Genomic DNA, 288,358 nt, shown 5'->3' with positions numbered 1-288,358 from the left:
TCCTCTTTTATAGCTGTTAGCAGTTGCCTTATGTATTGAGGTGCTCCTATGTTGGGTGCATATATATTTATAATTGTTATATCTTCTTCTTGGATTGATCCCTGGATCATTATGTAGTGTCCTTCCTTGTCTCTTGTAACATTCTTTATTTTAAAGTCTATTTTATCTGATATGAGTATAGCTACTCCAGCTTTCTTTTGATTTCCATTTGCATGGGATATCTTTTTCCATCCCCTCACTTTCAGTCTGTATGTGTCCCTAGGTCTAAAGTGGGTCTCTTGTAGACAGCATATATATGGGTCCTGTTTTTGTATCCATTCAGCCAGTCTATGTCTTTTGGTTGGGGCGTTTAACCCATTCACGTTTAAGGTACTTATCGATATGTATGTTCCTATGACCATTTTCTTAATTGTTTTGGGTTTGTTTTTGTAGGTCCTTTTCTTCTCTTCAGTTTCCCACTTAGAGAAGTTCCTTTAGCATTTGTTGGAGAGCTGGTTTGGTGGTGCTGAATTCTCTTAGCTTTTGCTTGTCTGTAAAGCTTTTGATTTCTCCATCAAATCTAAATGAGATCCTTGCCGGGTAGAGTAATCTTGGTTGTAGGTTCTTCCCTTTCATCACTTTAAGTATATCATGCCACTCCCTTCTTGCTTGCAGATTTTCTGCTGAGAAATCAGCTCTTAACCTTATGGGAGTTCCCTTGTATGTTATTTGTCGTTTTTCCCTTGCTGCTTTCAATAATTTTTCTTTGTCTTTAATTTTTGCCACTTTGATTACTATGTGTCTCGGCGTGTTTCTCCTTGGGTTTATTCTGTATGGGACTCTCTGTGCTTCCTGGACTTGGGTGGCTATTTCCTTTCCCATGTTAGGGAAATTTTCGACTATAATCTCTTCAAATATTTTCTCTGGTCCTTTCTCTCTCTCTTCTCCTTCTGGGACCCCTAAATGCGAATGTTGTTGCGTTTAATGTTGTCCCAGAGGTCTCTTAGGCTGTCTTCATTTCTTTTCATTCTTTTTTCTTTAGTCTGTTCCGCAGCAGTGAATTCCACCATTCTGTCTTCCAGGTCACTTATCCGTTCTTCTGCCTCAGTTATTCTGCCATTGATTCCTTCTAGTGTAGTTTTCATTTCAGTTATTGTATTGGTCATCTCTGTTTGTTTGTTCTTTAATTCTTCTAGGTCTTTGTTAATCATTTCTTGCATCTTCTCAATCTTTGCCTCCATTCTTATTCCGAGGTCCTGGATCATCTTCACTATCATTATTCTGAATTCTTTCTCTGGAAGGTTGCCTATCTCCACTTCATTTAGTTGTTTTCCTGGGGTTTTTTCTTGTTCCTTCATCTGGTACATAGCCCTCTGCCTTTTCATCTTCTCTTTCTGTAACTGTGGTTTTTGGTCCACAGGCTGCAGGATTGTAGTTTTTCTTGCTTCTGCTCTCTGCCCTCTGGTGGTTGAGGCTATCTAAGAGGCTTGATGGTAGGCTCTGGTGGTGGGTAGAGCTGACTGTTGCTGTGTCCTGGGCTTTTGTTTGTTGGAAGGTTTTTAATCACAGTTTCAGTTTCAGTGCTTGTGATTGGTCTGTTCATATTTTCTATTTCTTCCTGGTTCAGTCTCGGCAGTTTGTGCATTTCTAAGAATCTGTCCATTTCTTCCAGGTTGTCCATTTTATTGGCATAGAGTTGCTTGTAGTAATCTCTCATGATCTTTTGTATTTCTGTAGTGTCAGTGGTTACTTCTCCTTTTTCATTTCTAATTCTATTGATTTGAGTCTTCTCCCTTTTTCTCTTGATGAGTCTGGCTAATGGTTTATCAATTTTGTTTATCTTCTCCACGAACCAGCTTTTAGTTTCATTGATTTTTGCTATTGTTTCCTTCATTTCTTTTTCATTTATTTCTGATGTGATCTTTATGATTTCTTTCCTTCTGCTAGCTTTGGGGTTTTTTTTGTTCTTCTTTCTCTAATTGCTTTAGGTGCAAGGTTAGGTTGTTTATTCGAGATGTTTCCTGTTTCTTGAGGTAGGCTTGTATTGCTATAAACTTCCCCTTAGCACTGCTTTTGCTGCATCCCATAGGTTTTGGGTCGTCGTGTCTCCATTGTCATTTGTTTCTAGGTATTTTTTGATTTCCCCTTTGATTTCTTCAGTGATCACTTCGTTATTAAGTAGTGTATTGTGTAGCCTCCATGTGTTTGTATTTTTGACAGATCTTTTCCTGTAATTGATATCTAGTCTCATAGCGTTGTGGTCGGAAAAGATACTTGATACGATTTCAATTTTCTTAAATTTACCAAGGCTTGATTTGTGACCCAAGATATGATCTATCCTGGAGAATGTTCCATGAGCACTTGAGAAAAATGTGTATTCTGTTGTTTTGGGGTGGAATGTCCTATAAATATCAATTAAGTCCATCTTGTTTAATGTATCATTTAAAGCTTGTGTTTCCTTATTTATTTTCATTTTGGATGATCTGTCCATTGGTGAAAGTGGGGTATTAAAGTCCCCTACTATGATTGTGTTGCTGTCGATTTCCCCTTTTATGGCTGTTAGTATTTGCCTTATGTATTGAGGTGCTCCTATGTTGGGTGCATAAATATTTACAATTGTTATACCTTCCTCTTGGATCGATCCCTTGATCATTTTATAGTGTCCTTCTTTGTCTCTTGTAATGGTCTTTATTTTAAAGTCTATTTTGTCTCATATGAGAATTGCTACTCCAGCTTTCTTTTGATTTCCATTTGCATGGATTATCTTTTTCCATCCCCTCACTTTCAGTCTGTATGTGTCTCTAGGTCTGAAGTGGGTCTCTTGTAGACAGCATATATATGGGTCTTGTTTTTGTATCCATTCAGCCAGTCTGTGTCTTTTGGTGGGGGCATTTAATCCATTTACATTCAAGGTAATTATCGATATGTATGTTCCTATTCCCATTTTCTTACATGTTTTGGGTTTGTTATTGTAGGTGTTTTCCTTCTCTTGTGTTTCTTGCCTAGAGAAGTTCCTTTAGCATTTGTTGTAAAGCTGGTTTGGTGGTGCTGAACTCTCTCAGCTTTTGCTTGTCTGTAAAGGTTTTAATTTCTCCATCACATCTGAATGAGATCCTTGCTGGGTAGAGTAATCTTGGTTGTAGGTTTTTCTCCTTCATCACTTTAAGTATATCCTGCCACTCCCTTCTGGCTTGCAGAGTTTCTGCTGAAAGATCAGATGTTAACCTTATGGGGATTCCCTTGTGTGTTATTTGTTGTTTTTCCCTTGCTGCTTTTAATATGTTTTCTTTATATTTAATTTTTGACAGTTTGCTTAGTATGTGTCTTGGCGTGTTTCTCCTTGGATTTATCCTGTATGGGACTCTCTGTGCTTCCAGGACTTGATTAACTATTTCCTTTCCCATATTAGGGAAGTTTTCCACTATAATCTCTTCAAATATTGTCTCAGTCCCTTTCTTTTTCTCTTCTTCTTCTGGGACCCCTATAATTTGAATGTTGGTGCGTTTAATGTTGTCCCAGAGGTCTCTGAGATTGTCCTCAGTTCTTTTCATTCTTTTTTCTTTATCCTGCTCTGCAGTAGTTATTTCCACCATTTTATCTTCCAGGTCACTTATCCGTTCTTCTGCCTCAGTTATTCTGCTATTGATCCCATCTAGAGTATTTTTAATTTCATTTATTGTGTTTTTCATCGTTGCTTGGTTCCTCTTTAGTTCTTCTACATCCTTGTTAAATGTTTCTTGCATTTTGTCTATTCTATTTCCAAGATTTTGGATCATCCTTACTATCATTATTCTGAATTCTTTTTCAGGTAGACTGCCTATTTCCTCTTCATTTGTTAGGTCTGGTGTGTTTTGACCCTGCTCCTTCATCTGCTGTGTGTTTTTCTGTTGTCTCATTTTGCTTATCTTACTGTGTTTGCGGTCTCCTTTTCATAGGCTGCAGGTTCGTAGTTCCCGTTGTTTTTGGTATCTGTCCCCAGTGTCTAAGGTTGGTTCAGTGGGTTGTGTAGGCTTCCTGGTAGAGGGAACTAGTGCCTGAGTTCTGGTGCATGAGGCTGGATCTTGTCTTTCTGGTGGGCACGTCCACGTCTGGTGGTGTATTTTGGGGTGTCCGTGGCCTTTTTATGATTTTAGGCAGCCTCTCTGCTAATGGATGGGGCTGTGTTCCTGTCTTGCTAGTTGTTTGGCATAGGGTGTCCAGCACTGTAGCTTGCTGGTCGTTGAGTGAAGCTGGGTCTTGATGTTGAGATGGAGATCTCTGAGAGATTTTTGCCGTTTGGTATTACGTGGAGCTGGGAGGTCTCTTGTGGACCAGTGTCCTGAAGTTGGCTCTCCCACCTCAGAGGCATGGCCCTGACGCCTGGCTGGAGCACGAAGAGCCTTTCGTTCACACGGCTCAGAGTAAAAGGGAGAAAAAATAGAAAGAAAGAAAGAGGCTATAATATAGTGAAGTAAAATAAAGCTATTATAAAGCAAAGCTATACAGACAAAATCTCACCCAGAAGCATATACATATACACTCACAAAAAAAAGGAAAAGGGGAAAAATTAATATATCCTGCTCCCAAAGTCCACCTCCTGAATTTGGGATGATTCATTGTCTATTCAGGTATTCAACAGATGCAGGCACATCAAGTTGTTTGTGGAGTTTTAATCCGCTGCTTCTGAGGCTGCTGGGAGAGATTTTCCTTTCTCTTCTTTGTTTGCACAGCTCCCGGGGTTCAGCTTTGGATTTGGACCCGCCTCTGTGTGTAGGTCGCCTGAGGGCGTCTGTTCCCCGCCCAGACAGAACGGGGTTAAAGGAGCAGCTGATTCGGGGGCTCTGGCTCACTCAGGCCGTGGGGAGGGAGGGGTACGGAGGAGGCGGGGCGAGCCTGCAGCGGCAGAGGCCTGCGTGACATTGCACCAGCCTGAGGCGCGCTGTGCGTTCTCCCGGGAAAGTTGTCCCCGGATCACGGGACCCTAGCAGTGGCGGGCTGCACCGGCTCCCAGGAGGGGCGGTGTGGAGAGTGGCCTGTGCTTGCACACAGGCTTTTTGGTGGCGGCAGCAGCAGCCTTAGCGTCTCACGCCCGTCTCTGGGGCCCGCGCTGATAGCCGCGGCTCGCGCCCGTCTGTGGAGTTCGTTTAGGCGGCGCTCTGAATCCCCTCTCCTCGTGCGCCGTGAAACAAAGAGGCAAGAAAAAGTCTCTTGCCTCTTCGGCAGCTGCAGACTTTTTCCCGGTCTCCCTCCCAGCCAGCTGTGGTGCGCTAACCCCTTCAGGCTGTGTTCATGCCACCAACCCCAGTCCTCTCCCTGCGATCCGACCGAAGCCCAAGCCTCAGCTCCCAGCCCCGCCCGCCCCGGCGGGTGAGCAGACAAGCCTCTCGGGCTACTGAGTGCTGCTCGGCGCCGAGCCTCTGTGCGGGAATCTCTCCATTTTTTCCTCTGCGCCCCTGTTGCTATGGGGTCCGCGCTGATAGCCGCGGTTCGCGCCCGTCTCTGGAGCTCATTTAGGTGGCGCTCTGATTCCCCTCTCCTCGCGCACCAGGAAACAAAGAGGGAAGAAAAAGTCTCTTGCCTCTTCGGCAGCTGCAGACTTTTTCCCCGGACTCCCTCCCGGCTAGCTGTGGTGCACTAACCCCTTCAGGCTGTGTTCATGCCGCCAACCCCAGTCCTCTCCCTGCGATCCGACCGAAGCCCAAGCCTCAGCTCCCAGCCCCGCCCGCCCGGGTGGGTGAGCAGACAAGCCTCTCGGGCTGGTGAGTGCTGCTCTGCGCCGAGCCTCTGTGCGGGAGTCTCTCTGCTTTGCCCTCCCCACCCCTGTGGCTGCGCTCTCCTCCATGGCTCCGAAGCTTCCCCCCTCTGCCATCCGCAGTCTCCGCCCATGAAGGGGCTTCCTAGTGTGTAGAAACCTTTCCTCCTTCACGGCTCCCTCCCACTGGTGCACGTCCCATCCCTATTCTTTTGTCTCTGTTATTTCTTTTTTCTTTTGCCCTACCCAAGTACGTGGGGAGTTTCTTGCCTTTGGGGAGGTCTGACGTTTTCTGCCAGCGTTCAGTGGGTGTTCTGTAGGAGCAGTTCCACGTGTAGATGTATTTCTACTGTATCTGTGGGAAGGAAGGTGATCTCCGCGTCTTACTCTTCCGCCATCTTCTCTCCTGGCCGGGAGATTGTATTCTTTGCTGAGCAAATGGTGAGGCTGGGAATGCTGTTCAATTGCTCCGTACCTAGGGGAAGAAGTAAGGGAAGGATTATAGCAAGACCTGAGGATAGGAGTGGTGGGGAAAACCGAAACGAAGAGAGCTGCGGACGTTGGGTTCTGGAAGGGTGAGAGGGAAAGGACATGACTGTAAATGCATTAGAACTTTGGAGATAGAACTCAGATGTCTAAGGGAATTATATTGAGTATTTTTAATGGAGGGAATTTTTATTTTATTTTATTTTTTACTTATTTATTTTTGGCTGTGTTGGGTCTTCGTTTCTGTGCAAGGGCTTTTTCTCTAGTTGTGGTAAGCGGGGCCCACTCTTCATCGCGGTGTGCGGGCCTCTCACTATCGCGGCCTCTCTTGTTGCGGAGCACAGGCTCCAGACGCGCAGGCTCAGTAATTGTGGCTCACGGGCCTAGTTGCTCCGCGGCATGTGGGATCTTCCCAGACCAGGGATCGAACCCGTGACCCCTGCATTGGCAGGCAGATTCTCAACCACTGAGCCACCAGCGAAGCCCTATATTGAGTATTTTTGTGTGGCATGCGAATACAACGCTCTCCTCCTTTTTTCTGCAAAATCTTTATTGAATCCCCCAAAGCAAATTTAATTTCACAAAGCCTTAGAAACTACTGTAGGTTTTACTGAAATGTTAATTCCCGCTTCAAGGTAGGTGTAGGATAAGACCGTTAAGTCCCCATGGGGCCCAGACACAATTGGTAAACAAATATTTTATCACTATTTCAAGCATTTACATTACTCTGTGCTTCTAGAATCACACGGAGACTTTTTTGAGACTGCAAAAAAATGAGACTTATATAAATGTAAAAGTTGTCAAAGATATAGGAGAAGAATTTATAGCTACCATTTTTATAACTTTCAAATACATTTTGGGGGAAAACTTAGGTTGTCTTCCATTTTAATTCATTGCTGTTTTTTAAAAAATGCAGCAGTGATTTTGTTCTCAGTAAAAACTTGCATAAACACTGATGGTTTTTAAACCAGTGGCAGCTTAACAGTAGGAAGGAAACCAAGGCAATGGAACTGTCAGCTTGCAGCATGTCTCCCATCCAATCAGAGTGTCTTTGCTTTTATATATTTTAAATATTAGAATTCCAAATAAGAATTCCTAGTTTTTAAAGAAAATGTTTAAACGCTCGGTTCTTTTGTGAAGGTTTAAATACTTAGTGTGTGTATTCTCTTTACTAGATAAAACATAGTCAATAACATCCAACCTAACCCCAAATTTCAAATACTTGTCTGCCTGGTCTCTTCTGAAAAATCTCCCTGATAGGTTCTTTCCATATATCCCCCTCCCTTCCCCAATTAACTCTACCTACTTTACTTGTCATAAAGCTCCCTTTATTGTACCCTCAGGACAACTACAAATCTGCTCTGCTGACCTTGTGTGTTAGAACATCTGTGACACTTATCTTGACTTCTGCATCCTTCTCTATTTTCTATTAATGATTTTCATTTCACATTTTGATTTTAGACTTTTATTTTTAGCTTGATATTCTCCCATGTGGCTCTGACTCCTTCAGCCTTGAGAGTTGCCTGTGAATTTGTCAAATCCCAGCACCACCACTTCAGCTGTCCCATCTTTGATTAAAGAAATAAACAAAATTAAAATATCTTTAGAGCAGAAATTAATTACCAGTCTGTTAATACGCATGTTTTATGGCTCAAATTAGAACTCTAGGGAGGGTGGGAGGGAGATGCAAGAGGGAGGAGATATGGGGATATATGTATATGTATAGCTGATTCAATTTGTTATAAAGCAGAAGCTAATACACCATTGTAAAGCAATTATATGCCAATAAAGATGTTAAAAAAAAAAAAAGAAATACAGGTTTAAAAAAAAAAAAACAGAAGGGATTCTGCTGTATTTAAAACATAAACAACTCACATGCCAGGACAATTTTCCCGCCAGGGGAAATCACAATAAAGGGACAAATCTTCCAGATCTTTTAAGAGAACATCAGTAAATCAGGTGCCATTTTATTCTTCAGTCAACCTGTCATAGGGAACTTTCTCATGAAACCAAAAATGTGGGTTGAGGGAGAGAAATCAGTGCATTAGGTTGAAGTGTGCTGTGAGTATCAATCACCTGCTTATGCAAATTTCTTGGGCCATTAGGAGCTGCTCAAGCCCAGTCTCACATCTGCCCCTTCCAGTGGATAGCGGAGTGCTGCTGCACATGCCCAGATGTGGCTGAGGGGAGTGGATGACGCTCAGTATAAGAGTAGTTCAAGCTCCTGGTTACTGGCTCTATGGTGACTGACTTCTTCAGCCTCTACTAGGACCCACAACAATCCAGAGCTGTGTCTCAAATGGAGCGTAGTTGCTGAAGGGAGAATTTTATTGCTCAGAACTCTGAAACACTCACAGGGAGGTTTGTGGCAGGCTCCCTTTAGCATTCAGCTAGCCCACGGGAAATTTAAGCACCATTAGATCAGCTGGGTGTGAAGGCTCAGGTGATAGAGCTCTTGTAACGCAACCTCGGACAGCTGGGGAGCCTTCTCTAGGTTATATTTAAAAGTGTACGGGTTACTTGGTAAGTGGTCAGAGCAGCACATCCAAATATGATTTATGTTGCATCCAAAAATCAAAGAGGCTCACTAAATGTTTAACTTTTTCTCTGTGGTTCGTAGGACAAAGTGCAGCAATTGTCATTCCTTTAAGGCTGTAACATGCCTGAAAAACAGACATCCAGCAATTTCCCTGAACTGGCATATCCTTGAATTTTCTTGAGGTTTATTGCCCATTACCTTGCATGCATTTTTCTTCCTGAGATATTATGTGAATTATGCTCATCAGGTCCAGTAGACATGATGTCTTTAATGCAGTGGACAGGTAATGTTCTGTGGGAATGTGAGATGATGAAAATCCCTGTGGACCTAGATACGATAGAGAATTAGAAAGGTAACACAGAGATGAACTAAGATTGTGAAAAATACTGTTGGCTCCGCCAAGTGAAAGAAAATTGATTCTGATAGACTTGGTTTATTATTATTCAAAAAAATCTGCCTTCTCAATAACTTCATACCAATTACTAGAGGCTTTGTTGATTTTCTTCAGTCAAGGCATATCTGATTAGTCAGCTCTGATTGAGGTTACCACCTGGTCTGTTAAGATATTGCAATGTCATTCTTCAAGACCCATCTAACTTTTTCAGTGATGAAACGGAAGTTAAATGAAGATGGGAAACAGGTAACATCTATATGAGTTTCCTAGGGCTGCTGTAACAAAGTACCATAAACTGCGTGTCTAAAAACAAGAGAAAATTTATTGTCTCACAGTCTTGGTGGCTAGGAGTCCAAAATCAAGTTGTTGGAGGACAGTGCTTCCTCAGAAATCTGCAGAGGAGAATCTTTTTTGCCTCTTCCTGGCTTCTGGTGGTGTCCATCAATCCTTGGCATTCCTTAGCTTGCAGCTACATCACGTCAGTCCCTGACTCCTTCATCACATGGAATCATCCCTCTATGAGTGTCTGTGTCTTAACATGGCATTCTCTTCTCTGTCTCTCTCCTCTTCTTATAAAGACACCAGTCATATTGGATTAAGGACCCACCCTACACCAGTCTGATCTCATCTTAATTTAACTGATTACCTTTGCAACAACCCTATTCCCAAATAAGGTCACATTCTGAGATACTGAGGGCCAGGATGGCAACATAACTTTTGGAGGGGAACACAATTTAACCCGTAACAGCACCCCAATCTCTCCTCAAGACTTGACGTTGGTACTCATTTCTGAAATTTCTCCAAAGATTCAGTCTTGTGTTTTATGGGTAAGGATTACTTCAGAGGTTTCAAATATGCCCTTTCTATTTTAGTGGCCTTCACTCCATTGGTCAGGGAGCCAATAGTGGGATTGCATTTAGTTGCAGTTTATGTATATACCAACAGTGCATTCAGAAACAAGGAAAATAACCTCAGAGTATATCTGCAAACTCACTAAGCCTATTCTGATATGGACTTAGAATGAAATTCCATTTATCTCCTGACCCCGTGCCCTCAGCCTGTCCTGTCTCATGCTGGTGTTCAGACTCCCAGAGCCAGTGCCCTTTCCTGGTTGACTGTAACTCTAGTAAAGAGGTGCAGCACCTTTGGAGGGAGACCAAAGAAACCTCATATTACATCCTTGTGACAAGTATGTGTCAAAAGGGACACATTATCTCTTGAGTCAAAGGCCTTAGATAGGCCAGTCTAGATAAAACAGGTCTGGGAAGTGGGCGAGAGGCAGTGACGCTTCATTATAATGATAGTGATTCAAGTTAGGTGTACACAGGTCAGACCTATAGTTTGATAGGTTTTTTGGTGGTGGTTCATACAAAAATCTGTTTGGCAACAACAATATTCTACCCAAATATTTTAAGCCACTGAGGATGATTCCTAATTATCAGAACATTTTGATTAATAATCTGTACTTGATTTCTATTACAGCAGCCATGCTTACTGATTCTGGTGCTGTCAATTTTCCCTCTTTCTGCCTGAACCAGTGGGAGAGAGAGATATCAAGGAATTGGCTTCCATGATTGGAGGGCTGGAACGTCTGAGATCTGCAGGGCAGGCCAGCAGGCTGGCAACTGTCAGGCAGGAGCTAACTGCAGCCCATAGATGGAATTTCCTCTAACTCAGGGTCACCTCAGTTTTGTTCTTTTTCCCCCCAGTTTTATTAAGAATTAATTGACACACACCACTGTACAAGTTTGAGGTTCATGGCATCATGGTTTGATTTACATATATTGTGAAATGATTACCACAATAGATTCAGCTAACATCTGTCATCTCCTGTAGATACAAGAAAAAGAAGAGAAAGAATAAAGAAAAAAACAAAATTCTCCTGTGATAATTGTTAGGATGACTCTTAACAACTTTCTGTATTATATCATACAGCAGTGCTAACGATAGTCATCATGTTGTACATTAAATTCCTAGTACTTATTTTTCTTATAACTGGACGTTTACCTTTTGACCACCTTCCTCCAATTCCCCTCCCCCAACCCTCAGCCTCTGGTAATGCCAAGTCTGACCTCCTTTTTCTATGAGTTTGTTTTGTTTTTTATTTTTTTAAGATTCTGTATATGAGTTCATGCACTATTTGTATTCTTTCTCTGATTTATTCCACTTAGCATAATGTCTTCAAGGTCTGTCCACACTGTAACAAATGGTAGGATTTCCTCATTTTTATATTCCATTGTGTATATGTATATAGTAGTTGTGTATACAACTACTTTATCCATTCATCCATTGGTGGATACTTAGGTAGTTTTCCTGTCTTGGCTATTGTAAATATAATGCTGCTATGAACAGGGGGGGTGCAGATATTTTCACGTTGGTGTTTTTGTTTTCTTTGGATATATATCCAGAAGTGGAATTGCTAAATTATACAGTATTTATGTTTAGGCATTTTTGAGAATCCTTCATATTATTTTCCATAGTGGCTGTACCAATTTATATTCCCACCAGTGATACACAGGGTTCCCTTTTCTCCACATTCACGCCACAATTTGCTACCTTTGTCTTTTTGATGATGGCTGTTCTAACAGGTGTGGTGGTTTTAATGTGCATTTCCCTAATGACTAGGGATGTTGAGCATCTTTTAATGTACCTGTTTGCCATTTGTATGTCTTCATTGGAAAAAATGTCTATTCAGGTCCTTTGCCCATTTTTAAGTTGGGTTGTTTTTTTTTTGCTTTTTTTTGTTATTGAGTTATGTGAGTTTTTTAATATATTTTGAATATTAGCCCCTTATCAGATATATAGTTGGCAAATATTTTTTTCTCATTCTGTAGGTTGTCTTCTCACTTTGTTGATTGTTTCCTTTGTTGTACAGAAGCTTTTTAGTTTGATGTAGTCCCGCTTGTTTATATTTGATTTTGTTGTTTGTACTTTGTGTCATATCCAAAAAATCATTACCAAGACCCATATTGAGGAGCTTTATTCCTATGTTTTCTTCCAGGGATTTTATGGTTTTAGGTCTTACATTTAAGTCTTTAGTCCATTTTAAGTTAATTGTGGTGGGTGGTTAAGATAGGGGTACAGTATCATTCTTTTACATGTGAATATCCAACTATCCCAGGACCATTTATTGAAGAGACTGTATTTTCTCCATTGAGTATTCTTTGCTCCTTTGTCAAATATCAGTTGACCTTCTATGCTTGGTTTTATATTTCGGCCCTCAAATCTGTTTCACTGGTCTACTGTTTTGATGACTGTAGCTTTATAGTATAGCTTGAAATCAGGAAGTGTGATGCCTCTGGCTTTGTTCTTTCAGGATTTCTTTGGTTATTCAAGGTCTTTTTGGTTCCATATAAATTTTAGAAGTGTTTTTTCTACTTCTGTTTAAAAAAAAATGCCATTGGAATCTTGATAGGGATTTCATGGAATCTATAGATAGCTTTTGATAGTATTGACATTTTAATAATATTCTTGAATCCATGAATAGGGGATAACTTTTCATTTGTTTCTGTCATCCTCAGTTTCTTTTATCAATGTCTTGTGTTTTCAGAGTAGAAATCTTTCACCTCCTTGGTTAAATTTATTCCTAAGTATTTTATTGTTTTTGATGCTATTGTAAGTTGGATCAATTTATTTTTCAGAAAATCTGTTGGTAGTGTATAGAAACACTACTGATTTTTGTATGTTAATTTTATCCTGCAACTTTAGTGAATTCATTGATTAGATCTAACAGTTTTTTTGGTTGAGTTTTTGGGCTTTTCTATACATAAAATTATGCCATCTGCAATTCTGATGCCTTTTATATCTTTTTTCTTCTTTTTATTTTATTTTTTTCCCTAATTGCTCCAGCTAGGACTTCCAGTACTATGATGAATCGGAGTGGTGAGAGTGGGCACCCTTGTGTTGTTTGTGATCTTAGAGGAAAAGCTTGCAACCTTTCACCATTGAGTATGATGTTAGCTGTGGGCTTGGCTTGTCATTTATGGCCTTTAGTATGTTGAAATATATTTCTAATATATACCTAATTTGTGAAGAGCTTTTGTCATGAATGAATGTTGAATTTGAAAAATTCAAATGCTTTTTCTGCATCTGTTGAGATGATCATATGATTATTTTCTTTTATTTTACTAATGTGATGTATCATATTAATTGATTTTGCATATATCAAACCATCTTTGCATTTCAGGGGTTAAATCCCACTTGATCATGGTGAATGATTCTTTCAACGTGCTGCTGAATTTGGTTTGCTAGTATTTTGTTGAGGATTTTTGCATCTGTATTATCAGGAATATTGGCCCATAGTTTTCTTTTCTAGTAGTGTCCTTTTTGGTTTTGGTATCAGGACAGTGCTGGCCTCATAAAATAAGCATTCCCCCCTCTTAGATTTTTTGGAAGAGTTTGAGAAGGATTGGTGTTAGTTCCTCTTTATGTATTTGGTAAAATTCACCAGTGAAGCCATCTGGTCCTGGGCTTTTCTTTGTTAGGAGATTTTTGGTTAGTGATTCAATCTCCTTACTAATAATTGGTATATTCAGATTTTTAATTTCATCTTCATTCAATCTTGCTAAATTGTATGTTTCTAAGAATTTTTCCATTTATTCCAAGTTGTCCGGTTTTTTGTAGTATAGTCATTTATAATGGCCTCCTGTGATTCTTTGCACTTCTTTGGTATCAGTTGTAATGTATCTTTTTTCATTCATAATTTTGTTGATTTGTGTTTTCTTTTTTCCTTGGTTAGTATAGCTAAGGGTTTGTCAATTTCGTTTCTTTTTGAATAATCAACTCTTTTTAAAACATTTTTTTATTGGAGTATAGTTGCTTTACAATGTTGTGTTAGTTTCTGCTGTACAGCAAAGTGAATCAGCTATATGTATACATATAGCCTCTCTTTTTGGGATTTCCTTCCCATTTTGGTCACCGCAGAGCATTGAGTAGAGTTCCCTGTGCTGTACATTAGGTTGTCATAAGTTATCTATCTTATACATAATAGTGTATATATGTCAATCCCAATCTCCCAATTCATCCCCCCCCTTTCCCCTCTTGTTATCCATACATTTGTTCTCTATGTCTGTGTCTCTATTTCTGCTTTGCAAATACGTTCCTATGTATCATTTTTCTAGATTCCACATATAAGAGATATTATATGATATTTTTCTCTTTCTGACTTCACTCTGTATGACAGTCTCTAGGCCCATACACGTCTCTGCAGATGGCACAATTTCGTTCCTTCTTATGGCTGAGTAATATTCCATTGTATATATATGCCACATCTTTGTCCATTCCTCTGTTGATGGACATTTAGGTTGCTTCTATGCCTGGCTTCAAATAACACTCTTAATTAATCTTATTTATTGTTCTTCTGTTCTTATTTCACTTACTTCTGCTCTGATCTGTAGTGTTTCCTTTCTTTTGCTAACTTTGGCTCAGTTTGTTCTTCTTTATCTAGTTCCTTAGGGCATAGAGTTAGGTTGTTTATTTGGGAATTTTCTTCTAACTATAGGTGTTTATTTCTCTGAACTTCCCTCTCAGTATTGCCTTTGGCTGTATCCCACAAGTTCTGCTGTGTTTTGTTTTTCTCAAGAAACTTTAAAATTCCTCCTTTAATTTCTCCTTTGATCCACTGGTTGTTCAGGAGAGTGTTAATTTCCATGTGTTCATGGTTTTTCCAGTTTTATTCTTGTTACTGATTCTTGGTTTCATGCTGTTGTGGTCAGAGAAGATACTTGATATGATTTCAATCTTCTTGAATTTGCTAAGACTTGTTTTGTGGCCTAAAATATGATCTATTCTAGAAAATGTTCCATGTGTACTTCAGAAGTGGGATAGAATGTTCTGATTACGTCTAGTCCGTTAGATCCATTTGGTCTATAGTGTTATTCAAATCTACTGTTTCCTTACTGATTCTCTGTCTGGATGGTCTATCCATTGTTGAGAGTGGGTATTAAAGTTCCCCAACTAATCTTGTATTACTATTTATTTCTCCTTTCAGCTCTGTTAGCTTTTGCTATGTATATTTAGGTGTTTTGATGTTGAGCACATAAACATTTACATTGTTAAATCTTCTTGATGGATTGACCCCTTTATCATTATGTAATGACCTCTTCGTCTCTTTTTACTAGTTTTAGTTTAAAGTCTATTTTCTCTGATTATAAGTACAGCTACTCCTGCTTTTTTTGGTTACCATTTGCTTAAAATGACTTTTTCCATCCCTTCACTCTCAGTGTGTTTATGTCATTAAGGCTAATGTGAATCTCTTTTGTAGGCAGCATATCATTGGATCGTTTTATCCATTTAGCCATTCTATGTGTTCTGATTGGAGAATTTAATCTGTTTATATTTAAAGTAATTATTTATAGATAAGGACTTATTACTGCCATTTTGTTAATTGTTTTCTGGTTGTTTTGTAGATTCATTGTTCCTTATTTTTTTTTAATATTTATATATTTATTTATTCATTTATTTGTGCCAGATCTTAGTTGTGGCACGTGGGATCTTTAGTTGCAGCATGCAGGCTCCTTTAGTTGTGGCATGCAGGATCTAGTTCCCTGACCAGGGATTGAACCTGGGCCCCCCTGCATTGGGAGCATGGAGTCTTAACCATTGGACCACAAGAGAAGTTCCCATTATTCCGTATTTCTTATCCTGCTGTTATTTTATTTTATTTATTTATTTATTGTATTTTGATGTCTTTTGGTACTGGTGTGCTTTGACTTCTTTATCACATTCTCTTGTGTAGTTGCTACAGGTTTTCCCCCTGTGGTTACCATGAGACTTACATAAAATATCTTAAAATTATAACACTATTTTAAGCTGAAAAAAACTTAACTTCAATAGAATTCCTAAACTTTACACTTTTACTCCTTCTCGTCCTCCTCATATTTTAGGTTACTGCTATTATTACAATATTCATATTTTTATGTTGTGTAATAAGATTATTGTTGTTATGGTTATTTTTACATTTATTTTCTTAACTTTTAAACTAGAGTTGTAAGTTAATTATGCACCACCATTACCAATTTACAGAGTCTCACATTGACTCTATATTTACCATTACCAGTGAATTTTACACTACCTTTTCCTGTTTTTATTATGTTAATTGGTGTCCTTTTACTTTTACTCAAGTAACTCCCCTTAGCATTTCTTCTAAGGCAGGTCTAGTGGTAATGAACTCCCTCAGCTTTTGTTTGTTCCGAAAAGTCTTTATCTTTCCTTCATTTCAAAGGACAGCTTCACCAGGTGTAGTATTCTTGGTTGACAGTTTTTTTCTTTCAATATTTTGAATATGTCATCCCATTATCTCCTGGCCTGAAATGTTTCTGTTGAAAAATCTGCTTCTAGTCTTATAGAGGTTCACTTGTGTGCAATTTTTCTCTTTTCTCTTGCTGCTTTTAAAATTCTTTCTTTGTCTTTGACTTTGACAATCTCAGTATAGACCTATTCAGATTAAACCTGTTTTGGTCTTTTGGGGCCTCATGGATCTGGATGTCCATTTTTCTCCCCAGGTTTTCAGCCATTATTGCTTTATACATACTTTCTGTTCTTTTCTCTTCTCTTGGAATTCTCCAATGTGAGTATTGTTTCTTCTCATTGTATTCTGTAAGTCTCATAGGTTTTCTTCATTCTTTTTTATTCTTTTTTCTTCTTGCACCTCTGACTGGACTATTTCTAATGTCCTATTCTCCAGGTTGCTAATTCTTTCTTCTGCATGGTTGAGTCTGCTTTTGAAATTCTCTATTAAATTCTTCAGTTCATTATTTTTCAGCACTAGGATTTCTGTTGGGTATTTTGGGATGGTTTCTATTCTTTGTCCAACTTCTCATTTTGTTCATACATTGTTCATCTAATTTTTTTTAGTTGTCTGTGTTCTTGTAGTTCACTAAACTTTTTTAAGAGGATTATTCTGAACTCTTTAACAGTACAGATCTCCGTTTCTTTGAGGTCAGTTATTAGAGCTTTATTAGTTTCCTTTGATGGCGTTATATTTACCTAGTTTTTCATGATCCTTGATTCCTTATGTTGGTATCTGTGTATTTGAGCAATTGGATTCCTCTTCCAGACTTTACAGGTTTGCTTTGACAGAGACAGATATTCACCAGGCAGCTTGGTGTGAGTTTCTGGGCGTGTCTGCTGGTAATGTCGTTTAGCAGGAGGGACCTACTATTATGGTCTGTTTTGGGGGTGTGGCAACTGTTTAAGCTCTGAGGTTGGGGATGGGGGTAGGGCACTGGCTAAAAGCAGTTGGATAAGACTGCTGACTTGGTCCCCTACCTAAGTGAGTCCATAGGATGGGCTCCACGGTTGCCTGGATTCTCTGCTCAGGTTTACTAGATAATTGAGGGTGGGTACTATATTCAGTAGTAGATGGGGCTATGAATTAGATTCCCTGCCCTGGCAGGGCAGCAGGATGGGACTCAGGGCCTGTACGGCTCATTGTTTGGGAACCTGAATTAGGCAACAGTGTGCACTTAATTCCCTGGTCAGATGAGACCACTGGTTTTGCTCTGCAGATAGGGAAAGCCACAGGCTGTGCTGTTGAAGTGCTACTATAAGCAGCATTGTTGAATGGGCTATGCAGCTTCCCATGTGCTCTGGTTAGGTTCCCTGGTCATGTGGGCTGAGAGTGTATTCAGCAATGAATGTGGTTGTGAATTAGTTTCCTTGCATGGGAGCAGTGGGAGAAGCAACTCTAAATCTGGTAAAGCTCTTTGCTGTCTTAAGCTGATCCATGCCCTAAGCTCCCTGGCTGAACAGGACCACTGGCTTTGCTCTGTAAACCATTGACTCTGTCTTCCCTTTTCTTGGCTTGAGCACCCCCTGGGTGCACAGCTTCCAGGTGTTCTTGCCAGCCCTCTGGTCAAATGGGGCCAGGAGCCACAAGGAGTGGGGCTGTGTTTCAGCTCCCTTGCCTGGGTGGCAAGGGGAGGGTCCACTCTAGGCAACTCTCAATTTCCCAAACAGGTTCTCCAGCTGGGAGGGGCTGAGTGCCACCCTTAACTCAGCTATGTTGGTTAATTGGCTGTGAATTAACTCCCCTACCTATGCACAGCAGGGGAACTCTCCACGCTCAGTATTGACTTTGCTCTGGGAGCAATCAGCTCTGCCTGCCCATCTCTTGGTATGAGGGTTACTGAAGTACAGAGCTTCCAGATGTTCCTGCCAGGCCCTCTAGCCAGATGTGACCTGGAGCCACTCTCCACAGCACCTGGAGGTGTGATTCAGCTCCTTGCCCAAGGCATGGGAAAACCAGCCTCTAGGGCCAGCAAAACTCCTTATATGAGAATCCAACTCAGGCAGATCTCCACCCTGCTGAATTCCCTGATTCAGAGTGTGCCACCAACATGGTTTTGTGGATGAGCGAATTCTCTGGTTTGGATCTACCTGGGCACTGCAAGTGTGAGCTCTGTGTACTGGTTTGTTGCAATCCCCCTTCTCCATCCCCCTGAGATTCGTAGAGGCTGGGCTCCACAGATGCCCCTGCAATCCCTGTGGTGAAAGATCAGAGTAGGGCCTCCCACAGAATAACCCACAGTGCTGGAGGGGACTGATGTCTTTTCCCACTGGAGGAACCGGAGGCTCAAGGGAGACTTTTCTGCATGGTGCTGAGCTGGCCCGGGGCAGAGGCAATGCAGTCAACATGTAGCCACTTCTCTTACCCTTCTAATGCAGTATGTTTTGGACTCTGTGGTTCAGCAGGGGGTTCAGCCCTACCCCCGTGTTGAAGGATTCTTTCAGTGGTGTCTTGTTCTTTTTTTTTTTTAAACATCTTTATTGGAGGATAATTGCTTTACAATGGTGTGTTAGTTTCTGCTTTATAACAAAGTGAATCAGTTATACATATATCCCCATACCTCTTCCCTCTTGTGTCTCGCTCCCTCCCACCCTACCTATCCCACCCCTGTAGGTGGTCACAAAGCACCGAGCTGACCTCCCTGTGCTATGTGGCTGCTTCCCTCTAGCAATCTACTTTACGTTTGGTAGTGTATATATGTCCATGCCACTCTCTCACTTTGTCCCAGCTTACCCTTCCCCCTCCCCATATCCTCAAGTCCATTCTCTAGTAGGTCTGTGTCTTTATTCCCATCTTGCCCCTAGGTTCTTCAAGACCATTTTTTTTTTTTTTTAGATTCCATATATATGTGCTAGCATATGGTATTTGTTTTTCTTTTTCTGACTTACTTCACTCTGTATGACAGACTCTAGGTCCATCCACCTCACTACAAATAACTCAGTTTCGTTTCTTTTTATGGCTGAGTAATATTCCCTTGTATATATGTGCCACATCTTTATCCATTCATCTGTCGTTGGACACTTAGGTTGCTTCCATATCCTGGCTATTGTAAATAGAACTGCAATGAATATTTTAGTACATGACTCTTTTTGAATTACAGTTTTCTCAGGGTATATGCCCAGTAGTGGGATTGCTGGGTCGTATGGTAGTTCTATTTTTAGTTTTTTAAGGAACCTCCATACTGTTCTCCATAGTGGCTGTATCAATTTACATTCCCACCAACAGTGCAAGATTGTTCCCTTTTCTCCACACCCTCTCCAGCATTTATTGTTTGTAGATTTTTTGATGATGTCCATTCTGACAGGTGTGAGATGATATCTCATTGTAGTTTTGATTTGCATTTCTCTAATGATTAAGGTGTTGAGCATTCTTTCATGTGTTTGTTGGCAATCTGTACAGCTTCTTTGGAGAAATGTCTGTTTAGGTCTTCTGCCCATTTTTGGATTGGGTTGTTCGTTTTTTTGATATTGAGCTGCATGAGCTGCTTGTAAATTTTGGAGATTAATCCTTTGTCAGTTGCTTCATTTGCAAATATTTTCTCCCATTCTCAGGGTTGTCTTTTGGTCTTGTTTATGGTTTCCTTTGCTGTGTAAAAGCTTTTAAGTTTCATTAGGTCCCATTTGTTTATTTTTGTTTTTATTTCCATTTCTCTAGGAGGTGGGTCAAAAAGGATCTTACTGTGATTTATGTCACAGAGTGTTCTGCCTATGCTTTCCTCTGAGAGTTTTATAGTCTCTGGCCTTCCATTTAGATGTTTAATCCATTTTGAGTTTCTTTTTGTGTATGGTGTTAGTGAGTGTTCTAATTTCATTCTTTTACATGTAGCTGTCCAGTTTTCCAGCACCACTTATTGAAGAGGCTGTCTTTTCTCCATTGTATATTCTTGCCTCCTTTGTCAAAGATAAGGTGACCATATGTGCGTGGGTTTATCTCTGGGCTTTCTATCCTGTTCCATTGATCTGTTTTTGTGCCAGTACCATACTGTCTTGATTACTGTAGCTATGTAGTATAGTCTGAAGTCAGGGAGCCTGATTCCTCCAGCTCCATTTTTTGTTCTCAAGATTGCTTTGGCTATTCGGGGTCTTTTGTGTTTCCATACAAATTGTGAAATTTTTTGTTTTAGTTCTGTGAAAAATACCAGTGGTAGTTTGATAGGGACTACATTGAATCTGTAGATTGCTTTGGGTAGTATAGTCATTTTCACAATGTTGATTCTTCCAATCCAAGAACATGGTATATCTCTCCATCTGTATCATCTTTAATTTCTTTCATCAGTGTCTTATAGTTTTCTGCATACAGGTCTTTTGTCTCCTTAGGTAGTTTTATTCCTTGATATTTTATTCTTTTTGTTGCAGTGGTAAACGGGAGTGTTTTCTTAATTTCACTTTCAGATTTTTCATCATCAGTGTATAGGAATGCAAGAGATTTGTGTGCATTAATTTTGTATCCTGCTACTTTACCAAATTCATTGATTAGCTCTAGTAGTTTTCTGGTAGCCTCTTTAGGATTCTCTATGGATAGTATTAGGTCATCTGCAAACAGTGACAGCTTTACTTCTTCTTTTCTGATTTGGATTCCTTTAATTTCTTTTTCTTCTCTCATTGCTGTGGCTAAAACTTCCAAAAGTATGTTGAATAATAGTGGTGAGAGTGGGCAACCTTGTCTTGTTCCTGATCTTAGTGGAAATGGTTTCAGTTTTTCACCACTGAGAACGATGTTGGCTGTGGGTTTGTCATATATGGCCTTTATTATGTTGAGGAAAGTTCCCTCCATGCGTACTTTCTGGAGGGTTTTTATCATAAATGGGTGTTGAATTTTGTCAAAAGCTTTCTTTGCATCTATTGAGATGATCATATGGTTTTTCTCCTTCAACTTGTTAATATGGTGTATCACATTGATTGATTTGCGTATATTGAAGAATCCTTGCATTCCTGGGATAAACCCCACTTGGTCATGGTGTATGATCCTTTTAATGTGCTGTTGGATTCTGTTTGCTAGTATTTTGTTGAGGATTTTTGCATCATTTTCATCAGTGATATTGGCCTGTAGTTTTCTTTCTTTGTGACATCTTTGTCTGGTTTTGGTATCAGGGTGATGGTGACCTTGTAAAATGAGTTTGGGAGTGTTCCTCCCTCTGCTATATTTTGGAGGAGTTTGAGAAGGATAGGTGTTAGCTCTTCTCTAAATGTTTGATAGAATTTGCCTGTGAAGCCATCTGGTCCTGGGCTTTTGTTTGTTGGAACGTTTTTAATCACAGTTTCAATTTCAGTGCTTGTGATTGGTCTGTTCATATTTTCTATTTCTTCCTGGTTCAGTCTTGGAAGGTTATACCTTTCTAAGAATTTGTCCATTTCTTCCAGGTTGCCCATTTTATTGGCATATAGTTGCTTGTACTAGTCTCTTATGATCTTTTATATTTCTGTGGTATCAGTTGTAACTTCTCATTTTTCGTTTCTAATTCTGTTGATTTGAGTCTTCTCCCTTTTTTTCTTGATGAGTCTGGCTAAAGGTTTATCAATTTTATTTATCTTCTCAAAGAACCACCTTTTAGTTGTATGGATCTTTGCTATAGTTTCCTTAATTTCTTTTTCATTTATTTCTGATCTGATCTTTATGATTTCTTTCCTTCTGGTAACTTTCGGTGTTTTTTGTTCTTTCTCTAATTGCTTTAGGTGTAAGGTTAGGTTGTTTATTTGAGATGTTTCTTGTTTCTTAAGGTAGGATTGTATTGCTATAAACTTCCCTCTTAGACCTGCTTTTGCTGCATCCCCTAGGTTTTGGGTCATCGTGTTTTCATTATCATTTGTTTCTAGGTATTTTTTGATTTCCTCTTTGATTTCTTCAGTGATGTCTTGGTTATTAAGTAGTGTATTGTTTAGCCTCCATGTGTTTGCATTTTATACAGATTTTTTCCTATAATTGATATCTAGTCTCCTAGCATTGTGGTCAGAAAAGATAGTTGATACGATTTCAATTTTCTTAAATTTACCAAGGCTTGATTTGTGACCCAAGATATGATCGATCGTGGAGAATGTTCCATGAGAACTTGAGAAGAATGTGTGTTCTCTTTTTTTTGGATGGAATATCCTATAAATATCAATTCCATCTTGTTTAATGTATCATTTAAAGCTTGTGTTTCCTTGTTTATTTTCATTTTGGATGATCTTTCCATTGGTGAAAGGGAGGTGTTAAAGTCCCCTACTATGATTGTGTTACTGTCGATTTCCCCTTTTATGGCTGTTAGTATTTGCCTTATGTATTGAGATGCTCCTATGTTGGGTGCATAAATATTTACAATTGTTATATCTTCTACTTGGTTTGATCCCTTGATCATTATGTAGTGTCCTTCTTTGTCTCTTATAATAGTCTTTGTTTTAAAGTCTACTTTGTCTGATATGAGAATTGCTACTCCAGCTTTCTTTTGATTTCCATTTGCATGGAATATCTTTTTCCATCCCCTCACTTTCAGTCTGTATGTGTCCCTAGGTCTGAGGTGGGTCTCTTGTAAACAGCATATATACGGGTCTTGTTTCTGTATCCATTCTATGTCTTTTGGTTGGAGCATTTAATCCATTTACATTTAAGGTAATTATCGATATTTATGTTCCTATTACCATTTTCTTAATTGTTTTTGGTTTGTTGTTGTAGGTCTTTTCCTTCTCTCGTGTTTCCTGCCTAGAGAAGTTCCTTTAGCATTTGTTGTAAAGGTAGTTTGGTGTTGCTGTATTCTTTTAGCTTTTGCTTGTCTGTAAAGGTTTTAATTTCTCCATCAAATCTGAATGAGATCCTTGCTGGGTAGAGTAATCTTGGTTGTAGGTTTTTCTCATTCATCACTTTAAATATGTCCTACCACTCCCTTCTGGCTTTTCTGCTGAAAGATCAGCTGTTAACCTTATGGGTATTCCCTTGTGTGTTGTTTGTTGTTTTTCCCTTGCTGCTTTTAATATTTTTCTCTGTATTTCATTTTTGATAGTTTGATTAATATGTTTCTTGGCATGTTTCTCCTTGGATTTATCCTGTATGGGACTCTCTGTGCTTCCAGGACTTGATTAACTATTTCCTTTCCCATATTAGGGAAGTTTTCAACTATAATCTCCAAATATTTTCTCAGTCCCTTTCTTTTTCTCTTCTTTTTCTGGGACCCCTGTAATTCGAATGTTGGTGTGTTTAATGTTCTCCCAGATGTCTCTGAAACTGTCCTCAATTCTTTTCATTCTTTTTTCTTTATTCTGCTCTGTGGCAGTTATTTCCACTATTTTATCTTCCGGGTCACTTATCCATTCTTCTGCCTCAGTTATTCTGCTATTGATCCCTTCTAGAGAATTTTAAATTTCATTTATTGTGTTGTTCATCACTGCTTGTTTGGTCTTTAGTTCTTCTAGGTCCTTGTTAAACGTTTCTTGTATTTTCTCCGTTCTGTTTACAAGATTTTGGATCATCTTTACAATCATTATTCTGAATTCTTTTTCCGGTAGACTGCTTATTTCCTCTTCATTTGTTAGGTCTGGTGGGTTTTTGCCTTGCTCCTTCATCTGCTGTGTGTTTTTCTGTCTTTTCATTTTGCTTATCTTGCTGTGTTTGGGGTCTCCTTTTCACAGGCTGCAGGTTCATAGTTCCCGTTGTTTTTGATGTCTGCCCCCAGTGCCTAAGGTTTGTTCAGTGGGCTGTGTAGGCTTCCTGGTGGAGGGGACTAGTGCTTGTGTTCTGGCGGATGAGGCTGGACCTTGTCTTTCTGGTGGGCAGGTCCACATCTGATGGTGTGTTTTGGGGTGTCCATGGCCTTTTTATGATTTTAGGCAGCCTCTCTGCTAATGGATGGGATTGTGTTCCTGTCTTGCTAGTTGTTTGGCATAGGGTGTCCAGCACTGTAGCTTGCTAGTCGTTGAGTGGAGCTGGGTTTTGGCGTTGAGATGGCGATCTCTGGGAGATTTTCGCTGTTTGATATTACGTGGAGCTGGGAGTTCTTCTGTGGACCAGTGTCCTGAAGTTGGCTCTCCCACCTCAGAGGCACTACCCTGACGCCTGGCTGGAGCACCAAGAGCCTGTCATCCACACGGCTCAGAATAAAAGAGAAAAAAAAGAAAGAAGAAAGATAAAATAAAAAAATAATAATAAAATAAAGTTATTAAAATAAAAATATTATTAAATGTTTTTTAGAAAGTAATAAAAAAATTTCAAAAAGAAAGAAAGAAGAGAGCAACCAAACCAAAAAACAAATCAACCAATGATAACAAATGCTAAAAACTATACTTAAAAAAAAAACCCAAAAACAAACAAACGTAAAAATGGGCAGACAGAACCCTAGGACAAATGGTAAAACCAAAGCTATACAGACAAAATCACACACAGAAGCGTACACATGCACACTCTTAAAAGGAGAAAAAGGGAAAAATATATATATATATCGTTGCTCCCAAAGTCCACCTTCTCAATTTGGGATGATTCATTGTCTATTCAGGTATTCCACAGATGCAGGGTACATCAAGTTGATTGTGGAGATTTCATCCTCTGCTCCAGAGGCTGCTGGGAGAGATTTCCCTTTCTCTTCTTTGTTCGCACAGTTCCCAGGGTTCAGCTTTGGATTTGGACCTGCCTCTGCGTGTAGGTCGCCTGAGGACGTCTATTCTTCGCTCAGACAGGGCGGGGTTAAAGGAGCAGCTGATTCGGGGACTCTGGCTCACTCAGGTGGGGGAGGGAGGGGTACGGATGCGCGGTGAGCCTGCGGCGGCAGAGGCCGGCGTGACGTTGCAGCAGCCCGAGGCGCGCCATGCGTTCTCCCGGGGAAGTTGTCCCTGGATCACGGGACCCTGGCAGTGGCGGGCTGCACAGGCTCCCAGGAGGGGCGGTGTGGAGAGTGACCTGTGCTTGCACACAGGCTTCTTGGTGGCAGCAGCAGCAGCCTTAGCGTCTCATGCCCGTCTCTGGGGTCCGCGCTGATATCCGCAGCTTGCGCCTGTCTCTGGAGCTCCTTTAATCGGCCCTCTTAAAGTCTCTTGCCTCTTCGGCAGTTCCAGACCTTTTCCCGGACTCCCTCCCGGCTAGCTGTGGCGCACTAGCCCCTTCAGGCTGTGTTCACGCAGCTAACCCCAGTCCTCTCCCTGGGGTCTGACCTCCGAAGCCCGAGCCTCAGCTCCCAGCCCCCACCCGCCCCGGCGGCTGAGCAGACAAGCCTCTTGGGCTGGTAAGTGCTGGTCGGCCCCGATCCTCTGTGCTGGGATCTCTCCACTTTTCCCTCTGCACCCCTGTTGCTGCACTCTCCTCCATGGCTCCGAAGCTTCCCCCCGCCACCACCCCCTGTCTCTGCCTGCGCGAAGGGACTTCCTAGTGTGTGGAAACCTTTCCTCCTTCCCAGCTCCCTCCCACTGGTGCAGGTCCTGTCCCTATTCTTTTGTCTCTGTTTTTTTTTTTCTTTTGCCCTACCCAGGTACGTGGGGAGTTTCTTGCATTTTGGGAGGTCTGAGGTCTTCTGCCAGCGTTCAGTAGTTGTTCTGTAGGAGTTGTTCCAGGTGTAGATGTATTTCTGATGTATTTGTGGGGAGGAAGGTGATCTCCACATCTTACTCTTCCGCCATCTTGAAGCTCCCTCCTGGTGTCTTGTTCTTGAATAGTTATTAGTTCCTCTTCTTGTGAGGTAGAGTGAAGTCAAGAACAATCTATGTCACTGTATTGGTGATGTTGCTGTTCTCCAGTTTTGCTCTTAAGGCTTTCAGCTGACTGGGTGAGGCTCACCCAGATTATCAGTATTAATCTCCTTCACTTAAAGTCAACTAATTATAGACGTTATCTTCATCTACAAAATAACTCAGGAATAGCGTTTAATTGAATAACTGAGCACTATATCCTATCAAAACTGACACATAAAAATAACCACCACATTTCTCTTTTGGGGATCCATCAACTCAGTGAAATAAGTCAGACCATGTAAATGGCAGCATTTACCACATTAATGCTGGCCTGTAAGGGACAATGTCTATAGAGCTTTATGATAATCTGGTACTTCTCTCAGTTATGCATTTCTCAGTGCTTTGGTGAAGAGTGTGCTTTTTGGGTTCTCCTACAGATGTTAATTTCAGTTTGGATAAGTAAGCTGTAGATAACAAATCTGCTCCATCATTCTTATCTTCCTAAATCTTTATATTCTTCTTTCTATAATACTAAGAATTTTCTGGAATGTATATTTCATTCTTCATAAGCCAATCTTGAGTCAGAAGCACTCCCAGATACTTGAGCTAGCACACTGAATTACAAATCTCTGGAAAATGTATACACATTGATAAATTAGACCTAACCTAAAAAATTGAAACGCTTTTCCTATTTAGGACCTTAGGAATCTATTCTTGCACAAACTTTTTTATATTGATGCCAAATAAATTAACAAAATCTAGAAAATGTTTGCTGTAAAGCTATCTCATCCCATGTTGGGTTTTGGTTTTGGTCCCTGGGCATGCAGAGACTGACTATTCTAAGTCAAGAGGCAATGATTTTGTAGCTGTGTCATAAGGAGAGTGGGCTTTTGCTTACAAAGTATTGATAACTACCTCATGTGAGGACTTAACAGGATCTCCAAACAAAGTAGAATCAACTTTATAAGACTGGAAGGAGAGGCTGTTTCTGCTGACATGGGAAAATTAGTAGGTTTGGAGGGCCAGAGAGCTCAGATTCCTTTGAATCCACCTAAGTATGTTCATTCCAAGTGGGAGAATTTTTTTTTCTGAAAATTTGCACTAAATTGTATAAGAGAGTTGATGACACTGTACTTCAATCTGTATTTTAATTTGGTAGCCTACATGATCAGCCTGTGCCTTTGATTTTTAGCTGTATCATACTAATAAGAGATCATTTTAGAGCAGGCACAGACTTCTTGATAATACTAATACCTTAAGCAAAGAATTTAAAAATCTTGAATTTTGTCTTTTTCTTCAAAGCATCCTCCTTTTTCCCTCTGTCCTTTGTTCTGTCTCTCCCCCCTCTCTCTTTTTCCTCCCTCCCTCCCTCCCCATTTTCTTCCTTCTCTTTCCCCTTCTCCTTAATCTATATCTGATGGAATTACAAACTGCCAGTCCAAATTACAGTCTCTGTATGCCTTTTTGTCTCTGTCACGGCCCATTTTAGAAATCTGTTGTTTTAACAAAGTCTAGTCTTTATTTCAGGTGACACTGTATGATAATTTCAGTAACTTTCTTGGTCATTCATGCACTGTATTTTGCATGTTCCCATTTTCCAATGACATCATGCCATTACTGCCTTTAATCCAAACCAGGTAAGATAATTGCAGATGATCATCTTAAGTGTTAACTTCTTACTCCAAATATTTTATGTGTTGAAAAAAGAAACGACTTATATTCAGAAGAAGAAGTTTAATATAGAAAATTAGGTGTCTAGAACATCATTCAAAGGGCTTTAGGAGAAAGTTGTAGGTTTGGTCTATAGGCTGACTTTCAGATATATACAGGACTGACTCACAAAAGCATTATTTCACTAGAGGCTAATACTAGAGTTAAGAGTTCAAGAACACCCCTGGGGTTCTGATTCGGGCTTTGTAAAATTGGAAATAAGAAGCTGTCATGGAAACCCTATCTTAACATGGAGGAAGAAAGAGAATAGACACTTAAACATTGCCTCTTAACACTGCCTCTCTTAAACCTTCCAAATATTAAACCAGTTCATATAACAGGACCTAAATCAGATAAAGAATCTAAGTTGCAAGGGAGTCTGGAAAAGAGAGTTGACACCTTTCCAACCTAATAGGATGGTCGGTTAGAGGACGAGTGAGCCCTTACTCAATTTTTATCAGAAGTGGAAATCTGGATGTCACCAAGATGGTGATGTAGGAGGCTCCTGAATTCCCTCCTCCCATGGACACATTGAATATACAACTGCACACAGCATTTCCCTCTGAGAGAAATCTGGAAACTAGCTAAGTGACTCCTGCACATCAGGCAACTGAGAAAAACCAGTATCAAAACAGGAAAGTCTGAGACACACTCTCAACAAAAACTCCACCCCCGTCACAGTGCCATGAAATTGGGAGGGAACTCCCAGCTCCCAGCTTTTCCCTGAGGAGTGAAGGATTTGGGCCATATATCTAGAGCCCCAACTTTTAAGGCTTCCTTCACCCAAGAGATGGGCCCCCAAATCACCTAAGTCTGAAAGCCAACAGGGCTTGCATTCATGAGTCCCATAGGACCATAGCAATCGAAGAAGCAGTTGTTAACAGGCATGGGTGCACTGGCCGTGGCTTTCCCCCCAGGGCTCAGTGCAGAGAGAGCAGGCAAAAACATCCATCTCCCAGTGTTTTTCTGGAAGGAATTTGATTACATACTTACCAGGCTGGTAACTGAGGGTTCAACTTCTAATCAGACTTAATCTAGCTGCAGACTGTGATCCTTCCAGGAGCCCAGAGGAGTCAGTGTACACTTCCCCTGCCTTCCCCTGTCTTTCCCTTCTGTCTCACTCCAACCATAAAACCAACACGCCACCTTCTCCCTGGAAGGAGCTTGTCCACGCATTTGATGTTCCAACTTTTGAGGCAGCCACTCCAGTGAGGCCTGCAAATCACCAGCTCTGATAGCCAATAGGGCTCAGCCTTCACAAGCACTACAGGACCATATTAAACAAACAAAATAAAGCAATTTTCAAATGGGGAAACAGACACTTCCTGCAGCTGTCCCCCCAGGGCTAAGCACAGAGGGAGCAGGCAAAAATATTCACCTCCCAGTTTGTCTTTGGAAGGGATTTGACTGCATACCTCCCCAGCTGCTGCTTGAGGTTTGGCTTCTAATCACTGTGTGTGCTAACTGGGGTCCCCCAAGGACCCTGAGAGAGCTGGTGGGCACATCCCTTGATATTCCCCCCCAGCTTCCTCCAACAATAAAACCAAGTGTCCATTTTCTCCCTGGAAGGAGCTTATCCACATATGTAGCACCCCAACTGTTATGGCTGTCACCCAACTCTTACTGACTCCCAAATCTAGCACTAGGAGCTGACAGGGATTGGCATTCGTGAGTCCCAAGGGACTACACGAAACAAAAAAGCAGTTCTGGTTGGGCACATAAACAATTCCAGAGACTACTCCCTCTGGCTCAGCACAGAGTGAGTGGGCAAAATACCCGCCTTCCAGTTTCTCCTTGATAGAGGCTGGACTGCATATTTAACATCCTGACTTTCTCAGCTGCTGCCTGAAAGTCGAGCTTCCAGTTAGCCTGCATTGGGGAGCTGAAGGGCTAAGCAATTAGTAGTCATCCTGGAGCCTGAACAGGCATAAGGACATTTCCCACGCCTTTGGGAAACTGACAGGTCTTGGCATATCCTCAACTTCTGGGAGCCACTAATTACCAAGACGGTGCCTTAGACGATCACAGAGGCTTGAGAGGCAACAAGGAGCTCTGTTCTGGCTAATTGGCAACGTTCATCTACACAAGGCCGGTTTGTCAAGATGGAGAGAAGTTCCTGTTTTATCTAATGTGCAGAAACCAACACAGAGTTAAGGAAAATTAAGAGACAGGGTTATATGTTCCAACCAAAAGAATAAGATAAATCTCCCCAAAACCAACCTTAATGAAAAAGATAAGTTATTTACCCAATAAGAATTTAGATAAGAGTTCAAATTAATGGTCATAAGGATGCTCACTGAGGTAAGGATGCCAATGTATGAGCAAAGTGAGAATTTCAACAAATATTATTTGAAATATAATTTCAAAAAATATTAAAAAGTACCAAATAGAAACCATAGAACTGACAAATACAATAACTGAACTGAAATATTCAGTAAGGGGTTCAATAACAGACTAGACCAAATTTAAGAAGATTTAAATCCTGTCATGCATCTTCTGCTATCACAATAGTATGAAACCAGAAATCAATTACAAGAGGAAAACTGGAAAATACACAAATGTGGATATGAAACAAAATGGCTCCTGAACAACCAACCAATCAAAGAAGAAATCAAAGGGGAAATCAAAAAATAACTTGAGATAAATGAAAATGGAAACAAACATTCCAAACTTACAGGTTGCAACAAAAGCAGTTCTAAAAGGGAAGTTTATAGTAATAAATTAAGAAAAAAAGATCTCAAATAAACAACCTAACTTTAAACCTCAAGGAACTAGAAGAAGAACAAACTCAACCCAAAGTTAGTAGAAGGAAGAAAATAGCAAAGATCAGAGTAGAAATAAGTAGAGCCTAGAAAAACAATAGAAAAGATCAATGAAACTAGGACCTGTTTTGTTTTGTTTTGTTTTGTTTTTGAGAAAATAAATTGACAAATGTTTAGCTAGATGAACTAAGAGAAAAAGAGACAAATAAAATCAGAAATGAAAGAAGAGACATTACAATTGATAACAAGAAATACTAAGGATCATAAACTACTATGAATAATTATATGCCAACAAATTAGATGACCTAGAAGAGATGGATACAGTCCGAGAAATGAACAATCTACCAAGACTGAATCATGAAGAAATCGAAAATCTGAACAGATCAATTACTAGTAAGGAGATTGAATCAGTAATCAAAACCTCTCAACAAAAGTCCAGGACCAGATGGCTTCACTGTTGAGTTCTACCAAAGATTTCAAGAAGAATTAATGCCAATCCTTCTTAAATTCTTCCAAAAACTAGAAGAGGAGAGAATACGTTCTCATTCATTTTATGAGGCCAGCATTATCACGTCACCAAAGCCAGACAAAGACACTAAGAAGAGAAGAAAATCACAGGTCAGTATCCCTGATGAACATAGATGAAAAATGTCAACAAAATATTGCCAAACAAAGTTCAACAGTACATTAAAAGGATCATACACCATGGTCAAGTAAGATTTATTCCTGGGGTGCAAGGATGGTTCAACATATGCAAATCAATAAATGTGATACATGACATCAACAAAATAAATAACAAATGTTATATGATCATCCCAATAGATGCAGAGAAAGCATTTGACATAATGAAGTATCCTTTCATGATAAAAACTCCCAACAGATTAGATATAGGTAGAATGTGCCCCAACATAATAAAGGCCATAAATGACAAGCCCACAGCTAACTTCGTACTCAAAGGTATAAAGCTGAAAGCTTTTCCTCTAAGATTAGGAAAAAGATAAGAATGCCCACTCTTGCCATGTTTATTCAGCATAGACCTAGCCAGAGCATTTGGGCTAGACAAATAAAAGGCATCCATATTGGAAAAGAAGAAGTAAAATTGTTTCTCTTTGCAGGCGACATGATATTTTATACATATATACACACACACACACACACACACACACATATATAATTCTAAAGACTCTGCCAAAAAACTAATAAAAAAAATACAGTAAAGTTACAGGATACAAAATCAATACACAAAAATCAGTTGTATTTCTATACACTGACAAAGAACTATGAGAAAGAGAAATTAAGAAAACAATCCCTTTTACAAAAACAACCAAAAGGAAAAAAAATTTAGGAATAAATTTAACCAAGGAGGTGAAATACCTGTACATAGAAAACTATAAAATATTGATGAAACTAATATATAAAGAAAGAAAGCAGAAATAAATGTGTTCATTGTGTTCATTGACTGGAAGAATTTATATTGCTTCAATGTCCATATTATCCAAAGTGATCTCCAGATTCAATACAATGCCTATCAAAATTCCAATGTCATTTTCCACAGAAGTAGAAAACAAAACGTTTCTAACATTTGTGTGGAACCACAAAAGACCCCAAATAGCCAAAGCAATCTTGAGAAAGAACAAAGCTGGAGACATCCCACTTCCTGATTTCAAACTATATTACAAAGCTATGGTAATGAAAACAGTATGGTATTGGCACAAAAACAGACACATAGATCAGTGAAATAGAGCAGACCACCCAGAAATAAACCCATGCCTATATGGTCAGTTATCAACAAAGGAACCATGAATATACAATGGGGAAAGTATAGTCTCTTCAATAAATGGTGCTGAGAAAACTGAATATAGACATGTGAAAGAGTGAAACTGGACCCCTACCTCATACAACACACACACACCCCCCCACACACACAGTCAAAATAGATCTACTCTTGAATAAAACCCAATACCATAAAACTCCTAAAAGAAAACATGGGGTAAGATGCTTGCCATTAGTCTTGGCAGTGAATTTTTGGATTTGACACCAAAGCAAAGACAGTAAAGCAAAAATCAACATAAAAAGCTTCTGCACAGCAATGGAAACCACCAACAAAATGAAAAGGCAGCCTACCAAATGGGAGAAAATATTTGTAAATCACATATCCAATAAGGAGTTAATATCCAAGATAACAAGGAGCTCATACAATTCAATAGAAAAAAAAAAAACTATTTAAAAATGGGCAAAGGGGGACTTCCCTGGTGGTCCAGTGGTAAAGAACCTACCTTCCAATGCAGGGGACGCAGGTTTGATCCCTGGTCGGGGAACTAAGATCCCACATGCCAGGGGGCAACTAAGCCCACACCACAACTATTGAGCTCACATGCCTCAGTGAGAGAGCCCACGCTCTCTGGAGCTCACGCACCACAACTACAGAGCCCACGTGCCCTGGAGCCCATGTGCCACAACTAGAGAGAGAAAACCCGCATGCCACAACTAGAGAGAAGCCCGAGCACCACAACGAAGAGCCCACATGCTGTAATGAAAGATCCCTCATGCCTCGATGAAGATCCCGTGTTCTGCAACTAAGACCTGATGCAGTCAAATAAATAAATAAATAAATAGGGAAAAATAAATATTTTCTTTAAAAATGTGCAAAGGACCTGAATAGACATTTTAACAAAGAATACATACAAATGACCAACAGGTACATGGAAAGGTACTCAACAACAGTAATCATCAGGGAAATGTATATCAAAACCACAAGACAGCACTTCACATTTGTTATGATGGCTCTTATCAAAAAGACGAGATAACAAGTGTTGACATGGAGAAAAGGGAAATCTTTTGCACGGTTAGTGAGAGTGTAAACTGGTACAGCCACTATGGAAAATAGTATGTAGGTTCCTTAAGAAATTAAAGATGGAACTACTATATGACCCAGCAGTCCCACTTACAGGAATATATCCAAAGGAAATGAAATCATTATCTCAATGAGATATCTGTACTCCCATCTTCATTGCAGCATTATTACAATAACCAAGGTATGCAAACAACCTAGGTGTTCATTGTTCATTAATGGATGAATGGATAAAGAAAATGTTATGTATATGATTGTGTAGATACATACATATATATGACACATACACACAGTTATAAATGTATACAATGTTTTATATATATATATATATATATGTGTATATATATATATATACACACAGTGGTATATATATCAGTATATATACACAGACACGATGTTATATGTATATATATGTATATACATGCAATGTTATGAATATTATGTATACATATACACACACAATGGAATATTATTCAGCCTTAAAAAAAATAGGGAAATCTTGCCATTTGGGGCAACATGGATGAATTTGTAGTGCATTATGCTAAGTGAAGTAAGCCAGACAAAGACAAACACTGAATGGTATCACTAATATGTAGAATCAAAAAAAAAAAAACGTCGTACTCATAGAAACAGTGAATGGTGGTTTCTGGGGCTGGGGCCAGGGCTGGGGGTGGGAGAATCAGGGAGATGTTGGTAAAAGGGTACAAACTTTCAGTTATAAGATGAATTCAGTGTGAGGATCTAATGTATAACATGGTGAGTATAGTTGTTAACACTGTATTGCATAATTTAACCTTGCAGAGAGATTACAACTTACGTGTTCTCACACAAAAAAGTAGAAATTTATGCAGTGAGGACCCACCTTGTGAAGTTGTTTTGTTAAGGATTTGTCCTGCAGCCTTCAGTCACACATGGAGTCATGTGTTGTTAAAATCCTACGATTTCTGTTGTAGGTTACAGGATGCCTGGCCCTCATTCTGATAGTGATCCCGCTCTGTCTGTGCCCAGGAAGTAGGTGACCAGTAGACTGGAGACAGGGCTGCTGTGAAGGGCACTGAGCTCATTCTCAGGACCTGTCTGGTGTACCACCCAGATGATTAGCCTAGACAGGCCTCCCTATTTCACAGTAGGGATACTGACCATAGATCTGGTACATTAATAATCCTATGCCTCATATATGACACAGGACCCTAAGACACTTAAAAAATTGGGGGTACCTCTACAGTGGTGGGATGGTAAAATAACTCTGGGAGGAGCCCTGATTTGTGCATTAAGTGTTTTCAGAATGTAAGTTCTCCCTCTGAGATCATGGCCAGCCGATGTGGAGCTATCAACATGATGCCATTGAAAATGGAAAGAGATGTGCATAATCAGCTCTTGAGGACCTTCCAGGGAGGGCTGCGGCACCTCAGGCTTCCTAGCAGAGTAGAAGAAGTGATCACTTAGGTACATCTTTGGCTTGCCCTGGAGGCAGACTGAGGCCTGTTAGGACACTTGCTCAGTGTGGTTCTGAAGCTATTACCACTACTGAGTAGTTTTGGAGTAAAGGGAGAGGGTTAGAAGGCTAGCAGTGGTGTTTGATTCAAGGTGTTTGGTACAATCTCTGTGACTTCTGTCTGAAGAGGGATAGCGGGTGTGTCAGTCTGGGGTTTCCAGACTGGCTGGTTGGGCCACCTTTAGAAAGCTGCTGAGTACACACCTGATTATCCTTAAATCTAGGACTGCTTCTTTCCTTCTCAGAATTTACGTCAGTTCATTATAGATATTCATTAGCATCTCTATCTGTGCAGTGCCTTTCCATGAAAGAGCCATGAATATTTGAACCCTATATGCTTTTACTCATTATTGTATTCCCAATATCTAGTAGTGGCACCCCAGACCAGCACATAGTGGGAATTTCCAAATAAATATTTGTTGAATTAATGAAAATGTAAAACTGTGCACATTTTGAATACAACTAAAGTGATGTTTGACATCTTTGAAAAGTATAAAATGCACAGAGAAGTTCAGTTCTGTCTAAAAGCAGTCTACCAATTGCTTGATTCACTTACATGCCCATGAACTGCCCCCAGATGGTCCTGGATTATATTACAATAAAATAACTAAATTATCCTTTTGGAGTCCTTGTGAGCAGTGTTCAAATACAGATATACTTTCCATTTGTTTTGATAAATAGACAAATGTGTACCTTTTAAATCTTCCTTGTAAGTCAGGTGCCTTTATATCTGTCATCTTCAGATATTGTGCAACCAAATATTGAATGCAAAGAAATCTGTCCTGGGTCTCAATAAAGTAATATTTCTTTCTTTTATTTATGATAAAGACCTTCGTATTATTCACATCTAAGAACACAGTAAAATCTCAAAGGAATGAATAGTGAGAATGAATAATAATAACTATTATTAATATAAATGAGAAGTATTTTGGGTAATTCTTCAATTGTGGAAGGATTCAGAGGTGCCTCTTAGCGAGACACTGAACTTGAGAAGATGAAATCTACTTCAGTGACTTTCTGCGCCCATTTCTAAATCAAGCTGCCAATTTCATATCTACAACTGAGATCATTCATTCAAAAATGTGTTGTATAACTACAGTCTCTGAAGTCCTCTTTGCCCACCTTTAAATTGCTGTGATGCATAGAGGGCTATGAATTTCTTCAGAGAGATAGAAAAGAAATCAAACCAAAAGATAAGTGAAAATTAATTTCAAAAACACTTAGTGCAAAGACCCAAAACTAATAAAGAACTCTGGAACAGTGGATGACAATACCTTTTTGATTGTCAATCTCATCAGTTCATCACAATTTAAATATTTTAAGAAAAATTCAAAACAGTTTTGGAGGGCTTCCCTGGTGGCCCAGTGGTTGAGAATCTGCCTGCCAATGCAGGGGACACAGGTTCGAGCCCTGGTCTGGGAAGATCCCACATGCTGCGGAGCAACTGGGCCCGTGAGCCACAGTTACTGAGCCTGCGCATCTGGAGCCTGTGCTCCGCAACAAGAGAGGCCGCGATAGTGAGAGGCCCGTGCACCGCGATTAAGAGTGGCCCCTGCTCGCCACAACTAGAGAAAGCCCTCGCACAGAAACGAAGACCCAACACAGCCAAAAATAAATAAATTAATTAATTAAACAACAACAACAACAACAACAAAACAGTTTTGGAAAAAAATTTAGCCTTACACACTAGATCCACACCACTTGGTTTGTGGACTCAACAGTCTCTTTCTTGTGCTGTGTCCACTACCAAAGACAGTAGTAATTGATTAAGAAACTTTTCATTTGGAGAAAAACTGTCAAAATAGGTAAAAATCTTACAATAAAGGTTGACCTAAAATGGAAGCCAAGTTAAACTAAGGCTGGATTTCCACCAGATGGGAATATTGGGGCAGTATTTTTACATATTAGATAAGGAGTTGATCTAAATTATTTATAAAGCACTCTTCCACCCTAAAATTGTCTCCACACACAAAAAGAAGTGATGGATGTTTCAGTCAGTGAACTGTATCATAGAGCCCAAGTGTACCGTAAGGTTACCGGACTGTCTACATATTGTGATGTCACTTTGTAAGCTTCACAGAGTCATGGAATGTCCAACCCTCTATTTAACAGATGAGGAAACTGCTTACTCCTGCTTTGTATCACCATGTTGATGGCTTTTCTGAATGCTGATGTGCTTTGCCCACAGCTATAGAATCATACGCAGTTACAGTAGTAGATACAGGGCAGATCTCCTGCTTCTAACATAACTGCAATTTTTCTACTACTTTTTCTACTACTCTACCTTGCATGTTAAGTTATGGCCCCGTAAGGAAAAGAGACCATGTGTATTTAACTTTCCATGCTTTCAGAAAATAAATACTCTTAAAATATGTTTGCTGCTCCTGTTGCCGCAGAAGGCATTCGTGTTCCTGAATTGCAGAATTAGGAATTTTAAATAAGGCAGACACACACTTCTCTAATACTTCACCTTAAAGTATCTTGTGTTATGCTGAAAGGTACTTTTACTGCACAACAACTTGGAGGCAAGGGTGAGCATGAGAGTATAAAGTATTAAGCACAAATAAGTCAAGAGGTAAGAAATGGTTATTTGTGAAAATTGCTGTAGAGAGCAACAGCCAGCTCTACCCACCACCAGTCCCTCCCATCAGGAAACTTGCACAAGCCACTTAGATAGCCTGATCCACCAGAGGGCAGACAGCAGAAGCAAGAAGAACTACAGTCCTGCAGCCTGTGGAACAAAAACGACATTCACAGAAAGATAGACAAGATGAAAAGGCAGAGGGCTATGTACCAGACGAAGGAACAAGATAAAACCCCAGAAAAACAACTAAATGAAGTGGAGATAGGCAACCTTCCAGAACAAGAAATCAGAATAATGATAGTGAAGATGATCCAGGACCTCGGAAAAAGAATGGAGGCAAAGATCAAGAAGATGCAAGAAATGTTTAACAAAGACCGAGAAGAATGAAAGAACAAACAAACAGAGATGAACAATACAATAACTGAAATGAAAACTACACTAGAAGGAATCAATAGGAGAATAACTGAGGCAGAAGAATGGATAAGTGACCTGGAAGACAGAATGGTGGAATTCACTGCTGTGGAACAGAATAAAGAAAACAGAATGAAAAGAAATAAAGACAGCCTAAGAGAACTCTGACACAACATTAAACGCAACAACATTCACATTATAGGGGTCCCAGAAGGAGAAGAGAGAGAGAAAGGACCCGAGAAAATATTTGAAGAGATAATAGTCGAAAACTTCCCTAACGTGGGAAAGGAAATAGGCACCCAAGTCCAGGAAGCACAGAGAGTCCCATAAAGGATAAACCCAAGGAGAAACATGCCGAGACACATAGTAATCAAATTGGCAAAAATTAAAGACAAAGAAAAATTATTGAAAGCAGCAAGGGAAAAATGACAAATAACATACAAGGGAACTCCCATAAGGTTAACAGCTGATTTCTCAGCAGAAACTCTACAAGCCAGAAGGGAGTGGCATGATATACATAAAGTGATGAAAGGAAAGAACCTACAACCAAGATTACTCTACCCGGCAAGGATCTCATTCAGATTAGATGGAGGGATCAAAAGCTTTACAGACAAGCAAAAGCTAAGAGAATTCAGCACCACAAAACCAGCTCTCCAACAAATTCTAAAGGAACTTCTTTAAGTGGGAAACACAAGAGGAGAAAAGGACCTACAAAAACAAACCCAAAACAATTAAGAAAATGGGAATAGGAACATACATATCGATAATTACCTTAAACGTGAACGGATTAAATGCTCCAACCAAAAGACACAGGCTCGCTGAATGGATACAAAAACAAGACCCATATATATGCTGTCTACAAGAGACCCACTTCAGACCTAGGGTCACATACAGACTGAAAGTGAGGGGATGGAAAAAGATATTCCATGCAAATGCAAATCAAAAGAAAGCTGGAGTAACACTACTCATATCAGATAAAATAGACTTTAAAATAAAGAATGTTAAAGGAGACAAGGAAGAACACTACATAATGATCAAGGGATCCATCCAAGAAGAAGATATAACAATTATAAATATATATACACCCAACATAGGAGCACCTCAATACATAAGGCAACTGCTAACAGCTATAAAACAGGAAATGGACAGTAACACAATAATAGTGGGGAACTTGTAACACCTCACTTACACCAATGGCCAGATCATCAAAACAGAAAATTAATAAGGAAACACAAGCTTTAAATGACGCAGTAGACCAGATAGATTTCATTGATAATTATAGGACATTCCATCCAAAAACAGCAGATTACACTTCCTTCTCAAGTGTGCATGGAACATTCTTCAGGATAGATCTCATTTTGGCTCACAAATCAAGCCTCAGTAAATTTAAGAAAATTGAATTCATATCAAGCATCTTTTCTGACCACAACGCCATGAGATTAGAAATGAATTACAGGGAAAAAACGTAAAAAACACAAACACATGGAGGCTAAACAGTACGTTACTAAATAACCAAGAGATCACTGAAGAAATCAAAAAATACCTAGAGACAAATGACAATGAAAACACAACAATCCAAAACCTATGGGATGCAGCAAAAGCAGTTCTAAGGGAAGTTTATAGCAATACAATCCTACCTCAGGAAACAACAGACAGTTCAAATAAATAATCTAACCTTACACCTAGAGGAACTAGAGAAAGAAGAACAAACAAAACCCAAAGTTAGTAGAAGGAAAGAAAGAAATAAAGATCAGAGCAGAAATAACTGAAAGAAACAAAGAAAATGGTTGCAGAGATCAACAAAACTAAAAGGTGGTTCTTTGAGAAGATAAACAAAATTGATAAACCATTAGCCAGACTCATCAAGAAAAAGAGGGAGAGGACTCAAATCAATAAAATTAGAAATGAAAAAGGAGAAGTTACAACAGACGCCACAGAAATACAAAGCATCCTAAGAGACTACTACAAGCAACTCTATGCCAATAAAATGGACAACCTGGAAGAAATGGACAAATTCTTAGAAAGGTGTAACCTTCCAAGACTGAAGCAAGAAGAAATAGAAACTATGAACAGACCAATCACAAGTAATGAAATTGAAACTGTGATTAAAAATCTTCCAACAAACAAAAGTCCAGGACCAGATGGCTTCACATGTGAATTCAGTCAAACATGTAGAGAAGAGCTAACACCTATCCTTCTCAAACTCTTCCAAAAAATTGCAGAGGAAGGAACACTCCCAAACTCATTCTGTGAGGCCACCAGCACCCTGATACCAAAACCATACAAAGATACTACAAAAAAAGAAAATTACAGACCAATATCACTGATGAATATAGATGCAAAAATCCTCAACAAAATACTACCAAACAGAATCTGACAACACATTAAAAGGATCATACACCATGATCAAGTGGGATTTATCCCAGAGATGCAAGGATTCTTCAATATATGCAAATCAATCAGTGTGATGCACCATATTCACAAATTGAAGAATAAAAACCATATGATCATATCAATAGATGCAGAAAAAGCTTTTAACAAAATTCAACATCCATTTATGATAAAAACTCTCCAGAAAGTGGGCATAGAGGGAAACTACCTCAACATAATAAAGGCCATATACAACAAACCGACAGCAAACATCATTCTCAAAGGTGAAAAACTGAAAGCATTTCCTCTAAAATCAGGAACAAGACAAGGATGTCCACTCTCACCACTATTATTCAACATAGTTCTGGAAGTCCTAGCCACGGCAATCAGAGAAGAAAACGAAATAAAAAGAATACAAATTGGAAAAGAAGTAAAACAGTCACTGTTTGCATATGACATGATACTATACATAGAGAATCCTAAAGATGCCACCAGGAAACTACTAGAGCTAATCAGTGAATTTGATAAAGTAGCAGGATACAACATTCACAGAAATCTCTTGCATTCCTATACATTAATGATGAAAAATCTGAAAGACAAATTAAGGAAACACTCCCATTTACCATTGCAACAAAATGAATAAAATACCTAGGAATAAACCTACCTAGGGAGACAAAAGACCTGTATGCAGAAATCTATAAGACACTGATGAAAGAAATTAAAGATGCTACAAACAGATGGAGAGATATACCATGTTCTTGGATTGGAAGAATCAATATTGTGAAAATGACTATACTACCCAAAGCAATCTACAGATTCAATGCAATCCCTATCAAATTACCAATGGCATTTTTTACAGAACTAGAACAAAAAATCTTAAAATTTGTATGGAGATACAAAAGACCCCGAATAGCCAAAGCAGTCTTGAGGGAAGAAAACGGAGCTGGAGGAATCAGACTCCCTGACTTCGGACTATACTACAAAGCTACAGTAATCAAGAGAATATGGTACTGGCACAGAAACAGAAATACAGATCAATGGAACAGGACAGAAAGCCCAGAGATAAACCCACACACCTATTGTTAACTAATCTATGACAAAGGAGACAAGGATATACAATGGAGAAAAGACAGTCTCTTTAATAAGTGGTGCTGGGAAAACTGGACAGCTACATATAAAAGAATGAAATTAGAATACTCCCTAACACCATACACAAAAATAAACTCAAAATGGATTAGAGACCTAAATGTAAGACTGGACACTATAAAACTCTTAGAGGAAAACATAGGAAGAACACTCTTTGACATAAATCACAGAAAGATCTTGTTTGATCCATCTCCTAGAGTAATGGAAATAAAAACAAAAATAAACAAATGGGACCTAATGAAACTTACAAGTTTTTGCACAGCAAAGGTAACTGTAAAGAAGATGAAAAGACAACCCTCAGAATGGGAGAAAATATTTGCAAATGAATCAACAGACAAAGGACTAATCTCCAAAATACATAAACAGCTCATGCAGCTCAATATCAAAAACACAAACAACCCAATCCAAAAATGGGCAGAACACCTTAACAGATATTTCTCCAAAGAAGACATACAGATGGCCAAGAAGCACATGAAAAGCTGCTCAACATCACTAATTATTAGAGAAATTCAAATCAAAACTACAATGAGGTATCACCTCACACCAGTTAGAATGGGCATCATCAGAAAATCTACAAACGACAAATGCTGGAGAGGGTGTGGAGAAAAGGGAACCCTTTTGCACTGTTGGTGGGAATGTAAATTGATACAACCACTATGGAGAACAGTATGGAGGTTCCTTAAAAAAACTAGATATAGAATTACCATATGGCCCAGCTATGCCACTACTGGACATATACCCAGAGAAAACCATAATTCTAAAAGAGACATGCACCCCAATGTTCATTGCAGCACTATTTACCATAGCAAGGACATGGAAGCAACCTAAATGCCCATCAACAGATGAATGGATAAAGAAGATGTGGTACATATATACAGTAGAATATTAATTACTCAGCCATAAAAGGAACGAAATTGGGTCATTTGTAGAGAGTGGATGGATCTAGAGACTGTCATACAGAGTGAAGTAAGTCAGAAAGAGAAAAACAAATATCGTATATTAACACATGTATATGGCACCTTGAAAAATGGTACAGATGAACCAGTTTGCAGGGCAGAAATTGAGACACAGATGTAGAGGACAAACGTATGGACATCGAGGGAGGAAAGTGGTGGGAGGGGGTGGTGGTGTGATGAATTGGGAGATTTTGATTGACATATATACACTAATATGTATGAAATGGATAATAAGAACCTGCTGTATAAAAAAATAAATAAAATTCCAAATTTCCAAAAAAAAAAAAAATTGCTGTAGAATTTCCTCTTTGTTTTGAAAACTTCTGAGAGCAGTTTCCAAAGTCTGCCAGTAGATGAAAGATGCTTTTTAAATATTCTTTAAAAAATACAGTGCACTGAGAATTAAATCACCAGGCAGCTCCCAACTATAAGGCAAATGAAACTACAGATTGCAGTTATAGGATACATTTCATCCAGAGGAATTCCAGAGCACTTTATAACCTGTTTAGAAAATATTTAGGAATCAGCACACCTACAACTGGAACACTGCTGCCTGTGGGGCTATCTGGCAGCTCTTTAGCAAGACAGCCGAGCCACACTCGGACAGGGGCAAGGAGGCCCCAACCTACCCAACCGCATGTCGGCAACTGATTCAGTGCTGTGAAGATGGTATGACAAGGCATGGTCTTGAAATGCGAATGTCTAGGAAATTACATCAGGACCAGCCATATGGGAAATTATAGTATTTTTCTCTCATAGCATAATGAATAAAGCATGGGCTTTGGAGTCAGACCATCCTTGGAGCAGAACCCAGTTTGACCATTTTACTAGCTGTGTGACCTTGGGCAAGTTATGTAACTGTTCAAAATCTCAATTTCCTTATATGCATTACTTTATATAGTAAATGAGATGATATAAGACCTTAGCTCAGTGCTTGGGACATAGCAGATGTTCAAGAAATCTTCGTTTTCTTCTTTTGCTTACTGATTAGAAAAATCATCTTTTCCTTTTAAACAGTATTTTGTACCTAAATTTGCTTTCTTATGCTCACCACCATTTTAGATACACCCATATACACTCATAGTATATAATGTACATGATATATGTATATCAGGATACTATTGTTTTATTTTTTTAATTAATTTTTTTGGAGTATAGTTTCTTTACAACGTTGTGTTATTTTCTACTGTACAGCAACGTGAATCAGCTATGCGTATACGTATATCCCCTCTTCTTTGGATTTCCTTCCCATTTAGGTCACCACAGAGCATTGAGTAGAGTTCCCTGTGCTATACAGTAGGTTCTCATTAGTTATCTATTTTATACATAGTATCAATAGTGTATATATGTCAATCCCAATCTCCCAATATGTGAATTCATGTATATACATAAAATATGATGTGTAAATATGTACATGGAGAGACTTTCATTTGTTACTATTGCCCTGCACCCTGCCATTGTTAGACGAAGGCCTGGAGAGAGAATGAAACCAGCAAACATGTAGAGGATGGCTTCCCTTAGGAGCAAGGGGAGCCTTCTGCCTTGTCAGGTGAGGAGGCTGAGTGCAGGCGCTCATAGTGGGTGCACGTGGTAGTGGGAGTCTTAGAGAATTTTTACTGATTGCTTCAATTGTCTAATTTTTTTCAGTGAAATAGAAGCAAAATCAGTTGAGAGTGAAGGTAGAAGGTTTGGGATGTTTGAGGAGAGAGAGGTGGGTAAAAGAATCTCCTAGGCAACAGTGGGAATAAATGGCCAGGGTAGATATGGCAGGATTTCTGGCCAGTGTTACAGACTGTCTCGAGGTTCATGGTCATGATTCTAAAGTGAGACCAGTCAGAATGTTTGTATTTCTCTTTTGCCATGTTCAGCTTCATCGCTGCAAGCATGGAGTAGGCAGAGAACTCGATTTAATCTGGGCTTGAATTTACTCAGGGTTTAGTATGGCCAAAAAAATATGACGACAAGAGAGGGGCAAGGGAGTGGAGAGTGTGTGCAGGGATTATAATAATTGGCCTTGAATTTAAGCTGTGACAGGAGGGGAAAGAGGACACCAAAGGTATGAGGGAGAATGACAAGATGGCAGAGTCAGTAGATGGGAGTCACTGGTAGGGTTGAGGGGTCAGGAGTCAGGATCCTAGGGGAAGATAATGGTCAGATGCCTTGCTACATGAAGTTGAGATTATCGAGGGTCGCAGTTTTAGCCGTGATAAGGTTTCGGGTGTGCCCCTCAGCGTGAGTGGCTGAGATGGAATATAAGACAAGATAATTGGAAGGGAGAGGGTCACAGTGCTAGGACGCTACTCTGTTGGAAGGATTGTTAACTTATGTATTAAAATCACTAAGATTTACATCAGTAATAGTGTGAGAGAAAATTGTATGCATCTAGGACTTATATTAAGAAATGATGGGGAATGACCCAGGAGCTGGTAAAGAACAGTAACAGTAAGGGGGATGTCATCGATTTAATAAAATTCCATGAGAAGCAGAGCTCGTGGGATCTGATGGTCCTTCTTGACCTTTGTTGATGAAAATAAGGAGATCCGGGGGGAAATTAAGAATAACACATGATCTCACCACCCAGAGGTGATAGTATTTTAGAATCTGTTTTTGCAGATTCTTTTTTTTTTTTTTTAATTTATTTATTTATTTATTTATTTATTTTTGGCTGTGTTGAGTCTTCGTTTCTGTGCGCCGGCTTTCTCTAGTTGCGGGGAGCGGGGGCTACTCTTCATCGCGGTGCGCGGGCTTCTCATTGTCGTGGCTTCTCTTGTTGTGGCTCGCGGGCTCTACACGCGCAGGCTCAGTAGTTGTGGCTCACGGGCTTAGTTGCTCCACGGCATGTGGGATCTTCCCAGACCAGGGCTCGAACCCGTGTCCTCTGCATTGGCAGGCAGATTCTCAACCACTGCGCCACCAGGGAAGCCCTGTTTCTGCAGATTCTTAAAGATACTTATCCATACTGAACGGAAGGAATAGTAGAGTCAGTAACATGGAGAATCTGTGTGTCTGCTGCCCTCTTTATCTCACTGGAGGCGCCTACTAGTGATGTGAGGAAAACAGTTACGGGGTGATCAGATGGAAGAGGAACAGGGAAGAAAGGTTAGGCCACCCTCTCCCTCAAGGAGTTAGACATGGAAACTACAGAAAAATTCATCCACTTTCTTGGTGCAGGCACAAAAATTATGTTCTGGAGCCAATCAGAGAACATAAATTGTGGGAATTTGGGACTAATGTCCCTAGATATGGACTGAATATTCTTTTGCTACCTGTGACTGTTGATATTATTCTGTGTTATCAGATTTAGGAATTTTGTCTGTTGGAGCTTTCATTCCCCTCGTCCCAAGTTCCCCCCACAGAGGCAGAGACTATTCAGTCCACTATCTCACATGGTGGAGAGCAAACTGGCTGAGGAGTAAAGTCCTGTTCCCCAGTCAGCTCTATCAGTAATAAAACTGATCTTTTGACCTCCATCTCATGAGCCTTATTCCTCAAATCGTTCTGAAAAGTGGGAAGGGAAAAGAGGGAAGTTATGTATTTGTCCATCCATTGCACACACACATACTTTCTCTCTTATGTTTTCTGGCTTTAATGTCTTGTTTCAAAAGGTCTTCCCCGGGACTTCCCTGGCAGTCCAGTGGTTAAGAGTCAGCACTCCTACTGCAGGGGGCACGGGGTTCGATCCCTGGTCAGGGTAAGATCCGCATGTTGCGCAGCACGGCAAAAAAAAAAAAAGTCTTCCCCAAAATGAGATAATATGTTTTCCCACAATGTAGTCTAGCACATTTATGGTTTCATCTTTCATATGTAAGTCTCTAACCCAGCTCAAATTTCTTGTATGAGATAGCAACTTAAATTTATACTTTTAAAATTCCCAAAGCCATTTTTGATAGCCTAAGTTTTCCCTACTGGTTCAAAATTACAACATACATAGCCCAAATATTAGAAAAGGTCACCTTATCTTTTGGTCATCAAATGAAATGGCGTTGAACTGGAAACCTAGAATTCCTCTACTCTTTGGATATTCTTGTGGAAATTTCTGTTCTTCTAGTCATCTTGGGCTTAAATTGAATGGTCTCAGCTTTTGTTTGTCTAAAAGAAAATTGTACTTAGTTTTCTTTTTTTTTTGGAGGATGCAGATTCTAGATTGAGAGTTTTTCTTTTATCACTTTAAAAATGTTATTTTTCTGTATGTAATATTTCTTTTTGGACAGGGAAGGAGCTACTGCTAAGATTTTTCTCTCAATATTTGTCTTTCGGAATTGAAAATGTTGTGATTTGGTATGGTATTCCTAGTGTTTATCTTACTTAGGGTTTGTTGAACATCTTGAGTCAGTGTCTGTAGTATTTACCAAATTTCAAAATTTTCAAACATTTCTCCACATATTTTTTTCTATGCCCCTCTCTCCTTTCCTCTTGATTCTTCAGTCATATACATGTTAGAATATTTGGAATTAGATCACAGGTCAACTGATGCTCCTTCTTTTCCAGTCTATTTCTTTATGCTTCATTCAGATATATGTTGTTGATATTTCTCCAAATACTATGTTTAATTTGCTGTTAAGCCAGTTCAGTGATATTGTCACTTCGGACATTGTGGTTCTCATCTTTAGAAGTTCCTTTTATTTTTTAATATCTAACATTTCTCTATCTAATTTTATCCATATTTTTCTTTAAATACTTAAATAATGTCATATATAAACTTGTGATATACTTTTATGTTTTTTCTGTCATTTCTGGTATTTCTGTATCTGATTCCATCGATTGAATTTTTTCCTGGTGATGTTCCTGCTTTTTGGCATATCTAGTAATTTTGACAGAATGCTGGTCATTATGATGATCACTTTGTTGAAGGTCTAGATTTTGTTGTCTAACTCGAAGGGCTGCTGGGCTTTCTTTTAACAAGTAATTAAGTTATTTACAGATCAGTTTGACCTTTTTGAGGTCTTTCTTTTAAGCTTTGTTAAAGTGGGTCTAGAATAGCCTACACTCTGGGGATAATTCTGTCCTACTACTAAGGCATGATGCAGCTGGGTCTCCACTGAATGACCTGATGACCACTGAGGACTTTCCACTCTGGTTGCAACTGAGATAACTCCCTACCCACTGTGAGCTCTGGGAATTGCTCTCCTTCAGGTCCCTCATCATTCTTCATTTTATGTTGTGGAGTTTTACTCTATGCATGTGAGGCATAGTCCTTACCAAAGATTCAAGGAGAAGCCAGTGTAGATATCTGGGGCAATTTTTCTGCGTACCTCTCTCTTTTTCTGGAACTCTGTCCACAAATTTCTTTTGCGTTGGTCTCCCTTAACACTGACCTCCAACTGATCAACTCTAGAAGATGCTACATACTGTTTAGTTTTTACCTCTTTCTGTCCCTGGTCTGGAAACTGCCTGTTGCCCAGTGTCTGAAAACAGTTGTTTTTCGAACATTTTTCTGGTTATTTCCAGAGGTTAAGTCTTGTTCTTGTTATGTCTTCATTGCTGGAAAGAAGTCAGAACTTTTCTATTAGTCTACTTATCCATTTGTGTGTGATCTTTCTGCTATATTTGCTTTTCAGCTTTCTAACATGGCTGTTAGGAATTTCACTATAATATATTAGATTCATCTTCTAGTTATTCAGTCTCTGTATCTAGGTGTTCTAATTGGTCCTTATTCAAATTGTTATTGTTCTTTTTTCATCCTTATGTTTTTAATTTTTTCTTTACCACAGTAAATATTATTCATATTTATTTTGTGCTGTTTTTCACATTATCTTATCAATTTAAAGGTGTTGTAATTTCAAGATCTAAATATGCAGGATTTTTCAAAACTTAGCTCTCCAAATTTTCAAACGATACTTATTTTCTATCTATAGTCTAGGTCGATACAAGTAAGCTTCCTTTTCAATTCCCTGTGTTTATGTGCAGACTTTTTTATAATCTGCCTTTTGCTGAGTTTTTAGCCCTTTGAGATCCTAGCTTTATGTAGGAGTCTCAAGTTTTAGCTCCTACTTTGCAAGGGCCCACAGTCCTATCAACTCTCTTTGCATGAACTTTATAAAATAAGTCCCTCCCTGATTCATTACAGTAACAGCCGCTTGGGCAGCAACAACATGAATTCTCATGCTTATTACCTTAGTTTTCAATTCACTGTTTTTTTCTTACACCTTGAGATTTTCTTTTCATCCTTGCAAGCCCTGTTATGAATTCCAAATTGTTTTTATTTTATTGTGTTCAGCATCTCTACTTACTTTGAGGAGGAAATGTTTCAGTTCCACAATCAAACTGCCTGACCAGAAATTCTATATTATTTTCTAAAGCATCAAAAATGAAAATTGCTTCTCAAGGAATCACATATAAAAATGAGAGTCATAATGGTCAAGAAAGATTTCCTAGCTCTTCTTTATCTTTGGAATTATCTGTTAATTTTATGTGGGGAGGAATATATTTCTTACCTTTTTTGACTTATAAAATATCTTACTGAAGTTGAACATGCAAGGGTGTTCTGTGTTCAGTTTTTGAATGGCACTGTGCAAATTAAGGAGTGATAAAATGTAATTCCTAGTTTGAAACAGTGGTTTGTAAATCTGGCTCTATGTTAGAAAAATTTTTAGAGCTTGGTGAACATAATTTGAGATTGTGATTCAGTAAATCTAGGGTGCAGCCATGTATAAATGGAATTAAGTCTTAATCCTACTTCAAACATGTCCTGAAACTCTCATGGCCTCAAAAATCTTGTGCCCCACCGAGTCTAAAATGTCGCTAACCAGCATCCAACTAGCCTTAGAATTTGTTGATAGTAAACAGAAAAAAACCCATAATATTTGAATCATAACATTTTTATTTAGGGCATGCAAACTAATGTTTTCTGTCCTGCCACCCTCTGTGGTAAAGTGCAAGTTGGCATCATTTCATTTTTGGAAGATACAGAAATTTAAAATTTTTATCCTGCTGCTAACTGGAGCTAAATGTCCTGCTTGTTTGTTTTATTCACTTCAGCTTATTTTAAATGGAGAAAAGTTTAAGCTCAATATACACATGCTGAGTTCTACTTTGTACTTCTTTCAGAAATCTTCTTATTGTTTTCTAAATTGCTATATAGTGCTTGAATTTTTATTTACAATTTTCCATTTAATCTTTTTTTCTCAAGAATATTATAAACTTCTTAGGGGTCAAATACCACAAAATAAATAGCCTTCAGTTTTACCACTGTGTCTAGTAGAGGACTAATACACAAGTACTCCATACATGTTTGATTTCATGGTCTTTATTTGACATCCATTTTTCACATAATTACCAACTCCCTACTCTCCTCTCATTTCATTTATTCACTTTTTCTCACTGTACACTTTCTTAAAACCCTAGATAAATGTCAAATCTGGGGGAGACCACACTAATATATTAAAAATAGTAGCCCAGAAGTAAGTACCTGTTCTGTTTATGAGTGAGTAGTTGGTATTAGATCAACCCATTGGCCAATAAACAACAAATAAGAAATGGAGTGTGTGTGTGTATTTAATGATACTGGAGAGGAACTAAGCAGGAGAGTAGAGCACAAACCAAAACACTGATTTAAATGGGCTGAGGATACCCATATGAGGGCTGCCAGAGGGGTACAATCCCAGAGAAAGTGGAGCCGTAAAGAAGAGAGGATAAAAATTCATGTATAATTTTACCTTAACTTACCGACTCCTAAACTGCATAAACAGAGAAAGATTTTACAAAACCAAGAAAATAGCAGCAGCTGGAACTTGAAGAGTTTAGAGGAGATCTCAGTACTATTCAGGGGACATACAGATGGATATTCAAATCCTGTCAAATCAGAGGGTCCCAGTAAACAGCCATTTCCTTGAAGCCCCGAAAGGTCATATCCTAGGATTAAGAGCAAAACCGAAATAGGCCAGACCTATCAAAGACTAAAACTAACCTTAAAATATTAAGTGATTCCCCCCCCCCAAAAAAAAATTAAGTGATCAACCTGAACTCCAAATACGTTTAAAAAATATTTTAATGCTTTTTTGGAGAAAGAAAATATGAAGAGCCTCTACAGTTTCCCATCCACAATGTCTAGCTTCCAATCAGAATTATAAGCCAAAAGAAAAAAACCCTAATAGGAGATACAAATATGATTCAGATATTTATATCTTTCAGAAAAGAATTTTAAAATGAATGCAACTAATATGTTCAAGAAAACAGAGAAATGTGTTTGTAGTTTCAGAATGTTCTTGGATTTTATAAATGTAAGTCAAAGAGAAATTCAGTTTTAAAACAGAAAAACATAACTTTTGTAATTACCAAGAGAATGACTGTATCATTGAAAAACTTATAATGGAATAAAAAATTGGAATAATTTTTAAAAGTTTGATTTATGCAAAGGAAGGCAAAAAATGAAGAAACACATAAAAATATATGAAAACAAATAGCAAAACCATAGACTTAAACCCAAGTGTATGAGTAATTAATTGAAATTCTTTTGGTCTAAATACTCCAATTAAAAAACAAGGGTGATCTTGCTGGCTAATAAGATAATTATATATGTTTTTGGGAAATACACTTTAAATATGTAGAGAAAGAAATGTTGAAAGTAAAAGTATTGAAAAAAATGTATCATGAACACATTAACCAAAACAAAATAGGTGTGGCTTTATTGTATAAGAAAAATAGGTTTTAAGGGGAAAATATTACCAGAGATAGTGAACGATATTTCATAATGACAAAAGTCAATTCAATAGGAATGTGTAACAGGTCAAATTTACATGCATCTAATACTGTAGTTTCAAAATACATAAATAAGGTTAGTAAAACAAAAAAGGAAATATAAAAAACATAATTAGATATTTTAATAATCAGAAGTGTAAATACATATAAGATGAAAAAAAAACATGAGTAACCAACTTGACTTAATTGGCACCAGTTACGTTTATAGAACATTGTAATATGCAATTGCAGGATAGACACTGTTTTCAACTGTGCATGGCATATTTATAAAAATTGGCTATACACTGGCATCAAAGCAAATATCAACAGATTTCAAAGGATTAAAATAATTCACAGTATATTTTCTAACTACTTTAGAATTAAACTAGAAATAAATAAAAAGGTAACTAGAAAATTTCATTTTTTGTAAATTAAGTAATATACTCCTAAATAACCAGTTCCACTCAAGAGAAATGAATGCATATGTTCATGAAGAAAATGTGTAAGAATGTACATAGCAGCTTTATTCATAATAACCCCAAACAGAAAATAACCCAAATGCCTTTCACTGGGTGAATGAACAAAATATGGTATATTCATACATACCAGTTAAAAAGAACAAACTACTGCAACATGGAACCTACCAGACAAATGGATTTTGTAGATATATTGTTGACTAAAAGAGGCCAGACACAAATGAGTACACACTGTATAATTTCCTTTATATGAATTTCAAGGACAGGCAAAATTTGTCATGATAGAAGTCAAAAATAGTGGTCATTTCTGGAAGAGGACATAGTAATGATTGGGACAGCACATGATAGAGCATTTGGAGTGAAGGAAAGATTTCTACATCATCATCTAAGAGTTAGTCACAGATGTGAGTGTGTGTGTGTGTGTGTGTGTAAATTTACTGTAAGCATGTTATACCCTCTGTTATAGACTGAATTCCAGCAAAACTTCACATGTTGAAGTCTTAACACCCTCAGAATGTGACTGTATTTGGGGATAAGGTCTTTAAGAAGGTAATTATAGTTATATGAGGTCATATGAGTGGGCCCTAACCCATTCTAACCAGTGTCCTTATTAGAAGAGGAAATTGGGCATGCAAAGAGGCACCGGGGTCATGTGTGCACAGAGGGAAGACCCTGTGAAGAGGTGGCAAGAGGGTGATCATTTGCAAACCAAGGAGACAGGTCTTAGGAGAAACCAACCATGATGGCACCTTGATCTTGGAGTTCCACCCTCCAGAACTGTGAGAAGAGAAATTTTTGTTGTTTAAGCCATTCAGTCTGTGGTATTTTGTTATGGCAGCCTGGCAAACTAATACAATCCCAAAATAGAAAATAATAGCCAACACTTTAAGTGTTTACTAAATGCTCATTTAATCCTCTCAACTTTTCTATGAGATAAATACAATTACATATTATCTTTATTTTACAGAAAATACTTAGAAAGGATGAGTAACTTGTCAAAAATCATGAAGGTAGTAAGATGCAGTCCAGTGACTTGACTGTATGCTGCCTGACTCCAAGTCTATATGTTTAATTCCTAGATTACAATATGAAGTTTCTCTTATGTAGGTAACTAGTAGACAGAAATGGTTCTGCAGAAATTTCCAGGAATGTTCTTGGGCATGGGTACCGTGGAAGAGAAAATTCCAGAGCACAGGGGATTGCCAAAAAAAGTCAAATTAAAAGGACCTCTAGTATTGAGCGTGTGGGTGAGGATAGCTACCCTGAAGGTACCCATCCTCTGGGTTAAGTGTCAGCAATAACGGAGAGACTATTCACACTTGCAAGTAGATCCTTGATTCATTCCATTCTAACTCGTTATGAATGTTTCCCACCATATCCGCAGACCTTGAGACTGTGTCTCATTTCCATTATCTTATATGGGACACTGGGTAGATGCTCAACAAATGAATGTTGAATTAAATGGAAAGGGCTGACAGATCGTCCAAAATGACCTTGCCCTCCTTTACACTTTTTCCTTGAAACTAACCCTACTCTTATCTCAGATCTCTCATGGTGGAAAATAAATCACAGGCTCACATCCTACTTCAAAAATTCTGATAAGTTTTATTAATTAACACTCATCGAATATGCTAAATCTGCCAAAGGTGCCTGTTGAAAATAAAAGTGTGATTCAGCAGTGAATTTTTGGTGCCATATTTTCTCTGTCCTTTTAATATCTTTATTCTCCTCTAGAGTTTTGTTTTCTCTCTGTGTCCTACGTTCCCTTGCTCCCTTTCTCTCTGTGCAGTTGTCTCCTTGTCTTTTTCTTCCAATTCTTCTGACTTACTCCCTTTTGGGGGTACTGTCACTGGTTCAGCAGCTAAAGATTGATAGTAATGTTTTGTTCCTGCACCGTAATTGCTATGTCAAGTCGGCAGGCGTAGCAGGCTGTCACAATTTTAACGCCGACTAAAGAGATTTGCTGTGTGCCGATTAATATGGGGGTGGGGGTGGGGGTGGGAGGAGGTATGCCTCAAGTAAGGGTGTGACTGTCTCTCAAGAAATGCCTCCTTCTCTCACTTTAAAGATGGAATCACTAACCATACACGAGCACACTCATTCACAATGGTCAAAGCAATGTATCTTTCATGATATTATTGATTTTGAATAATCTTTTCAGAACTTTTCAAGATAATGCTATTTAATTTTTACCAAGTTATTTTAAGTGAATAAGAGGCTATAGTACTATTTTTCCTTATGGATAAGGAAACTAGGTCACAAATATTTTCAGTGATCTTTCTCATCATCATGTAAAGAATCATGGCACAGCTAGTATTTCAGGGTATTTTTCCATTAAATCAGTTTCAGACTATATATCTTTTCTCAACACACACACACACATACACACATAAACAGTTAATTGATGTAAAATTAATATAGAGAGCTTACAATGATTTGGCTCTAATATTAAAGTTTGTCAATAAAGATCTTTAGTGTGGAATTTTCCATTCCATTAGGCAGTGAGTCCCTAAGGTGGATATTTTTGAGTAAAGCACTGATAATATTTGACTTATAGGGAGCCAGAATATATATTTTAACCTAAGGGAAACTTAATTGTCTCTAAATATACTTTAAAAATTTGCATATGACCAGAAGTTTGGGTAGTCTTGCAATATGTCAAGAATATGTCTTTGCTTTCAATTTACATAACTGAAAAATATTGTGAAGGCTATGAATTCCCTCTTAGAGTTGGAAGGAATGTTATGAAATGATCAAGAATAGCAAACAGCTCTTAGTGAGAAATCCAGGCAAGCTTGGGTCTGGATGGTACGTGGTGTGCACATCTCTTAAGATACCAAGGACAAAGCAGTGATGTCGGGAAGTCGAACAGGATGAGCTCTTGAGGGCCCTTCCAGGTCTATCCATCTATGAAAATAGCTCGTCAGTAATGCCTCAAACAAGTTCACATTTAGCACATGGGCTTTAAAGATTTCTTCAAGTGGGTAGGTTTTGCAGTATGTGCTGTGGGTGTCTTAAGATAACATGAGAAAATGTAAAGCCCTCGGCTGCTGCTTATCTCTAGGCTCCCAGATGTTAACACTTAGGGATTTATAGCAAACCCACTGCCCTGATGGAAACAAAAGGTCACTCTTCTTGCTCAGAACTAAACCAGGAAGTGCTTAAAGTTAATCTCCCTAATAACATACCAGAGACAGCCATGTGGTGAACTGAAAGCTGGTGCAGAAGTCTCCCAGCAGTTCTGCCTTAAATTGTGTTGGCTTCCAAATTCCTGAATTGCTGAAGTTCAACGGAAATATACCCTTGTCTAAAAAGCGTCATGCATATTACTTCTGGATTATTATTCATGGAGGTCCCAACAATCAAATTAGGTGTATATGAGTCATGTGTCATTAAACTAGCTCTACCAGTTCTCCAATGTCAAGGAAATACAAGTTTTCAAATTCAGAGAAATGTAAGGTTTGATTGTCTTCACAGTCCTGATCAAGAGGTTAAGTGGTCTATATAGAATATTTTTGCCATATGGATTTATTTTTTTCGTGTGTCTACTTTTTAGCTTTATTGAAGTATAATTGACAAATAGAATTGTAATATATTTAAAGCATATATTGTGATGATTTGATATACATAGGCATTGTGAAATCATTCCCACATCAAGTTAATTAACACATCCGTACTTCATATATTTACCTTTTTTTTTTTTTTTTTGGAGAAAACACAAATCTACTCTGATAGCAAATTTCAGTTATACAATACAATATTATCAACTATAGTTACAGCCCTATTTAGCTTCTAACCAGAAGTTTGTACCCTTTTATCAACGCCTTCACTCCTCAGGGAGAAGCTAGGATTCGGGGGGGGAGGGGTCCCTCTGGGATTGAATGGTGCTGTGCCGGTGTGGGATTTATGGTAAGAGTGTGTAGTAGCTTTTCTTACCTGTTTAGATGTGTTTAGATTTTGTCAGTTGTCCAATGTGTAGGAGTCACTTAACTAGTTTCTGGATTTCTCTCAGAGAGAGATGATCTGTGTGTTGCTGTATATTCAGTACATCTGTGGGAGGTGGGACAATCAGGAGCCTCTTATGTTGCCGTTTTAGTGATGTCCTCCTCCCCAAGTAGATTTAGATTTGAAAGAATCTGTAGAAAAAAATTAGTTCAAACTGGATGTGTTGCAGATGAGGAAATGAGCCTGGAGAGATGACATGACTTGCTTAGTGGTTCAAAAACAAAAATGGCGGTCACTGATCTGACTTCAGTGAGAGTAGAACATTTCTCCTGTGTCTTTATGTGACAAGAAAGTTAATAGAATGAGATCATGGACTGATGACTTCTGAAGTTATGGATGAACAATGTTAGAGGCCACAACTCTTTCTGGGGGCTTTTCCCATTGAGACGACCAAGTTTCTAGAATTTCCCCCTAAGAACTTGGATGAGATGGAACAATATGTGGAGGCAGTATATTAGCGCAGTTGGGAAAAAATAGTCTATAAACAACCAGTGAAAGAGAGTTCTGGTTCCTGATCTTTGTAAAAAGTATAAATAATGTAAGAATATATTCTTTCTTTCTCTATTTTATTTACTTATTTGGCTTCACCGGGTCTTAGTTGCAGCATGCGGGATTTAGTTTCCTGACCAGGGATTGAACCCAGGCCCCCTGCATTGGGAGCGCAGAGTCTTAACCACTGGACCCCCCAGGGAAGTCCCAAGAATATATTCTTTAAAAAATGTAGAGAGAATCACCAAACCCATTTAAAGTCTTTTAAACTTGCCCATAGATTTTTACAGTGTCTTGTGGCACATATTAACTCTTCTCTTTAGGTGAAGAAATGTGGACATGAAGTAAAATCGAAGGATGCTACAGTTTCACTTAGCTAAAGAACACAAAATGAGAGCATGAACACTGCTAAACTGTGCTGGGATATAGCATTTTATCTGTGATGTTTTATCAAATCCCTGCCATTCTGAGTAAATGAAAGCTTGAATCTCCTTACTGATATCAGAACAGATTTTAATCAACAGTGGAGGGTTTGAATACTTCTGAATTTTCCAGGTGGAATGGTAGTGCGTGATCTCTAAAGGGAAGCAAGTGCTCTTGTAGCAATCTTCAACTCCAAGTCAGTTTAATTTAAGGGGTTAATATCACAAAGGATTGAGAAGTCACGCGCTGAAGTAGTAGTGGTCCTTTGAGAAGATAACAAGAACATTGGTCTTCTCAAGGCGCTGAAGTGATGATGAGAGGCATAAGTGTCCTTACATGCTATTAATGTGAAAAGCAAAGTATATTCAAGCTGAATTTGCAGTGTCCTTAACATGACAAGTTTATAGCCTCTCAGAGATTAACAGCCTGGCGGCCAAAAGTGCTTCTGTGTTACACACTGGAGCTCCACAAATGAAACAGGTGCTTTTTTGATTTAACCTGTGAGAATGTTAATTTGTTCCCTTTCCCTATTTATTGGCTTTTCACAGAATCAAGCAATTAACCACTTCTGCTGAGAAATGGCAGGCTGTAACATATCTTTTTCTCTGCCTCTTTTTAATATACACAGTAAATTACTAACAAAATAAGTATTTTATACACATTGAAAATGGCTAGCTGGAATGACCCGTAGTGCTAAGCCGCTTCAGAATGCAGATTAAGTTCTGCACGTTTTCAAGCTGCTAATCACTTTGCAGAATTTCCAGTGCATAGTGCAGCTTCAGCTATGTGATTCTGTTTACTTTGTTGATGGTGTTTACCAATTACCAAACTGTTCTTCATAAAAAGCAACTGGTCAGGAAGCAAACATGTTTATCGTTCTGGCCCACACCTGCTGCAGGTAAGAGGTGAAAGTAACTTGCTCATTTTCAATTCTCTTTCTTGTCCGCAAAAGGATTGCTTAGACCTTTGCCTGATTGTTTTTAGGTCTGTTTTTAATATCTAATGTGTAGAGTGGGACTAATTGATGGATTATAACTCTAGCTTTTCTTGTGAATTGTCAAGAGACTCAGGGAAAGTTATTTTTGTTCTCTAGCTTATGAATTCTGTGTGCGAAGAGAAGATACCAAGTATGTTGTACCCATTTCAACATAAGCTTGAAAACGAAATATAAAATTTTCCCAAACCCAAAGTGCTATATAAATGTTTAATGATGTTAGCACTGATTAAAAAGCCCAATAGATATACATTAGTCTTGCTTTTGACCATCTAGTCTGCCTTATTTTGCAAGAAATTCCAGATAAATAACATTGCCAATTGCTCTTGATTAGACATTTATACAAGTAAGTGCCTTGGTACCGCTGTTTTTGATTCAGGTCTGAGTAGCCTTAGGGCCTAGGTATCTGTGATTAACTTTAATTTTCAGCAAAGATACCTTGCATTTTACATTGGAACATTTCTTCAGGGAAACGTACGGTTCCTTTTGAGAGTAATTTCACCACAGTCACTGATATTCTGGGTAAGTTGCTGCCAGATGTTGTATTTCATGCCCCACATATTTACTCCATAAACAAGCTAACAAATGAGGTTTGAGTAGTTCACTGGGGGAGGAGTGTCTACTGTGAAGGGAGATTTGGGGATGAGATTGGACCCTAAACTGTTGGGTGACAAAGAGGAGAGGATCTCTGATGAAGAGACTGTTGGGGGTGGTGGCGGTTAGCCAGAATTTGCAGCGTGAGGGCTGGACAGATTCCACTTGCCAGGCAGGAAGTTTTTCCAGAGAAGGAAAATGGATCTACCCAGCTCCCACAGCATCTTCCCAGAGAAGGACCCTCTAATGATGGCCACCTGCCTTTGAATACTTTTATTTGAAGCTAAGGAAACCACCCAAGTCCGTTTGAAATGAAATGATCTTTGTTTTATCTTTAGTAACCCATTAACTGAACACTTTGAAACTAACAGTCTGCCAAGATAATAATGTATGATGTTTTTTCTCTAATCACTAGTTTTGATTATTGGTTCTCTCTTTTCTTGTCTGGTCACCAGCATTCTAATTCAGTCTAACCTGCCCACTGTCTCCCAGCCCCGGCCAGGCTTCAACCTCAGGGCTAGGAGAAGAGAAGGTGTAAGATCTACTCTTTTCTACTACTCCTGTTCACACTTATGTTTCTGATTCTTCAGGATTGGGACAGGGGAGGAAGAGTTGAAGGAAGCAAAATTATTTTTGCTTCACAAGTGCTATTGTAGTGCATTTTTTATTTATTTCATCTGTGTAGTAAGTCCCTAAATGTAAACACTGTCATTGAGTTAATGTGTATAAACACTGTCACTGGGTTATTGTCTTTTTTTTTAATGGAGGTAGAGTTGACAATATTATATTAGCTTTAGGTGTTTGACATAGTGATATGATATTTTTATACATTACAAAATGATTACCACTATGAGTCTAGTTACTGTCAGTATACCAAGTTATTATTCCCTATGCTGTACATTACATCTCTGTGACATTTATTTTATAACTGGAAGTTTGCACCTCTTCATCCCCGTCACCTATTTTGCCCGTTCTTCCACCCCCATCCCCTCTGGTGACCACTAGTTTATTCTCTGTATCTGTGAGTATGTTTCTGTTTTGTTATGTTTGTTTGTTTTGTGTATTAGATCCTATGTATAAGTGAAATCATATGGTATTTGTCTTTCTTTGTCTGACATATTTCACTTAGCATAATACCCTCTAGGTCCATCCATGCTGTTGCAAATGGCAAGATTTCATTCTTTTCTATGGCTGAGTAGTATTCCATTGTGTGTGTGTGTGTGTGCGCGCGTGCACACACACACACCCCACATCTTCTTTATCCATTCGTTTATCAGTGGGCACTTAGGTTGCTTCCATACCTTGGCTATTGTGAATAATGCTGCAATGCACATGGGGGGATGCATATATATTTTTGAACTAGTGTTTTTGTATTCTTTGGAAAAATACCCAGAAGTGGAATTGCTGGATTGTGTGGTAGTTCTATTTTTAATTTTTTGAGAAGCCACCATACAGTTTTCCACAGTGGCTATACCAATTTACAATCTCATCAGTAGTGCATGAGGGTTCCCTTTTTTCCACATCCTCAGCAACACTTGTTTCTTGTATGATGTATGAGGTGATATCTCATTGTGATTTAGATTTGCATTTCCTTGATGAGTAGTGATGTTGAGCATCTTTTCGTGTACCTGTTGGCCATTTGTAGTCTTCTTTGGAAAAATGTCTATTCATATCCTCTGACCATTTTTAATCAGATTGGTTTTTTTGGTTATTGAGTCATATGAGTGCTTTGTGTATTTTGGTTATTACCCCTTATGGGATATATCATTTGCAATTATCTTCTCCTATTCAGTAGGTTGCCTTTTTATTTTGTTGATGTTTTCCTTTGCTATGAAAAGGCTTTTTAGTTTGACGTGGTCCCATTTGTTTATTTTTGCTTTTGCCGCCCTTGCCTGAGGAGACAGATCCAAAATAAATATTGCTAAGACCAGTGTCAAAGATCATACTGCCTATGTTTTCCTCTAGGAGTATTATGATTTCAGGTCTTACATTTAAGTGTTTAATTGATTTTGAATTTATTTCTGTATATGGTGTACAAATATGGTCTACATTCATTCTTTTACATGTACCTATAGTTTTTCCTACACCATTTATTGAAGAGACTGTCTTTTCCTCATTGTATATTCTTGCCTCCTTTGTCATAAATTAATTGACCACATAAGTGTGGATTTACTTTTGGGGTCTCTAGTCTGTTCCTTTGATCTGTTTGTTTTGATGCCATACTGCTTTGATTACTATAGCTTTGTAGTATAGTTTGAAATCTGGGAGTGTGATACCTGTAGCTTTTTTCTTCATTCTTTAGATTGCTTTGGCTATTTGGGGTCTTTTGTGGTTACATTAAAATTTTAGGATTATTTGTTCTAGTTCTATTAAAAATGCCTTGGGTATTTTGATAGGGATTGCACTGAATATGTAGATTTCTTTGGGTAGTATGGGTATTTTAAAAATATTAATTCTTCTGATCCATGAGCATACTGTATCTTTCCATTTATTTGTTTGCCTTAAATTTCTTTCATTAATGTCTTACAGCTTTCAGAGTATATAGGTCATTCACATCCTTGGTTAAATTTATTCCTAGGTATTTTATTCTTTTTGATGCAATTGTAAACGGATTTTTTCCCCTAAATTTCTCTTTCTGATAGTTTGTTATTAGTATATAAAAATGAAGACATTTCAGTATATTAATTTTGTGTACTACAGTGTTGCAATGTGGTAATTATTTTGTAATTATACAAATATCAAATCACTATGTCAAATAAATGTTATTTATTCTAATAGTTTTTTTGGTGGAGTCTTTAGGGTGTTCTATATATAGGATCATGTCATGTACCAATAGTGGCAGTTTTACTTCTTCCCTTCCAATTTGAATGGCTTTTATTTCTTTTTCTTTTCTGATTGTTGTGGCTAGAACTTCCAATACTATGTTGAATAAAAGTAGTGAGAGTGAGAATCTTTGTTTTATTCCTGATATTAGGGAAAAAGCTTTCAGCTTTTCACCACTGAGTATGATGTTAGCTGTGAGTTTGTCATTTTGTTTTGTTAATGTGGTGTATCACATTGATTGATTTGTGAATATTGAATCATCCTTGGATCTCTGGAATAAATCCTACTTGATCATGGTGTATGATCTTTCTAATGTATTCTTGAATTCAGTTTGCTAATATTTTGTTGAGAATTTTTGCATCTATATTCATCAGGGATATTGGCCTATAATTTTTTTTTGTGGTATCTTTGTCTGGTTTTGGTATCAGAGTAATGCTAATCTCATAGAATGACTTTGGAAGTGATCCCTCCTCTACAATTTTTTGGAACAGTTTGAGAAGGATAGGTATTAACTCCTCTTTAAATGTTTGGTAGAATTCCCCTGTGAAGCCATCTAATCCTGGACTTCTTTTGTTTTCTGGGAGTTTTTTTTGATTACTGATTCAATTTCATTACTAGTAATTGGTCTGGCTAGATTTTCTATTTTTTTCTTGATTTTGTCTTGGAAGATTGTATGTCTCTAGGAATGTATCCATTTTTCTAGGTTGTGCAGTTTGTTAGCATATCTGTGTAGTAGTCTCATGATTGTACAATTGACTTTTGAAAAACACTGGTTTGAACTGCATGGGTTCACTTATATGTGAATTTTTTTCAGTAGTAAATGCTACAGTACTACGTGACCCACAGTTGGTTGAATTTGTGGATGTGGAACCACAGATATGGAGGAATCATGTATAAGGAGGGCCAACTATAAGTTGTACACAGATTTTTGACTGTGTGGAGGGTCAGCACCCTAACTCTTGCATTGTTCAAGGGTTAAATATATTTCTACAATATCAATTGGACCTTCTGCTCTTTCATTTGTAATTTTATTTGGGCCCTCTCTTTTTTTTCTTGAAGAGTCTGTCTAAAGGTTTGTCAGTTTTGTTTATCTTTTAAAAGAACCACCTCTTTGAAATTTTCTAATTTTTTTGGTGTCTATTTCATTTATTCCCACTCTGATCTTTACTGTTTCCTTGTTTCTACTAACTTTGGGGGATTATTTGTTCTTTTTCTAATTCCTTTAGGCATAAAGTTATGTTCTTTGAGGTTTTTCTTATATCTTGAGGTAGGTCTGCATCGCTGTGAACTTCCCTCTTAGAACTGCTTTTGCTGCATCTCAGATTTTGGAAAGTTGTGTTTCTATTTTCATTCATTTCGAGATATTTTTTGCATTATTGTTTATTACAGGATATTGAATATAGTTCCCTGTGCTATATAGTAGAATTCAGTCATTTATCTATTTTATATATAGTAGTTTGTATCTGCTAATCCCAAACTCATAATTTATCCCTCCCGCCTCCTTTCCCCTTTGGTAACCATGTTTGCTTTCTATATCTGTGAGTCTGTTTCTGTATTGTAAATAAGTTCATTTGTATCATATTTTAGATTACACATATAAATGATGCAATAATTGCCTTTCTCTTTCTGACTGACTTCCCTTAGTATGATAATCTCTAGGTCCATCCATGTTGCTGCAAATGGCATTATTTCATTCTTTTTTAAGGTGGAGTAGTATTCCTGTGTGTGTGTGTGTGTGTATGTGTGTGTATGTATATGTACACACACACACCACATCTTCTTTATCCACTCATCTGTCAATGGACATTTAGGTTGCTTCCATGTCTTAGCTATTGAAAATAGTGCTGCTTTGAACATTGGGGTGCATGTATCTTTTCAAATTACAGTTTTCTCCAGATGTATGCCCAGGAATGGGGTTTCAGGATCATAGGGTAACTCTATTTTTAGTTTTTTAAGGAACCTCCATACTGTTTTCCATAGTGGCTGCACCAATTTACATTCCCACCAACAGTGTAGGAGGGTTCCCTGTTGACCACACCCTCTCCAGCATTTATTATTCGTAGACTTTTTAATGATGGCCATTCTGACTGGTGTGAGGTGATACCTCATTGTAGTTTTGATTTGCATTTCTCTAATAATTAGCAATGTCTATCATGTTTTCATTTGCCTCTTGGCCATCTGTATGCCTTCTTTGGAGAAATGTCTTATTTAGGTCTTCTGCCCGTTTTTTGATTGGGTTGTTTGTTTTTTTTGTTATTGAGTTGTATGGGCTGTTTGTGTGTTTTGGAAATTAAGCCCTTGTCAGTCGCATCATTTGCAAGTATTTTCTCGCATTCTGTGGGTTGTCTTTTTGTTTTGTTTATGGTTTCCTTTGCTGTGCAAAAACTTATAAGTTTCATTAGGTCCCATTTGTTTATTTTTGCTTGTATTTCTGTTGCCTTGGGAGGCTAACCTAAGGAAACACTGCTACGATTTAAGTCAGAGAATGTTTTGCCTATGTTCTCTTCTAGGAGTTTTATGGTGTCATGTCTTATATTTAAGTCTTTAAGCCATTTTGAATTTATTTTTGTGTAGGATGTGAGGAAGTGTTCTAACTTCATTGATTTACATGTGGCTGTCCAGCTTTCCCAATCACTTGCTGAAGAGACTCTTTTCTCCACTGTATATTCTTGCCTCCTTTGTCAAAGAGTAATTGACCACAGGTGTGTGAGTTTATTTGTAGGCTCTCTATTCTGTTCCATTGATCCATAGGTCTGTTTTTGTGCCAGTACCACACTGTTTTGATCATTATGGCTTTGTAGTATTGTCTGAAGTCTGGGAGGGTTATGCCTCCAGCTTTGTTTTTTTTCCCCTCAGGATTGGTTTTGCAATTCTGGGTCTTTTATGGCTCGATATAAATTTAGGATTATTTGTTCTAGTTCTGTGAAAAATGTCATGGGTAATTTGATAGGGATCACATTAAATCTGTAGATTGCTTTGGGTAGCATGGCCATTTTAACAGTATTAATTCTTTCAATTCAAGAGCATGGGATATATTTCCATTTCTTTGAATCATATTAAGTTTCCTTTATCAGAGTTTTATAGTTCTTAACGTGTAAGTCTTTCACCTCCTTGATCAGGTTTATTCCTAAGTATTTTAGTTTTTTTGATGCAATTTTAAAAGGGATTGTTTTTTATTTTCCCTTTCTGGTATTTCATTGTTAGTGTAAAGAAATGCAAAGATTTCTGTATGTTAATCTTGTATTCTGTTACCTTGCTGAATTCACTTATCAGTTCTAGTAGTTTTTGTGTGAAGGCTTTAGGGTTTTCTATACATAGTATCATTTCATCTACACGTAATGACAGTTTTACCTCTTCGCTTCCAATTTGGATACCTTTTATTTCTTTTTCTTGTCTGATTGTTGTGGCTAGGACTTGCAATACTGTGTTGAATAGAAGTGGTGAAAGTGGGCATCCTTGTCTTTTTCCAGATTTTAGTGGGAAGGCTTTCAGGTTTTCATTGTTGAGTATTATGTTAGCTGTGGGCTTGTCATAAATTTCTTTTATTATGTTGGGATATGTTCCCTCTATACCCACTTTGGTGAGAGTTTTTATCATGAATGGATGTTGAATTTTATCAAATGCTTTTTCTGCATCTATTGAGATGATCATATGGTGTTTGTCTTTTCTTTTGTTGATGTGGTGTATCACATTGATTGATTTGCATATGTAGAGCCATCCTTGTGACCCTGGAATGAATCCAACTTGATCATAGTGTATGATCTTTTTTATGTGTTGTTGGATTCAGTTTGATAATATTCTGTTGAGAATTTTTGCATCTTTATTCATCAAAGTTATTGGCCTGTAATTTTCTTTTTTTTTTTTTTGGTGGTATGTTTGTCTGGTTTTGGTATCAGGGTAATGGAGGCTTCATAGAATGACTTTGGGAGTGCTCCCTTCTCTTCAGTCTTTTGGAAGAATGAGAAGGATCAGTATAAGTTCTTCTTTGCATGTTTGGTAGAATTCTCCAATGAAGCCATCTGGTCCTGGACTTTTTTTGCAGCAAGTATATATATATATATATATATATTTTTTTTTTTTTTAATTACAGATTCTATTTCACCTCTAGTGATCAGTCTGTTCAAATTATTTCTTTCTTCTTGATTCAGTTTTGGTGGGCTGTATGTTTCTAGAAACTTGTCCATTTCTTCTAGGTTGTCCAATTCTTTGGCGTATAGTTGTTCATAGTATTCTCCTACAGTTTTTTGTGCTTCTGTGGTATCTCTTGTTATTTCTCCTCTTTTACTTATTTTGTTTATTTGGGACTTCTCTCTTTTCTTTTTGGTGAGTCTGGCCAGAGCTTTATCGATTTTGTTTACCCTTTCAAAGAATCAGCTCTTGGATTTAATGATTTTTTTTCTATTGTTTTATTAATCTCTATTTATTTCTTCTCTGATCTTTATTATTTCCTTCCTTTCACTGACTTAGGTTTTTTGCTTTTGTTTCTTCTTTTTCTAATTCTTTTAAGTGGTAGGTTACGTTGTTTATTTGAGATTTTTCATATTTTATGAGGAAGGCCTGTATTGCTATGAACTTTCCTCTAAGGACTGCTTGTGCTGCATCCAATAGATTTTGTATGGTTGTGTTTTTCAAGGTTTTTTAAAATTTCCTTTTCCATTTCTCCAGGGACTCATTGGTTTTTTAGTAGCATGTTGTTTAGTCTCTATATGTTTTTGTCTTTTCCAGTATTGTTCTTATAACTGATTTCTAGTTTCATACCATTGTGGTCTGAAAAGATGCTTGGTATGATTTCAGTCTTCTTAAATTTATTGATAATTATTTTGTGGCCTAGCATGTAATCTGTTATGAAGACTGTTCCATGTGTACTTGAAAAGAATGTGTATTCTACAGTTTTGGGGTGGAATGTTCCATATATATACATATACATATATACATACACATTATACATATATATATATATATATAAATACACATACATATATATATTTTATTTGCTCTAGTGTATCATTTAAGGTTAGTATTTCCTTATATACTGTCTGGATGATCTATCCATTGCTATATGTGGAGTGTTAAAATTCCCTACTGTTACCGTATTACTGTCAATTTCTCCCTTTATGTCTGTTAACATTTGCTTTATATACTTAGGTGCTCCTGTGTTGGGTGCATAAATATTTCTGAATGTTATATCCTCTTCTTGGATTGACCCCTTTATCATTATGTAATGCTCTTCCTTGTATTTTCTTATAGTCTTTGTTTTGAAGTCTGTTGTCTAATATAATATTGCTACCTCAGCATTCTTTTTGTTTTCATTTACATTGAATATCTTTTTCCATCTTTTCACTTTGTGTGTTTTTAAGTGAGTTGTAAAGTGAGTGAAATGAGCCTCTTGTAGGCAGCATACAGACGGGTCTTGTTTCTTTATCCATTCAGCCATCCTGTGTCTTTTGACTGGAGCATTTAGTCCATTGATATCTAAAGTGATTGTCAATAGGTATGTCCTTATTGCTGTTGTGTTAAATGTTTTCTGGTTGCTTTTGTAATTCTGTTCTTTTTTCTTCTTTAAATCTCTACTTTTGTGGTTTGATGACTCTCTTTAATGTTATATTTGGGTTCTTTTATCTTTATTTTATTATGTATCTATGGTAGGTTTTTGCTTTGTGGTTACCATGAGGTTCACATCTGTTTGTCTATCTGTTTTAAGCTGATAGTCACTTAAGTTTAACATATTCTAAAAGCTCTAGGATTTTTTATTACCACCCTCCCAATATTTTATGTTTTTGACATCATATTTTATATCTTTTTATTTTGTATATCCCTTAAGTTAACTACTTATTGTAGTGATAGCTGATTTTTTGAATTTGTCTTTTAACCTTCATACTAGCTGTTTAAGTGGTTGATCCACTGCCTTTACTATGTATTTGCCTATATCAGTGATACAGAGATTTTTAAAATATATTTTCTTATTTCTAGCGATATCCTTTTCTCTTTCCCTTAAAGAAGACCCTTTAACATTTCTTGTGAGGCTGGTTTAGTGGTGATGACTCTTAGTTTTTGCTTGTGTGGGAAATTCTGTCTTTCCTTCAATTCTCAGTGATAACCTTGCCAAATAGGGAATTCTTGGTTGTAGGGTTTTTTTTTCTTCTTTTTAGCACTTGAAGTATATCATGGCACTCCTACTGATCTGCACAATTTCTGTTGAAAAATCAGCCTTATGGGGGTTCCCTTGTATGGTTTTCTCTTGCTGCTTTTAAAATTTTCTCTTTTCACTGGGTTACTATCTGACACAAAAGATATTCACTGGCAGGGTTCCCTCATGCCTGGTCCAGTGGCGTGCAACTCAAAGTCTTTTGATGCTTGGCTTATTGTGCCTTAGAGGCAGCCTTCTTGTGTCAAGATGGCTTAAGGTCAGCTGCCTCAACAGGGGTCTGCTTGTCTTGTAAGAATGTGTATCCTCGCCCTCCCAGTGGTGAGGCTGCTTGTCAGGTGATTCATTGCAAGTCCCTCTTGACCATTTTGTTTTCACTCTGCTCAAATACTCCCAGATGGCACATCAGTCCATGGTGTAAGTAGACATTCAGTAGAATAAAATGACAGTTTCTTAATCTCTGACTTTTTTCTGCAGATAACATTACTTGGATTAGGAGAGGTGGATTCAGTCCATAACATTCTCACCCATTACTCACTTCTCCCAGGTCAGTCATCTTCTGTGTATATATTTTGAAGGCTGTGGATGAGAGTTCTGCTACCAGCTTCTCAATGAGTCCTGCAGAGGTTCGCTGGGTGGGTTTGTAGAATATAGAGGCATTTAGTTAGTACCTGTTGTTTTCAGCATTGGGGCTATAGCCTCATTCTAGGGAAAATCTTCTACCTCTGGTTTAGTATGAAGCGACTAAAGGAACCCACTAGTTATGCCACTTTTCTCTATATCCCAAAGACAAAATTATTTGTTGTGCTTGAACTAGATTTTAAACTAAAAATAAAAAGCTTTCATCTATTAATAAAGTAGAGCTTCTGAGTATTTGGTCTAGGTGGTGGTCAATGCGGAAGAAAGCAGCTCTGGAGGAGCCCAGACTAACCTTGGTGATCTAGCCATCTCACCACCTCTAATCTCTACCTTCATTGTATTGGGCTTTGTGTAGCAAATACACAGGAAGAGTGCATGATGATAGTAAATGTTTTACGTTAAAAACTCAACTCTGCAATTTGTCAGTAGAATGTGTAGCTCATTACCTTTCAAAGTTTTAAATTTTCTCAGTTTAGCCAGAACAAAATTGTTACACTGTTGTCTACCTTTTGCTATGTGAAAAGATAGGATAAATCTGACATGCTTCTCTTTGCCATCTACTCTGGCGGTCCTGGGAGATGAAATGTGGCTTAAGTTCTTTAGGGTATGTGGTAATTAGAGCTGCCATTTATTGAGCATTCAATGGTACTAGACATGTTCTAAGTTCTTTATCAGTATTCACTCACTGAGCCCCCTATAAATCCTTTACTGTAGGTTTGGTTGCTATTCTTATTTTACAGACGAGGTAACTGATGCACTAAGAGGTTAGGACACCTGTCTAAGGTCATGTAACTTGGAAGGAGCAGATATAGGAACTGATCTTAGGCAGTCTGGCTCCAGAGCCTGCACTCTTAACCACTGTTACATTGCCATGGGAATATGTGAGCAGTAGTCTCTTGAACAGACATGTTTGTCATAACCTCTTTATGAAGAATTAAGTATTCTCTTAGCCTCTCAAGTTACTAAAAAGAATAAATTTTAAGAAAGTTAAATCTTCAAATTAAATTTCAAAACCTCCTAGCTTTTACTTTGTGAATGATTTTTTTTGTTATGAAATAACTTTTGCTCCCCATCCAAACAGTGAAGAAAAACTAAGGCATCTACTGTAATCACGTTAGTGAGTATGCTTTTATATTTCCTAGTCCATGGGTGAAGAAAGACGAATCAAAGAGATGGCATTCCACACAGGTAGTTAGTTGCAGAGCTCTACTAGCTTTCAGGACTGTTTCCACTGTTGGCTGCTTAAGAGTGCCATTTTCATTTATTCGAAACATTTGTTTACTATATGCTAGGCTCTATATCAGGAGCTTGGGACACAGACATAGATTAAAGAAGTTCAGTCTAGTTGGGGCCATCTGTAGAATGAAGTAATTGCAAAAACCACATGGTAAGCATTAGAATATTGGTGCCGTGTGAGATGTAGATGACATGCTCAACTTGACATGTGGGATAAGATAGGAAATGCTTCACAGAGGAAATGATGGAGCTGGATTTTGAAGAATGAATAGTCCAGGCTGGAAAAAGGGAAAGGAATATTCAGAAGGACTAGCAAGTACAAAACATGGAGCTCATTTGGGCAGTTGCCAGCTCAGCAGAAGTGAAGAGGGTCTGGAGTGGGAGATGAGTAGAAAGAGGAATGCAGACAAGGAATCCCTACCATAGAAAGTCATCAGGAGTTTTACATCGGTGTAACACTGGATTTGAATTTCAGAAACTTCATTCTGTCTTGCACTAGAGCCATAGAGGTCAATTACAGGCTATTTAAAATTCTAGGGCAGTCAAAATTCAGACCCAAAAGAGGGTGGTGGCAGTAAGGATGAAAAAGAAGCAAAAATAGGTAGTTAAGAATACTGCCCAGATTCCCTTGAAAAAAATCAAACAAAAGAGGGACATGAAAGAAAGCCATGAAAATTAAATTTCCCTTATCCTGATGATTATTTGATGTGGCAATTCCTGTTAGACACACCCTAATTTCTCTGGGCATTTTCATGGATATTAGCATCTCTGACCTCCAGCAAGTGATTTCTAATCCTATGGTTCATAGGATCTGAGAGTGACTGGCATGGTCCTTCACCTTCAGACATCAGTATACCCTCCCTAGTCTCTGCTGTGTTCCATAGGCCCTACTACTTCTCACCGTTGCCTAAATAAGTGTTTTTATCATGTGTGCTGTTCCTGTTCCTGAAAAGCTTTACCTCCGGAGTTCTTTCTTAACAGCAAAAACCTTGCTTCTCTTTCGGGCTGACAAAATGCTACGCAGCCTTATCATTTGTCTAGCTTACCAGAAGGAACGTATCATACCCTGCTTTACTTTCACAGTCCTAGAAGAGGCATGTGGTTGTTCAAAGGATTAAATGCTTTTTTTTTCTTTCTTTCTTTTTTTTGCGTCTCCCTCCCTCCCACCCTCCCTATCCCACCCCACTAGGTGGTCACAAAGCATTAAATGCTTTGATACTAAGTTCCTTGCATATGTTAAGGGCCCAGTATAGTTCTACAGCACTTACCATAAGCACATGCCAGTACAATGTGATAACTTATGTACAGTATTTATTGTATTGAAATTACGTGCTTGTATCTTCCATTTAATTGTGTGTGCTTTGAAGCACTACTATGCATGAGATTTTGCATGTACCAATGATTTTTCACAACATTCTGCTATGGTTCCTGATATAAAAGCACTTATTAACATGGTTTATCGCCATTGTTCTCTCCCTAATATGTACTGGCCAGTAACAAATGATTAGAAAAATCAAGAATTTAAAGAATAAATGTTACTGTTGGTTAAGAATGAACAATTATATGGTATGTCATCAGAAGACTGTCAGCCTTTCCCAGATATGATATTTCTTACTCAGAACCTTAATATAACTTTGACTTTCAGTTCTAAGACACGGGAGTAGCTTATCTCTGTGAAATATCTTTAAATGATATGGTTTTGGTATTTAATAACTAAGTCATCTGGGATGGGTATTTTGTACCACTTTGGCCAGTTAGCTCTTAAGTCAAATGTCTTTTGCTTAACACGAAGGAAAAAAATACAACATAGAAGTGCTGTGAAAGAAATGTTTGCATTCATTTGAAAAATAAAATACCAACTCTGCTTTTGTTAACATTCATTTTATAAAATACCTTAAAAGAACAGATAAAGTACTGGCGTTTACATAATAACCAGAATTGAAAAAGGATGAATAAAATATAAATTAATTGAACACATAACTATTTTGCCATATTAGACAAGTTTAAAAAAGGCATTAAAAAAATAAAATAGTAAATTGGGAAGAAAACCCTTCACTCAACTGCTGTCATTTTCTGGAAACTTTTCCTAGAAGCATTAAAATTCCAGGTCAACAGGCAGTACCTGTATTGTTGAAAACATACTGTAATTTGCTTCCAAATCTGTCAGCATAAGAGAAAAGATTAAAATTTTAACCAGGTTAGATAATTCAGTGCAAATTAAAGCTTCAAGTTGAAGATCCGAGAGGAAAAATAATGTCCAAACTGTAGGAAATGCTTCTGGAACTGAAAGAGAAAAAATTCACATTACGAAGAAATCTTTGAAAGTGTTCTTGTGTGTGAAATATTGAGTTAACCAATGGGCGCTTTGAAGTTGCAGTTAGGGCTCTATTACGAAGACTATTTGCAATATAGGCAAGGGAATATGGATGGGGAGGGGCTAAAGGTCATCTTTGTGGAAGGAAGTTCAAGATCACCATAAGCACTGCTGATTCAATTCTAGAAAATTTGGCCAGGATAGATATTACAGACATCAAGGGGAAAAAGAGATTGTGGAGATTAATTTACTGGACTATCTTTGAGAATAAGTATTTCTACCCCCAGAATATGTTGAGGGACAGGGGAGAGCAGGTTAATGTTGGCCACAATCTGTTTTAATTATATGAATTATATGTCATACTGGCTTTAAAAATAATATTACCAAGTCTTGAGACATGGGAGGAATGTCAAACTTTTTGGATCACAGTGAAACCAAACCTGGTTCATTTCCAACCATTAATGGCTAGTCACTTTTATAATTTAAAAATGTATTTTGGTTTAATTATTTCCTAAAAAAAAGCTTCTGAGTTTGATAAGTCATAGGTAGCAATAGGTTTTTCATGATAGTGTTTGATAGAAAGTTTCCCTCTTTCCATTCCATACAAAATTTTGATTCGTTCTTTTTAATGATAAAACTAATTGTTGCTATTGAGTACTAGATACAGAGAGATTTTGGTGGAGGCTAGTAAGTTTTCTTTGCAAAATAGATTTTTAAAAATTCAGGCCTAAATTTACTATATTGTCACCAGTCTTTTTCTAATCCTCACTGGAAATTTTCACACATTTTTTGAAAATTGTTTGAATGAGAATATACTATGCTTCCTAATATTCGTATTTTACATCCTTCTCCAAGAATGTTATAACAATGTAATCACAATGAAGTGGCAACTTTTGGCTTTTAGACTGTACCTAAGATCAGCAAGTCATAAAAAAAAAACCCACAGTGCTATTCCAACGTGATATCAGAAACTAATAAAATAAATGAAAAATCATGATGACATAACATGGAGTTCATAAAGCAATGGAGAATTAGCCAATGCAGTTTTAAAAAGTGTAAAAAACTGCCCTCATATACCTACTTACAGGAAGAACATCTAAAGCAAATTAAAACTTCTCTTCCAGGGACATGAACCAGCTCAGAATCAGCTGAAGAAATTAAAATATGAGCACAAACTATCCAAGGCCTGTGACTCCTCAGGTACCTCATGTCAGGAGATCAAACTGTCAAGTAAGGGCACATGTCAGCTCACAAAGGAATGCGTTAGTTCCCTCCCCAGGTCAACGCAATGACTACACAAGTCTTGACTGTTAATTTCCTTTGGCTCTGCCACATGTTTGGTTACATGCTTTCAAATCCTGAAGAAAGGTTCACTATCAGATGCATCTTTTTACATCACACTGTGTGAAGTTAAAGGAGTGGCAGAAACGTGCACAAACCTGCAATCAGTCCACGTTTAGAAAACCTTCTGTGGGTTCAAGCATTTAACACAGACCTGGTTTTGTCTAATTTCTTCACTAACTTAAGAAGAAAAAAAAAAAAAGCAGATTGCCTGAAAATTCTAAAGCGCTGGTGGAAACCTTCCAGGCTTTGTCCAGCAGAGACACTTTCACCATCAAAAGTGCAGATAAAGGATAACAGAATATTACAATGGAATCAGTTTGTGACGGTTTGTGCTTTAAGAACACAGTGCCTGACAGCGTGGAGCACATCATAGATGCCCAATAAATATTTGTAGGTTTATTAAAAGTAATAACACGGTTTCTGAAGAACCAACCTCCATTTTGCAAAAAAGGCAAAACTATATAAATTTCTTATACCTGACTGGATGGAGCAATGTGGAGCAATGAATGAGAGAATTGAAAAATTAAATACGAACTCTAATTTGATGGGAGAGAGAAAATTACTAAGAATTTTGCAAAAGAAAAATAAACATTGCCACAGTAGCATTAGCACTTAACAGTGCGTCAAAGATGTAACATTTCCACTGCAATATGAACTGGTTCCTAAACTTTTTAGGTACCAGAGTGTAATCACTCAAACAGGAAATGAACTCTATTCCACTTTGGGAAAGGTATGGTCATAGTTTTATCTGAAAATTATTAATGTACTTCTGGGAGACGGCCCTCTTATTCAGCATGCCTCAAAGTAATGCGGCATAAATATCAGGGGACCTCATTATATAACTTCAATACGGCATTGTCATGTGCAAGTGTATTCTCCCACCTCTGCGGTAGTTGCTTTCTAATATTTTAGGTTTTTTTTTTTAGAGTCGTGACACCCCTGGGATGACAAAGATGAGAGTGTGGAAGATCACAAAACTTACACAAAAAGGGAAGCTCTTCTATATTATATGAAAACCCCTTATAAAAGGCAGTTCATTGACCAAAAAATGCTTTATACATTTCAGATTTTCCCCATCTCTCAACAGTGATGGTTTCCAAAGAAAAGACTCAGTAGTGAAGGCCACACACTTTTTTTGCATTAATTTGATATGTTGAAAATCAGAACCTTTAAAGCATCTTGTAAGTGGGAGAAATGGAACTGGACCTGGGTTCGGGGGGGTGGGATGGGAGCGATCACAATGAATATGTGACTTAGCTGTTGACGCAGACAACAAGGGAGTTGGTAGAAAATGTTACAGCAGACCTGACCACTGTACAGAGGGTCTATCAAGAACACAGTACAGGTATCAAAAAAGTCCCCAAACAAAACTAAAAAACAAACTGCAACTTTGCCAACTTGTAAACAAGGAAAAGCATTTCACAGATTCAAAGTTCAAGGGAAGTAAACGTCTTTAAATTATTTTTGTCAGTTCAACCCTGATTTAAAAGTATGGCTAGCAAAAATAAGGAAGCCGCGGCCATTGGCATCCTGAGCAAGAAGCTGTCTTCTGAGAAGCAGCACTTCCGAGCCTTTCTCTTCTCAAGATGCCACGTGAGGAGGAGACGTTCTCTCTTGAATTCCATCTCACTTTTCTCCTTTCCACACATCTGGAATATTCAGCAATTGCTTCGTGTTCTGGTGTTTACAGTTCTGGCTGCTATAGATTTAGACGTGGGGAGACGGGAGGGGGGAAGGCAAATTCTCGGAGGATGCTACGGGCCACTTCGACATTATTCTGGGCTATCTCTAAGGCTCTCTTCACTTCTTCAAAGGCATAACCCTCTCCCATGAGTTTTGCAATTTTTGCATCGACATTTTCCAATGCTGCTTCAGGCCCGTGGGGTTTTCTGTGGTGAATTTCTGGTGCAGTCCTGCGGGGTCGTGGTTTAGGAGGCCTGGCTGGTGCTTGTGAACCATCTGCATAGATTTTTAAAGAGAGATATCATTTAAATAATGAGATAAAAATAAAGACATTATACATTAGTATGAGCTCATTATTTTATATGAAAACAGTTTTTCATTGTTTCTACAAAAACCATTTTCCATTTTTCTATACTATGGTTGGATAGGTTATATTGTCCCCATTTTGAACATCAAGAAAACTAAGGTAGGGTGTGTTGGAAATTTAACTGGGAAATTAACACAAATTTTTTCCCAATTTTACATATTGTTCTTTAAACCATATGAAATAAAAGATACAGAAGGAAAAAACAAAAATACTGAAAAAGAAAAGCTTTCACTTCGGCAATACAGTTCACCCTTCTCTACTGTGGTGGAGGCATTTTCTTGGGAAGTTTCTACTAGAGGAAACTGTTACAAGCTCGTGGATACTCCTGGCAGAACATCCCCACCAGGTCCTACACCCCACCCATGTCAGAGCAAAACTTCTGAGAAATATGCTTTATAGCATATTTTTCAAGTTAATAATGCTGTAAAGTGATACCTTGCTGATGCTAGGGGGCAAATAATGAAATAGTAGATGCTTTGAGTCTGCTATTAGTCAATAGGTTGGACAGAAGTAAACTCAGTGCTTTGCTGAAATACTTTATCCAGATTCCAATGTAGAACGCTTAGCCTGAGAAAAAGCAAAGCCAGCAGAAACATTAGTGGAGAACTCGGTTCCAGATCAGTCCCCTGATAATAGTTTCTCAGAGTTAAACCAAATGACATTGGTATCCATGAATGGAAAGTAATCTTATTAGGAGAAAAGAAAGTTAGTTAATAGACCACCATCCCATACAGATCACCAGGACATGGGCTAGTAACTTGAGGTGGCACTTTTATCATGGATTTCCATTTATCTGTATCTGGTACTTAATATCAAAAGCCTAGATTTTTAAAAAAGGTTAAAAGTTGTCAAATTTATTCCATGAAACATTTATGGGTTTAAGATAAAGTAAAGTAGACACCAACAGTTATTTAATGTTTTTCTTCTTAGACCACTGACAGGTGCCAAATTCAAGGACACAAATAAATGAAGAAGTGAGGCTAGAACCCTCTTGACTCCTGTCCTCATCCTGTCCCTCTTGGTCTCTGCTCCCTTGCCAACTTTCCTGATGGCCTATGGAAATATTATAAGCTGATACTTTCAATAATAATCAAATGTAAATCATAAAGAATTATCTGATACATTATTTCATATTTTTCTCATAAGTATGATATTTTTCTCTGAGAAGGTAACTTGTAAAAAAAAATCATCCTGTTTGCAATTCTAGCAATATCAATATAACATACACAAAACAAAAGCCTCCAGGATGAAAATATTTAGTTCTACACAAAATTGAATGATAGTCTTATTTTTAATTGTTCCTTTCTTACAGAATGATATCTAGTTTGAAAAAAATACTATAGCTGTAGATAAAGCTTACTCTGGTCATACATAAGAACACACAGTTTCCAGTTCTTGCTAAAGTCTATACTGTTTTGTATATCTGTAAATGTCTCAAATTATTATGGTCTAGTAAATTGCATTTCTTACTGTTTTGAGGTTTCATTTATTTTTCTATTAAGTATTTCCATTATGCCATGCAGAGAGGGACAATAAATTATGCTTTGCTTCTAATTACTTCCAAAAACTATTAGAGATTCTTCTAGCAAGCTTTCCTTTAATCAGTTACCACAGAATTTATACATTGAAATATTGTCTGTTCTGACTTACTTTTAGGTGAGAAAAGTATCCAGAATTAAACACAAGTTTAAATTCCTTGTATTCTACTGGTAATTTTCGAAGAATTTTTCTAATATTGTTATTTTGTTTCTGTCTAAATACTGAGACGGGCACATGAATATCAAGCATCTCTGAAAAGTACAGCTATGAATACTACTAAACTGGAAAAGATGCTATGGCAGCGAGAGACCCATCTAATGGTATAATTGGAAATTAAGTCTTAAGATTTAGAACTTCTAGATGTAATAAACATGTGTCTTTGATCTTGGTAGATGGCACCTATCACCAGGAAAACCCCCCAAGAAATCTATTCACTCTGTGAGGCTGCTATAATTAATACTGGCCAAATGCAATGGAATTTGAGGATGATAAATTTTATTTGAGAAAGCTATTCTTTTCTTGAAAAAAAATAAGTACTAAACATAATTCAGGAAGGCTAAGTTAGGTTAAACCAAATGTTAGGGAAAACACACACACACACAAAATGATTAAATCAAAACTATCTAGCTAGAGGAATGAAGGTATCTCTGATCTGTTTGAAATACCAACTAGAGGAAATGATTCAAACCATCTCTGGAAGGAATCACAATAGATTTTGAAGATATTTTCAGTAAAAAAAGAAAAAACTTTGAAGCAAAGATTAATTTTTCCAAAAGATAGATTTTTTTTTTTCCTTTTAAATACAAAACTCATATATCCCAACTCATTTAATCCTAGTCCTCATTGCCCTAACTCAAAATCTGTTTCCCCAAAACAGTGCTGACATCTCTTTGGAATCTTACAAATGCCCAGAGTTGAACTGTATCATGTATTAGAGCCCACAAATGGAAGTAACGTGGAAGCTTTGTTGCAACTTTTTGCCACCTGTTATATACATTTCTATTTATTGCTGAATATTTATTCAATTTGGAATGTTTTAATTATTTGTTTGTTTTAACTGGATAGTGTAGCTCTGCACCAGGTAACCGACAGCTACAACTTTTCAAGCTGAGGATGGCGGTGAGGAGCACCGAGGTCGGTTAGGTGCATCTCAGTTTGGCCGCTAAGATTTTTGAGTGACTTTGAGGTAAGCAGTTTACTTTCATAATTCTCACTCTCCAAATCTACTTTTGTGTCTCCATTTTTAGAGGCATTACTTATCCCTTCTCAGTCAGGTGGTACGGAATTAATTAATTTAATGCTCGGTATGTGTGCTGAGGAGAACTTTAAAAAGAAAGGACAATGAATTCACATCTGTAATGATAACCACTATACTACAATGCTAGAGAACAGCAGTTACTATAAATTAATAGGAATTCAAATGTGGAAGAGGACAAAAACCTGGAATTTGTAGTGAGTGCCTAGTTCTATATGAAACTTTTAAGCAAGATATTAATAAGAAAGATCTGTTACAACCTGAACTAACAGTAAAAGCCATTAAAAAAAAAAAAAAAAAGGCAATTTTCATGCTGGTCATTACAGCAAAGCACTTAAAGCCAATCCCTCTTTCTAGACAACTCTTCCTAAAACTCACGGACAGCCTTCACTGTCTCCACTTCTTCTTTCTCACAATGTCTAAAAGAGGAGGTACCAGGTCCTTATTCACTTTGGAATGTGTAGATGATGCAAAGGAGCAATGAAACAGCAGATGAACCTCTCCCAGAGCTCTCCCAAAGCTGCTATGTTGTAGTTTTGGAGTACACTGGAATGACTATGAATTTTACCAGTGCTATGGGGATTTCTGTACCTGAATACATGTCATCCTTAGAAATGTGATTGGCAGGACATGTTTTATTCTGGTGCTGCTGTCTGTGCTCATGGTATTTTTGAACTCCTATGAGCAAGGGCAACAACATCCAAATAAGTGCAAGAAGGTGTGGAGCCACAGGCTATAAACAGTACATCTTCCTGGAGCACTAATTTTACTCAAGGATAGGAGAGAGTTAATGTTTTTAAATATGAAAATAAATGCAGATATACCAAGTAAAATGCAAAATTTCTATAAATTGTTTAAATAACACAGACTTTGAAGCAATTTCCTGCATGTGATTGTCTACTTTTAGTTAAATCCCTAGTCCCCATGTCATTCAGAGTTAGCTCTTTGGTGGGGAGAAAGATTTGAGAAGCAATAGTTTGACAGCATATAAAAATGAACTACCATACAATAATTTAAAGTGACGTTAAAAAAAATTTAATGATGTGGTAAGAAACTTATGATACTATGTTGTACTGTGGAGTATGATATCCACTGTGTGAACATGTGCATGGACAAATCATTAGAAAGAAGGGCTCCAAAATGGCAATAATGTTCCTTACTGATGACAGGGTTCTAGGTGACTTTTCTTGTTGTTGTTTTCTTTTAATTCTACTTTATTCTCTAATGTGCATGTACCACTTTCATAATTTAAAAAAAAGCCTCAGATCCCATCTGTTGGTTTTACAGGTCTGAGCTGCTCAAGAATCTAAGACAGAGATTGATTTTGCTGGTATAAAAAGTACAGAAAGTACAGAAAGTACATAGTGAGTGGCTTCCTAAAGTCATGTGAAAAATGATCACAATCCAGGTTTTGAAATCTCTACTACAATTATTTTAGAATTCTTAGTACCCTCTTCTATCACTACTATTCCTTTGCTACTGTCTTGATTTTACGATTGGCTATCTATCTCCAAACTCAGCTTAGCAATCATTGTTATATGAATGTGTGAGTTAAGTTTTTAAACCTAATTTTTGGCCTGACTACTGGTGGGATAACAACAACATAAATGGGTGCACAGCTTACTGATTCAAATCCTATCAATCAATCATTTACTAGCTGTGAGACCTTGGGTAAATTACTAAACTTTGTTGTGTCTCACTTACTTCTATAAATTGACATTAATAATACCTATTTCAGAGGGGTTGTGGGAAATAAAATTATGACTAGATCTGTATTGTATAGTAAATTTACATTTATTTATATTTTATATATAACATATTACATTGTATTATATAAACTACTCAACATTAATATACAATATATAAACTATTATATAAAATGTTTTATATGTGCAACTATAATATGTTAGGTATTACATTATCTCTGTTATCTATATTTAAAACTGTATGTAATATTTTTTAAAATCTGAGACATAATCTCAAATTATTTTGTAATTCAATGATGATACTTGGGATGGACATCAAGACTCTTAGACTACAGATATTTTCAAGTATAACAAACAATATCTGAGAATTAAAAGAAAAAAATATTGGAAGAATCAATATTGTCAAAATGACCATACTACCCAAGGCAATCTACAGATTCAATGCAATCCCTATCAAATTACCAATGGCATTTTTCACACAACTAGAACAAAAAAATCTTAAAATTTGTATGGAGACACAAAAGACCCCAAAAAGCCAAAGCAATCTTGGGAAAGAAGAACAGAGCTGGAGGAATCAGGCTCCCTGACTTCAGACTATACTACAAAGCTACAATAATCAAGACAGTATGGTACTGGCACAGAAACAAATTAGATCAATGGAACAGGATAGAAAGCCCAGAGATAAACCCACGCACATATGGTCACCTTATTTTTGATAAAGGAGGCAAGAATATACAATGGAGAAAAGACAGCCTCTTCAATAAGTGGTGCTGGGAAAACTGGACAGCTACATGTAAAAGAATGAAATTAGAACACTCCCTAACACCATACACAAAAATAAACTCAAAATGGATTAAAGACCTAAATGTAAGGCTAGACACTATAAAACTCTTAGAGTGTTCTGCCTATGTTTTCCTCTATGACATAAATCACAGCAAGATCATTTTTGACCCACCTCCTAGAGAAATGGAAATAAAAACAAAAATAAATAAATGGGACATAATAAAACTTACTTAAAAGCTTTTGCACAGCAAAGGAAAACATAAGCTAAATGAAAAGACAACTCACAGAATGGGAGAGAAATACTTGCAAACAGTGTGACTGACAAGGGATTAATCTCCAAAATTTACAAAGAGCTCATGCAGCTCAATATCCAAAAAACAGCCCAATCCAAAAATGGGCAGAAGACCTAAATAGACATTTCTCCAAAGAAAACATACAGATGCCCAGAGGCACATGAAAAGCTGCTCAACATCACTAATTATTAGAGAAATGCAAATCAAAACTACAATGAGATATCATCACCTCACACCAGTCAGAATGGCCATCATGAAAAAGTCTACAAACAATAAATGCTGGAGAGAGTGTGGAGAAAAGGGAACCCTCCTACACTGTTGGTGGGAACGTGAATGGTTACAGCCACTATGTAGAACAGTATGGAGGTTCCTTAAAAAGTTAAAAATAGAGCTACCGTATGACCCTGCAATCCCACTCCTGGGCATATATCCAGAGAAGAACATGATCCGAAACAGTATATGCACCCCAGTGTTCCTTGCAGCACTGTTAACAATAGACAGACATGGAAGCAACCTACATGCCCATCAACAGAAGAATGGATAAATAACATGTGGTACATATATACAATGGGATGTTACTCAGTCATAGAAAAAGAATGAAATAATGCCATTTGCAGCAACATGGATGGACCTGGAGATTATCATACTAACTGAAGTAAGTCAGAGAAAGACAAATATCATATGATATCACTTATATGTGGAATCTAAAAAAAATGATACAAATGAACTTATTTACAAAACAGAAACAGACTCAGAGAGAAAAAACTTATGGTTATCAGAGGGGAAGGGTTGGGGGAGAGGGATAGATTGGGAGTTTGGGATTGACATGTACACTCTGCTATATTTAAAATAGATAATCAACAAGGACCTACTGTATAGCACAGGGAACTCTGCTCAATACTCTGTAATAACCTAAATGGGAAAAGAATTTGAAAAAGAATAGATACATGTATATGTATAACTGAATCACTTTGCTGTACACCTGAAACTAACACAACATTGTTAATCAACTATACTCCAATATAAAATAAAAAGTAAAAAAAAATTTTTACTAGACCTGTATCTTACAGTAAATTTACATTTAAACTACTCAAAACATTAAAATACAATATAGAAACTATTATATAAAATATATTTTACATGTGCAACTATAAATATAATAATATATGTTATGTATTAAATTATCTCTGTTATCTATATTTAAAATACTTAGCATAACATTTGTCCTGTAGTAAGTGCTTAACAAATTTTAAAAATGATTACTACATACAATCTGAGACATAATCTCTAAAATTATTTAGTAATTCATTGATGATACTTGGGATGGACATCAAGACTCTTAGACTACAGATTTTTTCAAGTGTAACAATATTTGAGAATTAAAAGAAAAAATATAAATTAACTTATCAAGGCATAAAGAAATCTCAAACACATCATCATTATGACTTTGTTACTCTCCTGTAAGTTGGAGCAATTATTTCTGGAACTCATTTATGTAAACTTGAATTGCTTCCACTACAGATATACTATTTAATTTTAGAAAGACATGTTTTTATACTATTGAATTTTAGAAGGACATGTTTTAATACACAGTTTTCACTAAATTACAAATAAAATATCTTCATATACACTAAGGTAGGTAATTATGATTGTTAGGGCCAAGGTTATAACATAACTTTTTTAATACATCCAGAAAATGGTTATAAAAGAACTACATTAGTATTAGATTTGTAAGAAAAATGACCCCATGTTCAGTGGTTTTAAAACTGAAGCTGTATGTAAGGAAAAACATTTTAGGTAGTTGAACTATGGTAAAACTCTGTAACGCTGCAATTTCCTTTGTTGAAACACAAAACAAAATCTTAAAAACACAGTTTATCTTAAAACATCACTTATAACAATACACAGTTCCAACTCTTATGTGAAATGAAGCCGTGATTTCCAGTTGAGGTCTTAATATAAAATTCATTCAACATCTGGTCACTTTTCCTTTAAGCTAGTAAAGGAAAAGTAGTATTGGAATTAATTCCTTTTATGAGACCTCCTTTATTTTGTAGGTATACTTGGCAATAACATCTGTTACCAGTTACAAACACATTTAATACAAGTCATATTCTGAAATTCTAGTGTTATTTTTAAGTATTACCTTGAACGTCCTTTTAAATACTAAGAATGTTAAAAAAAAAATCTCAAGAGCTCAGCTGCACTTCATCAGCATGAGCACAACATCATCATTACGACTTTGTATTCTAAGTTGGATTCCCTGGGTTTTTAAAGAAAGAATGGTATTCAAACTGTAGCACATTATATCTTACCACAAGAGAAGAGCAAACTTAAAAATGTCTAAAAACTCATGCATAGCTAGTATAGACATGAACCCTATGTGAAGAAATAAGCAGACTATTAGCAAAAACATTTGGCCCATATAAGGTATATGCAAGTTTAACACAAGCCGGTAAAATCCACTTATTCTGATTATCATTATGACATATTCATATCATTAAATATTGTTACATCTACAAACTTCAAAAAATTATAAACTTTTATGGGGGGAGAAATAAAACATTTGGAAGGCTCTTTGTAGACATACATTTACATGCACACATCCTCTTTAGAAAAAGGAAAATATTTTCAAATCAATTAAAATTTTTGAGTTAGAAATATTCTTTTCATAGAAAGCTTATATACATAAGTAAGTCACCATCAATTATTTACATCACCATAAAAATAGGAGAAATGGAATTTATAAGATGTGGCAATTATACCAGAATCCTCAACGATCGTCTTAAAAAGGCCTTGATATCAATAAAAACGCTACTGCAAAATAAGCACTATTAGTATCCCAAAGGCACACTGCATAGTCTTAAGTTTCTGATGGAAAGATCTAATCCAGAAGGCAAGCTGAGTCCCTCTCCTGGTGTGAAATAAACTAGTGGACAGCTTGGTAGCCCTGTGAAGCAGCATGTGAGCAAATATCTTGTTGGAAAAAAGTATCTTATTTTCTGTGGTTTGACTGTGTTTGTAAAGAGAGTTCAGGGAGTAGGCTGAAATAGTTGATGTTACAGCTAGCTGAGGCCCTCAGAGTAATAATCAGGACTATTTTATCACTCAAAGCCAGTTCAGGCTTCTGGTAAATGCCTATTTGGGGATGTTTCAACAGGGTTTGTGACTTAAAGTTCTTCCTTGAAATTTCTAGTGTAATGCTAACTGGAATTCCTACCAGTTGAAATCACATATGTGAATGATGTTCCTCTGGGCTCAACAATACCTGCATGTTATGGTGCAAACTGTAAAGAAGCTGTGAAAATAGAGCATTTAGGCCACAACTCTTCTCATAACTTGAGTATATGTTTCTGTTAATCCAGAGCTGGTGGTACTGAATATGTTATTTTAAATCAGTCATGGCACTCTTCTCAAAGTTGTATTTTAACATTATTTCCTTAAGGGATTTGCTTCCTTCTCCTATATATATTGTCAGATACTGTCTCTCCTTCTTCTTGACTTTCACATTTTTTCATCATTCTGGAAATCTACCCTTTCAAATGGAAATACAGTGTTTCAGTGGGTACCCATGGATATATCTGAAATATTGGAATGACTAGAAGTAAATTGGTAAAAACAGCACAGACCAAAATTTGAAATGGTTAATAAAATTTTCTGTTTTTCTGAGTTATATTCAAATGTAAAAACTTAAAAAACTACAGAGGGATTTTTGCATCTCCCATGCATGTCATCAAGTACAGAACTACTGTGTTGATAATTCTCAAAGCAGCTAAATAATTATCTTGATTCGGAAGTTACAGAATGGACAGCTCTCACTATTAACAAATCTGTGAACTGAGGTTTGAGCTTAAAAGCAAACCAAATCCAGCAATACATAAAAAGGATCATACACCATGATCAAGTGGGATTTATCCCAGGGTTGCAAGGATTTTTCAACATCCATAAATCAATCAATGTGATACACCATATTAAATTGAAGACTAAAAACCATATGATCATCTTAATAGATGCAAAAAAGCTTTTGATAAAATTCAACATCATTTATGATAAAAACTGTCCAGAAAGTGGGCATATAGGGAACATAACCTAAACACAATGAAGACCATATAGGGCAAACCCACAACTAACATCATACTCAATGATGAAAAGTTGAAAGCATTCTCTCTAAGATCAGGAACAAAACAAGGATGCCACTCTCGCCACTTTTATTCAACATAGTTTTGGAAGTCCTAGCCACGGCAATCAGAGAAGAAAAAAATAAAAAGAATCCAGATTGGAAAGGAAGAAGTAAAACTGTCACTGTTTGCAGACGACTTGATACTATACACAGAATATCCTAAAGATGCCACCAGAAAACTACTAGAGCTCATCAATGAATTCTGTAAAGTTGCAGGATACAAAATGAATATACAGAAATCTGTCTCATTTCTATACATTAACAATGAAATATCAGAGAAATTAAGGAAACAATCCCATTTACCATCGCATCAAAAAGAATACAATACCTAGGAATAAACCTGCCTAAGGAGGCAAAAGACCTGCACTCTGAAAATTATAAGACACTGATGAAGGAAACTGAAGATGACACTAACAAATGGAAACTGTGTTCTTGATTGGAAGAATCAATATTGTTAAAATGACCATACTACCCAAGGCAATCTACAGATTCAATGCAATCCCTATCAAATTACCAATGGCATTTTTCACAGAAGAAATAATTTTAAAATTTGTATTGAAACACAAAAAACCTTGAATAGTCGAAACAGAGAAAGAAGAACGGAGCTGGAGGAATCATGCTCCCTGACTTCAGACTGTACTACAAAGCTACAGTAATCAAAACAGTATGGTACTGGCACAAAAATAGACACATACATCAATGAACAGGATAGAAAGCCCAGAAATAAACCCACACACTTATGGTCAATTAATATATTGGGCTGGCCAAAAAGTTCGTTCAGATTTTTCTGTAAGATGTTATGGAAAAACCTGAACAAACTTTTTGGCCAACCCAATATAACAAAGGAGGCAAGAATATATGATGGAGAAAAGACAATCTCTTCAATAAGTGGTGCTGGGAAAACTGGACAGCTATATGTAAAAGAATGAAATTAGAACATTCTCTAACACCATATACAAAAATAAACTCAAAATGGATTTAAAAACGTAAATGGAAGATCAGATACTATAAAACTCCTAGAGGAAAACCTAGGCAGAACACTCTTTGACATAAACCACAGCAATATTTTTTGGATCCATCTCCTAGAGTAATGGATATAAGAGCAAAAACCAAATGGGACCTAATTCCTGTGTTTTTTTTTTTTTTTTTTTTTGGCTGCACCATATGGCATGTGGAACTTCCCCAACCACGGATCGAACCATGCCTCCTGCAGTGGAAGCACAGAGTCTTAATCACTGGACCACCAGGGAAGTCCAAATGGGACCTAATTAAACTTAAAAGATTCTGCACAGCACAGGAAATTATAAACAAAACAAAAAGACAACCTATGGAAGGGCAGAAAATCTTTGCAAATGATGTGACCAAAAAGGGATTAAACTCCAAAATATACAAACAACTCATACAGCTCAATATCAAAAAAAAAAAAAAACCAATCAAAAAATGGGCAGAAGACCCAAATAGACATTTCTCCAAAGATGATATACAGATGGACAAGAGGCACATGGAAAGATGATCAACACTGCTAATTATTAGAGAAATGCAAATGAAAACTACAATGTGGTATCACCTCACACCAGTCAGAATGGCCATCACCAAAAAGTCTACAAATAATAAATGCTGGAGAGTGGAGAAAAGGGGACTCTCCTACGCTGTTGGTGGGAATGTAAATTGGTGCAGTCATTATGGAGAACAGTATGAAGGTTCCTTAAAAAACTAAAAATTGAGTTACCATATGATCCAGCAATCCCATTCCTGGGCATATATCTGGAAAAGACAAACTAATTCGAAAAGACAGATGCACCCCAGTGTTCATAGCAGCACTGTTTACAACAGCCAAGACGTGGAAGCAACCTAGGTGTTCATCGACAGAAAAATGGATAAAGAAGATGTGATATATATACACAATGGAATATTACTCAGCCATAAAAACAAATGAAATAATGCCATTTGCAGCAACATGGATGAACCTAGGGATTATCATACTAAGTGAAGTAAATCAAAGACAAGTATCATATGCTATCACTTATAAGTGGAATCTAAAAAAATGATACAAAGTTATTTACAAAACAGAAACAGACTCACAGACATAGAAAACAAACTTATAGTTACCAAAGGGGAAAGGAGCAGAGAGGGATAAATTACGAGTTTGGAATTAGCAGATACACACTACTATATATAAAATAGATAAACAACAAGGACCTACTGTATAGCACAGGGAACTATATTCAATATCTTGTAATAACCTATAACGGAAAAGAATCTGAAGACGAATATACATATATATATTCAGTTATATATATATATATATATATATATATATTCAGTTATATAACAATCACTTGGCTGTACCGCTGAAACTAAAACATCATTGTAAATCAACTATACTTCAAAAAAAAAGTCAAAATACAGTTAATGAAAAAAATACTGATATAGGACAAAAATCTACATAGGAAAAACTTCTGATGTCTGTAATTATGAGACAAATATATTGTTTCAATTGCTCAAAATATGTGTATGTTCAGCATAACACAGATATCAGCTACTCTTCCCTCCTCCCTTCTATCTATCCACTCATCCAAGAAACATGTGCTAGGCACTCTTCTGGACACCTGGGGATAAAGCAGTGAACCAAACCACATGTGTATATTCAAAGCAATACTCTAGCAGATGAGATAGACAAATAAATGAATGAAAGGTGCTATGAAGAAACATAAAGCAAAAGAAGGGGATAGAAAGTGACTGTGTAAAGTAGGGGGAGCTATTTTAGATATGGTGGTCGAGGAAGACCTCCCAAAGAAGCAAAGCAGCAGCATTCCATTAATAATGGTTATGAGTACAACTTGTATTTACTAAAATGGTACAGGCTTCTACTTAATGACTGGCAGTAGAGCATTGCATGATAGCCCTAAAGAAGCTATGAAAATGCATAGTTTGGTGCTAATACTAATTCTAAAGAGATTTCTTCCTTTAATGGAGAAATAAGAGAATGCAGCAGTTCGGTATATAAAGACATCAATCCCATTTCTCATATCTGATGATAAGGCAAAACAAAAGTTAGAGAATGAATAGATTCTGAATCCCAGAACATGCTTTACTGACATATCAAAGTTAATATTAAGGCTTAATGTTTCCTTTTCCGTGACACAATTTTGTAGGCATTCTTCTCATAATACATGCTTTATAAGCAAATGCAAAGGTGATAAAAATACTTTCTTAGGCTGGCGGTGCTCATTAAATTATACACTGAATAAAAAGGTGCTCCAAAAAGCACTGTACAAACGTAAGGTATTATTATTACTATTATTAGCCAACTCACCTGAAGATGAAGGAAGCTGATCATAGTCCTGTGATGTTCTGTTGGATTTGACATTTTCACCTGGTAATCTCCTAGCAGGAGGCAAAGGAACCTGGCCACTTGCTGGATCAAAGAAGGGATCTTAAAAATAAAGATAATTTTCAGATTAAAACTATTATCTCTTGGGCTTCCCTGGTGGCGCAGTGGTTGAGAATCTGCCTGCCAATGCAGGGGACACGGGTTCGAGCCCTGGTCTGGGAGGATCCCACATGCCGCGGAGCAACTAGGCCCGTGAGCCACAACTACTGAGCCTGCGCATCTGGAGCTTGTGCTCCGCAACAAGAGAGGCCACGATAGTGAGAGGCCCGCGCACCACGATGAAGAGTGGCCCCCGCTTGCCGCAACTAGAGAAAGCCCTCGCACAGAAACGAAGACCCAACCCAGCCAAAAATAAATAAATAAATAAATTAATTAATTAATTAATAATAATAAAGGAATTCCTTAAAAAAAAACTATTATCTCTGCTAACTGGCTAAAGAAAAAAATTAGAAATTCTCTATAAAGATCAATTTTTGAAAATAAAACATTTCATGCCTGATAGTAACCATTTTCTAATTTGCATATTTTCTAATTGATTCATCACTTGCTCAAATATGCTTTTCCCATTTGTTCCTAAATAATACACACTACTAACTTTGTAGTTTTCAGATCTGTTATTTGATGGGAAAATGGTTGATGGTAAAAACTGCTTCTAATTTTAATTTTCTGTCCCAGTCTGTCCTGTACAATGAATAGAAACTGTTGTAAAGTCAAAGAAAAAAATGGGTTTTTAATTTTGCCTGTAAGAATATTATATCAGTTAATCTGTCTAAGCATTAGGCAGACATAATCTGTAAAATGTACCTGACATTTGGGATTTGTGAGGATTAAATGAATTCATGTCTATGAAATCTCCCGTACATATAATGTGCCTTTTAAAATACTACATTGGGCATCCTATGCAAAAAATTGTTAGTTGGCTCACTGAAAAATAAATTCAGTTATTAAAAATTATGCTATTATTAACAGTAAGGTTTGTATAAGTAGTAAAATGTGTTTTTTTTTTTTACCACCTTGACAGAGAGGGGTAATCTGAAATAGTGAAAAATATGAATTGCAGACAAATTAAAAATTATTGTACTTCTTAATTATATTTATTAAAAATAGAATAATGGCAGAAGCTAATGGCAGAAAAAGATTATATCAGTGCTACTATATTAAATCATTAGGACTATAAACCTACCTGGTTTAAAATTAGTAGTATATGAGTTTAAATCCATAGAACTGATTCATTTTCTGAGGAGATGGACATTACCTCTGCAACCTTTGGTTCACTGATAATTTATCATCTGCCACCACTGCCATCTCGGGCTCCTCTGTTTTCCTCTCTCATAACACTTTCTTTTATGTCTGCCAGTATCTCCAAAGGTACTGTAAGTTCCTTTCAGGGCAGGGACCTTATCTTACTCTCAATTGTGTTTGAATTATATCTCCTAATAGAAACGCAGTACCAAGCACACTGCTTGGTAAATAGCCTGCACTTCACAAATATTTACCTTTAACTACCAATATTAACTCAGATTCAGATTTTTCATAAATTCAAATTCTGTGAAATTTGTATTGCTAACATAAGGCTAAAATTATAACTATTAAAGAAGACCTGATAAATATTTCATTGTTTTAACTTCCATTTGAGTTTGATATTAAAAATATGTAACAATTTGATTATTTGAGAAGGAAATACATGCCTATTTATATTAATTTTGACTAGTTGAAGCCCCTATTTGAGTACAATAATTATCTCCAGCTTTACTGGAGACTTTTTTTTTTTAACCTAAGCAAGGCTACTTAATTTGCTTTCATTAATTTTGAGGTTAAAATAAGTCTTAGATTCTGAGTTTTCAATAATTGAAAAGTCAGTCAATGGTTCAGCCTCATTAATTTTGCTGAAACATTTTAGGAAGGAGTAAGAAGATAAATCAAATTCCATACAACAAATGTTTGTTAGTCTTTTGATTTGGAAGGCTAACCAAAGGAACCAAATGTGGTGATTTCTGCATAAATTTAGAAATTTCCCAAAGATTTACAGTTAAATATTCAATAAAATTTACTTTCAATTCTTGTTCATTCTAAAACATCACTGATAAAATATTAGGTCAGAGAAAAGACTGTCTTTTATAATTACACTTTTTTATTTCCTTAGGGGTAAATTTATAGGTTTGTTAGATATACTTATGCTATTTCTAATCATCTATTTATTTAAGACTAAACATTAGATTCTGGATACATTATTGAGTCATAAATAGAGTACAAAATATACATTAGTATGATACTGCTCCATTAATCTGTCGCACCTAAAAGGTCACTAGGTACACTAAAAATATTACCAAAAATAGCACAAAATACTTAGTTCAGTTCTGAATCACTACAATGCTTCATGTTAAGTTTGGCTACTGGTCAGGCATAGGGTAAACTGGGCTTCTGTAGCAAGTTATAAAGTTGGAAGCATTCCTGCTTCGATGGGAAAAGATATTATATAGAATACAATTACTACAGAGAGTACAATAATTACCAAATTTGAAAATCAATAAGGTGTTTAAAAGTAAATTCTTCAAAAATTCATTAAAGTAAAATTTTATATCCACACTTAGGATTAAAACATACAAATTGAAAATACCATAGCCAACGTACAATTTATATAGTAATTCATGTTTGAGAAATGAATGAATGAATAAACATGATGGGATTAGTCTACTCTAAAAAGCAAAGTACAAGTGCCTGTGATTTACAGTATGGTAATGCTAAATTCAAAAATTTTAAGACTTATTTTAAGAGATTATTAAAAACTAAGGAAACACTGGGAGGAAAAGGTTTGCTAACTATAAAAGAAGTGGGGAAATACGCATCAATCAAAATTATGCTGTGTAAGAAGGAAACCTATCAAGTGGTTATCTCTGGGAGGAGGCATTATGGAATTTTTTTCTTAGTTCTTTTTTTTCCCCCACTATCTGAAACACTTCCAATTTTTTACTCAAGCATAGGAAAAGAGGCAAATAAAATTGAACAGTTAAAACAATGGCATCTTTCCTCTGGGGCTGTCCAAAAGCCATCTGAAAGATTTATCAATTATTCTGAAAATTTTAAAAGAATATCAATGCTAGATCTAATTGATAGAAGAGGATTTGAAGACCTATTTAGGTGAGACAAAGCTCCTCACTCTTTAACTCACATTCATAAAACCCCCATATGTAGTGATCTGGCCACTGATCAAGTCCTCAAGTGTTAGAGAACTCACTACCCCTCTGAGATATAAGAAGTATTAATAATCCAGGAAGCTTCTTAACAGGAATGAAATTTCCACTCCTAATTCTTCTCACTGGTCAGTCTTTGTCTCAGGAGACATGGAAGAAATCTAATGATTCTTTTACAAATACTGTGGTTGAAAGCAACTCCTCTAATACATACTCAAGATCTTCTCTTCTGTCGGTTAAACATCCTCAGTTCCTTTAATCTACCATAGTTTACACGGTGTGGTTTTACTTCCCTCTCCCATCCTGGCTGCACTCCTCCAGATATAGCCTAGCCCTGGGTTTCTCCAACTTGAGCATGCATCAGAATCACCCCCAAAGGCTTATGAAAACACAGATTGCTGGGTCCTACTCCCAGAGTTTCTGATTTAGTAAGTCTTTTGGGTAGGTCGAAAGAATTGGCATTTTAAACAAATTTCTAGGGAGTGTTAATACTGCTGGTCTCAAGACCACAGTTTGAGAACCACGGCTCTACCCATCAGTCCTTCAATACCTGTACACAGCAGTCTCCACACTGGCTGAGCCTGGGGGAGCACCTTGCCTCACTCGATCTCTGATTTGAACTCTGTGAGTGCAACCCTCAGAGGCCATGAGAGTCCCTGGTAACTATGTCATGAGTGTGCTTCATAAAGGTCACAGTCAACCAAACCCCTAAAAACCCTTTCCAATAACTGTTGCTAATGATCCAAGTTTTCTTTGTATTTTACTTATGCAATTGCATTTCTGGATCCCGTGGAAAACCGTCCTTCATCTCTAATAAAGTCAATTTGGCTGGCTTTTAGAGTTGAATTATGACTTTAAGATTGGATAAGGACTTCAAAAGAGATTCCAGGTTAGAAATACAGTGAGGAAAAGGTTCAGAAAGGGCTGCCAAATACGTTGTGTATTTTGTGCACTGCACAAAGACATGCGGTAATGGGACTGAGCAGACTTAAATACAGCCTTGGCTTTGTTCCTGGAGCACTGGCCCTGGCACAAAGCAGAGGGAGGGGTGCCTATTTCAACCCACCAACACAAAAGAAATGCCTTTTTGTAATTCGGACAAAAGCACATATATGCTAGCAGTAGCCCTGGGTTTGGAGACAGTAAAGTGTAAAGCTTTTTTTGAGGACTCTTCAGGTTTTGTTAAGATATGACTGGCCTGTCCAGAGTAGATGGCTCATGTACAGCAGTGGGCATTACTATTTTGCCAAAAGAAATCTTGCATGAAGGCCTAAAATAGAAAACAGATAAAAGCGGCATCAGAGCTGTGCCCCTGCTTCACTTCCCCCGCTTGATCATACAGGAGTCCTAAGGCTCTTTTGCAGAAACACAGGACACTGTAGTTTGAAAACCACTACTATAGAGCAGTCACTGGGCTATAAGGCTGGAAAGGTGGACCCGACTCAGGTGTGCAGGGCACTGAATGCTGGAATAAAGAGGTAGGTTTGAGTAGGTATTTAATACAACATCATGGGGATATCCAACCTTTGTCTTTAATTAGGGATAAAGATTTCCTCAAGGAAACCAAATCTTCATAATGCCAGAAAAGGCTTATCATTACACTGGACTAAAATTTTACAGATTAAACTATAGTGAAAATAATAGCAGTAAAGTGCTCATATAGTCCATTTAAATTTAGCAATCACCGTTGTTTACCTTGTTTGGTTCTACAGCTATTAAGTTAAACTTTTGTTTAGCATTTATAGAGTATTCTTTCATGAAGTTCAGTTCAGGATGAAGAACTGCTTTTGTGAATTTTCTATTACACTTCTTTAGACAGCCTAATGTGTTGAATACTTTACAAAATGATACAGTCAAGTGCTTATTTAAAGCTGAAAGAACCTTTCATGTTCTACGATATCATTATGTTAAGAAGAATTAAAATATTTCTTTTGAAAAAGATGTGGTCTATACATGTGGCTTAAAATTGAATAAAAACAGTTGACTCATTGGATCTCATAAAGGATCTGACAACAGACTAGAAATTTGTCCTGTTAATTACATGAGACTGGAAAGGGGGGAAAAGTTGCCATTTTTTTTCTCAGAAGTATTTATTATCGAGGGATATCGACATTACTTGAATGGAATTAGAATACTTCCATGCATAAAAGGAGTTCAAGAGAGAGTCAACAGGTTCAGATGACCCTGCTCTGGTCCCATGTTAGCCTCACACCACAGGTTAAGGATAACTGCTACTGGGCCTACCTGGCAGCCAAGCAAAGCTATATATGAAATAAATCAGTTTATTCAACTTTCATTCTAGTAAAAGGGGGCCTTTTTATTTTGAAGTAATTTTTTTAGTAATCTTGAGAAAAAACTTTTTGAAGATTTTTACAAAAGCAAAATGAACAATGAAATTATAAAGAACTGAAATATTTTACAATTAATTCTTTTGATAAAAACAGGTGTGTGTTTGTGTAAAAAACTGTAAGAATTAAGTCAAGCCTGGAAAGCTTGGCTTAATTTTAAAAGAAGGCACTACATTTAACTTTCATTTAACGGGGCTTAAATTACATACATAAAAGGTGATAGGTACCTTATAGGAATTTGGCTAGAAATTATCCAGAAGTTTGCCTTGGGAAAGGTTAAGTTTACTAAGATTTAGAGATATTCATTTTTTTAAAAAAATTTATTGGAGTATAGTTGCTTTACAATGTTGTGTTAGTTTCTGCTGTATATATTCATTTTTACATGTTAATTAAAGTCCATGTATAAAACAAAGATTTGAATAAGTATAAGTGAAAAAGATAGCAAAATGTTAGCGTGTATATGTAGCTATATGAATAAGAGCCTAATAGTTACCCATGCTTTCTGCTTGGATTAGAAGGGTTATGAACCTTGCTCTTTGATTGGTAGCATTCAGTGAATTAATGTGATCCATGAGGGCAGGGAGGCATCTCACAGAGTGGGTGACACAGAGGACAATTCAATATTTACTGACGAAAAATTATTCCTTGAAAATAAACTACTTTTAGAAACTGAAGCTATATATTACAAGTTATATGTCTATAATTTTGTGGGTCATATCTACAAACTGCCTCAAACTTCTAAATTATCAAACCAAATCGAAAAAAAAAATGAGAAAAATGTTAAAGGTGAATGATAATGGTTAAGATTCCCAAGTTTTCAAAGAAGCATGTAGGTGGCCAAAGGAAAAAGTGAGTACTCTTAGAAGGCTTTCATGATTTATCTCATACACAAATGTAAAGCAGTTGTTAAAAAAAGAAAATCTTTACCCTATGTTTAACCAAACCAAGTCGAGGAGGCAGACATTTCAGAGTACAGATCACAGTATCACCAATAGGACTGACAGGAACAATTAATATCAGCAGATTCAACATAACTGAATTTGTTTTTCCTGATAATTCTGACTAGTGGAGGGGATGATTTATTAAGTCTTTTTATTTCTACTCCTCACTTGAGTTTTTTTTAAAAAGCTATGTATTCCATACATATTTCCATACAAATACAAATATAAGATTTTTAGAAATTTCATGTAATGTCTGAAACATTTATATTAACATATTTCCATACAAATAACCCAATGAAAGTTTAGTATTAGTTGTTTTGTTTGTTTTTTTATACTGCAGGTTCTTATTAGGCATCAATTTTATACACATCAGTGTATACATGTCAATCCCAATCGCCCAATTCAGCACACCACCATCCCCACCTCACCGCAGTTTTCCCCCCTTGGTGTTAATATAAATGTTTCAGACATTACATGAAATTTCTAAAAATCTTATATTTGTATTTGTATGGAAATATGTATGGAAATATGTTAATATAAATGTTTCAGACATTACATGAAATTTCTAAAAATCTTATATGTTCTGGTATAATGTTATAAGTAATAATCCTAGTTATTACTTTAAAATGTATATCTCAGAAATAACTAATTTTCTTGTCAACTGCATTATTATGAACTTTCATCAAATCTTTAACCGTGGTCATTTTTAAGTCTTTTGTCATTTACAGACAGTTCTGGGTGTACTCTGATGCTTTTGCAAATATGTTCCTATAAAAGGGTTTCATCTTCAAGAAATTCATGGAAAAGACTCTGACAAGTACAGGTTTCTGGTAACTGACTGTACTGCTGAACTGAATGAATAAGCATTTTCAGAACTCTAATGAAAAACTGATGAACTCATAAAAGTGCTAACAAAAGATCAAGATGAAAAAAAAAAATTAATTACATGGGACTGAGTGAACTGATGAGGATGAGTATAATTTTTGTGACTTTCTGTCTGAATTAAAAAAAAAAAAATCCCACAAGGACTCAGAGGCAAAGAATATACAAATCAATTTTCACTGCAAAGTAAAGGAGCTGTTACAGTGGAGGATTACTGGACTGAATGTCAATATTATGACATAGTATGAGTGTGTTTCATGTTTGGTAATTGCAATCATTGTTGCTTTTGTTGTGGTCATCCATGTACAATGCTTGGTGTCAGTCTATTTATCTCTTGTAAAAATAAAATACAGGGTGTGTGTGTGAAAAAAAAAAAAAAAGCTATGTATTAATTTTTCCTTGAAGACCAATAATTTTAGTATATACATTGAGGCATTAAAAATAAAAACAGTAACAAAACAATAAAATGCAGATATTTCAGAAAAACGTATCTATTAATGTTACAACAATATAATTTACCAAGATATTACGTTTTTGAATAAAATTATGACCCTAAAGCATATTTAGTAAAAATTTTTAAACACATTGTTTGAAAAAAATATTGCACTCAGAATTAGGAGAAAGTCTAAATTTGTCTCCATCACTTTTAGCCCAAACACAGAGCACTTCTGGTTCTCACCTTTTGTAACATACAGGTGTTATTTGGACCTGATAATCTCTTCAGCACCATTTCTAAATTCTATGATTCCTTGTTGCTTTTGCCATTTTTGTAATCCTTTTGGCATTAAACCAAACAACTAACAGACAAACCTATCCAACTGCTGTTTTCCCCACCCAGGGATTTTTCAGCTTGGGAGCTAGAAACCAATGAATCACTAATGCTTATTTGACAGTATCATCTTAGAAATATTTTTGCTTTCAGTGAAAAGGTTTGCTTGGTTTTTCCCTCCTACCTGATGGAAGGAGGAAAAGGTCCTGTCCTGAGGATGGTCGGCTACTGGAGCCAGGAGGTTTTGAATGTTCGATGAGACTATGCCTTGCGGGAGGTGGGGGAGGTGGGAGGGACGGGGGAAGGGCATCAAAAGCATCTTCACCTGCATTGAAAGAAAGGTCAGTATCAACAGCAGAACTTCATTAATCAAACCACAGTATCAGGCAAAAATAATGATTTTCTCTTGCTGCTTATAAACAACTTCACCTGCAGTGTTTACCCAGCAGTTCACTGACTTTGTTAATGGGAGCTGGTTATTTTGTAGGAGGTGTTTGGAGAGAAACACAGGCACACAAACACACATGTGTGCATACAGACTTTTTTGATCTCTCAGCCCTTTGTATTAAAAAGCAGTATTTCAGGTTATGAAACAGCTTATTATTCACTTGTGACCTTTATAATAAGACATTGGAGGTTTGAACTAAATATATTACAGATCACATCATCAAAACAATTTTTGTGTAACAATAAGAATTCACAGCCTCTAATTAGAAAATCACACTATGCACAAAAATTTAATGTCACAGAATAGTTTAGATTATCTTTTAAAAGTTTGCTCCGTGGCATTTTAATTCATTTAAACTAATGCTCCATATATTTCATTGTCAAAATATACAGAAAATGCACCTGCAGTAGAGGAATATGATCTTTTTCTACTTATCAGATATCTCTAGGGAGAAACAGTTAAATATATCAATAGAACTACCTCTTGTGGTGGTCCCAAAGCTAGTTACTTATATTTGCATAGTTCCCAACTTTAGTAACTGTAGAATACTGCAGTATGCTTTTATGTCTACTTGTGTTTCCCCTGCCACGTCTTACTATCCTATTCATATTTTCCCTCATCTTGATTCTTTAAAAAATAAAATTGCAGTGTATGTATTTTTGTAAGCAATCACAAATACTTTGTGACTGAAACAGGGTATAAATACCTACATCTTCTAGTAATAAAAATTCTCATGGATTTAAATACATTGACTTAAATATAAAGGTATATTTAAACATAAATGGTTTCACCACTCATCCAGCTTGCCTTGCAAAAAGTATTCAAAATTTTTTCTCTAATGATCATAAATATTTTTCTAATGTAAAATATATGAAGGTATAGGAGAGAGAAAGAAAGAGCTTTGTTATCATTCCAACCTTCAGCTATTTCCTACATTATCTCATTTATTCAAATCCTTTATCAATCAGCCCCTAAATGTCAGGCACCATGCTAGGCACATGGGTAATGTGAAGATCAGAATCATAAGTCCTCGACCCCGAGGAGCTTAGATTCCACAATGAGATCTAAGAAAAGTTCACAAAAGGCTCACAGGTGAATAGGTCCCAGAGGGAGAGAGAGATGCATTGTAAGAGGGAAGAGGAATGCAGAAAGTGGCATTCAGCAAGGTGTTACCAAGAACAGGAAGGCCTGGGATATCAGGGCCTCAAAAACATTTGTTCATCAAATACAGAGATGGTGTCTACTAGGCATAGTGAACAGCATAAATAAAATATGAGATGTACATGAAGAGCCAAAGGAAGGATGAGTTAAAAAGGTTGGAACATTTATCTGCATTGTCCAATATGGTAGTAACTATCCACATATAGCTATTTAGTTTAAATTTAAATTAACTAAAATTCAGTTCTACAGTCACACATATAGATCTTTTATGTCACCACATAAAGTTCTATTGGACAGTGCTGATCTAGTCATAAAGACTTGGGGAATAGGTCAAAAACAGCATACAGGAAGAAGTGGAAGAGAAAAAGACTAAGTAAAGAAGGAAGTTGGGAGGTGCTTGTAATTCACGTAGGTGAGAGTAAAGCACTGAACTGCAGAAAGAACAGGAGCAAGACATTCAACTGTATAACTAACTGGAAACACCAGTTGATGGTGTTTTGGGGGAAGAAAATGGAGAGGTTCATTTCTAGTAGCCTGATGATTCAGATAAGCTTATAAATGAACCTTCATTATACATTATTTTATGCTATGGTGACTCATTATTGTAAAGCCTTAACTTGTGAAGGTTTCTTAATTGTCTTCCTCTAAAAATAGGGTGAGAAGCTTCCTACCTAGAATTAATGAAATAAACAGACACCTGCACTGGCCAATTTTAACATAAATACACACCTGTGTGTACCTTCACACATGTACACACACACACACACATATTAAGTGTACTTCATGGTAAAATCTGAAACAAAGAAATTGAGATTCTTTGGATGTGTTCTAGTTGCAGTGATTATAAGACAGAATTTATTTTCAGCTCTCTACAATAAAATATATAATTTCCCATAATGTAATTAGCTAAGTGGAAGTGGGTCATTTTATACTGAAAGAAAAAGTAAGTACGCATTCATTAAGAATTATACTTAAAGAAAATATCAGATGAATACTCCACATCTACTAGAACACAAGCACCTGGGGGAATGAACAATGCCCTCATAAGACTTTGTAGACTGCATTTAGTACATGAAGAGACAACTTGATAAAACCCTAACTGATGCCAGCTATTTACACCACTGCTTCAGTCATCTAAATGGAATGATGGTCACATGAACTGAGAGCCACTATCACCTGGAGATTCCATTCTAATTCAGACAAATTCATAACCTAGTGAGTCTACATTGCACTGAACTAAGAATTCTGATAATTCAGATATTAATTGAAAGAGGTGGCAGGGAGGCTTGCTTGAAATTGTTTTAAAGGTTTCAACCTAATGGAGGGATGAGAAGATCATAATCAGAGGGCGTCCTGTTGAGTGAAGACCCATGCTTTGGATTGTCCCGAGTTGGAGGCCTGGCAGGTGGTAATGGCACTGGATCAGAGGCTGAATCAAAAACATCTCCTAGAGGAGAACACAAAATCTTAATGTATTTTCAGTACAACAATGGCATGGAATTTTACCTTTAAATTCTGACCATTAAGACACAGAATACAAAGAGAATATGTCTTATACATACCCTTTAAATATATGCCTAACTCAGGGATGTTTGATTTCTTCATCTCTGAAGACGTACCGTGTGTTCCATTCAATATACAGTGACCATTATCACAAGACCTAAAGCAGAAATCAAAGGACAAAAATCATAAGGATAATTACTTTCCATTTAAAAGTCATTTGGGGGTGGGGAGATGATGGGAACTAGCAACGCTGCTCATGTAATAAAGTTAGGATATAAATATAATTAATTTCCTTTTCTGAAGAAAGTAAAGTAATATTATCTAGATACTTGAATACTTTTACAAAGCAGAAGTAAATATTCCATGGAAGACAAAGGTTTTTTTCTTTTTTTAAGTGAAACTAAGAATTACAAGGACCACAAAATTGCTTATACCCTAAACACACCTGTGGAATTAACATTTCATTTTGGAAGATTTCAATGTTACCTTATCAAGGTTTTGAAGAAGAAAATGTAATATGCAGGCAAAAAATATGTAAAAGTCCCAATGACATCATTACTGGTTAACGGTACTTAGCAGTATATTTTTATTTCTGTAAATTAAGCTTTCCTTATTATAAACTAGAGCCTGTCAAGGAAGGAGAATTATTAAATATTCAGAAAGTCCATTAAAATTCAGATAGGCATATTCAAAGACCTAGAGTCTGGAGTATAATTTCACCACTGCCATGAACAAAACTGGCACTTCTGACAACTGTAGAAAAATGACTTTAGCAAAGGCCTTGGGAACACAACAAATATTTTAATCTGGGTGTCTGTAAAAGGATAATACTAAAAAAAGTATTTTTATTGTTGGTATTAATGCTTTCAAATCATACTGTGAACACAATGCACCAATCCGGGGGCACAGGAAGGTAGCAGCAGGAAGAGAAGGCATGGAGCATATTTTGTCTTCAGAATATAGCTGTGTAGCAACTGACTATCTGCTCACCAAGTTACTGTGCTCACAAAGAGCTATAGAAGGCAGAGTTTATATTTTACCTTCCCCTGATTTACTCTGAATTCTTGGGGCAAAGTAAAAGTACATACATAATGGAGGAGATATTGGACATTTGAATAGTTATTGCAAAGTGCTTCATCTGAAATGCATTTCCATTCTCTCTCGTGGCCACATCTCTTTAAGGGGCCAGAGATGGTTCATTTAAAAATAGTTATAATGTATTGAATTTTCATAGTAATGATGGATTTTTACTGAAATGGAATTATTCATCTATGAATAATATGGTTTATGAATCTATGAATAATATGGTTTAACTTTTTCCATATACTGACAATTTAGTTCTCCTGATGTTCCAAAGAGAGGAAAAACATAGAAGGAAAGGATGTGTCTAAGTTTAAAGAGTGCTTTGTAGAGGACCTAAGAAGATACTTCATCCATTGACTTTCAAGAACAAATTAGACAGAAAATTCACTCCAATTAAGATTAGGGATTGTCAACATTTATTACTTCTCTGTAACTGTAGAAAGATGGTAATGGTGGTCATAAATCAAATTTATTTTCAGGATTTGGGAGGCCTGCCACCAAAAATCTCATCCAGTATGATGTGACAATTAAAATTTAAAGTATTACAATTATACCACTCACTTATCCAGTGATGAAAAAAAATGAGATCCCAAAGAGACCAAAAAAGCTCATCTTATTTCAGTTTTTAAAAATTAGTACACATTTATAAGAGCCAAGGGAACTGAAAATTGTAAAAATTTATACTTGATGTAAAGGAATAACTTTTTTCTCTAATAAGAATAGTAGACATTTGGTTCTTCCAACGTAACAAATTATTATCTCTCAGTTATTTCTCTGTCTTCTCAATGTTACCAACAAATGTCCTAAAGACCAGCAATCAGCAAAGAAACGTTTGGTTCTTGCTTTGAAATATGAAGCCCTGGACAGCAAAGTGTTAATAACCATGGTTAATAATTCTGCATAGTGTTGATAATTCTAACCTTGTAACTCACTAAGGCAGATCTCTGGTTTAAATGGAGTTTTGCTTCTCTTTTCCAAGTACTGCAATACAATACTTGAAGAAAGGCATTAAAACATTTTTTAGACTTTTCATCTGAAAAGAAAGGAACACTCCACTCATAAAGTGCTTTCTGTTGATTGACTTGACCTCAAAAGGAAATGGCACACTAAGTAAAGATGACATAGATGACTGAAGTGTTAAACAGCTCTCCTGTTCCTCAGTCAGTAAAGAGATACTGAAAGGCAAGAAGGCTGGGCCGCCAGCAGTAGCTGAGCCCTCTTCTGTATGTGCCAAGCAGAGCTCCAGGGATGTAATTAGACAAAGAAAACTGGAGCTCAGAAAATAAGTCTGAAACTGAGATTTGACTTACTGAGTACTTCATATATGTCAATTAGGTTTAAAAAAACAGAAAAATAAGATTATGATTTATTAATTCAATTATATAAACACAGAATTGTCCTTCTACTTAAAGACAAACTAATATTTCAATACACACCACCCATTTTTAATAACTCCTATACCTCCATGGGGCTGCCACTTCAAAGACCAAGGATGTCTCCATAACAGTGAGAATAAACAACTGACAAGAAGAAAACAGAACACAATTCCTCACATTCTTGTTTGATCCAAGGAAAAGTAAAATAGTACCTGATAAAAATAGCTAAGGGAAATAATTTTTTTCAGTTCTTCGAGATCTGAATATAAGTAGGTAGCACATCAAGAAAGAAAATCAATATAGATTATACTAGTCCTTACTTCATGAAGAACAATTCTAAGGAAGGTTAGTATAATACCTTATTTTCTAAGCACTAATTTTTCTTCATGAGATATGTGCTTAGAACTGATAAAATGCATTGAAAATAGCTTATTGAAAATTCATGAATTAATCACCACTATATGTAACCTACAGCAAAGTTTTACTACAGTACAATTTGTTTTTTGGGGAGAGGGGCAACAAATTATTCCATTAGACTTACTAGTCAACTAATTTAGTCAAAGGACTTCCTAGTTAATAGAAATCTACATCTTTTCATTTTCTCTGAAAGGTCATGGAGAAAAATAGTATTATAGGTAGAGGAGGCTTTGAGCAAGAAATCAAGGGTTTTTATTAAACAGATGTGATTCAGTTGTTTAAAAACAAATGCCATAAATGATAATGCTTACTGCAGACGTGAGGTGATAAAAAATGGCCCATATTCTTACCTAGGAGGAGGTTTTACATTATGACAATGAGATGGTTGTGAATTCAGGGAAACAGGATGGGATGAAGGAATCTTGTATTCATCGTCATCTTCCTCTACTGGGTCTCTTGTTTTCTCTGAAAGGGAATTTGCTAATGGACCAGTACACCTACCAAAGGGAAAAAAAAAATCCAGTCTAGTTTTAGCATAATAATTCAGGACAGGCAAGTCTGATGTGACATATTCAAATCAAAGAAACTACTTTGTCACTTGTGTTCATTTTTCAATTACAGGGTAACATCAGAAGGGCTGTTCTTATACTAAATACAAATGAAAAGGATTTTTAAAACTCTTGATGAAATAAGAGTTTTCATACTTATAATTTTAAAATGGCACAATAAGAGAAACTAGTAACCTGTCAAATAAAATAAAAAGGTCCTGGAGTTGTAAGTGAATGCATAAAATTATTTACACCAAAGCTATTAAAATATTAACATTTTGTTCTTATTTAACTTAAATTGGTAAATTAAGATGATATATATGCAAGGTTATTCTATATATTAATGAAGTATTTATAGAAAGTTCAACTGTCTCTCGTGAATATTACTTATAGTTGAAAAAATCCAGTTTAATTAAGTGAAACAATTCTTTCTCCTGTGAAGTTACAATTCAGATAGTTGTTGTTGGGACAAAAATTAACAAAGATCTAAAAATGACTGGAACAATTAGAAGTAGATAATAAGAGAACTTTGTAAGTCTTTAAGGTAGAGGCCATTATTTTTATGGCTTAAATTCCCTGGCTAAGTAAAAAAGAATGCAAATATGTAAAACGATTACCTAATATCAAAAGAAATTCCCAAGCATTTTACTCATCCATTGAGTAAACAGACAAAGCCAATTAATAACAAAACAACAAAAACGTACTTTTTTTTTTTAACAGTTGTTGCTAATGGAGTTTATCCTAAGCTGACGCCAGTGAGAAACACCAAAGTAGAAACACACAAACCTACCCTGACCAACTTTAGGACAACCAACCTGTTTGCAGGACACTGGAGGTATATACGGATCCAAACCTTTTTTTAAATCATGAACCTCAAGACAAATCTGTTTCGTTAAATTTTTTTTTTTTAATCTTTGTGACTGCAATTTTGAAGCACCTTCTGTAGAGGGAGCAAGAGGCCTTTGGTATATGAACCATCAAGACTGAAATAACTTTTTCATTTTTATTTCTCCTAACTAGTTCGAATGAAAACAACTTTAAGGGCTTTTCTCTGTGCCCACTGCAAGAAGACATTTTGAAAAACCTAAAGGTTTTCAAATTTCAACTATATATCTGAGTCTCTAGGAAGTTCAGAGATGAAAGAAAAAAATCTCTCCTAAGATTTTTCAAAAGTGTGTTTTTATCTGTCTTTGAAGACTTTTTCAATACCGATTTTTGAATTCTGTTTGAGCGACCTTGGAATTCAAATGACAGTTTAAGGTGAAATGAAAGCACAGTGATACAGTGACAGAAAGTCCACTGTCACCACCCAGAGCACAATCTAATAACCTTATTAATAACTTAAGGGTTAAACCTACTATGGTGTAACCTTGGAAGATGTACATCCCAAATGAAGGCCAGTGAGTACACGGACTGCAAAATGGTGATTTGATGGGAATTAGAGCAGGGATTTCAAACATTACCTTTTCATAAATTCTTATAAACATGGATATAAATTTAGCTAAATCAAGGGCCAGAGTGGGTTCTGTTAGCAAAAGAAATAAGAAAAATACACATCCTTTCTATGTCCTACTATATTGTCATGTACAAGGAATTTTTTTCCTTTGCAATTTAAGCATATACTGTATAAAAGAAAAACACTGGGCTTCCCTGGTGGTGCAGTGGTTGAGAATCTGCCTGCTAATGCAGGGGACACGGGTTCGAGCCCTGGGAAGATCCCACATGCCGCGGAGCAGCTAGGCCCGTGAGCCACAACTACTGAGCCTGCGCGTCTGGAGCCTGTGCTCCGCAACAAGAGAGGCCGCGATAGCGAGAGGCCCACGCACTGCGATGAAGAGTGGCCCCCGCTTGCCACAACTAGAGAAAGCCCTCACACAGAAACGAAGACTCAACGCAACCAAAAATAAAAATAAATAAAAAACAAGGGTATCTTTTAAAAAAAAAAAAAGAAAAAAGAAAAAGACTTACTGACCAAGTATTCAACAACCACATCCATGTCAGGAGTGTTCTATCTGCCTGGTGCAGCTTAGTTCCAAAGATTTAAGAGTTTTCAAAGAAGCACTGCACTATGACACAAGAATGGATGATTTTTGAAATCACATTTGTTCTGGCTGATTCTATATTTTATCTTCAATGATAAAGAATTTAATCAGGGTAATTTCCCCCTACTCTTTAGCTTTGCTGCAAATCAACAGATGGAGTATCCTGAAGAAAATGAAAAGCAAAGCTTATCTAATATTTTATGGAATTATAGGGGCTTACTGCTAAAACTTACTAGTCGCAGGTAATTAGCTTAAATGGATTTTAGTGAATTATACTAGAAGTGAAGAAAGTCTTCGAGTGGCATTTGTTGCGTATCTAAATCTGAAAAAAATGCCTGGATATCTTGCTTATCACCATTTTAATAAAGTTCTAAAGAGTCATATTTTATCTTATTATATTTTTAATGCAAACTTTTTATATTAGTATAATATTCTAGTTAAAATAAGCCAATTTATAAGAATATCATTCCAGTGACTTTATTCAATATTATATAAATTTTTGTACAAAATTGATCTTATTCAATTCTGAAGGGAAAAGTAAAAGCAATTTCTATCATGTAAAAAAGGGAATGTAAACTATGAACTTTGGGTGGTTATGTATAAATGTAGGTTCATCATTTTTAACAAATGTACCACTATGGTGGAGGATGGTGAAAATGAGGAAAGCTAGGCATGTGTGGGAGCCAGGGGTATATGGAAATATCTGTACCTTCTCCTCAATATTGCTATGAATCTAAAATGGCTCTAAAAAAATAACGTCTTAATAAAAAAACAATAAATGAGGAAGGTACAAATAGATGAAGAATTTGTATATAAAATACCAAAAGAGAAATCTCAATTTATTTAAGTAATTACATTATTTGTAATTACATGCGGGATTTCTTTTTCCCTTCACAGACTCATTCAAAAAGTAGGTTCAGTTTTACTTGCAACTAGATACGTGGTAAAAATAAAGAATTTTCATTAGCAATCATGTATGTTTACTTTTGGTAGTGGCGAAAATATCTCACGGGACATAGGAAAATGTTCAGTCATTGATTTAGCTCATGGGAAATTTTTAGGATACCAGAGGAATAAAATAGATCAATTTTACTTGGCTGGTTCCACGTTAAAACTGCTAAGTAAACCATCCTACCATTTACACCAGTACTTCATTCCCTTTATATTATCATCAGACATTCACAGAGTGTTCTGCACTGCGGCTGTCATTCCTAAATTAATACACTGGTAATGCACAAGGACACATAGTCTTAAAGATACACAGCCATCCTCCCCACAGCCTTTGCCTCTTGTTAAATTCAATGTGTGTTATTTAAACTTTAATGAGGAATACATCCACTATCTGCATGTGCACACTTGAAACAAACCAAGAATATATTTTCTAATGCTCTTCTTAATTAGTGATTTTTGCATTTTGAAGCTGAAGGCTCACAGATACAATCCTCTACAGCCTTCTACATTCCTGGTGTGAGAGGCATATCATCAGAGGGGTGACCTTCTGCATATCCCACTGGCTTTTCCTACATAACATACCTCAAACATCACCCTTGCCAAGTACTTTTCTTTCCTTCATTTGAGCAATTCCTGATACCTTGACTAGTTCAACTTTTCCAGAAATAAAGCAAAGTAGAAATATCCATCTTTACTGTCTATAGATGAACCTCCTGTGACGTCCCACAAAACAGTAATTTTCTTTGAACTTTAATCTTTTATATGTATTTGGTTAAGTGTTCATACATTGACATTGTGTTTTCTATATATTCATCTATGTCCTTCTTCTTTTTCTGTCTAATTGGAAAATGCTTAAGGGCAGACCCTGAGTCAGCCAAGGCCTGGCACGGTGTGTGTCCCACGAAGCACTCACAGCTTTTAGACAAAAAGAACGAGAGGCTATTAGAGAAATACATGACCAAACTGTTTTATGGGAAAGAAAATCATTTTTAGGATACTTTCATAATGTAGAAAAATATTTTAAATATATTATTTTGCTTGCCTTCTACATGTAAAATCTTATTTAATAATCTCTGAAAGCAAGGTTTTGAAAAATATCTTTTACTAAAACCAAATCTTCAGAGCCTGCCATATACATTAGTCCATATTTCTTGTACTAACTATCCTAACAGGCAAAACACCCAACTTCGAGAAATCATAGCCCAGAGAAGTGGTAACACAAAATCTAGCTGTATTTGAAATGAGGATTGCCCATGTGCCACCTGTAAGCCATTTCCCCAGCATCTCAAGAGTGGGTTTTATAAATATACATACTAATTTTGAGGATTCTTTCATGACATCCAGAAGAATCAGTGTGGTATATTATTAGGCTGATTATAAGCTTTAATTTTAAGTTTTCACTTATAGTTTAAGTATAGTTTATACTTTAAGTATAGTTTTCACTGACTTGTTTTTAAGCTGGAGAAATAAATTTGAAGTTAATTTTTAAGTTAACTTATTCAAGGCCAATATTCATTTCTAACACTTTTAGGGAACTGCTTTAGAAATCAAAAAGGCAGATGTTGAGGAAACTCATTTTTTTTTGAGAATCTGATTTTCCGATACATGTTGAACATTAAAGACTTCACGGTGATATTAAATGTGGCTTATAATTAAATACTTATAATCACCAATAACTGGACACAACCCAAATGTCCCTTAGTAGAGGGATGGATAAACAAACCATAGTGTGTTTTACAATGGAATACATACTCTGAGCAATAAAAAAGGAACAAACTATTGATACTCTTGACAACCTGGATGAATCTCAAATTCATTGTGCTAATAGAAAGAACCCAAACTCAAAAGGCTCTATACTATATGATTCTATTTATATGACCTTTGGGAAAAAGCAAAATTATGTGGACACAAATCAGATTGATAATTTCCAAGGGTTTAGGGTAACAGGAGAAACTGACACAGGCCTGGGGGGTGTTTTTGGAGTGAAGGAACTGTTCTGTATCTTGACAGTGGTAGTGAATACATGACTGTGCATTTGCCAAAACTCACAAAACTGTACATTAATAAAGCAGGGCGAATTTTACTGTATGAAAATTATGCTTTAATTTAACAACTGGAAAATTTTCATTTTAAGGTTAAAAATTCATTTTAACTCATTTAAGATACGGCAGATAAGCATCCTTCACAAACAAATATGCTTAATATCCCTAGTGGCCTTCAAATCACTTACCTAATTCTATTTGAGCCTACAGAGAAATGTAGACAGAAACAAGGAATGCTTGAATATGGTGGAATATGTCAAGATGCTCTCACTTAATGTGAAAATAGAATCTCATTCTAACCCTATGCATTTTCTATGAACAGATCAATATGTTCATGGAGAAGTGGAGAATATATGGCAAATTATGCCTCTATGGGACAAAAAAGAGACAGTATAAGGAATATAATTTAGATTGCATATTTAAATAGAATCCAATGGCTCACAATTCTGTGTAAGGCTACCTAATTATTTGTGATCATAAATCAGTTGTATGGTAAATTACAAGTAACAGATTTGTCAGACTACTGGGATTAGTGTTAGTATCAGTATTCATCTTAGATTTTAGTCAGAGAAAATGAAAGATTAGTGGAATTAGTGGCATTCCTGCACCCAGATTATAGCCATCCGCCAAATGCCATTTTCCTACAAATGATGAGAGAGGGATTACAATTCTATCTGAATTTAGAAATTATAATACTAAAATAAAAAGGAGAAAAATAATACCCATAGTATTTATTTTGTACCCTTTCCACACACTATTTCTCTTTCTGTTGAGACTAGTTTAAAATGATATGCTTGCAGCCCTCAATTCTTGTCATCAGTGCGTCCACAAGCAGGTTCTAGGGATTCACCACAAAACATTAGAAAACCTACGTTAGGATGGTCAAGCTGCTCCACGGGAGATTTGAACAAAATTTATAAATCAATAAGAATGTGCAGAAAAAATGAAGTCTGAGTTTCAAATACTGAGTCACATCAATAGGCCAAAACCAAATGCACAAACATGATACACAATGAGAGAAGAATGCCATAGTGATCATAATGAATAAATTGAAAAGATGGACCCATCCCACACTATCCCATACACATCATGTCAATTGTAACTTACAAAGGACTGCCATCTTCAATATTAGTTCACCTTTCTATCTACCCAAGGTAAAACAAACAAAACTAGTGCAACATCTTGGCAAACCTTGAAAATATTTTAAGGTGTTTGAATGAAAGCTGGTTCAAAAATTAACAAAAGAGCATCACTGTTCATTCACTAGGGTTAAGAAGAGAGTAGCTCTTAATTACAGCTGGATCTTCCATTTAAAGTTCTCTACCATATTTTCTTTAAATCAATGAAATTAATTTCTCATCATTGAACATAAACAGAATTAATGTAAAACTGAAGTGTGTATTGTCTATACAAATCCTCAGGTGAACAATAACAGAACATGTTTCCCTGCTCTTTTGCCATTAAGCATAAACAATGAAGCCTGGTGTGCACAGTATATAAGATGAAAAACTTCCATCAAGCTTCTTTCTCTTAAGTTTTTAAAAATTACAATGTTATGTTTGCTTTAATAGCTCCTGTGGCATAGTGCTTTTTTCTCTTCTTTCTGTTTTTCACTCCCCAGTCAAAAACAAAGCAAAACAAAACAAAACTTCCCTTCTCCCAAGGATCTGACCACCATTTCAGTCAAATTGGTCTTGTTTTGTCTTTTGCACCTTTCTATCTACAGACCATTTTGGCCACTATTTATTTAAAAACAACCACCCTCACATACACACACGCAGGCACAGATGCTGATGCTGTTTGGCGGTGTGGACCTCTTAGATCACTCACTGGAAGGTGGCAGTAGTTGCAGCTGCATTCACAAATCCACATTTCTAGTTTGTTTTAGATTATGATAATAATAGATAATGTTTATTATAATTTTTACCACACAGAAATGTTCTAAATACGTTTTCTACAATATCAACATTTCAGGGGTAAATGATATAGTTTTTTAAGGTGATATTTTCATATATAAGTTCCTATATTAGAAAAAAAAACTTCTAGGATTACATTTATATGTCTAAGAGTATAACAAATCTAATTAAATTTGGGCACTGGTCATGTAGAAATGATTTTATCAGCTTTAAATAGTACCTACTGAAGTATTTACTTGAATATAATATAAAGGTGAAAGCTTAGATGGTATGTCCAACTGTCCCCTCAACATCACTATTTGGATGTGTGTGTAATCGGCACCGAAACTCAACAGATCCTTAACTCTTAATTTTACCACCCCTGCCCTATTCCCACACCTGCTCCTTCTCCAATTTCCCTCCCTCTGGTAAATGGCACCAACCCATTCACCCAGTTTCTTTAAGCAAAAACCTATATAAGAATCAATCATCCCTGATTTATTGTACCTCACAGACATCTGATTTATTAACAGGTACTGTTTGTTGGATCAAAATACAACCCAAAGTGGACTGTATAACTCCATCGCCATCACTCCAAAGCCCTGACCACCTCTTACTGGTTCACCACATCAGACGACTACACTCTCCATTGGTCTCACTTCAGCTGTCCTAAAGACAATTCACGTAGCAGCCAGTGACCCTCTTTAAAAACACAAACCAGCATTATGTCATCATGTTGATCAAAACCTTCGATGGCTCCTAAAACTAACCAAACCAAAGTTCTTATCATGGCCTTAAAGGCAATATATGATTTAGCTCCTATATACCTTATTCAACCCCAGCCCTACTGTCCCTCTTGCTGTTCTCCAGATATGCCAAAGGGATTCACTTGCCTCACTGTCTAGCTTTTATGCTCTTCACCCAGGCAGTCTCATGGCTTGCTCCCTTCTTTCAGGTTTCTGTTCAATATTACCTTTCCTGATGACCTCATCTAAAGTATAAACCTCCCTATCAATCACTGTTTATCCCTTTTCCTGCTTTATTTTTCCTTCTAGCACTTACCACTACCTGACAATATACTATGGTTATGTGTTTACTTGCTGTTCTCCTTAACTAGAGCACAAATTCCAATGAGGATGAGATTTTATCTTGTTCACTCTGACTCTCCCGTCAGTACGCAACTGAATGAAAATAGGATAGTTGTTATTTATCTCTTGTAAAAATAAAATACAGTGTGTGTGTGTGTGTGGAAAAAAATAAAATAAAATAAAATAAAATAATTAAAAAAAAGAAAATAGGATAGTTAGGCAAAACCTGGATACTCTAGTCACTGAGCTTAAACTATCAGCACCTTATCTGTTTAGAAAAAAATCTATAACAACGATCAACACCACCACCTCCAACAACAAAAAACCCTTTTTACAAAAATATTAAGTAATATTGATTCACACGTATTTGAAAGTTTAATATGTCAAAAGTACAAAAGGTCCATTTCTAAAAGACAAGGAACAAGAAAAATATTCTTCTAAAAAATGACATTCCTCAGCATTCCAGAACATTATCTTACCTGAAGTAATTATTCCATTATTACAGTAATTCCTTTGCTTATTGGCCAATATCTTGTGTTAAGTAAAATAAATATTTTTAACTGTTTCAGGTTTCATTTAGTTTAATTTTGAAAAATCAACTTATTTCAAGATAAATATAATTTAGTAAAAACTGACACTACAATAAAAATAATCCACATAGATTTTTTCATTCTTCCCCTAAAAAATTATGATTACCCGTATTTCAAGCTTTTAAGAATTTATATTTATAGCAAAGTGTCAATCATCTTAAGTAGAAGCCATTTAGGAAAAAAAATAAGTAAACCTATATGCACTAGTACAGTTTCAGCTTACTTTTACGACAGAATATATTTTAAAAATAAATTCTATATTCTTCTAGGTCTCCAGATAAATTACACAATAAAAGTCATATAATTGCAGTCATACTGTTTTACAAGAAAGAAAACACTATCACAGAATAGCCTCTTCCATCAATTTCATGGGAATCAGAGCAACATCAAATAATTTAACAATTACACTTCAGTAAATATTAATAACAACACAGTATAGCTTTAAAGGTAAATATTAGGTTTGACATTACTGAATTCAACACTGGGGCTCTCAACATTTGTGAAAACTATCAAAGTCTATGTTGGGTAGCAATCTGTTATTTTGCTTTGGCCTAATTTTGAAACATGTACTAAGACGCTAACACAGAAACGATACACTTGAACATCCAACATCCCTATTTCCCTGAGTGACATTTTGCTAAGACCTGTATTCTATGCCCCTCCAGAGCTGAAGATCTATTCTCATTGTACTCTGGTTATACACTCTAATGAAGCTGAAGTAGACAAAACAAAAAAACAAAACAAACAAAAAACCCAGAGCAGTAATCCCAAGTTATACTGGCTTCAAAAATGGGATGCAACCAACCAATTATAAATGAGCATTCAAGTTGCCAAGTATTCATATGTAATTAATACTACAGATGAGTACCCCTTAAAAAAAATTGCATGGAACCTAAAAGGTTGAGGCTCAAGAGGATTTTAGAGGTCATTTAAGATAAACAGATCCCTTCATTTATCAGATGGAGAAAGTGAGGCCCAGAGAAGTTACCTTGTTCAAAGACAGACAAATATTAATATTGGAGTCACGTCTGGGACCAAGTCTGATTTTATTTTAATGGTCACTTCAGAATTCCATGCTGGTTCCATGATAAATACAGTACAGCATAAATGATTAAGAAAAATGCTTATTAAAATATTAAGTGACAAAGGAGAGCATGAAATTATCTCTACAATGTAATCTAAATCATGTAAAAAAAAAAAGTCTAAAAAGAAAAGAAAGTCAGAATGTTAAAACTCTGGGGGAAAACTGGACAGCTACATGTAAAAGAATGAAATTAGAATACTCCCTAACACCATACACAAAAATAAACTCAAAATGGATTAGAGACCTAAATGTAAGACTGGACACTATAAAACTCTTAGAGGAAAACACAGGAAGAACACTCTTTGACATAAATCACAGCAAGATCTTTTTTGATCCACCTCCTAGAGTAATGGAAATAAAAACAAAAATAAACAAATGGGACCTAATGAAACTTCAAAGCTTTTGCACAGCAAAGGAAACCATAAACAAGACGAAAAGACAACCCTCAGAATGGGAGAAAATATTTGCAAACGAATCAATGGACAAAGGATTAATCTCCAAAATATATAAACAGCTCATGCAGCTCAATATTAAAAAAACAACCCAATCCAAAAATGGGCAGAAGACCTAAATAGACATTTCTCCAAAGAAGACATACAGATGGCCAAGAAGCAAGTGAAAAGCTGCTCAACATCACTAATTATTAGAGAAATGCAAATCAAAACTACAGTGAGGTACCACCTCACACCAGTTAGAATGGGCATCATCAGAAAATCTACAAACAACAAATGCTGGAGAGGGTGTGGAGAAAAGGGAACCCTCTTGCACTGTTGGTGGGAATGTAAATTGATACAACCACTATGGAGAACAGTATGGAGGTTCCTTAAAAAACTAAAAATAGAATTACCATATGATCCAGCAATCCCACTACTGGGCATATACCCAGAGAAAACCATAATTCAAAAAGACACATGAACCCCAATGTTCACTGCAGCACTATTTACAATAGCCAGGACATGTAAGCAACCTAAATGCCCATTGACAGACGAATGGATAAAGAGGATGTGGTACATATATACAATAGAATATTACTCAGCCATAAAAAGGAACGAAATTGGGTCATTTGTAGAGACGTGGATGGATCTAGAGACTGTCATACAGAGTGAAGTAAGTCAGAAAGAGAAAAACAAATATCGTATATTAATGCATATATGTGGAACCTAGAAAAACGGTATAGATGAACCGGTTTGCACGGCAGAAATTGAGACACAGTTGTAGAGAAGAAACGTATGGACACCAAGGGGGGAAAACTGCGGTGGGATGGGGATGGGGGTGGGATGAATTGGGCGATTGGGATTGACATGTATACACTGATGTGTATAAAATGGATAACTAATAAGAACCTGCAGTATAAAAAAATAAATAAAATTCAAAAATTCAAGAAAAACAAAAAAAACCCCAAAAAACTCTGGGCATTGATATTTGGGGTATGTAAATGCTTATATTTATGTATTTGTTTAATTTTTTTCTTTATTTTATATATTTTCCATATTTTCTACAATGAATAACTGCTACCTATATGTCAGAATAAAAAACAAAATGGAGAGATAAACATGCCATTAAAAGCCAGCACTTGTAATTTTAACTATGGTTAATTTGCAGCATGCAAAATAGAAAACTAATTTGCTGTTAAGGATGCATTGTTAAAGTATTTCTCTGGTTAAGTAAAGCAACTGCATTGTTTGAGGGAAAAAAATCAAGAGTAAATGGGGTGAAAGTATATCCAGGTACACATACAAACTGAAGTGTTAGAAAAATATCAATAAAAGGCATTTTACTATGAATTTGTTGTTCTTTATTTATAGAAAAACAAGCAGTTAATACTAAATATAAATGAAGCAAATGGTAACCTCTGCCTTTTATCCCACTTGCCAATATGAATTTAATAAACAGAAAGTAAAATTTTAATCTCCAATTAGCAAGATTTCATGTACTTTGTTTTTTGATGTTCTCTGAATTAGAGGTAATTGAGCTTAGATGTTTTAATTACATATACAAATATCCAGAGTTCATTTGGTGCTACAATATCATATGTTATTAGTGATGTACAACCTACTACACAGAATATATATTTGCTTCTGACTTCTATGTCTGCTACATATCTGGCAGCTCCAAGAAAAGTGGCCACTAAAGAATGGTCCAATGCTTAGTTTCCCACTGCCCCCTAAATGATGTCAAATTTCACACTCATGCTTTTTCTCATGCACACCCCTTCCCAACTGTGCCCATCCTCTATGACTCAGGAAATTTCCATCCTCTCTATAAGACATCCTTGACTTACAAAGTCTATAATAGTCTATTCTCCAAGCTTATATAAAAACTAACAAGTTAGATGCATACAGTTTAGTGGCTAATGTTCTCTTGTGATTTCAAGTACGTTAACTTTATTTTAAAGTAGATGGTAAATTTCTTGGGAGCCGGTATCTAGCTTATCGTTCTTTTGCATCCAGTGACCAGCAGAGGAAGGAGTGAAGATGCTCTAAGACTTTCAGTTAGAAATGAGGATCTTAGCAGATGATAAAGTCAATCCACCAAGCAACCAAGTGCTATCAGTATACCATTAAACAGCAAACATAGTAAGGTGTTAAGGGAGAAGCAGAGATCACGAGAAAAGGGTTTTGCCCTTAAAACCTTATAATCTTTTTAATGTGGAGAGGCACTTTAGTATTAGAAAACAGTAGAGCAAAGTACATAAGTAAATGTGTAGAAAATAAACTCTAGGAGGAGGAAGAGAATCAGTCTTATTACCATCATTATGACTGAAGTCACAGAAGTTTTCATACAGAAATAGAGCCTGAGACATGGATCTTTAGAATAAAGATTCTGAAAACTTGGTGCACAGAAGGGAACAGCATGAAAGACTCATAAAACCAGAAAAAAAACAAGACAAGATTAGAGGGCAAGCATTAGGAATTCCTGAACGATATTTTAATTGGGTAAAATTCTGTGGATAGCAGGAGAGCATAGAATTAATTTAGAAGGAAAGAAAGAACAATGTTGGGCTTTGAGTAGGAAAGTGATCTGGGGAAAGCAGAATTTAAATCAGCTACCTGAATAAAATATACTGGAGGAAAGACAGGCAGCCTGATTTAATATAGAGTAGGAAAATGGCCATCAGGAGACTTGGTTTTATCCAGGTTTGATTTGGATAGACACTATCCCTTAACTGTCTGATATGCTTCTTGTGTCCCCATTTTTTCAAATGAGACACCTAGTTTAACTCATTTTTCTAGCTTTAAAATCCATTGATATTCCATTCTGAGATCATATCATATGATCAGGTAGAAGGCTCTTTCAGTTGTCCCGTTATAAGCCAGAACCAGGGCAATGGGGAAGATTAGCTGAATATGAAAAACTTTAAAAGAATAATCAACAGGACTTAGTGGCGGAATGGATTTGAGACATGAGAAAACTGGAGGAACCAAAGATTATTTTATGATGTCAAACTGGGTAGTGGGATAAATGTGATACCTCTAAGGAAGAGACATGAATTGGAAAGGAGAGCTCATTGTGCTACTTGAGCCTCTTCTTGGAGGCAGGGAAGACTTAGCTTTTTCTCTGCTGCTTTATGTGTAATCTCAGAGTGTAGGTAAGTCTCAAAAATGCTGTAGTTATCAGCAAAGAATCAGAAAGGATCTCGATTTCTGGTACTTTAGTTTAAAAATCCAGCTGGTTCATTTTTACTGATGCATATTCACCCCTGTACTTTCTGTACTGAGAACCTCAAAACCACTCTTTATAACAACTTTATGCATGGACAGTTGATCTCCAAATTCAGTAAAACTCACTTGATGCTGGGGAGAAGGGTGGCAGCTGGAGGGGGAGGAGAAAGCCGGGGAGGAACATCATATTCTTCACTTCCCAGGTGACCATTGGAAAAGACCTAAAGGAAATCAAAGGGTTAGTTTAGAATTTAACTTCTGGAGGACCTTAAAACAATAGCAGTTCTTAGACAATCTATAATTTTGAAGAGAATATATAATTTCAGTTTATTTGAACAAGTGAAATATCATATAATATACTTAGGAGTTCGGAGCACCATAGTGATTATTTACCGCCACCCGAAAGTAGCACCATTTTTTATGTGAAAAAATAAAATACAACCTGATTCTTAAACATATTGAGAGGAGATGCTATAATTTCTATAAATCTATAGATAGCTAGATAAATAGTAAAAGTCCCCAAACATGATCAGTTTTTATTGAAAAGTTAGCATTCTCTGTAAGGATTCAATAAAGAAAAAAGCAGCACTGGTGCAATTCTTATTTCAATTCCTCCCAAATAAAAGTGTTCTAAATGATATCTCTCTGGGGTTAACAGAACATTTCTAAACTTCTTGATAAAACAATACATGAGTATAATCAGAAATGCCTTTGTTCTTTCAAGGCTGAAGCTTCAGCACTGCTGGTAACTAGAGACCTGGTCTGGATTTCAGAGTGCAAGCAATTTTAAACATAATTTTTGGTGTGTGAACAACACAAACCAAAATTGTTACCTTGCTCATAAGGTACCATAGAGAGCCAGTGTTTACTCAGAATTCGGAAATTCTGGTTTCCAGATTGCTCAGTTACATATGGGAACTGTCTGAATAACTGCTCTTAACTAATCCAACAACTTGCGATGAAAGCAACTTAAAAGAAAAAAAGAGTAACTTTGCAAAGACAGATTAAACATATTTTAAGACCTTTAATCATTAGGGTTTTATCATGAAGCTCTTTCCCAAACTCTTTACTAGTTCATATTTAAAAGGTGTAGGCTGATTTCTGGCAAAAAGGATGTGATGTAACTTGAATAGTTCTAGATAACCCAATCAATGACCTACCAATTTCTTTTTTCACCCCTCAGTTCTAAAATGGTGTTGAAGCTTTAGAGTGCAAAATGGAAAAGGCCATATCCTTCCCTACCAACTTAAGAAAAGGAACATGTTTAAAGAATCCATTTGAAATATATCAATGTTTGCAATTTAAAGCTACACAATATAAATTTTATAGCATTAAAGTGTCACTCTAAAAATAAGTCCTGTGCTATAGCTTTGATTTCTCATTAGATTCAATACACTAGAGATACACTATGACAAAAATACCTCTTAGGGTTTCTGACTATGGACCAAATAACAGAACAAGGCAGAGTTTTTTCGATTTTGCTAGAGAAAAGAAATGTCTCAGTAGATATTAATTATTGTACAGTTCAATGAAAACCTCTAACATAAAAAAGTCCCTTTTAACCAACAAATACATGTGTCAAACCGCAAGTGCTCATTGTATAATGGGCATATAAAGTCATCCTTAATTTGAGTCCTGTGCAATTGTTGCCAGAATGGATACAATGTATGATTTCTGCAATCAAATCTCCTTGATGTTTCTGTCATAAACACATTTAAAATTCATTCTGGGAAATGTAATATGGGTTTATATGCAATTATTTGTTTTAATAGGAGCAAGTATCTAATGTACTGTTGAATACCTAGTAAAATTTCAGCAATTATAAAATAAAAGAAAGCTATGGGAATAACAATTTCTGTTGTGTTAGTTCTACATGAATCTTTTTCAGGACAAAGACTCTAATTCCTCATTTTATAGGACATTCCTTCAATGCTTTACACACAGTAGGGCTCAAATGAACATTGACTGCTGACTGACTTACATTATACATATGTGCATACATACATGTGTCTAAAGGACCTAAAAATGCAGGTACTAAAATGACGTTCATGTTTCTGTTCATCTAAAGTGGCTGGATGACAAGATTTACGATTATTTCATTCTGAACTCCATGTTCCCACCTGCATCCATTTCATTAGACAAAATCATTTTATCTAAAACTACTTTAGAGACTGCAGTAAGTCACAACTTTTTGAGCCAAAAATAAATATTTTACGTCCTCTGGAAATCTGCAAAGCCTTTTGCAAAAAGGAGAAAACAGTAGTTCCTCAAATGTGTAGATTGATAGTATCAACTGAAGCAGTTCACACTGAAATCTCACTGATTCAGGCCTTCTTAAACTCTCAACTAAGGAAACATCTTTTTCTTCTGCCTTCCTAGTTCACTGTTGCAAATTTACCACAATTCCATTGGACATGCTACCAACTTAAATATTCTGATCCTATCATTCCTCTGCCAAAAAAGTTTTCAAAGCTCTTTTTTGTCTACCAAGTTAAAGATAACTTAGTATAGAATATGAGACACTCCACTCCGTAACTGCTTTCAGTTTATAATGCCATAGTTCTACCTACTGTACTTACTCTCTCTGTATGCCCTAGAGTCTGTCCAAAATTGACTTCCTGCACTGTGCTTACCTTCCCACCTCCATGCTATTCCTTCCTGTCATGTCTACAACAACACCACCTATTGATCTTTTAATGTCTACAGATCCCTCTTGCATGAAGCTTTCTTTATTCCTTCTTTTACCCTGCCTCTCAATTGGAATGTTTCTTCCCCTAGGGCATCCCGCTTTATATATTCTGGATGCTTCTCCTATGCCTCATCCCTTAATTATATACCTGTCTCATCCTCACTAGACTGTGCTTGATTCATTTTGTATTTGCCACAGTGTCTTGAACATCCTACTCATTTAACTGAAAGAGGCTGAAGGAATAAGAATACATTAAGGGGAATTTATACTACCTGTGGAAGAAGTATAATCTGAGTTATCACAAAGTTTATTATAAACTCTAGGTTACTCTAGGTTACCCTGGATTAATATTTTTCACGTGCCTCAAGATAACATTTCATCCTAATTTTTAAGTTTGAAATATCTTCTTATGATTCAGATATTGTCTAAAAATTAAGGTTAAAGCATTTGGGACCCTTGAGATGTAGGGAAAACAAACACAATTGTGATAATCTTAGCACAATTAAGAAAAATCTTTTTAATTACAAAACCCCAAACACAACCCCCTTCCCCCATCCCACACATGTAAGCCCACACATACACTACACCAAAAATATCGCTATAATTTATCCTTCAGCAACATTAGATTAAAAATGAAACCTGTGTACACAGAGGACTTATTTTCTGAAAGACAACACCTGAGATTCATAGATAAGTTTAAGTTCATTCTTACAAACATGTGCCTCTCCACCAAAATAGCAAAAGCCACAATCTCAAAAAGAGGAATCATTCTATGTATTTATCTAGCAACATCTTCAACAGATTATTGTACACAAGGTCATTTTAGAATAATGTCACTTGAAGTAACATAAGTCAGAGATCATTTTTATCCCATAAGAAACAGTAGCATTCTTAATCTTTTAAGAGGAACAAATAAAGATAGTGGGACACAGTGTTAGTATCTAGATATAAGGAGATAACATTTCAAGTCTCCAATGATATTTTAAAACATTTTAGTGCAATAAAATAATTAAACAAACCAACAGCAATAAATAAATATCTAGCCAACAAAGTATTAATTAAGGAACAGGTTTATAACGTGGCTAGAATTTGAGGGAATGGAAACAGTCCTATAGGAAAGAAATCTCTTACCAATAAAATAAAACAAGGTAAATAAACCTAACAACTCTTAGCTTTCAGGTTCATGTTAAAAAGTAAAGTATTACCTTAGCTAACCTTGATTATGCTAGGTGGGAGGGAGAAGAGAAAAGGGAGTAAATGAAAGTCACAGAAAATTCTTACACTTCATTTTAATTATGCATTAGAGGGCTTTTTTCCTTAGAGTTCTTTACAGTTAGCAAATAGAGTAATTGGAATTTAATTTATCCTTGCTTCCCTTACCATTTATCTAGGGAAGATGCAAATAAAAAGAGCAAATGGTTCTAATGGACGATGGGAACTGGCACACTGACAGAGGACACACAACAAAGGGGAGCAAGTCCTCACCCTATTTATAGAATGTTTAGTTTCATGAATTCCCCTTATGGTATTACATATGTACACTTAATGTTAAACTTTTAGCACTCATCTCAGTTTTCTTATCTTTAAAATGGGCAGATGATATTTAATTTGAGCTATTTCCTTTAATGAAAACAAGTCTGAACGATAGTTGTTACTATTTGACACAAAAATGTATTTGCTTACATTTGGAGAGACTGACGGGTTATGTGAAGATAACACATCAGCCTCCAAGTATCTAAATCCCTATACCCTTTATTCCCATGATAACATTTAAAAAAAAAATTTTAAAGACTACACACTAGGTATGGAGGGTGAGAATATATTGTAACACTTACATTTTCGTTAATATACAAGTCTTTTAAAATCAAAGTCACTTCCCCTTCTTCTTCAACCCTTCTCCCTTGTCTCCCTCTTATTGTGAATATGTGATCTATCTATAGAAAATGACTACTTTTCTAAAAGAGTAAAAAATCCTATTTTAAACAAGAAAGTTACATTTTACCTTTGGCTGAAGGCCAGTGCTGGAAAAATACATTAAAAGAACTGTCTACGCTCCTAGTGTACCACAGACATCTTCTTCCTCCAAGCCCTTTCCTGCCCTACCCCTGCCCACCTCCAACCCCAGCATGCATATACTCTTTCGCCTCTGTCATCAACCTAACTGTAATAACTCAGCAACCCAGTTATTGAGTGTTTGCGGAGTATTCATTAGGCACTATGCTAAATAAAAGCAGAGAGGAAGGGGAGAAAGAGATAATGATTTGGGTCTTAAATTAAAAAAAAGTAAGGACAACTATTTTAAATGAAAATGAACTGTTACAACTTATACTAAGCCTCCACATCTAGTTTGGTTTTATTCCATAACCAAGGGGTATGGGGGCTTAGATATTTAGAGGGTAACTATTCTCCTAGAAACTAGGTCCTATTATTATTTCATTTCATAAAGTAAGGGAAATAAGTGGAATTGGGGGCATAGATGTAGTAAGTTGCTTGCATCCACAAAGCCAGTGAATCCTAGAGCAGGAGGTAAAACTGAGGTCTGATTCCAGAGCCTGGTGGATTTATGTTGATCAGATTTTTAGTTTTGTTACAATGCAGCTATCAGGTTTGCCTTATCATTTTTACTTCTGCCTAAAGGAGTTAAACAGTTCCTCTTCTATAAAAACATTCTGTTAAATTTGTAAGGGGAGAGAACATTGGGATTCTGGTTATCTTGAACACTAGGAGAGTCTTGTATGTAGAAAGTGCATACAAATATGTAATTAAATCAATCTGGATTGAGGAACTACAGAGACGTAAGTAAAGAAACAAACTCCAACCCAGGATCATGCAGAGACTGAGAATTACAGGATCCTAGATGGACGCAGTCTTCCATCGGTTGAAGCTAGCCTCTAAGTCTCCCAACAGTAAAATAAGAAGAGGAATTGGGCTTTTTCTACTTTATGTCAGTTGTGATATACCTTGTGGTCTACTGAAGTGGACCCATTTTTCCTTCAAAAGACAATAAAAGAGGAGAATAAGAGGAACCATGGTCTGTTTTATAGCATTTAATACATTATGTATAAATCCTTCTTTATAATCTGCCTTAAAAGTCAAACAACTATACTGAAATGAGAAATCTTAGATGTCTAATTTTGGTAAAAATATTAATCTAGTTGTAACTTGAAGTTAACTTTGAGAATATAAGCATTGCAATGCTAATACACACAACATGAGATTAGACCTTCATGAATTTTAATGAGCCTAATTTAGATAGAACTAAACAAATTCAGCTTTCAATAAGATATAAATTTTGGACTTTACTCAATGTTCTCTGGGATATTAACATGTATCAATGATCAGGACATGAAAGTTCACATAGAAAACATGTAAAGGAATCTTTATAACTGAAATCACTACTAATACTTCATACCTATAGTTAATATAATAAAAATAAAATTTCATACCTATAACCTAAGAAATTATAACCCCAATTTAAAACAATCACCATCCATACAAAAATTAATAGCCTGTATTCTAGGGCTTAGAAGGGCAGGTGTATTTAGTGCTAAGACTGTACAACATATTATCTAAGAAGAACCCTGAAACAAGAGGTCTTCAATGAATTGCCTAAGATAATTATTATATTTTAAGTATTTCTGAAGTCCATTCAGGAAATAAATTGTAATATGTTGCTAAGATATAACCACTCATGTCGGAGCTCTTCTGAACACTCTCCTTAAGGCAAGTGTGATCATGTATGAATGAAAAGCAATAGAGACTAAAGGGAAGAAAAAAATCACTGGAAAAAAAAAAAGGCAGGTCCTCCTGATCAAGATTCTAGGTTGTAGAAACATACTTTTGAAGATAAGCTCTCCATTTTCAGAGAACATTATAAAAATGCTCTTATAAGTGCTTTCTCTTCCATTTACATCACCTTTGCATGACCTTGAAGAAAACCTTTACAGATCTTCATATTTATAATAGATGAAAGCCTGCAGGTACCAACAAGGCACTCACAAAGAGTTACGGCAAACCACCACCACTCTTCCCCTGTGTTTTGAGTGCCTGAGTAGACAGTTTTGACTCTTGCTATCCTGGCTACCCTAGAATATCACTAATAAGTCTTATACAGAGTTTTCCTTCACACATGTGCATGTGCACGCATGTGTGTACACACATACAGGAATTTAGTACATGTCATTCTTCACACTTCTTTGTTTCTTGATTAACTCACCAACTACAAACTATTATTTTGAAGGAATAGTCTACTCCCCTAAAATAACAACTTAAGATCAAAAGAGATGGGAACACTTAAATATTACAGTCTTCAAAAGAGGCAAAGCCTCCTTCAGCTGAAGGAAGATGGTGACGATCTGATCTGAGTCAACAATATCATGGACACAAATACCAGGAAACATTACAGGACAGCTCTGCCAGGGGCCCACTGAGGGTTCGAAACTCAGTGATTTCTGCTGCTGCCTCTTCGGTTCCCTGTATGCTTAAATTCTTTTCTGTACATATAAATGACAGTGGTAATATCCTTCATGTTAGAACTCAACGTGTGTGACAGTCTTTCAGTTTTATAGAGAAAGACCTTGCTTTCCAACAATGAACTGGACCTGTTGTTTTTATGTATGTGAGAAGTTCATTCTACCTGGCTGCCTAAGGTGTGCTGTCCCAGGTAACAGTAACTCCAATGACTGATTGATGATATGCTATAATCATACAACTTTTTTTTCAAATTAGATAGAAGTAAGAGAGTTAAATAAAAAAGACTGCTGATTCTCCCATTGACAACATTAATAGGAAAAAATTTTGCAGATGAAATAAGGGAAGGTGAACTAAATCTCTGGCAAACTGGTGTCTTCATATGAAAATTAAATCATTACTTAGAACCTTCTTCCTGACTTCTGTTAGTTTCAAGTTTTAAAGAGCTTCTGATTATTTATAATTTGCAGATAATTAAAGACCTGCAGGGAAGTGTCACACTAGGTGACAAAAACACCACTCAACCTTTTATACTACCTCTTATCAGAAGACTATAAGCAGATTATTTAGCTTCAGCTTTGAGTATTTCTTACCTTGGCTGCTTCTAAAGGCAAATCATGGCGTCTGTGTTTCCGCATAAGCACTGGGTCGGAGCCCATTCTACTGTGCCTTCCATTTACATTTGAACTCGCTGTGATTCCAGGCTTTGGAGAGGCATCCCCTAGGAGGCGACATCCCACTGACTGATTAGTCCCAAGCACATCCCGAGGGCACCAGGCTTCCAGAGGCATCGGCTGGTCTCTGGAAGGCACACTTTCCATGTGAAGGAAGTGACGACTCAGTCTATTGTCAGGGGGGATTGGGGGAGGTCTCTCAGGTGGAGGAGGAGGAGGGTCTCTTAAGGGAGGTGGTGGTGCTGGGAGTGGTTTATCTTGTTTTCTCACCATGCAAGGAGAAGACTAAAGAAACACAAGAGGAAAAAGAAATTAAAAGAGGTTCCATGCACTGAAATGACTTCCAGACTAGTATACTATTGCTTTTGTTTTCTAAGCCATAGTAGGGCTTTATTAGATTCCTGTGCCATCTTTTAATGCGTTTCTTTTATCACCAACTAATGAAAGTTTAAAAAATTAATGAAAAACTCAAATATATCTCATTAAGATTTCTTTGTAGAAAATGAATACGTAGACTCAAATGTTAGGATTATAAGGACTACAGGAAAACGTAGCAGAATATCAAAATTATATGGTGATTTTGACTGGTTGACATTAAAATAATAATGAGTCGTTAATTATTTTATTTGCATGTTTCTGTGATTTAGGAGAGACAGCAGAAACCATCAAAGTTGTTGTTGTTTTACTTTTTAAAAGAGCACCTTGATTTGTAATATCTTTGGAAGACTGAAAATGTTGGTTTTGTTACTTTTGTGTTCACCTCTATAATACAGACCAAGTGACAAGGGAGAAATGTGCTCCAGTTCTTTAACAGTTAATACCAGAATAGTGAAAATTCACAAATAATAGAGCAGCATTATTTACAGACCTTACTTGAGTTTTATGGATCTTAAAAAAAAAAAAAAAATCAGTCTGATTCTTATGTGGAAATATGAAGGTATAAGCTCCTGAACTGAATCTATGTGACTTTCACAGTTTTTATTTTCATTTACATAGTTCATCTGATGAATGATCTGTGCTTTTATTGTTTGAAAATATTAGCAAAGAAATGTGTGTTTACATAATTCTGACTAAATAACATCCTAAAAAGTCTTAATATGATCTTAAAACCATGTTAATTATAATGTAGAAAAGTCCAATACTATTAAAATACTGTGCTTCCAAATAGTTTTAGACCATAACGCATATTACCGAATGGGATTAATATTTAAAATCTTGTATTTAATAAAGCAAAATATTCCGTCTTCAAATTTGGAAAAAAATCTGCACAGAACTAAAACTGTGGGCTTAGATGTACAGATAGAATTATGTCTTTAATATTAAACAGTAATGCAATTACTTTGCAAATACTGTAATTCTTGGTAATTAATTCCTTCAGGTATAAAAGGTACATATAATTCCCTCTTCTGAGTCACCCTGAAACATGGGTGATAATCTATCACATCTTAAGCCCTATGCAAATATACTCCCATAACATTTTTCTTGTCAAGACACTATGAAAATGAGTGTAAAATATCATTTAATAAGAGCATGCAATTTATTTTAATACATATAATGACCTTTTAAATCCATTTTACAGAATAACCATACTTACTCTGCTGTTTATTTTAGCAAATCAGGGGGCTGTTACAGACATGTGCTCTCTCTGAATAATTATGTAACTTTTATAGCAATAAAGCAAGGAATATGATAGTGGACTCACTATAAACAAAACGAGAGACACATCAAAGGTGTTCGTAAACAAGAGCATAAGAAATATGAGTAACGGAATTTTAAAAACCTGAGCAATCAATAATCATCACATAAAATTATTATCTATGTTTCTAATAAAATTGATTTACCTTTGGTGAACCAGTTGGGCTGCCACAGGGAGACCGAACTACGCCTTTCTGAATTAGATCCAGGCGCGGAGGCACTGGTGGCAGGCTTAAATGTGGGATCTGGAGAGGGTCTGGATGTGGCTTTCTTCGCTGTGCAAGGGGAGAGGATCCCGGTGATGTGACTGGGGAATTCTGCCTGTCAGTGCACTAGGATATAAAAAGAGAATGATGTTTGTTTGATGTGTAAAGTACATACCTTTCAGTTCTTAAGACATTTGGTTTTGAGAATGTATCTGCCATTGCACATCTGTTAAAATAAACTCACTTAGTTTACTCTGATTAGTAGATGGAAAGAGCTCACATTGTCCCTCAAGAGCAGTATTATGTAAAGAATAAACGGATTAGTTTTTCCTACATATTGTAGAAAGGGCCTAGGAAAAAACCAGCAAAAGGGTAGTTTAAAAACAATCAAATGCAGGCATTCTTCTAGAAACCTGTCTACATTTTATGAGAAACATGCAATGCAGTAATGCACATTGCTCTTGGTTATCTGTATTATAGAATTTTCTTAGGTCTTTGGGTTTATGATACATTCTAGAACTTAGAAATCATTTTGTTCCATATAAAATACGTATCCAGTGCATAATCTACTTTCCTACAAACCAATTAAATCAGACAAGGTTTTTAAAAAATTTGTGTATTTAAAATAAACAGGTTTAAGACCAGATATTTTCCCCCAAGCCTTCACATGGAAAATAAATCCTCAAGTTAAATGTTCTTCTTTAAAAACAATTAAATCTAGGAAAGTCTGTACTTCTAAAAATCTGATAGATTTCTATTCTATTACAAGGGTTTCCATGTTATCTGGTAGATAAAAGAGCACCAAAAAGCCATCAACAAGTACTTTGATTTGTATGTATGTGTGTAACCCTTTCTGCTTCAGAAGTGTGTGTGTGTGTGTGTGTGTGTGTGTGTGTGTGTGTTTGACATAACCTGATTCCTATTCGATATAAAAGCCATCCTAATTAACCAGATAGCCTCACTTAGGATCACAATATTCTGTTCTGAAATATCAAGCAGTTTCCTTTTCAAGGCTAAGTTACTACCTACCTCTTTGGAGACCTAGGCTTAATTTTTATACCTACTACATTAATCTAGCATGCTTTGATATTCATCTGTTTCCTAGTGCTAGTATTTATAAGGAGTTTTAAGCTTGTTTTTAAGCCATTTCCCCCTAACATTACTTACCTTTGTAAGAGTAGTCAATGTCAACTGACAATTTAATTTCAACTCTAGCAATAGTGAGAAAGATTTAGCCATTCTGTCCTTAACTGAGATGTGATAATAAATTTGTGTTCATGTCCACACTTAGTTACGTCATGTAAGGTCTTTTTTTTCTAATTTACTAAAATTGTGGTTTGTCTGATGTTTTTCTCATGATTAGACTAGCATTATGTGTTTCTGGAAGGAAGGTCATGTTGGTAAAGTAACACTTTAACCACATCACGTCAAGGGTCTACACTATCAATGTGATTCATCACTGTTGATGTTGACCTTGATTACCTGGCTGAGGTATTGACTGTCAAGGCTTTACACGACAAAGTTACTTACTTTTTCTTCCATTTTCCTTACTGTACTCTTTGCCAGGAAGTTACCATGTGCAGCCCACACTAAAGGAGAGGGGACTTATGCTTCCCCTGGTAAAGGCTTTTTAAAAATAAATTTGAGTGTCTAAGCAGAAGCTTCTAGACCACACTTCAGGTATACTTGAATATTGCCACGACATTGCTAGACTGTCAATTCTTTGTCTCTCTCAATAGATGCCAAATAACTTAAAATAGGTCAATAAATTCAGATGCACTTTCACATGTAAATTTTAAGACCCCTTTCTTATTAATTTCATGATTCTTTTTTATATCTCTTACCTACTTAACTGAAGGAGAAAAAGCAGAAACTGTAGAGTCATAAGCTGATTTTCATGCAGCCAGTATTCTTAATAAAATAACATGACTTTTACCCCAAAAGTCATGGAGCCTCACATGGTCATGAATTTGAACCTTACGGAGTAATACCAATCCCAAAATGATCATGGACAGAACAGAAAAAACTCCTTGTGTCAAACTAAGTGCATCACAGTTCGTAGCAATCAGATCAGGAGATGTCACAGGACATCTAATTCTCCACAATTCCCATTAAGGGTAAATTACATTCTCTGAGAACTAGAAAAAATGTTACCTGATAAAAATCCTTTATTGATCTGGTTATTATTCTTTACAAAAAAAGACTCAAGAAGCAAAGCTATCCACATGGTTCCTATCCTGTAAAGAAATAATTTTTACATAGATATACAGAGACTACATAGCACTGCACTGTTTCAGTTACTTGCAGAGAAATTTTTCACTGCTTGTTGCATTTACTGCAAAGACCTATGCTCCTCCAAGCATTTTTCTTCCACAACTCCCTGCCTGCTTCCCTAATTACCTGGAACAGGAAGGAGAATCCTGACAGAGCCAGCAGCCCACCATCATCATTAGAACTTGACTTCTGGTTTAACTACTAATTTAATATTTAAGCAGTTACCATATTCCTAGTGTGTTTAAATAATGGGATGGACTTGATTTGAAGTGGGTGAACTGTTAAGATATTGAAAGGGTATATTGAAAATCTTTGGACAGACATCCAAACCACTGTGTGTGGTGCAGAAGTAACCCTGAACTTCTAGTTACCTCCAGACAAGCATACTCTCTATAGCTTTCTGAATGTAATCTGAAGCAGAACTTGCTTAAGAAAATTCATAATCCGCCTGCCAATGCAGGGGACACGGGTTTGAGCCCTGGTCCGGGAAGATCCCACATGCCGCAGAGCTATAAGCCCATATGCCACAACTACTGAGCCTGTGCTCTAGAGCCCACAAGCCACAACTACTGAAGCCCGTGCACCTACAGCCCGTGCTCTGCAACAAGAGAAGCCACCGCAATGAGAAGCCTGCGCACCGCAAAAGAGTAGCCCTGCTCGCTGCAACTAGAGAAAGCCCACGCGCAGCAACGAAGACCCAATGCAGCCAAAAATAAAATTAATAAAAAATTAAAAAAAAAGAACAGTTCATATTGTATTCTCAAGGTGATTTTATACTGCCCTCCCGAAAGACTAATTCATTTTGAAGCATTACAGTAACTGTAAGTTGGCTTAGTCAGAAGGATTTTATGGAGAATAGGTGAAGAGTATGTGAAGAAACAAAAAATATTTTATCTTTATTATGTGGTCTAAATTCACCACAGCTTATTCATTTTCCAGAGTTCTCCTAAATTACAGTAAAATCCCCATGTAAGAGTAGATAAATTTAACAGTGCCCTTTAGATAATAATGCATTTTTCTTGCTGAAGCCTTTTTGTTGTCTCTGTGAACAATTCTGCAACTAGAATATTGAAACTTTGCATTAACTTTCATTGCTGGTAAAATTCAAATGCTAACTGTGAACATTTGTAAACATTTTTAGTAGATGGTCACATTAAAGGTCACTTTTAATTTATCTGAGTAATCACCAAGTATATTTTTTTCCCTTCCTATTTGAAAGTCTAAGGAGAAGAGAAGTCTTACACAATGCTTCACATGCCCACTCATGTTATGTTCTTTGTCCCATTATCTACCATATTCTTTTATTTACCCCTCATTGATTTGAAAGAGCTCTTTATATATTATGATAGTGAACCCCTATCTTTTTCAATTATGGGGAATAATTTTTTCTCAGTTTGTCTTCTAATTTTTTAATGGTAGAGATTTTACTACTGCTCTTCTGATTTTAATCTTCTAGAGAATAAATACAATGAATTAGTATTAAAAAAAGGCAAATTAATCAAGGGATTCTTAAAAGGATCATACCCTTTTTGCCACTGCATTACATGAAATCCTTTCTTTGTCACTCCTTCATCTCTATCTGTCCACTCTATTAGATTAGGTCAAGGAAATGGAAAGCTAAGAAAAGATTTACTAGGAAAGCATAGGAAGCAGAAACCAGGATGTGGACACAGAATTAACTTTACAGAATTTATCGCACAATATAAAGAAAATCATTTATATAGAGGTAACTGCAAGAACTGGGAAGGATGGAATCATAGTTTCAAGTTATAGGATAGCTGATTTGAATAATTCCTTTATCTTGATTTTAGGTAATTCTCGCTTTTTTCTAGTATTACACTTGCTCTCAGAACTTCAGAATATATGATCTTTTTTCGTTTCTGCGCCTGTCTTTCAAAATACAAAAGCTGGGCGCCTTGATTCCTGCCTGTATTATCATCACACCAGCTTATCTGTCTCACTAACAATTTCTCTTAAGTTCTTTAATGCTGGTTGTTGATAAGTAAGTTTAACAAGCTGAAATCCTGGTGCTCTAGAAATTTAAAGACCACATTTGATTCTTTTATGTCTACATATTCACCAATTTTTCCAAACCCTTTGCTTCATGAAATGAATAAATGCTATTCTTTATTTTTTCTGACAAAATTTACAGAATTCTTTTGCACTTAGAATAGGAGGCAAATGACTACCATAAGGAATAGAGAAATCTGAATTTGCAATTTTAACAGAAAATCCTGAGAGAAAAGGCCCAAGAAGTAAGTAGTGAAAAGCCCATCTCAGCATGCTCCGCAATTACCAATAATAATCAGGGACTCATTCTATTTTAGTCACTCTTCATTTTCTCCATTCCTTTTAAAGAGCGATTTTATAACAGCCTTAATAAGATCCATTATTATGGAAATGGCAAAACATTTGGTAAGAAACTTCAAACCCTGCCAGGCTATTATTAAAAACAGGACAAGAAAAAACCTCTCCAATTACTAATAAGATGAGAGTTCTGACAATCCCAGAGATAATCAAAGTCAATTTTATAATATTTCTAAGAAGATTTTTACTTAATGAATTTTCATATCTGAACAAGGTAGATACATGTATTATAAGGATGATGAAAAGGACAACATTTCTCTAAATGCACGAAAATTAATGAAGGACATTGATAAAACTTTTATCACATAAAATATATGCTAAGTAAAACATTCTAATAAAATAGAATTAAAATAAAATATTCTAACATTTTCCTGTTACTAACTATCCTCTTGGTTCTTCTTCTCATATTCATTTGTGAACACAACAAAATCAAAAGACTTTAAAATAATAGCCTATGCAGAATATTATTCAGAAGTTATCCATTACAGAACCATTTACATGCACACATATTCATGTGTAATTTGTAATATAAGTATAAATGATTTATGTTGTCTATTTTGGAGTACTGTACCATTGTTCCCTTTTAGATAACAAATGCTTATATGAGGAACATGGTGTAAGAGTAGTACAATCATTTCATACTTATCCACAGTCACACTTCAAGAAGTCTCAATATGTAGGAATTTAGGGAGAAACTTGGAGTGAAAAAGAAAAGTTCTCCCAACTTAATCTATAGATTGAATGCAATCCCAATTAAAATCCCAGCAAGTTATTTTTTAGATATGGTCAAACTGATTCTAAAGTTTAGATGGAGACAAAAGACCCAGAATAGCCAACAGGATAGTTAAGGAGAAGAACAAAGTTGGAAGATGGACACTACTTGACTTCAAGACCTACTATAAAGCTACATTAATCAAGATTCTGTGGTATTGGCAGAAGAATAGACATATAATACATCAATGGAACAGAAATAGATCCCCCAAAATATAGTCAACTGATCTTTTGACAAAGGAGCAAAGGTACACAATGTAGTAAAGACAGTCTTCTCAACAAATGGTGCTGAAGAACTGGACATCCACATGCAAAAAAAAAAAAATCTAGACGTAGACGTTATACCCTTCACAAAATTAACTCAAAATGGACCACAAACCTAAATGTAAAATGCAAAATTATAAAACGCCTAGAATATAGGAGAAATCTAAAAAGTGACCACCAAATACAAGGTCATCTAGATACAACACCAAAGGTGCCATCCATGAAAGAAATAATGGGCAAGCTGGACATCATTAAAATGAGAAATTTCTGTTCTGTGAAAGAAACTATCAAGAGAATAACAAAAAAACAAGCCACAGACTAGAAGAAAATCTTTGGAAAATACACATCAGAGAAAGGACTGTTCTCTAAAATATAAAAAGAACTCTTAAAACTCAACAATAAGAAAACTAACAATCAGATTTTAAAATGAGCCGCAGACCTTATAAGATACCTCACCAAAGATATACAGATGGAAAATCAATATATGAAAAGATGCTGCATATCATATGTCATCAAGGAAATGTAAATTAAAACGAGATACCATTATACACCTTTTTGAATGACCAAAATCCAGATCACTGACAACATCAAATGCTGATGAGGATGTGGAACAACAGAAACTCTTATTCATTGCTGGTGGGAATGCAAAATGCTACTGCCACTTTGCAAGAGTCTGGTGGTTTCTTACAAAACTAAACATACTCGTAACATACAATACAGCAATCATGCTCTTTGGTGTTTACCTAAAGGAGCTGAAAACTTATGTTCACACAAAAAACTGCACACAGATGTTTATAACTGTTTTATTCATAACTGCCAAAACTTGTAAGCAACCAAGATGTCCTTCAGTAGGTGAATGGATAATAAATAAACTGTGGCCCGTCCAGACAATGGAATATTATTAGTGCTAAAAAGAAATGAGCTATCAAGTCAAGAAAAGACATGGAGGAACCTGAATGCATATTCCTAAGTGAAAGAAGCCAATCTGAGAAGGCTGCATACTGTATGATTCCAACTATAGGACATTCTGGAAAAGGCAAAACTATGGAGACAGTAAAAAGATCAATGGTTGCTGGGGGTTTTGGTGGGGGAGATGAATAGGCAGAACACAGAGGACGTTTAGGGCGGTGAAAATACTCTGCATGATACTATACATGACACCATACATTTGTGCAAACCCACGAATGTACCACACCAAAAGTGAACCCTACTGTAAACTATGGACTTTAGACAATAATGATGTGTCAGTGTAGGTTCATCAATTATGACAAATGTATCAGTCTGGTGGGGGATGTTGATGATGGGGAGGTTACACATGTGTGGAAGCAGGGGGTGCATGAGAAATCTCTGTACATTCCCCTCAATTTTTTCTGTGAACCTAAAACTGCTCTAACAGTCTCAGAAAACAAAACCAAAAACCAACCAACCAAAAAAAAAAAAAAGGAAAAGTCATCTTAATGGAAAAATTCTGCTGTATTTCTCCCTCTAGGAACAGTAACAAGGAATAAGCACCTTGCTAGCTTTACTAAGAATATGGATATTAAATTTGTGTGTAAACTGAGGTTCACTATTTTAAATTATTATTATTGTTGGCATTCCACTAATAACTTTGGTAAAATTTTTAGACACTACAAATTCGAAGCAATGAAGAGAAGGAAAATGGTTAGGAACTTACATACGGAGTAAGAGCTGACTTCTCTTTGAGGTTTGACAGGGAGGTGGTCAATAAAACTGCAATAGGGTCTACTTTAAAGAACTGCAAACAGCCTCGCAAGTGGAATAACCCCAAGGGCCCTCTCCATTAAAATGTTAAACATTATTAGCTACATAGAGCTATACTGCTTCTCCCTGAAGTACCTTTTATAAGAGGGACATAATCTCCTAGCCTGTGACCAGCCTCTATAACCCTGACATTTCTTTTGAAGTTTCATATTTTACTTTAAACATTTATATGAGTTTTGCATTCTAATCCAAATATATATGTGATTTTAATTCAAAGGTATGTTTCCCCTGTCTGCGTGCAACCTCCCCTTAAATCCTGTAGCAAAACGTAAACCTGAAGAAGTATGTCACGTTGATTATAGTGGTTTCTTATGCCCTTTGGTTCATTCAGCCGCATAACCAATTTTGAGAAGTCAGGGAAGAGTGACATACAATTTAGAAATATTTCCACAAAAATGGCTGAGAAACAAGAACACCCTGGGAATTAAGGGAATTAACTTTAGCTACTGAAAAATGCCCTCATGTGAAAGCCCTGTTGCTGGCAAAATACCAGTTACAGTTGCTTTGAACAATAAGCAATTGCTATTTCGTTACTTAAGTTCTTCACCCTACTTTAGAGAATATATACGTAATCATTTTTTTAAATTAATTTTTATTGGAGTATAGTTGATATGCATATACATATATCCACTCTGTTTTAGATTCTTCTCCCGTATAGGTCATTTACAGAGTATTGATTAGAGTTCCCTGTACTTAATCATTTTAATTCACTTATGTAGAAAATAAGACTATTGTAAGCTTATCTAAATTACATAGTCCTTAAAATAATATGCCAGCAGACATGTTGGCAATGTTGCATTTTCTCTGAGTTTTAAATCTATAAGATAGTTGTACAGTAAATTTAATGTGGTCATGTAATGTAATCATAATTATGTATACATTAATACAGTAAAGAAATACAACCAACTCTTGCCAAACCAATCCAGTTGTGGTGTCTATTTCTTCCTAAACAATGACAGGTAATAGTATCTAAAAGAAAATATACTTCCATAGACATCTCAAAAATACTGATATTTAATTCTCAGAAGCACAGCAATATTGTAGGAGTCTTAAATAACACTATATAAAAAATAATGTTAATAACAACTGATACTTAACATTTACTATGTACCAGCACTGTTCCAATGGCTTTACATTCATTAACTCATTTAACCTCAACTCTCAGAGGTAGGGTTTCACAGACAAGGTCACTGAGGCACAGGGAGTTAACTAACCAATGCAGACACATAGATACTAAGTAGCAAAACTAGAACATGAACTCAAGCTGCTGGACTCCAGGGACCATAGCTCTCTGAAGAACAGTAAAGAACAGTGTCACCACTGATCATTCAATGAAAAAAAAGAAAAACAAAACTTTCTCAATGGCATATAACATAGGTCAGGCACTATGCAAGTCTCTGAGAATGAAAAGAAGAGCAAGGCACGGCCTCTGCCCTCCATGAGCTCACAGTCTACAACACAGGAGGCCAACCCAAAACTAAGTACAAGAGTTCAAGTGCTAGCTTCTCCTAAACTACTACATATTCAAACTATTTTTGAGGAATATGTGACAGTGTCTTCAGGGTCCCCTATATCAGGGGTCCCCAACCCCTGGGCTGAGGACTGGTACCAGTCCGTGGCCTGTTAGGAACCGGACCCCACAGCAGGACGTGAGCAGCGGGCGAGCGAGTGAAGCTTCACCTGCCGCTCCCCATCGCTCGCATTACCACCTGAACCATGACCGCCCCTGGCCCCAGTCCGTGGAAAAATTGTCTTCCACGAAACCGGTCCCTGGTGCCAGAAAGGTTGGGGACCGCTGCCCTGTATCATCACATTGCACTTGGACAAGGTAGTTTTTTCCTTTGATATTCACATACTAATATAGAAAATGCTACTATTCTGCATGGAGAACTTTAAGAAAATCAGTAAACAAAATGCAGTTAAATGGCAAACAATGAACCTGTGACTTTGGATTGCTCACTGTCATCCATGACTCTGACCGTGTTGCACAGCGGGAGAGGTGAGGACCGTCGGCATGTGGTCCGAATAATTCTTCTTAGGTGGGACTGTCCCACGGTTGCAGGATGTTTTGCATCTCTGACCCCATCCACTAAATATCAGTGGTTCCCTCGACCTTTCAGTCATTGTGACAACAAAATATGTCCCCACATATTTCTGAATACCCTCAGGAGGTAGAACTGCCCATACTTGAGAACCATGTTCTACATTTCAAATGCCTTGTTATTTTTGAACTTCACTTTTGTTGTAGATTTTGTCCTTACTGCTCCAGCATGTACTTGAGCCCTGTGGTTGGAATCTAAGTCACGTTAAAAAGGTAACAGTCGCCTAAGAACACTGCAAAAACACTGTGATCTATACACATGAATTCTTTCCTCAGGATCAGGAGTACTATGGATCCTTTCTTCACACATTATTAGGAAAAGCAAGAATTAGATGATATATTAAGTTTTCAATTAGTAATATGTATTTTAATTGGTGATGGCAGCATTAGGAGAATGTATAAAAAAAGATAAAGGAAGAATAATTCCTTTGACCTCTGGTCACACCTGTTTTTCCTCTTATATGGTCATTCATTAAAATTTTAAATATTGTTTTAAGAAAATATAATGTTTGGGCTTCCCTGGTGGCGCAGTGGTTGAGAGTCTGCCTGCCAATGCAGGGGATACGGGTTCGAGCCCTGGTCTGGGAAGATCCCACATGCCGCAGAGCAACTGGGCCCGTGAGCCACAACTACTGAGCCTGCGCATCTGGAGCCTGTGCTCTGCAACAAGAGAGGCCGCGATAGTGAGAGGCCCGCGCACCGCGATGAAGAGTGGCCCCCCCGCTTGCCTCAACTAGAGAAAGCCTTCACACAGAAACGAAGACCCAACACAGCCAAAAATTAAATAAATAAATAATAATTTAAAAAAAAAAAAAAAAAAAAAAAAAAAAAAAAAAAAAAGAAAATATAATGTTTAAGAGCAAAGGAATTAATCTCAGTTCATACACTAGGTCAGCCTGTCAACATATCTTGTATCAAATCTTCATTTGTTTGTAATTTATGTGTTTCATGAATAACATTTTCTATCAGAGTAATTGCTAAGGAACTGTTGAGATTCTGTACACCTTTGGCAAAATGAAACAAAATTCTGAATAGCAATAGACATGTTTTCTTAGCTTTGATCTGACTGAAGTCAAAGAGAAGGATGTGATCTTATCGATCACACCCTGGACTTCCTCCAAGGGCTCACTCAGATCCAATTATCCTAGAAATTCTGACAGCTTGATTACTCAGGCAATGGTACAATTTCAAGCAAAACCTGCAACATCTTCTAGTGAAACTCATAAAATAGCCTATATCTAGAAAGGCAACCAATACACTTGTATTATAGATTTATAGGTTCTATTTGCTTCTGTACGATTAGCATTACTAAATAAACTTATAAAACAGACAATAAAACTACATTCTATATGTTCAGTATGCTACTATTTATAAACTCCAGCTGCAGGACATCACCATGGCAACAGGAATATACAAACAGCTCAGTTCTCTATGCTATGATGGAAGCATTACTAATTTAAAGAATGCAATATGCTTAAGACAGACAGAAACAATTTCACAATATAGTCATCAACCTGCTCATAAAAGAGGAGAAAGACAGAGATGAGTATTTGAAATGGCAGATAAAAGAAAATTGATTCCTTCTGCTGGACCATGACTGACAGTCACTCGTGGAGTTGAGAGAATGAAATGCTTTTAAAATGAATGAATGAATGAGGCAACAGAACGACTGAAAAAAACAGAATGGAAGAAAAGCAGGTAGAAGCGCTATTGTGTCAAAGTGATCTGTGATATTTGTTCATAGCCTCATCTATAAGACAGAACTGAATAGAATCTATAATTTGGTATTTTGTACAGATATACTCAGTCTTCAGATTGGAATGAAAAAGGTGCACAGAATCAGGCCACTGCCCTCACAGACCATGTGAACATGCATGTGCATTTGTTATTTAACTTAATAAATGCTAGGTACCAGGAAACACAAAGATAAATAAGATATTGGCACTGGCCTTAAGAATTACTGGTCTAATGGAGAAGACATAACAATAACATAACAATTTAGTGTAACTCCTGAAATAGAAGTACCTATAAAGTATTATGGGAGCATAATACTATAGCAATGTTTTTCCCAATTATTCAGAAAGAATTGATGCTTGTATCTACAGTAAAATTTAGGTTTTATTGAAAGTTAAGTGGCAGTGATCTACAAAATATTATAAAATTCACAATCTGTTTAAAATTGACTAGAGGCAGATCAGTGCATATAAAGACACTTAATTGAAATATGATTCCTCAACTTAAATGATTACAGGTTCTTTAAATTTCTCCAATCTCTGTCATAAGAAAGTATAGAAATGACACTGACTCGAGTGAAAGCTTTGTTAAATGACACTGCTGACTGCTGGGACGATAATGTCTGAGAGCAGCACCAGCCTTCTCTTTTTTGGGTACACTAAAGAGAAGATCATTGTCAAAATCTCTCAGCTCCCTCAAAAAAAAGCTCACCAGTGTGCCAGAGGGAACACAACATGCATGGTTTGAGAGTGCGTGAGAGATCAGGGAAAACCACCAGTCACCTCTGAATGTCCTGTGCTCACTTTATGTTACCAGTGATTCCCTTCAATTGTCAGTGCTACTACTGAAGCAAAGCTCAAGCTTCAACTTCATTCAGTGGAAATCAGTCTGAAACTGCAACCTTTCCCAAACTCATATAGGGTAAACTCCATTTTCCCCAAAGCAGTAAAGTGTACCAAGTTCTTGAAAGAATTACTCTTAAGGCCCAGCTCCCCGTCCCCTGACAGCAATCACTGAAGGAAGAAAGCCCATTTAGTAAAGAAAATTGAAATGCCTTTTTCCTAGCTAGAAAACATTACCACCTCATTCACTGGAACTACCTGAGCTGTTGTATGTTTCTCAAATACTTTTGTCATTCCCTATTATCCATGCATTCAGTAAACATTCTTTAAATGCTTTAAGGTGCCCTAGACCTGGGGCCTGAAATGTTTTTCTTAAAGGGCCAGATAGTAAATATTAAAGGCTTTGCAAGCCAAGATGCAAAATCAAGGAAATTATGTAGGTACTTAAAAAATCATTTAAATATATAACCATTTAAAATGTAAAATTATCATTAGCTCACAGAAAAACAAAAACAGGGCATAGTTGCTGATTTTAGTGCTAGATCACAGTCAAATATTCAGACCAAGCTAAGACCATTAGGTTACTAAATTAAAAGAAAAGGTCTTTTGCAACAAGACCTAGCTGCTTCTAATAAGAACCTGCAGGAATGATCTAATAAAGCTCTGTCCAATATAATTATCTACTGGGTATTGGTTATTTCTATTATATCTATCTATACTAGATATTTCAATACCTACAGAAAATGTTCCACATCTGTACAGTTCAACAGGGTACCACTAGACACAAGGGGCTGTTGAGCATTTCAAATATGTTGAGTGGGACTAAAGAACAAAATTTTAAAATTTTATTGAATCTAAATTATTTAAAATTTACATTTAAATAGCCACATACGGCTAGTATATGGAAAAACAGATGTAATAGTTTTTTATATATCAATTAGCAGGGCCTAATTAAATTTGCTTGGGTTTTTGGTGACCAATTAGGGCATAAATATCTTTACAGGTTAATACCAACAGATCACAGTTCAAATTATTCTTAACTTCTGGTTAACATTTCATTGGAAGTTGGTAACTATTCGTGATATACATTATATTATAGACCTTCAGAGAACAGAGACTTGTACTCTATGAAGTACAATGTGTGCAGCAGGTTCCAAAGGGGCAAAAGAGGTGTGTTGCATGATGGCTCATAACTACAGTTTTGAAGTTAGGAAAAAAGCACCAGTTCTGCTTTAGAGTAGTACTGGGATCTTAGGCAAGTTATTTTACACCTCTTTCTTCTTCAATTTCCTCCATTGTAAAACAGGGCAGTAACAGTAGCTTCTCTACTGGATTGATGTCATGATTAAATGAGATCAAGGACTTACGAACACAGAACAGTGCCAGTTCACTGAAATCATAAAGGTTACTACTTTATTAAAATAACGTTATATGACAAATATTTTAGGATACAGCCCACAATCTGACTTGGTAGAAAGCATTTCATCACTCAGCATGTACGAAAGCTACATATGGAGTGTTGGATATAGCACTGTATTTTTATCCAGCAGACACAACTCTGAATTCTGGCTTTACAACCTCCTAATGTAGCCATGTCACATGACTAGTCTGAGCCTCATTTCCTTATCTGAAAATGAGAAGAATATTTACCTCTTCAAGTTGAGAGAATAAAATGTGAAAAAGTTTTGCTCATATACATATTAATGTTGGTTACTGATTGAGTTCATCTTAAAATCAAGTCTCAATTCCCTGTTTCAATTTGAGATTTTTTTTTCCTGTTCATCCTTTAGGGTTACTGAGGAATAACTACGTCTTTTCTTCCATCTCTTGGGCCAAAGGGATCACAAACTTCAAAAGTAAAAACTGAATGTAGTTGTCAGCATTAGAGGATAGAATCAAGAGTAGTTTCTCTTGAGAGAAACTATGACTATGAGAGTTAAATTATGACATTTATGAAAAACCAATGAGGTGAATAATAAAAATCACCCCAGACCAAAGTAGAATTTGAGAGTAGCCATGTTGGTGGTATTAATATATCTCCATATGTAGAAATTTGTTATTTAAAAATCCTAAGGAGGGCTTCCCTGGTGGCGCAGTGGTTGAGAATCTGCCTGCCAATGCAGGGGACACGGGTTCGAGCCCTGGTCTGGGAAGATCCCACATGCCGCGGAGCAACTAGGCCCGTGAGCCACAACTACTGAGCCTGCGCGTCTGGATCCTGTGCTCCGCAACAAGAGAGGCCGCAATAGTGAGAGGCCCGCGCACCGCGATGAAGAGTGGCCCCCGCTTGCTGCGACTACAGAAAGCCCTCGCACGAAACGAAGACACAACACAGCCAAAAATAAATAAATAAATAAATAAATAAATAATCCTTCCCTCTACAATCAATCAATCAATCAATCAAAAAAAATCCTAAGGATAAGTACCTGGTGAGCATGGAACACTGGAACACAGAAGATGCAGGAGGCCAAGAAGTAAATTTTGACACAGCCGTAAAGAACGGGTAACCCCCAAAACACCTCATCTGTTTCCTGCACCAAGTGCTTCCCTACCACAGAGATGGATGCATATGGCAAATACAATCTGCTGCCATTACACTTTGTCATCGTTCCACCTAGATGGCAAATAGGCTGCATGTTACCTGCCAGATCCTAATGAATTGCAGTGGAGGTTCTATAAGGCTGTGCAGGCCAAGTCTGAACTCAGCAGGAATGGGAACCATGATTGATTAGCCATGCCTGCCGTAAGTCAGAAGGAAGCGGGGGGCACCTTCATACTGTGTGTGCAGATGCTTTCATAACACTCGTTGCCATTTCTCTGATTTTAGGAGCAAAAAACTTCTGAGCATAATCTGAATTTCATGTATCTTTTTGTACAGAGAATAGCCTGATAGCTCAGGGTCCAGCTCTCTTGATCATTATGTTTCTGGTTTGTTAATTACTCAGTTGGCATTCTGGTTCACTGACTAGTCTCTTGTGGGCTCGGTTACATAAACTCCAACTGGGCAGCAGCATCCATTCCCAGTGAACTGACAAAGTTAATTTTTTGAGTCTGCAACATTGATAAGCAAACCCCAGACTATGGTAAATTCATAAGGGTAAATCTTATGTGACCTCTTAATAGCCAAACAGAAGGCTGGCTTTCCTGATAAGAAAAATAACTATCAGACACTTCTTTTAGACTTCAACAAAGACTATTTTTCATCAGTTTCATCACTTCTAATTTTAATAATTTTCTTTCTTAAATTTTTCTTCACAGATGGGTTATTGCCAGTCTCAGATGATGTTTGTCTCTATACGAAAGCTCTCACCATCTCTCATTTTGGAGTTTAAAACCAGCAAAAGCACTCTGATTAGTCTAGTTCTTTCTCAGCCTATGATTCCATCAGCCTTTCAACATTACTTATATCTTCACCTTTCTTTTGATTCCAGAATCTTTCTTTCCCAAACCCACACTCCGTCATACCCAACTTGCGACAGCATCATTTCTTTTTCATGCCCACACAACAACTGAAAAAATCCTAAGTTTTCTAGTTTTACCTTTCGAACATTAGCCAACCGATTCATCATCAAGGACTCCTCTCGGTCATCGTCGTCATCCAAGTCCAGCATCGGCATTCCGAAGGGGTCGATGATGCTACAGCACCTGGAACCTTCATCTCTTGGATCAAAGGGGTCCACGATTATGGGCTCCGTTCCTTTTATTTCGCAGCGACAGAAGGGGCAGCCCTGGCCATCTGACTCCTGAACAAACACACAAATTGTGCTGATTGGTCTTTGTTCAAATAAAACACTACTGAGAGGGGCCAAAGTTCTACTATAAAAAGAAGTTGCAAAAAATAGGTTTTCAGGTAGGCAGTGGGGGTGGAGGAAGATCTACCTTGAATGTGGTAGAGTAGAACAGGGAGTCAACAAAATATATGTTCAGTATTTAAAATTTCAAATTTTTGAAGAAAAATTTCTTTACAAAAACCTTTGATTTAGGATAAATCAAAAAGTTAGGAGCTTAACTTTATTTTACTGAATGTTCATTTACAATTTTAATGTATCAAAACTTTAGAGTCCTGCAGAAAACTGGAAATTGAATCATGTCCCTCTTTACCAAAAGGCACCAGTGCTAATTAAACATTCTATAAAAAGGACATTTTGATAAAAATTCATTATAAAGTAGTAGTATCAATTAGAACAATCCATTTCAAAATCAATTCTGGAAAAGTTCCTGTGCACATAACTATGGCTACATATTTCCATTTTAATTGCCTAGGTCTTTCAAAGCCTTGATTTATAAGCAATCAGTGGGAAAAAATAAGTTTATTTTCAGAAATCATCATCTGTCCTGAGAGCCTGTCATCCTGACACAGCTCATATGGAATGTAATAATACGTGAGATATCAAGTTTTGCCCCTCATCTTGCTTTCAAACTAGATACTGCAAAAAGATTTGTGCAAATACTTTAGGGCCAGAAATTCATTTACTGGTGATTACTGAAGTTTTCTGAAAATCTCCCAATTCCGTTTCTCAAAAACTAACTACATTAAGAATTCACAGTTGGGAGGGAAACAGGACAAGACTGTTTTCTTGCCCTGCAGATAATGCTGACTTTTAGAGATAGATGGTATATGATATTCACCACCATATTTTTGTTTCTCCATTATACCCTGACTTTAGTAGTATGTTATTTTAAAAAATTGTAAAAATTATAAGATCATTTTAAGGCAGAAATGGCATGAGAGCATTACTTTTAGAGATGAAACTATGAATGAAAAGAGCTAACATCTTTAAAGAAACCATTCAGTACTTAAGATTGTCCCATGCACTTGGTATGATGGGAACATGGTGATCTACCTGCCCTCCAGTGATACTCTGATCAGTGGTGGAGTAACACTCTCTCTCCTTTCACTGGACAATTACTTAGCATACACCCTGTGGCAGATTCCGTGGTACGTAGTTTATTCATTCCCAAGCATCACTCTGATTAACAAACTGAACATCTCCTTTGCCAAACAAATTGTCAAAAAAAGAAAAACAAATGCTTTCTGGATTGGTTAATGAAAAGAAACTGCAACAATTCCTTATTCATCTACTGCTACATAATTTGGGAAAGAGACTTGGAATGGTAAAATAGTTGAACTAAGGTGGTATGAAGAGATACAGACAGGCTAATACAAAATCCTTTGATGTTTACTGCCACGTGTGCTCAAGTCTGGTGAGCTTCAAGGCAACTCAATTATTTGCTCCATCATTTTACAGATGATAAAACTGATACTTAATTCTCCCATCTTACACTGATTATTTTCTAACACAGTAGCAAATATTTAAGGAAAGCTAAACCTTTCTCCTATCTTTTGATAACAAGAACATTAAATGTAAGTACATTTTCAATATAGGTTGTCATCCACGTAAAATCCCCTTATTATAAAAGTCAAAATGGACCCATACTGTGTGTCTGCAGTGAATTTTCCTACGGATCTACATAAGATAATTTCAAACAGATAGTTCTAATATATAAGAGCAAGATGAGAAAGAACTGATGTACCCTGCATCATTAATGCATGAAGAATGGAAAGTGGTATTTGTGGCCCTAAGCAGAGCAATACAAAGCTATAGTAATTAAAACAGTATGGAACTGGCATAAAAAGAGACACGTAGATCAATGGAACAGAATAGAGAGCCTAGAAATGAACCCAAGGATACATGGTCAATTAATTTACAACAAAGGAGCCAAGAATATACAATGGGGAAAGGACAGTCTCTTCAATAAATGGTGTTGGGAAAATTAGACAGCCACATGGCAATAAATAAATAAATAAACACCATACACAAACATTAGCTTAAAATGGATTAAAGACTTGAAAGTAAGAACGGAAACCATAAAACTTCTAGAAGAAAATATACGCGGTAAGCTCCTTGACATAGGTCTTGGCAAGATTTTTTGAACCTGACACCAAAATTAGAAGCAACAAAAGCAAAAATAAACAAGTGGGATTATATCAAACTAAAAAGCTTCTGCATAGCAAAGGAAACCATCAACAAAATGAAAAGACAACCTGCTGAATGGGAGAAAATACTTCCATATCATAGACCTGATAACAGGCCAATATCCAAAATATATAAAGAACTCAGACAACTCAACAGCAAAAACAAAAACAAAATAACAATCTGATTAAAAAATGGACAGATCTGAATAGACATTTTCGCAAAGATATATATATGGCAAACAGTTACATGAAAAGATGTTCAACATCACTAATTATCAGGGAAATGCAAATCAAAACCAAAGTGAGATATCACCTCATACCTATTAGAATGCCTGTTATCAAAAAGACTAGAAATAACAAGTGCTGGTGAGGATGTGGACAAAGAAAACCCTTGTGTACTATTGGTGGGTATGTAAATTGGTGCAGGCAGTATGGAAAACAGTATGGAAGTTCCTCAAAAAATTAAAAAGAACTACCATACAATCCAGCAATTCCACTTCTGGGTATTTACCTGAAGAAAATGAAAACACTAATTAGAAAAGATATATGCACACCCCATGTTCACTGCAGCATTATTTCCAGTAGCCAAGATACGGAAACAACCTAAGTGTCCATCAGTGGATAAATGGATAAAAAATTGTGGTACATATATACAATGGAATATTATTCAGCCATAAAAAAGAATGAAATCTTGCCATTTGCCACAACATGGATGGACCTCAAGGGCATTAGGTAAGTGAAATAAGGCAGAGAAAGACAGATACCATATGATCTCTCTTACATGTGCAATCTAAAAATTAATTAACTCAAAACAAAAATAAGTTCAGATACAGAGAACTGGTGTTTGCCAGAGGTGGGGGAGTGGGTGGTGGAATAAATGGGTGTACAGTTTTTTTCTTTAGTTTAAGTAAGTTGAATGCCACTAAGTAAAAAATTAAAATATAATAGAGCTGATGTTCCCTGTGTCTTTAATGCATGAAGGATGGAAAGCTGTACTCTGGGCCCTAAGTAGACACTTCATGCATTTATACGTTTTTTTTAAAAATTATTACATAAATTTTCAAACATAAACAAAAGCAGAGAAAAAAGTGTAATGAATCTGCATGTACCTATCTCCCAACTTCAACAATTATCAATTCACACCCAATTTTTTTTTGAATTTTTGAATTTTATTTATTTTTTTATACAGCAGGTTCTTATTAGTTATCCATTTCATACATATTAGTGTATATATGTCAATCCCAATCTCCCAATTCATCACACCCCCCACCCCAATTCACACCCAATCTTGTTTCAGCTATATGTTTACTTGTTCCCTCCGCCCCTGGATAATTTTGAAGTACATCCTACACATTACATAAATTCATCTGTAAATGTTTTAGTATGTGTACCTAAAAACCAGAAAATCTTTTAAGACCTAACTATAATACAGTTATCATAACTACAATTAATCTATTCAATCTAAATAATTAAGTCATGTTATTTTTGAGTACAGTGGCTAGAATGCATAAGCAACTGTATTCCCCTTCAAAGGCTTCCTTAGAACCTCCAGGGTCAGTTTGCATGCTGTTTGGTTAAGGATGACTTCTGGTTTATGTGATCTATTTCCTGATAAAGGGTAACTGGAAAGATTGTGTTTGGAAAGGGAAGGAGGTGAAAGGCAATAATAGCATCTTGATGGTACAAGAAAAAGACTGGGAACAGTTCATCTAAAACTGAATTTAGGTTTTTCGCCATCTCTCCTACCTTAAAGTTTAATGCTATACAAATTACTGATGTGAGAGTAGCTGCTTTATGAGTATATGTCACAAAATATATTTTCTGTTAAGCTTTATCTTTGTTGAGCGTTTACATTACTTACCAGGATCAAAATCCAGCTGCAATGTACTTCCATTTTGATTTGAAAACATAGATCACACAACATGCCTCCTCTAATATGACTTCACCCACCACTTTTTCTGTAAACTGACTACTGTCATATGCAAATTAAGTTTGACCATATTGTCAAATTTGGTACTCAGAATCTCAAACTGTGGTGCTGTTTTGGTACTCCACCCTCATTTCTGTCAGATGGTTGATTAAACACATATGAAGAATGTCTTCAATAGACACCTAACTCATCAGGATTGTGCCTCAATAATTAAAATAATGTTTCTGTCAATATACACTTAATGCAAGATCACAGAACATATGTTAATGAAGAAGAAGGACCAATAAATAACTCCTTCTCTAGTCCCCAACATATTCACATTCTGAGAAAGTTAAGAGGAAGTACTTGGACTCCATCCGTTCTAATTCACTCAGTAGACTTCACTTCCTCAAATAAATCCTCCCAAACCAAATGAGACAGAAGTTATCAGTGAGTTCTACACCATCTGAAACTTAACTATGTAATATGCTCATGATAAAACTACTCAGACTCATTTGGCAACCATAAATAGTGCAAGTTAATGATATTAAATATAACTTTAGGTAACCTGAGAACAAATTAACATTGACAGAGAAATAGAAAAAAAATTTAAGTTCCCCCCAAAATTCCCATTCCCCAATAGCACCCTATGTAAAAATCCAAATAAATATTGTCACTATCATCTCATCATCATCATCATCATCATCATGTATCAGTCACCTTCCATAGTGTTTGTTTAAATGTTGTCCAGATCAATATTATCTCTTAAATAAATACTTTCTTTTAATTTTGTAAAAGATAAACATCATATATAGTACAATTTCTTTTGCTCCCAAGATGATTAATTATTTGAAGGCACACTTTAAGGTCAATCATTTCATGCCTTCCCACAAATACAATATAAATGGAGGGCCCTAGAGAATACATAGGACTTCATGAGTCTCATTTTGGAGTGCAGTTTATATTTTTACTATATGTGTGTTTCCCATCTCAGTAACTTCTAATGTACATTACTTTGCTATACTTCACACAGATCTGAAGTTACCATAAATCTCTTTTTCTAAACATGAAACAATTATAGATAAATAACTAGATAGATACATATACACATACATATACTGAGAGTAGCTTGGGTCCATACTAAGCATTTTCAGAGCACAATATATCCCACAAAAACTTAGTAACTTCTTGCTACAAAGAATGAATGAGGATAGTTAATAGTGATCTTAGAATAAGTAACAGTGAGAGAGATCTTTGGTTTTGGTGTTCTTTTATGGTGGGCAAGGGAAGACGACATTGACAAATCTAGACTCTTATAGTTTTAATTTGGAAGGACCATGAAAACAGTGAATCAGGAAAGAAGCATAAACATTCTGTATCTGGAAGCTTGGATTGGAATTCTATACCGACCAGTTGCAGCTGTGTGACACTGGGTAAACCATTTCATCTTCTTTGTAGGGTATAATGAGAGAATGCACATTTTAAGGGATATCTTAAAGATAAAGTGAGGTAAATTAACTCAAAGCCTTCCAAAGTGCTACTTAAATTCCAGTTGGTATAATTACTACAAAAATAGTCTCAAGAACAAAGAAAAGAAGTAAGATAGCTGAGGAAACATACCACAGCCCTTACAGGACTCTCAAAGTGAAAGAGGAGCTCCAACACTTTATCACATTTATACAAAAAGACATAACATATAATCAAGGACAAATACTAATTTATAACATTCTTAAAGGCAAATATTTTTTTATTTGTAGTACTAAGGTTAAGAAGCTTCACTGAGGCTAGAAATTTAAAGGCTGGTTGCTTTTGAAAACAGATATATTAAGATTACTTCTTAGTGCCTTGAATGTGATTCTTTGAGCTGGCTTCTCACCTCTCTTAGACAGTTACACATTTCTTCCCCAACCATGCTCTCTAAATATGGTACACCTATAAATCTCTTTAATCACATGTCATATTAAAATCAGAGCTTATTAATTTTCATCTACTGACTTTTTGCGAAGTATTTTGAATACTCCAGTATCTTTCCTTTAAATTATTTTGAAAAAATATGCAGGAGGAATAATTAGAGGAAAATTAATTTTGCTTTTAATTGAATTAAAGTCCTTGGCAATAATTCAAACAAAGGCTGCATATCCAATTGGCATATGTGTATCCATTTTTATTTTGGAAGGAAGATTTGAAGAACACAGTTTAGAGTCTGTATTCAGCAGATATTTTCTAGATTCCTGGAAAGAAAAATAGAACAAAAACAGTTCCTTACTTTACACCTTATGTGATCACCCTGCAATATCACTGATGCATAATATGTTATTACAGAAAAGAAGACATGGAGGAGTTCAAAGTAAAGAACATGTTTTGTTAATATTCGTGTAATAGTGCGGAAGTGAAAGAAAACTCTTCAAGTTTCATTGCCAAGGATGGAATAGAAATGCCGAACCCAGACTTCCCTGGTGGCGCACTGGTTAAGAATCCGCCTGCCAATGCAGAGGACACGGGTTCTAGCCCTGGTCCGGTAAGATCCCACATGCCACGGAGGAACTAAGCCCGTGCGCCACAACTACTGAGCCCGTGCGCCACAACTACTGAGTCCGTGTGCCACAACTACTGAAGCCCGTGCGCCTAGAGCCCGTGCTCCACAACAAGAGAAGCCACCACAGTGAGAAGCCTGCGCACCTCAATGAACAGTAGCCCTCGCTCGCTGCAACTAAAGAAAGCCCACGCGCAGCAACGAAGACCCAATGCAGCCAAAAATAAATACATAAATTTATTTTTTTAAAAAAAGAAAGAAATGCTGAACCCAGAGTGATACTACTTCAAAGAATGCCTCTAGAGAGGTGATTACTCAGTTTACTTAGTATTCTGTGCAAACTCAGACTTGCCAGTTCAATTTATTAAATAACACAGATGTTTCAGAAGGAAAAAAAAGTATCTGACACCTCTTCAGAGGCATGACTAATGGGCCATTATGACAGCAATTAAAGAGTAACCACTTGCAGCCTATAACAACTAACTGACACCTCTACTGTGCATTTCTTAGGGTTTCCGTTAATTACAAAGTTTAAATCTCCAATGAATTTCAATTAAACCAAAGTAGGGCATCAAATGGAAGGAAAAGTTGGTGAAGAACTACTTGCTAAAAATGCACAATGGTTGATTGAACACATAATATTTTATGGTCAGGATTTAATATTTCCTATTGGACCTGATTTATCAGAGCTTCTTGGCAGACATGCAGCCTTTAAAATCCTTTTCATATCAGCATGCCCAACCAAAGTAGTAGAAAGTAACAAAAATGTCTCAAATCCATAATTAAATTTGAAAGATAACAGGATATTCATTTCAAGTGATTATTAGTACCATACCCCTCGATAAAATTTTTAGATTTAATTTTAACTTCTTGAGGGTAGGGACTGTGTCTTTGGTACAGAACCTGGGAAACAGAAGCTGCTTAAAGAATGTTTGCTAAATAAATGAAAACGAATGGATTTGAGATCTTGAAGCCCGATGGATGAAATATTCTATGTCAGCTTCTACCAAGCCAGTTAAGGGAAACCAAATTATCCTTGTGCACAATTACGTTTGAAAACTTAATTTTTTCTCTGATAGAAAAAACAAGCAAGCATATAAAAACAAAAACACTGGCTTTAAAATTAGAAAACAGACTCTAGCCTTTTACCATTTTGAATAAGGAAAAAGTTGAAAAAAAAAAGACACATATTACTACATGTACTCATATCCAGAGACTTACTACTCACATAACATTTCCAATTACATCTACAAGCTTAGATACAATGTTTGACAATACAGTGCAGAACTATGGAAATGTTTCATAATTTTGTTTCTTTTTGTCCTCATATTGACCATCAATTAGGTTAAGTCCAGTGAGCAGCTCATTGGGGCTAGATGTGAGGTTTTTAGTATAGCTAATGTTTGTTAACTGTATTTTAAATGGATTAACTTCATAAGACTTATTTTTATTAAATAACAGGGGCATTTTGCAATAACGTATTTAAATGACTGTCAAATACTGCTGTTCATACAAAAATATGAAAACTGCCAAAACAGATCTGTTGGTTGGCAGGAGGCAGCACTGTGTAAAACCTATATGAAAATGTAGACATATTCAGTTTATCCAAAAGTAGAAATGTTCAAAAGTTGAAGCTTCTTTAACCACTAAAATCCCATTGAGATGTAGAGACTACGGAACATCACTTAGAAATTCTCAAACACTGACCTAACAATTTTTTTCAGGGTAGAGAAAACTTGAATCAGGGATCACTGTGCATGTTTCTTGGTGTAAAAAAGCAATAAATAGAAACTTGGTCTTCCTGCCTGTAGGTTAGTGCCCGTAATATTGCAAGGAATTAAAAAAAAAAAAAAAGTGCAAAAAAACCAAAATGTGAAAAGTTGAAGGGAATCACCCAGCAGCTACTAAATGGAACAAATGGATCTGAGGTTTAATATTCTTAGGAATCATTCTCGGATCTTAAGCATGATAAAAGGTCTTTGAAAAGTCCACCGATACTTTGCAGAGGAGAAATGGACAGAACTGAGACATTACAAGGGCTTTTCACAATTGATCTATAATATCAGTGTCTTTTTATTTGTTGTACTCTTAGCCCTATTCTTCTCTTTCCTTTACATTATCTAGCATACGGTCTATAGTTATTTACCGAATAACCACCAACGTGGAGGTAGCATGCTAGGGGAGAGGAATTCTAAAACAGGTAAAGCAATCCACATCCTAGAGGAAAAACAGGTAAATATGTATTGTAAATTCTTATAATACAAATACAAGGAGGTAAGAGCTTACAGGGACATATACAAGATGTATCAGAAAACTATTTACTGATCATGAACTGTCTTGTGTGAGAAGAATTTTAAAGATGCTGAAATAATGCCTTTGCATATTTTTCATTAACTTATATGCAAAATTCTATAATTACATTACGATAATAACATTATTCACTAGTGATATGAGTGTGATTTATTTTGATTATTTCAACCTTCTAATAAGCACTTTTGAATCTGTCAGGTTTTTACTACTTCACTTAGTCAACTACTACTTTAGTACTACTTTTTCAGACAGCTTCTCCTAAAATTTTACTCAGAGACAGTTTTTAGCACTTGGCAATTTATGCACTTCCTCAATCTCTAAAAGTAAAACTAAGAAGTACTGTACTTCAGACTAAAAAAGAGAAAGAAAGAAATTGCAAATGTTAATTTACAAACATGACTGGACATATCTTAATATAAGGCCATTAGATCAACATGAAAAATCATGAAGAGAATCAAGGAATTGTTTAGCTACAGGCAAGAGAACTGCACCATTTGGAGACTACAGAGTAATATAGAGAAAACCTGTGGTGATGTAAAGGGCAAAGGGTTAATAACATAGCCATGACAACTGGGAAATACTCCTGTGTGTTTTGCACATAACATACCTATTGCAAATAGTTCAGACTTATCACTAAATTAAATATATAGCACTGGCCCTAAAGTTTTAAAAGATAAATTTCATTTAAGAAGTATACAGAAAGTAAAATAAGTAAAACCTCCTTGCTTTACATTCAGCCCTACTCTTTTACTCACCCTGAGCCACAAGGTAAACAACTACTTCGCATGACACTATAAACAATAATCTTTACTAATCAAAGGTTCTGCCAACCTAATGGGAGCTTCCGACTTTTAACCCTCTTAACTTCCAAATGCTAGGTAAGTTTCAAGCTGAAGATGCGAAGTCCTGCAATATGTATGTATTTGTATGCTCCAAGCCGGGGGCCCCCAGAGAAGGGGCTGAAATACACAGGCCGTGTATGGAGGTAGAGTACTGGGAGTTTGTACCCGCCTAAAATTCTGGTTTTCTTTAGGGAGAAAAGCAAACTTTTAGTTTCTTCATATCTGTGAGAACCATACTACCACACTGAGGACATAAGTCAACCTAAAGGGGTGACATACACATTTGGCCCCTATCAGTTTAACACTTACCCTGAAATAGTTAATGGGTTTCAGGTACAACAAATCATCCTAAAGTAGTCCCCTCCCAGTCAGCCAGGCACTGAGTCAATAACATCTCTATAATACTTTCTACTGATACATTTGAAACCCACTTGCAAACCGACAGTTTTGTCTTCTATCAGTGTAACTAAATTTATTGAAACTCATTTATAAAAAGACACTGCTACGTCTGCAATACTATTATTGCTAACGTAACTTGAATAGCAATCACGTGATTATGTTGAGAGTTTGCCGATGCCATACTTAGCATCCCTTTTCCTCCAACTTCTCCCTGTACTACACAAAATTCACAAGCATCATGAAGGGATAAAGGGAAATTAGGGCAAGGATAACAAGGAAAACCTCAGGTAAAATATAAACCAAATGCATATTGAAAGAGAGAAGTGTAGGGATGTTGAGCAAGTTTTACCGAGGTAGCCAAGATGTCTGGGAGTTCAGAAACGGCTTTGAAAATGTAAATCAATTGTAATTCATTTCCTAGTTCTTCCCCTTTTTTTTATACATTTTTAAAATGTCCCCAAAGGAAAAAAGAGGCCCTCTTTGTAAGACTGTGAAAATGTGAGCATCATTAATATTTTATTATCAAGTAATGAGCTCAACAAACATCAACGCTCCTAGGAGTCTGCATTGCCCCTTCCTGATCCTCTGAAGCCATCCTTCCTCAGGCAATAAACAGGTTCTGGGTTGGAGAGAAGGCTCAGGAATGCGGTAGGGATGCCGATGATACACTCAACTGAAAATCTTTTAAAAGGCTTGAAATTTTAATTATTTGTTTTCTAAACCCAATCAGCAACACTGACTTCAATACTGACTGTGTTAAACAGAGCAATTTAAAAATGACTTGAGCAAAATATTCTGTGAATCCTCCAAATACTCAAAACTAGAAATCTGTCCAAAGATCTATTTTTAAAATCTCCAAACTTTATTACAGATAAAGAAATTTTTTTTTTTAAAAAAGCCCTTGGGGAAACCAATTATTCCCTAGGTCTTAATTTAAAACCTCAAATCAAGTTATATTTATTGAATGCCTACAGAGTGGAAGGCAACTCACCTTAAATTCTGCTTCTGTAAACTGGAAAATTTAGTGCCTGTTTCTGTGGGAACTAAAGGTATCTGGGAAACTTTTTCTGTCTGATTCTATTTTAGCCTTACAGAGCAACTGTAGACATATGTGAGACAGGAGCCACACCTTCTCAGGAGAAGAGAGGTGTTGAAACATCAACGTAAGATTTATCTACTAGGGTTTATTGCTTCAGAATCTGACCTACTATAAATAGAATCTGACCTATGATAAATAATATAAATATGGTTAGTTGGTAACACTGATAAGTTACATTCTGAAATCAACAGTGTTTCAGAAGTAGAACTACTTACGATTAATATCATAAAATTAAGTTATACATGCAAAGGAAACAAAAACAAAAAGAAATCTAATCATATAAATGAAAGATTCAAACATGAGATTTTTTTCTAACAACCATTCAAACAAAGCATTTATCAGTATTACTTCCTGAATCATTAAGATGAAGAAAACTGAAAAAAGAAATATTCACAGGGAATATAAGGAAGACATCAATGTTGCTAATTAAATCTTGATTATACCTGCCAGGCTGTAAGGCAAGAGGTACACATCAAATGCCCACAAGGCTCAATCTTGACGTCTTTGTCGTTCTCCGCACAAATTTTACAGAGCTGAAAAGTGGAACCCATTTCACAATATAATTCATATTGTTCCTGGAATTTGGGGGAGAAAAAAAGGCAATGTTAATGTATTTTTAGTATGAAGTGATAATACTGAATTTTCTTAAATACAATGACTTACAGTAAATTCCTCACACTTGATCCTGTCAGATCATGTTGCCATTTAAGACATGTTTTAAATTGGTCATCACAATTTGGTCTACAAAATTAAACAGATTTTATCAGCAATTGCATAGGCTTTTTGAATACTTTGGATTATTTAACATTTTTTACTGTTCCTTTAGGAAGGTACCTGCATCAATAGAGTGATTTAAGAGACACAACTTATGGTTTTAAAAGGCAATAATAAATAACTTTATTTTCTTTGTAAATGCCACGTACTCATCTAATTTTAATGTCAAATTGCAATATGGCTGACCATTAATCTTATTTCTTAGATAGCTATCTGCAGAAGTTCCAGAATGGAAGTAAAGCAGCATTTGCCAAGGCCTTTCTGCATGCTAGGTACTGTCGTCCACATTTATTATGTCATATAATCTCCAAAGTATAATAAGATACACTGAATTTAAAAAAAAAACAAAACTGAGGGTCAGTAAGTTTAAATTGTTTTCTTCAAATTCTGTATTAAATCTCTAATTCGCATACTCTTTACCCAGTCTAACACCATCAAGAAATCTCATCATTTCGCCAACCAAAAATTGTTTTATTCAACATCTATTCTCTTGATTTACTAGTTTAGAAGCTTTTGGCACAGTAAAACTCTCAGTGTTCAAATAACGAAAAGATCTATGTCACAAAGAAGATACAAACATATTGGTAAGAATAAAAAAAAGTATGAAAAAATAGTGTTATTTAATACGGATACAAAGAAAAGGAAATATAGAAATAAAAATTTGTTTAAATAAGGCAATGTTTTAGTCTAGTAAGTACCTACTACACACACGGCCCTGGATAGGATGAATAAGTGACAATATTTAATCCCTAACCTAATGAAAGATCTTACAATCTTGAGAAAAAAATATATATATAAACACATACACAGATACACATGCACACATATACCCACACATTCACATATAAATTGTGTCTACCATGATGTATGTATGTGTGACTATATAAATAATCTTAAAATAAATTAAGGAAAAAGACAAGAGAATGGATCAAGATGGAAAAGAAGTCTAAAGTAATCCAAAATAAATTATGTATCATTGAAATCCCTAAAATAATAGACAAGTATCTATATTGGTTATGAAATCCAAAGGGCCAATTTATAATTATAAAAAAATTAAAATAGGCTAAAATCACAGCTGCAGAATTCAATACAACCTAAGATGTAAGCTAATCAAATATTTATGAGTAATTTAAGAGAATGATGCTACTCCTGAATATGAATTTTTAAACAATTAAAAAAAAAACAATTTTTAAACCATGGATTTATAATGAGGAATTGTCTCATGTCTTTTTACATATATTAGAAAATAGAGAATCACTACATAATTTTTAAAATGGCTTTCATATATTAAATTTTAAAAACTGCCCACACACAGTACGCACGTCCGGAAGTGTGTTTCACATAATAATATCAAGACCACTGAGACTGAAATCTGGAGAACTAGAAATAAAATTAAAACTTATCTGTTGTCTTCCCCAAAACCTATAATTTCTTTTTATTACAGTCTTATTATTATACAAAGCAGAAAATATCTAAATTATAAAAAATTTTAAACTTAACTACATGTAAAATAAAATATTCAAGTTCTCTCTCAGTTAAAGACTGTTGCCAGATTGGTGTTTTCCTATTTTTATTCTTTAAAAGCACATTCATATGTTCATATATGGTAATTTTTTATTTATTTACAAAATTGTACTTAATATAATTTTACAAAATAAAGTGTTACATAATTAAGCTTTACATAACTTTTTCACATAACAAGATGCAGAAGTTCCCATGTGAGTACGTAGAGCTACCTTCCTCCTGTTAAAGACTTTATGGTATAATGCAGTATGAGTATACAATGGTATTTAACCTATGATTGAATATTTTGGTATTTTGTAATATTTCATTTTTATGAAGAATGCTAAAGTAAACATCCTGGTGTATAGATCTTCATGTGTATATGCAAGTGATATGTATATGGAATCTAGAGTCAAAGATCTTTAGATTTTGATAATTATTGAATATCACCCTCAAGAAAGGCTTTACCAAGTTATACTCCCACTCATAACCTATGAGGCTGCCAACAATCGATTTATAAGAATATAATCATTGTCTACAATAGGCTTCAATTACTCATTTGACTCTAAAAACTAATGCATATAATTAACCTAATCTTCTTTGGAGTTTTCTAAAACTATAGCTCTCCCCTCATATCCATCTACCTACCTATGGATTTATCTATCTGTCTCCCCACATAAATGCCAATATTATATTGGAAGCAAGAATATTAAAAGCAGAAAATTTTATCCAAAAAATGGAGAAAGTAATGCAATTTCTTTCCAAACACTCTTAAAATTCCTTAAATATCTTTTGCATTAAATACCTGCACATGATTTTACGTATAGTATAAGAATCTTATTCATTTCAAAGGCATCATAGATACTTATTAATTATAAATGTCTCCAGAAATTGTCCTTACCTGTGTAACTTTTATATGATCATGGGGTGTAGGTTCACATAATCCAGTTAAATCAGGATTATAACTCCTCCCATCAGGATAAAGATAGCTGGGTTATAAATAGAAATTTTATTAACATAAATATACAAGTCTTAATTGCATTTAAAGTTATTTAATCAGATTCTTCTATATTCAAACAGACATTTGGATGTTTCCTTTTTATGTAACTTACATCAAGAACTTATTCTATCGCTGTTTCCATGATACTACAAGTTATTTTTAGGACATTTAAAATCTAGGAATCTTTTTCATAAAGGAAATACCTTTACTATATGTATAGGTAAGTTAAAAATTTATTTTCCTGGTTACTCACATTCTATTCCAAAAATACTCTGAATATACACCTATTTGCAATTATTACGTCTTTCATCTGAAGCACAGTTAACATTAACTGTATCATTTTACATAATGTTTAGTACCACAAGGAAAGAAAAATAGAATTAAAGCCCACAACTTTCCCACAAAAGTTATTCAAACACTTCTGTGGTGTTTTCTTTCTCCAGTTTCCCATCCTCTTTCTTTCTGTTTCACCTTCCACTTATCCTGACACATATACACACACACATACACGTTTACTGGAGAAATTTAAAAATGTTACAATTCCATGTTTCATTTACTTCAAATCAAGCTACAAACAGAATGGTTTTTAAACATAAGGTTCCATTATTAGAGAGAATTAAAATAAGAACTAAAAGTTATAGTGCTGTCTTGCTGTACTAAACCAGCTTTTTTTTACTCATTCAGAAATTCATTAAGAAATGAAGTTTATTGTGTTGGTGAACACGTATTTTAGATTAAGAAAGCAGTAATATTACTGCTGGATTTCATCAATTCATTAAGTTACAGTTGATTTTGTTTACTATCTTTCTGTTCTAGATTTTTGAATGAAAAATTAAGAACACAATACTACAGTGGTGAATATTTTAAAGGGCAAAACTATACTAAAACTATTCTGTGAAGTAACAAAAACTATTTATCCTTAAATAAAGAGTCTATAAGAATGTTAGTAAGTATTTAAAATTACCCAAGTAAACCAGGAAAAAATGAACCTAGAGGATAGATAATTCTCATATGGTAAGGAGCATATCAGTGAGTGTTGGTTTTTTTTTTTTGTTTGTTTGTTTTTTTAAGATTTAGGAAAAGGAGTTGACTACATCTGACTATGATACAAATTTAGAATGTCATTATAGGGTTGAGATACAATTCTACAAATATTAAATGAGTGATAAGCAAAAGTTGGTAACTTTCTTTTTTTATACCCTAAAATGGCCAGTTTTAAATATTATTATATATTTTGTTCATCACACTTCAGAAACGTAGAATTCTAGGAAGAATTGAGAAATGAAAGATTACGAAATGACAATAAGGTTGCTAGAGGAAAGGTTAAATGGTTCTATTTAATGTATAAGGAGCATTTCAGTGATTACTGTCCTCAGTACACCGGGGTGCTACTGATGAGCCCTTTCCAATGGCAGTGAAGGAATAAGGAATCTTGGCTGGTTATCAAAGTAAACTTCTTTATCACCTATGTCCTACAATATCAGATTAACTATACGGAAAGGAGAGCTGACCCTGATAGTTAGACCAGATGATATCCCGTGTTTTTACTGATCTTAAGGAAAAAAAGCAAACAAACAAAAAACCCATCTAATTAAAATGCTAATATTTTAATCTAATCTGAAACCTAATCTGATCAGATTTTAATGTAATCTATCATTAAATTTCAAAATTCAACTAGCTAAACCCCTCTGAAGATGTGTGTGTGTGTGTGTGTGTGTATGTGTAAATATTAGCAGCTAATTTGCACAGGAGTTTGGAGGCTAGACTACTGATTATATTATAATCTGTTAGTTTTGATTGACTTTTGAAAAATAGATGTAAGGCGTTATAACAATATAAATAAGCTATATCACTAATCGTTAGATAAATGCAAATCAAAACTACAATGAGGTATCACCTCACACCAGTCAGAATGGCCATCATCAAAAAATCTACAAACAATAAATGCTGGAGAGGGTATGGAGAAAAGGGAACCCTCTTGCACTGTTGGTGGGAATGTAAATTAATACAGCCACTATGGAGAACAGTATGGAGTGGTTCCTTAAAAAATTAAAAATAGAACTACCATACGACCCAGCAATCCCACTACTGGGCATATACCCTGAGAAAACCATAATTCAGAAAGAGTCATGTACCAAAATGTTCATTGCAGCTCTATTTACAGTAGCCAGGACATGGAAGCAACCTAGGTGTCCATCGATAGATGAATGGATAAAGCAGATGTGGCACATATATACAATGGAATATTATTACTCAGCCATAAAAAGAAACGAAATTCAGTTATTTGTAGTGAGGTGGATGGACCTAGAGTCTGTCATACAGAGTGAAGTAAGTCAGAAACAGAAAAACAAACACCCTATGCTAACATATATATATGGAATCTAAAGAAAAAAAAATGGTTCTAAAGAACCTAGGGGCAGGACAGGACTAAAGATGCAGACATAGAGATGGACTTGAGGACATGGGGAGGGGGAAGGGTAAGCTGGGACAAAGTGAGAGTGGCATGGTCATATATACACTACCGAATGTAAAATAGATAGCTAGTGGGAAGCAGCCACATAGCACAGAGAGATCACCTCGGTGGGTGCTTTGTGACCACCTAGAGGGGTGGGATAGGGAGGGTGGGAGGGAGACACAAGCGGGAGGAGATATGGGGATACGTGTATACGTATAGCTGATTCACTTTGTTATACAGCAGAAACTAACACAACATTGTAAAGCAATTATACTCCAATAAAGATGTTTTGAAAAAAAAAAAGCTGTATCAAAATTACTCCATTTACAGATGTGCCCACTCGTAACCTCTTTTTTATAAATTAAAACTCTGAAGCACATTTTCTTCAAAACAAAAATCCTCTTATCATAGTGAATAGAAAGCGACACATATGAATCTTTGATGCACCAGAGGTAAGGTATAAACGACAGAATAGCAAATTTATGATAATTAAAAAAAAAGAGAGAGAAATAGACATTTGGTACCAGTTTGCCATGCAGTTCTTATGTAACTATTTCTTGAAAATTCACAACTTTTATCTCTTCACATAGATCTCATCACATTTTCTTCTTTCTGTTTTTGCAATTACTTTGGAAAAGTAAAACTTTTTGCTATTGGAAAACTTAAACTATATGCTCTTCCTGGTGGACTTTCTCCTGCTAGGCTTCTATCACGGTCCATGCCACAGCAAGCAGGAGCAAATGTGTCTCTACGTTACTCAGCAAGGCAAAGGACAAGAAAAGTCAGAGAGATGGAGTGACACTGAAAATACAACAAAAGGGTGACGGGAATGGCATATGACTAAAATGAATGAAAGACATATTTACTATGAAGGGACCCATCAGATTGTCTGAACTTTATGTACAGAGAAGAAAGGCATTCTTAACCTAAAAAACAAAGGAGAATTTATCTATTTCTAAATTAAAAAAAAAAAACAGCTTAAGATAAACTGAACTTAGCTATTAACATACAGTTCTGGAATATGGACTTATTATTGATGTGAGTAAAAGAAGGGAGACATGAAGAGAAAGGAAGGGAAGGGATAAGAAAAGGATAAGAAGAAGAAAAAGAAAATGTGGTACTACCAGTGAAAATAAAAAGGAGAACTAGCAATTTAAGGGTTACATGAGGCAACAGGAGTCAGTTATTTTAAAGAATTATCCCAATATATACCGTTTCACATCTAATTTTAAACTACCTTTAGTTAATAAGTTCTTTTCCTGTGAAAGATACAAAAACTAATTGTAATTTGATGTTGGAATTTATTTGCTATGTTATACACTTAAATTCAATGCTAGCAACTATAGGTGGAATCTAAAAAATACAACAAACTAGTGAATATAACAAAAAAGAAACAGACTCCCAATACAGAGAACAATCTAGTGGTTACCAATGCGGAGAGGGAAGGGGAGTAAGACGTATAAAGTAAGCTACAAGGATACATTGTACAGCACAGGTAATATAGCCAATATTTTATAGTAACTATAAATGGAGTACAACCTTTAAAAATTGTGAATCACTATACTGTACACCTGTAACTTATATAATATTGTACATCAACTATACTTCAATTAAAAAAACAACAATAACACAAAAAAAACAAAGAACAAAAAGGACGAAAGAGAGGAAGCAACAGAGGGAGGAAGGCGGAGAGAAGGAAGACACGTTTCAGAGACATACCAGCACGGTGCTCCCCATGGACATGAAGTCCCAGGCCCATTTAATAATCAGTTGTATTTTTCTGAGAGAGAAGAGCTGATGGATGGCTCTTTGGGGGGTTGCTTTTGTGAGCTGTCTGCAGCAACCCCATAAACAGGGGAACCCTTTGCAACTTCACCAATGGCCCCAAAACAGAGCCTGTCAGAATCTGCTCATGAGCCCAACAACAGGATTAAGAGGCCCTACACTGACTGGGAGTGCAATTTGGGAGCACAGGAGCAGAGCTAGGTAGGGAACAATCAAATAATCATTCCACTGAGTCCATTCTCCAATTGTACAGTATACAACTGTATACTTCTCATATTTGTAAGACAATATTGAGACCCGAAGATTGTTTAGACCATGCTAGAAAAAAATATATCAAATAATTAGGTTACCTTAAAATGACTATTTTAAGAGATGAACAATAGAAACTAAGGAACATCCACTTCTTAGTCTTGAAATAAAAACCAGCCTGAACATCAGCCTCACTATCCATTCCCTCCATCGCAAAGCGGTCTCTATCTTCCACATCTGTGAGTAATAAGCACCCCCAACTCCCATGTCTCATACTTACAATCCTTCCCTGCTGCCATCGATCAGGGCTTGAAATAAGGGTTTGTTGTGCGGTATGGTCTGTAAGATATTTCCATCCCCTGTCACATAGCCGATGGCCCACTGTCCCAACCTAGTGCAGCTTAACCGGAAAATGTAGCTGTGAAACATAAGAAAATTACGTTTAATCACATTCAAAATGTAAGCTAACTACTACTAAACAATCTGTTAGATTTTTCTTAAGTGAAAGAATATACAGAAACATTTAAAATTTCTATCTTCAAACTTATTTTTACACCATTTTCCTTCTCCATTTATTGATCTGTAAAAGAAGCAATGATAATAATTCCATTTAAGTGGTTTCATCTTTGAAGAAAACTGGGTTTTTAAAGAAAGGAAGAAGTTGTGATTTTTTTTTTAATTAATTAATTGATTTTTATTTTATTTTTGGCTGTGTTGGGTCTTCGTTTCTGTGCGAGGGCTTTCTCTAGTTTCGGCAAGTGGGGGCCACTCTTCATCGCGATGCGCGGGCCTCTCACTATCACGGCCTCTCTTGTTGCGGAGCACAGGCTCCAGACGCGCAGGCTCAGTAGTTGTGGCTCACGGGCTTAGTTGCTCCGCAGCATGTGGGATCTTTCCAGACCAGGGCTCGAACCCGTGTCCCCTGCATTGGCAGGCAGATTCTCAACCACTGTGCCACCAGGGAAGCCCTGTGATTTTTTTTTTAATAAATTTATTTATTTTATTTTATTTATTTCTGGCTGCTTTGGGTCTTCGTTGCTGCATGCGGGCTTTCTCTAGTTGCGACGAGCGGGGGCTACTCTTTGTTGTGGTGCGCGGGCTTCTCATTGCGGTGGCTTCTCTTGTTGCAGAGCACGGGCTCTGGGCACACGGGCTTCAGTAGTTGTGGCACGCGGGCTCAGTAGTTGTGGCTCCTGGGCTCTAGAGCGCAGGCTCAGTAGTTGTGGTGCACGGGCTTAGCTGCTCTGTGGCATGTGGGATCTTCCCAGACCAGGGATCGAACCCGTGTCCCCTGCATTGGTGGGCGGATTCTTAACCACTGTGCCACCAGGGAAGTCCCAGAAGTTGTGATTTTTAAATATTAAGAACTTCATATTGGTTTTGGAAACTTTGGAAAGGACTTTTCAAGAAACTCTAAAAACATATTCTCCTAGAAAGCCGGAAAATAAATACCAACCTATCACTTATTAGGATCCTTAATCGTAATCACACAAAGTAATTCCACACAGACTTATTATGACTGTCAGTTGGATCCCAAATAAAGTACATCCTGAAGAACTCAAATGTCCTTGTAATAGACCCAACTATTTTCTTTACCATGAAGCCAAAGAGATGAACCACTTTCCAAGAGAAAGGACCACTTAAACACATATCCAGCAAATATTTGTCCAAATCATTTGATTTGTTCACTGAGTTTTCCTAAACACCCTATCACACCTTACCTGTAACAGTTTACCACAGTCTAATCATTTCATCTTTAACTACCTAAAACTTAGAAGAAATCATTGTTACAGGGCAAGAAGGGAAGGAAAGGAAAACATCCTTTCAGAGGGTACTATCTTAAGAGAACTATTCCAATAGCAATGAGACTTGGCTTTTGCTTCCAACACTGTCATTAATTATCTCCATGATCTTGAACAAGAGAACACAAAAAGGACTCAGTTACTTTATTTATTTAGAATTGGACAAGATAATTTCCCAAACGACTTCTGTGTTAAATCTGCATGATTCTGTGATTCCAACCATATTACATCTTTCAAATCATACTCCAGAAGCAAGAAGATACTTTGATGCCAATCAAGGGTGTAAAAGTTATGGAAAAAATCTGGTTATGAGAGATCCCTGAATGAAACAAAATGACTCACCTAAGCCACTGTCAATGTGCACAATATCTGGCCTGCTCTTGTGGTCACAATGAGAACCAGCTCAGTCTAAACCAACGACTCCAAAGGAGCCACACTGTTTTCTGTACCCATTACCTCCTTCTAATATACCATATAAATTCTTAAAAATAAAAAAGGTGGGAATTTTTCATTATGGCAGAGAAGAAAGGAATCATCAATGACTGTACTCGAAAAGACTTTGCTAAAGGACAAATGACATTTGCACTACAAATCAAATAAAACGATATTAGAAGAAAAAGGTAGATTTAAAAAACCACCAAATTCATTCCTAAAATGAAATGACCCCTATATGAAAGTCAGTGCACTCACAAACACTGGGATGGTGTCTCCTACTAAAACATGAGAGTGAAGGAGGGCAGATCTCCACTGTCATTACCGTCGCACCCAGCACACGGCTTGCCACAGCACGAATGTCTACTATGTGCCTGGTGCATTTTTAGACCGCATGTGGGGAAAATGCCTGCACCAGGAGAGAGACAGACTTTCTCCCGCCCAGATTTACCATTAATAAGGTGTGCTCTCTCGGTCAAAGCCAGAGGGGCTGATCACACAGCCAAGCTCTGAGTTTCACTCAATTTCAACATCAAGCATGAGGTATTATGGAAGACGTTCTCAAGGACATGAAACTGGTTTGGATTGTTAACAATGGGCTTATATGTCTATGTACTTACATGTGTTTATCATGCATGTATATGTACACTTATATGTACTTACATGCATTAATATGTATTTATATGTAATTATGTGATTATCATAGAACCAAATTGAATGTCTTGAAAAAATACCCTAAAATAATGAATATGAAACTGATTTATTTTGTCATTAGCACAATATTCAAGTATTTAAATATACACATCTAATTTTATACATAAACATGTGTCATGAAAACAGTTAATATGCTAATATCCTACTCCAATTTGAAACTCTGAGACTTACTCTCTAAATTCATCAAATTACATACTACCATATCCTCTTTCACTTTATGAACACTAAACTTCAGAACAAGCAAAATGTACTAATTTGAAGAACTGAATTAAGAAGCACTGTTGGGCTTCCCTGGTGGCACAGTGGTTAAGAGTCTGCCTGCCAATGCAGGGGACACGGGTTCGAGCCCTGGTCTGGGAAGATCCCACGTGCCGCGGAGAAACTAAGCCCGTGAGCCACAACTACTGAGCCTGCGCGTCCGGAGCCTGTGCCCTGCAACAAGAGAGGCCGCGATAGTGAAAGGCCCGCGCACCGCGATGAAGAGTGGCCCCCGCTTGCCGCAACTAGAGAAGGCCCTCGCATAGAAACGAAGACCCAACACAGCAAAAAAAAATATTAATAAATAAATAAATAAATAAATAAGCCAGGAGAGCTTTAAAAAAAAAAAGAAGCACTGTTTTGGTCTATTAGCATTTCCCTCCCCTCATCCCCATGGGTGTTACTGATTTACTTAGGAATGAACCACAGAGGACATTTCATCTTCACGTACATCACATAATATTACTGCCAAAAAGTCTTACCTTCCGGGTTTAGTGCTGTATTTCTGTAGCCGTGCTTTTACTTCATCATACGTGAGAAATGCCATGTAACCCGGATGTGTCACAGCTAAGAAATTCCAATTCCGTAAAATAGAGCCCCAAGGCTAAAAATATATATAAATTAAAAGATTACGTAGAGAATATCAACTATCAATTACACAACAACCCATCATTTAATACACATACTAAAATTCTCCTGGATATTTTTAAAGGGAATATGAGCTCACGGGGTTTAGGCCAACTTCTATTACCTAACAGCAAACATGCAATTATATATTTTCTTTTTGGAGAAATATGATTATGCAGAAAACAGGTTTCTTAGGAATAAAATACAGAAAGCAAAAAGGAAAACCACATAATCTCTTCTCTACAAATTCTATTCCCAGTACAGCAGTTGTGATCAGTTCGAAACATAAACCACATCACTCTTCTGTTCAAAACACTCTAACTTTGAGTAAAAGCCAAAGTCCTTATAAATGGCCTAGAAAGACCTTCGCAGGGTTGAGCCCCAGCTCCCTTTTTGTCCCCATCTGCTGTGACTCTCCCACTTTCTGCCCTTCCTCTAGACACGCGGGCCTTGTTGTTGCCGGCCTGGACATAATTATATTCTTCACCTCGGAGCCTTCAAACTTGCTGATCCCTATACCTGAATTCTTTCTCCAAATATCCATGTGACTGCTTCCTCTCCAAATGTCACTTCCTCAATGTGGCCTTCTCAGACCAGCCTATTTAAAACCACTAACTCTCATCTCATGCCTCATCTCCCTGTGTGTCTGTTTTGTTCACTACTCTGCATTTAGACATCTCACTTTGTAGAACAAAAAAATCTACCATGGAATGTAAGTGATTTGGCAAAGTCTACACATTGGCCATAAGCTACGTGAGAACAAGGAACACACCTGTCTTGCTTCCCAAAGGGAGACCAAGCACTAATGCACAGTGTCAGAGCATAGTGATCCAGCTGGGGGAATAGCTGAAGAGGTCCTCTACTGAGTGACTTGTCTGCAAGGCCTCGACTCCCACGGTAACAGACTTACTGTACTCACATTTGGTTTATCCGTGTACAATCATAAACTCAGAAAAGTTTATGGTTTAGAGGTGAGCTCTGTAAAAATCTTTCACAGAAATAAACACAAACACACATGCACGCACACATACAGGGTTTGTATTGTTCTCTCTTGAATAGGATTAGTTGTCCCTCCAGTTACCATGGCAAGAGAAAAAAGGCAGCCAGTAATAGACAACTTTGCTTGAGGGTGTGAATAAATCATCTCTGCCATATCTTTAAGGCTGAAGCTACATTTATCCAAAGGAATTGGCAGCATACTCTGATGTGCCACATTATTAACTCAAATCTTCTACATAAAAGAAAAAAAAAAGGTATTTTGTGTTGCCAAGTGATAGTTGTTGAAACAGTTATCCTAGACATGATTATTGGTGGAGGGCTCCTGCTTTTGTTTCTTTTGAGACTTGTTCCTTGTGATTGTTAAGCAAGTTTCAAATTTACAAGGCGCAGTTCTTTAAGGATTGTATCCCTTGAGATGAGGATAACAAGGGAAAGAATGATTTAGTAATGAAGAGTTTAACCTTTTCCAAAATAACAAGAAAAATCTTTAGGGTATTTCCCCATCACACTAAAATACCTAATTGGGGAAAAATGAGCTCTGGAGAACACTTATTATGAGAGGTTCTGTCTATGTACTTGAAAAAAAAAAAAAACAACATGTTTTTAATTTTCTTCTTAAGGGATGACTAAAAATTACATAAACAATACTTGGAAGAGTATTAGCATATGTTTAGAAAAACTGAAAAATTACTATTATAGTCACTGAGTTTTGTTTTGTTTTGTTCTGTTCTACTTCCTCATCGACAAAGGACAAGGATGAAAAAAACACAAAATATTTGGGTCACTTCCATTAAAATCCACACAAATTAATGAAAGAGTTGTTTTACAAAATGCTGAACTTTATAGAGAGCCAATGCACAGATCAAATACAAGTGAAAAAAAAAATGAAACTGGAGTTTTGAGCCAAATGCTGCAGTATTTAGCAACCATTTCTTAGTAATAATCCAGAGGGCCAGATTCTAACTGCAACAATATTTATGTAATAGAAAGAGTCTGTGTACTATTTTTCTCGAGCATGCAACCCACAGTCAGAAACACGTGGTAGTTTTTGTATTTTGTGTGTGTGTGTGTGTGTGTGTGTGTGTGTTTAAAGTATTTTGCCAACTAATGGCTTAAAGGAGGCAAAACAAAGTGATGGGAGAATGATTATTTTCACAATTTGTTTTTAGATTATAGGAAATCTTTTCTCACACACCAACACGAAGTTATTTGCAGATTCTTAAATGACTACAGAAATTAATAAAGTGAATTAAGAAGACTCGTCCCTCCATTCTCCCAAAGACCACTGTGTTCACCATTTACAGACTTACAACCTACATTGGAAGTAGGGCCTCAGCTGGTCTGCCCAGACACTCTCTTAATCCTCACTACAATAGATGAGTTTCTTATTCTTCTTTTTCTCCCTGTTCCACAATGGTATATATTCCACAGTCAATAGTATATTACCTCAAACCACTCATTCCTTATCCTGCACCTACTCATCCCATTCACTGCCCCATTTCTCAACAACCCAGTCTTCTCTTACAGTGGGGAAATGGAAGGAGAAGGGAGCAGCGGCCCCAGGGAGAGGGAGAGGAAAGCAAAAGCCCTGTCTTTCCATTCCAGGACTTGAGCACTTGCCAATCCCAGCATCTCTGAACTACCTGGAGGGGAGAACAATAAGGTTAAAGGCAGACAGAGGAAGGTAGCCATTGCAAGATCTTTCCAATGACTCCCAGCACTTGCTCAAGTTCTGGCAAAATATGAGGATGAGGGAAGACAGGAAAAAGGGGAAACCAGAATCCACCAGCTTCTTGCTTCTTTCATTTCCTAGGCAAGTCTCAACTTCATCTCCTCACCTCCACCGACACCGTCTGCAAACCCTTATGCTAGTTTTCTATGTCAAACCTCAATCCTGACGGTGTACCTTGCCCCCTTTCAGATGCCACTCCGTTAAATACCCTATTCCCAACAATTTAAAGCTAGAAGGAGTCACTGCCAATTAACCACCAATATCACAGCTGCAGCAGAATATATGTTCATGCAGTTACAGTAGCCACAAAACTTACATCTTTCATATAGAATACACAACTATAACAAGAAAATATTATTCAATTTTTAAAGTTACGTGAAAATAAAAGATCAGTAAAAGTTAATACATGTACTTTCTGTGCACACAACCAATTTTATTGTATTTTAAAGCACATATATGATTACAGTCTAAGCATAATGAAATCAGGAGAGGTGAAGAATCTCAGAAACACACAGGGGCTAACAAGAGTTCTTTAGCTACTGCTGTAATTATGAGTTTTAAAAGACACTAGGCGTTCTTTGGTTCACTAGTAAGGTTTTGGTTTTGTTATCTAATACTTTTCATAGTAGCTCTACTTAAAAAATTCTTTTCCTCTCCCATCCCCATGAGCGTAAATAAGATATATGTGCCTTAGAGTGTTGAGATTACTTGGGCTGTTTTAAAGTGAAACAGCTTATAAGAAAATATGTACACATATTAAGTAGCTGTTTGGGTAAGTGCTTAACCAACATTAAGCTGCCTTCATACCTTTGATATATAACTCTGAGGCATTCTAGTATTTCACATCCTCACTAAAAAGTCATCCAGGCTCCCCACAGAAAATACACTCTTCCTAGAATAAACAGCTGGGCTTAATGTATGAAAACAACTTTTGTTCTCTTCCTTCCCAAGGGGAAGAAGCAAAGCATCTACTATTAGAATGTCTTGGTATCATGTTAAATAAAATGAAGTATTTGTAAAATTATCAGAAACTTTTAAAGAAAGGAGAGGTTCCATTATAAAATAATCAGTATCAGATAACACAACCTTTTCCTAAAATGTGTCTTAAACTCATTGGAAAAACATTAACTGACAACGTACATATACCAAGGGAATAATAATGAAACTACTGTAAACTGAAAATATCCAAAAGCATACTTCCTGTAGTCATTTATCTAATTTCCTATTCTATACGTCTAGGTAGAATTATGATTATAAAGTTGTAATAAAGTAAAATGTATTCTATAAGTATTGTTGACAAGAGTTAATTTGCCCTCTGTTAATGGATTCTTTCATAAATTAAAAGTTAATCCCATGCAATCTTGTTTTCTTACATAATTCAGTTACCCGATCCTTGCAGGCGAGTACCAAGCAGCATCATAAATCAGAGAAGCAAAATTCTTACAACATGAGAAACATGAAAACCAATATTATACTCTAACATTTGTTGAAAGCAGGTTTCAAACAGAATAAATTTTACTGCAGACTAAAATAATAAAAAAAATTGTGTCAGAATATAAGCAAGCCTGGTTTTTGATCAATTAACATCACTTGCTATATAATTTATATTATTAGAATCATAAAGATTTTAGGTGGGCTTCTCACTTTGTGACTACTTGAAATGAATCTCATAGATGATATGCAATTTAGTGGCAGAGGCAAATTCAAAGCATATTTCAAGTCTTCATGTTTAGGGTAATTCTATCAACACATACAAAAATACAAAATAATGGCACCCAGCTTTTATTATGTGACACCTGCTTCTGAATAGCTATGTGAAGACAATTATAAAAGAATGATTAAAAACCAAAAACAATAAACAGGAAGGTTAATCTCAAAGTCAATTATATTAGGGGAAAAAAAACCAGGAAAACAAATCTAAATTTCCCAAATGAGAGATTTGCTAAATTAATGACAGACTATTTTGATGGAATATTCTGTAGCAACTGAAAATTGAAAATTATATTGATGAAAATACTTACTGACATGGAAAAATGTTTGTGATATACGGATGAAAGAGCAAAGCAAGCTATAAAAACAGTACACATCACAGTAATCTCCTATACAGAAAAGGATGAATTTGCTATTTATTTCCAGGTTTACTATTTTCCCTTCTCACCTAATGAATGTGGGAGGCAAAGGGGAGAAGAAGTTGGGATACAACCTCAGCAAATGTCCACCTATAAAACCTGCATTCTATCAGTTACTGGGCTAAAATGAGCAACAAAGTAAAGTGAGAAACTAAATAGGGACTTTAAAGTAAAGCTCCTTTACATCATTCTTCTCAAAAGCTAATAAGCAACCTCCAGGCTCAGAACACCAGATCCTCCAAACTTAAACTCTAAACTTACAGCAATGACCAAAAAAACTTGCTTTAAAATTGTAGACTACCAAAAATGAGACCATTTCCCGTATGTATGCATGTGTGTGTGAAAAAGAGAGACACATACACACACGCAGAAGGGAGGGAAGTGGAAGAGAGGGCAGGATTAAGCAAATACAAAGCTTACCTGAAATAGCCTGGTAAAAATATCAAATTCAAAAACTGAAATGTAATCATTACAAGTTAAATCAATTGTTGATTTTAGAGCCATTGCTTCCAGGCCAGAGCTAATTTGATGGACCTCATGAAGGCACTGTCTGAATACTTTCCATGGTACGATAGTTCTGTGCAAGAGAAGAAAAAAAAAAAAAAAATTGAATCAACTGTCATTTAAGACATACCTTCCATTGGAAAAGCACAATTCAATCATACCATTAATATAATTGCATTTGTACTAAAAGACAAACAGTTGAGAATACTGTTCATAATTCAGAACATATGTAATGGGTTTTGCTAACCGGATTATTTTCCATTTGCTAAGAATGTGACAAAAATGTAAATCAATTTTTCTCTCCTTGCCTATCAAGATATTTCTAAAAGTACTTCAGAAGAAGGTAGTAGATCAATGTCCTGTAGGTCTGACCTCTTCATTTGTGTATGCAAGGTTATGTAACTTTGAATCAAGTTAAATTCTTCCCCTCCATTTATTTTCTTAAAATAATAACAAGATGATGGATTCATATAACAGTAAGAATTCTTTGTTCATTGCATAAGAAAGTTCAGGTGGAAAGTCATTAAGACATTTCTGCCACCACCCCGATAATGTTCTACAGAGATGGAAAGCCACTTTATCTAACCTTTCATATTAATGCAAAGGGAAATTTTAATAACTTTTAACCAACCCCACTGGCTATCATATGGAAACTTATTTATTCAACTTATTCATTAATTTAATCTTATTAAACACCCCATATCAGCATTTTACTATATAATACACTTACACGGTTCAAAAATTTAGAAGAGCATAGAATGGTACCCAGGGGAAAGTCTCCCAACCCACCCTCTACCTGACCAGTTTCCAACATTCACCCACCTCTTCCCCACCATGAAAATGAGTCACATCCATTATTCGTTCCTTACTTTTCCTCCTTTTGGAATGTTAAATGCCTATTCCTGAACAGGTGGAAGAAAGCAATCATTCATATTTTAAAAATTTTAAGCTGCAGTTTTCATAATAGGACAGCATAAAAGCTATATACACCCTCTTCTAAGATTGCAAATATTTAAATCTTAGGTTTTTCTTTACTTATATCTCTTGAGAAATAAGACTCTGGCTGAATGGACAAAATTGGACCCATCTGATACTAATCCTCCCAGTGAAGCATCACCATAAATGTAAAACTTTCCTATGCATTCAATAATTATCTGCTGCAGTGGCTGTCAAACTTGAGCATCATGCATCAGAATCACTGAAGGGCTCGTTAGCACAGACATTTCTGATCCTCAACCCAAGATATTCTGATTCAGTATGGCTGGGGTGGGGCCTTGGAACTTACAGTCCTAACGAGTTCCCAGGTGATGCTGATGTTGCTGGGCTGGGGGCCACTCACTGAGCGTCACCAGTCTATGTGATCTATTAATTGCTAAGGCAGGACACTGTGGAGAAATACAAGTATGGAAATACGAGATACTGTCTCTGCCCTTGAAGAACACACTCTTTCAGGGTAGAAATGGGACCTGTAATGCTAAGGAATACAGAAAGGGTATCTAAGGAAGTGCTGGAGGAATTCCAGAGAAAGAGTGATCTGTGGCAAGATGAATAAATGAATGGTGAAACAGGCTTACAATGCTATGCTGTATATATAAGAAAGTTTGTGTTTGATATGCTATTAAAAGAAAATGATTATGAGGCTGAATACATCAAAAGGCTTTCCTCTATGTATGAAAAAAACAGGAAACCACAGAGAACCGAAGAGAGACACCACATCAGAAGCCATTTAGAAGAAACACACATCAGGCTCTGATTAAGGTTAACAAGATGCTGCTGTTTTAAAATAACAATGAAAACTTTTGATAACATTAGAAGGCTATTGATTTATGGCAAAGTGTAGATATGCAGTTATGTCCAGCTTCATTATAGCTACCTTGGAAGTAGTGCCTAAGAAGCAGTTTCCTTTTCCAAATTAAAATTTCAAATATTCAATACACAAAAGAAACATGAACCATAATACTCAAAGTAAAAAAACAAAAACCCAGTAAACAAAGAACTACTGATTTAAGAAGGGTATGTGTTTTCTCTTTTGTATAGAAATGTTCAGAGAATTTTGTCTTGTGTATGTATTATAAAAAGTAAACAGACTGGCCAAACAGACACCTTTCGATATCCATTACCATAAAAATTATCCTCATCCTAATATTTAAGGTGCATGCAGATCATAAGTCTTCTGAATAACCAGTGATTTCCCTGAGCAAATTATTAAAAAATGAACAAACTTCTAAAGTTGTAGTCTAATTTACCACTTTGGAACGACAGTTTACAAAGGGGCAAGCTACATTTGCATATTCCTTGTGCAAATGAGACTTTCCCCCAGTTCCCTTGTGATAAACCTAAAGTCCAAACAGGCATTCACCGGAACCTTAATTAAGGGTAGTAACAGGGATTAAAAAGAAAGGGCATTATTTGGTTAACTTACTATATATAAAACTTTGTACAACAGATACCCTTCCCTTGATCAGCTGAGGCAAATACCCACCATGGAAGAAGGTGGGAGCAATGGTGGGGCGGGCAGGTTCATGAGTGAAGAAGAGAAATAGAGTACAGTGATTTCTGGAAAAAAAAAAAAAAAAGTTCTAAAACTGTTGCACTAAGGATCTAACTTTTTAAAGAGGATTTCAAGTTGCTACCACATACTTTCCTGAGGTTTGTGGGTGGAGGAGGGAAGGCAGAGGATGACTGTTCACACCTTCAGCTAACTGTAGCAATACCACAGAGTGGTGGTTTCTATAACCTCTTCCCCTAGAGATGAACCTAGTGAGAGAAAACGTTAATGGCAAATTGTTTTACAAATATGTAGGAACTTCAGTGTGCTGGCAGAGATCTAGGAAAAGGAAAGAGACAGAGAAAGAAAAAGAATAGAACATAAAAGGTCCAACTAAGCTTCAAGCTCCCACCAATCCAGAAGTATTTTAATTTGTCCTTTTGCCACTTACAATTATAAATCACTTTAATTACACGTTGAATTAACTTTAAAATCCAATGAAAAGCTCAAGTAGCCATCAATCCACAAAGAACTGAATAAAAGACCAATGGGTAGCCTGGCACCTATAATAATAATGTGAGTTCAGGATCTTTAGACTTCCAATAGGAAAAAAAAATGAGAGCTGCCATTTATTGATGACTTACTATCTGCCAATCACCAGATTAAGTACTGAGTTTGTCAAAATAACAGTGTGAGGCAGATAATATATTTATCCTCAAGATAGAGATGGGGAAACTGAGGCTTAATGAGGTTAAGTGATTCACCCAAGAAAGACCTTATAATGTGCCAGGCATTGTACTAGGTTCAGAACAAAAATCTAAATAAAGCCACAGTCTAATAAGTGGAAAGATTTGCAAATAACTTATGTTGTGTCATGTGCTCAGGTTATCACAGAAAAAGATTCATGTGCTATGGGAACCCAAGGGGATGGAGATCCTCACAAACAGGGACAGTATCTTATTCATCTTTGCCTAAGACAGAAGAGTATGCAACTATTAAACTGTGTCTAGGCAAGGCAAGGGAGTGTTTCACAGAGGAGGAACCTAGAAATTTGAGTGTACTACCACTCTCCTACTAAACAGAAGTGGTTTGATGACTTAAAAGAAAAAGTGATAGTGTATTCACACAATGTCAGGAGAGATAATAACTTGCTAAATTTTAAAACCCTGCAGTTTTAACACAAATGAATAAGGAATTGAGACAAAAATGTAAGGCAACTGATCCTCAAAAAAAGGGCAAAACATTTCCATGAAACCACAAGTTCTCATAAAAGGCTATATAGGTTTTATTTTTAACTCATATGTAAAAAAAATCCATATAATAAAGGTGTGAATCTCAACAAAGGCTAGGGTGTTTGGAAACAGGAACTTTTGTGTACTTCTGGCGTGAATGAAAATTTACACAACATTTCTAGAAGGCAATTTGGCAGCAAGTTTCAAAAACCTATACATTTTAACCCAGAAAGAGCCTACTTCTAGGGATTTCAACAAGGAAATTATGTCAAAAAAAAAAAAAAATACACAGCAATGCAAAGACTCATCCATGTCTCTTCAACAGTGTTGTTCATAATAGCAAAAAATTAAAACAAATATGTTCGATAGTAATAATATGACATATATCTATAGATTAGAATATTTTACAGCAATTAACAATTGTATACGGAAAAAATATTTATTGTCATGGAAAAGTGTCCATGGCATTAAATGGAAACAGCATTTTTAAAATGTATGTCCTTGGGAATTCCCTGGCTGTCCAGTGGTTAGGACTCCGTGCTTTCACTGCCAAGGGCCCCGGGGATCCTGGTTCAATCCCTGGTTGGGGAACTATATCTCACAAGCCACGTAGTGTGGCCAAAAAAAAAAAAAAAAATTGTATGTCCTTTATGATCCAATGCTGAAAACTATCTGGAATGTCTGGAGAGATCAACACAAATTTTAATTGATGATATCTAGATCATGGTAGGATTACAAGCAATTTCTTTCAGAATATTTCTAATATGCTCTAGTGGCTTAAAGGAGTAAAAGACATACTAAAACTGTTTAAAGTATATTTTGCAATCACAGAAATAACCAATTAAAAACAAAAATTAGAATAGTATTTGCCTATGAGAAGGTTTTCTATCTAGGAAATACAAAAAGATTTACAGATTAAACTATGAGAAGAAAAGAGAATTCAACATGGCTGCTAAATATAAAATATGCAAAAATCAGTTGTATTTCTATATATAAGCAATACATAATTAGAAAATAAAACTTAAAAAATTTACAATAGCATCTGAAAATATCAAATAAATGGGAATAAAGCTAACAAAACACAAGCAAAAACACAACATAAACACATAGACATACTTGATCAGAGATGTAAAAGACATAAAGGGATGTAACGCTTTAACGGACTGGCAGACTCAATATGGTAAAGGTGTCAATTCTCTCCAAATTGATTCTCAGATTTATTACAACCCCAATCAAATATTCCAGGAGACATTTTCATAGTAGGAATTGATAGGTTGATTCTAACCTTCATAGGGAAATGCCAAGAGCCAAGAATAATCAAGCCGAACTTCAATAAGAAAAACACTGACAAAGTTATACTCTTCATATCAGTTAAGACAGCGTAGTATTGGCACAAGGAGAGACAGACAATAGACTAAAACAAATTTTGGAAACAAATGCAATCATATCTGGATACTGGTTATGTAACAACTATATATAAACAGCAGTAGGGAATGGATGATGTTTGCAATAAATGCTGCTGGGTCAAATGAATATAATACATATGGGAGAAAATGAATCTTGACCCTGAACTAATACCATATGAAAATCAATTTTAGATGAACCTTAGACCTAAATATGAAAGATAAAGCAATAAAGTTTTTTGGAAGAAACAGAAGAGAATACCTGCATTACAGGCAAATAATTAAAACAGGACCCCAAATGTTCAAAGGATAAAGGAAAAAATAAATTAAAAACCTGTGTTCATGAAACAATGTTATTAACAAAGAGAAAAAGAAAGCCACATATTGGGAGAAACCATTCACATAAATATAATCAACAAAAGATTCACATCTGTAATATATAAAAACTTCTAAATATTAATAATTACTACTCAAAAACTGGGCAAATAATTTTCACACTCACACAAAAAATCAAAATATTCAATAAACACACAAATATACACTCAACTTCATTTGTCATCATGGAAATGTAACTTAAGAACAAAATGAGATTCCACTCATCCCCACCAGAGTGGCTTATTAAAAAGTTTTAAAATGGGGTTCCCTGGTGGCACAGTGGTTGAGAATCTGCCTGCCAATGCAGGGGACACAGGTTAGAGCCCTGGTCCGGGAAGATCCCACATGCCGCGGAGCAGCTGGGCCGGTGAGCCACGACTACTGAGCCTGCGCGTCTGGAGCCTGTGCTCCGCAACAAGAGAGGCCACGATAGTGAGAGGCCCGCACACCGCGATGAGGAGTGGCCCCCGCGTGCCGCAACTAGAGAAAGCCCTTGCACAGAGACGAAGACCCAACACAGCCAAAAATAAATAAATAAATTAAAAAAAAAAAAAAAACCAAAAGTTTTAAAATGACAAATGATACATAAAATGTTGGGAAGGATATGGAAAACAGGAACCTTCAGGCACTCCTCATAGGTGATTAAATTGGCAAACCATTTTGGAAAACTCTTTGGTGGTTTACTAAAAGCTACTAAAGCTAAAACTATGCATAAACTAGGAGCCAGCAATACCACTCCTAGATATACATACAACAGAAATGTATACATATGTTTTTTAAAATGTACAGAAGGTGTTCATAGCAGCACCACAGATAAAAATCCAAAGGAGGAAGAATCCAATGTCCATCACCAATGGAATGAATATGTAAACTGTGGTATAGCCATATAATGGGGCAAGGAGAATGAACAAACTATTGTTATATGCAAGAACACGGATGAATTTCATAAACATAATAGTGAAAAACGCCAGATTTTTTTCAGAGTGCAATTGTATGATTTCAATTATGTATGATTTCATGATACTAGAAGTTAGGATACTGTGGGCAGGCAGTGATTGCATGGGACTTGCTGAGGGGTTGGGAGGAAGGGGGATTCTGAACTGTACATAAAATACTATTACCTTATTTGGGTGGCATTTACACTGATGTGTTCACTTTATGAAAATTCCTCGTCTTACATTTATGATTTGTGTACTCTTCTGTATGCATATTAAGCTTTAATTATATACTAAACTTAAAAAATTTGTACAATTCTAAGATTAAAAGAGAGCAAGAAATGTGGGAATGGACAAAGCATCCGCCGTCGTATAAACAAGGAAATTAATGTGTTTGTTGGTTGGTTTTCGGTTCTGTTGCTGTGGTACTGGTGGTGGTTGTTTAAAATCTGTTCTAGTTCAGGGATATAAAATGTCATCTTGACTTTAAACAAAATGAAAATCTGTTCTATCTATATTAACTCATTCCTATTTTCAATTTCATCTGAATTTTGTTCAGAAAATTCACCTTGATCAACAGAGATATGTTCAGTGGCAGTACCTTTAAGTTGCTTTTGTTCATAAGATAATAAAACATTCATAAGCTATTTGATATGTTTTGATTTTTATTATGGATGCAAATATTAGTATTGTGATTCCTAAGTCTGTATACAGTTTGTATATAGTTATTCCTTAAATCCAATCTTTTTTTGGTAATGACTATTTGTTAATGGATATGAAACAAGCTATTAACAAGCTATTAACAAGCTTAACAAGCTATTACAGCTGTTGCTCTTCCATAAGAGAAAAACAATTGTTTTCCAGCAACCCACAGAAAGAACGAATCAAAACCACTCTGGTCAAATAGCTGCCTTACAACTCATCATAGATAGGATGGTAACCACAGTTACCAAGGATATTCATGATTAGATCTAACCATTCTTCCTCATAAGTGAAAATTCCTTACTCTCATACAGCAAGATGCTGGATATTTGTGATAGATTTTTTTTTCTTTGTCAAAAAAGTTTATAACATTTTGTCTATAGAGTAGACAAGCATTATTTCCCTGTATAAGGGACAAGTATTCTCATTTTCACATTCTGAAACTTAAATTTAGAATCAAACATTTTTTACAAGATTCAGAAACAAGGAAATAGATTCTTTAGTATCATCCTTGCTTTTTTTCAGTAAACTCACTCGTGATAGATTTGATGCTTTCTAACTTCTCATGTGATAGATCTGATGCTTTCTAACTTCTGGTCTCACAACCTAACTTTTGAACATCATAAACAGTAAACTTACTCTAACCAGGAAATTACTTTATACTTTGTAATTACTTTAGTAATTAATGGATATTTGCTCTTTTCTTTCTAATGACAACTGTTCTTCAGGAGATTTGCTCTGCAGGTTCAGTGATGCTTGGTAGGTTCATAATACACACAAGATACCATAGCAAGACGCCTCTGATCTGCTGAGGTCAGATTAAACAAAATTAGTAAGTTATATACCCTAAAATTAGAAAGTTCTGCCACAGATCTTCCTTTTAGCATTAAGAGCCCAGCCTGTCCTACAAACAAATTAAAAAGTCTGTAATAAAAGAAAATTCCCCAGAAATCTCTCTACATAGGTCAATTACATTAACAAGCAATGGGTGAAGTCTGCTAGGTATGTTAAGTTAAATTAAGGCAAAAAAATATAGAATTTCCAATAACTAAAGCCTCACAGGAGAAACTATATACATACTATTGTGCATAAGCAGATCCCCCAAAATTCCTTTTTATTAAGAGAAACTACTGATGACTGCAGATAAACAAGGCAAAAACAAAGCTACAAAGAAAAACAATTATTGTCACTTCCTACTGATAATCAACATTCAGAATAAGGAAAACAGGAAGATGAAGCATTAGCAGTCTATTAATGAAAAATAAATCCTAAATATTAATTTTATGAAGCTTTATTCACTTTGCTTTTAAGTCACAAACAATTTCTCCACCAGCAGAACATGTTTCTAAAGAACTGTGAAGAATCTGAGATTCTACCCTATTTTTAAGCTAACAAGTTAGCCTATCCCAGTTGCATGGATGCTGGCAGAAGATAGAGTATTTGTGGGTCAGGGCGTCAAAGCCAAAGGACTTCGTTACTCACAGGAAGCAGTGGTCAGAGTATCACCATTTTCTTGAACTTGTTCCCTGAGCTCTAATTCCCACAGGATGATGCAAAGAGAGTCAGGTGACACCTACACACACAGTGATTTTTGTAACTGGAGAGGAACTCAGGGCTTAGGGAACTCAAATATTTTGTAATGGTTAGTAAGTATGCCTGTCCCTGGATATGCAGAGAAATACTATCTTTACATTACAGGGTTGTAAACAAGCATCGTCTTTGCTTCAGAAGGAGGAACTGCCTCTCTTCACCTACCAAGGTAGAAACATCCCACAGAGAAAGGAACAAACGTGCTAAGGGACTAAGAACCAGGACCTTTTTGATTCCAGGGGCACATTATTAAATATTTAATAAGAAAATAATTATTTCTCTGAATACAATATAAGAACTTCTGAGAATGGGAATATAAGTGGCTTAAAAACTGTTTTAATTAATTAAATCAAACTGATGAGCTGGCTAGAACTAAGAGATGGAGAAATGTGAAGTCTGCTTTTTAAAAAAAACAGGGCTCTGCACAGGAGAACTTTTTAAATGATATTTTAGAAACACAATTTCTGGAAGTTTTAGTGATTGGCTTAATATTCCAAATTATTTAAAAAACATTAATGGTCTCAGCAAGTGGCATGAAAGTATTTTCCTCATTTGGTAGAGCAGCTAAAACAAAACAAAACAAAAACCAATTACTTCTCAAGATGGGGAAGTAAAATAAGTAGCCAAAATCTGGATACAAACAGGTTAAACTAAAGAGGACAAGGTTAGAATTTTATCTTATCATTAGGGAGCTTAGAAACTTCAAAATAAGAAAAGATATTCTCAGACTACCACCTAGATGGCTGGTGATAATGCACCACAAGTCTTGGTGGAAGGCCAGACACCTTAATCTACCTACTTAGTGTACAGCAAAATCCAACGCACCTATTCAGTGTACACCAAAAACTCAACACATCTATTCAGTGCAACATGTGGAGCCTATTAAGACTGGTTATAAAGGAGACTTTCAGAATGTTAAAGAGAAAATTAAGTTATGAAAGCCTGTTGTACCACATCTTCTGAAATCTTTTAAGTCTTCATCTAATTGATCTTTCAATACTATATTCTGATTCATCTCCCTCTTTCTTTAAATCCTATCTTCCTTTAGCAATTATAATACCACACTCCCCAGGTTTTATGCCTACTTCCCTGGTGATGCCTCCATTCCTTAAATTTCCTCTGTGCATACATCATTCATCAGAATTCTTTAAGGATCTGTCCTCTTTGCTCTCCCTGCACATTCTCCATGGTCTACATCAATCAGTCCAATGGCTTCACACAACTTTTAGAGATTACAAACTCAGACATCTGGAGACCAGGCAGATAATGTATATGAGTAAAGAGGTCCAGGTAAGGACTGCAATCAATTGGAGGGGACACATCTAAACTGGGCAGCTGGCACCCAGGTCTAGCCAACTGTCGCCACGTCAGAGTTCCCATCTAGTGTTGCCATCACTTCCAATTTCTCAGTGAAATTCAATACAGTATTTTTGTGTAAAAATCAACAATTTTAAAAGTTACCAACTAATTTTTTAATGTAGATACTGTCTGAGGCCAAGGAAAACATTCTACAGGCTGTCAATCTGCAAACTCATAAATGTACTGTCAATCCTAAAATCTCTGTCTTTAATTCTATATTCTTTTCCTCAAGGTTGTATATCTAATCTACTAATAAATATCACCACATGGATTTGTCTGGACTCACAAAACTGAACATATGCCAACCTGAATTCATCTGACTGCCAAATCTCTTCTTCCTACTTTTCCTGTCTCAGTAAATGGTACCCAGTTGTTCAAATCGCAGATTGAGGCATCACATTTGGCTCATTTTTTTGTACCTCATATATCTTAATAATCAAGTACAGTTAATTTTATCTTCATATAATTCTCAAATTCATGCACTTCTATTTATTTATTTGTTTATTTAGTTTATTATTATCTTCACCTAGTTTTCTACAACAGCCTCCTACCTATCTCTCTCCTATTTCTCTCCTAATTTATCAGTTTCTAAAGTGGGAAGTGGAATAGGGGGAGGGTGGGCAGGGCAGTCATAGACCCCGGGGGTATACAAGATGACCCTATTTAGGATGAGAAGAAAGGACTGAAATTCTACTTGCATTTTTAATTCAATTTTAAAAATTTATATTATAATGTGTCCTTTATATTATATATGAGAATATACATTATTTGTATAGTAATATGTATTTTATACATATGTGGGTATGTAGATGATATACATAGATAGATGATGTATGCTCAAAAAGTAGTTAATAATAAGGTAGTAATAAGGAATATGATTGAATGGGTTTAGAAACCACTGCTCAAGTTCATTATCCATACTTCAGCAAGAGTAGCCCACCTATACTCCAAGTGTGACCACTTCCCTACTTAAAACCCATCATGGGCTCCCACTGTTCTCAGGGCTCCAAAGAACAGAGTTTTAAAAGTGCAACTTTGCATATGGAAAAAGAAAGTCCAAATGGCCAAAAATGGACAGAGCTTTCAAAGCATAGTCCAAGAGAGAGAATAACAATTTTAAGTACTTTGGTCCTTGAGGCAGGGGAATTCCTATAGTGGGTCATAAACCACCACCCCATATTTAGATTCCATGTTCACTAAGGAATGTTCTGGATATGATATAGCTCCACATATAATTTACCTAACAGTGATGAGAACATTCCCATCTGCTTGACAGTAGCATTAATCATTGTAAATTAATAAAACCACTATTCTGGATTATAGATCAGTTTGTGAGCTCAATAACGTATGCTCAGTCTCTAAACACATGGCTCTAATGAAATCAGGTTTCAAGGCTGAGAACCAGAACCTAATTCACGGTGATTTCACTGAAGTAAATGTCACTTACTGAGGAGTTCAACATGAAGAAAAGAAGGAAAAAGAGAACAACAACAACAAAAAATGCCATTTATGGAACCCTGAAGTTACTCTGCATCTTTCTTTGGAAAGACAGCAGACACCATAAGAATTCCATCCCTCTCACAGCATTCTCCCCTGTGTACTCCTTATTAACACATGTGCAACCCATACAAAATACCAACTCCTCCATACAGCCTGAGTGTTCCTCTGATGGCTCTAGTAAATAATTCACTTACTATTTGTGACATTCCTTAAGCACTTCTGTAATGGGACAGAACTGATTTTAAATATTTATCATCTTTGCATATACTGCCCTCCCCAAATTGAATACATACTGCTTAGAGGTAGAAAATTATAATTTTACATCTTATTTGCTTTTTTCTGTCTTGGATCTTATTGCAGTGAGTTGAACAAAATAGCCCTGTCATTTTATTTTCCTTATGTATGAAATAAAGATACTTTGCTTTTTTGAAACAGGCAGTAATAAGAGTTGACTAAATAACAGAAATATTAAATAGCAATTTTTTTTAGTTCTATTTCAGTTCTTTTTTTTCTTTCTTTCTCTCTAGATCTCCTGCTGCACATTTTTCTTATAAAAGTTCTTCATTTCTATTGTACATCCTTTAATTAAATATGACTAAGTTGCCTTTTCTTTGATTAGAGGGAAAACTGATCTAGCTAATATGCTAAAAAAATGTATCTTACTCACTGCAAAGGTAAAGAAACCATTGTCCTTTGTTTCTTATTAAAAGTGAAAAGAAAACACAGGAAACCAAAAAAGGTCCCAACCACTTCCCCAGGAAATCAAAGGTAAATGTAATGAATTGAATTTTAAACAGATCGGTTTTTTTTTTTTTCCCCATGGTCAGCAGGACAGTTTCTTATATTCTACCTCACTTTTACACAGGGATATACACAATTTTAGAAAACTTTTATTAACTTTTTCTGGATTTTGCTTTTAGATTTCTAGGGACCATGGAACCTCTATCATGCAAAGTTGAATATTAATGATATTATTTGTAGAATTAATAATAAATATATTCATGGGGCTTTGAGCAAGATTAAAGGTTTAAACTGGTTAATTATTCCACAACACAGACTGCATACAAAGTGCCAGACACTGTCCTACCTGCCTGAAATGTAGATTTTAGCTCTTTTAACCTTCGCAACAACCCTACACAGTAGGTATTCTTGTTATTACCATCCACATTTTACAGATGAAGAAACTGATGCATGAAGAAAGCACGTAGCTTGCCCAAAGTCACAAAGCTAGTAAATGCTGCAGTCAGAACCTGAACACAGACGACCCGCCTGCGAGCCTGCACTAAGCATGCTGCCCCCAGAACAAGCAAGCAAGCAAATGCCGTACACCTCCCACGTGCGCATACTCACACACATGCCTCTGCTCCTCAACTCATTTGAATTAAATGAACAACAGTTCCTGAAAGTCTCCAAATGAGACATTGTGCTGATCCACCTTGGGAAACACAAAGATTGATTAAATAAGCCTGATTTCATGGGGCTTATAGTCTAATGGAAAGATAACTAGACAAATAACTTTAAAAATCAATGAAAACTAATAAATATGGAGGATGAGCAAGAGCTTATGGGAGTTTAAGAACTAAAAGATCCAGTATAATAATAAGGGACAGAATCATGAGCAAAATGAACTTTGAGGGATTAGTGAGAACTTTTATACCAGAGATAAAAATCTTCAAGTGGAAGGAACAATGTGGGCAAAGACATAGAAGAAACCTGTAGCTGCTCAGGTGTCAGGAAAGAGCCAAATAATCCCACTTGCCTGAAGAACAGGACATAAGTAAAAGAAAAGAGGACTAAAATGGTAGAAAAATACATCATGAACTCAACCAATCATTACTGAGTGTATGTTATGTATACAGTACCCAAAGGACTCATCTGATAGCCATTTAAAGAATAATGTTTAAACTTTGTACTCAAAACGGAGCTAATCTATGTGAAAGCATTTGACAGAGTTTGACATATAATAACTCTAATAAATGTACCTGTTTTTACTAATTTTTGGATAAAAAGTCAACAGGAGCTTTATATTTGAGCAGGAAAGACCCATGTAATAAATACATTTGATAATATAAATATATTTAAAATACAACATAAACACAAAACATGGGGTAAAGTTGAACATGTGGGAGGGTATATATTAGAACCCAGAAAAGGAGACTTCTGAACTAGACTTAAAGGAAGGGTGCCAAGATTCTGGGACTGTAGAAAAGAAAGAGGAGGGAAGAGGGGCATGCCAGGGGGAACTGTAGGAACTGATGATAAAAAAAAAAAATCAATTCGTAGATAATAAGTTATTGAAATTTTTGAGCAGACAACAGACATCATCCAACCACTCACCCATCCATCCAATTATTCATCCAGTCTGTTAACACTTATTAGAGCTCACATATTCCAAGAAACACGCCAGGCTCTGAGAAATAAAAATCAAGGAAGCTTCGTAGTCTATTGGGAAATGCAAGCATGTCAGCAGTTCACTGCAGTCTAGTGTGCGAGATGTGAGCTCAGGTACTTGGAAGAACAGAGCAGGCATGCCCACCTTAGGTTAGGGTTACTGAGGAACGCCTCCAAAGTGGCAACACTGGGTAGGGTGTGACACTGGGTAGGGTGTGGGTAACTGGTTTCCCAAGAGGAGGGTGCAGTTTAGGGAAACAAAGACAATGAGGTGTGGAAATAAGTATAGAGTATGAGGAGGTTGTTTCTTTGAGGATGAATTGAATAGAGAGATGAAGCTAGAAAAAAAGTTCCTAAAGCTTGTCACATTAATGGGGTTATAGACTTTAACCCAGATTCAGTAATGATGCATAGAAGCGTTTCAGGCAAAAAATAAATAAATTAGAATGAATAGTTCTGCTTTTTAGAGCTCACTGGCCTCATCAAGAAAATCAATGGGATAGGTTGTTATTAAAGTTAGGGAGACCAGACAGAAAGCTGTTGTAGTAGTCCAGGGAAGAATCTGAACTTGAACATGAAACTGAAGAACAGAACTTGAAGTAAAGTAAGGATGGGGAGAAGGTGCATACAAAGATTCAGGAGTTAGAATGGTTCTTGTTGAATTATAATTTGGTTGGAAACACATGTCTAAATCTCCTCAACATCAAGAAATGCTTAGTACGAGGAGCCTAGAAACTGCTACCTGACTTGCTTATTAGAAAAATGACTGTCACCCAGAGTCTAATCACATTAATGGGTCTTTTTTTAACAGTTAATAATACATGTTTTGAGCCTCATGCTTAAAGTTTCTGGATTATAAACTTCACCCTCTAACCCAGAGTTTGGTATTGGTCTCATTTGGCAGAATTTACTTAGACACATTCACTCAAAAATGCCACTCCTCTTTTCCACATATTTCTACTATCTCCTGGTCAACAGACTAAGAAAGCAAAAGCAGAACTCAACTATTAAAAATTCAATAACTTCTCATAAAAATCTACCAACTACAGGACTTCCCCAAATCTAACAACTACAGAACTTTCCAACCAGTTTACCCTGGCACATGATATGTTATTGATCCCCTAAGGCTCCAGACAGGCAGAACCTCTTGGCAGCTGGGCTTGGATCTTGAGCAGAGGCTGGCCCTGCCATGACTTCAAAAAGGTTGAGAAGCACAGAAATGAAGCATTAGTCACATGACACCTAAAGATTTTTGTCTGCTGCCTGTTCTTTAGGTCTGAATCCTAAAATTGCTTTTAGGAGTTTTATAAAGTCCTTTGAACAATAACTATTTCCCAATTTTAACTCAATCCTAATATTTTTTTCTTACTGACAGTTCTTTTTGGGAAAAATGTCACAATAATACTCCTTAAGTTAAAACCTGCTTTATAAAAATCATAATCTGTTTGGCTGTTTTTAGAACTAATCGCTCAGTGGTTCTGTTTTTGGAAACAATAATGCATTCAAGTTTAAAGGCACCGGTTAGGTCAGATGAAAGCATTCTCATATGCCCTCAATATGTAGATAAATAACAGGAATACTTCTGTATGAGAACTCAGTTATGCAAAAATGCAAACTAGTATTAGAGTATGAGGAAGATAAAAGAATTCAACCTTTCAAAGGGCTACATCATTCATTCGTCCATTTATTCAGTAAAATACTGTGGAACTATAAGGTGAAAACCCACAGAGAATATAAAGATGGTTTCTCCAATGATCTAATAAAAGAAGCATTAATTTTGATGACTACAGAAATATGTCTGAGTTCCAGAAGGAGCTTGACATTTGGCTCTCAACCCCAAAATAAAAATCTTAAAGACAAATTAAGAAGCCTTCTCAAGTAAGCAAAGACAGAAGACAAAGGTACAAGGGTTTAGGAGGTAGGGAGCGTGTCTAATCAGCATTTCTAGAATCCCCCATTTGATTTAGTAGTGATTTCACTCACGTAGCAGTTGGACAGAAATTTCAGCCCCTTAATGTCTATGGTTATAAATAAAGGGAAGTAACGATGTCTCAAATGCATAATCCTTTGTGGTTTGAGGTGCCGGCAAAACAAACTCCTCTCTTGAAAAACACATGAGCAATCTTTTGTCAAAAGGTCCATTTTTTACTGACCTTTTGACAAGCAAGCAATTTTTAACTCACCAGAATTTTCAGTTTTCAAAAAGAAATACCGCAAGCAACTTGTCTGATAGAGTTTCTTAAAATTTTAAGATAGTTTATTTTGAAGGTTACTCACTCTTTGCATTAGGCTCAGAGTGTTAATATATGAGCTGTAGCTTCAAGACATCCTCAGCCGTTACTCCCAGAACTCTGCGGTCCCTTTCTGCTTTCTACTATTCACAAATATTTAATCCGGACACTCCTGGCTGTTAGTCTAATTCAGATGAGGATGAACCTTTTCTTTTTTTAAATCCTCATTTGTGAATGGATATAGGAGCATTACAAAGAGCTAGATTTCTGGAACACAGAATGTCTTGTGTTAAAGGCAATAATAGTATTTCCTCCTGTAGTGCCTAAAAATAATTCAGAATACATTTCATTTAAGAAGTGGGAAAAAGGCTTTAACATTTTTGAAGTAAAAAAATTACGCATCTAATCAAATGTGCATTGCTCTGTGTATGTCCTAATCATGTGGTAGCTATAGATAAACACAGCACGTCATAGAGAAAAAAAAAAACGGGAAACCCAACGTTACAGTTAATTCACCAGTGTCACAGGACTCAGATCACTGAAAGCGTATGCCAACATTTTACAACGTATTTCATCAGCTACTGTATAAATATAGAATTTAACTACAGGATGAAAACAATAATCTGTGTGTAAGCAATCATCCCTCCTTAATTCTTAGCTACAGTTCTGCCTACATTCAAGGACATTCTGAGGGCGTTCTCTCATCAAAGGGGACCCTTAAAAGAAACTGAAGAAACCATCTGTCTCCTGATGCTCAGTTCTTAAGCATCTTACTAAGAGATTCCTGATAAAAGTTTTGCACGTTTTATTTAAGTTATGCAGACTTCAGATGTTTAATTCCTATTATTTACCAAGCTCACCTGGGTTTGTGTCTGGATAGGAAATACCTAAGGAAAACATCTTTAGCTATTTTTGTGAGATAATGCAACTTTGTGATAACATTATCCTCATTTCTGTATCTTGTTTACACGTGCATACTTTCTGCGCAATGACACAGAGAAAACCTGAATGCCAGTGCTGAGGCCTTTTCCCACTTCAATTTCAGATCTTCGTCAAGCTTATACTCTACCTCCTAGTATAGAAAGCAGTCTCCAATGCCTGCAGTCCTGAAGTAAGTGTCCCCCCTCTGGATTGTCAGAACAATTTATTTAGGCCAATTTTTAAAGTGTCTTTCCCTTTCTGCCTTTTATTTTCTATATGTGTTTTATGTGTACACTAAGTTATAAAAAGTTATGAGCTTCCCATGTATACTCTGTCTTACAAACATCTGCTTCTTAGAGCTAACTATTTAACTCAGTGAATGCTCACCAAATAAATAAATGTCATATAATATTTACTTGGTAACAACAAAATTATTCCGTTACTGAGGTATACTTCTGGTGGCTAAATAGAAAAAATAGCAATCAAAACACTTATCAAAAACACTGCAGTATATTCTCAAAATACTCAGGTAAGATCTACACCATATGGAACTGGAGGCAGGTCTAAGTCATTCTTCAATCATGGATCCAAATTTGTACTTACTTGTCTCCAAAAAACTTTCTCCAGAATTCAGCAGCATCTGCTTTCGTGATACGAAAGTTATCTCCCTGGAATTGCCCATTGGGAAAGATTGCTTTGATTTCTGCCAACATGTGACTGAAGATAAGGGATAGTTTTGTAAGATTTCGTCTGTAGATACAAAGAGGGAAAAATGAATGAAAAAGTAAATATATAGGCATGTAAGATTTAATGGGAATATATATTATTAAAAATGAAATTATCAACCTAGGTCAACTCAATAAAGCCCTTAAAAACAATGTTCATAAAAACTGTACATTTAAATTCCTAACAGGGATTCTATTAGTCATCCATGTATTCATTTAATATAAACATTAACAAGATGAATTACATGAGGTTTAATGGGAGAGACGGACACCTAAAAAACTCATAATCAAATATAAATGCTAAGCAAAAAAGACAGAGTGATTATTTCTACACGGGGAATAAGGAAAGATGTGTCATTTAAGGCAAACCTAGCAAGATAAGCAGTTGTTCAACAGATGAAAGACTTAGAGTGGAGAGGAGGGGAAGGAGGAGAGGTTAGGAATAGAACTATTTGGAGAATATCTAGATTTAGCATGGCTAGAGAAGAGCAGAAAGAGAGTGGAGGAAACGGCTTGAGACAAGATGAGAAAGTTTGGTTGGGACATGACAAAAAGAGGCATCTGAACCAATGAACAAAGTTTTTGTCAAATACACTTGCCACTTCTATCTAAAAATCAGAGTTTCTGATAAGTCTCAGATATGTGCATATTTTAGAAGCTCCCTGGGTAATTCTAATGTAGTCCATAAAACGCTACTGCGATAAGGAATGGGAAGCCAAAATGGACTAAAAAGATTAAGGAAATGATCAAATCTCTGTTTTAGAAAGAAAAAGTTATGGTAGTATGAAAACAATGGTTTGGAAGGGAGGGAAATGCAGGCGTTGTCTCTATTCTAATTCCCATGTTAAGTTCTGGGAATTCTGACATGATTTAGAACATGCTTCAAACCGTGACTAACACTTTAACAGTATCATCTACATTCCTTCTTAGAGTTTTTCATTAAGTTTACAACATTATGTTAATCAGCCCAAAACTGTTAGTGCTAGATGGTAAGGAAGCAATTGAAAGACAAAATACTACAGAACTTTTCAGTTTGGAGCTGACCTTGCCTCTTTATATTCCTGCTTACTCAGAATTACCAGAACACAGCAGGCACATATCTCCTGTCGTTCCATTTTGAAGCTTTAACTGCTTTGTGTGTGTGTTGAGGGGTCAGGGCTGGGGGTGGGGAGGAGGCACTTGCATTAGCACTCAAAGTAAATACAGAGGAAAACTAAAGAAAGCCATCAAATCTGCAATGCATATAACACCATACAATGTTTCCGCAGGACTTTGACACTGAAAGTTGTGTTTATTTGCCTTTTTTTTTTTTTACTCATGTATCTGTGTTTAATGACTCTCAAATAACAAGCAAAAAAACATGTTAGGTACCAAAAAGATCATAAAACATGCACCTCTCCGTAAAGTCACTGAAAGAAAACATGTAACTTCCTATATTATATGAATACGGAATAAATAAGGTACTTGTGATAAAAAGTGGGAAAAATAGGAATAAACAGAAAGCAATAAAGTATAAAGTAATTGACATCTCAAAAAATTCATCTCTATTGGAAAACCAAAAAGTCCCAATTTCCATAACCTTTATTATCCATGAGAAGATTTATGGGAAAGAAGGGTCAGAACTTAGGCCTTATTTTAGTGCTGATTGGCAACAACAAACAATCTGCAAGATCATTATGGTTAGGTTATGCAAAATGTTTCATCATTGGGCTTCCCTGGTGGCACAGTGGTTGAGAATCTGCCTGCCAATGCAGGGGACACGGGTTCGAGCCCTGGTCTGGGAAGACCCCACATGCCGCGGAGCAACTAGGCCCAAGAGCCACAACTACTGAGCCTGCGCGTCTGGAGCTTGCGCTCCGCAACAAGAGAGGCCGCGACAGTGAGAGGCCCGCGCACCGCGATGAAGAGTGGCCCCCGCTTGCCACAACCAGAGAAAGCCCTAGCACGGAAACGAAGACCCAACACAGCCAAAAAAAATTAATTAATTAATTAATTAATTAATCAAAATCTTAAAAAAAAAGTTTCATCATCTTCTTAGATTCAGCCACACTTCTGCACAACTCAGCCTAATTCCAAGGTAAAACTTCTTTAATTAGTGGAATCTTTGATCTTCTCATTTATGTCAACACACCCTCATTTGGGTGATGGTAGATTTAAGAAATCCAGTCTTGGGAAATGAAAAGTAAACTGATGAACTATATCCAAGGAAAGAATTGCAGCCAATATAAACTGCAACTGACTTTTGAAATTTGAGTTTAAGGAAAAACATAAAGTCACTTTTGAAAATCTGCAACGAATTTATTTCTATAATTAGGCAAACGAGTTAATTTTCTACCAAACTTCCAAATGATACATACAGAAGAAAAAAGAAAAATCAAGATGGCTGTAATTAGGGAAAACCAACTGTTCCTTATTTTCTGAATTGGTTGCTCTCCATCCCCTTGTTTCTCTGTTCTTTAATGATATCCAAATGTTTTTCATTTTTATTTGTTAAATCTAAAGCCTGAAGCACAATACCAGTGATTACCCATCTTGGATTTTTGATCCACTGGCTATGTAGGCACTAAACTTTAAAACAGAAATAGTAACATTTTATCTTTATAATTTACAGTCTAGAAGCTCTAATAATCACTATATAACTAATCACTGTTAAATTATAAACTGTGTGTATAGTCCAATTTTCTTGTTCCTACAAACAGATCACCACAATTTTATTCGACTTTTTGCATAAACTAAGGCAATGAAAAGATCTATTTTGCCTTTAGTCTTTAAAGAAACACAAATTCAAGTTGTTAAAAACATGTGAATGCGACAGTTTTGTGTTAGTTTATTTTTCACATATACCAGAAAGCATATTTATATTTATTTTATATCTAATTTTTAAAAACACACACCATACATATGTAAATGATTATTTTGGAAACCCTTTATGTGAAATATCGATTTACAGCGGTTGCAATCCACACCAAGAAATGAAAAGAGCTTATAGTTAATTCTATTATCTGATGTCATTTAAATTTACTGTCATAGCAAATAGGTTTGTTTTTTATATGACTGTGTGGGAGTTTTTTGTTTACTATATTTTGCTTTACATTAAGCTTTAGTTCCCCACCCCACTCTGCACTCTTAGATACCCATTTTAAAAATAAATAACCTCCAATTTTGAAAATAAAATCCAAGGATACAGTCATCTCTAATCATCTAGACATAGAGGGAAGAAAGGCAACAACTCCACATCTTCTTTGTAGATGAATTTTTTTCCTATCATGATATTTTTCCTTACTTTGCCAATTTTCCCTAAGCCCACTTGATTGCCGCTCATCATAAGACCAAAAATGATGACTGCTTAATAAAGGATTTGAAGCATCCTAATTAAGATATGTATCTATTACTAAATGCCCCTACCCCAGAACAACTAAGGAAATAAAATTTATCTACAAAGACTCAATAACCTTAAACATAACTTTAATTTACAAGAAATTCTGCAATACTTTCACTTTCAATAATACTTTCAATAATACTTTCAATAATACTTTATTTTGACTAATCACTACCACATTATCTCCCATTAACCATCAAAAGCTAAGCCATTTTTAAAATTTGTTTTGTGTGAGATTTTTTTATAAGAAATAATTTTGGAGTAAAAGTATTCTGATACACCAGGTAAGCAAAAAGTAGCTTCTAGATGTCAATACTGGGTAGACCAGTAAAGATGTTAATATACAGAGGAGCCTTGAGAAGGGGGAGGCAGAGAGGAGCAAAGACAAAGGAGAGGGAGAAGATGAGAAGGAAAACTATCTGCATTTTTTTTAAAAAAGTGTAATGAATGCATCAGCAATGTCAAGAATATCACCTAAGAAGCAAGGTGCCTCTTTTATCCTGAATTTGGTCACCTAAAACTGTCCTTCTTTAAAACAGTATGAATCAATTTCTCCAAAATTCAAGTTACATTACTGCACAGAATGTGAGGTCGGAATGACGGGGCATCACTCTTTACGAATAAGTCTTAGTAGCTTAATGGCTACAGCCAACATCATCAGGAGGCTGAAGGTACACAAGATTTGATGTAGGATGACACAATCCTACCCTTAATAAACTTATCACATAGTAGGGGAGAAAAAGACATGACTACATTATTATCATACAACATAGTGGGGGCAATGCGCCAACGATAGCCATCTTGAGATGAGGAATTTGAAAAATGAATAAAAAATACATCAAGACTTGGTTAGTAGCCTCCACTAAATGTAGGAGACCCACAAAGAGAATAATCTAATTAGATCGCATGTAGTCCTTGACTCTTCTCAATTCAAGAAACAGCTGTGTCATAAATCAAGGAGGAAATAAAAAGCTTTAAATGCTGAATTAGTGAAAAACTTTAAATGACACTTCATATCAGTGAGTTCCAAAGTTTCTGAGAATGTACTGCTTCTGGTAGAAGAAATGGGAGCCCATTTTTTATCCAAAAACTATTAATAATTCAATTTTTACATTTAAAAGCTAGAACATGTGCTTCTTAATCTTTACAAGGTGGAACAAATTCAACATAAAGAGAAAGGCAGGACACAAAGAACATAAACACTGGCACTGAAAATGAGACTCACGTCCAGTTAAAGAGCAATTACCATTCACTCTATTTCTGATGTAGTGCCTTCCAAGATGGGTTTAGGGCGTTACTTCACACTGTTTTTGACCTTGGGAACATTTTGATTCCTAAGAAAGTGAGGATACTAGGCTGATGCAAGCCTTGCCTTTCATTTCCCCCTCTTGGGAATAGAGACTATTATTAAGATGACTCCTGAGAGTCTTAAATAAAACTGGATCTTATCCATTCTCTTGCCCAAGTGCTTTAAAGTTTTCCATACATCTAAGAGGAATACGAGGCAGATTTTTTTTTCAACTGAAGTATAGTTCATTTACAATATTGTGTTAGTTTCTGGTGTACAGCAAAGTGATTCAGTTATACATATATATACACACTCTTTTTCATACTCTTTTCCATTATGGTTTATGACAGGATATTGAATCTAGTTCCCTGTGCTATATATACAGTAGGACCTTGTTGTTCATCTATTTTATATATAGTAGCTTGTATATGCTAATCCCAAACTCTAGTTTATCCCTCCCCAACCCCCTTTCCCCTTTGGTAACCGTAAGTTTGTTTTCTATGTCTGTGAGTCTGCTTCTGTTTCGTAAATAAGTTCACTTGTGCCATATTTTAGATTCCACATATAAGTGATATCATACGGTATTTGTCTTTCTCTGACTTACTTCACTTAGTATGATAATTTCTAGGTCCATCCATGCTGCTGCAAATAGCATTGTTTCATTCTTTTCTATGGCTGAGTAGTATTCCATTGTGTATATATACCAGATCTTCTTTATCCCTTCATCTGTTGATGGGCATTTGGGTTGCTTCCATGTCTTGGCTATTGTAAATAGTGTTGCAATGAACACTGGGGTACATGTATCTTTTCAAATTATGGTTTTCTCCAGATATATGCCCAGGAGTGGGATTGCTGGATCATATGGCAACTCTATTTTTAATTTTTTAAGGAACCTCCATACTATTTTCCATAGTGACTGCACCAATTTACAAGGAATACAAAGCAGATCTTAAAAGTCCAAATCCCAATGAAGACTCAGAGTCTACCCCAAGTCATAAGAGAAGTAAAGTGTGAACAGAAACGTTCTAACCTGAGACACAGGCAGTAGGACAATTTTTTAAGCTGCTCCATGTTACTCCATTGAACTGCTCACTTTAAAGGAATTTAGCAAACTATGTCAGTCCAAAAGCTGCACTAAAATAGGTAACCAAGGAAGGTCTTTTTCCTTTCTTAAAGGACAAATCATCCACCACTAACAAGGCTAGGGAGACCAAGTGCAAAATTGTGGCTGGGAAAGATGAACCCTGGGCATCCTTTGATCTCTGCAGTATACTCTCAAACGTGTTGCCCACAACAGTCTATTAAGAGCAGCAGGCCATCTTACAAAATAAGAATGATGCACTCAGGGTAAATAAATTTGCTTTCTAAAATAAACAGTTTTGAATGGACAATTTACAAATGCCTTACCTAAACCCAACTAAAGCATGAAATGTTCCTATCACATTCAAATGTAATATCCTTTGACAAGTTCCCAGAAGATATTCAAAAGATATTCTGTCTAATTCTTCAACTGTTGTGTATTAAAGAGATTGGCCCTGAAATTTGATAGTACATGTTGGGTTCATATCCTTACTCTGCTGGTAGTCTTGAACAAGTTACTAAACCTCTCCCTCTGAATCAGTTTCCTCATCTCTAAAAGTTTTAAATAGAAATGCCTGTCTCACTAAGTTGTTGTGAGGAGTAAATAAGATATGAAGGTAAGAGCCTAACACAACTAATTTTTAAAACTCTCAATAAATAAGAGTTATTATTAACTCTACCTGCCACCTCTGTTTAAAAGTATAAATATCCTAGTAGTCTTTCTTCGTTTCCCCATATAATACTATTGTTACTTAAACTGATGGCCATCTTAAGGCCATCATTCTCACCTTATTAAGATCATCAATTGTCATGGTGGCCTCTTATAATTCCACAGCAAACAATGGGCAAATATTTGATTAATCCATTCATTTATTCTGCATATCTTGACTGAATGTCTACTAGACTATGTCTAGGTAGGCACTGATGATACAAAGGTGAAGATGACACAGTCCTACTCTTAATGAATTTAAGGGGCTTAGGGATTGCCAAAGGTATAGAACAACATAGTGGGAATAAAACTGAGATAGAAGCAGAACAAAGGTGGTAATCAGTGAGAGAGACAGAGGAGTCTACAACTTTGGGGGTGATGGATGCAGTTCTGACCAGAAAATGGCCCTGCAATGGGTAGGAACAGTACAGTGAAGATGAATTAGGCGAGGAATTAGAAAACTCCAAGGGTGAATGGGGTCTTTCATGGGGATTTTGAAATTTCCTACGATTATGACAGCAGTTTGGATGAAGAAAAGGACTACAATAAGCCTTATCTCAGTACATTCAATAAAACTTCCCAAATAATCTTTTTAAATGTTAGCTATTTAAACTTTGCAGCAATGCAGAGTAGGATTATCCCTTTGATGATTTCAACAAATAATTTTATATGGAAAATTTATTATGAGAAACTACGACAGTATGATATGATCACTCGTACTTTCATCTGGTTTAAAAGTTTAACAATATCTACTTCAATAAAGAAAACACTTTTGTCTTTAGTGCTGGACTTCTTTTGATTTTTAAACCTAAGTCTGTAACAAGTATCCTTTTATAAAATAAACCTTAAAAATGCAGACCAGTCTATTACTTGAGAGAGAAAAGAAAAAACTATTCCTGCATTCCTATTTAAGATAAAATATCAATACAATAAAAATTCTGTGAACCATGTGGAAAGTTGTCATTGCAACGATTCAAATAGAAGCAGCCAGAAGTAATCATAGTAGAACTTTGTTTTCTTTGAGTTTCTTTGATAGGTTCTTTTTCAAAAGAAAAAGAAACACTGGAAGTTTAAACCATACTTTTATGACCTGGGGTACTTTGATAAAAGAAGAGTCTCATCATCAAATAGACAAACTTGACCCTGAAACAATTTTTTTTTAAATCTAGATTCATTTTTGTTCTTTGCAATTCCCAGTAGATCGCCATAAGAAAAATTACAGTGAAGTAGCAATCTGAATTACGTCAATTAAGTCAGTACTTATTGCTTCTAATGAAAATTCTTAATTATTTTTACTTGCTACATTCCCTAGTCCACTATTTTTATTTTTTGTCACATTTACACTTCAGAGATAGCTTTCACTTCTACTCATTAGAATATGGTTCAAATTTTTCCTACAATATTTTCTTCGAGGATTTCTCCTGTCCATGGGACCAAGCTACCTTCCACCATTTCTCACACCACTTCTCTGTTCTCTCCTCGAGCATTTGAATGGCCTCCTGCTCTTCCTGACCTCTCCGGCTCTTAACCTCGGGTTAAGCCATATCTTCCTCCTTACTGATTCAAAGTCCCAATGTCTCAGCCTGTTGAACTTTCACCTGCACCAGTTTTATGTCAAAGTACGGCCACGGTATCTTTTCCATCCCCCTTCCAGGATGTCATCTATCAGGCTATTAAATGCCACCACTTCATGTTACCTGCCACGGCAGGAAGTTCTCTCTGAAGAGTACCACAGTTATTGTATATACATATTGCACTTCACCTCAATCAGAGCAAAAGTCTTCGTTGGGGAAGAAAAAGTCTTATTATACCTGTAACAGCTTCTTACACATAACAGATACCCAATAAATGTTAATGTCAATGACCATGAAAATATTTAAAGAATAAACACGTAAGAATTTCCTGACCCGAACAGTGCTAATGAAAAGATCGATAGGAGCAGTACATAAAAACAGTTTACAGAAACACTACATAGTGAGGCATCAACTTTCCAAACTTTGATGAAAAGGAATTTTACCAAAAGCTGCTTTAAGAGAGAATTAAAAATCTAGTGTTTGACTCTAAACAAGAAAAAACAAAAATCTTTGCTCTGTGAGTTGTAGTATCTTTTCTCTCCCTATCTATTTTTTCTTTGTTAATTGCAAAATATAACAACAGCAATGAAAGGAAATTAATGCTGTATACCCCATGTGAAGTTTCCAGAATCTCAGTAAACTGAACACATTTGTCATACTTTCTGAGGAAGTGTAAACATAGTTTCCATCACATTACCTGTTCTCTGACAGTTACTTCCTCCTTTTGACTCTGGAAATTTTCCTCATTGATACCTTTGTCCCACTTCAACCCTGCTCCCCAGGAATGGAACAAGTGAAAAACAAATGAACCACAGAGCAAAGAGATAGCTCACTCTCTGGTGCTCATGTTCTGCATTACTGACAAGAAAACTAAAATCATGACATTTATTACACCTCTTCCCTGGGGTTAAAATTACTTTATTCAAACGGTTGAGGCAAATATAAAAATAAACATAATTTGGCCAAGCAATTCTCATTTATTTTTGGTATAATCTGACATGGATACCACATTATAACACAGAGTGTGTGTGTGTGTATGCATGCACACACACAAACGTGCTCAATAAAAGTGTGACATAAAAAAGGCAAGACAATAAATAGTATGCCCAGTACTGTCTTAGTTCTATTAAAAAGCTAAATATCACACTACAGACAAATAGAAAACAAATATAGGATATACACAAAAAGACATAAACAGTAGTAATCTCTGGATAGTTTATAAATGGTTTTTCTATTTTTTTCTTTAAATATTCCTATTTTCAAAAATATTACTGACAAGCCATCATACTGACCTTCTCAGGCAAACCTGCAATGTGCCTGAAGCAGAGAGAGTGACTAGATTTCCACACCCACTGCAACAGCCCATCCTCTGACAGGCCCCAGTGGCACCCAGGTTCCCAGGCTTGGCTTTCAAGTCCAGAAGGCATTTCTGGTGCAGTCACCCCAAACCTTTGACTTGACCACTGAGTCCCAATTTTCTACAAAGTATTAGCCCTTCCACCATAGAACATTCACCGATGGCACATAGTATAATTTCACTTTTTTAGGATATAAAGCAGGGAATACAAAGGTCAAAGAGTCCAGTAACTGATAAACTAAATGAGGAATCATCCAATTTTGCTTACATCTCATTATCCTTAAAGCTAGTTGGTGACATTATCTCCTACCTTTACAATAATCTCCTAAAAAAAAAAACCACAATTCAAGTTGAATTATTTTTAGGAACAAGAGAGTCCCTGATAGTTATTACAGATAAATTAGCACATCACATATATTCTTAGTCATACAACAGCATAAAAGAAATGTATAGTGACATATGACCAGAGTAACCCACATTTTCCCTTCAGCATACCAGATACAGATATGACATATGATAGTGGTTCAAGACAAGTGGGCTAATTTAGATGTCTGCAGCCTCAGAAAGAAATGCTAGGTTTTTTTAAGCAGTAAAGACTGACTTACTTTTCTTTCAAAATTGGGATTTTTTTTTTCTTTCAAAATGAAAAAGAGGTAAAATAATCATAGAAAAACATGGCTGTAATAGTTGTTAGCAGTACAATTTCCCTGGACCACTAGAAACTTCTTAAACTTTCTGAATGTAGCAACAACAGGTATATTTTTTAAATTTGAAAAAAGGTCTAAGATTTTCTTAAACTGGCTAAAGTTAAACTGGATGTAGCTTATTCTGTAGCCGAGTGGTGGCGGCAGGACCTTGTAGACAATTGGTTTCTACATTTCCAATTATCAAGCCTCAGGAAGGAAGTGCTGGGATATGGTAGAGGAAAGCATGGCACTGGGAGCACAGGGGTCTAGACACAGCTCCGCCTGTCTCATTACTCCATGATAAGAAAAGAGCCGAAAGCTTCTCTTATCCAAAGTTTTGTCCTCTATAAAACGAGGAGACTGTGGGTACATAACTTGAGGTCCCATAACATTCCATGAGGCTGTCATCACTTTTATTTCTGGCTGGTAGGAGGTGACTAGACAGCTCAGGCACTAAAAAGCCCATATGCTTTAGGCAAAAATTATGAATCCATTTCACAACCTAAAAATCAATACGAAGTACAAGCTGCTATAAAATATTTTCAGTGTACAGACTTTCCTCAATCTGAGACTGCAGAAATCCTAAAGTCAGGATAGAAAAATCTAACATTGAAAATTGAAATTATAGTAAGTATAAAAATTCATTAGTATATTTGGAAGCCTTAATTTTTATTTTGTTTATTACCATATAGGTATCTCTGACTTTGTCTTTCCTTTTCAACAAAAGAAAATCCCTGAATAACACTGTCTTTCAAATCAAAACCACAAAGCAGCAGAAATAACAAAAAAATAATAAAAGGCAACTTAAAAACTCTGTTTTTCATGTTAATGAAAAGTAAACATTAGAACATATGAAAAACGTAGACTACTAAAGCAGAGTATGCTCAGTGGGAAATTTATGGTTTAAAAAGTTGATTTTATTTATTTGTCCTTGGTAAGGAAATGTGCTAATAGTAAGCATAGGACATTATCACGTCTAAGAATTTTAACTTTCATCTCAACTGAGAGTTTAGAAATATCTTAATTTAGGGAGACTGTAATGTTTACCACATGATGGCTGATCAATAACATGAATCAAATCCCTTTACTATTTTAGTCTGCAAATGAAATAAGCCGCACATCAATAAAACCACCCTTAGACACTGGCTTTGGAGTAGAAAGACAAACATATCTAATCTGCCCACACCCTGAAGGCCAAATATTTCAAGTTAAAACTCCAGCTCTAGAATCAAATTAATCTAAACTTGAGCTTAAACCACTTAGTAACTGAATGACTTTGGGTACTAAGTTACCCTCTAAGCCATAGTTCCTTCATCTCCAAATCATGAATTACAACAGTACTTAAAGAATTCGTGGAGGGGCTTCCCTGGTGGTGCAGTGGTTGAGAATCTGCCTGCCAATGCAGGGGACACAGGTTCGAGCCCTGGTCTGGGAAGATCCCACATGCCACGGAGCGACTAGGCCCGTGAGCCACAATTGCTGTGCCTGCGCGTCTGGAGCCTGTGCTCTGCAACAAGAGAGGCCCGCGAACCGTGATGAAGAGTGGCCCCCACTTGCCGCAACTAGAGAAAGCCCTCGCACAGAAACGAAGACCCAACACAGCCATAAATAAATAAATAAATAAAATTAAAAAAAAAAAAACCCAATTAATCCGACTTTGACTTTGTCAGTACCCTTATAACACTTCAATCCCGCCAATACAAAAAAGAAAAAAAAAGAATTCGTGGAGGATTACAGATGGCCAAAAATTCTTTGCCACTCTTCCCATCATGCAGTGGAGTCTATTTCCCCTCCCCTTGTACCTGGGCTAGGCTGTGCGTTGCTTTGACCAGTAGAATGTGGTAGAAATTATACCGTGTCAATTCTGAGGCTAGGCCCTAAAAGATCTGTGGTTTCTGCCTTTGCATCTTGGAAAATGATCTTGGAATTTAGTGGTCATGCTGTGAGGAAGCCCAAGCAGTCATGCAGAAAGGCCCTAGTGAGTCCCCAGCTGCAAGGAAGCAACAAGCGCTAGGCATGTGAGGGAGGCCCAACACCCCAGCCAACACAACATAAAATAGAAGCCAACCCACAAAATCATAACAAATAATAGTTGTTGGTAAATTAAGCCTCTAAGTTTTATGTGGTTTGATACACAGCAGTAAATAATTGGCTTAGGAAACTGACACACAGCAAGCATTTGATAAATTTTTATCATTATTACTAGTATTATTAGTGCTACTAGCTTACTATCATTATCATTATTGTCATCAATAGTAGCAGTTGAAAGGCTAGGGCCCTCTTCTCTCTGTCAATATGAATAAGTAAATAACTTAAGGATCAAACACTATTTAAAACTAGTCTTCCTACTTAAAGCATTTTTACACTGGAAATTATAAAATTTACATCTTCTGTATTTTCTCGGATACTAAAACAAACTAACCAAAAGAGGTTTTTAGAAGAAATCTGGACTATACTAACTGGAAAGTAGTCTAACTCAGATTGGCATCAGAAGGAATTTAATTTCCAGAACATACTTATTTAGATAAGCATACAATGAACTGAACTGTGAAAATACCATTAGGTTAATCCACTGAGAAATGCAAATCAAAATTACAATGAGATATCACCGCACACCAGTCAGAATGGCCATCATCAAAAAATCTACAAACAATAAATGCTGGAGAGGGTGTGGAGAAAAGGGAACCCTCTTGCACTGTTGGTGGGAATGTAAATTGATACAGCCACTATGGAGAACAGTATGGAGGTTCCTTAAAAAACTAAAAATAGAACTATTATACGACCCAGCAATCCCACTACTGGGCGTATACCCTGAGAAAACCATAATTCAAAAAAAGTCATGTACCACAATGTTCATTGCAGCTCTATTTACAATAGCCAGGACATGGAAGCAACCTAAGTGTCCATCGACAAATGACTGGATAAAGATGTGGCACATATTACAATGGAATATTACTCAGCCATAAAAAGAAACGAAATTGATTATTTGCAGTGAGGTGGATGGACCTAGAGACTGTCATACAGAGCGAAGTAAGTCAGAAAGAGAAAAATACCGTATGCTAACACATACATATAGAATCTAAAAAAAAAAAAAAAGGTTCTGAAGAACCTAGGGGCAGGACAGGAATAAAGACGCAGACGTAGAGAATGGACTTGAGGACACAGGGACGGGGAAGTGTAAGCTGGGACGAAGTGAGAGAGTAGCATTGACATATATACACTACAAAATGTAAAATAAGATAGCTAGTGCGAAGCAGCTGCATAGCACAGGGAGATCAGCTTGGTGCTTTGTGTCCCCCTAGAGGGGTGGGATAGGAAGGGTGGGAGGGACACACAAGAGGGAGGGGATATGGGGATATATGTATACATACAGCTGATTCACTTTGTTATACAGGAGAAACTAACACACCATTGTAAAGCAAATAAAGATGTTTAAAAAAGATATTTTTAAAAAAATCCACTGATTTATACCGACAACAGACTTAATTTCTACAAGTCTTAAATGCTCAAAGGTAGAGAATACCCTTAATATTATATGTACATAAAATGTAAGCAAAGACCTGAAATGTTTATAGACTGTATAGCAGTCTTTTAATTGAGCTGCCATTTAAATAATCACATTTTCTAAATACGACTTAACATAACTAGATTTGAAATATGTCTAGATAAGAAATCATCCTGGATTTTGGCTTGTCTAGTTCTAATCACTGAGGACTCTGTTTAAAAGTCAATTGCTTTGGGTAGTATAGTCATTTTCATAATATTAATTCTTTCAATCCAAGAACATGGTATATTTCTCCACCTGTTTATGTCATCTTTGATTTCTTTCATCAGTGTTTTATAGTTTTCTGAGTACAAGTCTTTTGCCTCCTTAGGCAGGTTTATTCCTAGGCATTTTATTCTTTTTGTTGTAATGGTAAATGGGAGTGTTTCCTTAATTTTTTTTTTCTGATTTTTCGTTGTTGGTGTCTAGGAATGCCAGAGATTTAGATGCATTAATTTTGTATCCTGCAACCTTACCAAATTCACTGATTAGTTCTAGAAGTTTTCTGGTTGCATCTTTAGGATTTTCTATATATAGTATCATGTCATCTGCAAACAGTGACAGTTTTACTTCTTTTCCAATTTGTATTCCTTTTATTTCTTTTTCTTCTCTGACTGCCGTGGCTAAGACTTCCAAAACTATGCTGAATAAGAATGGCAAGAGTGGACATCCTTGTCTTGTTCCTGATCTTAGTGGAAATGCTTTCAGTTTTTCACCACTGAGTATGATGCTTGCTGTGGGTTTGTCATATAAGGCCTTTATTATGTTGAGGTAGGTTCCCTCTATGCGCATTTTCTGGAGAGGTTTTATCATAAATGGGTGTTGAATTTTGTCAAAAGCTTTTTCTGCATCTATAGAGATGATCATATGGTTTTTATTCCTTAATTTGTTAATGTGGTGTATCACACTGATTGATTTGTGTATATTGAAGAATCCTTGCATCCCTGGGATAAATCCCACTTGATCATGGTGTATGATCCTTTTAATGTGTTGTTGGATTCTGTTTGCTAGTATTTTGTTCAGGATTTTTGCATCTATGTTCATCAGTGATATTGGTCTACAATTTTTTTGTGTGATATCTTTTTCTGGTTTTGGTACCAGGGTGATGGTGACTTCGTAGAATGAATTTGGGAGTGTTTCTCCCTCTGCAATTTTTTGGAAGAGTTTGAGAAGTATTGGTGTTAGCTCTTCTCTAAATGTTTGATAGCATTCGCCTGTGAAGCCATCTGGTCCTGGACTTTTGTCTGTTGGAAGATTTTTAATTACGGTTTCAATTTCATTACTTGTGATAGGTCTGTTTATATTTTCTAATTCTTCCTGGTTCAGTCTAGGAAAATTGTACCTAACCTTACAATTCGTATGGAAACACAAAAGACCCCTAATAGCCAAAGCAATCTTGAAAAAGAAAAACAGAGTTGGAGGAATCAGGCTCCCCAACTTCAAACTATGCCACAAAGCTACAGTAATCAAGACAGTATGGTACTGGCACAAAAACAGATATATAGATCAATGGTACAGGATAGAATGCCCAGAGATAAACCCACACACATATGGTCACCTAATTTATGACAAAAGAGGCAAGAACATACAACAGAGAAAAGACAGCCTCTTCAGTAAGTGGTGCTGGGAAAGCTGGACAGCTACATGTAAAAGAATGAAATTAGGACACTACCTAACACCTTACCCAAAAATAAACTCCAAATGGATTAGAGACCTAAATGTAAGACGAGACACTATAAAACTCTTAGAGGAAAACATAGGAAAAACACTCTTTGACATAAACCACCTTAAGATCTTTTGTGACCCACCTCCTAGAGTAACAGAAATGAAAACAAAAATAAACAAATGGGACTTAATTAAACTTAAAAGCTTTTGCACAGCAAAGGAAACCATAAACAAGACAAAAAGACAACCCTCAGAATGGGAAAAAATATTTGCAAATGAAACAACAGACAAAGGGTTAATCTCCAAAATCTACAAATAGCTCATGGAGCTCAATATCAAAAAACCAAACAATCCAATTAAAAAATGGGCGGAAGACCTAAATAGACATTTCACCAAGGAAGACATACAGATGACCAAGAGGCACATGAAAAGATGCTCAACATCACTAATTATTAGAGAAATGCAGATCAAAACTACAATGAGGCATCACCTCATGCTGGTCAGAACGGCCATTATCAAAAAATCTAGAAATAATAAATGCTGGAAAGGGTGTGGTGAAAAGGGAACTCTCCCACACTGTTGGTGGGAATGTAAATTGATACAGCAACTATGGAAAACAGTATGAAGGTTTCTTAAAAAACTAAAAATAGAACTACCATATAACCCAGCAATCCCACTACTGGGCATAGACCCTGAGAAAACCATAATTTAAAAAGAGACATGTACCACAATGTTCACTGAAGCACTATTTACAATAGCCAGGACATGGAAGCAACCTAAGTGTCCATCAACAGATGACTGGATAAAGAAGATGTGGCACATATTACAATGGAATATTACTCAGCCATAAAAAGAAATGAAATTGAGTTATTTGTAGTGAGGTGGATGGACCTAGAATCTGTCATACAGAGTGAAGCAAGTCAGAAAGAGAAAAACAAATACCATATGCTAATGCATATATATGGAATCTTTAAAAAAAATGGTACTGATGAACCTAGTTGCAGGGTAGGAATAAAGATGTAGACATAGAGAATAGACTTGAGGACACGGGGTGGGAGGGGGAAGCTGGGGAGAAGTGAGAGTAGCATCGACATATATACACGACCAAATGTAAAATAGATGGCTAGTGGGAAGCAGCAGCATAGCACAGGGAGATCACCTCGGTGCTTTGCGATGACCTAGAGGGGTGGGATAGGGAGGATGGGAGGGAGGCTCAAGAGGGAGGGGATATGGGGACATGTGTATACATATGGCTGATTCACTTTGGTGTACAACAGAAACTAGCACAGTATTGTGAAGCAATTTACTCCATTAAAGATCTATTAAAAGAAAAAAAAAGTCAAGCACTATTAAGAATCCCTTAAAAAAAAAAAAAAAAGAATCCCTTACTTATCAACACTGAAGTGTACACACTGATTTTTTTTTAAGCATAATTCTTTTGGCTTCCAGCTGTACCTATACCATCACTATAATAATCTTGAGAAGACACTTAAAGATACTGTTGAACAGATTATTGTACCTGTCTATCCATGTAAATAAATTTACTGAAATGGTTATTCAACAGATATATTGCTATACCCAAGACTTGTAAGATTCAATTTATACACTTAGCATGAGAATCAATCATTTTTCCTCTCCTGGTGATACCTATCATTTAAAGCTTAATAGAAATAAGAATACCCAAATATTTAAAAAGAAATCATTTTTAATATTTCAGTTAAATTTTAGAATGATGAGCAAAGGATCATGTATTAACTTATGAAAATTTTATTTCCTGCTTAATTATTTCCTGCTTAATGAAGTATTTCTTAAGGAATCAAATACTAAGAGAAAGAAAAGCTACAAATAATCCACAAAGATCAGACTGTAAAAGCAGCACCAATTAATCTTTTCATTTTCTGGCATATCTTACTTACGATGGAGCTCGCTGCTTCTCTAAAAGTCTAGCTTACTTGCACAAAAGTCAGTTCTCCCTGTTTTTCGGGATAATTTTATATGCATAAAAATTGTGATCTGCATATATGAAGTTCCAGTGACTTTAAAATAAAGTTTATTCACTCAGTAAATATTTTTTGAGGCTCTGTTATGATCTGCCACTACACTAGGCAATGGGGATAATGAGATGACCCTCCAGGCGTTTATAATCTAAGTGGGTAATCAGATATAAAAACACACAGCTACAATGCAGTGTAACTGCACAAATGAAGTACATTCAAGGTGCTTCAGCAACACAGGAGCCCAGGGGAGAGTGTATTCAACTCTGGGCCTCTTAAAAAGGGTTCAGAGAAGCAGGGTAAAGGGAAAAGAGCGTGCCAGATAAAAGCAGCAAGGCTGGTAGACAAATGTATGTGGGTGTAGATCAGCCTGGCCATATGACAGACTGCAGGGTCAGAAGTGATCTGTATTCACGGAAGAGACTGCAAGGGCAGCAAGACCACACTGCAGACACTAAATCACCTCGCTCTGCAGGCCTGCCCATTATACCAGCACAGTCCCACCACCCACTCAGGCTGCTCAAGGATGCAGAAGCCTACATACCCAACCATGACTCCACAAGGGAGCACTATCTCCAGGGGGAGTTTGAAAAAGAACACCACTTTCAATAAAATGCATCACAAGCTATAGCTGAATAACTAGGAGTTCTTAGATCTTCATCCAAATTTAAAAGCTTTCATTGAAGACTTCTCTGTTGTAAGATAGTAACTGAATTTTGAGGGTTTCTTCCCTGTGTCCTTAATAGAATATAATCTAGATTTAACAAATTAAGAAAACAAGCAAAAGAAAAGCTCTCAGAGAGGAATGCTCCAGAAGCCTATGTCTTAGAAGCAGATGTTCTCCTTTGGCAAGCTCTCTGCCCCTGGTGTATTACCATTTGAAACCGACTCAGAGATCACATTGCGAATGCACATCTGAAAAGATGTGCTTCCATTTCAAAATACCACAGTAATTCCCTCACTTCGAGAAATGATTCAGCAGATAAATATTTAGTGTAGTAAAGAAATATATCCTTTTTCCATGATCTAAAGTAGAACACTGAGCTGACCAACTCCAACCCCAAACACAACATTATCAATAACCCATCAAGTACCATCACCAGGTGACATTCTCAGAGTGAATTCTCTGGGTAGGGAGACTGCCAAGGCTCTCAAGTATAAGACCCATTTGATTCCACTGAAAGCACTGCAATCCGTTCTTTAAAAATGGACAGGAAAAAAAAAAAATGGACTGTAGTTAAGCAACACATTTTCCATTAAGTTTTATGGAGCCTGACGCATTTCCTGTGTCAAAATCTGTCACAAAAATCTGTTTCTCAGACATCTGTTTAGTATAACACACATGTGAATATGGTACTGCATGGAGATGTCTGCAAATAGCAATGCGTAGCCTAGCATTTGGTTTCTGATCAGAAAGAATTTCCAGTAGGTTGGTTGGTGGATTTAATTTGGATCCTATTAATATCTATTACTAATCACTGTTCTTCCCATAATACACATACTATACATACCACCAGGAATAATAAAGTATTATCTTCTTCACTGTGAATAGCATTTTCATAGTCAAGTGTAAAGGAAGACTAAACATGAAGAAGAATGAATGATAATAGTGAGCCTTAGATTTCAGTTCCACAGTCAAGACCCAGGGCAAGAACAAAAATAAATATTGCTATCTAACAGTTATACTCAAAATCCAGTCCTTGGACCAGCAGCTTAAATGTCACCCCACAGCTTGTCAAAAATGCGGACCCTCAGGCCCCATCCCAGAACTGGTGACTCAGAATCTGCACTTTGATAAGCCCCCCAGGTGATTCATGTGCATGTTTAACATCTGAAAAGCACAGGGTTATTAGCAGGAAACTCAAGAGGTACTTTATTTTTCATTGTTCTGCCTCTAGGTAAAACTGCATCTAAGGCAGCCTCAAGATCTAAATACCTTCTTAAAGTGGAATCTGCAAAGAGATTCCACTCTGTTGTCCCACACCACATACTATCCATCAGTCCCTCCCCTGATGCTGTCAACACGCTGGGAGTCACAGTCATCGTTACTGGGCTGGAACATCATTGTTTTAGAGTGATTCAGCTTCTCTTCCAGGACAGACGTCAAGGTTAATTGCTGATGGGACTTTCATTTCTCATCCCTCTTGCTCAATAACCCTAAAGAACTCACCCCTAAGTCCTTGATGGCCCCAACCTGGGACAGCCTGTACTTTTCACATTTGTAAATATCAACATCAGACTGATAATAACCTCATCACCACACCCCAGCTCACCCCGCTCATCTCTACCCTGGGAGAAGAACTAAATTCTTCTGATTGGTTAACACATTGTCAGAGGTCAGGGAGCGGGCTTGCTTCCTCCTACTACAGGAAATAGAAGACGACCACACACATCACTGGATCAGCCTAAGTGTGGCTCACCTATGCCTACTCTTGAGAAAGACCAGTTCTCTCTTCAATAATCTCCCTCTATCACCATTAACCTTTGAGATCCCTAAATGCAAGGAATTCATCTGCTATGTTTGGTTCCACCTCCTTAAGAACAGCAAGGGGGGGGGGGAAAAGTCAGACCCGCCAGCTGAGAAATAAAAAATATCTTCTCCAAATGCCACTAAGGTGCTATTTCCTCCTAGAACTGAGTTTTCCCACTGTTATGTATCTCCTTGTAACTTAATAATTAAAGAGCAATCAGGGCCTGCCTGCCTACCCACCAGCATAAATATCCCTGGAAAACGTCAATCAAGCCTGGCTAACTGATTTTATCATGAGAACCTCTAATCAGGGAGAGAAATATCTTGGCACAGCCCGTGGTGGAGTGATGAACGCAACGCCAGAGGCTGGAACAAGGCCAGGAGTGTGGGAAGTGGAAAGGAGCAGCTGTGGAAGCCTAAGGGAGACGCTGCTCCATTCTGGCACCTGAGAAGAGGAAAGGGAAAGGCAGCGGGAGACTCTCGGTAGAGCACCTCAGCGTGCCCAGCGCTCTCGAGAGGCCAGTGAGGAGTAATACATCAAGGATAAAGTTAACGAAGGGGCTCTGAAAAACTGATGCAGAGAAGCTGGCCTTCTCAATATAAAAGGGGTGCTGGAGGAAGGTGTCCTATACATGGCTGGTTCCTAGATGCTTCTATTTAAAAGAATAAATTTTCTTGAAATGTTTAAACTGAAATGTTCAACAACGCTCAACAACAAAAATAGGGGAAACTAACCTCGGATTCCTCTTTATTTCACCAAAAGGGCATTAACACCAAGTCTATCATCTTTTTGACATTAAAAAATATTTTCACACCACAAGAACAAAAGGGGAATAATTTCAGAACAAAAAGGGTATTCCTTTAAACTGGATAAATTTAACTTCCTGAAAGACTCACTAAAATGCCTGCTATAACTTCCAGTTCCACAGGTAACCCTGTCAAGAGCAGTCCAATCATGAAGAGCGTAAAGGTTTCACCCCACTGTACCTCCACGTGCCTCTAATCACAGCTGAAGAACTGAGCTGGGGACACACTACAAGCTTTGAAAAAAAAATGAAACAAAAAGTGAAAAAGAAGCTTCTCACAAAAATGAAATAATATGGACTGCTAATAAGTAGTTATTATTCACCTATGAAATATTAGCTGATTTTTTTTTTCCAACTCTGGAAATGACCTGCAAATACAGATTACACATGGGAAAAGGCCATGAGGAAAATGAATGGACTATTAAAATATACAAAGCCAACCCTAAAAGTAAGACTGAAGACAACCATTCCCACTTAATTCATTTGACTTGAATGAAAGTTTAACATAAAACACAAAGATTCTATGGACATGAAATTCCAGGTTATCAAATTATTTGGAGTAAAATTTAGTGCTGTAAGTTAATTTCAAGTATTCTGTTAAGCTTCGAGATAACTGTTACCATGTTAAACTAATGATTTTTCTTCCTTTACATGGGTCTTATGTGAATCAGACAGGCGTCCCCAACCCCCGGGCCATGGGTTGGTACCAGTCTGTGGCCTCTCAGGAACCAGGCCACACATCAGGTGGTGAGTGGTGGGCAAGCGAGCAAAGCTCCATCTGTATTTACAGCCGCTCCCCATCATTCGCATTACCACCTGAGCTCTGCCTCCTGTCAGCATTATGGTGAGATGTATAATTATTTTATTATATATTACAATGTAATGATAATAGAAATAAAGTGCACAATAAATGTAGTGCACTTGAATTATCCTGAAACCATCTCCCCCACCCTGGTCCATGGAAAAACTGTCTTCCACAAAACTGGTCCCTGGTCCAAAAAGGTTGGGGACTGCTGAATTAGACTATTACTAAAAGTCATCCCTGCTTACTAAAAAACCCAAATAGATTTTTGCATATCCCAATACTACTTAATTGTTGTGAAAATGATATAATCAGACATTAACCTTACTGGGTAGTTTGGTTTTTTCTGCCTGAGGTAGCAGCTATCACAAAAGCATACCTATATAACAGTCTTTTAGGACATTTCAAAATAATCACAGATATGTAGAGATGAAGGTACCTTAGAAATCATATAATTATTTCTACCTTCTCATTTATAGAAATGGAATTGCAACTTGAAAAGTTTGTGATGGGCCCAATGTCACAGACCAATTAGGGGCTAGAATTGAATCTTCAAACTCCTAGCTAAATGAAACCACACATACATTTTCCCCCAATGTAAATAGGCAATACTTTCTTGTGAACTAACCAATTAATCAGCCATAACTCATTTTTAAATGACCAAAAAAGTTAATAACAGATACCACATAAATATATTAAAATATGTTAAAAATATACACATATATTCTACTAAGACAGAATCCATGCATACCCTAGGACTCTGCAATTTCACTCTTTGGTATGTGTATCCATCAGAAATACATGCATATGGTACACCAAAAGACATGTTCTAGAACCTTCACAGCACTACACTAAAGCCAAAACTACTCAAATGACCATCAATAGCAGGATGGATAAAGTGTGAAATAGTCGTAAAATGGAACACTAAACAGTAATGAAAATGAACAAACTGCAGCGACATGTAGTAATAAGGATGACTCTCAACTCATAATGTTGGGCCAAAGCAACCAGACTCAAGAGTATCTACCATAAGATTTCACTTCTTAATATTTACTTATTTAGATTATATAGGGATATACTACCAACTAAGGGATATAGCTATCCATAAGTATGTGAATAGATATGTGTTGAGTGTGTATGTAAAAAATATATATCTATATATTTCCCCCCCATGCTCTGGGTAAAGGAGAAAGAGACTTCTGCTCTTTTCTTTACATTCACTCCCTGAAATGTAAGTTTATAACCTCCCCACTGGCTACTTTCCAGCCCAAGCTTAAAAACAAGACAACAGGCCCAAAGTGGAGTCACTTATGCTAAATTGCAGATCATCAAACTGAGACAATTACAGTTTTTGGCTCTCCCAGCAATGGAATCTTAAACTAGTCAATCAGGAATCACCTGATCAGCACTAGTTAGGTCATCTGCCTGGTAGACCCCTGCCATCCCTCAAAGGAAAGTAACCTTGTAATAACCAACCCACTGTTTTTGCCTAGTATAACCTCCTTGTTCCTGCTCCCATCTGCCTGCAGAAGTCCTTCCTTCTGAACAGCGCCTTGGAGCTCCTTTCTTTCTGCTAGATTGGATGCTGCCAGATTCAGAGTGATTTTGCTCAAATCGACTCTCAAAAATTTTAGTATGCCTCAGGTTATCTTTCAACACCCCTAAAGCTAAATGTGAAACTGCCAGAATCCATAAATTGAGGTTAATATCAGAAAGAAAGCTGTCTCACCATTTTTTCAACCTGCCATTGTGGGTATCATAATACTTTTGTCTATTTGTTTATGACAAATCTTCCTTCCACTGAAAAACCCAACCACCAATTTCACATAATAAACTCAAGATTTCAATAAAAATTCAGTTTTCCCATAAAATGCTTCTGAATTTCTAATATAAATAGGCAAAACACTGTAGGTAAACTTAGGCCTAATTTAAGTTTCTAATTTATAAATTCAGATATCAGGACAACTGGATTTTCTTGGTATGAATCCTTCCTCAGGTATCCCCTAACGCTGCACATTGAAGCCGAAAAAATAATGCAAAGTGGAAGCCTTTTCCTTTTCATCAAGCTTTTGAAGCTCGAGCAAGGCAGTTCCCCGGTTGCACCCACTACAATGGGAAAAGTGTAGCAAGGGCTAATTGTGGAGCTGTGCTCAGGTGCCAGGTGAAAAGCAGATCCAGACCACCTCATTTTGGTCATTCCAAATTTTAAGGTGACACCATTATCAGAAGCAGGCACACATTTAGTTTTTGTAAGATACAAACTAACCTCCAGAGTAATCTCAGGAAATTATAAAACATTTCCTTTTCAAAAATGCAAATTTAAACTAGTTATATTAAAGAGATGTAAAGTGCTAGTTAAATTTTTTTAAAAAGTGGAGTTTTAAAAATACACAGATATTCCATAGCACTGTTTGAAATCTATTCATGTGAATGTATCACCTATTCAAAAGTTAAAATACATTAAAAAATAAAAATAAAATGCCTTCAGATGAATTAAACATGTCTGGTTTTTGTTGTCTCTAAAACAAGACAGAAGCACATGGAGTTCAACAATAATTTCTTTCCTTCAAAGTTTCACTAAAGGATGATTAAATTTAACCCTATCCAGAGATCTGAAATGTTGGCATGTTACATTATAAACACTCAGAGAAATAAGGTGTTAGGCAAAACCTTCAGATCTCCCGTTACAAGTCATTAACCAAAACATCTGACCCTACAGATCACAATAAAAATAGAAATGTTATCACAAAGCAAACTACTTGGGGGTTAAGAGCAGGCTGAATGGGGATTTAAGTCTCTTTTTTTTCCCCATCTGTAGTCAGAACCAAATGTTAGAGATTGAGATTAGGGGTAAGGAAGGAAACTTCCCCTTTTAACCCAAGAACTACCCTTCCCCCCATCCCCCCTCCACCCCGTACTGCTTATTTTGAGTGACATGACTTTATGCAAACACACAAGGTTTCAAATGAAAAGCTGCAGCCTAGATGTCAAAACTTCCTAACTGTTAGTGAATGTGTGTATGTAGGGAGGTCAGGAATTTAAGGAGGCATTTATGGTTTGGTTTCGTTTTGTTTGGGGGATGGTAGGGCATCACAAGAAAGCCAAAAATTGATTAAGTTGGACTCCTCAGAAGAGTACCACATAGTGCTAGGGCTAAGCAGCAAGGAAGCAGCCACTTCCTTTAAAAAAAAAAAAAAAAAAAATATATATATATATATATATATATATATATGAAAGATTTTATATATATATATTTGAAAGATTTTATATATATATATATTTGAAAGATTTTATATATATATATAGTAAAAGATAAAATGAGAACTCCAGGGTGATTATTTGTTGCTAATCTGTCAAGGTCTAATAAACAACATGACTAGATGGAAAAATGAAATGTACAAAAATGACCAGAGTAATAAAGATGGAAAAGTAGGAAAGAAGAATAGCAGTGGGAGAAAGAACACGTGACAATGAGCAAGAACAAAGAAAGAAAACAGTTCCCGCAACTGAGACATTGAAAAAAAAAGAAAAACACCAAAAAGGAATTGACAAAATAAACACATTAAACACAATAAAGGGTAGGGAAAAACAAACAAGGATTTAATGTAGAAGTTATAAAAGAGAACATTTAAGCATGAAAAAGCTAACTCTTGAGAGTCTTTCCATTTTTTATTAGCCACGTAAAATAGGCATATTGGTACACATTTGTTAAATAGATGAGGCAATAGTTGCATCATGAAGCTTTAGTATCTTATACAGACTAGTCCCATCCACAATTAAAACACTTGAATAATCAAAAAAATAAAAGGCATTTCAGCGTTTGATCACAAATAATATTTGTGTTCTGTTATCTCTGGGTGGTAAGATTACATACATGTGATTTTATTTTATTGTTTTGTTTATACTCACATTACCAAATTTTCTATAATGAGTATGTATTCACCCTATAATCCAAACAAGAATCAAATGTACTTTCAAACGTTCAGTTTTGAGGTCTGAAGTGGCACCACATGAAAAAACGTTCTCCTAGCAACTGAGATTTTACTACATACCTTGAATTGGTGTCTACACCAATCACCCCTCCCCTCAACCAACTTGGAATCAGGTGCATATAGTCTTAAGGCTATTGTTACAACTGATAAACCTACTCCAAGGAAGCTCCTCACCAAGACTCCAAAATGCACATACATATAATCATATTTTTAAAAGAAAAGAAGTATGCTATATTGAAATATTTCAGAATTTGAACCTGTCATTTATTGTACCCATTGTTCTTATAGATCCACAATTTTTTAAAATGATGTCCACAAAGACCTTATTTCTGTAGAAGGCAGGAATAAAACAGCTCTTCATTATAAAAAGAGCAAGATGCTAACAAATAATCACAAAGGTAATTCTTTTAAAATGTCCTTTTTGTTTTCAGAGTATATCTATCTTGTACCTTTAGACCATTAATAATCCATTAAGATTAATAAGACCATTAATATTAATAAGAATAAAAATTAAATATTTATTGAATCACAAAGCAGCTACAAATTCCTCATTCCTATATTCATGTACCTTTGTGATGTGACCACTCCTTCCACAAGAGGGGAAATCTTTTCCTCCACCCCTTTAATCAAGGCTTGGTCATGTGACTTGCTTAGGCCAATGAGCCATTAGTTAATGCAACAGGGCTGTAAGCTCCTGTGAATTGGTGGGTCCCTTCTGTTGATGCTGGGAACCATTATGCAACCATGTGATCATGCCCAGGCTATCCTCCTTGAGGATGAAAGACACATGAAAAGAAGCTCCAGCCATCCAGCTGAGGCCCCAGACACACAAAGGGAGGCCATCCTAGGCCATCTAGCCTCAGCCGAGTAGCCCAGACCACAGGAACCATCCAGTCAAGCCTAAGAGTCATGAGAAATAATAATCATTCTCTTAAGCCACTAGGTTCTCAATGCAGCAAAAAGCAAACTGATAGAGATACTAAGTACTGAACACCCTAATAATATCTATAAAGCATCTAACATAGTACCTGGCATCTAAGATTGCTTTATAAATGCTACCATCTTATTCTTTATTCTAGGGCCTTCCAAGAATACAGAAAGGTTTGGTAATCCTCACCACATAACAGGGAACTTCAGAAAATCTGGAGGCTTCTTAAATCACTGATGACTGAACTCCACTTCCAGAGTCTCTGATTCAGTAACTCCGTGGTAGAGACTGAAAATCTGCCTTTCCAGCAGGTTTCCCAAGAGCTGCTGCTAATTCTGCATGTCTGCAGATCACATTTTGCAAAACACCACCCTAAGAATTTACAGTCTCCAACATTCATTCAACAAATACTTCTTAAACACACCCTATGATCATGGAGGTGCTAGGCTACAGACTACAGAAAGACAACAAGTGTAATAAGTAAAGGAAGGTACAGGTGTTATGGGGGCTACAGGTGCACCCAGTGAAAGGCTTGTTTGTGTGTTTGGCAGGTAATCAGATGTGGGCCAAAGAGTAACAGCCACCTTAACACTTTCCCTCTGCCCTAAGAGTATCAAATACACATTTGTTTCTCAAATATATGAGACTATACAGTTAGCCTATATTTTGTCAATATTTCTTTTTCCCTTCTGTGACATTAGAAATTATATTTCTAAACCACTGCTCTAATCTTTACCTTTGCTATTGTTACTAATAAAGTACACTTCGTAATGTATATTGTAGTTGTAACTCCAACCGTACAGGCCTGCACAACCTTCTCTTAAAGAATGACTCATGTTATAAACACAATCACCTATACCTCCTGCTACAGCAATAATGACATGGGGTTAACCTGGCCTAAAGCATTTTTGGTTGGATTATCTCTTTGCCTAATTTCCTTCCAGATAATGTGCACAAGTTCTAGAATACATGAATGTGTCTAATTCTTAGCTCTTAATTTCTCTTATGGCATAACTGAGGTAATGACTGAATCTTGGCTATGACCTTCCACATTTCCAGTGTTAAAATAGAGAAAATAGGGCTTCCCTGGTGGCGCAGTGGTTGGGAGTCTGCCTGCTAATGCGGGGGACACGGGTTCGAGCCCTGGTCTGGGAGGATCCCACATGCCGCGGAGCGGCTGGGCCCGTGAGCCACAACTGCTGAGCATGCGCGTCTGGAGCCTGTGCCCCGCAATGGGAGGGGCCGCGATGGTGAGGGGCCCGCGCACCGCGATGAAGAGCGGTCCCCGCACCGCGATGAAGAGTGGCCCCCGCTTGCCGCGACTGGAGAAAGCCCTCGCACGAACCGAAGACCCAACACAGCCAAAATAAATAAATAAATAAATAAATAAATAAATAAATAAAAAATTAGGCACACATTTAAAAAAAAAAAAAAAAAAAAAGCAAATTGACTTTCTTAAAAAAAAAAAAAAAATAGAGAAAATATTTGTCATTTTCTGGACTAAGTAGCCAAGGAACATAATTTTGTGGGTACTTCTGACATACCAAAAACTACACTTCCATAAAAATATGGGATGTCCTGGTAAAAACATTTGACTCCAAGTCCAAAGATCAGAATTCTGGTTCTGTCCTGTGGATCTTGGACAAGTTACTTAATCGCTTTGGTATGAGCCTCAGATTCCTCATCTGAAAAAAACAAAAAAAGGAGTTTGTGACCAGTGGTTCTCCATGTGCCTTTGTGTTACAATCACCTGGCTGTTTTATAAAAGCCCATGCCCCAGGCAATCTCCTAGGACAATTAAATCAAAACTTCTGGGGGTGGGACCCGTATATCAGAGTTGCTTAGGGCTCCCCAAGTGACATCGATGTACAGCCAAGGTTGAAAACCACTGAGTAGGAGGCTCTCGAGGTGCCTTCTAACACTCAGTGGTTCCCAAGGTGAGTTGCACATCAGAATCACCTGAGAAGCTCATAGAGCCTGCCTCTGGCAGGGCCCACTCCAGGCCAAGCCAATCAGAGCCTCAGAGCGTATCAGGCACTGGGGCCGCTTTTAAAAGCTCTGCAGATGATTCTGATGGATCACAGTGGTTGGGATTCACTGTCAAGACTCACACTTTTAATTTACAGAAAAATTAACTTTAGAATTCTTTAAATGGCAAGCTCTTAGCTGATGATAACAGGTATGTTGATAAAAACCTCGAATTACATACAAACTTCTAGGAAAAGAAAATATACATGAAACCACTAACCCCAATCCGAAACTATGAGCCAAGTAATATCCTTTGGACATCTACTGGTAATTCTGAAAGAAATCCCTGATATGATCTGACTTACTGGGAAATTACAATTATAGCGTATTGGCCTAGAAACAAAAAGAGCAAGTATAAAGACATAATTTGGGCTTTAGAAAACTACTGCACAAATCAAATTTAGTAAACGTATACAAAAACAACTTGTGAAAGACAGTCAAATGCGTACTTTACGAGAAAATAACGTTGACCCAGTTGGCTTATTCAAGTACCTAGAGAGAGAGAGAGAATGCTACCTCAACATGTTATAAAAAATCCTGGGAAGAGATTTAAGACATTTAGACTTCCTGAATGTGTGACTAATGAGTTTTCATGAAAAAAGAAATTTTTTTAATCACTCATGACTTGAGCAGGTTAAAAGCTAAATTTTAGAGAGGATTACCCTCTCTTTGGCACTGAAATATTGGGTTATTAATAAAAGTAATCTTTAAAACACCCAGGAAAATAACATAAGCAGCAGCAGCAGCCAGTATTAACGCATAAAAAGTCTATAACTTTAATAGCTTGCAAAGTCCAGGTACAGGAGACTAAATGGTATTTAATCACTGTATTAAATACCATACTTATAAAAGGGGAAAAAGACAGTTATTTTTAATGAGAAAGCATATCATATTTTTAAGACTTCAGTGTATTACAGACTATTTAAAATGTTTAGCTACTTAAAGGATAATGAACTCAAAGGTTAAAAATGAGTAATCCTGTAACAAATGGCTAGTCAAATTAGTCATTTAGCCTTTTAAGTACTTATTAAACATTAAGACAGGTCTGAACAATTCTAATTTTCATTTTATAAAGAACTTTGTTGTGCTTAACCACATCGCTGAATTCATTTACATGAAATGGTCTTCTTCCTCTACCCCATGTAGTACGGTGAACAGCCAGGGGACTTCCTAAAACAGGCTGGGCCTGGCCCACTGCTCGTCTTGAAGGTGCCTTTGCAGTGTGTTGTTGTTTGGGAATGGCTAGACACAACTCTAAGCTAACCTAGTGGTAACAACAACAGCAACTTGTTAAAACTCCTAAAGGTAAGAATTAAAAATAGCATTGACTCAAAAACATGTTTCAGAATGACGACAAGCTCAGGACTCCACCTCTGTCAGCAAGACACCTTAAAGCTGTAACCGAGGACAGAATCCTGAAAGATGCCAGGGATGTTTGGAGTAAGATGACGAGGTTGCCTGGGTTGTAAGAGGGAATAGAAACAGTTTACTTCAAATATATAAAGGGAAATATACATATCTGAATCAGAGATGATAAAAAAAGCAATTTGCCAAAAATAACTAGCTGAATCATATGAAGAATTTTCAAGATAATCCTGTAAGCAAGCCACTAATGTGATACAACACCTCAAGGAGAAACTCCCACACCCACAGATTCCTGCTTGTCATTGTTTGGCCCCTGCCTCTAGCCTCATTCTTCACCACAACCTACACACACACACACACACACACACACACACACACACACACACACACACGATTTGCAGTCACCTAAATGGTTCTGTTTCCTTCTCACATCCAGTCCTCTCCAGCTGAAACAGTTCCCAGTTTGCTTCTTAGTCTCACTAATTCCTCCTTGGCCTTATGCAAAATTGTTCATGAGCTTATATCCAGCTTTTTTGGGGAAAAAAAAAGAATCCATAGGTCTCTACTAGAGTTTTAAAGGTGTCTGTGAGCCAAAAGAGGTTAGGAACCAGTGCTCTTCAGAGCTGTCAACTAAAAAGTTAAGTGAAAGTTTTATTATGTGCAGGTGCCAAATACCAAATTAAAGTCCCAGACTTTAATGTCTGTCACCAGAGCAGGTCCCGCAGAGTTTCCAAGAGGCTCACAGCCAGGACTAAAAGATGAAAAAAGTGTTCAAATCCCAACAGTCTACCAATAAAAATCATTCCCCTGTCCTTCTGTTTTGGGAGGGAAGGTCAGAAAGAGGCAAGAGGGAGATGGTTAGCTGTCTCCATCTAGACATACCTTCAATCACACTCCAGGATGCAGCTGGCCCAGCTGAAGTAGCTCAGACATTTTATAGTATCAGTGGATTCTACTATTAAATTACTTGCTTCCTAAAACATTTAGAAGACACTAAAATTTGCATTTAATAATGGGAAAAAATTAATGAAGGTAGCAACTATTAACAGATGAATAAGTTAATATTTTCTTGGAACTTATAAATGTATATGCATATATTTTAATATAGTATTTGATGTCACCAATTTAACTGCTTTATTCTAAAAACAGGACAATTCATTTGCTTAGATACTGAGGCAGGTTACATTTAAACCTGTAGTGCTGATGAAAATTAAATTAGAGAAATCAGCAAAGTCTTCACATCCAAAGCTAGCAAGCACTCCATTATAAATAGCACTCATGCATAGTCATTTGATGTACAAATTTTGGTTACTGAAGATATTTACTGAGCAAGCAATTCCAGGTAATTTGCTAGTTGTGATTATTGTAATGTGTAATTTTTAGTTGTGATAATTACCCAAGAGATTTAGAATACACAATTTGTAGAATAATTATGGAACCTCTATTTATTCCTTTAGGCTCAGCATTTGAGGAGAGAAAATTTGAGGCTTGAGATTTATTTTTCAAGCCCCCACTGAGATACCTTTGTATGGCAGTATGCATGTCTCTGACTCCCCCCCATAACTGCTATTTGTTGTTAAATACAGCTACTTTCAAAGTTCCAAGGTACCATAAAGACATTGAGTTTATTTTCATGCAGTGAACCACCTCCTCAAGCTTCTCAAAGCTCGGAATAAAGGAGCCCACCTCAAAGCACTCTGTTCACACCTTCTGTCTTTCTGGAGTGGAAGGTCAAGTGGCCCACAGTGGAGTTGTGGCTCAGCTGTGCCCTCCTCAGCTGAGTCCTAGAATTCTTTCAAGTGCTACTTTTTATTATTTGTTCTCTCATTCCAATGGGTTGGGGGTGGGGAGCAGTGGATTCTCAGTGGAAAATAAAATTAAAATAATCCAGAAGTTGACTTATATGACAAAGTTAATATTAAGTTGGGTATATATTCTTAAAGATAATGGAATAAACTTAAATTTATGATGTTATACCCCTCGAAGTGGCCACTTATTTTCTCATTATACTTTTTATTAAAGTTACATTTTCCCCTCAAAAACATATTGCTGATCCCACTATTGGGCATATACCCTGAGAAAACCATAATTCAAAAAGAGTCATGTACCACAATGTTCATTGCAGCTCTATTTACAATAGCCAGGACATGGAAGCAACCTAAGTGTCCATCAGCAGATGAATGGATAAAGAAGATGTGGCACATCTATACAATGGAATATTACTCAGCCATAAAAAGAAACAAAATTGAGTTATCTGTCGTGAGGTGGATGGACCTAGAGTCTGTCATACAGAGTGAAGTAAGTCAGAAAGAGAAAAACAAATACCGTATGCTAACACATATATATGGAATCTAAAAAAAAAAAAAAAAATGGTTTTGAAGAACCTAGGGGCAGGAGGGGAATAAAGATGCAGACGTAGAGAATGGACTTGAAGGCGTGGAGAAGGGGAAGGGTAAGCTGGGACGAAGTGAGAGAGTAGCATGGACATATATACACTACCAAATGTAAAATAAATAGCTAGTGGGAAGCAACCACACAGCACAGGGAGATCAGCTCGGTGCTTTGTGACCACCTAGAGGGGTGGGATAGGGAGGGTGGGAGGGAGACACAAGAGGGAAGAGATATGGGGATATATGTATATGTATAGCTGATTCACTTTGTTATAAAGCAGAAACTAACACACAACTGTAAAGCAATTATACTCCAATAAAGATGTTAGAAAAAAAAAAAGAGCAAAAACTGGAAACAACCTAAAAAAAAAAAAAATGCATTGCTGGCTTTAAAATATTTGAACCCAGGAATAGTTACTGGAACTAGCAAGATATTCAATTACAGGAGTACTTTTTAGGTTAATGCTGGAAGTTTCTTCCATTCATCCAAGAACCTGTGTTTTTTCTCTTAAATTAAACTTTACTCCATTATATTAATTATTAATTAGAAACGAGCAGTTCTCACATAGCACTCTGGTCGCACACTTTAAGTCCCTGCCTCCAATATTGTTAATATGTATAAACTGCAGATGACTTTAAAAAAAAAAAAAAAGGGGCTTCCTAAATTTTCTCTATCCTATGGGGACAGTCAACTAGGCACACAGGCTATTCAGCACTTCAGGTGTGGTTAGTCTAAACTGGGATCTGCTGTAAGTGCAAATATGTACACACTGGATTTCCAAGAATTAGTATGAAAAAAACAATGTAAAATATTAAGAATCTGTTATATTGGTTACATGTTGAAATGATATTTTAGGTTAAGCCAACTATATTTTTTAAATTAACTTTATCTTCCTTTTACTTTTTTAAATATAGCTACTAGATAACTTAAAATTGCACATGCCTTGCATTATATTTCTATTGGACAGTGCTGTCCTTTGAGCTCATCTGCTCCCACCTTTTGTTACATCTATTGCTTTGTTTCCATTTTTCTTTAGTTTTCATCTAACAGTCTTTGAATCCACTTAGATATTCCTCTACTATAGAACAGCTGTTCCTCTATCCTCACTCCATAGTGAGAGAGCATTTCATCTCTAATACCCTTCACTTCCAATACCTAAAAAAATCACCACCACTATTATTCGTCAGCTGGTCGTCCTCACCACACAGTAACTTCCATATCCACCACCACAATGGTTCTTCAGAGGTCAGACATCTCATCATCTCTCATCCAAACGACAGCCACACTGGTTCCCCTGCCTCCAGTCTATCCCCTCTGGTACACTTGCATACTTTCCCCATGATCATCTTTCTAAAGCACAGGTCAGATCACTTCATTCACCTCCTGGAATAAAGGTCAACCTTATGATTTTTATAAAGTTCACATTTCTGAGCATGGCATTCATTCTCTCTAGCCTGAACGGATAATCCTAGCCACATTTTTCATTACATCTCTCCTTAAAATATTTAACTGAACTTTTTATATTATTATTTAGAATTTCGTGGAGTACCAGGTACATTCAGAACCCCTTATCTTTATACATACTTTAGACTGCAAGACCCTTCCCTCACATGGGTGCTGAAAAATCCCACTCATCCCTTAGTGAAGCTATCTCCGGTTCCCAAAGCTGCACTTAATCACTCTACACTCTAAAGCCCCATACCCCTTTGCTAGTATAAACAGTACAGCATTTATATTTTTTCTTCCCTTGAATTATATTCACATATCTGTCTCCTCTGCTGTGAGTCTTTAAAAAAAAAGAAGAAGAAGAAGAAGAAAAGAATAAAACAGAGGGAGGAAAGGAGGGAGGGAGAGGGGAAAAAAAGAAACAGAAAAAAAAAGATTATGAAGGATAGGAAGCAGGTCATGTCAACTATGTTCCTATAGTACCTATTCCCATGATCTGCACATAGCAGGGACTCAATAGGATAAATGTTTGCTAAATGAAGAACAATATGAATGAAATTTCTGGTTTTAAAAACTTAGAAATTCAAAGAGATTTTAAATTCTCACTTTAACGTGGCATTCTCTACAGCATGCGTTGAGTCAATGAATAAATAAATTGCTTCTCTATACGCTCAGGTAGACAGACACCTTGTACCTGGAAAGGTTTCAACAAACATAACCATGTTTACTGCACAAATGAAATTTTAGGACAATGAACACGGTCCTCCAAGGGAAGCTACCTATATTCTCAAATAGCCACCAACTCCACTTCAAAGAAAGCAAAAGTAGAACTTGATACTTTATTCATAGGGTCTAATGAACTGACTCATTAAAACATCTCACAGAAGGCAGAGATAGAAAGTCTGAGATCCCTATCTGTTATCAGCAAGCGGATATTCTTTTTAAAGGTCATAAAGATATGATGAGCCTTAAACCCCTCACTAAGTTTCGCCAAATAGCTGGCTAAAAAGCAACTCAAAAAAAAAAAAAAAAAAAAGATATGCCACAGGAAATAGCACACGTTATACCAGGGTGTTTTTAAGTTAAAAGTTAATGGGTAGAAATTTCCAAAAAAGAGATGCAGAAAAAAAAAAACTCAAAACTGTTAAAATATAAATCAATAATACAGAATTGTTTAGAAACTACATCTTAATTTACCAGAGTAAAGAAACTAAATATGGATTTGTATAAAACATTCAGTCATCTGCCCAAAAAATTTTTTAAAACCCTGTTTTAAAGCAACTCATGTTCATTACAAACCTACAAGTGGAACCATATGAATTACTAAGCTACTTTTTGAGCGACTCAGAGACACAAATCTAGATTCGTGTAAGCTTACTCACTAACTACAACGATGAGTTACTTTGGTTAAAACAAATACCGAACTAAACATTTAAGTCAATTAATACTTAGAACAGTCCATCGTACATGTATCTAATAGAATACCATTATACAAAGAGAAGCTTTACCTTTTCTAAGTAAATTTCTATTGATTCATCTAAATTTCACTGAAATAAATTTTACCAGATCAAATTTTACAGAAAGATTAGTCACTTTTTGTCCTAAAGAGTCTACTTTTCATTAAAAAATTATGATGGGTAAAATATTTTCCATTATCAGCAATTCAATTATTGTGCTAACTTGCAACATAATCTTATAAAGAATCCTGAGGATTTGGCATATGTTCAGTAAGCATTTTTAATAGTTCAATATATAGTTTTATTTGTGAAATAACAATGTTCAGAGAAGCATACAATTAAGGGAAAACAGAGTATAGATAGATTGCACAAAGCATAATAAAATTTATAACAAATACAAAAAATCTTACTTGTTTAAAAAAAAATTCGTAGGATTTTTTTCCTCAGGATTATGCTGTTAATTCAAAGATTATTCAGAATAACTGCTTCTGAGGTAGACTCTAATAAATCAATATCGAGCTGGAAAGGATTTTGGAGATCATGTGGTACAACTCCATGAATTTATAGATAAGTAAAAGGACCCAGGACACTTGCCTGACATCACACAACTAGTTGAACTGGAATGCCAATCTCAAAACATCTCAATCAGTACTTGTTCATTATACTATCACTGTGGATATAATAAATATGCCACTGCTTCATGTAGTAAAATCAGAAAACAAGTCCCCAGGAAGGAATCTCTGTTTATAAAACTTTTCCCAAAAGAGATTATTGATCCTTTGGTCTGTTTGACCAGTTTGGCTATTTCGGTTTCTGTACTAACATCTTTCTTCTACTGAGTCTTCTAAAACCAATAGGAAAAGGATTTTTCACACAAATTTAAAAAGAAAAAATTTAATTTTCCATCCCTTCTACAAAAGTTATTAAAATTTTCATCTAAAATGGTGTTTTTGTTAAATTCTTAAGGACCCTAAAAAAGAAAATTTATTTTAAACGACCTTACCTTAACATGAAAACTATAAAAGACTAAGCTAAATTACTAATTTTATTCTCCCCACCTCAGCTTTATGTCCTGCCCAATCCCTGTCCCATACGCTTTAGAAACACTTGTTTCTCTAAGGATCAGTACGTGCATTTGTCTTGCAGTTTATTTTAGTGGTAAATTGTTCAAGTAATCATTCATTCACCAGAGATCCCATTAGGGCAAACTTCGTGTTTTCATAATATAAACTTTACAACAGTTTCACATTGTACCCTATCCGACTATACTCCGAAGTTTCATGAAGGAGTCATAATCTCCATTTCTTTTGTTTTGCCCCACATGCTTTGTACAGAGTAAATGTGCACTAGTTGTTCTTAGTTAAAAGTAACAGTCTGACTTAGATTGTACTCTTTGGGCCACCAACAATAACCCATTAGTTTAAAGTACTTTAAAGGTAAGAACAGCATTAGTAGACATTATTCGTTGCCAATATTTCCAAATATTAAATTATTATTATTTGTGGCTATTTATTTAGTTGGTTTTATTTTCTTTAAAGAAGTTAGTAACTATTGATGCAAATGCTTTCATGTAACAATTTAAAAAATCATTTTAGGACAAATCCAAGACTAAACTATACTCCAGTACTAGGCTCACTGAAAGTAGACTAAGAAAAATTCCTAAAACTAAGTAACGTATTAGCCAATGTAACCGTAGCTTTTAGATTATAAGATCAGAATCAATCCTATCTGCCAGCAGATAAATGAAAACACAAAATAACCCACCATTTAAGTAGATTCTTTGACTCATTCACTCATCAAATATTTACTGAGTTTGGCCATCTGCCAAGCACACTTCTGGGCAATAGTGATATAGCAGTTAAAGTACGTAAGATAATTGGATAAATGAATGAATGGAGAGTCAGATGAAAACAGACAGACAAATAAAAAATAACTTTGGTTTTATTATACTGCTACCACAAAATCAGAGGTAGTTAAAAAAAAAGAAATATATAAGCAACACATATCCATCTACAAAGAGCTCAGGAAACAAATATATACAAAACATGAATTCAATTATAGGAGATTATTAATATAGCCCAACTGGATGACGTGAATGGAGTACTGTTACTTGAAAAATATTACTTGTGTCAATAGTCATTTGACTTCTATGTGAAAGCGTAAAAGCTGACCGCGTTAGCAGGAGACCATACAACCAACTCAGTGCCATGCTTCTGTTGCATAGCCATTCGTAAGCCTATGGACAGTGCCTTCAGGTTTTTTCTTATTTTTAAGCATACACGTAGTCTGTCAAGAATAACATGCCAAAAAATCACCTATGGCAAAACTATGGAAACAGTAAAAAGATCAGTGTTTGCTAGGGATCTAGGGATTGGCGGCCCAGGAGTGGCGGTGGAAGAGGGGATGAGTAGGCAGAGCACAGATTTTTAGGGCAGTGAAAATACCCTGTATGGTATCATAATAATGGATACATGTCATTATACATTTGTCCAAACCCAGAGAATGTACACACCAAGAGTGAATTATATAATATAAACTATGAACTTTGGCTGATTATGACATGTCAATGTAGGTTCATCAGTTATAAAAATTGTGCCACTCTGGTGGGAGATGTTGATAATGGGGGAGGCTGTGCATCTGATAGGCAGGGGATACAGGGGAAATCTCTGTAACTTCCCCTCATTTTTGTTGTGAACCTACAAAAGTACAGTCAATCAAAAGAATAATAATAACCTCACCACTGTCTTGTATATTTTAAAATTCCGACACATCTAATTAAAAGGTCTGTTTTATGCTCACTGCTGTTTACAGTTATTAGAGTCATAAAATCAAGGACTGGGAGACAGGAATGTGTACAAATCCCAGGCAGACCCAGCAAACTGCCAAACACTGTTCTTATTGTTTCCTTTGCAAATCCTGGTTGGTTAACTGCTTTCTCAAACAGATGAGGGGTCAGACAGGGCAAAGGCCACATACACTGTTTAATGGTTTGTAGCCAAACAATAAAGCAATGGTAAACTACACAATGTGATTTTAATGCCTCATTGTTATGCACCTGAAATGAAGAGATTCAGTAAAAAATGAAGATGGGACATTTAGAGACGGAACCAACAGTCTCTAATAACAAAGCATAAGCTAGCATATCAAAAATAGCAAGTCTAAAATTCCTAAAGAAACATGTTTGTAGATATTTGAAGAAAAAAGAAACTTTTAAAACTCGCACTAGCTTCAAGAAGAAGACATATGAGCTAATGCTACACCAAGTACAGAAAGCATACACCCAGAAATATACTTTAAGTCTTGCTGGGAGCTCTACAAATTAAGTGACACTGGTTTTGCTATAGATTTACGCCCATTTAAAATCAATGATTGCCTGGAAATAGTGCCAATCCAAAGACATTTTCTTTTGGGAAATGTTTTTCCCTCATTTTTATTCAATGAATTTAATGATATAGTATATATTTCCAATTATATTCACTATAGTATTCTCTATTTTATTACTAAAATAAAAGTTTCTTAGCCCAAAAATCTTTAAAATGTTTTTCTTATAAAAAAGTAAAACATTCAGTTAAAACACCCAGAATTATTTTTTTGTGAATCAATTTAAAGCAGTTTAATATTTTTATTTTAAATTCATAAGAATAACACATTCAAAAAGACAAGCTGTATTCTATAGTCCACGAAGAAACCTATCCTAGTGAAATTACAAAAACAAATTAGAAGCTATTGTACAGGTGTAACTTGAACTGAGGAGAGAAATAACCAAACCTGGTAAAACTTTATTTCTAAACCTCAAAATTGAAAATCAGGGGAAGCTTAAACATTGTGTCTATCATACCAAATGGTTGAAAACTTAACTACCCTAATCAAAGATATTCCAGTTTGACAAAATAATTCATAGTTATAAGCCGCTGTTTTTTTTTTTCTATAATCATAAAACGTAGAAAGGATTAAATAGAATTGCTTGCAACACAGGAAGAAATTTGATTTTATATCAGATTCCAACACCAAATCAAACTCATATTCATTTCTTTATACTTCCTGTTAGGATTAAAGGCCTGCTACTTCCAGGAAATGCTGAGGTTTCCCACTGATCAATTTTAAACATTAAGCACTTCACAGGTATAAGTTTAAAACACTGCTTAATGCATTAAATATGTATTTTCTATAAAATATATAGTTCAGAAACCACATGTTTAAAATCCATTAAGCTTCCACTTTGATTACTACTTTATATTATCAAAGCAATTAGTTACCAGAAGAAAAGCTTTAGCATATATGTTATGTGATTAAAAACATTTCTTTTTTATTCTAATCCAAATGATTAAAAAGTAGTTTGAGGAAACCTTCATTAGGCCTTTCCCTGAATATCAGAGGACTCCTGCTGGGCAAAAATAAGAGTAGGACTTTAATTCCAATTTTTGACATAGATCCAAGTTGATAAAACTAAATGTTTTGAGTCTGTGTGAATATAGTTGGCTAAGAGGCATAGTTAATATCTTTTAATATAGGAAGATTAGTCCAATTCTGGCACTAATGCTAATGAACAATCCTGATACGTGCAGAATTCTATGACAGAACTCATAGCCTGGTGGATGGACAGCAACATGGAGTTTAAGAATTATTTTGTCTACTGGCTTGGTGACCTTGAGCAAGTCACTGTAACAAGTCTATAAACTCCTATTTTCTCATGTTAAAAATGACTTGCCTATGCATGTGCGCGCATACGCATGCACAGACACGCACACACACACTCAAATGAGTGGGTGCATAAGCGAAGAAATTTGAATGAGCTCCATGGATGATGCCAATTTCCTGCTATTGATATTGTGCTGCAGTTAATGCAAAATGTTAACATTGGGGAAGACTGGATGAAGCTTCAAAATAAAAATTTGGGGAAAAAAATTTGCCTAGATAAATTCCAATATTCTATTTAGCTCTGAAATTCTGTAACCTTGCAAAAATCACTTCTGTTTTTTTCTACTTGGTTTCCCTCCCTTTCTTCCATTCCCCTTTCTTAAACTTGTTTGTTTGTTTGTTTGCTGTTTTAACTTAAACCTACCAGTAATATCTATACTACTACTTTGCTGCTAGTGGCACCCAGAGTAAAATAGGACAGTAGGTAAAAGCAGAAACCGACAAAGATGACTGGTTGATGATAAATGTTAAAAGACTGTGGTGGAGACAATTTCATAAACCCATCCACTCATCCAACAAATACTTACTGAGCACCCTTTATGTCTCAATGTCTGTGCTAGTCAATGCAGTGGACAAGAGTGAATAAAAACAGACCTAGACACATCACAGTCTTCAAAGAACTAACAGATCAGTATAAGAAAGGCAGGAGTCAAACTATCAGGCGAATGAAACTAACACTTCAACCATACCAAGGACTAGTCAAAGGAATTCGACCTAGTGAAGTCTGAAACATCCTTCCTGAGAAAGATCAGATCTGAGGAAAAAATTGGAGTTATTGATACTGAAAGGAAAAAATGACTGCTCCAGGGAGACGTGAAAGCTCTGTGGTAAAAGGGAACAGAGCAATTCCAGGGGACTAGACAAAAGGGTCGGTGTGGATGCAGCAAAGAAACAAGGGAAAAGCTGGTGCGAGATGAAGCTAGAGGGGTAACAAGGGACAGACTTGGGAGGCCCTTACAGGTTATGTTTAAGATTTGAGACCTATCAAAGCCCTTGAGATTTCTTCCTCTTTGTTCTTCCTAGTCCTATAAAAATTTTATGTAGGAGACTGCTAAGCTTCCCTTGACAACTGGTTTAAATAAAATCAATATCTTAATTTCAGAGTCCTAATTTCAACTTAGTCATCTTACGCAGGTCACTTAAACAGTCTATCAATCTTCCTATCTATAAAATGTAAATAAAGTCACCAAGCCCATTTATGTCTCAGAGATATTGAGAGAATTAAACGGAAAATTGCATTTTAAAGGATGAAGCAAAGAATAAAGTAGTGTATGAATTCAAAAATATTTCAAATACTATTAAAACTAACCTACCAAAACAATATTTTTAAATGGGTAAAACTCAGCTAACTCAGCAAATTCAAGAAGGAAACAATGGTAGGTCATTTTCTATGGAAGGAAGAAGGATGATAAAATTATTAAGAAAAAACTCTAGAGAATATTTCACTATATAATAACACATTCTTTCTGAGTAACAGATATAAACATAAAACAGGAAAAAGTCAAATTAATTAGATCAAACAAAATCCCCAACATGGGTATCTTGGGGCTTATCTCTGTTGGCTTGTTTCATGGGGGAAAATACTTTAAAATATTGGTAATGACAGTTATGGGAACAAAGGAAAACTTGGAGACGATAACTATTGATTTTTCTGAGTTTTTACTAAATACAAGGTAAGTTCTCCTTAACCACTTTATTACATTTACAACATAATTTTTATGCAGAGATTTTCTGAGTAAAATTATAAAAAGCCATCATTTCTCCTCCTCCCAAACATTAGCATTTTGACTATGAAAATATTAGTCCAAATAACAATTACAAACTTGTCTTTCAAGGTCTGTAAGGTTATGTCCCCAAGGGCCAAAAACAATATTGCATTTATAGTTTATCATAGAAATATTAGAGAATACATAATTTTGTGAAGACTCACATCTGAGGCACAAGTAAGCAGCTATACATACAGAACCAATTACTGGAGGATAATTGGTAAGCCTATATCAAAAAAATTCAAGAGCGAGAACTCCGAGTTGGGTATTACTCAGCTACTTTTAGAAAACTGTAACTGTTTGCTTGTCTTCCCCACTCCTGGGAAATATGCTTTTTTCCTCCTTCTCATCAACGGCAGCATTTCAGTAAAGAAAATCTGCCTTATATGCTGCCTGCAAAGCCTATCAGACTCCCCCATGAAGAAAGATCCTAGAATAGAAAAAGATGATTGATGGTATATTGAAACTTAAATGCAGTTTGGCTTAAAATGCAGTTCAAAGAAGCACTTTTGATTTTTTTTTTTAAATTCTCTTCAATGAAAATGAAAAGAAAGATCATCTGGATTTAAACTCAAATAGTCGTGCCCCGAATTTGAAAAATAAAGGAGTGAGACTTAAAATCAGAATAGGATTTTGGACAGGATTAAATTCTCTCAACCAAAGCTTTTATGTGCTTTATGTTTATATGTTCATAAGAGATAATAAGAAAAATATAATTTGATAAAAAACAAAACATTAGATAGAACACAGATATGAGGACTTGTCAATATATCTAAATCAATTAACAAGCATCATGGAGGTTAAGTAAACTGTTGGTTTCATTTAGTTTTGTTTTATGCAAAGTAGCATATTTAACTTGATTTAAATTTTTTAACAAATCTGATCTAAGTTACTTATCGTGAGACTAAACAGACTTTGATGCTATTAGTATAATCTTTTAATCAATGAATTATCTGCCACCACTGACCACATTTGAGGAGAACAGTATAAATGTATAATATGTGATGAAAAGATAACTAAATACTTTCATGGAAGCGTAAAGGGATGTGGTACCAAATTTCAATGATTCGTCTGAAATCACTCTTGTACCCATTCCTTCTTTACCGAATATTCTCATTGCCACTATCGTAAATTTAGGCTTCAATTATGTCTTATTTGTACTACCACCAACACTGTCTATAAATGTGCTGATTACCAATTTCATCAACTCAATGTATTCTGCACAGTGGTGTCAAATCTTCATAAACACACCTCTGGTAATGTCACTGCTCTTCAATTATTCCTCACGTCCTAATGAATATGAGACATATTTCTTAGTCTAAGATTCAGGTACCTCCAAGATTTGGTATCAGCCACCTGCAGAGCCAAATTTCCTACCCCTCCCCACAGGACCACCACAAACCTTGTTTCTGCTGCACTTGTGTCTTGCACAGTTCAGTCCCTCCATCTCCCATTCTCTACCCACTAATATCCCATCTGTTTCTGAAGATGAAATCAAATGCTCTCCACAAAACTCCATGATCAGGCCAGCCTAGCACAAGAAATCTCTCCTTCTTCAGGAGTTCTTTATTTATATTTCTTTCAAATCAATCTCCAGCACCCTTCGCCACAAAATCATAATATCTCTTGTATACCTACATTATTTCCCTGATTTGGTAACTCCTTCAGGGCAGTCTGAGCTTTAAATCTAGGGAGAATGCCTCACACACCCATAGGCACCTATGCCTTTATTGAATGATTGATAAAAATATCTTTTTTCCCTTTGAGTGTAGTAGTGAAAAGAGAGATATATAAAAGCATCCATCTCATTCAAAGGATGACAAGAAATACCACAGGAAGAAAGGCTATTAATGGATTTATATTAAAATGGAATATCAATGATAACTTTTATCAGTTCCACTGAAACATACAAAGGTTGCATGGTGTCATCTGACTTAGTCTTGGTTTCCACTTTGCTAAACTATAAAATTAAAAAGAGCAAGCTGACTGTCTCAAAGCCACTTGAAGCAAACCTGTCAATTAATTTCACCTAAACGGTTTAAACAACTACTAAGCAGGTTTGCCCAATCTTCATATTTAGCACTTAAGCTTTTCTTCCTTCAAAATTTAATTTTGCTATTTTAAGCTCCTTAGTACACCTAAGGTCCCAAGTGCATTAATGGAACTCTTACAAATACTATTCATTATTCCCTATGCTAAAAAATACATTTAAAAAATATAAAAGCACTCCAGAAAGTGGTCTTCAAAAAAAAAAGAAGAAGAAGAAAGTATCTTTTAGAAGTACAGAAGTAAATTGCGCATAAATTGAATTCTACTTTATGTGTTTGTGCGCATGGGCTGTTTACCCAATGTCAAGCTAAGTGCTTTTAAGAAGCAAAGTCTGTATTTGAATGTTGAATAATCACCTCCTTAATCAATTCAATCAACCATCAAGTTTACTGAGCACCAAAATATGGACCCAGTACTACTGAAGGGGATATCAAAAATAAATGATCTTCTCCAAAGGGATCCAAATTTCAGTTGAAGTGACAAGTCTACCACAACTGCAAGCAATGTAAAACAAGGTATACTTTGGCAAACATCAGTATCCAGCTTTTAAGAGATAAAACTGCTTCAGAAAAAGGAGAAATCAGAAAGGTCTAAAGACTCAAGGAAGAGCTGGAACAGGAACTGGGTGGGCATGATGAAGAGATTCCAGATGGGTGGGACGGGAAATCATGACCAAAGGGATAGAGACAAAAATTAGCATGACATGTTGCTAGGATCATGAGCAAATGAAAAAGAGATGGAGACAAGTCTGAAGTAGTGAGAAATGAGATAGGATATGTAAAGTAAACCAGCTTACAAAGAAGGTGTTTAATCTTCTGCAACAAAGGCAAATGACTCCAATGGGGAATGAAGTGTTAAAAAAGAATTCTTTAGCTTTAGCACAATGGAGGAACAAGATATTGGAAGGCCAGCCATCAACAGTGATCTAGCCATGAGTGAAGGAAGGCTGAAATAACTCAGCTGCAAGAATAGGGAACAAGAAGCAGCAGCAAAGAGTATTTTTAAAAGAGAGGATTCAATAGAACTCGGGACTACATGAAGAGGCGAAATAGATGAAAAGGATTAGTAGTCATAGATGACGCGAAGCTTGATGACACTAACAGAAGCAAGGATGTCGGGGTGTAAGAGGAGGACTTCAGGCCCATCAATTTGAGATAATGTTACGATTTCCAAGCACACATGATCATAGGCAATATGGAACTAGAGCGCTAAGTTGAACAGAAAGAGTGAGAGACAAAAAGAACCATAAGCATGACAAAGGTGGTTGAGAGTTAAATGAAATCACCAAGTAAAGGGTAGATTCGAGTCAAAGACTGAGCCTAGGGGAGTACCAGCATTTAGGAACCCAACAAAAGGAATGTAGATGGAATAGTTTAGAGTTAAGAAAGGAATTGAGACAGATAAACATTACTGAAAACCAGAGACGTGACTATTTCAAAAAGCAGTAGGAGGTGCAGCAGGGGCCAAGCCACTGAGTTGAACCATAAGGTCAAAGGAAATCTTAGAACAAGTTCTGAAAACGGGAATATACTGAAGCCCAATTCCAAGAAATAACAGAAGGCGTTGTTTAGGAAAAATTAAAGAGCTGTGTGCACCACTAGTTTGGCAATAAAGGCAAGCAGAAAAGTGACTAATGCAAGTTTTCAGGTTGATGTGAGAAAGAAACTGGTATTTAGTAAGCATTGTGGATGTCTGAGGTACTATATAAATATACATAAAGCAAGGAACACAGTCACAGCCAATAAAAATCTAATTTGCCTTATTAAAGTTTTATGTCTATCAGTTTATCATTTTAAGTTATTATGCTGAAACTTGTTTCCAGGAATAAAAATACACTTGTGAAAATAAACAATTATTATTTTGAAAGGTTTAATTAAATTATCCCTTGTTTAAATATTCTGGTTTCCAGAAATCCATGTGCTTTCATTTAAATATGTCACAATACTACTAAAGTGGCTTTTTAAAAAATACCACAAACTTCGTCAGAATTAGTGAAAACTTGTTCTGAAAAAACTTCAGACAATAATTATTCCAAAGAATGGAAACTAATAAATTGGTAAGAATAAAAATGTATTTACAGGTATAATCTTGTAAAATCAGACCCTAGACTTCAACAAACACTTAATTCCATAATAATTCAATACAGAAAATAAGCCATTAATTTTAACAGTTCACCATCATCAACAATCAACATTTATTAAGATTATATTCCCGTACTGACAAAAGTACGGCTGAGACATAAAATCTCCAGGTATTTACAATGTAGTTAGGGAAATTGGAAAGACATTAAAAAGGTAATGGAATGCGTTCATGATAATAGTATTCCTTATTGAAAGTAAGAAAGCAATTTAAAAATAAAGCACAATGATTACACAGTTTTTGTACATCACAAAAATGCTGAGGAACAGCACTGACATTTTTGAAATTAAGGCAATAAGTTAAAAGTCAGATTTAAATTAAAAGCAAAAAAAATGATGTATGATTTTGATTACTGTTGATAATAAATATACCATAAATTCAACTGTGCATTACCACTGAATTTAATGCAAATACTGTTTAAATAATTCTAAACACAACAGAAGCTAAGAATTCTTTAACTAATAAATTAAAATATGAAAAGCCTATAGAAGTTTAGAAAAATGGATAATTGTGAAGGTTACTTTTATTTAAACAATTATAAACAATGAAGTATACAGCTATTTTAAGCTACTCTATCACTTTAAGAGCTTTAGTAGTTCATGAAGTATAGGGTAAGGTATAGAAAAATTAAAGACCAGAGATTTAGATTTAGAAAAGTTAGGATCAGCCCTGTGCTACTGACTTGTAAAAAAATTCTCAGAGAAGCCTGTTATGTTCATGAGCAAAAGGAAAATGAAAAAGTTTGTTTCAACTTAACTCTGCCTTAACTTCATAACTGCACCTGTCAATCGGCAAAACAGGAATCCTTCTACTTACATGTAACCAGTAACTCCATTACGCTTTCAACATACTGGGCAAAATGTTAGATATAACTTGACTAAGTCTAGACTCATATATCAGCTAAATACAGTCAACCATTATGAAAACCACTTGAAAAGTATAAATTTAAATATTTAAAGTAGAGGCATGAAGTTTCTCAGAAAGTCAAATTAATAGACTCAAAAATACATAATGGGGTGAAAGTAGGTAATACTACTTGGTTTCTACACTCCTGAGAGGTTTTACAACTCAACTTCAGAACTAATCAACAGTATAGTTTTTTGTTGTTGTGTTTCTTGTGTCTTTGTTTCCTTGCTCCTGAAAAGTTTCAACTTTCATTTCTAGAAACACAAGGTCATTTTCACTAAATGGCTATACTGCAAAGTTCTTTAAATGGATACCACGTTGCCTTTCAGTTTTACTCACCCTACCTATAGAATAGCAAACAATTCCAAAATTCTGTTGACACACTATTTTCCTATTGTTACATAGAAAAAATATTCTTAAAATGAAAATGTTATCTTTATACATGAAATCCACTGAAGCTAACTAACTATATTAGGGTTCAGAAAGAAGCAGCCAGCAGAAAAAGTTTACAGTAGTAGAAGCAAGGTTGGTGAGGGGGGGTGGGAGAAGTGACATTTAACTCGACTCTAAGAAAAAAAACTGTCATACATAAATGCATGCCTAAGATATCAAAGTTCATCCTCACCAATCAGCAGTTAGTTCTCTCCCCGCCGCCCCGACTCACCCCCTTCTTCGGTCTCGCAGTAATGCAGGAAAACAACCTACTCCAGCTTATAGAGAGAACATCAACGCATTTGTTCTAAACCTGTCATCATAACTAAGCTATATGACTCTCACACGTACACAAAATTTAAAAATGTGAAACCTCAACAAGTACAGAAAGAAATTCTTTAGGATAATTTTAAAGAATTTTGTACCATAAAAATCAAGAAAATACATACAGAAAAACCAGACTTTGCCCCACTAAGAAACTCAACAGAACTGATAAGATGAATATTCATATGGCTTAAAAAGTCCCAGAAAGTTTGTTTTCCATCTTTGCTACTCCCCATTCCATTTTGTTCTTTACTAGGGGAAGAGAAATTTTAACTTCAGAAAACCAATAATCCAACTATTTTAGTAGAGGTTCATAAGATCCGGGTTAAATTTTACCTATTCCTTAAAGGTAGGACATGAAGTGATCACCAGCATTTAAATTTTTATACAAATGCCAAATAAGAATTAAATATTCCATTGTTTCTATTTTCTTAATTTTATGGGATTCAGAAAATTGATCTGGGTAGTCATTTTGTCCCTTACATACAAACACAAAATAATTTAGGTGCCTCGTTAACATTATTCAAAATCCTAGTCCCTTAAAGATCAGTGACACATAACCTACTATTCAAATACTAGATATCTGCCTAAGAGATCCATCAATATTTCAGAGCCAAACAGTTCAAAGGTTTACACATTCACCTTCCTAAAAGCCAAATGCCAGAGAAAATGACTAACCAATAAGCCCTTTCTAGTTCTACCAATAGGCAGTATCCTATCCCAAAGAACAATCTATAGACAGGGTGCTGAAATTTCACAGAGTACAGATTCATATAAATGTTACTGCAGAGAAAGAAAAGAAAAGAAAATTTCTGCAAGGCAGGTAGAAAAAGAAACTGATTTACAAAGGTCAGTGGCACTTCAGCATGCTAGTATGTGTTCGTACTGTCCTCCGTGAACATATGAGAAGATGCTGCAATCATCTAACCGATGACACTGCTTTCTCTAGATTCCCAGGAATTAACACACACACACACACACACACACACACACACACACAGGATTTGTACTAACTTCCCTTCTTTTATTCCTCAACTAATTTTTCAGTATTTCAGTATTTCTCTGTATCTTTACTCGACTCCTTCTTCCCTCCTAACTCAGAGGAAGAAACAGAGCTTCTCATTTCCAAGGTCATGACTCCATCCCTTCTCACCTCTTTTCATGGTCCAAATATAAAGAAGCATAGATGTGAACCTGTCTGTCTGTATACACATTCCTGTTCACATCATGTCACCATACTAAACACATCTGTCTGCGTCTTGTTTCATTTTCTTTTTATTTCTGTAAAACCTTTAAAAATTGTTCTAGACCAGCAAATATAGATACAACTCTATTTTTACAAACATCAATTTCCATCGTATCGACGGATAATTTCTTTAACTGATTCTTTGTCATTTGCTACTATAAATTACAATTATCATTTTTATTTATAATTATTTTTATTCACATTCATTTACATATGAATAGATAGTGTGTGCGCACACGCACGTAGTCACAGGTGTTTGACCTATTTAACAACAAATTACACTTTTGAATGGGATAACGTAAAATATTTCTAAATGCAAGAGGCACAGGAAAACTGCTCAAGAAAAGCTGGTAAACACGAAAGAAATAAAATGCCTTAAGAGTTCTCAGGCCTACTAATTCTTTAACAACTCCAATAGCTCAGGTCCTATGCTCAGGATGAGCATGAGACCAGGCAAAGATGCTAAGTCTTTCCGTGGTTAATTTTGGAATGAACTGGGACTCTCAATTTTGGGTACCGTGAATATCTCCTCCCCTTGAGAGTGAACTAAAATAATGTTCTCACTCAGTTACATTTGCTGGGGGGTGGTATCTCTTCAAGGAACACTCAGAGCCAAAGTAAGCAAACAAATTAAATCTAAAATAGAGTGAGAGGATAAGAGTAGGACCCTTTCAGAGGAGGATGGAAAAATAAACCTCCCATGTGATAGGATTTAAGATTTTCTTCAGAGTCTCCTCTGCTATTCTTAGTACCCAAACAATTCTATCCATTTTGTTTTGCCTCTCCATCTTGTGGTTTCTTTAAAAAGCAACATGTGTTTAATCAACCTATAATATTATTCATATATCTTCACCCCGTAGCACTGTCTGTAGACCTGACTAATGGTGGTTAGGTACATCAGCATTTTCCGATTTATAACTTCACTGCTCCTTAAATCAAAGACAACAGAGTTGCTTCCCCAGATTGGAGCAAGGAAAGCTCTCCTGCCTTGTCCCTCTCGTCACATCCCCTGTCTTGCTGACATGCTCTATTTGTGCTGCCTGTGTTCCTGTTTATGGCTCAGAAATGTACTTGTTTATAGAACCCGTTCAATGCCCTATTCATCTCCAGAAGCTAAGTGTGTTGAAATTAAAAGGCTGTGCTTGAATTTGATAAGTGAAATGATAGAGGACAGAAGGTCTAAACAGCTTTATCTTAGGCCCTTATAAAAGGCCCTAAAATTCAAACATCACCTCTGACATTCTTCCTGCTTCTACCAAAAATAGATGGCAAGTTTGAACTTCACTGAAACAGCTGTTTCTGGCTACGATCAGTGTCACTGACAAATAAAACCACACAGAACAGAAGGCTCCCTGGCCTGATCTCGTCTCTGCTTCTCTTGGAGACCTTCCATTCACACCACAAAGGGGAAAGGGCGAGAAGGACGGTTTCCCCTCCAGACAGAACCACTAGGATTTGCATTTCTCTTGCTACCCCAGGGCCCCTTCCAGGCCACAAGAGTTCAATACAGACATTTTCAGATCCACAAACTACTTTTACGTTACAAGAAAATCTTGAGTTCAAAGGAATCAGTTTAAGAAACACATGGAAGGTTTCATGTTACGTGATTAGCTTGTATCCTACTTCCAAATCAATCAGTCTGTTCCAAATCCCCCCCATTCAGCTGCCTGCACACTTTGATAAACAGGTTATTACTGCCTTTCCTACTGGCTTACTCTTTCACTGCCCAACATGGACTGAGCCATGAACCTCAGCGATCTTGACCTTTGAAAGGAGGATGCTTTTCTGTCTTGGTCACAATTACCCTCTTTGTTTCAAGTTGCAACTAATCTCCTCCTGTGCTGAGCTCGATAACTTGCCAAGGTCTCCTAAACTCTGAGTCCAGAAATTCTCCCCAGCTCAGGGTAAAAAGCACCCTGCAGGGTGCCCTTGAACTTCCACACTCGTCATTTCTCCATTATTCACCTTCTTCAGTGCCTCCCCCACCCCAACTCTGGCCCTACTACTAATTCTAAAGAGCTGGCTCTCCATCTCCCCACCAGGCTTCACTTTCTTCTTTAAAAAGAACCAAGTAAGCTTCTTTCTCCCCATTTCTCCCCATATGGTCTCTGTTCCTACTTTACCTTTTGAAGTCAGAGGTTCCCTGAAACTCCCCCTCTTTCATAACTCTCCTCCCCATCATCAGTCTTCAGAGGAGTATGCAGTTAATTGGGAATCTGAAAACTTAAGCCTACAGGTGTTTTCTTCCTGTGTTCCCCAAACTCCAGATTTGCGGGTTGTCAAATCCACTGGAACTCCCTCTACAGTCCTGCTCACTCTTCAGGGATGAATGTGAGGTAGCTCCAATCTTCTCTCTTTAAAAGGCAAGTTTATGTGTAAGGGGCCTTGCAAAGGGTACAATTTGGGGAGGCTGTAACCACAGCCTTGAATTCAAATGTCAAACACCTCCTCTGCTTATGCATGTACGATGGACAACGGGCTGGTGTTCTGCTGTCCAAGCAAGGCTACTGTAGTTAACAAACATGTATCTAGAACCTAAACCACGCTGTACAGCAGGGACTGGCACAATACTGTAAATCAACTATTCTTCAATAAATAAATAAATAGAAACTAAACCAACTGCCACGTATTTCTGTCACCTTAAGAGGGTTTAATAGCACAAACACAGCCTTGGCTCAGGGCAACTGTGAAGTAGACTCAGGCTGTCTTTAGTGAATTCCACCCTCCACTCTCTGGGCCCCTTTCTTCTTTGTACCCTTCCCTGGTGCCCATCACCTAGCCCATTCTTACTCACAACTGGCTTAAGGTAATAACAACTTAAAAGAGGATTTTTATACCAACTGTGGACGTCCAGGTGGTGGAAATGGAGGAGAAGCTGACAGCTCAGCCTGATACAGTAACCCTGATGGGGTAGTAAGGGCACTGAGAGCAGGGGCAGCCCCAACGTCCTTGCACTTCACACCACCCCTGAGAGGGAGAGTCCACTCTTCCACCATCTCCCTCTCAGACTCACAAGAAGAGGACCTATCCCCACACTTGGGAAAATGTTAGGAAATGACAGAGCCATGTCCACAATCCTAGAGTGTAACCATCTAGCCCCTTATCCTAGAGATTACTCTTCTTCACAGAACGTATCCCTAACTGAGATTCTAGCATGTTATGTGTGTTGATTTCGTGGTCTGCCTCCCCCACTAGAACGTCTACTCCACGAGGATGGGAGCCACAGTCGGTTTGTTCACCAGTGAATCCTCGTGCCTGGAATAACTGGTGCCCTGAGAGCCCTCACCAGACAAGAGCTGGATGAAGGGACCAATCTAGTCATGGTCATCTCTTCCTTTCAGTTTTGCAGATAATGGCTTATCGGACACTATGCTGAGATTCAAACTCATGGCGGGAAAATAGTTTACTTAAATCAATCTTCCACTCCAAGTTCCCATCTCCTCATCTCCTTGAACCCTGAGATGGGGAAGAAGGGAGGAACTGAGATGGAAAGGAGAAGGAGAGGAAGAGGGCAAAGGGAAGAAGGAAGAGGAGAAGAAAAAAACATTCAAAGCAAAATGCAGATACTGTTTAGTTTTCCAGGTATTTTCTGTCTACTGTCTAATCCATATGGAAGAGGAATCAGGCTCAACAATTTATAATTATCCTGTGTAACTAAAACAGGGCCAGGACAGAGAAGGTGCTCAACAAGTGACATTGAAGGAACCAATGAGTAAATAAATGAATTCATAAAAGTTTGAGAGTAAGGTAAATTAACAACAGCAGATCTTACCGCCATGTATCTCTTAACTCAGTTTTCAAATTAAAAACAACTCCTTAGTAAAGTGTTTTAGAGGTACAAAGTACTTGCCATTAGTTAAAATTCTTATCTGTTTCTCACTGACTGTTCCTGATGAAAATGTGTGAAGACAACAGTATAAGAAGGTACGATGTCACTAATCCTAGGCTGATACTAACTAAGCATTCACTCTCCAGTAGAATAAACAATGTACCACATCATCAAGTGAACCCCAATCTTTCCACTCATATTTCATTTCAAATCTGAATGGCACCATTGAGAGTATTTTGGTAACATATAAATTCATAGAAATTGGACAATATCAATTTAATAAGATTGAAATTCCTGAGGAGACTGCTTCGATTTAGCACCTAAACAACAAATCCAAATGCTTTGGAAATTTAAAGCCAAGCACTTTGGGCTTTTAAATGGCTCCAGCATGACCTGTCCCCAGTTTTATTTACGGAGACTCAAGTTCATTGTACAACTCAATTAGGACAACAAGATAGTAGATACTTCAAAAGAAATCCATTATCTCCTTGACTACAGAAATAAACTCACATTTACTACATATGTAAAATGTTCTCTACTAAGTCATTCATAAAGAAGTAATAAAGCCATGTGGTACAAAATGTAACAATACAGCACAAAACATGATCTAAATTTTAAAAAGATAAAGTATGAAACAAGATACACTAACATGGAAACATCACAGCTCCAGTATACAATCCAACAAATTTCCTACTCTGTTCTCTAGTCTTTATCACAATCACACAAACTGTTTTGGAGTAACCTTTCACATGAATTTTAAATGGTGCCACTTCACTGCTGAAGAACCTACAATAGTTCTCCACAGCTTTTGTAAAATCAAATCTATATTCCTTAACTCTCCATTATTTTCTCCCCAACTTCATTCACGTTTTCATCATCTTTTATCATTCTCTCAAATAATATTAAAGATAAAAGCAGCCCACATTAATAACAACTAATGGCCTTGAACTGTATTAGGCAATTAACCAACATTTTTCTATACACTATACTTTCAACCACTCCACAAGATGGATATTATAATATCCTTCTTACAAGTAAGAATATTGAGATACAGAGAAGTTAGGTAAATTATGTAAGTTACACAGTTAGTAACTTGGAGAGCTAGAGTTTGAACTCATATCTGTCTGGCTAATGATTAGTGGAATCCAAAATGGGTATGGAAATGAATGAAGCCTGAAGGCAATCAAGAGACCAGAGAATGCAGTAGGAATAACGGAGAATACCAATGAAATTTAAGAGCAGATTTCATGGGTACAAGGAAATAAGAAAGGTAGAAGGACTAGGGGTGTGTTTGCAGAATGAGATTTTGGAATTAAGGATTCCTGAGGGTAGCATGACTTGGCCAGGGGTACACACGGTTGAGTGGAATAATGATAAGAGCTCCTGAGAATGAAGTCAACCAGGTGAGAATTACAGCTGCCTAGAATGAAGGTAACATCTGAAGTGCAAACAAGACTGTGGGGCAAAGTTCCCTTTAAACAGTGTGGAGTACACTATGAAGACGGATATTGACATCTTCAAGGCTGTGCCTTCAACGGGAGCTGGAAGACTGTAAAAGCCTTGACAGGAAAACTGTTTGAAAGTAAAGAGAAAAGAAATGGTCTGTAAGTGGCTCCAGAGAAACAAGAGGTTTTCAATATTGCTCCAAGGATCAGGATATAGACTATAGTGCGTGAAGGTTTTTATAGATTGATATGGAAGGAAATGTTCCTTCTTTTCCATTCATATATAAAATGAATTCCAAAATGTGAATGAGTCATAGGCAAGTAAGATTACATGTGGCCATTCCCTGGTTTTCTTTAAAATGCAAGATGCCTGCTATTTGCATGCAGTTATAGATACGCATACAGAATGCGATGGAATTTGGTACGGCCATAAATATAGAGACTGGAAAGGACATTGGCAGAAGGACATGTTCACATCCAATAAGTCAGAACTTACTCACAAGGCCGCATCAGGTCCACGCGAGCCCAGGAAATACTCTTTACTATGGGTGGATAAAAATGGGGGAACATACAATGAGAGAAAGGAGCAAAATGAATTTTCAGAACACATAACAGTCTTAAATAGAGATGACAATGGAAACTACAAAATGATTTTCATTAGATATTAATTGAAGTTTCACTGAGTGAATTAAGCCAAATTAGAACACCTTTCCTTAAAGGAAAAAAATATGAAGAGAGATGCCAAACTACGTTAAAGTTAGGATTGTATGAAATACTAAACATCTTATACACGTTCTTATAATATAACACTGCCCTCCTTTCAGCTTTCCCCACCTAGAGCTTCACATGTAATTTACAATGATTCTGCAAGGACAGAGTATTTTAACATAATGAAACATAACTAAATTGCTTGAGACTGAACCAGATCATTCAGTGAAGCTATATCACATCCCCAGTGAGAGGATGTAAGTTGCCTTTTGGACTGAAAATGACAAACCAAACAATGCTTTCTGAAAATTTCTCACTCATCATTTTGAAACTTTTTTTTCCTAGTACTCATCTCCCACACAGAAGGTGGTTCCTATAACATTCACAATTTCTTGTAAGTGGTATTATTTAGTCTAAAAGGTTGTAAAGCATGGGGCATTTTTCCATCCATTATAGTATAAGCCTGCAAACCCCCCAAGCAAGTAACTGAATTTCACCAGTGTGTGTGTGTTCAGAAATAGGGCCAGGCACCTGGTCTCTATTAAGATCCTAGAGCTCTAGTGAACTTGACCAGGTAGAGCTGCACCAGAGCCTCCCCGGACATCAGCCAAATGGAGAAGGGGAAGAGAAAGACCTGGGGACACAGATAAAGGAAGTAAGGTATAGTAAAGCAGACACAAAGACAAAAACACAGGAAATCTGGACCATCGATAGACAATATCCTGTTTAACCCTCAATGCGTCATAAAACCCAACACAGGGATGGTCATAAATTCGTTTAACATACAATAGAGTAAATGTATAATATAAATCACAATAATATAACATTAAAGAGTCTTATTAGCATGATTCCAGCGTTTGCTTTTAAATAAGCAAAGCAGAGTTAATAAAGCTTTATTTCAAATGGCCATGACTTCACTTATTACTATTAAACAAATTTGGAACTTAAATCTCAAAGTAATGCGGCAGAAACAGTGAACACTTTGAGCACAGAGGTGACGTTTAGCACACAGTTTTGGCTGGGTGTGACAGAGATACAGAATAGTAGCAGCTTCCACTGACGCGTCTCTCCCTCTCACCTAGAAGTATAGCAGCTCTAGTCTACGAGGTGGTCAGTGACTGAGGTTCCTTCTTTCTTGGAGTTCGGCCATTCCTATGCCATAGCTCTCCTCCCCATGGCCCAAGATGACTCAGAACCACTGTAGTCAGCAGGGAGCAGGAAAAGGGGGGAGAGCAGGGCATGTGGCCTCCCTTTAAGGACATGATCTAGAAGCCTCACTTCTATTCACATCCAATAAGTCAGAACTTACTGACAAGGCCGCATCAGGTCCACGCGAGCCCAGGAAATACTCTTTACTATGGATGGATAAAAATGGGGGAACATACAATGAGAGAAAGGAGCAAAATGAATTTTCGGAACACTTAACAGACTTAAATAGAGATGGCAATGGAAACTACAAAATGATTTTCATTAGATATTAATTGAAGTTTCACTGAGTGAATTAAGCCAAATTAGAACACCTTTCCTTAAAGGAAAAAAATATGAAGAGAGATGCCAAACTACGTTAAAGGTAGGACTGTATGAAATACTAAACATCTTTTAAAACTACCACCAAAATGAATATTTTCCCATTTTAGTTTCAAGCTCTTTTTAGCATAGAATAGAAAATATACAAATATGTATCAATAAGCTTAAATAACATTACTCTTGACCCTGAGAGCCTTAAGTGGATTTTTTTTTACACCATAAAGTGATTATTAAGCTTTCCTTTTTACTCTTTGCCTAGCTTTTTTTTTTTTTTTTTTTTAATTATCTCTTGGATGACATTTACACTGATAACACCAGGCTGCAGTAACAGTCAGGACGGTGGGACGGTCCCTTTCCTAGCAGGATGCAAACAAATGAGATGTATTAAAACAAATATGGTATACCCACCTAAAAAATAAAATAAAATAAAATAAAAAATACCAGGGCGAAATACCCTCTACCTTTCTTTCCGTGATAAATTTAGAAGCAAAAGATGATTATACAGAAAACATAAACTGAAGTTTCTTAAATAAACTTTCTCATCTGAACACAACCTATGTGGATCTTTAAAAATAAGCAGCAGGTCTAAGGTATCTCAACCCTGAGTCCAGAAAAGGTCACAGGAAGTTTTACACCACTTTCTCCAGGCACATTTCAAGATCTCACCTACATCAGCAGTAATGAGGTAGTTCAAAAAGGTGAGAAAACATTTCAACCACAATGGAACAGAAGCTTCTAGGGAACTTCTATGCCAAATTTCTAGACCAGAAAATTTAACATGAACAACGTGCTGCAATTCTTTTTAAGTTATAGTCTTCCTGCAAACAAAGAACAATTTAAGTAACAATCAATTTTTTTCTCCTATCCCCCTATATAGTAACTGCTAAAGAGACACTGTAATATCCTCTAATGTAATGATAAAATAATGTTTTAAAATATCATTTTTATAAAGCTCATGAAATATGCCTACTTCAGGAAATAAAGCGAACTTTTTCAATCTGGTTTTGGAGCTTATGACAAACACTTTAGCATCAAATACTCAGGTGAAATAGATGTAATGAATACTGTTTGTCTATACGGTTGTTTTCTCATAGTGAAGGCAGAAGATCAACTCCTACACACAAAACTGCAGCTGTCTTCATGATATGGAAGATCTCCTTCTAAAATCAAAATTCTCTCTCTCTTTCTTCTCCATTTCTATGGGAATAAGACCCAATATCAGTAGTAAGTCCTAACCCTGTGTCACTTCACAATTCTCCCAACTATCTTTAGGGTGAACCTAAATTCTAAAAAGAATATCCTTTCAAAGTTAGTTAGCATTTACTTTCGTTTAAAATTTCCTGTCACTTAGTCTAGCATAGTACATAAAAATTTTTAAGATACATTATTATGATTTTGGAAATATTTCTTCACATTTATTGATCATCCCCCTGTAGGAGAAATTCCTGCTATTGAAAGCCATTACAAGAAGGGCAAATTATTTATTACTGCTGAAAATTTAAATCAATGCAGCCCTAATAACAGTATTTGAAATGCTATCTTCAAATACTGACAGTTTTGACTTAAAGGGATATCTCGTTTCATATGTAATTATGTAGTTAGCACACCTGTAAACCCAAAAGCCCTAACAATCAAATGTAGTTGACTTGCCTCCATTTTCACTGGAACACTTACTCAGGAATTCTACTGCTTTAGATGTTAAGAAACAAATAAGAGAGCAACAATGTACAGTTATAATCTGTACTTTCTACTCCTCCTCCATAATGCATTGCTGTCAACATCAAAACAACTTTTAAGACTATCTGTGGTATAATCACTGTATAATTCGTCAAAAATCATGATGGGAAAAGCCTTCTAATAAAGCCATTGAGGGCTTCCGTGGTGGCGCAGTGGTTAAGAATCCACCTGCCAATGCAGGGGACATGGGTTCGAGCCCTGGTCCAGGAAGATCCCACATGCTGCGGAGCAACTAAGCCCGTGCGCCACAGCTACTGAGCCTGCGCTCTAGAGCCCATGAGCCACAACTACTGAGTCCGTGTGCCACAACTACTGAAGCCCACGCACCTAGAGCCTGTGCTCCGCAACAAGAGAAGCCACCACAGTGAGAAGCCCGAGCACCGCAAAGAAGAGTAGCCGCCGCTCGCCGCAACTAGAGAAAGCCCACGTGCAGCAAAAACACCCAGCACAGTCAAAAATAAATAAATAAATAAATTTATTAAAAATAAATAAATAAAGCCATTGAATACGTGTCCAAAATTGCCTAATAAGGTTGGCCCTTGTCTATACGTCAGACATTTAGATCCTTGTACTTCATTTCCTAGAGGAAGCAACGTTTCCTATCAAAGGCTTTTCCTCTGTATGTAATACCTCCCCTGAATCAGCTATACAAGGATCTGAATGTTCTTCTTCTGAGAGGGAATGTGATGGTAACCTTGACACAGGATCAATCATATGAAGCATCACATAATAACAAGAAAGATCAATCAGATCTTGATGAGAGAGGACACAGATGAGAACTACATTTTTTTTTCTTTTAAGGAACCATCTCCGTATCTAAAAGTTTGTTTCAAAACAAACAAGCAAACAACCCTGCAGTCTAAGATTAAATTTTAAAGTTGAAGTTATAAGACAGTAAAATATCTGATTATATCATTTCAGAGACAAAACCATTTTAGGGTAGCAAAGTAAGACACACACCTGCATATAATCAAACACTTATCTCATGAGGAGCCTAATGGGAAGTGCAATGTCTACTGGAAATTCAATTAGCGCACAATGAAGAAAACTCACCACACTTATAAGTCAAACTCTGTTCTCAAAATCTGGGTCGATTCTTTTAGGTGTTCATTGAGTGCCCAGAGTGCATATGGCATGTGGTCTAGTACAAAGCTAAAACAAGTGAAGCACCAAACGTACTAATCAGTAACACCAAACTTCAAAATGAACAGCTAACAGTGAATATCCAAAATGCAAAACTTAGTCATTTAAATATGAAATTGTATGGTACACTATTAATTTCCATTCTTTCTTTTCTTATTGATGTATACTCTCCCCTCTACCCCTTATCAGAAACATAACCATGCTCATGGTTGAAAAATCAGAAGAGAAAATGAAAAGTATAAAAAGGTAACCAAAATCACCAGATTCCCACCCTGCTGAGACACCTAATACCTCAGAACCCCAACACAATATGCTTTCTCACACTCTCAGCTAGGTGTGACCTCCCACTCCTTTAAAACGTCTTCCATGACACTCTCGCCCTGCCTGTATCTAACTGCTACTCCTACATTAACACCCCACCCAAGTCTTCCCTGACCCCCAAGTCAGCTCAGGTGCCCTGCTGTGAGTCCGGAGGACCCTAAATGTCCCTCAACTAGATACAGTACATTGAAGAACCAAGATAGAACTCTGCTTCTACATTACCAACTACCATGTTCTGACAAACAGTAAAAGCTTTTTCAAAAAACTCAAATTCTAGCACTCAATTATTCAGAAAATGCTTCAGGATTAAGAACTTCAATTATACCTTAAAAGACAGGTAACACACTTGGGAAAAGAAAGAAACCATCAGCATTCAAAATACTAACTGGGTGGGAAAACCTATTTTAGATAGGGTGGGCAAATAAGACCCATCTAAGGAGGTGATACTTACACTTGGATCTTTGCCCCTCCTCTAAAAATGTGAAGACTCAGAGGAAGAGCTTTTCAGGAAGTGGAAGCAACTTGAAGAGGCAACAAGGTAGAAAAGATCTTGGCACAATCCAGGAATTGAAATCAGACAAGTAAGCCTGAAGTTTAAATGTTATTCAAGAGTAAGCAAGAGAGTAACATGATTTTCTTTTTAAACTGTTTCAAATTAAGAGAACCAAATAAACAAAGCAATAAAGACGGAATACTGTATGAGATACTGAGTAATGGTTGGAGGTACAGAATATGGTTCAGAAAAGTAGGAGGAAACCAAAAAGCTACTCAAAGTGTTTCAGGTTGATATACCTGGAAACAAGGAACCAGTAAAACAAAAAATTGTTAAAAAAATAATCTGGCATGATATAATTATTTTCTTAAAAGACAGCAATTCTTTCAAAAAGGTATAAAGTAACACTTGAATACTATTCACCTGTTTCATGAAGAGAGGTGTGTGCCAAAGACCCCTGTATATATTCATAATATTATGTTCATTAACTTCAGAGTTATAACCAAGAAACTACCCCATAGTGCTTTTGTCACAGCGATTTTAAAAATTTATTTGCATCAAGAAGAAACATAACATGGATGCATCAGGTTCCAGTTTCATGCTTCTCAGTAAAACTTTTAAATATGCTAACTTTAAGCAGTAAAGTACAACAAATAATTAAATATGTGGAAAGTGGTTTCACTTGTAAATCTGATGTTTTTGTGCTATTTGGTTCTATGCTAAAACAGATTCTGGACCCTGGTTCTAATTATGGATCAACAGGCAAAAAGAGTGATGCATGTGGCTCCAAGGCCCTTTTCATCCTTTCTAGAATGTCACATGAAAATATAATCCTCAACTGATTAAAAGAAATATCTCTGGGGCTTCCCTGGTGGCGCAGTGGTTGAGAGTCTGCCTGCCAATGCAGGGGACACGGGTTCGAGCCCTGGTCTGGGAAGATCCCACATGCCGCGGAGCGACTAGGCCCGTGAGCCACAACTACTGAGCCTGCGCATCTGGAGCCTGTGCTCCACAACGAGAGAGGCTGCGATAGTGAGAGGCCCGCGCACCGCGATGAAGAGTGGCCCCCGCTTGCCGCAACTGGAGAAAGCCCTCGCACAGAAACGAAGACCCAACAGAGCCATAAATACATACATACATACATATATACATAAATAAATAAATAAATAAATAAATAGAAATATCTCTGGACCATACAAGATTAACAAGCCCAACTTAATTTAATTTCTCCAGCTTAATAACTATTAAATTTCTCCTTCCATTACCAGGAAGAAAATAAAACTGAATAACAGCAATAAAAAACAATGTCAGGGGCTTCCCTGGTGGCGCAGTGGTTAAGAATCTGCCTGCCAAGGCAAGGGACACGGGTTCAAGCCCTGGCCCGGGAAGATCCCTCCCACATGCTGCGGAGCAACTAAGCCCGTGCGCCACAACTACTGAGCCTGCGCTCTAGAGCCCGCAAGTCACAACTACTGAGCCCACGTGCCACAACTACTAAAGCCTGTGTGCCTAGAGCCCGTGCTCTGCAACAAGAGAAGCCATGACAATGAGAAGCCCGCGCACAGCAACAAAGAGTAGCCCAGGCTCACCGCAACTAGAGAAAGCCCACGCCCAGCAACGAAGACCCAACACAGCCAAAAATAAATATATGTATTAAAAAAAAAAAAAAACCAATGACAGCTCCTGTCCGTGTATAGGTTTAACGATGCCTGCAAGTTTCATGATGCTGCTTAAATAGCGTATAGGTTGAGATCAGTGTATATTCACCCCTCATCCCTTTAATACACAGGTATTGAGTACCTACTATGTGTAGGAACTGGAGTAGGCACCAGGGAGAGAGTGGTGAAGAAAAGAAAGAACCCTATACATACTTTATGATAGGATCTGGAAAGAAGAGAATAGAGGACCATGACAGAAAATAATGTACAGAATAATTTAGAGTGATCGGTCAAGGAAGGCCTCTCTGAGGAACTGACATTTAAGTTACAATCTAAAGGATGAGCAAGAGTTAGAGAGTGGAAAATATTTCAGGCAGAAGAAGCTGTGGATGTGGAGCTTCTGCAGGCCTGAAACACTGGAAAATGGTGAGTGGCTACAGCAAAAAGACCTGAGGGGGACTGATTTGAGATGGGGCTAGAAAAGCAAAGCATGAAGAAATATGGAAGATAAACCACTCACATGAATAAACAGTGTTTTGCGTAGCGTTATTACTCAAGGTTATAGCCATCAGTTTCCATTCATTTCCACCAGATACTCTTGTATAATGAGAATAGATTTTGAGGCTAGCTAATAAAAACGACAATTCATTCAGCATGATGGTTCTGGAGAACGTTCCGGACTCTTGATTCAAGAAGAATAGTGAAAACAGACCAAACATTTTTCTCTGGGACCAATAGGCTTATTAACTTCCATGACCAGTTAAAACTAAAGACAAAAATTGGAAACTTCAATGCAAGATAAAAATTAGTGATTTTTACTCCTTTTACAACTCATTTGGCTTTCAAACACTCAGGAGGATATTTTCTTTCTGCTTGTAATCAGTATCGTTTTCTAAATAAGAAATGCTGTTAAGATCTGTTTTCGGTATTGTAAGTATATATGTTTGAGTTTAATTCTGATTTTAAAAAAAAAGTAAGACACATTCTTAGGCATTTTCCTTACAATTCAAATAATTTTATTACTCATCAAAATTTCAAAAATCTGATATGCTTCTCTTTTAAATCTACTGACATCAGTAATGAACAACTCAGAGATTAGTTTTCTTTTTAAATCTTGGAGCAGCATAAATTTTAAAATGAAAATTCTACGCTTTATATAACAGTTTCCTCTGAAATACTTAATCACTAAAGACCAGTATCCCAAAAGAATTAGAACTTGATAATTAAGTGAAACCTTTAATTTAAAAAAAAAACTGAAAAGTTACTATTTTTCTAGATTTTAAGATTACCAGGTCCAGAATAAACTGGCTTCCTCAAATTATCCATTAAAATAGTCCTTCTGTTTTACTACTGATTTTTTCTCTTTTTTACCACAAAAGAGATCTTTAACTCTACATCATCATAAACTATATCAACCAAAACACCCTCACTGTACATTAAAATGAGCTCAAAAATTTGAAAACAAAACATTAAGGACTGGGTTAACCTCTAATAATAAAAGAACAGACTACCATAGGGAACATCAAGCCTAGAATGTCAGGACTCTGTACTTCTTTTACTGTATTGACTTCATCTGGAGAAATAGTTCTTAAAACTCCATAATATGCAATGGTACAGCAGACCTTCTGATGGTAATTTTCCAAGGCTTTCACTCAGAATCCAAGACACTATTTCCTACACAGTCATACACAGTAGGTGGTACTATTCAGATAAGCAATGTTAAGTGCTGCTTAAATCGACAAAAGAGCTGAAGGAAGCATAAATATATTCCTAGCAATTGAAGAGAAACCAGGAGGTTAATATAACTAAATGGGAGGGGGGTGCTACATAATATTGATATCATGTTGTATTTACAACAAACTTTAGCACAAAATTCACTATATAAATTAATTACAAACCCAAAATGAGAAGGAAACAAAAAGGACTCAATCATGTTAAAAAACAAAACGAAACATATAATGTATGCAGTCTTTTTCAAAATTCTTATCTTTTCTCTAAGTGTATACCAATCAAAGAAAGTCACTTTTCAATTTTAACTTTACTACTACCATATCATGAGAGGCTCTACATTCTTCAGAAATGCTGTCCTCTTGAGGGGAAAAAATCATCTACTGGACCTTTCATTGGAAGCTTTTCTTACTCACCAAACTGTGAATACATGCTATCCCCAGAGCTGGTGAGTTGTACACTTTGTAACATTTTGCAACTGAAGGACAGTCTGCCTTCTGCGTATCACTTGTTAACCTCTATGAACTATCAGCGCCAATGGTGAGAATGTTTATCCAAGATCTTCATATTATTTGTACAGATGAAAAGAAATATGTAATTCTACAAAGAATAACCTAAAAAGGCATCATATATGAATTTATTTTCCTATACCATGAATAGCTCTAAAAACCAGCTTCAATCTAAAACAAACAAAAAAAAACCTCTTAAGTCATATTTCACAGAAATTCTTTGTGAAAACTGAAGAACTGAATTTTGAATTATCTGTAACAACTACTATCTCATAGTGAAGAAAATTTATCTCATAGTGAAGAAAATCCAGTAGAGCTATGGGAAATTAAAAATAATCACCATGGGGACATCCCTGGTGGTCCAGTGGTTAAGACTTCGCCTTCCAATGCAGGAGGTATGGGTTCGATCCCTGGTCAGGGAGCTAAGATCCCACATGCCTCAGGGCCAAAAAACCAAAACATAAAGCAGAAGCAATACTGTAACAAATTCAATAAAGATTTTAAAAATGGTCCACATAAATAAATAAAACAATCTTGTTTTAAAAAATAATAATAATCACCATGAAGAAAAATGAACACGAGCTTACTAAAAAAGGAAAGATATCAGTATGAATTTTAAAATGTTTAAACCAACTTAATTCTGAACTCCAACTAGGAATTTTAAATAATATTATTTAAAATTACATAGAAAAATAGTTTTATTCTAAGGCACACTGGGACCCAGAAAACTTTTCACACTCTTAAAAATATAACCTCCTAGTCCCCCATGAACTCTCAGCTACATGCAGTAGATTCTGCTTCTGTCAAAGCTTCAATGACCTGTAGTGAATTGGAAACTTCCTAAAATAACATATAATTAAAATTATTTACAGTAGTCTGAGATTGTAATACAGCAAATAAAGTCCCTTTCTCACCTTGTTTACTTGCCATCTGTCTCTTTCTTAAATGTCAAGTACTGAAAATACGAAAGAATTCTAGTTATTTTACTCCCACATAAATGACAATTTACAATAAATGCCTACTAAGAAGACATTAACTTGCTGTGGGAACGATGCCACACGTATAGCAGAGGAAGTCAATAAAGAGCAGTTACATAATGGAAAGTTGTCAGGGACAAAAGACATCCACACTGATCTTTAAATGTAATGGGTACTTTGGGTGACTAGAGGAAAATATTGTTTGCCTTTTGTGTCTCATCTACAAAACTTTTCCTTCCAACCATAAAGTCCTGCCAAAGATGTACTGGGACCACCATGTTGCACAACTTCCTGGAGTGTCATTTCTCTTAGGAAACAGTAAAAGGGTCAAGACAGATCTGCCTAGGCCACCTTCCCTCTGTCAATGGTTTCTGAAATCAGAAGACCCGTTCAGATGCTACCAAAGACTTCCTCATCCCCCATCAAAAAAATCTACTGTGGTTATCTGTGTCTAAAACCACCTCCCTGGAAATGAAATGTAGATCTGGGAGTGTCCCCAGTCTTGCCAAAATAAATAACATTAAATTTTATTATGTAAGAAGAACTATTAAGATAAATTGAAAAGAACTCAAGGAGGGAGGTTCCCAAATTAGTTTGGGGAGATACGGTGAAGACATCACAGAGGCAACACGAAACAAAAAAGAGGATATAATCTTAAGGACCGGGTTTTGACCTCCACGGTTATAGGAGGAGGAAAATTACTTGGCAAAGATTTCCGGGCAGGTTTTGGTATTAAAATATGGCCTGAGAAATGGATGGATCATGGCCAATCAAAATGGTAAAGTTGAGATTACTGACATCCCACACTAGTTAACTTACAAAAACACACAAAACCACCCCCACCTTGGTATAGTGAGTCAAAACAAACTGCTGACAAATCCTCACAGCTATGTGAGGGGGCGTAACAATGATACACAGTGAGAACACACATGTCTCTGTTTTCCTTTAAAGTCTGTTTCTAAGTCTGCATGGTTGATGTAAGAGAACAGCAATTCCTTTCTTTAAAAGCCCTGTCTACATATTCAAAATGTCTCAGATGTCCCTCAGAGCTGGTATGCTCGTGCCCCGCCCCCAAAAAAAAAGTTAAAAAAGCTTTCAGCTTTACAGCAAGAATACCAGATCTAACTGTCCAACCCTGTCTTTTAAAAGGGAAGAAAAAAAGATGGTGGTTAAGGAAATACATAAATACCAAAAAAAAAAATCTTAGCTGAAAATTGAAAACGAATTTTCAAGTTTGAAAATCCTGATCTGTAACAGGGAACTCCATCAGTAACAACACAAGATGATCACCATAATAAGACTTTTTTTCATTTGTGCACATGTATTTATGCACTCCCTGAAGAGTCGTGAAATGATGTAACGACGATCTGCTGCACAGCAAGTAATGAAGAGGATGAAGCACTTCTGTCAATAATATATACCAAACGAAACTGGACTATTCATGTCGAAAGCATAGAGTTTTGGAGGATTCCCCAGTTGCTGAAAAGTTCTGTGCATTCAGGGTCATAAATACAACACAGCATAAAAACAAAAACAGTCTTTGAAGAAATGTTAAAATAAGAGGAAGTGAAAACATTCATAAGAGCTCAGATGGAAAACTAGTATGTCAATAGGAAAGCTGTAAAATATGTTCACTGCCATGTGTAGTTTGTAGGAACAGGCAGCATGGTGGCACTATGGGTTTTTTCAGGGGTTTATTTCATAGGTACTAAGGGTAGCCATAAGGACACTCCATTAAAGTGATTCCAAATCGTAGTAATTTCACCAACTTTATCCAAAAATGTCACTGCATTAAGGATATTTTGCATACACACAGAATTAAAAATTGGGAATTCCCTGGCGGTCCAGTGGTTAGGACTCCACGCTTCCACTGCAAGGTGCATGCGTTCAATCCCTGGTCAGGGAACTAAGATTCCACAGGCCAGCCAAAAAAAAAAAAAATTAAGAATTGCTGTAAAATATAACCATTCTATGATAAATAATAGTGGTATTACTATGCTTATGGACATTTTTTTCCTTCTAAAATCAATGGCACTTATTGCCAAATCTGAAAAAGTTGATATTCAGAGTTTACCTACAAATTCTAAAAGCTAAGCCTTTGGACACTTCACCAGACACTTTCCCATGTAACACTTTCATTTTCTCGTGTTTCTAGGCCCTAGTAGCTCATAAACGAGGAATAAATCAGAATTTTCAAATCATCCTACAGTAATTCTAGAGAAACAATCCTGTATTTTCGTGAGTGTTGGCCACCTCTGAAGCACTGTTCTTGATACTGTGGGAGATACAAAGGAGAAGTGATTTTTGCCTTTAAACAACGTATAATGAGACATTTAAAATGACCTGTCTTATTACCATTTGAAGAAGATGGCAATATTTGATAATATACGGTTGGTTAAGGGTCACAAGAAAGGTCTTGATAAATGTCAGAGGGAAAAGAGATATTTTGGCTGGAATAATCAGAAAATGCTGAAATAAGATATGAATGGGGCAGAGTGGGAGCTTCAGCTATACCAATAATAAGAAAGAGGGTCTGCTAAATGGGGGAGGGGAGGGCATAGGAAGATGAAGGGGAAATGGCAGGCGAAAAGGCTGGCATGCAAAGGTAAATTCCAAGGATAGTGATTAGGCCAATCTGAAAAGAACATAAAAAAAGAATTTCAATCCTTCTTTTCCAACAAAACTCTTCCAAAAGCCTTTCAGAAACTTATCTGTCTTGGGATCCTTTAAAATGACTTACAACTGGGAGTGGTCACCTACCTACAGTGGTGATAAAGGAAGCTTAGTAGAGTGAAAAGAGTTCTGAACAGATCTGGGCTTTAGCCTCACCTGTGCCATTTCAATGATCCGAGGTGACTGCATACATAAAACGAGATGATTTGACTTGGGGATTTTAAGAGCAGGCAGGATATCAGAAATAGCTAGGGTACTTTTAAAAACGTGGAAACTCACATCCCAACTGGTAAAGGCAGAGGTATTGTAGGAAGTCAGGGACCTATACTTAACTATTCTAGAGCGTTAGAATGCATCATTCGGTCCATGGGCTATGTACAGAAGCCCTTAGATTAGATGATTGCCAAAGACATTAATGACATATTTTGTGTACCTTGTGTTTAAAAAAAACAACAAAACAAAAAAACCCTACAAAAAAAGTTTAAATTTATCGCACTTTAAAATTATATACAAATTAAATACATCATACTGACACAAGATACAAAATAGGGGTCTAATAAAGATTTAGCTCTCAATCATTGACTCCCTGCCATTAACATTTTATTGTCCTCAGAAGATCACAATGATCAGTAATTCATAAAGCATCACTAGCAGAACACAATAGAAAATCAAGAGGAAGAAAATGTTTATGTTAAAAATGCCAAGTTTCTAAGACTGCCATAGAAGATTATATCAATAATGCAGGGGGTCAGTAAACTTTTTCAATAGAGGCTCACATAGTAAATATTTTCAGTTTTGTGGGCCATGTAGTCTCTGTGGCGACTAGTGACGTCTGTCACTGTAGCCACAGAAAGACATGTCCATGTACCACTGAAATTTTATTTACAGAAAGCACAGGCTGGATCTGGCTTACAGGCTGTAGTTTACCAAATACTGGTAAAGTGGGTGAAAGATTGTGATAAATTACCAACTTTACGACTTCAGTTGCTTTATAAAAACAAAATTTTTACATATCTAACTCTGTGGAGAATAAACTAAAATTAGAATTATACAGGGGGGAAAAAAAAAAAACACAAAAAATTTGGTAAGGAGAATTCTCTGTTTCTTAGGACTTGAATCCGTGCAAACCTACTTTAATCTGATAAATGAGACCTGGCTGACAAGAATAGAGATCTTAAGTCAAATTAAATTTTTCTAAATTTTTCTCGAAAAGAATAAACGTGACAGCTCCACATGCTGTTACAATCATAGAAAATCAATATACCCCATAAAAAACCTTTAGAACAAAAACTGAAATGTTCGCAGTGTCCGCAAGATGAGTTAACATTTTATTTTCATTAATATATCTCAGCAAGGAAATACTTAGGTAACCTTTCCTATTTCCTCAAAGGAAAAGACTTTGCTCATCTGGAGAAATTAAAAGTTTTAAAAGTCACAGGCAATATTTCTCTCTCTCTCTCAAACACACACGTAAATACAACAAAAAAGCATCTTTCAGATAAACAGTCTTGAACTTAACTAATATAAGCTGTCTTGCAAAAAAAAAAAGTTCCTTTTACTGACCATCTGACATACGATATCAATACTGGTTTAATGAAGATGAGAAAACACCTCATTTTCACAAGTATAAAATATGCTAATTGTTCAAATGAGTCTTCCTGAGACAAAGTTAAAAAGGGTTTACAATGCTGATACCCTTCAGCTGCCAACAGCCTCAGGCTCACACATGCCGACTGGTAATAAGACATCATTTAGAAATACATCACACGTGAATATATAAAATTCCCATCAAGTCATGTAACCTCCAATTTAGCTTCTCCAGATAGAAAATGGAATTGGAATACCTACCACACATTTCTGAGGTATGTTTGATAACAAAGATAATAATACAAGGCTTATAAAACATAATTTCAATCTTCCTTACCTATTGAAACTAATTATTTGCTTTCAATTACTTGGGTCTGAACATAAGTTTCCAGTCATCAAAGTTTAAAAGAGAATGAGGTATTATTCAATGAAAAAAGGAAACAGAACTGTTTTCTCTTTTAAAAGATAATGAGTTCAAGATGAAACTGTCTTAGTAAATTTGTTCCTTCTTTTAATTTTAAATATTTTTCCCTAGAAAGCCAACAAGAATAGAAAAAATTTATATCTAAATGTTTTCACTATTGTTCTGGATATCACATTTTTCAGGCCTAAAAAGACCTAAGAGAATCTGCTGGAGGGAACAAGTTGGTAGAAGGGTTCCTGGATAGCTTTTTGATCAATAATATAAAGAGGACAGGCATACATACTGTTGCCCTTCTCTCCTCAGTCTTGTAGCCTTAAAAAAATATGGAGCTGCAGCAGGAATTCTACAGACATTAGGTGACTAGAACGAGGACAAACCCAACACACTAAGGAAGGACATTACAAAGTCAGAAAGAGCTTAGTCTCTGACAGCACTGCTGAGAATTATATATCCCTATATATGTAAACTACTGTTGCTCAGGTATTATTACTTTTATCCAAACACATTCCTAGTTTATGCAATTTATATACTCAGCCCATGTTGATAAAACCCTTTTAAAATTGTACTGTCCAAAATTTAGATTAATACTTTAAGGCAACAGTTGGCAAACCACAGCCCCCAGGCCAAATTTAGTCTACCACAATGTTTTTCTAAATAAAGTTTTATTAGAACACAGCCATTCCAATTTATTTACATACTGTCTGTGTCTGCTTTCCTACTATAAAGGCAGAGCTGACTAGTTACCAGGGACCTGGCAAAGTCTAAAATATTTACTGTCTAGCTCTGTACAGTTTGCTGACCCCTGGTTTAAGCCACTCAACATGCCATGTTCAGAAATAATTTACTCTTGTTTTCTAAAATCCTTGAGTTGATTCTCTAAAATCTTAATTTGAAATCATACTTATAATACTTTATATCTTAATAGCAAAGACACAAAGTGAAAGTGTAGTCTCCTCTATGCCACCAACATGGAAAATACCTCCCACATTTTTTTTTTAATTTGCAATACAGAAAACTTCGTAAACATAGATTTAATGATGATGATGTAAGTCGTAATTAACTATTTTAATTAATCATCCAGAGCTTATCACAAAAATAAAAGAATAAAACAGGGATTCTTAATCAAGGGATAATCAGGGCTACTATTAATATTGTAAATTAATTAAATATACATATTCATAGTACTAATAATTTCTAAAGAGATGGCATTTTATACATTGAAATCAGTAAGAATGTTATAACAAGATACTTATAAATTCATTTATTTCAATTTATATAAAAATTTTATTATTGATGAAAGTCAATTTCACCACGCTTTTCAATATATGCATAAAAATTAATCAATAAATTAATTCACCAAGCTTTTTATTATAAACCTGAAAAAAAACTACATAATTATTTGCGCTACAGACCCTTCAAAAAATAATTTTAAGTAATTTGTTTAGCATCATCTTCTACCGAGCAAAGTTTTTCACACTTTCATGACATATACTCTATTGAGTTTCAGTTTTCTTTCCCTTCCATAGTATAAATTGTGCTGTATTCGGTCACTGTTATGGGTGAACTGTGCCTCCTAAAAAGATATGTTGAAATCCTAACCTCAACCCTACCTAGGAATGTAACCTTATTTAGAAATAGGGTCTCTGTAGATGTCATAAAGGTAAGATAGGGTCATTAGGCTAGGCCCTGAGTCAATATGACTGGTGCTCTCCTAAGAGGTAAATTTGGACACACACACAGAGAGGAGAACACCAGGTGATGACAGAGGCAGAGACTGAAGTTATGCTGCCACAAGCCAAGGAGTGCCTGGAGCTATCTATCAGAAGCTACAAGAGTCCTGAAAGCATCCTGCCCTGGAGAGCTGGAGGGAGCATGGCCCTGATGACATCTTGATTTCAGACTTCTAGGCTCCAGAAGTGTGAGAGAATCAACTTAAGACAACATAAACTTCAGGTTTGTGGTAATTTGTTACAGCAGCCCTAGGAAACTCATAGTCACACATCTGTGATTACATGTGATTACATCACATGATCAGATGTTCAAAGTAACACATTTCAAAAATAAATCTAAATTGTCTCTGAGTTTAATCTGTTCCTCAGTGGTTCTACCAAATAAGACAGGCAGCCTCGATCTCTCTTTATGATTTAAATCTACAAATGGGTACTTTCTGTAATGACCTATGCGTACCCTGCTATAATTAACACATCTATAAACAACTCATGTATAAATGCAAACTCCAACAAGAACTCATGCTCTGACAATATAATGAGCTTAAAGAGACAAAGATTAATATTAAAATGGGTTTAGAAAACTGAATATTCCTGAAGCACTTTATTTCAAAACTGTGAGATATAAGTACTATTTTATGACCTACCCAATTAGTGCTGGATGCTAATCTGTTTGGATTCCTGGAAACTCCACTTCTATGTTAAATCACTGGGGAAAAAAGATGCTTCTTGGACTAGATTTCCAAGCATTCCTCAGGCTATAGAATTATCACTGCAGCTTGTCTGTTTTATAAACAAACTTCAATTTAGATGCGTAAAAATCTGCCAAAGGAGCTCTCTTTAACTAAATAACAAATCTGCCACTTGAAAGACATCATTCATCAACCTTCTTTGTGGGAGTATTGTTATTATGAAACTGAAAACAGGCATTCTTTCTTGAGTGCTTCAGGATTTTAATTATCAAATTTGAATGTCACCAGATATTTACTGAAAGGAAAACATCAATTTTAATAAACTGCCTTAAGACTGAAAAACATAAAAGGTATTCAACCATAAAGTGCACTTGAGTCTTGTGAGTTGGCTTACTGTCTTACGATACAATGGTTATCACTCAGCAATTTATGAACCTTTAATCAACTCTAAACTGCAGGGAAAAAAATTCCCCAATTTTAAAATCAAAATATCACGTGTATATAATATATATTTTGACCTGGAAGGAATTTAAATGAATTGCAATAAAATTTTTAATACCTAATAAACCAGGTGTTAGAGACTGAATGGTATTAACACAGGGCTGGGAAAAAAAGTAAATAAACAGCAAATAAATGGATTAATTGTAAACACTTTATTTAAAACTTAAAAACAGTGGACAGCGGATTTAGTCTTAAATTTGAATATCTCAATAGCAGAATAATTTGTGTTCTTTCATATTTTGAAAATATATCCCAAAGAGGAAACTGCTAGAGAAACCCTTCACTTTTGACTTACATGAAAATCAACACAAAAATTACTTTGCATCCAGTTAGCAAAGCAGCATGGATGTCGTTGGCCATAAAGTCCTTAAGAGTCAAAGATTCTGCAAGCTCTCACCTGCCCACCCTGACAGACTCCCTTTGTTTAACTTTGAAAACATTTGTCTAGAAAACTTTCTTGTGGCCTCTACTCTCATAGTGTGTTAAAGAAATAAGCCCCTTCATTTCCAAACTTTAGAAAAGTATATTCACATCTCTTAGACGCTTTAAATACGAATGAAAGCATTCTTATCAAGACTAAATAAACTTTCTATTCATTCGTGATAAATTAATCTCAGGAAGATATTCACTTTTTCTAGAGACAATTCCATTTCCTATTTGGCAGATATATGTCTACTTAAAAGGATTGATTACTATTTTCCTCTGAATCCAGATTATATATTATCATTTTAAAATGTCACAAATTAATCTTCTACTTCCTCTGTTCTTCCACTGAAAAGAAAAAAAGTGCCTAGAATGCAGATACATATAGAAAAAATTAAATATCAACTGAGTATGTTTATATTAAAATACTTGTGTTCAAACCTATCAGTAACCTATTTTGACTTACTTAGAAATCATATTTTTCTACTTGCAACTTGTCCCTTGTCCTCATGAAATGCAAAAGAACTGCAATTTTCACCATTAGTAAACAAAAAGAGAAATAGAAAGATTAGGTTAATATTTAAAATATAAAATTGTTTTTTTTAAGGAGTATAAACCATTCCCTCTCTTGCATCATTAAACAATAGATACTTCATAGAATAAATGGAATGCATTCAATACTGTACAAATTATTTATAGATAACATAACTTCCCTAAGAATTAATTCTCCTGCAAATGGTTACTGTAATTAAAAAAAAAAAAAAAACAGTATTTTTACTAGAAACTACTATTGGATTTGCAAAACTATTTAATAGACTGATGGAGCAACAGTAACATTTAGTCTGAAACAAACCACATCTTCATTTGTTGATGCTGAAATGTCTTAGCCAACAAATATTGTGAATATCCAGAAAATAATTTAAAGACTGAAAAAACACTACTGGAGTCAGGAAACCAACCAAGGTTACAAAGAACCCTTGGAGGAGAAATGGCATCACACCATGAGATTCCTCCACTCTTTCCTCATGTCCTTCTCACAATGCACAGGGCTGCCCAGGAGAAAATGTGGAACTTGATGTGGGATTATAAACAAGGCCATTAACCTGTGAGATCCCATGATAATTAAAACTATTACACAGAACCCAAGCTGTGTACACAGGTCAATCTCTTCGTATGGTTAAACTGAAAACCCACAAGGAATTTCAAAACTGCTTCCTGTGACCATGTAATCAACAAGTACTCATGTTTATACCAATTTAAACATTTCAATTAATGCACTATTCTTTGGCCAAAGCAATGTTGTCATACAGTGGTATGAGGAATGCAAGCAGGTTGGTTTGCTTTGTGTTTTGTTGTTGCCCTTACTGTTATTATTGTTGTAGCTGATGTTGTTTTGTTTCAACTTTTAACTTAACCATTTCTCTTTAGTGTATCAGTTTCGAAATGTTCTTGGTACACTATCTCATGAATTACAACACAGGCATAAACAGCAAGTAGAGTGATTTGTAGTTCTTTAGAGGGAAAGGCACTTTATTAATGTAGCAGGCTATACGTTTTTCTTTGTTCAGCCAAATGGTCAACAGAGAAAAAGATTTTGCCTGATGCTCCTGAAGGATTTTAAATAAAGGCTAGCATCTTCTAGAACTAATTTTTCAATGTCAAAATACTTTTTTAAAAAAAATATCATTTAGAATGAGTATTATTATACAAGCTATGCACACTATGATTTGTTTTCTACAACACATGTGCATAAAGAATGGTCCAGGGGCTTTCAAATGATATTAATAATAAGAAAACATCTGTGTATTACTCTTTGGCATGAATTTTTTAAAAGCCTTTATTTTTTTCACAGACAGGTTATCAAACTCAGAGCTATTTTTCCACCTCAGCTGACTTCTGGTTTTGTGCCGGTGGTTGCAAACCGGAGTGTGGGAGGGAAAAATGGGTTGTAGCACCCTGGTTCACTGAAGCAGTTCTAAAATATGGAAAATCTGATTATCGTTATGCCATCACCTCTGGGTGTTCTTAAAAAACACAGTGTCCAACACCAGGGCTTGAAGAACAGGAGATTAACACATAACTTTTTATATGAAAGAGTAAATATTTTTCTATTAAAATGGTCAACTGACGAAACTGCCAGCCACATCACTGAAGAAAGGCATCTCCTGTCAATTTCATATTTGTCACCTGTAACTACCTTCACACCCACTTTGACTTTTGCCACTAAAACTTTAAGCAATATGTTATAAAGTTTCTCCTCTTCTCTGTGCTTGAGACTATAAATTGTCCCTTCTCTACATGATTCCTGAAGCCCACTCCACACATACACTTGAAAACGTTATGTGTGCCAGAAATCACTGAATTACTCTTCCCAGAAATACCAGCTCAGAATGGTTTAGACACTGCTGGAGAAGCACCAACTCAGTGTGAGGTTCAGCTGTTTGGGGGGGAGGGGGAGCTGGGGAAACAGTGATACTGGAGAAGGAAGAGGTTTACTATAAACGTCAAGCGAGGCATTGCAGGCTGCCTCTACCAGGAATCATTATTCCACCCATTCTCAAAGCAAGAGGCTTGCATTACGCACTCTTAATATCTATTTCCACAGCAAATAAACTTACCTAACTATAATTTCTACCTTCCACCCGCTACACAGGGAATACACTGCATGCCATTTGCTATATCTATTTATTTTTCTATTTATTATATTTATCACATTTGTGTGAAATTGCCTTAAAAATTCAGGCTACTCATATTTTAGCAATCAATCAAAGCATAGCTAGTTCAAATCCACAAAGAAGTTTATTTTTGATACAACAGGAACATTAAAATAAACATTTTGATTCATGTACTCATAAAGTACAGAATCTCTCAGGGAAATGCTGGTTTAGTCAATGAACTCCAAATTACTATTTCTAGTATTACTGTCCTTCATTTTTAGCTTAAAAATACTAATGTCCCTAGTGACATTATTTACAGAATTAAAAAAAAAAGATTGTTCAGAGAATTTATAATATTCCCAATTAGCAGTGTGTAATACATGTTAGGTAAGAGTCATACTACTAAAAAGAATATTCAATTGCCTACCAACCCTGAGAACATTCTAAGAAGTTTCTTTTATATTCTATAGAGCAAAACATCCAGAGTTCCGTGTACAGTGGCACGTTTTAGCCTCAGTTACATTTGGAAATCTAAGGGAACACAGAAGTGAATGTTTAAAAATATATTACTACTAAAAGAAACATAAATCAAAAATTTGTCTTGTTACAGTGTACCAAGAATAGTACATTATTATGAATTATGATCATTTATCAAATGTAAGTTTTGCATAAACACAGTGGCCACTGAACATTATCAGAAAATTGAACATGGATGAAAGAAAAATTCAATTAGAAATATGCTATACCAGCATAGAAGCTAATAAACTTTATTTTAGAATTGAATTTAGGACAGTGACAAAATTTACTTGGACACTTAAAACACAGAATTTACAGAGTTGCCTCATTGTGATCAGTTAGCATTATGCAATCTGTCATCATCTATGGAAATCTACACACAATCAACCAAAATTTATAAAGATTCCACCATGATATGCTCCCACATAAAAAGCCAAAAAAATCTAAATTTATTTATGAAATGGTAGTTATAAGACATTTCCTGAGTTAGAAATGTTTCAAGTTTCTAAAAAAGATGTAAAAGTGAGATACAAGTTTACTCCATCATATATTACTACATCCAATTAAAACACTTACACCACTCAAATTCCTAGTCCTAGAAGTTACACACCTTCTCACTGATCTAATAACTTAAAAAGTAAAATTTCATGGATTACGTTGCTAGATCAAGAAGAATCTCAGGGCTACCAAATGTGGATAAGAAGCGTAAAGATGTTTCTAAAACAAGTTAGTTTTATTAGATCAACGGTAAAACTACAAGGCAAAAATACAGTTTTAAACATAAACATCTGGCTTCCCATAACCTTGGCCATTCTTGGGAAGTCTATAAGGAGAAGCAATCACTATGATATTTCTATTCCTTACTTCTGGAACCTTGTGGCAATTCAAAATTCCCATTAACAGTCCTGGAGAGAGTCTTAGAGCTTGAAGCTAAAAGGCAGCTAACTGGAAGGGTCACCACCCCCAAGATGTATAAACTGTGGTCCAAGAATATTAAGTGATGAGCCCACAGTTACATAATTGGTTAGACTCCTATGATTATGTTAGGCTTCATCACTAATTTAGAGAGCAAATTATAAATAAGTAAACATTTATGCCATTTTACCTTTGGCAGAGGGTTTTACTATGCTTGAACTTGACGGTTTTACTCACTCTGGGTATTTGTTTGGCTGCTATTTACAGACAACTTCAGAGTCTACATACCTAGATAACTGAATTTTCTGTTATACAATCCTATGTTTCATTAGACTGTATGAGACTACTGTTTCTGACCTGAAACATTAGAGATTTCTTAGAGGTTTTTCCTACATCTAAGAAAACTAAAATCCAGAGACGTTAAGAGTCTTAAACTAAAATTCACCTCAACTACATTAAGACATTATATATTTTAATTAATATTTATTTTCCAGTCTGGAAATCTAAGTAGACTATCACTATCAGTGAATATTCTAGATAGAACTTAAATGTCCCAGAAGTGGAAAACTCTATTTAGTTTAAGATAGATCATGAAATTTAACGTTGAAATAGCCACACAACAAACTTCAGTGAAGAGTCTCTAAGTCAAAAATCCTGGCTATAAAATGAGGATTCAGTTGATGTCACTTCAGTCATCACTGCCCCTGCTTCTCACTTAATAGTCAAAGTATAGGAACTGAAGTTACATCTTCCACCCACATCTTGCACACCTACACCTCCAATCAAGACTACGTCCTGAAGACACTGTCCAACACCAAATGCTGGTGGAATGGAGCAACAGGAACTCTCACTGCTGGTGGGAATGCAAACAGTACAGCCACTTTGGAAAACAGTTTGGGAGTTTCTTACAAAACCAAACATAGGCTTATCATAATATCAAGAAATCATGCTCCTAAATATTTGCTCAAATGAGCTGAAATCTTATGTCCGCACAAAATCCTACACACCAATATTTATAGCAGCTTTATACATAACTGCCAAAAATTGGAAGCAACCAAGATGTCCTTCAATAGGTGAGTGGACAAACAAACTGTGCTACATCCATGTAATGGTGTATCATTCGATAATAAAAAAAAAAAATCAACTATCAAGCTATGAAAAGACATGGGATAACCTTAAAGGCATATTGTTAAGTAAAAGAAGCCAGTCTGAAAATGTTACATATTATATGATTTCAACTATATGACATTCTGAAGAAAGCAAAAACTATAGAGACAGTAAAAAGATGAGTGGTTGCCAGGGCTTCAAGAGGTGTATGGTGGAGGCAGTGGGGGAGGGAAGCAATGAATAGGTGGGACACAGGGCATTTTTAGTGCAGTGAAAGTATTCTACATGATACCATAATGGTAGATATATGACATTATTATACATTTGTGGAAACTCTGAGAACCGTGCAATACAAAGAGTGAACCCTAATACAAACTATGAACTTTAGTTAATAAAACTGTATCAATACTGGTTCATCACTGTAACAAAAGTACCACCTTTTGCAAGCTTTTAATAATCGACGAAATGGCAAATGGGGGGAGGGAGTACACTGGAGCTCTACTTTCTGAGTCATTGTTCTGCAAACCTTAAACTGCTCTAAAAAATAAAACTACTAAAAAAAAATAATAAAAAATAAAGCTATTAAAACAAAATAAGAACACTGTCTCATGAACTAGCTATTGACACAGATAAATTTGTGTAAACCTTGTGTAAAACTACAAGGTTTAAATAATATGAAAAGCGAACACACAAATGCAATGATATTTCCCCCAAAACAAACACATGGTAACATTTATCCTAACTGTGAAACAAAAAGCAACATAAATGATCTTAACCCTTAGAAAAATAAAATGTGAAATATTCTTACCTGTCCTGCGACTGCTCTTCGTACATCCTCTCCTTGCCTTCTTTAAAGAGTCTTATTGCTCTTTTTGACTTTTTCATTAGACTATCAATGTAGATTTTAAAATATTCATTCTCACTGAGTTGGGCAAGTTTCTGGTTGTCGTCATATTTACTCAATATAAGTCTCAAATGCTGATATGTATCAGGTAAAATATCAAGTATATATGGTGGGCTATTCTTCAACTGAAGTTTGGGATTTTGGCACAGTCTGACCTAAAAGAAACAAAGACAGAAATAAAACATTTTCATATGAACTGCAACACTTTCTTTCACAGAAGAGCTGAGAAAATTATCAAACTATGTACTATTTCTTTGCCTTCCATAATATACATTTTGATTTTTAAATTATGATCAGCAATCTACAAAGAATCTACATTCCCATCTGTTTTCATACAATTAAATACTATTTTCTTCTCTTCTCATTCAGTTTTTCTATGTCAGACCTTAACTTTCAACCCCTAAAGTTTTCATTCTCTCTTCAACATCCCATTGTTCATGGCTTAACAGAACACCAATGTGCTAATTATTATATATCACTAACAGTCTCTTTTTTAAACAAAAATGAGGGTATGGGCCTCATCTGCTGGCCCATTTTAACATTTCACATTCAGAGATTACTTTCCCAGCTAAAGCTCTTTGATAGATTTTAATTTATGTTTTGGTGTATTGTTCCCAAACCCTGAGAAGACTAAAAACAGGTGCTCTTTTAATAACTGAATTATTAAGTAGTAAATGGGTGTCAGGTCAGAACAAGTCTTTTCTACCTCCTCTTCACATTACATCCCAGGCCTAGAAACACATGTTACATAACGGTTCAGTCATTCCAGCAGGTGCCACCCAACGACTGGGGCGTTCAGGGCTGCCTGCAGAACCATACCTTCTGCTAGCACGAAAAGGTAGTAATTCTACTACTACATTCACTTCTTTCTACATGTTCATGTGATTTAGTCATAAGTAAGTTTGCCCATCTCTCATTCTTACCCCTCCAATCACAGCATAAAGAACCATCCAATTAAACGACTGTTTAAATAAACTGATTGGGAATTGCACAAGTGTGTACATAGTGTAAAGGCGCACACTCTTACAAAAGGCAAGATGTACACATCAAAGCAGAGTTACTGAGAAGCTCATGAAGCGTAAGCTTGAGGGTCCCTCAGACACTTGGCCCTCTTCTAAAGGTCTCGTCATAAATTTTTTTGTAAAGTTTTCAAGAGCAAGATATTTTACATACAATTAGTTAAGATTTCTGTCTTTTGCCCAGTACAACATCCTTTCTGTCAAACTTAACCTTCTGTTGGGTGGCACTGAAGGAGCTGGGGGCATTTTTGGAGTCTGGCTAATGGGAATTTGAGCTGAAATACACTAGTTTGGCTTTAAGTGGAAGGTACATGTAAGGAAGGCAGTCACTTCTGGAACTAGTTAAATCATTGTCAGCAGTTGTGATACAAGAATGGCTTCGGGAATATTTCAAGTGTTCATGGTGCTGACCAGCCAAGCACAGGAGCAGGAAGGTCACGTTTAAATTTCGTAATTTGAATGTGTCCAATGGTACCCAGAATTGGAGGCATACGTGGGCAATGGAAGAGAATCAAACCGTAAAGTGTACAGAGGGCTTCCCTGGTGGCGCAGTGGTTAAGAATCCGCCAGGCAATGCAGGGGACACAGTTTCGAGCCCTGGTCCAGGAAGATCCCACGTGCCGCGGAGCAACTAAGCCCGTGCGTCACAACTACTGAGCCTGCGCTCTAGAGCCCGAGAACCACAACTACTGAAGACCGCGCGCCTAGAGCCCGTGCTCCGCAACAAAGAGAAGCCACCGCAATCAGAAGCCCGCGCACCGCAACGAAGAGTAGCCCCCGCTCACGGCAACTAGAGAAAGCCCGCGTGCAGCAACGAAGACCCAATGAAGCCAAAAGTAAATAAATTAAATAAATAAAATTTTAAAAATAAATAAGTAAAGTGTACAGTCTAGATTATTTCTCTGATGTTTGTGGACTTAACCATTTCTTTTAATGGTCTTTCTTTTCATACCCAATTTTGTATTTGTACTTTTTTCTTTAAAAGGACCACTCTAAATTTCAGGTTCCACAAAACACGGATCCACTTTTGGGTACTGATAAAAGTGCCCGGGCCAAATGAAAAAGAGTGGAACATTAATAATTTCAAGAACCACAAACACAAATAAATCAAGGAAATGACAAATGAAAAAGTACTCTTAAACTTACTTTCTCACTTGCTTCCTCTGAGAAATGACCGTATCTTCTGTGGGGGAAAAAATCTGGTTCAAACTATCAAGCATCAGCCCCTAATTTAAGACAACCATGTCTCACATTAACTAAGGGCGTTCTATCTCCCTCCTCTCTGTACACACTGCCTAAAGCAGAACAGTCTAGCATACAGTACAGAACTAATAAATGGATGTACAGATGGTTGGTTGATTGATTCTGAAATTCTTTATATGTATTTTTACACACAGATGTTATTATATTACTTCCTTATTTCCATGATTGAACTATATAATAGTATTTTCTCCCCTAAAGACAGATGAAGTCCCAAATATATCAATGATTTAACAAATCCTGCTTGAAACAAGATGGTTTTTCAATTCTTAAAACTAAAAGATAATATCACGAGTATACACAAATTTCAAAAATATCACCACCAACATCCTACAGCAGGCAGTTTAATTTCAGCAACATAAAACTTGGTACAACATGTCGCAGACTGATCAATTATTAACTTGTAATTAGGGGGCTAGGCAGTTTTAAATTCACTTCCTCCAACTGGTGAATTTTTTAACTGATAAATAAAAAATTTTTCAGACATTCCAAATTACTGTTCTTTAATAGATTCTTTTAAATGTTACAGATTTTTAATTTACTATTTGCTACCTGGCCTTTTTCTCATTTGTTTTATTTAAATTATAATTCTATCTGAGTATTGATTTATTCAGTAAAATTGTTTGAATAACTACTATATACCAGGTACTGAGCTTAGTGTCAGGAAATTATAGATGACTAGAGCATACTTCATGCCTCAAGGAGTCTGGCAGAAGAGACCTAGTTCTCTATAATTAACTTAGGAGCAATGTAATTCTTGCTCTAAGGGATCTTAGTAAAGATCCTGTCCAATCCATTCATTTTTCAGATAAAGAAACTAAGAACTACAAAGATTAAGGGACTATTGAAAAATCATTAATCCAACACAAGAGCCTGCATCTTATGAATCTCAGGCTGATCTTCTTTCTAACTATATCACAATTTAATCAGAATTAGGCATATAATTAATGATCCCTGGCTAAACTCATTTACATTTTTATTTTACTCCATTTGCGAATTTACATGCACTTGAGGGCCCATTTGTTAATTCTACAAACGTTTATGTGTCAGGCATTGTTTCGGGCCCTATGGAGTACAGCAATGAATAAATCACACACCTGTCCTCAAGGAGTGTTCTAGTGAAAAAGACTGGTGGCTTAGAAAAGAATGACAGGAGAATCAGAGTGCTATAATGGAGGAGACTACGAAGTGCTAGAGGAGGAATGAAGCAGACACATCTACGTGCCAGGGCCATGAAAAGCATACCTAAATTTGCAAAAGGAGTATTCCAGGCAAAGGGGTGTGCAGAGGCTTGAGAGGCCCCAGAGAGTAGGGTGTGTGAAGAGCAGTCAGTGCAGTCATTCTAAAAGGTGGGGGCACTGGAGCCCCTGGGTGAGTGGAATGAAGAGATCTTCAATAGGCTAGAGCCAGTTCATCAAGGCCTTTGTAGGCCACACAGTTTTCTAAACCTGCACTTGGGCAAGTGCAACATAAAATGCTGAACTACTACTGTATGCCGCTGACTGTGCAGTTCATCAGTTGGATTAGTATTAAACTCTGTGATTTATGACAACTCTTGCCGAAAATTGCCGAAAATGAATAACCCTATGCCAGGACTATGACTTCCTAGCAGGTCAAATTCAATTCCATTCAATAAATATTTATTGAGTGCCTGCTATGTGCAAGGAACTGCGAAAGCCAGGGCGAGAAAAATTGCTTTTCTAAAACCAGTATTTTAAGGAGAAAAATCAAGCTCACCATTTAAGGTTCAAGTTCAGATTCGAATGACTCAGACTTCTTCTGGAAATATCTAAGTCACTGCCTAGAATGAAAGCGGGTCCCAACACAGGACAGCTTTCACAAAGAACACATCTACAGTCACATTATACACTGATGGACTTTTTAGGGCACCAACTGGTACATTAAAGGATTGGCTCATTACCTCTTTGCTTTTGAACTAAAAGGTAAAACATTTAGTATTGGAATTGGGCTAAAAATTCCATTATAGTCATTGGCTCAAAGGATTTTAGAGTTAAAGAGGACCTTGGAGGTCACCAAGACCAACTCCTTCCTTGTGACATAACAATACTTAAACACAGAAGTGGAACCTAGTTAAATTTACTGCTCAGAACCCTGCTGTCTGGACTTACAAGTCAGGCACTCTCTCCATAACAGCAGACAACTGCCTGATGTATTTCTTGAAAATGTATTTAAAGATTTTTAAATAGACCTCTCTGTATATGTCTATATATGCATTGTCTCACATACATAAAAATATATATTTCATATTTAATATGGCACTACATGTGTATTTCAGTAAATACATGAATATGTATTCATATACATAAAATATATATTCAACCATATCAAAGCAAAGGCGCAAATATAAACACAGGATTTACTAGGGCTACTAGAATCTTTAAAGCCATTAATTATTCTGGAACACTCTTGCATTTAAACAGTTTCCTGACTGTGCTTTAATTAAAATTTCCAGCCAAAAGGTAACAAAGAAGTATTAGGTCAGCTAACATATTTTCTGCAAACAAGGTTCAAACCAGCCCCTGAAACCTATGAAAGAAATTCTACTGAAGCAAATGGAAACTTCAACAGTAAGGAATTGTGCGCATACCATAAAAGACTTTCATTATAAAACACACCTCACCTCGTGGAGCATTCAGTTATATTAAATCATGTATTGTATCTGCGAAACAAAATATCCCATTTTTTAAAGACAGTATGGGAAGCCTGAAAGAATCCCTTGTCTGTGCTCCTCAGGTAACTGCTGTAAGAGATTCCTTATTGCAGTTACTTAAAAGTATGTCATTATGACAAAAAAGTGTCTGTGAGTTCTTTGGGTTCTTTACAGTTTAGTTCAGCAAATCACACCACTAAGTATATAAAAGCATAAAAACTTATACAGCATAAAATTTTAAAAATATAAAAATAAAACAGAACTCTTTCTACATAGAATATTAATTGGGCAAAACAAGAAGGTTAGCATATAACTAACTGGTTATGAGTCTAGAAATTAATCATAGCAGGATTTGGGGGAAACTACCAATTCTTTTATGGTTTTCAAAGAAGGTTTCTTTAGAAAGACACCTTTAACCTTTATAACCTTTTATAACCTTTATAACCTCTTTATAACCTTTTTATTGTTATAAAAAGCACCATTAAATAACTGACTAGTTGTAATTAAGATGTCAATTGTGTATTCATTTGTTCACTATTCATTTGTTCACATATCTATCTTACTGGTCTATCTCCATCACCTAATGTAGGATCTTGCATATAGTAGATGCGCAATAAATATTTGATGGAGGAAAGGAGGAAAGGAACAAGTTAAGGAGGAACCTCTCAGAAGTAAAGTAATATTACAAACAGGATATCCATACCTATATTGAATAAACCTGTCTACAAATGAATACAAAGCTTGGAAAAGAACTTGATCATTTCAAATATAAGGGGTAAAGATCCTTTTGATTTACTTCTCTTGGAAAGAGGAAGATTCAAGCAGCGTGCTTGAATCTTCATACTATAAACATAGGCATCAAGAATCAATCAAACCTGGGATCTAGCCCTGCCAGTTACTAGCTTTACAACCTTGGGCCAGTTTCTTCTTCTGGAAACCATGAAAACTTCTAAAGATGTTACAAATTCTCAGAAGAGGAAATGTAAAGTGCTCTGCACAATACCTGACACATACTGGGCACTGGCAACTTTTTAGGATTTCTTCTCCTTCCATGTTATACCACAACATGGCAAAATCCCTGCAGATTTTGCAAAGATATTAGAATTAGACCAAGGGCACTGGCCACCTTGTTGGCGATCATTAAGAGTTCTTTTATTTAGTTCCTAAAGTTTGTTATACTACCTGAAATCCTTAAAAAGTCTCCTGTTTTGTACAGAATAGGAGCAAATAAGGTTAATAAGCCCAGGTCACTACTCCTGATTTGGAATCAGTACATAGGTACTCAGCTGATCTGGAATCATTTAAAAGGTAGAGTACTTAAGAACTATTTTTTGTAATTCCTCTTAGAAAACAGTGTGAGCTTAACAATTATTTAAATGTTAATATGTTAAAAAGCTAAAAATTGAGTCAGATATTTTCAAAATGCTTCTTTAATTACTAGGAGAAAATCAGCACTTACAAATACATTTTTAAAAATCTTAAATATATGCCCAAGCAGAGTAGATAAAAACAGCATTGTGGCATCATTTAAGTCACAGCATGTTTTTAAGGTGATCTTAATATAAAGGCTCAGGACTGATTTTCATTTCAATTTTTTACTTATTTATGCACTTAATTGCTATAAAACTAGTTTAAATATATATTGTTTATTCTACAATATACAATTTTAAAACATGATTTAGACATTACAAATGTTACAAGTTAAATCACTTCTTGACAGCCCAACATAAAATTTAAAAATTCCCCAAAACTTCTCTGTATATTTCCTTACTTCCCTCTTATCTAAGCGGAAGTTACAGTTATCTACCAAGGATTACCCTTCTACTTGTTATTAGCCTCTCCTTCTCACATTGTAATCCAGGATGCCACTTTATCAATTATTTTTTCTTCCCTTACATCTTAAATCACTCCCTACCTACATTCCTTCCCCTAAATCCGTGAACTTCTCCAATAGCACCTACACACAAAGTTATGCTCTGCTCAAACCCTCAAGCTATCTATCAGAACTTTCTTTCTTTGCACTAGTTGTCCCAGTTCTAGAACAATTTTTAAATAATCCACATACTCGTTTTCATCTAGCTCTCACAGAAGCAAAACTACACTGAAAGATCAACAATGGACTCGACTCAAGAAATTCAATGACTTCTTAAACTTTCATTAGGCTTGGTTTTCTCCATTTGAACTTGGTTTTCTCAGACTTTGAAACTATCTCCTCATTAAAGCTATCTCTACTCAGGAAATCAGTATGTGCTCATTCTTCTCCTATCTGTCTCATCACCGTTCATTGCAGGATTCTCTTTCCTTCACTGCCATATAATTATAGATACACACCTGATACAGCTGAGAATTCCAATCTCTAACTTTTTCTCCACCTCTCACCTTCTATTCTGCCCTCCAACTCTCTTGTTGTTCTATAGCTTGAAATGCTGCCTCTATGGGCATATCTACCAAACATATGTCTCTAGTTTCAACTTCTCTCTTTAACTGCACATTCAATTTTCTGACTTCAAAATGGATTTCACTCTGGCAAGTCAAACTCAACATGGCCAAAAACAAACTTATCATGCACCAGCCCCCAAGCTTCCTCTTTTCTTCCTATGTTCCTTATCTCATTAAGTGCATCACTGCCTTTAGAGTCAACTAAGCTGAAAACCTCAAGAGTCACTTTCACTTCAACTTCTCGTTCATCCTCTATCTCTGAAGGGTCACCAGGACCTTAGATTTTACTCCAAAATGCCTCCCACGTTTGAACCAACACTTGCTGTATCTACTGTCAATTCTCTAGCTCAGCCCTTCATTATTTCTTGCCCAGTCTGTTTTAATTCCTCTTGATCATTATTTCTACTTTTAAGGGTTTCTTTTTTTCTCTTAATTCATCCTTTCTAGAGTCAAGACAGTAATTTATCACAGCATAGCCTTGACTTTCTCTCACTCTGCTCAAACATCTCAGTGTTTCTTTGCCTACCAAATAAAGTCCAAATTCCTTGACAAAACAGTCAAAGCCTCTTCATCTTTCTCTAACTAACCTTCTTTCACTCAGCAATCTCCCTTTACTCATCATTCCTTCTGCCTGATGTGTCCTCACTTCACTGGAATCCAAAGCATCCTCTAAAAAATAGCTGGATAATACCTCCACTACGCTGCATTCTACACCAACTTTTCACCCCAGCAAGCAACACTCACATCTACCAGATGCTGTGTTACAGCACTTTATTTACACCGTATTACAGCACTTAACTACACCCTACAGGATAACATGGCTATCTATGATTCTCTATCTTTCCATACTTAGGATATGATAAATGAAAGATGAAATAAATAGATAGCACAGAAAGCAACTCTGAAAGAAAGAAAGAATTTGATTCAAAATCTGAATGGTTAAAATTCTACAGGAGTTAAAAGATAATAACTGACTAAGGCTTCTGCTAAAGGTATGCTCCGTATCACGCGGATAAAAACCCAGGCAACTCTTGGGAGGATTCCTTCAAATCTTTTACTTTATCCAAAAGCTTTACCTAGAAGTGACAAGAGGCAAACTTTGGGATCACTTCATTTATCTAAGCACAAATCAGAATCTAACTCAGTAGTAAACAAAATAACCCAGACACGTACTGTGTTACCATCTATCAAAGTCTACTAGGGCCCATGATTCTGCTAATATAGAACAACCTCACTAAGGAAAAAGAAATATGTGAAGAATAATTCAAATAAATGATATTCCCTGTTCCAAGGGCCCAAGGACTGATATTCTCAAACCGAACAAACACAAGCAATAGGCATCCAAAATCCGAATTATATTCCACATGCAATATTTTTCAGAGGTATGAGTAATTCAACTTAGAAAAGAATACTTACTCTTATGTTTTAATAGCTGCATATAATTTAAGCATTTTTGATTGACAAACTTTAAAATATATTATGGTTGAAGTGAAATTATAAAGATAGAGAATAAATTATATTCCAAGCTTGACAAATGTACTAAATGTACTGAGGGTAAAAGGCAGGAAAAAGCTGTTCGGTATCATCACTTTTTAAATGTTTTTAAAACTCTTTCAGTAATGTAATTTCAAATGAATGACAAGGACAGCAAGACAAAAACGTAGGCAGGTACTCAACTTGCTTTGCTCTTTGGCATCAATTAATTACTTTTTAATTTCCTGAACAGCCATGTACGCTCAGTACATTTAGTATCTGTTAGATGGAAAATTGTTTCTTCCACTTTCCATCACCTGGCTAAGATGCTTGTGAAAACCATGCTCAGGAACCTCACATTAATAAATCATCATTCCTACCATACTGATTAGCAATCATTTCCCTACCCTCACCACAGCATTTCCAACAAGAGTACAGTAATGCTATTCCTAAAGGCAGTGGCCAGCAGAAGAATCCAGGCAGACGACAGTCTGAGCAGTGGCCAGAAAAACCAGACAGATGTTCTCGACTGCTCCCACTGTACTTTGTATAGGTCTGTAGTACAGCCCCTTCCATACTACATGGCAATTATCCACTTACATGCCTGGCTCTGATGCTGGTCTCTGAGCTCCTTGACAGATCAAGGGCAGAGTTATATCTTGTATAGCTTTGCATCCGCAGGTAATAAGCACTTCATAGAAACACAGTAGGTCCTCAAGAAATGTTTAAGTGTTAAGAACCTCCATCTCTGTAAGAGCTTTGGGACAGACTCCACATTTCAGGTGTATCTGAACCTTCCGGTGTATTCATGAGTAATAGTTCTGTCACTATATCAAACAGGCATCTACTGACCTGAAGAGTTTGGGGTCAGCTATTGACTTACACTGACACGTAGAACTAAAACCAGAAAATATGTCTAAATGAGATGCTTTGGGATATGCTACTATTCTTTTTCTCAATAAATGTACTCTGCTAAGTCTGTGCCACTGATGTTTTCTTACAAAACACTTTACATCTTACAAGGAACACAGCTGAGCAATTACTCCCTCCCACTCTCAGTGACCTTGTATAGAAAGCCTGCCCTCTGAAAACATAACAATTAGTTGGAACTGGAATTTCAGTTGACTTTTAAATTCTAGAGGCCAGGGAACGGTGTAACTACACATTTACTAGATATTTCCCCTACAGTCTAAGACTGCTTCTTTGCCCTGTGAGATGTTATTTTACTTTATAAGTGGCTGAGACAACATACTGTACTTGGAGCCTGTTTACAAATTTATACTTCTAAGATTTGACCTTGTTGCAGAGGCTTCATAAAGAAAAAATGCCAAATGCTTAACCTTGCCTTTTACATAACTACCAGTTAGAGTTGAACATTACTATTTTCCGTTATTCAGAAGCTAAACTCCTACTATTGCAGTTATTTTACAAAACAGGTAATGTGTCAAGGGATTAACTTTTGGACTAATAATAAAGTTCCTGATGTAATCACCAGGACAGTGTTGATATTATGAACCACTTCCTTCACCACTGACAAGGAAGGAAAGACAAACACATGTGGGTGATTCTTCTGCATTACACAATTAAATAAAATAGACTTTCCAAATAGTAATTATCAATGCTTTTTTATTACTGTGAGATAGAGTAGCAATAAACATACTGGACTCTTTTAAAATGATTTATATGGTTTCCCTCCACAAAGCCCACGAATGCATTCATAAATGAACACAACAATTTTCAGCCTTGACAAATAATGAAGACAAATAGGGAAAGCCACACAATGCACCTCTGGCCAACCCCCATACCCGCATTCCACTAAGTAGAGACTTTAGGTAGTAGATTTCCTTGTGAGTCAAGTTTCTCAATTAGAGAGGCTAAACACAAACCCACAAAAGGGTTAACAAAACAAACAATGGCAGAAGCTTAACTATCAAATAACCATCTATTTTACCATAACCCATGGTGAAATAATTAAAAGAGGATAAAACTTAGGTTAACAATCGGTTAGTGACCAAAATTACACACACATTTTTTAATGTTTCAAAAATAATGACTCTACATTACCTACAGTTTACCACTTCCTTATATAAATCTTTTTCATTTGATGTTCTAACATTTACTCACAATTGTACAAATTCTGACCACTCAAAGAAGGGGTGGGGAGAGAGGAGCAGCTCCCTGGTAGAATCTGACCCATTTTTGCACACTCATATAACAGATAAGTTAAAGAAAAACCCTGAATCTCCTTCTCTTATGCCCAACTAACTGTTCAGGCATGAGAGTGACCTTAAATTGCTTACTCCTTAGAAAAGCAAAGACAGCTAGTATTGTGCCTGTCAAATATATACAATTTTTCCAACTGCATGCTTCTCATTCTTAAGTATCCAATGTTAAAATCAAAACCTGACCTCAAGCAGCAAGTTGCAATGTTCTGACACTATGACATCATTCTGTCTGGAGCACTTTAATATCACAATTTGAATAAATTGGCAGAAGCTTAAATAGGTCACACTGAAGCCTAAAACTAAGGATATTTATCTAACAAAAATATTCTGGCTCTGCCTTTAGCATCACCAGCCATATAATGCCAGGCCATTGTTCATCTACCCATCTGTGCTTTTCATAAGGATAAATGAAAATAAAGTAAATCTTATCCCCTTCCTGTATTGCTAATACCACTGACAGTGGCTTTTTGCGGCAAATATTTGAACACTGTTACAAACCAAAGTGAAGTTGACTGCTACCATATGACTTTGTGAAGGCTTTAGCACACACCTACAAAGAAATATTTTTTTAAACCTCCATTTCTGCAGTTATAAAGACATCAAGAGCCCTGCATCAACTAACTTTATAATTAGCCCCAAATATCTATGAAATAAAACCATAAGGCGCTACAAACATTTACCAATATATAGGGTACAGTACTATTGCTTCAAGAGAAAAACTATTAATTTTGCACAGCAGCAAGCTACATCTTAATTATATTTATTTCATAATCCTACTTAGTAAAATAGGACACAGCTACAGTTTTCTCCATAGACCCCTGTGAAGTATTCAGGTTGCCTACACTTCTCTGGGCACTGACAGCCAGCATGATTTCTTCTTATAACATCGTAGTTCATCTGAAAGCAACATGCAGAAACCACAGAAGTTTCTGATACTCTCAGTCCCACCACCTCCATCATAAATTTTCCTTTCACAATAAACAATGTGCAATCAAAAAGGTTTCCTGTTTCAAAATGGAATAGATGAAAGAAACTGTAACTCTATCATTAACAACAGCAAAAAAGTTCCTTAATGAAGATGAATTCTCAAAGATGAAAATGGAAACTCTCAAACACTGCTTCCTCACTTAAGGACTAATCTGGTTCTTTCCCCAGTTATCATTCTCAGCATCATACACTGTGGTTGTCAAGAGTGGTCCGTCAGAGACTTTTCTTAAATTACCTGTATACACTCTTTTGTTATCTAACAGCAAGGCAACCTTACATAAGATGTAACGAACACATCCAAACTATTCTATGCCATGCACCAACAAAGAGCAGCCAACAGTAAAAACTTTGCATATCTGAGTCATGTAGAGGAACTTTGAACCTTGAAGAGTAGGACAAAAGGTAAAAAAACAAGTCTTAGCTCTGAACCCAACTTTTCTAAACACCCAGAGCAGATATAAGAAAGATGGTCAATCCAAAGCAAAAGATTATTGCTACAACAGTAACTATTATTAAGTAACAGTACAAATAAAACTGGAGAAACCAGCCACATCCAGGGTCAACCCTGCTGTGTACAGACACGGTCAGACAGAACTTACCACTTTGTCCATGAGTTTCCAAGTTTTCTCCACAGTCCTGCGATCTGCTGCTGCTTGCTTAGGGGGTCCAACTGCATCTTGAATAGCGTCAATAATACCCAAAATTCGTCCTTTTCGGGGGTTTCCTCCTCGACCACCAGGGTTTCTGCCATTCATAGAATTTGCCATCTGGAATCTTAGTTCTCTGAAAGGGAAATTAAAAAAAAAAAAAAAAAAAAAATTTAGTTGGTGATGAAAATATTTACCCAACAGAAAACAGGTTAACTTGTACCCACTACATCTTCCTCCATCAGTGAGAACAAAATCCAGGGCCCCAGATTCAACTTTTCAATAGCGTGTGAATTTACACTCTCAATCTTTACACACAACAAACAGGTTTAGTAGCAATGACCTTAGATTTGTTTTTGGAACACCATGAGTTAAATATGCAAGTAGTGAAGGCCTGATTAATACCAAACTCATAACAATAAAAACTTACATAGATTTCCTCCAACTAGATAAGAACACACTGTTCTGTTTTTCCCCTCCCTGCCTTAATCCCAATTCAAAAGACTAGAACTGAAGCCCCCAGAAAACCTTTTGGGAGCCTCCCTCAAAAACCGCACTTTCACTCTGTTAGATTTCGTCAAGTTATATAAACGTAAAGATAATTCTACAGGAGCTTTAAGGGGCAAGTCTGCTGTCAACAAAGGCTTAGGACTTGGATTTTACCCGCTAAAACCACCAACTACGGACTCATGAACATGGACACACGAACACACAGTTCTTTAACCAACGCGGTTGAGGAGTTGCGCCCAAGTTAAGAGCCAAATAAACCAACACACAAATAACCCATTTTAAAAGAGACTGAGAAACTGACAAGAGCGGGCACAGAAAGGAGGAGAGAGTTCACTTCTTTCGCTCCTCGCCTCTTGTCTCATCCAAGTGGGGTGGGGGTAAGGGGTCCAAAGCTTTGTTTCGGGACATCTGTGCCTCCTCCCGGCTCAGGCCCCTCCCCTGCCACTCTCGGATAACAGCTGGGGGAGGAAGGTAGACAGAGAAAGGACAAAGTATCGCCTCGCGCCTCCAGCGCCCGCTGCCCTGTCCGTCACGGGCGCTCTGCGCTCGGCTCCCCGGGTTGTCTGCAATCCCAGCCGCCCGTCTCCCTTTACTCCCTCTTCCTCCCTCCGTGGCCCTGCCCAGGTCCAGGCTTTAAATACCCCTCTTCAAACTGTGACGGCGGCGGCGACAGCAGCTGGAAGCCGGGGCTGTCCCCTCTTCCTCTGTGGCCCGCGCCTGGCTGCCCCAGGGCCCCCAGGGCGGAAAGCAGCGTCAAGCCTCCCCGGCGCCCCCTTCCCTCCTGGCCTCTCGGCGCAGTAGCTGCCCAGAGACACGCGTGTGCGCGGGTCCGACTCTACGCGCACGAGCCCAGGGTGCGTGGGCAGCCCGGGCAGGGAGTGTGTAATCGCCGTGAAAGCCCCGCTCCCGAGGAAGGAGTGACCCAGAGCACCGGCCTTCGAGACAGGGAAACGCAACAATTACCGTCAAGACCAGTCCACGCCCGCTTTCCCCTCCCGCCCGACTCTCGGGGAGGCCGCGGGACGCTGCAGCAGCACTAGCCGGAGGAAGAGACCACTCGCTGGCCACCCCACCCCTGTAGGATACACACAGAGAGAGCCAGGCGCGGGGCGGGGCCGGGGGCGGGGCCGCGCGCGACTGGGCCAATCCCGAGCACCCGTGCCCTGCCCGACAGCGGGCGGTGCCAATGGGCGGGAGGCGCCCGTCCTCCTCGCACTACCACCCGGTCCACGTCTCCCACAGTACACAATGGCCCCAGAGGAAGGCCCGCTCGCCGCACGTCCCAAATGGAAAGGGATTCGAGGGGAAATGGCGGGACTGGACTCACCCAAGAACGAAAGTGGAAAAGGGAAAGGAAATGGAAGAAAGGATGCAAGGCACTAGGGAATTGACCAATAAGGAGTGGGCGGGTGGGCGTGAGCGTTGGGAACCGGAGCCAAAGCGGACTCCGGCTAAAAGGCGGGACTTCCTGCTTCGTTCACTTTCCTAGTCTTTTGTTTCATAGCAACAGAGTAGTGGCTGAGAGGGTGTTGCTTCTTTACTCTGGGCGGATCCGAGGCTGAAGAATTCATCTCCCTAGGGCTGCCAAACTCTTCTACCCAGGACAGCAGCCAAACAGGTCTAAGGCATGGCTTCTTGTTGACTGTCAAAAAAAGAGCAGTCACTCAGCTTCTAAGATGAAGTGTAAGCCTTTCATAGAACAGACTAGACTAGGGTTAACACCTGATTGCCAATCAGAACTTCCTGAATTTCTGAGTGTGTTTCCCTTTTACTGTTAGTTTTAAAGAATTGCTGATCAAACATCAGGTTGATGAAAAAGTAAATAGTTGACACCCTGGCCAAATTGTCTCTACTAATCGTGCCAGGGCAGTGAAAGAACCAGACTATGTGGGTTGCTAATGTATACAATGTACCTTTTTATTTAGTGCAAGTTGTGTGTAAATGACTGAAGAGGAAACAGCTTTTGTATTTTGTCAGTCACCTTTACTCTGTGTCTGCCATTCTCTCCCAGCATTTGTAATCTCTCTGTGGCTCCATCCTTATGTCTTTAGAAACGTCCACATCTGGCTAATCTTAAAAGGAAAAAGCTACTGTGCTGGGATCCTTCTTTCAGCAAGATCATATATTAAACAAATGCCTTCTATTTCTTTCTATTTAACTTCAGCCCCACCACAGGTTCTACTAACAATTGCTCTAGATTGTCATGCTTCGGAATTTTCTTTCCACCTCAGTTGGTAGTGTTGAATACACTTTACACCTTGGGCTTCTCAGATGTTGTAATATTTTGTATTCAAAAAATATTTTTTTTAATTCTTTCTCTAACCAGTTAACCCGATAAAATGTTTCTTAATGGCTCTAACCACTTTCTACCTAAATAACCATTTTAGTACTGTGGTAATTAACTGTCAAGGATCCTGAGTTGTTATAAACATTCTTTACAGCCCTAAATTCAGGTGGTTAAGATTTTCATTTGATTAAAACAGGCAAAACGTGCTCTTTGCAACTAGTCAGGTGATAAAATGTGCTTCAGGAAGTAATTTTGTTTCTTTGCCATTTTTTCTATGCCAATAATTAAAGAGTAGTTCCTTGTTTTCACATCGCGTTTATCTACATAAGTACTGGCCTCTCTATATCTCCTCCACCCATGCCTATCTCTTTTACTCATAGTAACAGTAGCTAAATTTACTAAAGGAAGACTGCAAAAGGAAAAAACGTATTGGGTCACCTTTTAAATAAATCCAAAAAGAATATATGTATAGAACGTTTTTCAGCACGTAGGAAAAGAGTAGCTTAAGGAAATATTACAACTAAGTACATTACTCATATTCATATCTAGATAAATGCAGAATAAGTAAAATACATGTTATAGCATGTGGCATTCCTTTGATGTTAGTTTTGCAACTGAAAGAGATGACTTAATGAGAAAATAGCACTGCCTATGGTATCAAGCATATCATATTGAAACAAATTACAAGTTTTGTGGGATATAGTTTTATATATATGTGTGTGTATAAATATATATATACATATATATATTAAACACATACACACACAACACACATACGTATATATATAATACCAAGGATTTACAGCTTCATTCTCCACTAGCTATTTTATCAAAGCCATCTTGAATCCAGGTCAAATTCTGGTGTAGTAGAGTTCCCATTTGAACCCTACTAGGATTCAGGATTTGCTTATGTCTGATGAACTGAGGGAGTAGTAGCCCTCCCTGCAAACTATTAGCATGAGTTGACGTATGTGGGAGAATAAAGACCTGTTGGGATGAACCTTCATATCCCAGATGCTTCCAATGAAGACACAAGAGCTAAAACATAATAAAGGACTGCATGCTGAGGGCTACAAATAAAAGCACAAAGAAGTGTTTTCATAGGAGACTTTGTGATACTCAGAGCATAAGTAGTAGTACTTCAAGGTGACAGAGTTGGCTAGAGAAATACTCTCCTCATTTCTGCATAGAACAAGTCAATCTCCAACATGGTGCAGTTTAAGGTGAATGCAGTATCCTTCAGCAGCATGGTGATTTGTAACCTAGAGGCAACTTGGGTACGACACCTTTATAGGAGAGGAGTGTTCTCCTGGAAGATCCTGGCATGAGGGAGAATGGTGAGACTCCTAACAAAGAGCTTTCCAAGCACCGTAACAGCCAGTAAGTGAATAATATAAACAAGAACATTATAAGTTTATGTGAGACCCTTCCCTTAGGACTCCCAGAAAAAAACTGGGAGACATTGTGGCGGGGGTACTGAGAAATTCTGTAATGGCAGATATGAACGCTTGTCATCTGAGCATTAATATTAGACATTAATATATGTAGTCACAGGCTGGTGCCATTTGAGAAAATGCAGATTAGAGTCCTGTCTTTAAACACAGGAAAAGTTTTTTAAAAAGAAGACACCTATTTGGGCAAATATTTATACTTTTTTCATTTGGTTCAATTTTTCTTCTTTTCTTTTTTCTACTTTCTCCAAATTCACAGGTGACCCATGTGATATGAGACTAGTTGACTAAGTAACAAAGCCTTCCTGTAACTTATTTGATCTATAAATAGCTACTCAAAAACTATTTGTTGAATGAATGAATTGACTGTTTGAGGATATTGTATAGGAAGTATAAGGTTGTCCCTGTTTCTGTGCAATGGAGTGTCCACTTTATTCACAATTTCAAGCAAGATGTTACTCTTCCTACCAGGTAGATTTACAATGCCCCTCCAACTCAAAATCAGAATGACACAACACAAAACAGTAATCTCCCAGGGAGACTGTGGACACAAATTCACAGGTTAAAGATAAATAAGTGGATTATTACCTAGTCATATTGGGGTATAACAAGTCATCCCTTATTAAAGGTAATAGATTTCCATCTTTCCTTAACAACACATACCAATAGCTAGCAGTGAGGTATGCTGATCTATGGATTCACCAGATAGAACCAGAATCTAAGTACTAGTTTGGGATCAACTGGAATTCTTGCTTAACAACAAAAGCAACAATAAATAACAATGCCTTAAACAAGATAGAATCTTATTTCTCTCACACGTAGAAAAAGTCTGAAAGTAGAAATTATAGGTAAGAATGGTGGCTCCACAATTTTTTCAAGGACCCGAGTTCCTATCTTTCCTCTGTATCATCCCAGCACCTTTTTTCTCACCCTCAGATCACCTTATGTTCCAAGATAGCTATTGGTGCTGCAGCTATCATCACTTATTTTCAGGTTAAAAGCTAAGAGGAAAGGTAGAAGGGTATTACAAACTTCTCCCTGAATCAATTTCCTTTAAGTAATTTTCAGAGAACTCCCACAAATATTTCTCTTTAATAGCTCAAGGCCAGGACTCAGTCCCATGGTCAAACTTAGCTGCTAAAATATCTGGAAAGCAATGTGCTTTTTATTATAGGAAGCAATATAACCAGCTAAACATTTGAATTTTGTTTCTAAAGAGAAAGCGGTGAATAGATGTTTGGCAAGAAACCAGCCAATACTATCACAAAGGTCTTGTTCAAGAATTAAACTTATGATTAATAAATCAGTTCTTGAAACAAAAACTAGAGATTGCAGGTGGTATGAGATACCAAAAATTTGAAATACCAGATACCAGATAACATATATATGTTTTATATATGTAAATTTATTTATTTATATATGAGATATTTATATATATGAGGTACATCTATGTATGTGTGTATGTGTATATATATGTGTGTGTGTGTGTATATATATATATATACACACACAAACACACACACACACACACACACAATATATATACATTCCTTAGAAGAAACCAGCATCTGCTATTTGCTATTACTGGACACAAATATCATTAAAGTTTATTATATGTAAATAAACATAGTAAATTATATACAATTCTCATTACAACATGTGAGCCCAGTAATCCTGAACAATTTCAACATCACAGGGTGCAGAATGAGCAAAATTAAGTGAGCAGCTTCCTTAATACATTTCTATCCTAAAGTTTATATCAGACTAAATAGTTGCATATTTGGAAAAAATAACATCTGCAAAATCACTTCCTTGTGATTTTCTTTCCCAGGCTATTGATTCTCAGATTAATTATTTTCCAGACTGTGATTTATTTGGCAGGTATTTTTTGGGATAAAATGGGTTTATACCAAAGTGTTAAATATAGCTACTTTAAAACTTGGAATAAACCTACTACTTTGTCTCAGTTCTGTATTCTTTTGTACCCCATTGCATTCTTTTTATTTCACAGTACATTTTCCATGTTCCCTAACATGCCTTGATTCAGAAATATATGGATAATTTTCTTTTCCCTCAAGAGTTTGTGTGAAGAATGTAAAATGTGATAGAATTTGTCACAATAATTTATCTATAGTCCCTACACATTTTGATTTATACCACATTAATACAACATTGAATTTTTATTTTTCAATTAAACAAAATGTAAATTCAGAATTTCAAGGCTGAAGGGCATCTCATTACTGATCACATCACTCAGTTTGGCAGATCTGGAAACTGACAAATTTATTCAAGGTGATTGGACCCTAAAAAAATACAGACAATAAATTCAAATTCACAGATTAATGTGTAATATAAAAACCATGTAATTATGTGAGAAATATAACTGCTAATCAGACCAGTATTAATATAGACCAGTTATATATTCATTTTTCTCCTCAAGAAGCCAAATTAAGACCAGAAAGTTCCAAAATGAATGTATAGATCAGAAGCAAATTTCCTGCAGGAGTAAGTCTAATAATGTCAATAAAATTCTAATATATTCTAGACCTACAGAAGGTCTTCTCTACTGGTTTCACAGTTTCCCATTCTCAAGGTACAGTAATTATCCTTTTCTATTTTAAATCTCTTGATTGTTTCAGGACACAACATTTATTAGTATCCATTTTTATTTTATCAGCTGTGACTTCTAACTGCTCATTCACTCATTTATTCAACAAACCTTTTCTGAGCATCTAATATATGCCAAACATTATGCTAGACACCAGAGAGTACAAAGATGACCAAGCACCAGTCATTGTTTCCAAAGAGAGAGCAGGCATATTAAAGATCATTATAAACTTAAGTGGTAAAAACAGTAATTTCTTTAGGCAGAAATCATTATGAGAAACTGAGGAAAGGCACTTAACCCAGCTTGGAAAAAGTGATTACAAAGCCGAGACTTATGAAATGAATAGGATTAACAGTTAAACACGAAAGGGTCATTCTAGTCAGAGGTGACCTCGTGAGCAGGGGCACAAAAGAAAGAAAACAAATATGTATGTACAGGGAATAAGTGGGTCCATTTTGTGGGAAGCAGAGAAAGGTAAATAAAAGGCAAAAAGTGGCATGTGATGAGTAAATTAAAATAAGGCCTCAGGTGCCCAATTGAAGAACTTGGATATGATCCTTTTTTGATGGGAAGCCATTAAAGTGTTTGAAACCAGGGGAGAGTGTTCTGGATTAGAAAAGTAAGGGAGATGACATTGTGACATTTATATTTCCAAATGATCACCCTGATGGTCAGATTGATAATAGATTGCAGAGGGATGAGACTGAGGCAGGGTGGCCAGTTAGGACATATGCAATAAGTAATGATGAGGACCTAAAATGAGGCAGTGGTACTGGAGATAAAAAACAAGTGACATATTTGAGAAATATTGAGAAAAGTAGTTCCCATCTACCCATTAGAAAAACAAATTTCCGGGCCCCATTATCAGAGATTCTGCTTTGATTGAGCTAGTATAGCGTTGAAACTTCCCAGGTGATCCTAATTAGCAACTGAGGCAGATTAGTTAATTAACCAGATTAGTTATCTTTGTAGTAACTGATAATTACAGAAATATGAAAAGTGCAGAAAATGGAGGAGTCAGGAATGATGGTCAAAATTCTAGCTTTAATGACTTGGCAAAAGATAGGCTCAACAACTAGCATAAATAATATCAAGGGACAGTCTATTTAGGGAAAAGGGAGAATTAATTTGCTTTTTAAAATTCGAAAATGTCAGGCATCCACTGAGTAAGCAGAAGGATATTTTAGTTAGATGATGGGACATATGTGATCATAGGTTTGGCAACACTGACAAGTGAGAAATACCTGAGAGTTACAAAGTCATAAAGAGAGATCATATGGGATAAGAAGAGTTGAAAGTTGAACCCTGAGGATCAACATTCAGAGAAAAGCAGAGAAAAAAAAAAATCACAAAAAAACAGAGGATCACAAAAGAAACTAGTTGAGTGTGGTATGCTGGAAACCAGGGGAGTACAGTATTTCCCTGGAGCAAACAACAATGCAGGAGAGAGGTCCAATTAAAAAAAAAAAAAAAAAGATTACAAAACATCCATTGGAGTTAGCAACTGAGAGATCATTTGGGACCTTGGTGGGAACGACGTCAATTAAAGAATGGACTGATAGGAATGGGAGATGAGGAACTGAAAAGTAGAGCTTAGTCTATTAAGAAATCTGTATAAGGATGGAGAAGAGAAATGAGAGAAATTTCAGAGTGAGTGAATATGCTGAGAGATAAATTAGAAAGAAAGACATTAAAGGACACCTTATCCTATGAGAATGAACAAAAAAAAAAAGACCTCTGAGAACAAAAAAGGTACAGATAGGGAAATATATAAATAATAATATCTATAAAACTATATACACATAGATTTGTTATGAATACATTTCTAGAGATGATTAGAGGTGGAGGTCGATCATGCTTGATGGCTTCCAACTCTTCTGGATGAAATAGTAGACAAAATTGTCATCTCAAATTGAAGAGAACTGGAGGAGAATGATGATTTTGAGTCGAAGAAAAGGAAAAGTACAAGAAAAAGAAAGACTGAGAATCTATTCTGAATACACAGTGGAGTTTGGAGACGATGCATTGGGTAGTGGTGCCAACCTGGCAGGATCTGTAAGTTTCTCTAGCAGGGCACTGGGGAAGTAAGGTTGTCGTTTCAAAACACGTTTGTGTTTTGATTGAGCAGGTGCTGCAGAAATACAAGAATGGAAGAAGTCAAGGCTTTTGGTGAAATAATAGTTCAGATGATCAACTATGGGACTCAAGATGGGTCAGGAAGGAAGCAACAGCACATAGAAAAGAAAAGAAAGTTATCTTTTTAATATGGTGCATTAACATGCCTCAGCCTACCAGGAAAGCCATGTCATAATAATCCAATCCCAAAAGAAATTATTCCACTTGTCATGCATGTGTGCATGTGCTTGTGTAAAATTTTTACATAGCTATGTATGGCATTTTATATTATTTGATATACTTTTATGTATAGTTAGATGTATCTAATACTACATTTCTTTTATAGAAATTTTATTTTCCAGTTATCAAAGTGAAATAGGAAATAAGATACTTTCTCACATTAATAAAATATTGATTTTAAATGTCTACGGTAATATATTTTTCACAAAATAATGAAACATTAAAAAACAAAACTATTAAATTCATT

At 36.4% G+C, this 288,358-nt stretch overlaps 1 protein-coding gene and 1 long non-coding RNA gene across 7 annotated transcripts; both read right to left on the bottom strand.

The window, feature by feature from the left end:
* Positions 1-63,667: 63,667 nt before the first annotated feature.
* On the bottom strand, positions 63,668-280,511 carry CBLB (Cbl proto-oncogene B). 6 transcript variants are annotated; one of them, XM_082460351.1, is made up of 19 exons: positions 280,374-280,511; positions 278,853-279,036; positions 266,084-266,334; positions 187,336-187,482; positions 169,522-169,678; positions 164,097-164,218; positions 160,689-160,826; positions 155,821-155,908; positions 153,086-153,217; positions 141,113-141,316; positions 125,379-125,564; positions 123,457-123,822; positions 115,831-115,925; positions 102,153-102,299; positions 98,986-99,083; positions 98,739-98,870; positions 95,999-96,139; positions 87,606-87,725; positions 63,668-74,442 (listed from the first exon to the last, which is right to left on the bottom strand). In XM_082460351.1, the coding sequence occupies exons 2-19, from the start codon at positions 279,018-279,020 to the stop codon at positions 74,183-74,185; spliced, it is 2,952 nt and encodes a 983-aa protein (XP_082316477.1). In that variant the 5' UTR covers positions 279,021-279,036; positions 280,374-280,511; the 3' UTR covers positions 63,668-74,182. The 6 variants fall into 6 exon arrangements, with proteins under 6 accessions (XP_082316477.1, XP_082316478.1, XP_082316479.1 ...); XM_082460352.1 differs by lacking the exon at positions 280,374-280,511 and adding an exon at positions 280,052-280,317; XM_082460353.1 differs by lacking the exon at positions 280,374-280,511 and adding an exon at positions 279,712-279,997.
* On the bottom strand, positions 223,120-251,356 carry LOC309660215. The gene is made up of 2 exons (XR_014263280.1): positions 243,550-251,356; positions 223,120-242,027 (listed from the first exon to the last, which is right to left on the bottom strand). It is a non-coding gene; the product is annotated as an uncharacterized lncRNA (long non-coding RNA).
* Positions 280,512-288,358: the final 7,847 nt, after the last annotated feature.

The sequence above is a fragment of the Balaenoptera physalus genome (assembly GCF_965194825.1).
Source record: "Balaenoptera physalus genome assembly, chromosome: 4".
NCBI classification, from domain to species: domain Eukaryota; kingdom Metazoa; phylum Chordata; class Mammalia; order Artiodactyla; family Balaenopteridae; genus Balaenoptera; species Balaenoptera physalus.
Note: the sequence above shows the minus strand (reverse complement) of the source record. Positions and strands in the feature narration are given on the sequence as shown.

What these genes read in the sequence shown, in the direction of transcription:
- CBLB (XM_082460351.1), bottom strand. Translation starts at nt 279,020, where the DNA reads ATGGCAAATTCTATGAATGGCAGAAACCCTGGTGGTCGAGGAGGAAAC. An exon ending in CTTGCCTTACAGCCTGGCAG is followed by an intron (nt 141,317 to 153,085) that starts GTATAATCAAGA and finishes GTGTTTGTTCAG; the next exon opens with GAGTCAGATGGCCAGGGCTG. An exon ending in TGCCTTTAGAAGCAGCCAAG is followed by an intron (nt 115,926 to 123,456) that starts GTAAGAAATACT and finishes GATTTCCTTTAG; the next exon opens with GTCTTTTCCAATGGTCACCT.